The sequence below is a fragment of the Siniperca chuatsi genome, linkage group LG17 (genome assembly GCF_020085105.1).
Source record: "Siniperca chuatsi isolate FFG_IHB_CAS linkage group LG17, ASM2008510v1, whole genome shotgun sequence".
Taxonomy (NCBI): domain Eukaryota; kingdom Metazoa; phylum Chordata; class Actinopteri; order Centrarchiformes; family Sinipercidae; genus Siniperca; species Siniperca chuatsi.
This window is the reverse complement of record NC_058058.1, coordinates 17,959,862-18,202,886: the sequence shown is the minus strand read 5'-3', so window position 1 is coordinate 18,202,886 and position 243,025 is coordinate 17,959,862. Positions and strand designations below refer to the sequence as shown.

The 243,025-nt window shown below is 41.5% G+C and overlaps 15 protein-coding genes and 5 long non-coding RNA genes across 40 annotated transcripts; 13 read left to right on the top strand and 7 right to left on the bottom strand.

Moving 5' to 3' along the window:
* Positions 1 to 1,285: 1,285 nt before the first annotated feature.
* LOC122864073 (cyclic AMP-responsive element-binding protein 5-like) lies at positions 1,286 to 16,681 on the bottom strand. 4 transcript variants are annotated; one of them, XM_044171120.1, is made up of 11 exons: positions 16,555 to 16,681; positions 14,063 to 14,129; positions 13,510 to 13,603; positions 11,285 to 11,394; positions 10,580 to 10,836; positions 7,033 to 7,159; positions 6,682 to 6,753; positions 2,969 to 3,355; positions 2,585 to 2,851; positions 2,398 to 2,506; positions 1,286 to 1,573 (listed from the first exon to the last, which is right to left on the bottom strand). In XM_044171120.1, the coding sequence occupies exons 2-11, from the start codon at positions 14,114 to 14,116 to the stop codon at positions 1,314 to 1,316; spliced, it is 1,737 nt and encodes a 578-aa protein (XP_044027055.1). In that variant the 5' UTR covers positions 14,117 to 14,129; positions 16,555 to 16,681; the 3' UTR covers positions 1,286 to 1,313. The 4 variants fall into 4 exon arrangements, with proteins under 4 accessions (XP_044027055.1, XP_044027053.1, XP_044027052.1 ...); XM_044171118.1 differs by lacking the exon at positions 1,286 to 1,573 and having other exon boundaries at positions 1,684 to 2,506; positions 16,559 to 16,615; XM_044171117.1 differs by lacking the exons at positions 1,286 to 1,573; positions 16,555 to 16,681 and adding an exon at positions 16,109 to 16,507 and having other exon boundaries at positions 1,684 to 2,506.
* A 4,844-nt stretch (positions 16,682 to 21,525) lies between these two features.
* On the top strand, positions 21,526 to 36,275 carry jazf1a (JAZF zinc finger 1a). Its single transcript, XM_044171114.1, has 5 exons — positions 21,526 to 21,784; positions 29,161 to 29,233; positions 30,444 to 30,640; positions 31,908 to 32,077; positions 33,320 to 36,275. Exons 1-5 carry the CDS (start codon positions 21,670 to 21,672, stop codon positions 33,494 to 33,496), a joined length of 732 nt encoding a protein of 243 aa, XP_044027049.1. The 5' UTR covers positions 21,526 to 21,669; the 3' UTR covers positions 33,497 to 36,275.
* Positions 36,276 to 36,340: 65 nt separating this feature from the next.
* On the bottom strand, positions 36,341 to 57,004 carry tax1bp1a (Tax1 (human T-cell leukemia virus type I) binding protein 1a). 7 transcript variants are annotated; one of them, XM_044171106.1, is made up of 18 exons: positions 56,816 to 57,004; positions 56,569 to 56,741; positions 54,926 to 55,099; positions 51,924 to 52,026; positions 51,153 to 51,343; positions 50,630 to 50,785; positions 47,446 to 47,594; positions 46,853 to 46,943; positions 46,566 to 46,751; positions 46,101 to 46,352; positions 45,758 to 45,949; positions 45,559 to 45,631; positions 44,088 to 44,611; positions 41,069 to 41,155; positions 39,571 to 39,757; positions 39,258 to 39,490; positions 38,351 to 38,433; positions 36,341 to 37,944 (listed from the first exon to the last, which is right to left on the bottom strand). In XM_044171106.1, the coding sequence occupies exons 1-18, from the start codon at positions 56,835 to 56,837 to the stop codon at positions 37,734 to 37,736; spliced, it is 3,087 nt and encodes a 1,028-aa protein (XP_044027041.1). In that variant the 5' UTR covers positions 56,838 to 57,004; the 3' UTR covers positions 36,341 to 37,733. The 7 variants fall into 7 exon arrangements, with proteins under 7 accessions (XP_044027041.1, XP_044027043.1, XP_044027042.1 ...); XM_044171108.1 differs by having other exon boundaries at positions 56,569 to 56,679; positions 56,799 to 57,003; XM_044171107.1 differs by having other exon boundaries at positions 39,258 to 39,466; positions 56,816 to 57,002.
* A 98-nt stretch (positions 57,005 to 57,102) lies between these two features.
* Positions 57,103 to 82,874, top strand: hibadha (3-hydroxyisobutyrate dehydrogenase a). Its single transcript, XM_044171113.1, has 8 exons — positions 57,103 to 57,249; positions 60,394 to 60,554; positions 60,843 to 60,952; positions 64,684 to 64,805; positions 74,620 to 74,753; positions 75,553 to 75,629; positions 80,456 to 80,612; positions 81,405 to 82,874. The coding sequence occupies exons 1-8, from the start codon at positions 57,180 to 57,182 to the stop codon at positions 81,561 to 81,563; spliced, it is 990 nt and encodes a 329-aa protein (XP_044027048.1). The 5' UTR covers positions 57,103 to 57,179; the 3' UTR covers positions 81,564 to 82,874.
* A 15,390-nt stretch (positions 82,875 to 98,264) lies between these two features.
* Positions 98,265 to 116,521, top strand: LOC122864057 (homeobox protein Hox-A13a). Its single transcript, XM_044171098.1, has 3 exons — positions 98,265 to 98,359; positions 114,289 to 115,001; positions 115,526 to 116,521. The coding sequence occupies exons 2-3, from the start codon at positions 114,341 to 114,343 to the stop codon at positions 115,771 to 115,773; spliced, it is 909 nt and encodes a 302-aa protein (XP_044027033.1). The 5' UTR covers positions 98,265 to 98,359; positions 114,289 to 114,340; the 3' UTR covers positions 115,774 to 116,521.
* On the top strand, positions 98,319 to 141,558 carry hoxa9a (homeobox A9a). 2 transcript variants are annotated; one of them, XM_044171102.1, is made up of 3 exons: positions 98,319 to 98,359; positions 139,600 to 140,126; positions 140,480 to 141,558. In XM_044171102.1, the coding sequence occupies exons 1-3, from the start codon at positions 98,334 to 98,336 to the stop codon at positions 140,719 to 140,721; spliced, it is 795 nt and encodes a 264-aa protein (XP_044027037.1). In that variant the 5' UTR covers positions 98,319 to 98,333; the 3' UTR covers positions 140,722 to 141,558. The 2 variants fall into 2 exon arrangements, with proteins under 2 accessions (XP_044027037.1, XP_044027036.1); XM_044171101.1 differs by lacking the exon at positions 98,319 to 98,359 and having other exon boundaries at positions 136,690 to 140,126.
* evx1 (even-skipped homeobox 1) lies at positions 100,954 to 105,341 on the bottom strand. Its single transcript, XM_044171090.1, has 3 exons — positions 104,557 to 105,341; positions 103,333 to 103,568; positions 100,954 to 102,737 (listed from the first exon to the last, which is right to left on the bottom strand). The coding sequence occupies exons 1-3, from the start codon at positions 104,918 to 104,920 to the stop codon at positions 102,210 to 102,212; spliced, it is 1,128 nt and encodes a 375-aa protein (XP_044027025.1). The 5' UTR covers positions 104,921 to 105,341; the 3' UTR covers positions 100,954 to 102,209.
* On the bottom strand, positions 121,244 to 123,933 carry LOC122864064. Its single transcript, XR_006375140.1, has 2 exons — positions 123,586 to 123,933; positions 121,244 to 121,793 (listed from the first exon to the last, which is right to left on the bottom strand). It is a non-coding gene; the product is annotated as an uncharacterized LOC122864064 (long non-coding RNA).
* Positions 125,838 to 128,794, top strand: hoxa11a (homeobox A11a). Its single transcript, XM_044171099.1, has 2 exons — positions 125,838 to 126,607; positions 127,423 to 128,794. The coding sequence occupies exons 1-2, from the start codon at positions 125,953 to 125,955 to the stop codon at positions 127,653 to 127,655; spliced, it is 888 nt and encodes a 295-aa protein (XP_044027034.1). The 5' UTR covers positions 125,838 to 125,952; the 3' UTR covers positions 127,656 to 128,794.
* LOC122864053 (homeobox protein Hox-A10) lies at positions 129,773 to 136,003 on the top strand. 2 transcript variants are annotated; one of them, XM_044171088.1, is made up of 3 exons: positions 129,773 to 130,057; positions 133,267 to 134,274; positions 135,016 to 136,003. In XM_044171088.1, the coding sequence occupies exons 2-3, from the start codon at positions 133,413 to 133,415 to the stop codon at positions 135,288 to 135,290; spliced, it is 1,137 nt and encodes a 378-aa protein (XP_044027023.1). In that variant the 5' UTR covers positions 129,773 to 130,057; positions 133,267 to 133,412; the 3' UTR covers positions 135,291 to 136,003. The 2 variants fall into 2 exon arrangements, with proteins under 2 accessions (XP_044027023.1, XP_044027024.1); XM_044171089.1 differs by lacking the exon at positions 129,773 to 130,057 and having other exon boundaries at positions 133,287 to 134,274; positions 135,016 to 135,298; positions 135,416 to 136,003.
* LOC122864063 (homeobox protein Hox-A7) lies at positions 136,141 to 147,117 on the top strand. Its single transcript, XM_044171105.1, has 3 exons — positions 136,141 to 136,443; positions 144,246 to 144,824; positions 145,724 to 147,117. The coding sequence occupies exons 2-3, from the start codon at positions 144,458 to 144,460 to the stop codon at positions 146,026 to 146,028; spliced, it is 672 nt and encodes a 223-aa protein (XP_044027040.1). The 5' UTR covers positions 136,141 to 136,443; positions 144,246 to 144,457; the 3' UTR covers positions 146,029 to 147,117.
* LOC122864067 lies at positions 145,880 to 154,289 on the bottom strand. The gene is made up of 3 exons (XR_006375143.1): positions 154,054 to 154,289; positions 149,480 to 149,532; positions 145,880 to 146,017 (listed from the first exon to the last, which is right to left on the bottom strand). It is a non-coding gene; the product is annotated as an uncharacterized LOC122864067 (long non-coding RNA).
* hoxa3a (homeobox A3a) lies at positions 147,887 to 178,665 on the top strand. Of its 6 annotated transcripts, XM_044171084.1 has the most exons (8): positions 147,887 to 148,024; positions 154,417 to 154,512; positions 159,954 to 160,093; positions 165,289 to 165,366; positions 165,484 to 165,513; positions 170,002 to 170,062; positions 173,811 to 174,390; positions 176,852 to 178,665. In XM_044171084.1, exons 7-8 carry the CDS (start codon positions 173,928 to 173,930, stop codon positions 177,634 to 177,636), a joined length of 1,248 nt encoding a protein of 415 aa, XP_044027019.1. In that variant the 5' UTR covers positions 147,887 to 148,024; positions 154,417 to 154,512; positions 159,954 to 160,093; positions 165,289 to 165,366; positions 165,484 to 165,513; positions 170,002 to 170,062; positions 173,811 to 173,927; the 3' UTR covers positions 177,637 to 178,665. The 6 variants fall into 6 exon arrangements, with proteins under 6 accessions (XP_044027019.1, XP_044027016.1, XP_044027018.1 ...); XM_044171081.1 differs by lacking the exon at positions 165,484 to 165,513; XM_044171083.1 differs by lacking the exons at positions 165,289 to 165,366; positions 165,484 to 165,513.
* Positions 150,994 to 153,844, top strand: hoxa5a (homeobox A5a). Its single transcript, XM_044171100.1, has 2 exons — positions 150,994 to 152,026; positions 152,679 to 153,844. Exons 1-2 carry the CDS (start codon positions 151,432 to 151,434, stop codon positions 152,927 to 152,929), a joined length of 846 nt encoding a protein of 281 aa, XP_044027035.1. The 5' UTR covers positions 150,994 to 151,431; the 3' UTR covers positions 152,930 to 153,844.
* On the top strand, positions 160,100 to 163,576 carry hoxa4a (homeobox A4a). Its single transcript, XM_044171103.1, has 2 exons — positions 160,100 to 161,914; positions 162,446 to 163,576. Exons 1-2 carry the CDS (start codon positions 161,497 to 161,499, stop codon positions 162,772 to 162,774), a joined length of 747 nt encoding a protein of 248 aa, XP_044027038.1. The 5' UTR covers positions 160,100 to 161,496; the 3' UTR covers positions 162,775 to 163,576.
* LOC122864066 lies at positions 166,373 to 167,590 on the bottom strand. Its single transcript, XR_006375142.1, has 2 exons — positions 167,104 to 167,590; positions 166,373 to 166,995 (listed from the first exon to the last, which is right to left on the bottom strand). It is a non-coding gene; the product is annotated as an uncharacterized LOC122864066 (long non-coding RNA).
* Positions 178,449 to 180,780, bottom strand: LOC122864065. Its single transcript, XR_006375141.1, has 2 exons — positions 180,219 to 180,780; positions 178,449 to 179,074 (listed from the first exon to the last, which is right to left on the bottom strand). It is a non-coding gene; the product is annotated as an uncharacterized LOC122864065 (long non-coding RNA).
* A 19-nt stretch (positions 180,781 to 180,799) lies between these two features.
* LOC122864055 (homeobox protein Hox-A2a) lies at positions 180,800 to 184,096 on the top strand. Of its 2 annotated transcripts, XM_044171093.1 has the most exons (3): positions 180,802 to 181,831; positions 182,210 to 182,411; positions 183,034 to 184,096. In XM_044171093.1, exons 2-3 carry the CDS (start codon positions 182,321 to 182,323, stop codon positions 183,756 to 183,758), a joined length of 816 nt encoding a protein of 271 aa, XP_044027028.1. In that variant the 5' UTR covers positions 180,802 to 181,831; positions 182,210 to 182,320; the 3' UTR covers positions 183,759 to 184,096. The 2 variants fall into 2 exon arrangements, with proteins under 2 accessions (XP_044027026.1, XP_044027028.1); XM_044171091.1 differs by having other exon boundaries at positions 180,800 to 182,411.
* Positions 184,097 to 187,370: 3,274 nt separating this feature from the next.
* Positions 187,371 to 211,231, top strand: hoxa1a (homeobox A1a). 4 transcript variants are annotated; one of them, XM_044171094.1, is made up of 6 exons: positions 187,371 to 188,456; positions 188,916 to 191,151; positions 193,795 to 193,868; positions 194,454 to 194,593; positions 208,430 to 208,544; positions 210,955 to 211,231. In XM_044171094.1, exons 1-2 carry the CDS (start codon positions 187,850 to 187,852, stop codon positions 189,293 to 189,295), a joined length of 987 nt encoding a protein of 328 aa, XP_044027029.1. In that variant the 5' UTR covers positions 187,371 to 187,849; the 3' UTR covers positions 189,296 to 191,151; positions 193,795 to 193,868; positions 194,454 to 194,593; positions 208,430 to 208,544; positions 210,955 to 211,231. The 4 variants fall into 4 exon arrangements, with proteins under 4 accessions (XP_044027029.1, XP_044027030.1, XP_044027031.1 ...); XM_044171095.1 differs by having other exon boundaries at positions 194,454 to 194,629; XM_044171096.1 differs by lacking the exon at positions 194,454 to 194,593.
* A 9,351-nt stretch (positions 211,232 to 220,582) lies between these two features.
* Positions 220,583 to 242,346, top strand: LOC122864051. The gene is made up of 3 exons (XR_006375139.1): positions 220,583 to 220,687; positions 221,521 to 222,153; positions 242,146 to 242,346. It is a non-coding gene; the product is annotated as an uncharacterized LOC122864051 (long non-coding RNA).
* The last annotated feature ends 679 nt before the right edge of the window (positions 242,347 to 243,025 follow it).

Below are 243,025 nucleotides of genomic sequence, written 5' to 3'. Positions count from 1 at the left end.
GATACTTATTGCTTTAGAGGGAGACCTAAACAGTGTGTGAGGGTGGGGCAGATAACAGCAGAGGTCTGTTAGAGAAGTAAGTGTGTGTGTGTGCATGTGCATCCGTACTTCTGCATGCGTGTCAAGATGAGGTCTGGTAATAGTTAAGCAGTCCCTTTGTTTGAGTAGACAGGGTGGAGTGCCTCCCACACTTAGTCCAAATCACACACACATGCACAAACACACACATTTTCATATCACCAAATTGTCAAGATGTCAGAACGGAAAGCTTTTGACATAAAAACATCTAAATATTCTGCGCTAAAGTGTTGGTTATTTACAGCTGGTACCAAAATGAAGCCCTTAAGTTTGGGACACTTTCCTTTACTGATGGTAAATATAGTCAGACAAATTAAACATATAAATAAAAGACAAAATACCATTTTAAATTTTTCTTTGTGTATTATATATTAAGAAATACCTATGTCTTAAAACATAGAAATGCTATGATCTACTTTACTGACCACTTTGGTTATTAAGGTCAACTACCACTAACAAAACCAGTCACTAGGTGGCAGTCTAGACCATACTGTATGTACAGAAACAAACTGCTAAATATCTCATTGCTCACACTGGCTAACTGTGTCCGAAATAATTATGACAGATTTTATATCATAAAAAATATATTAAAAGGATATTTTAAAAAAACACAAGGAAATACCAGAATAAGTGTTTTTTATTAAGTGAAAGGGGTTGAAACATGAGGTGCAGGTTATAGCTATTCAGTGTTTTAGGGCAGTAAAAAAATAAAGTGAATCATGTTTTAAATGGTTTTCCAAGAAAGACGTGGCTTTGATTTGAAATCTTAGTCTAAGTTTCTTCTTAGTATGAATTATTTGTAGAAAAATACATAGTTTTGAAAAGCTGCCTCTGCATCAAAGAGAAGGCATAGGGTGTGCACTCACAGATTCTCAGTTAGAAATTTAAAACTAATATATAGGCTTTGCTTTTTGATTTTTAAATTAGTGCAAGATAAGAGCAAAAGATACTGAAAAGATGTGTTATGATTGTGTATGTGCATAGTCAGTGGGTAGCAGGCAACGGTTAGATTGCTGTGAAGAGAAATACACCTTTTCTGAATAAACACAGAACCCAGTTGCCATGTAACCATCACAGTTTTTAACAAGGCTTTCAGCTCATTTTTACACCTGTTATGGAAATATATCAGTATGTGGTTCTGGTCTCCTCTCCAACCAGAAAAGATGATAACAATGTTGAAAAATACCTGTGTTCACATGGATTTATAAATTCACCTATTCAGTTCAGCATTTCAACTACAATGTAAAGAGACATGGATCCACAGCTGAGTGAGACTTTAGTGTAGCTATGACAGAAAGATAATTCAGTCTGGTAGGATTCAGCCATCCAGTCCCACCCCCTGCTCTGTATGATGAGGGCTGGCGTCCAGGCTGGGGGTTGTGCCCTGTGTCACCCCCAGCTGTTGAGGAGGTGGAGATGCTGTTGTGTTGGATGGCCTGCGGATGAGACCCAGGACCTACAGGGGTGGGACTTCCTCCTGGGCTCACCCCTGCAGCTAGACACAGAGACAGCTGTCAATCAAAGTCACTGATCCTGTGTGGATTGGCCGTTCTGTGAGAGGGGTTTGTGAGCATATTCATGCAAATGAATGAAAACCCACTACAGTTCAGATTAAAGGAAAATATCTCTTTTATTTTAACAAAAGAATACTGTACATACAGGTAAAAAGACAGCAATAGAAATATAAGAATATAACACATGCCAATATCGCATCCATATTTGTTCTCTGAAGCTCAACACTTACATACAACATAATGGCTGCTTTCGTTTAAGCCACAAGGTGCAGTATTTTTTCAATATATTTCATTTTAGGTCACATACAGGCTCACTTACTGTTGAACATTAACTTTAGCTTGCCTGGAGTGCAAGATGGGCATGCTCTGCTTTTTGTTCCAAGCTAGCTTCAAAATAGCCAATGCCAGAGTATTGCATTGCACTCCAGCATATTTCAAATACCATCAAGGTCTGGTTCATTAAATGAGTATGAAAATGAAAAATATATTCCTTTAAATGGAGAGTTAAGAGTGCAGTGCTTTCCCTTGATTGGCTCTCCACAGGAATAAAAGTGCATGTACCAATATTTGGAGACTGTGGGGGTAAAAGCAGAGTTTTTACTCTTTAAGTACTGTTTAGTTGTGCTCTGTAACATACAGTTTGTGTGTTTGAGGGGTGGTTTGTCATAACAAGACAAAATGCAACCATTGGGTCTTCCCTTATGTGCACGTACAAGGTATAAGGTATCTGAAGTATACCCTCAGTGGTGGATGGAGATGATTGGTGTCAGACATCTGGAAAAGCTGGTGGGGGGAGGTTACTCACTGGGGTACCCCTGTGCCTCTCTCTGCCGGGCGGTGACAGGACAGTCCTTGTGGGTGAGCAGAATCTGTTTCAGTTGACCCACCTCCGACCTCAGTGACGTCACCTCGTTCTGGAAAGAGACAGAAATACTAAGTATTCCTGAAGTGTTGATTGTGTTTGTGTGTGTACTTGTCAGAGCGTGTCCCACCTGTAGCTGCAGGTTTGTATGCGTCAACTCCTCCGCTTTCTTCTCCAGCGACGACACCCACAGTTTCCTCTTCTGTCGGCAGCGGGTGGCTGCAGCGCGGTTACGTTCCAGAAACTTCTGCCTGCGCTCGTCAGGGTCATGGTCTGCTGTCCTCCTGCGACGGCTGCCGCCTCCTCCTCCTCCACTGCTGCAGCTACCACCTGCCTGCACTGCATGCTGGGAGTGGGATGACTGGGAGGGCTGCATCTGCTGTGCAACTGGTGATAACTGCAAACAAAAAACAAACATTTTAAAAGTAACCTCACTGTGCCTGAATGCAGAAATAATTGGTCAGGTGTTACTTGTAACATCATTGAGCTGATCAGTAACTATAATGCATCTTACCTGTGCTGGAACAGACAGGGGCGGTGCAGGAGGCGAGCCCTGGTGCAGATGGGAAGGCGGTGATTGGTGAGCTTGAGCGTGCGGTGCGTTCCCTGACTGGTGAAGCTCGTGGTTGTGGGTGCCTCCCAGATGCTGCGGAGGTGGAGCATGGCATCGCTGTTGGTAGGTGAGGGGTGGAGTTGGAAGCTGTGGATGATGATGATGATGATGATGATGAGGAGGAGGAGGAGGAGGAGGAGGAGGATGATGGTGGTGTTGTAGTGGAGGTGCCTGATGACGCTGTGACATCATCTCCATCATGTGACCCATGGATGTCACGGGGTTGTTGACGGCGACCATTCCTGGGTGGTGCTGTTGGAAATGATGACCCAGCGTCTGTTTGGATCTCTGAGTGGAGATAAAAATATTAAAGATATATAAAGGTTTACATGTGATGCACTGTAAAGCATCTGAAGTTATATAAAACATTAAATACCAGATAAAAATCACCATAGTGACAGATGGTATGTAGAATGTCCAGTGAATATACAGTATGTTGTCAAAATGATTAAAATATTATAAGAACCCATTTACAAGATGTTAACCTTTTACATCTTAAAGCTGCTTTGAATTAATTTCACATGTGCAGCCATCAGGACAATCACCTAAACCAATGTACAACAGACAAACATCAAATATACTGTAAATACTTTTTTAAACTATTTTTTTTACTATTTTCTTTTACAAAAGATTCTTTTCAAGCCATTTCTAAACTCACAGAGACAAAGAGCTGTACATGTCATTTCTTTAAGAAAGATAAACACAGAGGAGCCTCAGTAATTGACCTTCTCATTTTAACTCGTATATTTTCACATCCTCTCATCTGAACTGCACATTCCTTCCAAGTTTATTACATCCTCTAGGAATGTTAAAGACAACCAAAGTCAACTCTCAGCTACCTCATGGACCAGTGAACCTGGTATAAGAGGACATAGTCAAATCGCCAAGTGCATGCTGGGATATGTAGGGCCAAGCAAGTCCCCAGTGACACTGAATAGGAGCGGGTTATTGCAAGTAATTTCTTGACTATTATTTATGAAATTTAGTTGCTAAACATTACTGAAAGTCTTTTATGTATCAGTGAATTTAAGACAAATTAAATGAATCTGGGCCTAGATGGATTTCTATAAGACACCAATTCCACTGACAAAAATTAAGGACAAATTCTTCCAACCTCTACATATAAGGCCAATATATGTCTATATCTATTATTAATGAAAGTCAGCAAAAAAGGGCTTCAAATGTATAGAATGGACTTATCTTTTTGAAGGTCTGAGAAGATTGGATATGGCAACACCTCTGTAGCCTTGATCAAGATGCTTTTTTTTACTCTCCAAAATACTTTATTATTACAAATCTTCAAAGCACTCCACCCTACTCTACTCGCCTGTTCTTCAACATTACACCTGAACCACCCTTACATTAAGGGTGTCCCAGTTGAGTTTGTTAATTTGTTTCGATAATTCGATAATTTGCCTTGCAGTTTTGAAATATCTATTCCATATGTCTTACAACATATAAAATCATTCACATACCCACCCTGGGTAAGATTGTACAGGAATATATAAAATATTTCAGCCAGCTTTAGTATTTTATAAAAGTATAGGTTGTAAAATGCAGTACCTTAATACATATGACTTAAAAAACACAAAACCCTGTTTCTGTAAGTATCTTGTTATGAAACACAAATTACACATATTTCACATACAGTATGTTCCATTTAAATACAGCCTATTACTGTTACTATGTTCCCCCCATGGTTATTAAACCATGTTTGTGTTGAAATGTGTCAAACTAATCACTATATATGAAGAGCTTGCGATTATACATAAACATTTTCCATCTCTCTCAGCTAAAGTAGTAACAGCAGTTAAGCCCCTAACTTACAGGCCACTTCAGGTCAAACAAGCCTAAGAAGCCAGTTCCCATAGTACCCTACCTCTATGTAGCAAAATGTCTCAAAATTAAAATGATAACTGCTCTCAGCCACAATCCCACAGTTATTCCAACATTGCCATTTCTCCAAATTTCTCCTAATCATCCGCAACCGTGAAGACAACTGTAGATAAGAGGGATAATGTGTTCCTATAAATGTTGCCGTCTGCAGCTTGATACCTTCACACTTTATCATTCCCGCGTATCATCTGACTAAACAGACTGTAAGAGCTAAATTAAACCTCATCTCTCCTTTCTCCTACACTCAGCAGAGGAGAGGGAGAGGTCATGTTTAAAGCATGACATCACCCCCCCCCCCCAACAATATTGCTATCTGCTCCCTGTTACACAATATTTCTTTAAGAGAAGAAGCAGATTTTTTTCTCTCCCTTCAACCATTCAACGGCGAAAAAAGGGAGCACATTTAGCGGGTGCCAAGGATGAGGTCACCGAGCTGTCTGTGCCAGCTTTACCAGCCAGCCAAGCTGCCAGTCAAACACACACGCACAGCCACACACACACACACACACACACACACACACACACACACAACAGGACGGGACAGAAGTATTTCAGCTCTGTTTACTACATAGAAACACCCTGACACTGGGGCCTGTGATTACATCATGGATCTCCTTGGCCTAGATGACACACCACGTTGATATTTCTGTCTGGACGGATCCGTGAATGAAGACACAAAACTCTACACGAAACACTGATCCACTTGTTAAACATTTACTTTATCACTTCAGCTGCGAGTGTGGAGTTACTGTACAATGGAGGCATGTTAATACACCTTCTGTGGTTTTACAGAAGGAGAGTCCTGTTTCACACCTTGGAAATGCAAAACACCTGATGAGACTAAATTACAATGGAATAGACTAAAATTGGGTCTGGAGAAGATGTGTGTTTGTGTGTGTTCAAACAAGAGAAGAAGAGAGGTTCAGATATGAACCTGCGACCTGAACGGCTCTGAAACCTAAAACCACTTTAAATTTGCTCTGCACATGAATTCATAACCTGTGAGTGTGTGTGGATGCGATTTCACAGTTTTACCTTTGAAGTTGCTTTTGATAGCACACATATATTTAACAATTCATGCTACATGCACCTAGAAAGACGAAATGTAAAATTTACAAGTGGAGAGATTGAGAGCATGTAGACACAAGGAAAATAAAACAACCAAGAAAGCCAGGGAGAGTAGGTAGATTGTGACTTCCTGTGGTGCGGAACTGAGTATGTATGTGTGTGTAACGTTACACTCTGTTCCCTGTCTATCCTGATTAGAAAGATTCCAGGAAGTTACTGCTCCCATCAAAGAAATAGTCTGGCACATAAACCCCAGTAAAACAAATCACCAGCAAATTGTCGTTTTTACACTTTGGTATTTGTGCGGATTAAACAAATTTAATATAACATGTAAATTAGTGAGCTTTAGAGGTGCTGGTAGGTGGGTTTTGTTACTTTTGGATAGAGCCAGGCTGCTTTAATACTGCAACTAACAATTGACTTTCAGCTTTCGTCCAAAAACAATGGCACTGATATTTACAGTTTTCAAAAAGCCACTAGTAGTCCAGCTATAGTGTGTGTATGCACTTAATGTTGTCATAGACTGTAATATGTGGTGTGCTCATACAGACAGTCTTTGACAAATCATAATAACATTATGCCAGAGGAGAAAGGAATAATCCACAGAAACAGGAAGAAAATATCAGCGCTTGAAACTGACTGGTCAGTACCTGAGGCGAGGAACAGGAGGGGTTATGTACAGGACCTGGTATACCCATTACACATGACATCTGCTTCTCTATCTGAAGAAGGGAAAAAAGTTGACACAGAAATAACCTTTCAACCATGACAAGAAAAAGCTTCAGCACATACATAACCCCAAGCATAAAGAGTTCCCCACAAGGTCACATCCATTTGGAGTTTGACACTTTTGATTAATTCATACACAAGAGTAAAGTGAATTCAGCCATGATTATTTCTAACTTGGGGATCTTGACCACTATACCTGCATCTATAAATCATAATGCATGCACGTCTGAATGCAAATATATGTGTGTGAGTAACTAGTATCCCATACTTACAGGCATGTGCTGAGCAGATGCCCCTTGCATGGCGGGGTCTGGCAGGGTTCCAGGTAAGGAGGCTGGCAGTGGGTGTCTGTGTCTGTTCCGCATGTGGAGGAGGGAGGACAGTGGCCCTGGAACCGGCCTGTGGTCAGCCACAGAGAGAGAGACGGGTCATGCCAGAGAGCTATCCACAGCTACAGTTTCACTAATCCGGGTTCAGAGAGAGGTCCAAGTTGAAACATTTATAGCGTAATGGCAATCTTAATGGAAGATGGAGGTGAGACTGAGATAAACTGATATGATTAAAAAAGGTCAATGTGGAAACTGAGGATGGATAAATGGATGACATAAATCAAAGGGGTGATAGAAGAAGGATTAGATTAAAATCTACTAGAGCTAACTGATTTGGTCTGTCACTTTAAAGGATCAATTCACCCATGTGGGACCCTCCACATTTTCTGACTTACCCTAAGAGGTATGTGTCCAGGATTTGAGATATTCCTACTCAGATTTCCTACTCAGATTTCAGACTCAATTTCTGCCTTCACCCCAATACAAGGGAGGTAATTGGAATTTTGTTTGGGGTGCTCAAAACATTAAAAAATACATTTTAAGCCATGTGTCTGTATGGAAACAATGCCCCAGTTAATTTTCAAATGTCATTTTTCAATGCTAAAAATTTGTAGAACTTTTCGTATTTTTTGGGCAGTTGAGAGTGACTTTTTTTCCCCTTTTCAAATTATTTATTCATACCCTTGTGATAAAAGCCTTGTAAAATCTGTTTCATCTGTTCATGTCTGTTATATCTGTTTAATGTAGCAAAAGACAACATTTTAAAAGGATATCATTTCTAATTATTGTAACTCGTGGTTTTGGGTTTGCCTAAACTCATAATGGAGGGAAGTCTTAGGACTTAATGCTTAATTTTTCTTCTTGCACTTCATTTCATTCAATTCTGCCACAGAATTTACTGATTTACTGTTTACTGATGTCTAGATGCAGGTATATTTGCGACCAAGTTGCTGGCGCGTGTGTGTGTGTGTGTGTTATTTTAACAAAATGTCATCACCCCCCAGAAAAGGTTGGAGGGTTTGAGGTTCTTATTGGTCTATTTGGTGTCTGGCAACACTGGATGGAGGAAGAAATCTCAGAGGTGGAAACCTTAAAAAATGCAGGCACATAAAACCAAAACTAACAAACAAAAAAAGCCCAAAATCTACATAGCTACAAACCTCTAGGAGTAAGTGAGAAAATATGCTGTTTTCTAATTTGGGTGAAAAACACTTCTGGACAAAAGCATTCACTGAATAAAAAAAAACAAAAATATAAATGTTATTATATGTGAGCAAAAAGGCGTAAACAGAGGTTTGAGGTGAAGCAATGACAATGGAAACTATGATGAGGTGACAAAAGAAAACAGAGATATGGAAAAAAGTGACAGCTTGAGAGGGAGGAGAGAAGCTCTGGGATCACAGCGGGGGATGTAGAGACCCGGGGTGCCATGTGCTGACCTAACCGCTCTGGCTCTCAGCCAATCGGACAGCGGGGGCCTCCGTGGCCGCGCTGAGGTCATTGGCAATGATGTCATCACTGAATCTGGGGTATGCGGCCCGTTTAACATACAACAAAGTACAGACAAACCAAAACAGCGTTTCCTAACGTAACCACAACAGTTCTACCAGGCCGGCAGCCAGACACCAGATCGCTATGGAAACCAGTGGTAAACACCAGGGGAAACAGTCAGACACCCGATCCATGGTTCATTTAGCAACACTTAGCTGGTTTCACTGACTAACATGCTGTCTGGATTCAGCTGGCACTGATTTACTGTACCATAATTGACTGTCAGCTCTCTCCCCACTGTCCCGTCATGTTCTTTCTGGTCCTGGACAGATGTTTGGAGCTTATTATGTCATTGACTTACTTCTGGTACCTTGATTCATCTAATGAACTGCAGAGATGTGACCGAGGCTTTGTTTGTCTACAATATGTGTTGCAAGGAGAAGTCAGTTATAGGTCTGTTGATGGGTGGTAAGAAGGCTTTTATTTTTGTAAGACTGGGTGTCATTAAAATTCCTCCTTAGGCTCCAAAGTATTTAGAACAGTGCTACAAATGTGAGGTGTCCTAGTGACCTGGGGGTTTAAGGCACTGACCATGTATTTGCAGTGTCAACTGGTCTGAGTTTTGCATGTCTCTATCTCTCGCTCTCCCCTTAATTCCTGTCTGACTCTACTGTCTGCTCTCCAATAAAGGCAGAAAATGTCCAATAAACATTTGACAGATGTAATAATGAAACTGCTCATTTTCATTTATTAGTTGATAACTATGACTAGCAGACAACACGATAAAAAAATACTTTTCTAAAATAAAATTGCTGAAAAATTTGAAAATGTTAAAATATTGAAAGAAGTTGCTGTGGCAATTGAATTATAATTAGCAAAAGAAGCTGTAAAGGCAGGAAATGGAAGTGCTGAAAGAAGTTGAAGTTGAAGTGTAAGCAATGAATAAAGCTGAGGTGTTAATTTTTAGCATAAGCGCAAAAATAAGTTTGAGAAAAATACAATGAAGCAAAAATTGTTTTATTCTGTTTTTGTTATATTCTATTTACTAATATTATACTAATAATATTTACTAATTTAGTATTTGGCATAATCCAGTCACAGACATGTTGTCATTAGCAGTCTTACTAAAAATTTCAGACATTTACCATGTAACAAAATTTGCACATTAAAACTATGGAATGGTGCAAATGTAATCTACACTAAGTCAGTGGTGTTAATTTTTTTAATTTTCATTGCCTAAAGGCATATGGAATTATAATCAGTGAATATTTGACTACATTTAGATTTGACATGGCTAAAATCTAACAACACAATTTTCTCATCAAACCTCATGCTGCGAGTAAAATTGGCGTGGAATTTTCCATTAAACCCACAGTATATGGACATGTAATCAGATATTCAGATGACATGAATCCAAATCCAAAGTTGAAATGTCAGCAAGAGAAAGAACAGCTGCTGGGAGCGGGTCAGATGAAAGACAGGAACTCCTCTAATCTGTACTGGGTGATAACCAGGGAGCCATGGAAGCTGCACAGGCGCTGCGAGACTCCAGTCTGGTTCTGAGCCTTAACAGACATAACAGAGGCAGTATTTGGGTGGCAGGCTGGGCTGTGTCAGTGGGTTTGAGTTTATGTAGCAGTTCTCCATCTCTTTTTCTGTTACTTTGTTCTCTCTGTAAATTGATGTCTGATTTTTTTCCCTCCTTTCTCTCAGTTCATTAGTGCAGTGATAAATTATGCAAGGGGAAATGCCAGTCTGTGCCAGACAGAATGAGTTATAATAACTGGATGGGCGAGACAGGGTAAAGGAAAAGAAAGAGTGCGAAAAGGCAACATTAAAAGGAAGATGTGTGTGTGTGTGTGTGTGTGTGTGTGTGTGTGTGTGTGTGTGTGTGTGTGTGTGTGTGTGTGTGTGTGTGTGATGAAGAGAATAAGCATTACTGTATCTGTGCATTCGGATCCCTTTAGGTGTGTATGTGTGCATCCATGACCATACTCACCCTGAGTGTGTGAGGGTGGAAGTAGCCTGGGTGATGACTGTTCCGGACTGGGAGGAGGACAGAGCTTGCTGGGCAGCCAGGTTGCAGCTAGGGCCCATCAGGGGGCCATGAGGTTGGGAATGCTGCAGGGGATGGGTCTGGGGATGGTGCAGCGGTGGCTGGGGATGTGGGTGTTGAGGCTGGGGTGGGTGCTGGAGCCGAAGCTGGGGTTTGAGCTGCTGCTGGTTCATACAGGACGGCCCATTATGAGAAAGCGTCTGTGGGGAGAAGTGGGAGCAACAATCAGCTGGGACCACTTTGAACTCGCAGGGCAGTATCTGCTTTCAGTCAGTGTGTGTTTTGTGATCTGAGGTGATTTTGATGTGTGCACTTTTGTTTAGGTGTGTGTGTCTACATGCGCTTGTGTGTTTGATGTCTAGCATTTTAATTTACAGGGGAGAATGTGATCGCCTGGTGTGTCTTTCCTTGCAGCAGGTCAGATATCTGCGGTCGTCTAATTGGGTCTGACTGCTTTTATCTCCCTCACATTCAAATGTCACTCAAAACGCTAACCTGACAGACCTCACAAGCAAACACCTATCAGCAATAGTCAGCATTGTGTCTTGATTCTTGCTTTCTATTCCTTTGAGGCTAACTTCAGTCCGAGATAGCCAAAAGATCAGAAATTCTGCTTAATTTTGGTTTATATTTTGCTGTAGAATTTACCTGTTTGCTCTTTTCCTCTTCTTGTGCTTGAAGAAACTCTTCCTCTATTTCCTTGAACAGACCAACCTCTTCACAGTTCTGCAAAAATCGGGTTGGCGTCGGAGTCTGGTCTGGAAGCATTACATACAAATACACACGCAGAAAAGGGGAGACAGGTTTAAAAAAATAGTAGACATTCATGTACAGCTGCCGCTAAATCAACTGTTGTAATAGTAGTTTGTAATGCCAAGAGGAGAAACAAGTCTCCTCTCAGGCGTGCTTTCTGTCTCTCTCTGTGATAACATCAGTCTGTCCCTCTGAGCAGTCTAAACATGCAGGGGTCAAAGGTCAGCTGGGCTCTTTGTTTTGACATGAGATTTCCTGCAGGAGGTGTAACAGGCTGCAGGACGGAGAGAGAGAGGGAGAGAGGCGCAGAGGGAGAGTCTGGAGAGGTTAGATGTCATGCTGATGTTTACGTCCAGACAGACAGCTGTTTCTGTGGTTACAGACTGTGTCCCGTGACAGTGTTCTGACCACGAGTCTGGATTATGGTGGTGCAATAGAAACAAAAGGTTGGCTAGTGACGCTACTCATCATACACCTATCCTGCATCCTTCATTAGCATTGTAGGGGCTTTTACATTTTTACATTAAAGTTGTGATGTACAACTGGACTAGTATATTGACCAAAAAGATGTCTCAAATAACTGGCTACAACATCATTAGTTTTGCCTTTAAATAGCTGTAAATCTGTTTTATTTAATGTCTCAGTGGGGTAAGAACCACAGCATTAATAATTTGTTGTTGCATGCAGTGAACACTTGGGTTTGACTATGGTTTTTGAAAGCCATCTTTTCCCTCATTCTTATTTTTGCAATTACAAAAAGCAGACTAGACTATCATAGGACACAAAATCTCCCCACTAAGTTCCATGATAATTAAATTCTCTTTGGGTTAGCAGCTCTTTCAAAGGGTGACCCCTGTGCTATTCACTTAAATTAAGTCTTGAAAGAAGAGGAAGAAGATGAAGAATTTACAAAACCAGTTTAAAAAGTTATTCAAAAATAATTGGGTTATTATTTCTATTTTACTTTCTTATCTATGTGTATGTCAATCTGTGAACATATCTATATGAATGTATTTATATAGGTATACTTTGGATGTCTGGCTGTACACAAATTTATTAATGGTCCAGTACTTGGATGGGGCGCATTGGGGGTGGGGGGGAACTTGACTTAACTGTCCTATGTTCAAGTTGTATTTGTCTTTAGTGATATATTTGAAAAATAAAAAAGTAAAAAAAAAATTGGGAAATATTTTGATAATCAATTAATTGTTTTAGTCATTTTAATGCAAAACATTCTCTTTGATGATAGTAAACTTAATATATTCCGGTTCTGGACTGTTGGTTGGACAAAGATGAATCTGAAGATGTCACCTTTGTGTGAATTTGTGATTGACTTTTTTTGGATGCTATTTTCTGACATTTTCTAGACAAAACAATTATTCGATTAATCAAGAAAATAATCGGCAGATTAATTTGTACTTAATTTATTTGCTAAATTGGGGCTCTACTGTGGTATATAGTACGAAAGCCACTTTTGTAGTAATAAATGACACGACTTTCCATCAGATATTGGTAAAAAAAAATTCAATTAATCATCAAACTAATATACTGTAACCCTGGTGCACACAGTAACAAACTGGTGTTTTGTGCCAGGTACTAAAGTCCCCCTATTCACAAGCATATGTTACATCAATTCTCCCACCAGATTCTCTCCTGTACCTACCTGCACTCCTGCCCCCCTTACTTTGCCCAATATCCAAATAAAGAGTAAAATATTTAAGGTTTGTGCTGACCCCAGCACACCTCTTCCCTGTGTTTTTAAATCAAAGTGGGTCTTCACTGATGTATCAGTATGTTTTGTATGTTATGTTTTTATGTTTAATCTGATGGAGTATACAGTACATGTTGCAACACGAGCAGCTCTTTCACAGCACAGACTATCTGAGGGAAGGAAGCCTGTATCGAGCTTATCTGATTTCATACTGTATAACGTAACGTCATCATTTTGTCAACAAGCGCTGAACTTGAAAAAGAGGTCACTCACCACACACACATGCAGCCAGACAACAGCTGACCTGAATGACATATAGCATGTCTAAGTAGTGAAATGTGTGGGACAGAAGACAAAGAATTGGCAATATGTTTTTTTTTCTTTGCTGCTTTCTTTTGTGCTGTCTCACCTGTAAAAGCCGTATCCGTCTTGATGGAGGTGAACTTGAGGGTCATCTCATGCTTGTGTCTGTGGATGATCAGATGCTCCTCTAACTGGAAGCGCTGCAGCACACCGACAGAGTGAGAAAGACATGAAGAGATGCGTGCAGCTGTATGACACGACACATGGGATGAGATGTTCAGTTAAATCAGCTGACACCTCTGATAGCTGACTAATTAAGTCATAACGGTCTTAATCAGTTGAATATTTTAGAATATTTTTCCCTCCAGATGATAAATTAATGAAAATACATATAATGTAAATATTATATATTTAAAAAAAATCTTTATCTTTGAATTTTAGCCTTTGTATTTCTTTTTCTAATTCTTAATTTTACTTTTGTTCTAATTATAATTCTTTATTGGACACCAGCCTTTTTAGCGAGAGTATGCCAGGAAATTATAAGCCAGGAAATACACTGTGTGATAATACATTGTGATAATCATATATTTTCCTGCAAAATCATTTTCATTATAGCTTTGCAGTGCAGGTGTAACACACACATACTGTATCCAACTGACCTGAGAGCAGCCCGGGGCGCCGCACTCATAGGGCCTGTCCTGTTTGTCATTCATATCATACACACGCCTATAAAACAGAAGAAGCAAGAACAACACATTAACCTACAACCTCATCATACTGTATATAGGGAACTGTAGTATCTCTCAGTCACAGTTAATGTACGATGATTGCATCCAGCAGGAAGCCTGTGATTCTCTGTTCTATATTTTTATTTACACAGAGACAATGCCCTCAGATAAATCACACACACTTGCTTGAATGATACAGTTATCCTCCTATTATCATTTCTTTATTGTGGAAGCGGTGTGTAATGAGGTAGATGCCACAGATGATGGATGTTTCACCCTGAGACACAGCATTATCTCAAGGAAAATGATCCCTTTGGTGCCAGGGGGGGTGCAACAGTCTTGGGTTCTGACAGCATTGCTGTACACTGTAGGTAGTCATTTTTATTAGGACAAGTACTATAATACAAACAATCTGGTTGTGTTTTTCCTAACTACTTATTACAAATAACTAATAACATGTAAGCACAAGAAGGGCATCAAGGTCTTACAGCATCATGATCTCTACTTTTCATGGTTATGATGTAGCGAAGTGCTAAGTGTAGTGCAATTGTTTCAGCCTACAATTAGGCTTTCACCAGGGCATCAGTTAATAATACCAGTGTGATGAAAGGATACATACTCACCATGCATAACATAAAAATAAAGTCATCATAGGGTAAAAATATCAACACAAACACAGAATAGAGCACAATGATAAACCCACTTGCAGCGCTAACCCAGGCTTGACCCACTCAGCTCTTCAGTAGAGATATTAAGCCAGTAATGGGGGGGGGGGGATTGTGACTTATTGTACTGCTGCTGGCCCTTCATTTTCCACTGAGAGGAAAGGAAGAAGCCTTCAGCTCACTGACTTCAGGCATTCCTCTGAGCGTGCGTGTCACCAAACAAGATTCACACACTTGTAGAGAAGACCCAGAGGTCTTGACTTTTCCTCCTCCTACAGTACTGATAAGTTCAGAGAGAAGGAAGAAGTGATCGAGAAGTGCGGCAGACACTTATTCACAGGTACACACACACTCTGAAACTTTGGGTTTGCATGAGCAAAGAGGCGCTGAGAAAACAGTAAAGTGGGTCCTGATGTTATGGGAAAGAGTGAGAGCTAAAGAGAGGAGCAAGGGCAAAAGTACATGCTTCCATAAGAAATGGAAAGTGTGTGTTGGGGGGTGAGGCTTGGGGGGTTGGAGAGTGACACTAGGGTGATGGAGAGGGGAATGGAAAGGGCAAGTGGCAGTGAGAGAGAGAGAGGAGGACACAATGAATGGAAGAGAGAAGGAATGAGGGTGGGAGGCGGCAAAGGGAGGGCTGCACCATACGCCTGACAGGTTTGAACCTGCCTCAGCCCCCATTTTCCAACCCCTGGCAAGTAGAGGTGACTTCATAGGTGTGTGTGTGTGTGTGTGTGTGTGTGTGTGTGTCAAAACAGAATAAGCAAGCAAGTGTACACAACACCACAATTATAGACAGACAGACAGTTTACAAAATCTGTTGAAAAAGACGGTTTCATAGTTTTACAGTTTTTATGTCACTGCAATTTACAGCCTGTAGCCTTTCTTGCAGCTGGGATATTACATAATGTGATATTTCAGAGATAAATAGATAGATAGTTCATTTGAAGACCATCCTCATTATCAACAGTTTTTACCTCCCTGCGCTCCTTTCAGCAGCACTTCTACAAGAAGAGCAGACTCAGCACATTTTCAGCTAAACCTTCTGTCAGAGTGGTTACATCAATGCAGAATGACGTCATCCTTAATACATAAATCCAACAACAGACCAGACAACATGTTGCCAATTCAAGACGGATTAATGTCTACGTTTAAAAAAAAAAACAATATCAACTTTTTTCCCGCCTCCTCCTCTGTCATTGCTTTTATGATCATCACAGCAGTGATGGTGAATGACACACCACACACACACACATCATCTACAATATCCTAATGTCCCAGCGTTAAAAATGAGCGAACTTTAGCTACTTACTACTTCTCAAAGTTGCCATGTTTGATGGATGAATGTCAACAACATCGAACCGGTCAGCTCAAATTAGGCAGCGGTTCTGACCAGCAAAATCCTCCGGCAGGCGGGCGGTCAGTGTCTGTACGTGTCTCAAGAACACGCCGGTGTGTTTCCTTTCCTACCGCTCCGTAAAGCAACCTGTTCAACTCATAAACAAGCCCGGCACAGCTGTATGGAGAGTGCTGTCACACCCCCCAAATAGACACTCGCGCTCAACCCGTCCGCCTGGTGATGAGACTTCACCGGGACAGCTAGCTAAAAACTTCACCCGTTAACTTTCCAGTTTTAGCGTTTTTTTTTTTTTAAATTAACGTGTAAAAGATATATTCAGCAGACTGTTGTTAGCGTGAGGAGAGCGTTTGCTGCGGGGTTTAAAGTTTTGTGAATGAAAGTAAATTGCGGAGGCTTACCTACAAGTAGAGAGGCACAAGCGGCGCTCCAGAGAGGAACCACGTTGGACTGGAGCGGGATTACAATACGTTCTATTTACAGAAGCATTACATCACCCTCCCGGTGACGTCACGTGGGATTCCTGAACTTCTAAATCATTGCGGTCCCGTACGGAGAGAGGGATTGAGGAGGGGCGGGGTAACGACACCGGCCGGTAGGGGGACGGACGGACGGGACAGCAACATGGTGGCGGACTTGTACCGACAGACAAGCCAAGTCCGACACACCAACAGCAACGTGACGGGACGCGGGGCAGACACACTTTTCCACCCTCTCTCCCCACTTTCAGTGTCTGTCGGGACGTCCCAGCGTCTGCATCGAGTCTATGCGTCTAAATGAGCAATAGCCCCCACGGTTTTTTTCAAAACTTTAGGGGTTATGATGTAGTTCTAATTATTTTAGAATAAAATTGGTGTTATGAAACATAAACAGCCTTGTTGTAAGGAGAAATTAGACCGTTTGTCCCGAAATGATCCCGATAAATGAAACTGAGAACATGATGTGAATATGATAAAAAAGACTGGTATAGCCAGACTGGTACAATTCTTCTTCTTCTTCTACTTATCATTATTATTATTATTACTATACATTTAGATATTAATAAATTGGTCCATTTGCCCTCTGTTTTAATCCCCCAACTCTTTATTTAATCTGGTTGTCTCACTGAGATCAAGATCTCATTTTCAAGAGAGCCCTGACAGTAAAAAAAAAAACACATTTATAATCAGATAACCAGCGTGCAAGAAATCTATCTTAAGTCAGACAACCAACAATCAAGTGACAAACAGAATATAGGCCTGCATATATATATTTTTTTACAACAATCATAAAACACATTAGGGATTATAAAGATTTAAAATCTGGGGAATGAAAGAATGACTTTTTTTGCAGTTCATTCCATTTAAAATGTGCATATCTGAATGTAGTTCTGCTAAGGTTAGAGCAACCACATGGGGTAGCCTATCTACAGTAAGATCCAGTTATTACTGGATCGTACCGCTACTGTTCAGAAGTTTTAGCAGTGGATCACTATTGATAAAGTGTAACACATTGTGATAGACTGGGTTTACTGTTACCATCAATACATCCACGGTCACTTCACACTGGCAGCCATTGTGTGTTTGATATGATGTCATAAGTCATGATCAGGGCAAAGAGTCCCAGCCCGTCCTGACACAAGTTTGTTTGTAGGAGACACATATTTTATACAGGCACAGCTTCAGAAGTTGTTATTCATTGTGTTTTGTATTAAATGAAGACCTTTTATACCAGGGTGTATGGTTTGGCGGTTTTGATAGAGATGAGATTTGAAGTAGGCCTATTTCGTATCCTTTTTAATGGTCTCCAGTCATGTTACACCAAATACAGTTGTGGTTTCCAAAAATAAATAAATGGCCACTGTTATGTAATTTGATAGAATTATTTATATGATGCCATGAAATCCCATTAACCATACAAAATAACAGGAGGGACTTTGGTCATTTACATCTCCACTGAGCTAAGCCATGGAGTAATATCTCTGCCATGTTTGGTCAGGCTTTCCGGTGCTCCAGCCGGGCTGGAGCTGATCAGAGGGATATGGTTTTGTTGTGGTTGAAGTGCAAAATGGGACCAAACCCTACTGACTCATCATCCACCAATCGCCTAAAGCATGCAAATTCTGGTAGCCACGGCAACAAGAAGAAACAGGAAGTTGTGATGATGTCACTCTGTGTTTTGAGCTCTTCCCCCTGTGGATGTGACTCACTGAGTTTTGTTTTCAGCGAAGATAAGGGATGTTTTACAGCAAGAGTGCACAGTCACACTAAAACGTGTATGACGGCAGCCAGGAAGTCTCTGGCTGGTGCCCTGGAGCAGACAATGCCACTGAGATTACAACATTCCTCCATAACTCAGTGGCTATACCAGCCATTACCATCTGGCATCTTCACCTCAGCATGGCTCTTAACAGCCAGACTGGGAGCTTTAGAGAGCGGCCTGCACAGAGCCTGCTGTCGCCTTGTCAGCTAAAAATACAGCGTTTCAGGTCAAAGTTTAGAGAAACTTACTGACCTCAATCCCCATGTAGCATTATCCTTTTTGCATCTACATTGCACATCTGGCTCAGCTGCCAAACTGTTTTGATTTGATACATAGTGGTTCCGGGATTATTTCTATCAGTGAGTTGCAGAGTAATGTGGGACTAATGTGCAACTTAAAAAGTAACTGGAAACAGATACTTTAAACAGCATCCAAGTATACAAGTTACAGTCATCTGATTATGTAATGCGACGGTTGAAGTTAAATTTACATCCAACTCTGCCCTCACATGCAGATCCACTCAAGAGCAGACGTCTGGTGTGTGTGTGTGTGTGTGTGTGTGTAATGATTTGGTTTGGTCCACACGTGTACACTGGAGTTGTGTGTTGGTCATCACACCCACTGTGTACACGGAATGTTTTGCCATCAGCAAAAAGGGGCTGATAATCAGAAAATCTATGCTAGTTTGAAATCTATCCCAAAATGTTACATTGTGCGCCACCCACAGACCTCAGATCAGATGATGTCATGCACCATAAACTCTCCCTGTGTCTCTCCCTCGCTCTCTCGCATTTCACAACACATGCTACCACTTCTCATTTACGTAATGGTGTTGGGAACTGCGTCACTGTCACAGTTCTGATACACCAGGTGTGTGTAATGAGCGTGTTTATGTTGAGTGTGTGTCTACATGTTTGCGTGTAAGAGAGAACATCTGTGTTAGGCTTATGAAATCAGTGAATTTCTATACTATGGACGCCGGTGAGGTTGTTTTTGTGAGTATATGTGTTTGTAACAGTTAGTGCAGCGGTGAATTGGAGTTTATTTTGTTTTTGTGTGTATGAGTGTGTGTGTGTGTGTTTCATATAGTTGTGTAGATAGAGGGTAGTGAGAAAACGAGTGAGTGTGTTCCCAGGTCTTAAGGTTGTTTGCTGAAGTCACTGGCCGGTGGTTTATGACAGGCCATTTTAACGCTCGATTAACAGGTCCAACACAGGCCAGCCGGCCCTGGTTAGCCAACCCCAGTGATTTAAGGACATTCTCCTCTCTCTGGGAGCCACACACACATACCACAAAGTTCTCTCCTCACTACTGAGCCATTACAGGGTAACATTAATCTGTAAACTTTTTGGATTTAATAGATGCTGGGTTATGGAACTGCTATAACTTAAATATTCATACACACACACACAGTTGTACATGTGCAGTTGTACTATAACACCCCTTATTTAGAGTTATCTTGTGACTTTGCCAGTGACAGAAAATAAGCAACAATAATTTAAAATGCTCCAAACAATGATTGATTTTCAGATTTCCAAAATTCCATTTAGGTCTGTTTTGAAGCTAAAGCTCTGACATGTTTTATAAACATGTAAAATGTTGGCTCCAGCCCATTACACAACAATAATTGAATCAGTTCCATTAAAATAAAAAAGCAAGGCATGGTATTTATAGTGCACATTTCATACACATAGGCAACTCAAAGTGATTACGTAAGGCATAAAATAAATTTTAAAAAGAAATACAGCAGGAGACATTTAAACTAAACACATCACTAAAAACAAATGTTTGGAAAAACTGTAATCCAGCAACTATTTACCATAATGAATATAAAGAGAAGAATGTATATTGTCAGCATATGTCCATCTCACAACCAGGGGTTATTCTGGGACTATGATGCTGCCACTCCTGGTGACTCTGGTCACCGGGAACTCGGTTCCTCCTCCAGACCTGTATCCACACAGTATCTGGATGACTGCTCAGGCCTATTCATTGGCAAGCTCTAAGATCCTAATGTGACTCTTATTTAGTGTTTTACTACCAGGTGATGCACAAGTTGAGCATCAACTTTAGGACAAATGTACACTATATTACCTGCCATGGGTGATATACAGTTAAATAAAATGTTACAGACATTTGTGAATTTTCTGATTATTATTCCTTATTCTTGTATATTTCATTTGGGCATTTACAATGTGTCTGTGCATGTATATTCATTTGCATTTATTACAGTGACTAGGAGTGGGTCTGTCATATTACTGTTACACTTTACTGTCCTGTCCATATATATATATATATATATATATATTGTTTTGTTTTACTAGTTTTATTCACTGCTACTGCTGATTGTATGTCTACATCTCTTGGCTCAAATGATAATAAAAATTTGATCACAAAAAAACACAGGGTGTTATTAAAAACAAATATATGTTAATGAACTGAAAAAAACGGATACATTTTTTAAATGGAGATTATGATCACACTATATATTACCTGCCATGGGTGATATACAGTTAAATAAAATGTTACAGACATTTGTGAATTTTCTGATTATTATTCCTTATTCTTGTATATTTCATTTGGGCATTTACAATGTGTCTGTGCATGTATATTCATTTGCATTTATTACAGTGACTAGGAGTGGGTCTGTCATATTACTGTTACACTTTACTGTCCTGTCCATATATATATATATATATATATATATATATATAGTTTTGGTTTACTAGTTTTATTCACTGCTACTGCTGATTGTATGTCTACATCTCTTGGCTCAAATGATAATAAAAATTTGATCACAAAAAAACACAGGGTGTTATTAAAAACAAATATATGTTAATGAACTGAAAAAAACGGATACATTTTTTAAATGGAGATTATGATCACACTATAGGTCTACACACTCTTGTTCACTCGTGTTTTGCGTATGTGTTCGCTGTTTTCTTTGATAACGCATGCAAATGTGCTGATAATTTACTTTGATTTATGTGTTTGATATCATCAATAATAACAATAATGTCACAGTCAGAGCCTCGGGGGAACAGATCCCAACAGGTAGGCAGGTCGTGACGTAGGCTGCCACCAGCCAGCCCTACCCCCACCCCCACCGTCCCGCCTGCCTCCCAGCTGCGTCCGCCGCTGCCGCCCGGTGTCTGCTCCGCCGCTCCGCGCTCTGCGGCGCTCCCACCCTGAACCCGAAGACTCTGCCTCCTCGTTCACCATCCCGGCTCCCGGACCCCCCTCTACCCGGTGAATGCACCAGCGCAACTGAAAACATGACGGGCATCGCCGCCGCTTCTTTCTTCTCTAATTCCTGCAGGTTCGGGGGCTGCGGTCTCCAGTTCGAGTCTCTCGCCGAGCTCATCGTCCACATCGAGGACAATCACATCGGTGAGTCGGGCCAGAGGGGGAGACGGAGCTAGGCAGCTAGCTGGTATAAGCTAGCGTCCTAGCTAGTTAGCTGGACTCATATAGGCTTTGCATTCCGCTATTCCTGCTGCTCGCTCTCCGTCGAGACTCGTCGGAGTGGGAGTTATTCAGCAACAAGGGACTTTAATTATTTTGAAAAACACGGCTTCTCTATGAAATAAGTGACCGGCTTGTTTTATATTGCATTAGCTATGATAGTTACCTTTTGCAGCGGTAACTCGACAACGAGGGCCGCGTAGGTCTCATAGGTGTAACTAGCATTCCGACCAGGCAGCGGTTTCACGGCTACATTGCAGAGGAGTCCGTGTGTTTACGTTTCCAGGCCTGATGCAGAGCAGCCGGGGCTCCTCTCACACCGTTTGTGTATTGAGCTGCAAAAAAAGTCTGTCGCTTTTGTCACCTCAGGTGTCTCGACGCATCGAGGCATCACCTTTGGCAAAGCTTTCCGATAATGTTGGTGTCACTTAATTACCATCGACACCGTATCAGTTGAACCAAGTTGTGGCAGACATGAAATGGCATTATCATTCACATGCACAAGCTTCAACTTGTTGCACCGTTTATTAGATTTTCATCTGACAGCAAACCCTCTGATAACTGTCACCTGGCATGTAGAGACTCACAATCAGTTTACCCACCATTAGACAGACAAAAATAGTTACTGGGTAAACACCATAGTTTGGAATAGTATGGAATGAATGCAAGTTATTTAACTTATTGCTGAGTAATAAAGACATAAGTAGTGCTTTACTAGAAAAATATGTTGCCTCTATCGGTGGTAATTGATACGTTTATCAACTTATATTTTTCACCATTAATGCATGTGACAAATGTGACCTCTCAAGAAAAACAAAATAGATATTGTGTTTTAATTGCACTTTTACTAATAACTGTCCCTGCAGAAATGCCTCTCTTAGATGCAGATGCAGTAAATACAATATTAGTAAAAGCCATTAGCATTGCCTGTTGCCCTGATATAACTGGGGAGAAAAAAACACTCAGATGTAGTCTAATTAGTACCTTGCAGTGTAATGCTTGTTAAATATTTAACACTTTTTGAAGCACCTTGAAGCACCTTGCAGAAATCCAATTAACATAATCCATCATAAATTTAAATTACACTACAGAACAATCTAGGGAGTTGTGTACCACCAAAACACTCTGTGGCGTGTATCCATCCTCAGGAGGCTGTGTGAAGCGGGTGGGGTGAGGGGGTAGAATGGATGCTTCATTGAGCCAGTCTCCATGGCAACTGGCTGTCTCTAAAGGGGTTGGGGGCAGTATATTGGCTGCGTTATTGCACACCTGCTGTCTCACTAACAAAGAGCGTTCCCCGCACAGCCAGCTGTGGTAAGGACACCCGAAGTGTGATGTCACATCACATGTGGAACAGGACTGGTGTGCTGATGTCTAAAAAGGGGGTTAAGTTTTGTGTGACTGAGTTTGTGGGTGAGGAGAAAGTGGAGTGGTGTGGGGGGTGGTGTTGTGGACCATTCCTCATCCTACCATATGCTCCATGGATCACTTACAAATGAACCATACAGGGGGGAAATAAACACTGTGAACGGCCATTTGATTTGTACCTGTGGCTATGTAGACCACAATGTTTCCCCAAACCAACCCGTAAACAAATTAAAGGATATAAATAGACAGAAATGCAAGAAGAGATATTGTCTTTTCAGTCACACAGCCAAAACCCCACAGACACTGATATATGCCCCATCTGGCTCTTAGCTTGGCCTTTTACCCCAACCGTCAGCTGAGCAGAATGGCGGTTTACCAGTCAGATCACTTGAATTAATGAGTTGCCCCTCTGCTGGTCATCAGCAGCGTCAAGATCACACATAGTCTAATCAATACTGCTCGCAGATTCAGTTACCATAGGGATGTGACAGATGGAGGGGATTGAGGTGTGTGTGTGGAGGGGGGCAGTAGTGGCATTTAACTCACTTTTTAGTTGTGAAATGGTGCAGCAGTGTGTGATCAACAGTCAATCAAAATCTAATTTGATCCTCCGAGCTCCTTCACGTGAGACGTCCAATAAGTTGTTTGAGGCTTTGTAGATAACAGATTGCCGTGATTGTGGTCTATCCTGCAGTGTGCAAACAGATTATGAAAAAGCAGGTATTAACAATAAATCAGATAATCCAGAGGTGACAACAGCCTTGTGCTACCAGACATAAATAGCAGTAAAAGTGAGCTCAGGTCAGGGTGTAGAAATCAGTGTAGGCCTGTGCTAGAAACATTTGAATGTTACATATTACCGTAGACTGTACTGCCCTCTTGTGGTAGGATACCCTACGTGCTGCATAGCCCAAAAAAAAAGTTTTTGTTTTTGTTTTGCCTGTGTCTTATTTGGACTCCTGCCTCCTCTGACACAGCACACAATAGCTGGCAGCAAACTGACCAGATGAGCCTTTTGCGATCCTTTCCGTGAGGAAAGTGGGTAATATGTGGGTGTTCAGTGCTGACCTCACCCTGGAAGAAAGGATAGCAGCCTTCCAATAACATACCTGTACTGTTTAGATTACAGCTGAATGCAAGAGGAAATGGGTTTAGGTGAACTGTGTTTGGTGTTTGGTTGTTGTCAAAGGCTTTGTGCGGTGGCTCTAGGTAAGGTCTGAGGAATGTAATGATGTCAGGCTCATCTGCCTGTGTGAACGGCAGCGTTGTGCTGTGTTCTCACCTGCACAAGCGCATACCTGCCTCTTACCTCAACAAAGAGGAGCTGGGAGGGAGGGAGGGGAAGGTAGATAGAGATTAAAAGTGGGGAAGAGATTTGAAAGATGAGGTTAAGAAAGGAAAAATACAGGGGCGAGCGCAGGGAAATCCCAAACATCTCAGCTTTGTTTGGACAGAATTTAGTTTGATTATTTTTGTTCCTTTGGATTTGGTTTTACAGCTGGAATCAAAGGCTGAGCTGTGCCTTGACACGAAGAGTCAGCATTGTTTTGTAATAACGTAGGCTCTGCTGAAGCATGCTGATAATTAACCTACACTAACTTTTAAAGACATCATCATTGAGCCCACAGGCCAAGTTTGGCTGTATTCCTTTATCTGCCCTGGCTCAAAGAAAGGGAAAATGCAAACACAATATGGTGAAGCAGTTTTTACCAGTCTGTCATTAACAGGCAGGAAAACCCCTTCCCTGCTGTTAGTTTTTTTGAACAAAGATATAATTGCATAGCTAAGGAGGTATTGGGTGAATTACCAGAATTTGTCTTTGCATTAGTTTCCATGTTGTAGGGCTGCCAGTAGGGCTGAGAAATAATTGAATATTATTGTTTATTGACGTTCAGGAGAAATCATTTTGTGGTGATATGATCTTCAAAGCTGAAATGATGACCCAGTCGATCAGAAAATGAATCAGCAACAATTTTGAGAATTATTTAATCATTTAAATAATTTATCAAGAAAAATTGCAAAAGTTCCACTGGTTCCAAATTTTCAGATATGAAGATTTGTTGCTATTTTTGTCTTACATGATAGTAAAATTAATGTCTTGGTGTTCTGGACGGTTGGTCAGACAAAACTAGGCACTTGAAGCTGTCACCTTTGACCCTGGGAAACTGTGATTGGCATTTTTCACTACTTTCAGACATTTCATAGACAGAAAGATTAATCAAGAAACATACTGATCGATTATGAAAGTAATTATTAGTTATCATGTTATCCTGTTGCAATTTTCTATTTTCCAAGTTAATGAGTCCAAGCCCACTGTAAATATAAATAATTAATGTTTTTGCATTTCACATACGGAGAGGTTGGTCTCATGTAATGCATGGCAGTGGAGCACAGTTCATTGCTTTGAACATACATTTGATTATTTTATATGTACGGCTGCAACTAACAATGAGTCTAGATTATTGATCTGGTGATTGTTTTCTTGATTAATTGATTATTTGTTTGGCTCTGTAAAATGTCCTAAAATACTGAAAAAGCCCATTACAGTTTCTTGTCTGACCAACAGTCCAAAACCCCCAAATTTTTAGTTTACAATGATATATAACAGAGAAAAGCAGCAAATCCTCACAACTGAAGAGCTGAAACTATGGAATGTTCAGCATTTTTGCTTGAAAAATTACTTACTTATACTTATCAATATAATAATTTATTTGTTGATATATTATCTGTCAATCGACTAATTGATTAGTTGACTAATTGTTTCAACTCTGTTTATATTTAATTTTTTCATACATTTGCCATTTTGTAATATGAATCAATATCAGAAAATACCCATATTGATATCATGATAATGATTTAAACCATATAGCCCAGGCCTAGATGCCAGATTATTTCCCATCCCACTTTCAGAGGTGTGAAATGGGAAGGGGCGTGTGTTTGTGCATGTGAAAGAGTGTGTTCTCCATACTTCCCAAATGACCTGTCAGGGTGTAGCGGGGCAATTAGTGGATTGGCATCCCAAACTGGAAACTGCAGACCCTCTCTTTTCACGCTACACATACATCGACATACACACAGTCACACAGTCTGCCTTTCGGAAGTTGCAGGGCCCAAGCGCCTGGGAAGTGTAATTACAGAGAAGTTTGCCTTTTCCCCCACTCTCATCCCCCCTGCTCCTCCTCCTCCTCTCCTCTCCCTCCATCCGGTTGCCTGCTGCTCTAGAAACACTTTAAAATGCTCTCTGTGGCTTAATTAGCAGTCTGCAAAACAAGCCATGCATTCTTGGCCTGGTTTCAACACACACACACAGACCTATACACATGTGCACATACATGTGGACACATGCACACATACATGTGGACACATGCACACTGTGTATTCAGCAGGGGGCAGCAGTGTACTGCTGGCGAGAGATGGATGCCTGGTTGAAATGAGTGGAGCGGCTGTTGATTGGTTGCTGCTTTTAATGACAGGAATGCTAATTAGGAAGATATTTATAGACCCTCCAGACTCTAAAATGTCTCAGACATACAGCACACATGCACAGCAACATGTACACACACACACACACACACACACACACACGCAGATGGAAAACACACACAGAGTAGCAGTGCATTGTGTAGGTTAAATGTAAAACTTGCGAATTAAATCAGTGAAAATTGATATTCATGTAGCTTACTGTGTGTCTGTGTCTAAATGTGTGCGTGTGTGCAGGTCCCCTCCTGCTCCAGCGGCAGGATCAGCAGCGTGTTAGCTTCCTGTCCTGCTAGGTGAGCGGAAGTCATAAAGCCGGTGAACATTTACTGCAGCTCTCTCTCTCTGCACCTGGCTTACTCCATTTCCACCAACACCCCACCTCCCCCCTTCTCTACACACACATGCACACATTTACCTCATCTTAAAGCAAAAACCTGAGCTCCTTGTACATCCCAAGTCAAGTTATTAACTCTGGCATTTTTTCTTCTGGTACTTGTATATATCTGGCTGTCAAACATTTGTCTAAATGGCATTTAGCTGACTTCAGCTGACTGCCACTGTTACACTGTTTACACTGATTACTCGATTAGTTGATTAACTGTTTTGATAATTGATTTGTTGTTTCAGTAATTTTTTCAAGCAAAAATGCCAAATATTTACTGGTTCTGTCTTCCAGATTTTTATGCATTTCTTTGTCATAAATGATAGTGAATTGAATATCTTTGGGGTTTGAACTGTTGGTTGGATAAAACAAGCAATCTGAAGCTTTCACCTCAGGCTCAGAGAAAATTATAACAAGCATTTTTCACTATTTTCTGACAAAACTATTAATCAAGAAAATAATAGGCAGAGTAACTGATAATAAAAACAATCAATAGTGTTTGATATCTGACAAGATATTGTCTGAAAGTTTTGGTTTGTTGTAATATTGCGATATAAGTTGTTTTCCTGGTCTTGAGGGCTACATTATAGTCAGGTGATACCTTTCTGAGCTACGTATTGGGTTACATTACACATTTACTTTATCTGAGTTTTCTTGTCTTAAATATCCTCAGAGTGCCTTAGTAGTCATCCCTTTAATTTCATCACATTATCTCAGTATATTGACAGAGAAAAAAAACTGGGTAAGCTACAAAAAGATTCAAACTCAGTGGTTTTAAAGAGGTCAGACTTCAAGATGCTGCTAGCTCTCATTGTCATGTCTCGTGACTCAGCCTTCTCAGTGATGTAGGTCTAGGAGTGTGTGTGTGTGTGTGTGTGTGTGTGTGTGTGTGTGTGTATGCTTATGCATGCACAGAGAGATCTGGTCTCTACATCTGAGCAGCAGGTAGGATTATAAAGGCTCAGCTATAAAAGATTGTTAAAGACCACCTCGGTGGACCACCTCAGATGTATGTGTTTGTGTGTGAGCCTGTGTGTGTGTTTATGGATGCATACCCCTGCTATCTTTTTTCCTCACCTAGCCCTTTCAGTGTTTTTTCATACACTCACATGTATAGGACTCTGGTCTACACAGCAGCAGCAGTAGTGTGCATTTCCTTCAAGGTTGTTTTCTTGTTTGCTGGTCTCCTTGGTGTTCTCCTGCACTGTGGGAAGTCTGCATTCTTTTTTAATTATGAGGTGTGAAAGCCTAAAAACCGAAGCACTAAGAAGGCCAACACGCAAAAACACACACACACTTGGGATTAGTTGGAAGGAGCGTCCGGGAGAGTGTTGTTAATTGTTGCACAGAGATGATCCAGTTCTTGGATCCAAATTGCAATACATCTGCTAGCCATTACATATAAAGCTGCAATTATGTCTACACACACTCACACAGACATAGCCATGCACGCCATGGCATAAACCTACAAGTTTTTTAGTTTGGATCTCTCTGAACGCTTGATGGCACTGCACCTTCACAGATGCACCCACCCGCAGTGTTTTCATGCACACTTGCTCCTGTTTTCCAGGGGGTGGGAGGTGGGGCTTTGAAGTTAACATTGCTTCCCCCAGGCAGTGGAAGTTGCCTACTGTAGTGTTACTGACTTAGCAAGTCAACTGGAAAAAGCGTGTGTGTGTCTGTTTCAAGTAATACACTGTGTACATTCATCACAGCCTCCAAGTCGCTCTTTCACTCTAAGGCAAATTTCTTCTTTGCCACATTCAGACTCTGGCGATGATTAAGCAGCCTTGGGTCACTTTAGGAAAGGCATTGCTAGTAAATTACTGAGTGCTTGGCGCTGGCGTAATAATGCGCCGCTTATGAAAGTATCTGAAATGTATCTGCAGGCTCTCACATATTTTGGACTAATACAGAGAACGCAGTGTGAGAAACATCCAGCAATCTATCAGCCAGTCTGGCAGGAAGAATAGATGTATGAGTCAGCTCCTTACTAAGAGTATTCACACAACATTTTCCCTCCACAGAGAACAGTGATTAATCTGAATGTCTGTGTGTCTCTCTCTCTCAGACACAGATCCGCGGGTCCTGGAGAAGCAGGAGCAACAGCAGCCCACTTATCTGGCCCTCAGCTACATCAACAGGTACACACACACATTCACACACACACACACACAACCAAAGGTGTCTGTCTATAGAGGGCAGCATTGCTCTATCAGTGAAAGTCTGTGTTTATGTGTGTGTGTGTGTGAGAGAGAGAGTGTGTGTAGATGTGGCTTGCGGAGAGAGGCTCAAATGACTGATGTCTTCCCATAGACATAGCAGTGACTCATCCACAGACCAGCACAGAAAACCACACAAGACAATCACTCCTAACTCCCTGTGCTGCAAACGGCACAGCCAAAGGCGCCGTTTCAGGATTATGGCATGTGTGTGTTTTTGTGTGGTGAACCGATGTGTCACGTCCCACTTAATGCCCCGTTAAATCACTCCCAAGACGCAATGTTAAGAAAGATAACGGTAAAACAGAGGGAGAAAGAGATGGTGAGGTTTGTTTTCTGTGGTAATTGTTCAAGTGGTGAGGTTGTAAATGTCATCCGTATTTACTGCACAATGTTGTGATGACTGCATATTTAAAGGGGCAGTTCATTCAGCAGCTCAATTATATCTTGTCAAACCTCCGACTTCCCTCTCATAGCACCAGTGTACAACAGCCATGATTAGATGAGATGAAACCTTAAAGGCCCCTATTATACCAACAACTAACACTAGAGAAAGTTAGAAAACACAAATAAAAGTAGAATATAAAGAATACTACAGTTAATAGGGGTTATAAAAGTATAATTCCAGCTGTGCAGTTGTACATGCACAGTTTTCCTTTCCAATAAGGGATTATTACCGACATCTCAGGTGCACTCACTTTCAGTTTTACCTCCAAATAATGTGGCTTGCTGGCATATTTACAAACCTCCCGGATCGTCTCACTGCTTGTTTATTGCCCCATCAGACTTTGTTGTAGCAATGTGTGTGTGTTCCAAGATCTGAGCAATTACTTTGGTCAGTGTAGTGTTATCATAACTGACAGAAACAATGGCCAATGAAATTAAGACCCAAGTTGTAATAAATCAGAATTATCCTTGAAGTTGTAAATAATAATAAGAGGGAAACCTTTGGATGGACTGAAATATTTTTATATTTTTTGAATGAAGTTTGGCATTTCAGTGCCTCCATTTATAAGGTGCTCAAGTTGACATCAACACGGTTGTCAGATGGGAGGTTTGTTGGTCAATCTAAGATTCAGGGACTTTTACTTGACATGGGATTTACTGATGACGCCCCCATGCGTGCCATCAGGTTCATGACGGATGCGGCGCGCCGGGAGCAGGAGACCATGAAGAAGAAGGCCACCCCCAAACTGTCCCTGTCCATCACCGGCGGAATATCGAGGAACAGCACGGCCACGCCTCCTCGCCACACGAGCGGTAACCTGACGCCTCCCGTCACGCCCCCAATCACCCCCTCCTCCTCCTTCCGCAGCAGCACACCTACAGGTATGACAGGTGTGTGTGTTGAAATGTGTGTTTGAGACGCAGAAAGACGGATTGCTCATACTTGTTGAGTGAATGGAGGTGTTGAAACTAACTAATGCAAATTAACAGAAAAACAGAAAAAGCTTACAGCTATGGTTGCGCCACCAGGAGCCTATTCATCAAATTTAGACAGCGTACTGATGAGCAAATGAAGATATTTGTAATGTAAATGGAATGCAGCTCATTTCATACCTGGTGACTGAGAAGAAAAATTCAAAACATAACTTCAAAATATCTGCCAAGAAAGCATGAGCCAGCTCACCTTGTATTCAGTAAATCAAACTATAAATGGAAACCGTAAATTATTCACTTTTAACCATAAAAAGTTATTTCGTAATAAGTTGGATATGTTTTCATACAAATATTTCCTCAAATATTTAAATCATGAAGAAAATCTGCTTCCAGAGTGTAAAGTGGAAGAGGCTAAAACCCCAACCACTGTCTACAGCTGTGTGTGTTTGTGTGTGTGTGTGTTCGTGTGTTGTTTGTGCATTGGGTTTGGTGGCCCCTGCAGTGAGCAGACCAGTCAACACTCTGCTAATTACGTAGCAGCTGTCACGCTGTGTGTTCGCATGGGGCCGAGTGTTGCACAGCCCAGAAGCAGATGTCCAATTCCAGCCCAAATGGTTCCAAACGTAGTGTTAGGTCTGGGCACACCAGCACGGCTACGCACACACACACACACTCACACACACATGTACACACCCTCTTTCGACATGTGCCAGGGTGCCATCCATTTCCTCATGCTGAGGTGCAGCATTTCCTGTGAGATGGGGGGGGGGGTCAGTGGCCCTTTGTGTGTGTCTGAACATTTCAGTAATGTGGTATGTGGATGTCTGTGTGTGAGAGTGTGTGTGCATGCATGTGAGTGGAAAATGTCCTGCACTTAGCAAAGCACTTTTTCCAGGCTGAGCAATGGGGATCACTCCCATTTAATGATCTCTTTCTCAGTGCCAACCCCTGTGTTTTGACTCACAGACGCACACAGAAGCACATACACACATGCACACCACTGCTGTTTTGTCTGAGCAGTGCTTTCAGTGACATGTGGGCTGCTAATGAATCAAAGTAGGAGCAGAATATAGAGAAAAGTATTAATAAAAAGTCACATATAATTTCTCTTTGGTAAATTCCAAAGGCATGATGTCCTTTTGGGTATGTCCCCATCCATATTTCATCTGGCTGACTAGCGTTTTTTTTGTTCTGCGTGTCTCCATTGTGCCTCCAGGCAGTGAGTATGATGAGGAGGAGGTAGACTACGAGGAGTCGGACAGTGATGAGTCGTGGACCACAGAAAGCGCCATCAGCTCTGAGTCCATCCTCAGCTCCATGTGCATGAACGGGGGAGAGGAGAAGCCATTCGCCTGCCCCGTCCCCGGCTGCAAGAAGAGATACAAGGTAAGGCTATACCAGAGCACTGAGAAGTCAGTCCAGCTATGCAGCCATCTGACTCGAGGTTTAGTAGTTTCTGATGAAGTCCACACTGGAGCTTTTGTCTGAGTATCACATGTCTGGACATACTGTTTGAAAAAGCACATTATAAATCCATCATGGTATATTTGCTTTGGTTGAATTTTATTACAGCTGGTAACAAAAAGCTCATTCAGCTTGTAGTCCGTGCTCTTTAACTAATGGACATTGTGGGAACATTACTCTCTTATACCCTTTTCAGACCAAAACAGTGACGTGGGATAAAGTCACATTTGTTGTTGATCTGAATGGGTCCACATGTGTTATCCAACCTGACTTTTCCACCCAATATCTGACCAGGGTTTGATGCAGGTCTGACCTTGTTCAGCTTTGATATAAAATGGTGAAGAGGGGTTTCTGTAATAATTTTACTTTTAAAAGCTACTGTAGAATGATTATAATCAGTAGCGTCAGTGATCAGTAGTAATTTTATGTGTCGACCCCAGGAAGATTAGCAACTGCCACATCTAAAAGCTAAAAGGGATCCAATAAGATAAACATGAAAAAAAACCCAATATAATGATTATAAAGATATAATCACACTTTGATAGATGTTGTTTGTGATTTCTAGCCCTACAAATTATACATTCTTCTCTCAATCTCTGGGGTTCTTGAACATGTTTGTTGAATGTGACTTGTTGAATTTATTTAATTCATAAGAAGACCAAAATAACAAAACACTTCTGTCACGCTGTCATGTTTGCTAGTGTAAACATTGCGGTAACCATTTTATATTAATTTACCAAGTGGCTAAATCTGTTAAGTAAATATACAAATTGGGATGTTAAAGCTACCTCTAAACTTCAGTAATTAACATGTTATATCTCATTTGTTTAATCTGTAAAAAAACCAAAGTGTAAAATTTCTTGGCTGGGTTCAATGACTTCCTGGTGTCTTTGCTGGTTGCCTGGCAACCTCAGAGTGACGACAAGACTCCGTTTCCTGGAGTCTTGCCATGATATAAGAAAGATGCAACGTGTTAATTAGTGAGCTTTAGAGGTACTGGTAGGTGGATTTTCTTACCTTTGGACAGAGCCAGGCTGTTGTGTTAAGTAAAGCGTGTCATATTTGGGTCTCCTGGTCCCTAAAGATTGGGACACCTCTATATAAAGAGGTTCTTGTAACCCTGCTCCCCTTTTCTAATGTATCTTCTCTTCCCTGTCTCTTCAGAATGTGAATGGTATCAAGTACCACGCCAAAAATGGCCACCGCACGCAGATCCGTGTGAGGAAACCCTTCAAGTGTCGCTGCGGCAAGAGCTACAAGACCTCGCAGGGCCTGAGACACCACACCATCAACTTCCACCCACCTGTCTCTACTGAGATCCTGCGCAAGATTCAAGGCTAGAGCCCGTGGTCACACCAGTCAACTACCCCAAACATAGCCCTATCCTGACTTTCCTTACCCGACCCTTTTATACCCATCCCACACACTAAAGGATCAAGTGCATGCTTTAAGTTGTTTTAATTTTTTCATCTCTTTGTTTATTTGTGTTATATGATTTTTTTTCTATCCATGTTATATCACTTGTATTTTTGAAAAAAAAAATCTTTGTAGTATTTTTATTGTTGTACATTTGCACATTCGTATATTCTATCACGTTATTTTTTTTGTATTGTTTGACTTACATAAGGTGCTAACTGTAAAAAAACAACAGAAAGAAAAGACAAAAAAACAAACAATATGAAAGAAGAGAGGGGAAACGTAAAAGAAGAAGTGAAACAGAAAGTGCAACCAAGCCCTGCCCCTTTTCCTGCTCGTCTGTGAGTGGGAAGAAGTTGACATTAGTGCTGATCTAAGTTCAGTAGTCGATACACTCCTTTTCCGTTAGTTCACTGAGCTTAGATCTGTGCCTTCGCAGTAACTTCTGGGGGTTTAAATGCGAGAGTTAAGTTATACTTTAAATAGTTATATTGATATATAAACAATAGACAGATATGTATGTGTACATAAAAATATATAAAAGTATTCATGAGCATATACATAAATAGTTATACTTTATTTTTAAGCTTCAACTTTTAAGCTTTATTTTATATATTTTTTTCAGTGTTTTAGATAGTGTTTTTTTCCCTATGTATCAATAAGTGTTCCTTTCATTCATTATTTGCTGAGACGGCCAGTTTTGTCACCTCAGAGGTGAAACAGCTGGCTGACTTTAGGTTTGGAGAGTCAGGTTTTCTCTCACCGCGTCCTAGAGATTAGGAGCTAATACGCCTTTCGGTACGACACACACACAATAACGACACATTCTGAATCGTGTGCGATGTTTTACTGTTGATCAGGAAGGGACGCTGAACGTATTAGAAGACGGCCCAGGTCAGTAACCCATATCTTAAACGTTTCATCCCCACAAGAAGCCATCCATGTATTTCATATCTTCAGTGTTTCCTCATTCAGAGTGCCAGAGCTGTGTTCCAGAGACTTAGCCGTGAAAGCAGGTTAAGCATCATATTGTATTCCAGTTGCCAAGATCTTTGTTGTTGTTTTGTTTTTCCATGATTGTTGCCAACAGCTCTCCACTGCCAAACATTGACCATACCATGTGCCTGATGCGGGGTGGGGGTGGGGGTTGTAATGGTTTCATCCTGGAGGTCGCCAAACGTGTGGCAATGATTTTCTACTTCATCACGCCTCCAAAATGTGCGGATGAGTGGATGTACATCAACGGAATGTTTTCACGCATGCTTTCTGTGTCGTAACGAGAGAAATACTGTGTGAAAGAAGAGGGTGGATTTGTATTTGAATGAGATTACCATCTACAACCTGTCATTTGTGTGTGTTGTAGACCAGAGCATTCCAGTTTATTGTATGTACTGTGTGTGTGTGAGAGTGTGAGTGTGTGTGTTTTCAGCAGTATCCAAGTCATCAGCCTATCGAGTGTTACTATATTCTGTGTTTTAGTGCTTGGATCTGTCATGTTCTCTGTGCCGGGCCGCTGGTTCAACTCCTGTGGAGCAGGATGGCTGGCTGGCTGGCAGTGTCGCGTCATGTAGTGTAGCGGTGACCAACTTGTTGCCCCCTGACTGGGATTTCATCATTCATATCATTGCCTCTAGGAAAAAGAGTGGTGCAGCGCCATGTGCCAAGACACATTGATTCGTGACATCATTTCCCTCATTGTGCACAAAGTTTTTATTCTGCAGAAGGCTCGAAGCATGAGCTGTTTCTCTTTTGTTCGTTTGATGGGTACAGTGACCTCTGACATGCACACACCCTCCTGTCCTCCAAGCTGCTGTTGCCATGGAAACCACAGGGTTAGAATGGCAAAGAGACCTTCTTTTAAATGGACTTTGATAACACTTGAACACACAACACTTGTCTGTACGAGGCAGATGCCAGATTTTTTTTTCTTCTTCTGGTATTTGTTTATTTAAACCCCTCATTTATTTAGGAGGTTAAGTAAACATAAATGATTTAACCCCTTCATTTCCTTTTAATATTCTTTTCTGATTATAGCAATTACCATGCAACTGTACTGTACTTGCAATGCCTTTAAGTGGTGTGCTACCTAACAAATAAGCACAAATGTGGCCTGAAAGACATCCATGTCCACCAGTAAGTGAACCAAGATCTCTAAAATCTTGGTATCAGTTTCAATGTACGTCTGTGGACTTAGTACCCTGAAAGTAACCCTGAGATAATGGTTTGCGTGTGATAGAAAAGCTTCATTCCTGCCTTTCAGCATAGGGGAAGAGTTTCCGTGGCTGGGATCAGAGCAGAGACGGGACGAGATGGACGGAGACAGAGTCTCCTGTCGGAGCTCTGTCAAACACTCGTAAAACCATCCCCGCTTTACGCACACCGCCGTCGCTATGGCAGTGGTTGCAGTATTACACGTGGGAGAGGAGGAGCGGAGGCTGTGTGCAGAAGGAGGAGATGAGGGAGGGATTTCAATATACTGTGTACAGTGAATGTATTGTAACGTGTCTGTTGTCAAGTGCTTTTAAATTATATTTTCGTATGTAACGTGGAGACCAATGTTTCATTTTTGTATGGGGGGACAACAGGTTCTGAGCAGAGTACTTGTAAATGATGTCAAACTGTCTTTCTATATAAAAGAGAAGCTGCTTAAATGTAAACAGGAAATGACTGAAAAAAACAGCAAAATAAAGCAAAAAACTCTTTAGCTCGGACTGATGGTCATGTTATTTCTTCCCTTTTCAACCAAAATTAAAGACATTACAGTTTAACTGCATTTAGACAAGCTGACTTTATTCATAAATATCTTTGCAGTACACACTTAAACCACCGTCCTGACATTCTCATATGAAAATGGGCTGCATTGGACACATGACATACACACACATTTGCCTTGTGATTACTGGGCATGTGCAAAAAGCCTGAATACAACACTGTCAGGGGTCACTTTGTGACAGAATATAGACAAGCGGTGGTATGGAGACCTGTGGAAACAGACATATAAGTGACACTCACTCATGATGTGGACCTGCACACAAAGCAATGACTTTTTCTGCACAGTTCTAACTTTAAAATGTGGAAGTACATAACAATAAAGGTGTCTATAACATAGTGTCCTCCAGTCTATTTGCCTAAAACATGTTACATGTGTATCTCCAATAAAGAGACCAGCCCAGCCTCTTACCGACTGACCAAAGTAAAACATCACTGGTTCGCCATTCTTTCAGCACTAAAACATAAGGGAACTAACAATGAGGGAGTCGGGGTCACGACAGTAATTCACAGGTCTCTCCACAACTTATACTTATTTTCATATGTACAGTACATTCAGAATAAAGCCTTATTTAGTGCAGATACATGAAAATGTAGTGCTGTTTTTGTTTAAACCATTTGACGTCTTTGCAAAACATCATACGTACAGGAGTACTGTAGTTTGGGAGAAATCAAAGACCACTTGCCATTCAAGTAAAAAAAAATCACCACATCATTCTTCAAAGAAATATACATACTCAGATGACTCTTTAAGACATCACATATTCAGATCTCACTCTGCATTTACACTTAAAAAAACATTTTCTTATCTCTTCTGCCTTTCCAAGCTTTGGATCATGTCGACAATTAAAAGATGAAGATGTCTTGGCTGCTTTATCACAAGTGAATCCTTCTCATCGTAAAGGAATGTTCAGGGTAGTTAAAGAACAGGGACATTAACATACTAAAATGTTTTTTCTTCAAGGCCCCGGTTCAAGCTCCTGCTACAATTCACTCTTTTAGCTTGAAGAGCTGTAATTTTGTAGTTTTGAACACAATAAATGCATGCACTATTGATGGCGCTTTAGTCCCTTGAAGCAGAAAGATGAGCATAAAAATAATACAAAAGTAAAGGACCATGCACTATTCCCGAGTGCTAATGATCCTTTTACCCACTGTGTATTAAGGTGAAAGCTACCCTACTTAATTAACACCTTGGTGGAGTAGCCGCCAAAGGACAAACTCTGCTTCCTTTCAGAAGTGGACTACATTCTTTCTAACCTTTGTTAAGATTGCAAAAAAGTGCTAATGATTGTGTATTAACAAGACAACTTAACCGAACCCTGATCAAAATGAACTAACACACATTTACCCATACAGTATGTCAGAATTCTAGGTTTGCCCTCTGCATCCTTCATTCAATCTGCTCGAAGTTGAGCACGTGGCCGTCAAAGTGTGTGAGGACGTGCCTCTCGAACAGCTGCTGCTGGCAGTTGAGGGGGAACTGCTCGGAGCAGACGGGGCAGACCTTCCAGTGGCTTTCCACGTGCTGCTCGAAGCTGCGCTGCTCAAAGTGGGGTGGGAAGATCACCTCACATAATGGGCAGCGCTTGTGAACGTCACTCCTGGACAAAGAAAAGGAGAGAGTGGTAGTTGGAGACAGGTGAGACAGGGGGAGATGTGTCAGTTTGGTTCGGATCATGTAGTGGGAAGGTGTTCACTGACTTATTCTGTATGTTATTCCATTCAGTTGAAAGTATGTATACACACACACACACACACACACATATACATATACATATATATATATATATATATATATATATATATATATATACACACACACACACATATATATATATATATACACATATGTATGTATAACCTCTCTTTGCTATCTGTTTTTATCGATGTCCTCATCTTTGCTTGTGTGATCTTATTTCTACATCATGTGTCTTTCTGAAACACCTTGACTTTAAAAAGTCTATTTATTCTACAGTCGTTTGTTATGTGTGTGGGTAGGCACAGTACCTGGAGTCAAAGCAGAAGCTGCTCCTGGTTTCACTACGTCTACTGGACTGATGATCACAGGATGGCTGAGCCCCATCAGCAGCCTATGAAACACAACACAAAAGGATGGAAAATGAGGGCCATCTAATTGCTCATAGAGCTCTATGCACACACAAACACAACCTTTAAAGACATTTACTAGAAAGGGAAGAAATCCAAGGGCAACCAAATAACTGAACCACTAAAGATATGGGTGTGTAGGTATGTGTTATGTTTCTATTTAAAAAACAACACACAGCAAACCTTCCTCACTAGTCTCTATTCAGTTTGCCCCCAAACAACCAAATATATAATCTAACAGACCTAACGGATCTTTGGTCTGTCCCTTTGCAAAATCTCCCCTAATTACTCTCCAAGCCCTTGTTATCTTCGTCTCTCTTGAGCTCTGAGGGAGTGACGTTAATTAGAGCTTTATGCAAATTAGTTCAAAGCTTTGTCGTTTAAGGGCAAGCTACTATTCCCTTCGTTCAGTGAGGAGGAGCACTCCAGAGACGGAGAGAGAGAGAGGGATTACCGTGAAAGCAATTCTTTGGATGCTGAAAACACAAAGTGAGGGTAGGAAGGCCAACGCTGGGATCACAGTTAGTTTGTCATGCTTTTATGTTGCTCTAAAATACGGGTTAGTAAGTTCTACAAAAGGATATCCGGACATACTGAGATCAAATTGATGCTGTGATCGATTGTGATACTGTAACTAATTAACAAAATGTTTTCATCATGAAATCTATCTTTGAGGAGAGCGAGCAAAACATGCAAAATTAACACTGATTTTATTTTATTTATTTCATGTATGCATAATCTGGTGCATGTGAAACCTCAGTTGATACAGGTACTCAAGTTTGGTGGCAGTGAGTTTGTATGCACTTACATTTCGTGGCTCCTCCGGTGGATGCTCCAGGCTCTCAGGGGGGCTCGTAGTGCGGGAGGGCTGGATGCAGACCACCTCTCGGTCCCAGCCTGGTGCCCCAGGGCCCGGACTCGGTGGTGTGATTGGGGGAGCACAGGGCGGGGCGCAGGGTGGGGCCTCAGGTGGAGGACGGGACATGTGCTCAGGAGACAGCGCAACATCCACCCGGTCTAGAAAAACAGTAACACATGGAACTGTATATGACTTAGGGAGAACAGACAGATGCAGAGTCGAAGAGAACACGAAAGAATGACTATGTTTTAATTCCTCCCACCTCTTGAGATGTTAGTGGAGTAAGGATTGCCATACTGCAACTCAGCGGGCCTCTGTGGCACCAGTGGTGGAGGAGAGGGGTCCTGAGGGTATGGCAGGGGATAGCGCAGCACCATCGGCTGCCTCATCTCAGCACCCTGAACACCAGCTTCCTGCTCCCTCTGCCTGGACATGTAGCGCTGCAGCTCCTGGAGGGGAGACAAAATCCATCCCTGAGTGTCACAGTACCACAGAGCAATAAACTTATAACATACAACATATTATTAACATGTCTTTTAAACTGATATTTCCCGTTACTCAGTATTTGGTCCAGTTAAGCAATCAGACTTTGAAAACATACAAATAGCAAGCCAAATTTCAAGAAGACGCTACAGCATAAATACATTAGATCATCACTTGCACACACACTTTCCATATGCTCATAAGTTCAAACTATATATTGTATCTTTAAATTTTCATACTGTACATAGTTTTCATTATTTTCTGTATTTCAGTATGTTGTCTAGATTTTTTACCCTCTATATATGCTGTAATTAATATATTTTCACATGGCTTCCTTTCACAGTTGTGTTATGTTTAGATCCACCTCTTTTTTGTTGTGCTCTTTCGTAAATCCTCCTTTACAGATCTTTGGTGTGCGCACGTGCTAAATGTGTACACATGTTAAAGCATCAGCACAATCCATCATCATCTGTTTGAAGCGAGAGGGATTGATGAGAACAGCTGTGAGAAAGAAATTCAGTCAACATTTCCACAGCACAATTTAACAGTTGGAACCACACAGGGAGTAAGTATTTTCAGCTCAGAGTTAAGTTTCCCTCTACATTGTTTCTGCCCTTTGTGATCATATCTGAAGCAAGAGCATTAGTACCCTACTCATTACTGTAATGGGTGTCAGACTCTGGCTCCCTCTGCTCTGGCTTCACTGATAGAGGCACTCACCATCTCCCTCTTTTAGCTCCCTCCTTCCTCTCACTATTCCCCCCAGACCTCCTCTCTTGATGACTTCATTAGTGCGCTGCTATCAGGTTTAACATTTAAACCAGGGTTGGGAAGGTGAAACAGACACGTCGTGTGGCATTTGCACTGTCTAATGGCACTGTACCAATGGGCGAAAGAAGCAAGTATAGATGTATTAATTAGTGAGTAGTGGGGAATATGGAGAAGGGAAGGAATGGCTACAGAAAGAGTTCATACACTGCACTCAAGCGCTCATAATTCAATGTGATGATACTGCTTTGGACTTCAATTGAGAGCCTACTTTATCTACATTTCCACAGTTAGAAGCTAAATGTTGAGATGCAAATGTCTGTAGTTTGAAACCAGATGGCTTTTTAAAAATAAAACTATAACCTTAATTCACATTCAAAATCTGCACCGTTTCAACTGTGAAGACCAATCCAGTGATGGCTCATTTATTCAGAGCTGATACCTGCTAAGAAGTAACAATGGTTTAATGGGAACAACCAGCCATGTATATAAATAGTGTGCTGCTTTACCTCCTGTAGCTGCTCCTTGTCTCTGAGGGCCTGGGCGAGGTTGTGTTTCAGCTCCGTCACCTCGCTGGCTCGCTCTGCCATCTGTACCTACAGACGGGGTACACAGGGAAAAGAAAAAAACCCATCAGGACAGAGTTCATAACAAAGCACCTTGGAATTACTGTATCTGTACAACAAATGACTTTCAATAACCAATCAGATTTCCTGTAGAGGTGTCACGTCAGCACCAATGTCCCTGCCAGGGAACATTATGGGGTGAAAGCTGCAACTTAAAAAATTGTTCATTATCGATCTAATCTATCAATTTTTATGACAAATTAATTAATTGTTTAGTCCATAAAATTGTGAAAGAAATAGTGAAAAATCACAAACTTCAAAATGGTTTCTTAAAATGGCTTTTTTTTTCCTGATAAACAATCCAAAACCCAAAGATATTCACTTTACAATGATAAATCCTCACATTGAAGAAACTGGAACCATAGATTATTTGATGTTGTTGCTTCATAAATGTCTTAAACAATTAATCGATTATCAAAATTGTTGATGATTAATTTTCTGTCCATTGACTCGTCGATTATTCAACTAATTGTGTCAGCTCTAAAATAAATAAAACTAAAAATTTTACTAAATTGTTAACCGGCTTACTAATGCTAATGAAGGGAATGGGGTAAGCATGCTGAAAGGTACACAGAAATTATTGTAGCTCCCTGCTGCTCCAAAATTAATAGACAAGACATGTTTTAAATTCAAATGTCTTCAAATGTCTAAAACCCAAATACATTTAATTTACTATCACTTAAGACAAATAAATGCAGAAAATCCTCACAACTGAAAAGATGGAGATGGGGAATGTTTTTGCTTGAAAAATTACTTTAACAATTACTCAATTACCAAAATTGTTGACAATTAATTTTCTGTCGATTGACTAATTGACTTATTGTTTCAGCTCAAAAAATAACTAAACTAAACTAAAATAACTCATTATAGACTCACTCGTCCCTTCCTTCCCCTTTCCCTGCTTTCAGGTTTGATTTCCACTCCATTTGTGTCAACTGACGAAGAGGGATGTCAATGGACATACACACAGGCAAGCAAGTGAACATAATATTTAGTTTTATATAACCTGGAGCGGCATCAAATGTGCTTACTGTGAAACACACAGCTAAAGCCACAGAAACAGGGTCCGTGTCCAGGGCAGACTGGAGGAGCACTGCACACTGGAGCAGACCGTGAGATTGTAGTAAATCTCTTACTTTCGAACTAGACTCATCCTGTGGGATAGTTTACATGGCTCTTCTCTCATTTTATCATATTACAAAGGCTCCAAATCCCCTCCTCTCCAGCGGTCTCTCTCTTTCTGTTTCATGTCTGTCTGTCTATCCTACTTTTTTCACTCTTAAATTCTGTTTGCTTCTTTTGCTTTCCCCCTCATTCTCTTTCATCTCTTTTTGTCCTCTCTCCCTCTCCCCCTCTTTCATAAATTTACGGCGCAGCATTAGAGGGTTAGAGGGTTAAGTTCAGGTGAAGGGATTCTGCAACAGTGGATTTCTGTGCCCCCCCCAACTCCTCTCTCCCTGTCTATTCCTCTCCCTCGCTCCATCCTCTGGGTGGCTGATGTAAATAGCCGTAAAGAATGCCGTTCTGCGGCTGCCTCTCTTGTCAGTCTCCGGGGCCATTAAGAGCGGCTCGGGGCCCGGGGCACTCGCCTCAGACAGGAGACTCTATCAAAGACAGGGGAGAGCCTTATTTACAGCGCCGATAAACACACACTTACTCATGGAGATTAAATGCCAGTGGGTACTTTGGCGGACATTCGCACGCAAAATGCAGCGGGTCCACAAGCTTGAGTGCTCGTACTGAATCACACACACATACCACACACATCGGCTTGTGTGTGGCACGGATGCAGTGGCTATGTGAGCAACGCATGGAGTTACATAGTTACTCTGGTTAATGCATGCTCAAGTAAACTGTTATGAACATTTGCTACTCTGTGACCAAGTGTAATTGTTGCTATTGTTGCCACTAGCTGTACCCTCTCTCCTTCAGTCAGCAATGGTAGGACACTTTTTAAAAGATTTATCTCATAGTTTTTCTGCTTTATTAGAATATTTTGTACAGTGCTATAACAATTACCCTGTTAATCCAGTAGAAAATGATTCAACATCAATTTTGATTATTAATTGTTTAACTAATTTACCAAGCAAAATTGAGCACAAGAAGCTAAACATTCGCTGGTTCCAGCCTCTCAAATGTGAGGATTTGCTGCTTTTTTATATTGTAATATATATATTTGAAGATGGCACCTTTGGGCTCTGGGAATTTAGGGTCAGGGTCAGCATTTTTTTACTATTTTGTGAGATTATATGTAAATGGCCAAGTCTAAATACAAAAAATGTAGGTTAATCATGAATCAAAACAATTATAAGTCAAAGCCTTAATTTTGCATAAAAATGATACACACTCAGAACACTGTGTTCATAAACATCTGAGCTGACAATTATTGCTACTGTTTTTTATTTTTTATAAAATGAGTCAGAAATATGTTAAAGATTAAAGTTGAATATAGTACAAAATAACCCGTGTTAGGTAAGAGACAAACTTTATAACATACCCATTATGATTGGATTACAATCTCACAGGTTAATTCAAAAGTCTGGATTTCTTTGTGTATGTAACTACATGCAGTGATAGAAAATATCCAAATTAAATGGTGTGGATAAATTGACTAAATTGATGCACTAAAAATGTGCAATGAGGAACAGAATAGGTCTGTGAGAGGCTTCCTTCCACATTTACCAAACTACACTGGAGCATGCATGTTGTTTTAATCTTTATGTACAAAGGAAATGTTTTGCTGAGTGTTCATTGGGAGTACAGTAGCTGCCTTGCTTAAGGGCTTCTACACAACCGCTGACCATTGTGAGGGCATTGATCCCTCATATTTCCAGCCACCAACATCCTCACAGTCACAACTCTCTGAGCTTTGAGCTATATGGTGTATATGTTTGTGTCTTACTCTGAATCGTTCTTCTTCGTTGGCCAGCCGCTGTTTGAGCGTCTCGTTGATTGCACACTGCTCCCTCCATTTCTCCTCCATCATCGCCAGCTCCTCCTCCACCGAGCGGGTCTGTTCCTTCTCTGCCTCCCCCATGCTCCTGCCCTCCACCTCCAGCAGCACCTGCTCCGCCACAACATCCCTCACTTCCTCGGCCTTCCCTGCTATTTCCACCTGGCTGTTCTCTTCGGCACTCTGCCTCTCGTTCTCCACCTCCACCCAGCTCGTCATCCTCAGGCTCTCCTCTGGCAGGCTGTCCTTCGTCTCCTCTTTTTCTTTCTCTTTGTTTTCTTTCTCTTTGTCCTCTCCTTGGTTTGCTTCTTCCTCAGCTTCCACCTCTGACCTCTCCTTTGGCATTTTCTCTTTCTGCCTTTCTTCCTTCTCTGTGCTGATGTTTGCATCAGTATGTGCGGATTCCCTGTTATTAAGTACTTGAGTGATTGTCATCTCAGCTGCTTCTTGTAGGACTGCAATAGCTATATTCTCTGTTAAACATACAAAGAGTAGAACACTGAAGATTGCATTGTCAGCAGGACAATATTTGATTCAATTATTAACACTTAAAATTAAGTGATAACTATGGATATGTCACAATCACCTTTTATTTTCCTTAATTCCTTTTTATTAACAATGGCAAAAACAAACATGACAAAAAAAAAACAACCCAATAGGTTTTTTTTTTTTTAAATCATAGTTTTGTGAATAACCTTTTTTCAGTGTAATCAATATCCGTCACCCAGACTCACCTACTTTTATTCACTTCCTACATTTCCAAGAAAGATTTTTGAAAATTTCCAGAGAATCTGCATCTACTTGTTGTTGTAAGATGTGCAACATACATTTATAATATATATAGTATAGTATACAATATATAGTATATAGTATAGTATAAGATATAATAGCATAGTAGAGAAAAAGTTTTGTCCAGTCAAGAAAATTGAGTCACACCACTTACTGTTCATTATGTCATGTGATTGCAATGCATTACTGTCGACTGAAGATACTGTTAGTGGAAAATCTGGTATTTCTACCTTATAATTTTTTTATGAGAAAAAAACAAACAAACAAAAAACAAAACAAAACAAAGAAGAAATAAGTGGTGAGAGTACCTTTTCTACAATGAATTTCTCTATTTGATATTTGAACTTGATCCAGATTAACAAGTTTAAGCTCTTGGTCAGACATACAAAACTATGTCTGTTGGCATGGTATATGTTTGGGTAGTTATCCCTGGGAATAAGACAGGTACTACACATCTTCAAACAAGAAAATGGAAATACAATGTACATCACTATGTAACTGTTTTTTCAAGTGTTACAGGATTCATTTATTTTGGACCTAAGAGAAGTTCATAATATAACAACATGCATTTATATTTTTGTACTTGAATGTGTGTGTGTGTGTGTGTGTGTGTGTGTGCGCGTGTGTGTACCTGCTGTCGGTGACTCTGGACTAGGGGTCAGTGGCTCCTGTGTTGTTTTGGTGGATGCATTTCTCTTTGGCTCCTGAAAAAATACACACACCCACAACACCATATGTATCAACAAAATTTAACTGCTACTGGTTTAGGCATAAATTGACCTGTGTGTAATATTTCTTTTCAGCACTGAGTTTTGCTACACAGTACTCACCCCCTGTGACTCAGTTGTATTAAGTTTGGCCACCTGCCTGCGCAGGCGCTGACACTCCCGGTACTTCTCCTTGTAGTGCTCAGCAGCCATGTGAAGACGCAGCTTCAGCTCCTCCACCTCTCTCTGCAGCTCGGCCTCTGCCTCGGACACCACCGTCATGCTGGGTGTTATCTCCCCACTTGTTCCTACACCCTGGGAAAGATGGAAATTAAGGGGAAATTTTGGAAAAAGAAAAAAAAGTGTGAAAATTCCATCAGGAAAAACCTTTTCCAAAGATTGCTTCAGAATAGAAAGAATAAAAAGCAAAAGACAGAGGAAAAGAATAAGAAAGTCGGACACTGACCACTTCCTTCTGTGCAGTGCTCCTCATGCGGTCTAGCTGGCTCTCCATGCGTTGGCACTCGGCCTGAGCATCAGCTAGACTGGCACGGAGCTTGTCAGCTTCCAAGCGGGCGCGGTACAGCTCGGTCATCGTGTGGTCACGGGCGCTGGCTGAGTCACGGAGCTCCGAGGCCAGCAGGGAGGCCTGCTGCCTGCACGCCTGAAGCTGCTCCTCTGCCTGACGGAGGTGCTCACGCACACGGGCCAGCTCTGCCTAAAGACATGGGAGGGAAATGATATACCGTATATAGATTAACTGATTTTACATATATTATACAGACACACACACACACACACACACACAAGTGGGTGCAGTATGCATGAACTGCACTTGGATGCTCACACACAAGATAATGGACAAACAATTTATTACTTGGCTATCTAGTTAGTTGATCCAGGCAGTAACATTTCAAACAACCACTACTACCTTGTCAGCCTTGTGTGCCAGCAGCTCTTTCTCCAGGCTGTCCCGCTGGGCAACGCAGGCCCTGAGCCTGTCCAGCTCCTCCTGGAACTGGGCAATGGTCACCTCCCGGTTCAGCTCCACCGCCTTCAGCATCTGCAGCTCTGCACTCAGCTTAGTGTTCTCCAGCTCAGTGCTGCGCAGGTGGTTCTACATATGTGACAACACAGAGAAAGAGAAAAATGCTTTGTCAAAATGCACCTTTTCATTTATCCAGCCTTTTAGCTACACTATGAAGAGCTTTCTCACACCTTGTAGAGGTCTCTCTCATCCTTCTCGTTTTTCAGCTGGCTCTCCAGGTTGTCTCTCTCTGCTGTCAGCTTCTTCAGACGGTCACGCAGACTGTGGCATAAAATGATGAAAATAACTTTTGTACAACTTTCATCTTCAAACCAATCCTCATGCTAAAGTTTAGTAACTAAGAGGACAACTTCAGAAGACCTTTCTAATGGTAATATGTGTGTGTACAGGTTCCAAAATTATTAACCGCAACCCACAGTGTCAGCAAACTCTGTTTTTGCCAAAAGGCTAGGTTGCATGGTCACATCCCATCCATCATCTAAGGGAGTTGAGGAGAGACAAGCATTTAATGCAATGTACTACAATATCTGTGAAATAAATACCACCCTTGTTAAGCTTATGTTTAAATTTTACTGAGTCAGGGAGGTGTTGATTCAATTTAATCATTATTTTTGATTTGCATTTTTTGTCCAATGTAATGTCGACGAGTGGAATGATGAAGATGTTGAGAAAGCAGAAGGCAGGCAAGAAATCCTCCTCAGTCATGTCCTCACAGAAATGGGTTAGTCTGGATGATGGTCGCGTGTTCACATTCTCCACTCACCAATCGAGCTCTGTCTCCTTTTGCAGGCCTCTCTGGGTGACTCCCAGCAGGTCCTCCTCCAGCTGGCGGACCCGGTCCGTGGCCTCTGTCAGCCTCCTCCTCACCTCCTCCCTCTCCTCTGACAGGCCCTGCGACGAGCGCAGCAGCTCCTACGGGACAGAGAGGCATCTGTGGATCACAGTGACAGGCACTACAGCCAATCTCAGCAGGCTGAACTTGGAAGAGAAAGAGTGCTGGACAAAGCAAAGAGCTTATGCCATACTCATGATTAATCACAGATGGTTATATTTCATGTGACGTGCAACTGTCAGGTTGCATATATAGTACATATTATATGTCACACTGCTGTATATTTGTTTTTACGCACATTGTATTTATCATTTGTACCTACACTCATTTATATCACACACTTATTAGGTACACCCATATAAAACTAAAGCAGTCTACTACTTCAACAGCCCCACAAAAAAATCGATGGTTCTAATGTTCTGTTTTAGATTTGCACTAACTATTTTATGCACATGTATATTTGCACAGATATTGCAAAAATTAATACATTCATGTATATACTATTAGATATTGTAATGCATATTTTACAAATAGCTTTCAAATCTTGTTTCAGTTAGGTATTTTTAATTTAATTTTAAATAGTTCTTTTTTCTGTTTCCTACCTCTACAGCCTGTTTCTAGTGCAGCTGTAACATGTGAATTTCCCCTCTGGGGATGAGTCAAGTCTTATCTTATCAATCACAAATCACCAGTTACAAATTATGACTCATGTGAGCCTTTTGATGGATGCAAAAGACATTCAGTATCTGAAGTTACTGAAATGTTCAGTAGCCTTAATTGAACAAACAGTAACATTATGTGGTAAATGCATGCAGGAATAACCTGTCTAGTATCAGTGGATTCCATAAAAAACAAATTCCTGGTAGCGCACAGCAGATCATATTAGGTCTATTCTCACCATGTTGTGGGCCAGCTGAGGAAATGCCTTGTTTGAACTTGCTGCTTATCAGCAGTGAAGGACATTAACTCATCCATAGCTAATATTGGTTGTGACAGAACAGCATACCTCTGCACACACCCTCCTTTCTATTTGTAGCGTTCACACACACACCTACAGAAAGACGAACACACAGCTACACATTCAAGGACATATTGAGGCAGAAAAATTGCACAGAGTACAGCCATCAATCTAGAAGAGACAGAGTGCACATGCACACACCAATGCATACTCAGGCCTGTCTCCCTCTGGGCTTGGCTCTGCGTAGATTACTGTATGATTTTTACGGCTGGCGTTTGGGAAGCACTTTAGCAGTGCATAAAGACCTTATAAAAAGTGTAGTCGTAAAATTAGCAGCCACAAAATATGTACTTATGTGTTCATGTTAAGCTCAGGATATTTTCATCAGTGTGGCATGAGCTAACGCACCTACTGTAAATGCTCTACTAAGAGAAACACACCTACTCACACAAGTCATATATCTGATGGACATGCCTGTTGAATGAAAATCAGCACGGTAATAACAGTGTGTGTTATAATTTACGGCGATTTTGTCCTTTGTAAAAAGAGCAGCGGACTAACTCAAAGCAGCCTGCTCTTACTCTGAGCCTAGACCTGCGAGCGACACTAGGGGGCGATAAGAGACTAGATTCAAACTCACAAATTTCTTGGCAAGTTTCAGTGTTCCATCTCCCTAATGCTGCCACCCCCTCTCTGTTTTCAATGAGATTCCTTGAGTTGACTGTCACTAAAAATACATAAAATACAAAAATATGAAATCTGACTCATCCTGGTGAGTGAGTGAATGGGGAGGGAAAGGAGTCAAAAGTAGATGAAATTGAGGTAGAAGGTAGGTGAAGTAGACTTTTTCTTTTAAAAATATTTGTTTAATTTTGATTAATGTTCCCAAATGTATTTTTGTTTTCTATGCTTTAGCAAAATAATTCATAAGTTTTAATGCCAATAAACCAACTCCGAAATGAAAACACTGAGTATTGAGAGAGAAAGACAGGGACAGACAGACGGGGAGAAAATAGACAGTGAGAAAGCAGTGGCCACTGAATCGCGTGACTGAGTGGTGTTTGTCCCTGAGGCTGGGCAGGGCTCTTTTTTCAGGCAGGCGGTTTTGCGGACTACCCTCCTCTCATTCCACACACAGACTAAAAGGGTTTTGCAAGCGGGTGGCATAATGAGTGTGTTTGTGTTTGTGTATGTGCGCACGCTTGTGCGTGTGTGAATGCACATTAGAGGGGCCCTGTGGTGTGGAAGCTGATTGTGAGTGTGAGAGTGAAGGGGGGCAGTTTGTGTATGCGAATGAGCATGTGTGTGTGTGTGTGTGTGTGTGTTTGTGTGTTTGACGTCATGTTTGTTCACTCTGTGGTTGCGATGGCATCGTCCCTGACGCCAGATGCCCGAGAAAACTGCGTCCCAATTCCGTTCTGGCCCACTGAGTCAGGTCGTTAAAGAGGGAGAGAAAGATGGCCGTGCACGCACGCACGCACGCACGCACGCACACACACACACACACGCTGCGGCTCTTTGTGTGTCTCTCAAACATGGACACAGATTATTCATAAATTCGAGCCTTTGAAGTTTTCAGACCTGTGATCACTGGTGAGGAACCGAATCCACACACACGTGCAAATAGAGTCTGTTTATGTACACACTCACCCCTACACATGTACACACACACTTGCATACAAATACACACATGTGCAAATGCCTCCTTATACCTGTGGTATAAGGAGGGGATGGGACAGAGTTTACTTGAGCAAACATGTAGAAATGTGCGTAGAACAGGGCATCGGTAGAGTCTTAGACCTGAAAATTGAAAGCGTTGGTCGCTGTCAGCATGCATGTTGTTGCCATGTTTTTTGTTTGTAAAGCAGCTGAAATGAAGGCAACAATATCTGCGACTGAGGCGTTGTGATTTGGACTGTTTCACATGTGAGACAAGAAGCAGAGCCCACGTAAAGGTGGCAGAGTTTAAAAGTGTAAAAGAACAGGCCACTACAGTTGTTAATCTCAATGTTGAACAAATACCTTTTGATTAGTAACATTAAACCTTTAATTATATAAATACATTCAAAAACTATGTCTACTATATATATACTAATTTGCGCTGTGTGCAAAAAAAACCTTCTCTCTCAGAGCATCGCTTCCTGCCATCACTCTAACCTGGTTGTGTGTCCGTAGCAGGCAGCACGTGTCCCTCTCCTGCTCCCTCTCCCTGGCCAGTCGTTTCTGCTCTTCCTGCAGTTGCTGTTTCTCCTCCTGGAGGAGACGCATGGCCTTCAGCAGCTCCCTACGCTCCTGCTGCGCCTCCTCCACATGCTGCCAGGCAGGAGGTGAGTTAAGGGTAAAGAGAAAGAAGGTGAGAATGGTACGTGCTCCTTGAAGATTTTGGTGATCAAGTCACTTAGTTTTTACAGAGTTTTATATAAAATTCTATTTGTGTTGTATGATATATATTGCGTTGTATCTATGTCTGTCTAGAAGGACAATAATTGAATAGTTTTTAATGCCAAATGGGGAATTCTCTCTTTTCACCCTACCCAGTGAGGTCAGAGATCACAGTCAGGTACAGAACAGAACCTCTGGATCTGGTAGGGATCTAATACCTATAGCACCCTTTAATGGGGGCCAAGACCCAGAAAGATGGAAAATAGAAAAAGAAATATCTTCATCTCGTGTGGCCTACCTCTAGCAGGCCAGTCTTGGTGGTGACGACCAGTATGTCTGAGTTGCTGTCGTCCTCGGTAACAGTCAGCAGTTCTTCAGTGGGAGTGGCTGACCTGAACTGGAAGGGCGTGCTGGCTCCTCTAATGTCACCAGCATGTGTGACATAACAAAACTGGTAGAACTCTCCATCAGATTTAGGAACATAATAACCTACAAAGAGATAAGAGTGAGCGATTGTGTGAAATTCTCATTTTGTTTTTCATTGTATTTAATATTAATTTAATCAACTAGTACCTATTTCAGGTATATATTTCTACAATAAAAACATTTATCAAAAACATTCTATATTTCCATAGGTGACACATCATTTATATATGCTAATATTTCAAATCCCATAGCTACACTGTGAGATCTCACTGCAGCACATCATTCACATGTTAGGCCTGGTTCTCTGGGACAGAGGAGTAAGTACAGAACATCCGGCAGCCAACCGATTTTACTAACTACTGACACACCACAGCACACTCTCATATTTTCACTCTGTAATATCTGACCGTTCCAGGCCCAGTAAAACCAGTTTGCAGGCCCTCAACCTGTGTGTGTGTGTATGTGTGTGGCTCGAGAGGTGCTCAGGTCCCAGGCCGCCGTTTGCGGTTGTGTTCCCTTATTAAATAAAAGTGCTGGTTTTTATATGCGCCGTAAAATGGAGGAGTTACTTTGGAATACCCTGGGCCTGTATAGTGGTTTACATAGTGTGTGTGTGTGTGTGTGTGTGTGTGTGAGTGTGTACCTTGAAACACCACAGTCCTGTGCACAGTACTTCCTGGTTCGTAGTGTTCAGGCATAGGAGACCAAAGGAAGGTGTAGTAATCTCTGGCTGTGTTCCAACCCACCTGAGTACATAAACCACAATGAAAATGTTGATCCACAACAAAAAATAGTGCCTGACTGGACAGTGTAAATCAAGAGATTATGTTGAAAAAGAAATCACAAATTTCACCTTTTTTTTGCATTAACATAAATTGCTAATAGCCAGATGACATTTTATTATTTTTTATCATTAGATTTTCTAAAACACACTGAATAAAGAAAGCAGGAGGATTACATACAATGTTCAAGGCAAGAATGGAAACATTTAAAACCATGCTCCCTCATTCTTCCACACACCTCCTCTTCCTCCTCTCTCCTTCCCCTCAGTTCCTGCCCCTTTTAAGCTCACACAAAAGAGGGGCAGTAAAGGTGTGAGAATGGGGTGGGAGCATAGGGCTGTATGTAGCTTTGCGTGCATGTACACACATGCGCAGACTCGTGAGACGGCAGAGAACAACCCACGTGGACATGAGAAGAGGGGGGAAAAAATAAGAATGAGGGAAGAAAAGGTGAAAATTTTACACAAAATGGCAAGGGAGATGTAATTCCATGGATTTCATGTGTTGTTAGGTGACAGATGATGAAAGGGAGTTGTGAACATCATAACTCAGGCCCTGCTTTGTAAATCTGTCGCGCCCACCGCACACTCTCCCTGTCTGGGCCGCTCATGCACATACGCACACCTCGTTTCAACTCACATGTGCGATACATGTTTGTGGTATTACATAACTGCACTTCAGCTGTGGATACCTCAACCACCTGTGGTACTATGGGGCTTTTTTTCATTTTAAAAATGGAGAAAAAGTGGCGCAAGTTCCTCTTTTGGACAGCTGCCACATAGTAATCATATAATATTACAGTTTAGACAGTTGGTTGACTATGCTATACTGGAAATTATAGGATGCACAAAACACTGGGAGGACTCACTTGCTTTTGTTGAATTAAATGAATTAAATGAGCCATAACTTTCATAGATGAAATAATAACATGCCATATAATTTTTTACTATGTTCACATAAAACCATTTCTGCAGTTAAATATTTAAATATACAACAATCAAATTAACAATTAAATGAATTTAAGTTAAAATACCTGATAAAGCATTGGGAAGCTTTAACTGGCAACAGTAAATCAACGGAGCTACTCAAAACATTTGTCAAAATTTCAGGTTCGCTAATGCTGTTGTATGATACCTAATTGCAGTGTTTGCCTTATCAACCCATTACACTGAGTATAATGCCAAAAACATTCTTTCCACATTCAGCAGTATCTCAGTGAGAGGCTAGGCTGCAATGGACTCCTGCCAAGTTTGCTGTGCTCACGTGTGTTTGCTCAAGAGAGAACAGACATAAATAATTTTTCTAATTGCAGAGTGAAGTTGACTGACATTTGGTTATGTATGGTGTGGCATTCCAACACAGGAGTGAGGTTATAAAATAATCACAGGCAAGGCAGCTATCAATCATTCATTCAAGGTGTGGGGGAACAGCACAATGACAAGTTAATTATACACTTACACAACGGGTTTCTCCCTGCCGACCCAACAAACATGCCACAACCAAAAACCTCCACAGGGCTTTTTAGGGAGTTGTGTATGTGTGTGCGTGTGTCAAACATCAAACTCAAATTAAACCAAACCAAGCTTTCACTGGACAAACAAAGGAAAACAAATATGTGCAATGTATCAGTGATGTATGAAAAAATGTGTCACCATGCTGGAAAACAAAAGAAAATTTGCCTAGCTTGATTAGAGCATACTCTGTTGATGTTTACTGTGTATACACTGCATGTGAGTACTGCACCACCATCTAGGAGCAAGTTTGTTATACCAAGATCCTTATTATTGGACTATCAATATTTTCAGCCACTAGGGGGTGTCTGTGCACAACTGAAATGAACAGTGCCTGTCTGTGCAGTCTGAGTCATCCTCATAGCAAGTCAGCTTTATTGCTCAGTCTCTCTCTCTAAAACAGGTAACACCTATAGATTAAAAAAAACTGGGTTCATCTCCTGCTATGATCAAAGTGGATGATTATTATTTGTAAAAGCACACATAAATCGTCAGCTCATCATCAGCTGAATGGTTTGTTCTAATGATATACTGTATGCACACACATTGCCAAGTTTTGCCAGAATTAAAGAGATAAATATCACAAAAAGACAGACATGTACGTCAAAAGGATTAAAGAAGCGTGGTTTGCTTGTTCCCTGACATGAAGCACCAACCATCAAACAGGTTTCATTAGCGTGGATTACAACAATTAAATTTTCCAATTGGCTTTTTTCCATATAAACCCAGCATCTTTATTCCTTTTTAATTGAGCTGGTGGATTTGAAGTTAGTTCTTAAACAACAATAAAATGTTTATCTTTTGACTTTACAAGACATTAAATTTCCTAGTTCACATTTCCTGTTAATTACGTGTGAGATTTGATGGCCTTGATAAAAGAGCAGAGCGGAGGCTGGTTAGCAGGAAGCAGAGAAAAGACTGATGGAAAGACAGAGGGGAACGAACAAGTGAAGTGGGGGGAAAAGAGGTCCTAATAAGAATCAGAGTGGTTCATAAAGAGCACCAAATGTTTGCCCCCCAGCGAGACCTACTGCAACCAGCCCACCATGTACACTCTTCCTCTTTCTGCAACCACACCAAAGCTTGTAGTGAGGTTTTAGGCACATAGTGAAGAGCTGAACCATTAGTGTCAAGACGGATGTATGTGTTAATGTGCCAACTGTAAACCTATAGCCAATTAATAAAACCCTAACACATAATCCATGTCACAAACACTTATGTAATGGGCTGGGAGCTCTAAATATCTCTGTGTAACATAAATGATTCAGATTAATAAAAGCCTGGTCCTTAATTGATTATGCTTGACAATGTCTTTGAAGCATGATAAAGCAGCTGTAGTGCGTGTGATGTACCTTGAAGATGCCCACCCAGTCTTTGGGGTGGGGAGCAATGTAAGGGGTCAGGGTGTAGCGACACTCCAGGGGTGCCTGGGGCAGGAAACTCTTCCCCACATTCTGGAAGATGACGTGGGCAAAGTTGGACGTTTCCATAACGCTGACACTGCTGCCCGGTGATGAGTCCACCACCTGGAATGATGACATTGTATCCTGTTGGTCACTTCATTTGTCTGTAAAAGACAAAAGATTAGAGGACAGAGAAGTTGAGCATCCCAAACAGTACAGTGAAGGGAAGGTATAAGTCTTTCTTTAAGTCTCACAGACACACAAATCCTTGTACTTCTATCTTTGTGAGGACCGTCATCAACATAATGAATTCCCTAGCCCCTTACCCTTACCCTAACCTTAACCATCACAACTAAATGCCTAACCCCAACCCTTACCCCAGCCTAATTCTAACCTAGACCTTAAAACCAAGTCTTAACCTTCAAACAGCCCTTTGAAGTTGTGAGGAGCAGCCAAAATGTCACAACAAAACCTGCACCCAATCATGTTATATTTCTTGTAATCTGTGATGTTTACCGCACAAAGAAAACTTTTGTTTCATGACTTCAGTCTTTCAGATAGTGCTGTCACCCAAGCAACTGGTGCACCGTCCTAAAATGGCACCAAGCCTGGGAAGAAGCGCTATCTTAGGGATAAACTTGGGGGAAAAAACCCTTCCATTGCTGAATAACCTATGAGCTTTGTGAAGGGGTATAAAAGTAGGAGTAAAGAGTAGATGTAGGATTTTGAAAGGAAAGTTGCATTATGGGACATATAGTATCCAGTGTGTTTGAAGCCTAAACCATACTAGAGACTAAAAGGCAGGATATCTCTGAAGACTCAATTTTGACCATTCTTTTTTGAATGTGTCTCTTGCAAGTCCCCCAACTTTATGAAAATGCAATATTGAATTGCTGGAGTACCCCTTGAAGTAAATGATACTTCTTTCACCAAATAATAATAATAACAACTTTATTTAAATTGCCCCTTTTAAAAACAAAGTTACACAGTGCTTTACAATAAAAACTAATATTAAAAGTAAATAAGAACCAAAACACAAGATATAAAACAAGATAAAATAATGTAAATACACAACAAATACAATGACAACAAATACCATCGGTTAATAAAGGAGGTAGTCAGGAGTAGAGGAAGAGCAGGTGTGAATGTTTGTAGCTGCTTGCAAGCATCACTGTCATGCCTTAATCTTTTCATGGATGAGAATAAAGCTAAAACAACACACCCTCCTGCCCCATATTTCCATTTAACCCAACGCTGGACTCCTCAGTAAGATAAACGAATGTTAAAGTGACTAAGTCATAACTGATGCTCAGTTCAGCTAACATAACATCGTCTGTACACTAGGTTCAGCGACAAAAGCTTAGTAAATGTTTCACGAAACAGCTAAGGTACAACTAAGCCATATAAAACAAGCTCAGTTAGCCAGAGGATTATCGTATTTACGATGGCTAGGCAGCTAACATTAGCTTGTGAACAGGCCATGTCGTGTCAAGTCACTGGCTAGCTAAACATTATCCTAGTCGGTCAGCTACCTTGCTGACACAAGACACGGAAATTATAGGCGTTAATTTAGCTTGAAATTGAAAGAGTACCCTTTTCATATGAATTCCACTTGCAAAAAAGGCGGAATTTCTGCCGGACAGGCCGATGTTTTCGCCACTGTCCCTGTTGTTGTCAACGCTCTGACGATGATGCGTCTCTTCCTGAAAGAGCAAATGATGCTGAACTTCCGGGATGCTGAGCAGTACCAAGGATGCTGAGGATGCTAAAGGGTGGAAAGCAGATGTCTCTACGACTGGGGAGAACTTTATTAAATACTTACGTTACAAATCAATTTACCAATTCTCTTCTCTTGCTTCATAGATTTGTATCCCTTCTGAAAACAGCACCACAGGATGACTGTGGAGATTATCTGCAGTCTCTAACTATGTAACAATCATTGCAAAGCAAAATATACACTGTGCAGCTAATTTTATTGTTGTGAACTCTATTGATTTTACGTTTTTGTTAATTTAGACTGAATACTGCACTCACAACAGCGGCTAAAGGGTATTAGGTAAAAGCACAGGATATCCCGCCTTTGCCTCGTTCCCATTGGTTGCGGAAACTCAGCGAGAGCTGCGATTGGCGGAAATCACAGTTCTAGTTTGGCTTTCCTGGCTTGACAGCTGTCACTGTACGCCGAGGTCAAGGGGAAAGAAGCATGGCTGCGTTGTTTAGAGGGTCGCGAAATGTATTTTTAAGGTGGAACAAGCATGTCGACCTTGCCTTCGGTAATGTATTCGCTTATGTTGTCAGTTTCCTTGTGCTGTTTTTCTTCCGTTTATGAATGCGTGTTCAGAGGAAAATGCAAGCGAAATATTCTCTGCTCCAGCCTGTTAGCTAGCTTGTTATCGTTAAGTATGAATACTTGGTCGTTTTAAGTCTGAACACAATGTTCCTGAATTGGCCACCTGCTGAGTGGTCAATCATGCAGTATGCGAGGACAATGTGCTTATGTGAAGCAATGGCCAGTAACAGCTAATTTTAACAGTGACAGTGATCTCTTTATAGACCTTTTAGTTGGATGTATAAGATCTGTATTGGGTCTTAATTATATTAGTCTGCTTTAGGTGTTTCTATTCTCAGTACAACAATTTGTGTTTGTCTATACACATTCCTGGAGTAGCCTGTTGCATCACTGCCACAACGCCTTCTCTATCCACTCTTCCCTGCCCATCCTACAATGCCAGACACAAGACATGGTTTCTGTATCAGCAACAGTGAATGTTGATTTGAATGATCTTTGATAATATGCTACTTGAAATTCAGGGACCATTGACATGATGTTTTAGTTATGCTGGCCATTTCTTAAATGCATGTAACTCTCTGGTGTTGAACCGTAATTATATTTTTCTGTAATGTGTTCTGGCCTTGAATTGCAATGGTTCAATTTGGCTACATGACTCATTTCTGTGAAGGTTCTTCTTTCAAAGGCCCCAATACAGTGCTTCCCCTTTTTTCCCTGGTAATGCCTGTGCAAAGCAGATATAGTCTTGGCCCAGGCCTGTACTGCCAGTTTCAAAGTCCATTGTAAAGCAATGCCAACAACCACTTCAAATGGGTTGACATACTTCTGTGAACATATTAAAATATATTATTATTATTATTATTATTATTATTATTATTATTATTATTATTATATCAAAATAAATTGATATTTTATAGATAAACCTCTAGTAGCCAAGTATGCTGTAATGGACTGAATAAATACTTTAGAGCTGAAACAGACAAATTACCTGACTACCCATGCCTCCAGTAGCCTTATATTTCAAAGCTTAGAAGTAAAATATATGAATATCTGGCAGTGAATAGTTATGCTTATATCACATGTTAAAAATAGTGATGAAATGATGAATTCATCTATTCATCCAAAGAAAATTAACAAATCAATCATTAAATGCAAAAATGTTCCTGGTTTCAGCTTCTCAAATGTGCGGATATTCTGCTTTTCTCTGTTTTTATATCATGTGAACTGAATGCAATTTCAAATTGTTTTGCACTGTCTCTCCAACAAAAAACAAGATTGGAACACGTCACCTCGGGCTGGGGGAATTGTAGAAATGATAGACTAAACAATGAATGGAAAAAAATAATCAACATACTAATTGGTAATAGAAATTAATACTAGTTACAGCCCTAGTTAAAGTGATTGTATTGTTTTACACTTGACGAGTATACAAACCTGAGGAAGTGGTGAATCATGCAGAAAATTCAAAGTTTGATTTGAAAATAAGGAGTGCCAGAGAATGTGCCTTTCATTAAAAGTTTCTTATACCACTCACAATTATAATATCTGACTCTGCAAAATGAAACACTGGTTAATTTGTTAGTTTAATTCACCATGTGCAATTGAGTGCGATACACCATATTGTTGCACCATATACTTACTGAAGACTTGTACAGCACTAAAATACATATATTTATTTGGTTCATGCAAAGAACAGGCTAGAAAACAAGGTGAGGATTGGAGAAAAAAAATATTTTAGACAACTGAAATGTGTCAGAAGCCTTAACTGCAGGAACAGTATTCCCACACTAACCAAAAGATCAGCTCTTTTCTCTGTCTTGCATTTGTGAAACATGTTGTCAGTAGCCGTAGTAGTATAATTGTTAAAGTCCCCTTTTTTCAACTTGGAAGAAAGAAGTATTAGATCAGACATGTTTCAGTTCTTGGAAGGTGTGCATATTTTGTAAGGATGACATGATTCCCTCCTAAAACTTGTTTTTATTTCATAGATCATAGCATTATAGTAGATACTCATCTTACTAGATGTTGGTGTGTCATTAACACAAAATGTATTCCATGCAAAGGAAGCGACACCTGAACAAATAATATTTGTAATTTTAGGCCAGTGTCAGAGAATACTGTATCCTCTTGAAGGTATAGTCAAAAGTATCATCACTGAAGTAATGGCAATGTAATATCTACAGTATATGTTGAAGGGTTGGCTGAATTTAAGGGAAGGCTCTCTGTTTGAGCTTCACTATGAAGGCCTAATCCTGTTGTTGTAGGCTGGTTGCTTCACTCAGTTTAGTATCTGTTATCCTTGCTGGACCTTGGCTGAGCCAGCAGTGTTTAATAGCCTGGCCAGACTGCCCAAAGGCTGGTTGTAAGTTACAGCATTAAGATTTGCTCTGTTGTTATTGATTCTAATTAGAGCATTTACTTCTGACAGTAGCATTTTTTACAGTTGCTTTTCGCTGCAATTTAAACAGTGCCAGACAGTCATTAGCAAAAGGGACCCAAGTTTTTCATAGCACTACTCATGGTGGAAAGTTGTCTTGCCTTAATTTTATGTAAACACTTTGAATTTCCTCTGCTATACAAACTGTCATAAGTAAAAATGATGTCATTACAGACAGGTACTGTATGTGATTGCACAAATTTTGTCCATAGCCTCTCTGAACTGTTGCTGAAGATATTGAGGATTGTAATGTGTTTGTATTGCTCTGGACTAGGTACGATAACCATCTCTGAAAATATCACAGTTTCACGGTTTACAGTATTACACAATAATCATAATAATTATTATTATTATTATTATTATTATTATTATTTTCAGTTACAGTGACCCTTAAAGGAATGAAAACAGAAGGGTTTTTTTGGTTGAACAAACGCTTTATCATAATTTCACAAAATATTATGTCCTGTCAGACATGAAACTTGATATGTATTTTTTTTTAATTAACACTAATACAGTAGAATTCAATACCATAGATAAGCAAATGTACATTGTATGATGACCGTAAATTTTCATACCACAGTATACTGAACTGGTATGCTGCTGCAACCCCACTCTGGACTTCAGCTAAACAAAATGTCTCACATTTTTTTTCCTCACACCTCCAATGGCGTCTTTGTTATCCTCCCTCAGTGTCATCACGATCAATGGCCTCAAAAACACCAGTGGGGTTTATTGGTCTGGGAAACATGGGCAGTCCCATGGCCAAAAACCTGTTAAAAAATGGTTATCCTGTTATTGCCACTGATGTCTTCCCTGAGTCTTGCAAGGAGCTGCAGGACACTGGTGCCCAGGTAACACTCAGTCAGTAACACATTACATAGGGACATTTGAACATTTGATAGAATATAACATATACAATTTGACATTTAACAGGCCAATTCGGCTAAGATTACACTGCATATTAAACAATTCATTGAAACTCACTGCAATTTCTTTAGAACAGTTACTATATGAATATGTGCGTCTGAACCAACAGGCTGTCATAAATAAGAGCTATAATACATTCCATTTATTCATGAAGGTGTTTATTTTGTGTTGATGACATGATGATATTGTACAATGATGACTCCAATATTCAGGTAGTAGACTCTCCAGCAGATGTGGCGGAGAAAGCAGACCGCATCATCACAATGCTACCCTCCAGTCCCAACGTCATAGAAGTCTACACAGGCCCAAATGGCATCCTCAAGTAAGCACTCTGCAATAGAAATGGTCCGCCAGTGCCTACAATGGCATTTTTGCTTATTGTGATGTAATTTCTTGGAGTATCTTCAAATGCTTCATATCCTAAAACTGTACAGCCTATGCTAAAAGGTTATGTAAGTCAATAAACCATAATAATTGATAAACGTATTGAAATAGTTTCATAAAATTAAAAAACAATCGGACATGTTTTTTCACCCAATTTTACTAAATATACACACAAAACATATTGATCTAAAAGATTTCTGAATGTAGAGACATGAACAAAATATTTCTTAACACAACTAACACTATTTGAACTATGTACATTTTTTAGTTTTTGAAATATGTTCATTTTTATGAGCAGAGTGCAAAGGCGTTGATAGTTTAATTTGTGCAAGTCCTGTATGTTCACTTTTGGTAGTTGTCATGGCAGTTCCTGTCAACAATGACAGACAGGGGCATTCTGCAACCTTGCATATGAATGGTCCCTCCTCTCTGTCCCTCCAAGAAGGCCACACACCTTCTTGGAGGGAGAGAGGTCGTCGTCCCCATGAAGTGGTTGTACTCTCCTACAGTGGTAGGTCTTGGAACTGCTGCGCTGTATGCAGTGTGCATCGTGGAACACACAGATACCTCTCTTGTGTCCATCCACTTCACAAACAGGAGCTGCCCATCCCTGATCCACCGTATGGATCCTTTCGGAGAGTCCTTGTCAGGGCGTTCACCGTGGTTGTTGGGGTTCTCACTCAGCCCTCCTTGTAGGTCCCACAAGCTCTGCCAAGGTTGCAGAGGTGCCTGAAGAGTGTCGGGCTGGTCTAGAAGTTATCACAATAAATGTGATCCAGATCTCAGGTATTCTTTGTTTACCAGCGACGCAACAGCATAGAAGGACAGTCCCCTCCCAGTGAATGTTTCGGCCTTTCTTGTACATATGTTGAAGTCCACCGTGTAGCCAGAGTCTGCTAAAACAAAAAGTTTTATGCCACACTTTGTCGGCTTGTTTTTGTTGTAGCCTACTGTTTTAACCCAATTTTAGCTTTGGTGGCCACCATACGCTCATCCACAGCCAGGTTCTGATGAGGGTGGTAGACAGCCTTGCAAGCAGTTCGTATAGAAGGCGGCCTGTGCAGCCTGTTGTAATCCTCTGTGCCTTTCTGTCATTCACTGCATCCTCTTCAGGGTCACTCCATATGCATGCAGAACCTGTCTCTGGACATGACCTTGCGAAGCCCGGGGACGTTGAAGATTTTTACACGCCACATGTTACTGACTTTTGGCAAATTGATGACACCCATGTAAAACATCAGCCCCATGTATTTGCACAATTCTTCAGGTTTAACTGGATTCCACATAAACTTCTTGTCAGCAGCATTATTTTTTTCAGCATCTTTGTTTGTGTCACACAAAGTTTGAATAGTTTTGCTGTCCAAAAAAAGCTTGAACAGCTCCATGTGGCTTGGGGTGTGCCCAGAGGACAGAGGTGGCTGCACACCGGAATTCCTTTTGGGGAGGAACCTGGGGAGTGGCTGAGGCAGACTATCTGACTCTTCCTCTGTCTTCCACCCTGTAGGCTGTGCAGGGGGGCAGATGGCTGAGGAATCTTGGCTACAAACCATACCACCATTCCCATGAGCACGGCATCAACTCCTGTAGCCACGACTCCTGTGGCCACGCTCACAAGCCCTGCGATCATGGCGATGGCCTCTCACTTGTGGAAAGAATCTGACAGTAATTCCCTTGAATCGCTGGAAAGGGGTGGTGTTGTGTTGCTGACGCTGTGTCCTCTGTCGTGAAGTGCTGGGGCGCTGTGCTGGGATGCTGTGCTGGGGTGAGGTGCTTGCGCTGTGCTGGGGTGCTGTGCCTCTGGGTGGTCCTCTGTTGCTCCTTCATCTCCAGTGGGGCTAAAACAAAGATAAATGAAAATGATATCAGAAATATATATTAGTTAGCACAAAAACTAAGGGTGCTCCGATTGTTCGGCTGATATTCGTTGTAAATAGTTTGATCGTTGGTCTCTGTAAAGGCCGATCAGATGACTCAATGCCGCCTAGGTATATTAACGGCCGGCGACCACACTTTGCAGAGAAACACAGAGCGAGAGATAGAGAGACGTTAACTCGTATTACGTTAGAAGACGCAGACACGGTGGATATTTTACAAGCATAGACCAGGTAAAGCAACATTGAACACACCTGGTTGGTGTCGATGTCATTCGGTACCATGTTGGTTTCGATCGCTTTGATATGCTACGTCATCAACAACAAGCCTCCTCCACACGTGGCTCACCTGCTGATGTGAAAATGGAATCGCGTGTGAAAAAATCCAAAATGTTATGGTTTTTCGATGACTTTATAAAACATACCACTGACGAAGAAAGTCAACAGAGCAGACAAATACAGGGGGAGAGAAACAGAAAGAGGCGAGGCGGGGCAAGCTAGTGTATGTACAGTAAGAGACAGGTGTAGTGTGTGTGTGTGTGTGTGTGTGTGTGTGTGTGTGTGTGTGTGTGTGTGTGTGTGTGTGTGTGTGTGTGTGTGTAGAGAAAAGAAAGAGAACTGAAGGGAAAAGCAAGGGGAGCAGATTAAAGTAGTTTGTGAGTAAGAACTAAAATAAGGTGGAAAATTAAGTAGACATGCCACAGTTACACAGAGCTTGACAAATATACAGTGTTTCCTACAGAATGACTAAGCTACTCCCAAGTTGGGTTTAAGTTGTGTTTAAGCTGGGATTCTGAGAGACAGTGGAATATGTTGCACATGTTGCCTGCCAATAAATAAACAGTTGTCAGTTCATGATACTTTCTCATCTCTTAGTTTTAATACTTAATAGTTAGACAAATAAATAATGCTACACAATAAGTAGAAGGCTTCAAATAGACACTGTGATCGGTATCGGCCGATACTGCTGCTAGTGATCGGCCCCAAAAATCCTGATCATTGCACCCTTGACAAAAACAACTCTCTAAAATGTGTAATTGATCAGGTGTTGGAATAATAATCCCTAAAATATACTACATCCAGATACTAAAAGACAAGCCACAGCCTGTTCACCCTCCTGCTGTTTGGCAAGCGATACAGAAGTATCTGCTGACGTACAGACTACAGAGCAGCTTCTTTCCGCAGGCTGTAAGACTCCTCAATTCATCCTCCGCACTCCACCATAAATAATAGTTTATTTTATGACATTATTTATTCATCCATTTACATAATTTTTGTTTTGTAAGTAAGTTAGCATAAAGGGACTACAATTAGTATTTCATTATACAACTCTGTGCTATAAAATGATAAATAAATTAACCTTGTATCTTGAAAATTGTACTTACATATCCTGATACAAATCGATGCCTTCAACAAAATGGTCTTCATCCTCACTGAAGAAGGAGTCTGGACCAGAGGAAAGCGCTTCTTCTTCGTCACTGCACACGAACAAAATCTCCAAAATGCTCAAAAACTAATGACTCTGACTATTTCGCTCAATCTCTCTCTGAAATTCCTGCGACCTGCTTCTCTGCTCCTCTGGTGCTAATCCTCTGTTGCCACAGCGCGTTGTCACGCAGTTTTGCACCGCACATAACATAATGTAATGACGTCATCACAAGCATACAACGTGTTGTCGCAAAAGACAGAAGCCATCGTTTTCATAGGGTTAATGTACAAACAGAAAGGCTTGGCCAGACAAAACTTATTTTATGCACTCTACATGAAGTGTTAATGCTGTTTGTCTTTCCCTCTTTAGGAAGGTGAAGAAGGGAACGCTGCTGATTGACTCCTCCACCATCGACCCCGCAGTCTCAAAAGAGATGGCAGCAGCTGCAGAGAAGATGGGGGCTGTGTTCATGGATGCCCCAGTTTCAGGAGGTAATGTGTCACCCAAAGAAAGAAAGTCTATCTCTGCATATTTGATTTTGTGATTCTGTGTAGCTCGACTATTGTAATTTGCTCTTTCTGCTTTATTGTAATGGCAAATATTCAAAATATTCCACCTCAGTCAGCGAGTATGCTGAAGTGCTGAAGATGATGTTGCTCATGCAAGCTGTGTTTGAAGAGAGCATATTACATTTTTGTAAATGATATCGTAGGATTTATTTCTGTTTTTAGGACCATTACAACTTGTCAGGGATTATATAAAGGGCTCGTGTGTGTGTATATAAAGGGCTCAAGAGTAGGTGTAGGTGGCAGTATCAAAAGCAGAATCGGACTGCTAGTTTGTTCATTTGAGAATACCAATCATAGTGTTAGGTCTATGACTCCTCAGCCTTACTTCTGAACTGTCTTACACTCTTTTGTATTTCTAAACTATGGGACCTTTTGGGTTAGTGCTAGGACATAGGTTGTAATTACTGAGTGGGCCAGCCAGTAGGTGCCCTCTTGAGGTTTTATTGCTGCTTTTGACCAGGGGTCTTAAAGGCAAGGTTAAGGTTTTAAGTCCTCATTATGTTGGTGCTGTCTGCTTGTGACGGCTTCTTGACAGAGCACAGGATCACCAGTCATCCTTAATGGGCTGAGCCGTAGTGGAGAATCCCGTGTCAGAGCTTTTCATGTTGATGGAGCCGTAATGGCGGGTATCCTATGTTAGTGCCTTTCATGTCAGATAAAGAGTCATAAAGAGGAGAGAAACTGCCCTCACATGGAGTGCAGGAGAATAGAGGAGGAAGATAAGACATGAAGGAGACACATCGCAGTAAAAGTGTCCATCTCCCTGTCTCGCTGTCTTTCTTTCTTTCTCTTTCACACACGCGCGCACACAATTATTTTCATTCAGGTATGTAGTTAAGGTATGCTACATCCTGACACTCCTGCACATCTGACTACTAACTCTGATCATACTCTGCTGCTGCTTTTTATTTCACAGTCTTTATTTCATGCACAATACATACTGTAGCTCCCGCCCTCTCTCATACAAACACAGACTTGGCGCACACTGGCATGTTTACCAGCTGGCGTCTGCAGAACAGACTGCAGTCAGTGAGATCAGAGCCTTAAGCCTGTTACTCTCCCTTAACACACACTGTTTACATACTATAGTGCACAGTTTGTGTGTGCAGTCCTCTGTGAAGGTTCGTCCTCTCCTGTCTTTTAACTACGCCTCTTTTACTAGCCTGAGATGACCAATGATTTACCTACTACCTCTGGCCTCTGCAACTAGCTCTGCAGACTCTTCTCTCACACACATGCTGCATGCTGACCCAGTGTCACCTCGAGACCACCATAAGTCATATCCATAAGTGCATACTGCTCATTTAGTGCACAATAGCAGAATATTCTCAGCAGAAAATTACTCAGAAGTCATTGTGAGAATAAGTTATAATTCTGATTATCAATTTAAGTCATTTAGGAAGCTAAAATACCAAAACATTCACTAACTCCAGCCTCTGAAATGTTTTGGATTGTCTCTGTTTTATATTATTGTAAATGGAAAATCCTTGGGGCTTGGACTGTTGGTTGGGCAAAACAAGTAACTTGGGAACTTATGATGGCCATTTTTCAATATTTCCTGACATTTTATAGACAAAACAATGAAGCCATTAATCTGAGAAAGAATCAACTGATTGATTCATAAGAAAAGACATGGTTAGTTGCAGCCCTAAAGTGCACACACTGAGACATTTAGCCCCTAAGGAATAAGGGCTAAGGAATGGAAGTTGGTGGTGATGGTGTGACCTTGATTAGCCAGGCTAATCCTGTGGAGACATAAAGGTCATGAAAGAGTGTTTCAATATGTGGCAACTTCATGGGAAATAGCAGAGACTTTTAAACACCCCCCCCACACACACACACACACACACACACACACACACTCACACACTTTCCACATCCCTGGGTTAGATATAAAGTTATATGCTATGTTCCAGCCAGGAGATGGCACCCTACCCAAATAGGGCATTGTCATACTCATGAGATTTGTGTGTGCAAGAAAAAAAAGTATTGGTGAAATCAGCTCAGCTCTATGACTATTAATAGTTCTTGTATTAATACTGTATGTCCACAGATGAAACACAGTATAGCTGTGGTTAAATAGAAAATACTTCAATACTTAATTTTAGTTAAAATAACATCTGGCGTTCACTCCAGGGACATAGGATAATATAATTATTGATATATTTTATTGATGTAATTTATGAAATATTTTGGATACACTTGATTTAATTGACTTAAAGAAAGGCATTGTCCAATCACAATTTATTTTATTCACTGAGGATAACAATACACTCAGCACAGACTTGCTGTGATCTCCCATACTCTTAAAATTTTGCAGACACAGCCTGTTCTTTTTGTGGTTTCTGTATTTGTTTTTATTTTTAATTTAGATTTTACTTTTGATATAAACTGAATCCTTTCGTGTATGTGTGGTGTGTGAGGTGGCCTATTTTACACATAAATGTGTGTGTGTATGTTGTGTGCGTCACCAGAGGTTTGGCAGCCAACCGTGGGATCTGAATAGCGGAGTCATAACCCTTTTTAAAAAGAGCAGTCAAAAAAAAACTTTCCCTTTCTTCTCATGGGCATCCTGCTGGCTTTCATTCTTGCACACTGACCAGTGTCTTGGCTTTAGCCCTGCATGACCCAGCTGTGTCCTGGTAGACACACACATATCCATACAGAGTTGTAATCTCTGTGCAAACACTTTCCTGCATAGACACAGTTATATATATATATTAACTTAGACACTGGTTCTTAAGGCTCGCTAACATTTTCTTGCACACACACACACACACACACACTTCTACCACTGTCTGGTGTCATTAAAAGCGTCCGCATGCAAAGTTGACCCACAACAAAACAAGCTCTGATGTCACAGGCCCAGGGTGTTGGCACAGCGATGGCAAAAATAGGAGGTCTGGCTAACAAGCGGCCGGGTCGTTAGCAGTAATTACCCAGAATGCCTGTGTTTGTGTCTGTGTGCCCATGGTGGGCTGCCACATTGCTAACGGACGATGGCTTTAAAAAGGCCCTAAAAAACCTTTCATTGTGTTTTTCCCAGCGCTGGGAAAGTCAGCTATCGGTGCAAATGAAAGCAAGAAGGAGCCTAGCTGTTGTGGGACCATGGGCACTCGAACTAACGTTGCTTGTTTGCGAGGTCTTATAATCCTCAGCTAACTACCTATTTAGCCTGAGTCTCAACACCACTCTAATCATATCCATACCACATTGACTGAAGCCTGAGTGTTGCAGCGTGTCATTTGCCGACAGTTTGAACGTCATCCTCCAGCCTGTAGGAGCTTGTTCAAGCCAAGGCGGGCACCAGTTGGTTCATCAGTCAACACTGCCATTCCACTCCTTTGCTGACTGATATGGCTCTCTTTCTCCCTCCAGGCCCACAGGACCTGGGGCTTCTTCCACAAAGATCAACTTTTGACTGTGGCTTTCAACATATAGTCAGACTTAAATTCAGGTTTTAGTTCACTGTTCACCTAAAGTTGTTTTATAGTTGAACTTTTAAGCATTAAAAGGTTAATTCTTGACCTTGGAAATGGTAGTTTAACAAAACAATCCTTTTTCAGTCATAATTGTAAAAAATTGTGAGAAAATCATATTGTTAAAATCATCATGAATCGTATCGAATCGTGAGTTACATCCCTAATATTTGTAGATTCTGGAGTAGATGTTACTTTAAAGGGACAGTTCATCCCAAAATCAAAAATACATATTTTTCCTCTTACCTGTGGTGATATTTATCCATCTAGATTGTTTTGGTGTAAGATATTGGCCGTATAGATGTCTGCATTTTCTGAATATAATGGGACTATATGCCACTGAGTTTGTGGTGCTCAGAGCGCAGAATTTGAGGGCACTATATAGTGCATAAAATTGACACTGAGAATTCGTACTCTTATATAAAATAGTGGAAATGAAATATAGTGGATTTAGTAGCAAATAGGGAGTGATTTGAGATGCCTAAGTCCAAAGACCAGTCCAACTTGTCTTTGTAAAACCTGCCACTGGTACATCTGGTCAGAGGAAGGAGCAGGAGAGCACTCAGGCCAACCTAATCCAGTCTGAGAATAGGATTAATTGAGAGGATGAGTCTGGGAGCCTGAAGGCCGTTTAGTGAAGGTTAGTGATGATTCTCTGACACTGAGTTAAGGAATCAGTTTGGATGGGCAGGGGGTGGTGCTGTCGCAGTCTGTCATGTTGATGGCTTAGCAGTACTAGAGAGCGTCAGTGGTCCAAAGACTAGATTAGCATAACAAGCCTCTCACTGACAGGTTCTGGTGACATAGAGCAGGAATGAGGGGGAGGGCCAGTGGGTGTAGGGCGGTAAAGTGACCAGGGATGGCGATGATGGAGGGGTGGTGACGGGGGGGGCTGTAGCCTATGCTCCAGATGGAGGTAGACCCACAGCAGCTGGGGACTGGCTCTCACATCAGGCCCCTATGTCATCTGCTGTGTGTGTGTGTGTGTGTGTGTGTGTGTGTGTGTGTGTGTGTGTGTGTGTAGACAAATAGTCAGCTGGTGTATGAGTCATACAAAAAGTCTCTGTCCATCAAATGTAGCCCAAACATCACACTACATGTCACTCACCTAAAAGCGAATTAGCGTTCTGTCTGTATGAAGGACAGTTTTTGCACCTCAACCATGTGAGTGTGTTTGTGTATGTCTGTATCCCTGCCTGCTAATAGCCTAATTGGGGATCATTATTAACATGATCTATCCTAGATGAGTCTCATTGGGCCAGAGAAAGGATTGATTGTGGATCTCTTCTGCTCTCTCGAGCCTCTGTCACCTACCACTGACCAGCCTCTCCCCTACAGAATAGAGCAGTTACTGATGATGATAATGATGATGATGACCGGCCTGGCCTGGTGGTCAATGAACAGGCAGTGCAAACTTAACCCTTAAGGCTGTATGAAACATTTATATACAAGAAACTATGTTGATGCTTTAAACTGAATTAACTCTTCCCTTGTTTTTTTTTTTTTTTTTTTTACAAAACCCACTTTCTCCAGTTGCCTACTCGCTCGAGGTTCTCATGGAGTATTTGTGCGCAGGAGTCAGTTCTCAGGGCTCTGCACTCGTTAAATGGAGCCGATAAAGAGTCTGTTTTTAACATAACAGAGAAGCATTAGCAAAGTTGGCAGATAAACTGTTGAAAGTGCTATTTTTTTTATGTGTGTGAGTGATTTTGGTTAACGCACACCCTCATACCGTTTCACTTATTTACTCGATATCCGTTATGCTTTTTACAGGACCTGTTTGGGTTTTTAATTTGTTTGAGAAAAAGATCTGCCCTTGGGTGTAATTATAATGGTGGACCACATGAGGCTGCGTTGTTGGCCTGTAAACATCCTACCCCCACTGGCTTACACTGCAAGCAGTCATCTCCCATTGACTCAAGGCTGTTACACTATTAAGTGTGAAGGCTCTTTTCAATCTGAATTATAGATGAATGCAGCCAAACAAAACTTTAAGCTTGCATGTGCATATAGTTAAAAAACTTAGAAGCAAACAATGTAGTATATTGCCAAAGCCAGAGTTTGTTTACACCAACAACATTTGGCGTGACATGAAATCTGGCATATCACTAAATCGCTCCTGGCGTTCTCAAAGTAAGAGCAGTTACATTATCATTTTAGGAAATTAGGTGTTTGGAGGAGTTCTAATGATATTATAGGTGTTGTTTTGCTCAGTGTTTTTCCATATACTCTCTGGGGGGAGAAAAGCAGGGTTGTGGCACATTGTCAAATGCGTCATTCATTACCAAACTCTGGGAACATCCCTTTTTTGTATGTGTATGTGTGTCTGCGACTGTGTGTGTTGTTTGTGTAGCCTCATATTTACAAATGTAGTTTAATTCAAACCCACCACCAATAAAAAGTGCCTACTGGTTTACATGCGGCTCGTAACTTCGAGACACAGCCTCAGAAGCTCTAACTGACGTCTTATTGGCGGCCGGCTCTGGTATCTGCACCTGTCCCTGGTGACACACACACACACACACACACACACACACACACACACACACACGTATGTATGTATGTATGTACACACAGGAACACAGATACTGCATGCACATGTACACAGACATTCTAACTTACTTTGTAAATACACACACCACTTCAAAAAGAGCCCAAGTTTAAAAGGTTATAAGGCTCTCATGAATTGCTTTGGTTGATTATTTTGTGTGTAATGAAAGAAGTGCTAATGAAGTTAGTGTACGCTACAAACAGGCCAAACCAGAGTTGTTTCTCTGATCTTTCTTTGCCTTCACACAACCAGCTTCACCCTCTTATGTTCATGGTTAATGCCTGTCGTCGAAGCTGTCATCTGTCCTAATAGTGCTTAATTGCCTGCTTATTAACTTGAATCTTGGTAATATAGGAGATCAGATTAAGGAGATGTCTATATGTGTCTGTAACTGAATGAAAGCTATCTTGCACAGGCCACCCACAACTACACATGCACACACACACACACTCACAAACAGACACACTGTGCGGTGCCTCTCCATATGTAATACACCATACTGGCAGAGCCACTTTCATTCTCCTCTCCTCCTCCTAACCCTTGCACTCTACACAGAAAAAGCCACAGAGCAGCTCAGTAATAGTCCAGCCAGCTTCAGCATGATCTGAGAATATTTGCGTTGGGTGATTTGGGGTTGAGGAAGTGGGTGCCCACTACTCAGCCAACCAAAACTTGTCCCCTGAAACTGGGTGAGAGAAAGTGACAGAGGAGAGAGGTGGTTCTTTCCCAAGGGAATTATTGATATTAGAGTAGCAATTTTGTCTTTATTCTGAATCTATTGTTTTTTCCCTTAAAGACATGGCAGTAGCACTCTGGCATCATTATATTATGCTCACTTTATTAAGTAGAATTTTGTGTGGCATTATATACATAATTTTTTCTCTTGTGGATGTCTTCTGAGTATTTTCATCCCTCCTCTACTCTTTCCTCTCCATCGCTCAACCCTATATCTTATATCATAGGTGCTTCCCACCCCTTACACAGAAACACACACACACACATATACACATGCCTTGTCTCCCCCCCCTAGGGGGCGTTGTGTAGTTGTGCAGTGCTAACGATCCAGGACTGTCACTCCTGCTGGGATGGATGAGCCGGCGGACCCGACGCTCAGGAAGCCTCATTAGGATTCCTCTTTAATCCGTCTCTGACAGGACCAGTCCGAGAACGGGATGTCCCCTCTCTCTCTCTCTCTCTCTCTCTCTCACACACACACACACACACACACACACACACACACACACACACACACACACACACACACACGGTAGAAGCCAATACACACCACATAGACACTATCATAGAATTACACGTCACACAAACACAAATGCACTTTGAACAGACTCACTGATACCCCCAACACGCATACACACATTGTTATGCTAATGATGTGTTATTCTTCCGCCAACAAGGATCTTCCATCATCCCGGTGTCACTGCCTATAGAAATCCACTACAGATCATAAGAGCTTATCATGGGTGATTAGTTAATTTGAGGGAGGGAGAGTTGGGAGGGATGCTGGGAGGTAGGAAGAGAACGATCGTTTTCCTTCTCTGCTGTCATCTCTACATCTCTCTCTACTTCTGTCTCCCTCGCTCTCTTTTGTCTCGCTGTCCTTCTTTCTCTCCTTAGTGAGATATATTGATCAGCATGCTGACTGTGTTATCAATAATCTCCTCTTTAGTTGTCCGCAAACAGTGATTTCCACTAATGAACCAGCACAGTTGTCACACTGCTCTTTCGAGAGAGAGAGAGAGAGAGAGAGAGAGAGAGAGAGAGAGAGAGAGAGAGAGAGAGAGAGAGAGAGAGAGAGAGAGAGAGAGAGAGAGAGAGAGAGAGAGAGAGAGAGAGAGAGAGAGAGAGAGAGAGAGAGAGAGAGAGAGAGAGAGAGAGAGAGAGAGAGAGAGAGAGAGAGAGAGAGAGAGAGAGAGAACGAACTAGTAAATGGAATGTAAAAAATAAGAAGTGATAGTATGAGTATGTATGTACTTTTACAACTTCCTGTAATAAAAGAAAACTCTGCTTGAGTTATTATGTATTTGTTCTTTTTTCAAAATTAGAATGATTGGTATTGTCAAGAAAAGTTATGACGGTCAGCACTGTACATTATACTGTACATAGGTGTATGATATGTAACTAAAGCTATTTGGTCAAACAGGTTCTGCCACTAGATAAAAACTTCATTATATTAAACTAAACTAGACTCTAGTAGATTCAGACAAGTGAAATAAAAAAACAACATTAAGTAACAAGAAAAAAACTAAATCTATCATGTCTATGGTCTGTGGACCATATGTGTGTATGATTGGTGTGTGTGGCAGCCTTATGTTGAGCGTGTGTTTACCGTAGTCCATAGGCAGCTGCTGCAGCGTGGGCTTTGGGCTTCATTATGTGGCCCTAATGACCTGCTGACAGCTCAAGTCTGCCACACACACACATACAGTGAAGTGGCATCATCATATACTTGACAACAGCACAGCCAATTAAAGAAGAGGGAGGGGAAAAAGAGATGTATATTTATGTTTATGGATCATATAAATATACAGTAAGTCTTATTTTCTCCTCCTCTCCTCCTCTGCAGTGAAGTCTGATAATGTGATTTCAGCTGTTTTGTCTCCGGCAATTCCCTTTTAATTATTAACACTGACATTATTAGGCTTTCACTATTAAGAGGCCTTTCATTAAAGCTAGACGACACCCTAAAGAGAAATTCTAACTCACTCTCTCTCCCTCCCCTTCTCTTTTTTTCTTTCCTTCTTTCAGAGAACTGTTAAATGCTTGCTCCCAGCCTTTTGACTTCTACAGTACTTTCTAAGTATTGTGTGTGAGATCAGCATTATATTTTGTTTTCTTCTGTGTGAGTGTGTATACAGTATGTGTCGACCAGATTTCATTGTGTTAATGTTTGGGGCTATTCAATGAGGCATTTAAGGGACACTGCCATTGTGGAGGACACTCAGGCCGGCTGGGTCCAACCCACTCTGAAAAGGGGTTATTTCTGCATTAAGGACCCTGTGGAGTGGGTGAAGGGGGGGGTTGAGGTTGCCTCCTACAACATGGCACGCTCCTTAAGCCATCAGGCATGGGGAGGGATGCCTAATTGAACATGATAAAGTGTAAAGTTAATTACCCCTCACGCCTGTCACTGATACCCCCATGAGGGGGGCCGGCCTCAGGCACAGCTGTTGGTGTGTATGTGTGCGTGTGTGTGAGACAGAGAGAGTAAGGGGTGACAGGACAAAAGGCAAGGGCTCCCATGAGGGTTGTGCAGTGGATGATGGCAACAATCGGCTTTTAAAGATACCTCTGTCCCTCTGGTGCACCACTACTTAACACGCCTGTCCCACTATGTGTCTCACACACACACTCACACACACACACAGAAAAGTACACAGCTGACCTTTTAGACACAGTTGGTAGTGTTGAAACAGTCAAGTGGTTGATAGATTATGTTCTTTTGTGTGGCAAACCCATACATTTTAGTTGGATGCACCTGTTTACTTGTGCTCAGTTACAGATTCGTCTGCACTTATTCAGAGTTTTGTAAAATTTAACTCACTATTCAACCGTGTATACAGTTTGCAGTGTGTTACAGGTCTGGGTTGGACTATTTCAGAGACTGGGGATCGATATGTCGAATGTGTACTATCAAGTACAGTCTGTGAACACCTCGGTTAATCTCAACACTGTGTTTGGACATGTATAGGTGTTGGGGCTGCCAGTCTGGCCAAACTGACCTTCATGGTAGGTGGCGTGGAGGAGGAATACAACGCTGCGCAGGAGCTGCTCACCTGCATGGGAGCCAACGTTGTCTACTGTGGACAGGTTGGCACTGGACAGGTAAAGACCCATGCATGCAAACACACACAGAGAGAGTATGTGCCTTCCTGCTTTTTAAACTGCATCTTCACTCACATACACAAGATTTCATTCATTTCAGTAATTTACATACATACTGTATGAATTCACGTACTCATATGCACATCCGTAATTTGTTTCTTTAATTGAAAGAAAAACACAACTCAAGATTTTTATAATCATCCATCCAGAGGAACTCATCAGAAATGAAGGACATTTTACTAAAAAGTGTAACATGAAATGGATTTTGTCTTCAATCTCAAATAAATTACATAAAAACCAAAGCATTTTCTCTTTAGGGAGATCATTAAACCCACCTATTTCTATAGCTAATGGTAATGTACCTGAACATACACAGATCTTTGACTTTCGGTTAAAATCTGTTTCACATAAGGCTCTACGCTGTAGTTGTTTTTCATGAGACCATATCTTCAAAATTTTGATTTGTACCAAAGATCAACAGACCATCTTTCCTTAAACTTAAGGAACAATTTGTCCCGGGCCTCCTGAATATTAAACTGTAACTTGTTTTGAAAAATAAATAAATCCTACAAAATAAATATTTCACCTCACTAAATCAGGAATGTCCATGCAAAATGTCCCAGTTCTTTCTAGGCAGCCACCTTTTAGGCATATTCACAAGTCCGTTCCAAAGCTGGATCATCTTATGATGATGATTATGTCTGATGTACCTTTAAATTTTTACATTCTGTTTCACATGTTGTCTTGCAAACCTCAAAGTAAAAAGTTCCTTTTGGGCTTTCTGGTCAATCCTCTCTAGGCAGCTAAGATCTGCAACAACATGCTCCTGGCCGTCGGGATGATTGGGACCGCAGAGACCATGAACCTTGGCATCAGGTACTGTTACTAAGCTGCCCCCTAACTGTTATCCTAAAGGGAAAAGCAAGGATGAAACACTAGATTTACATGGGCAAGGTTAACGTAGCTGTAATAGTTGGTGGTCGAGCACAGATAGGAATTCTGATACAGGGAAACTTGTGAGCGGACTATTAAAAGTTGATATACCTAACTTAAATGTATACCAACTAATCCCTTAAATGGAATATGAGCTAGTAATCACAATATGTTCTTCACATTCAGATGTAGCCCTGTGAGGTGTAACTACGTGTGAAAACCAGGGATTCAGTAGTCCCCGTGGGGTTCCTTTTTCTTGTTGAAGGATGTTGAGCAGGGGACTTTTCTTCCTGAGTCAACAAAATGTTGAAGTTTTCAAACATTTGGTTATAAGAAGTACAAGCACCATGAACTTAAAGGTGGCACGTTTGAGGCTTACACATTTAGCCATGCATGAATTTGGTCTCGACCTAGCCCTTAGATATAGCCATCACTATAAAAGCAATTACTATACCAGTGATATGGCCGAAACTGTGGCAGTAATTTACTACTTCAATACGTGTGTGTGTGTGTGTGTGTGTGTGTGTCCAGCCTCTGCTGAAGAGAGATGGATGAGGGGGTGGAGCCACAGACTCTGATTTACATCTGCTGATTGAGCTCTCACCAGCATCCTGTCACAACCCTGTCACTGAACACCGCCTAGAAATCCCATCATTCATCATGCCTCATCCTGGCACAAAGCCTCTTTGGCCAGGAGGCTGAGAATGATGGGATATGTAGTCTTTGGAGATAAAACAAAATATTTTGATGACCTGAAATATCTTAGCATCTTAGCATCCGAGTCTCATAGTGGTACAGATACCCTTCAGAATCTCCCTTTTTTGGAAGTTGGGATTAGGTTTTCTACAGTAAGCCTACACATCAGTTATTCCTCTATGAATTAACTTACCTGAACCATTATTAGTTATTCCCCTTAGAAGTGTGAATTTATTATCTACTCTATTTATACAAGTCCCACGTCAATAATAGACTGTTCCCTCTGTTCACTGTGTTACTATTATAGGTTTTGCAACTTAAATGGTGTATGCACCCATGTGTGCGTGTGTGTGTGTGAGAGAGTACGTGCATGTACGCGAATTGCTCTTCTCACAGTGCAGCTGTGTTAGTGCAGCTGATTTATCTGTGCTGAGACAGAGGAGGAAAATTGGCATGAGCAGTCACACATAAATCCCCCCACTAGGCCTCTGAAATATGGAGGCATTAAGGGAGCAACACAGATTTACACATTGCCACACTGTCCCTGATGCGCACACACACACACACACACACACACACTTAGACACACAGATTTACATCCACAGACACTGAAGACAGCAGTTTTCTACCAAACTACAACAACTTCTACTCACTGCGCATCTAACTAACTACTGCATCCCTTCACTTTGAATGTGAATTCTTTTTTACATCTTGACTCATATTCAGTCTTGATTGTGTGTGCGCATACATGCATTGTGTGTGTGTGTTTCCATGTTTCCCCCCTTCCTACTAGCCAATCTCTGGGGCTTTTATTATAGGGTTTGACAAAGACTGTCATCGTTTAGAGAGAGCCCACACCCATAAATCTCCCATGCTGCATTGTGCCCCAGCCTCATATGCAGAGAGGACGCTCTTAGGCGTATGTGTACAGCCAGACACACACACACACACACAAACAAACGTGCTACACAGTCCAACACAAAGAAGACTGAGCACTCACAGCCAATTTACAGGAAAATGGCAATAACATTTTATCATTCTGGACTTGGGCCTGATAGAGCTGCCCTTTCTTCATGTTTGTGTGTGTGTGTGTGTGTGTGTGTGTGTGTGTGTGTGTGTGTGTGTGTGTGTGTGTGTGTGTTTCTCCTTACCTGTACATGCAGGCAGACACACAAACACACACACACTCACACACGCAGTTCTGTTCGTGGAGCTAATTTGTTGATCTCAGATGGAAGCTCGGGCCATCTCCAACAGAGCGTGACGTTCTCTTAGTGCAAGGAATGGCCACGCATGACAATTATGAGCACACACACATACACACTCCCAAACCAACACACACACCCTGCCTTTCTGCCGTCCTTTCTTTCCCTCTCTTTCGGCTTTTTTCTTCCCCATCCCTATTTGCTTTACCTCCTCATTTTATTCTTTTCTTTTAATCCCTTCATCTCTCCTCTGCCTCTTTTCTGCCTGCCGTAATTTCTGCATGCAGCCAACCAGTAAGTGAAAGAGGGGGATGAGAAGCTGCAGAGAGTAGCGGAGAGAGGCAGCAGTGATTTTAATGATGAAGATGAAAGGAGAGGAAGAAGAGGAGAGTGACGACTGGCCCAGGAAACATGAGGCTTTTACAGCTTACGGTTCACCTTGTATGCCTGTGTACCAGCACTCATTCATGCATACAAACATGGAGTCACTGATGCAAGTAGGAACACACATATTTGTTCCTTTATTCATTTTATGGGGGGAACAACAGGCAAATCGAAAAGGGTCTAACAAGACACAACCCTTTGTGTTGAGAGACAGAAATAGGTTTGCCACAACACACATATGAACACAGACACACATGTCTCCTCCTTAAATGAATTGTGAGCATATGTTCCGATGAAGATTAAAGTTGGGTGATAAACGCGCTTGTTGCCTCTATAAATGAGATAATAAATGCTTGTGTGTGTATATGTGCTCGTTAGCTCTTTAATGTAATAATAAATGGGGAGCGGGTTGGGCTTCCTCTCCTGTGGCATCAGATGAGGATGAGAAGCTAATCGCAATGAAACAGACAGTTAGTACCAGCGCTGCAAATGAACTCCACCTGCCAGAGCTCCCTGGCACATAAATACCCTCCCCCCTTATTTTCATCTCCATACCTCTCACTCTCACATTTCTTTAATCTGCAGTGGCATCGCACAGCAGAGCGTTCGCTTCACTGTTTGTGTGTTTATCCATGTCAATCTTGTTAAACCGTGACATGTCCTCTTCTCCACGCAAATTACTGCAGGCGGGGAACAACACCACTGCGTCAGCTAATAACCACGGCCGTGTGTGTGTGTGTGTGTGTGTGTGTGTGTGTGTGTGTGATGGGAGCAGGAGGGGAACTTCATTGATTTATCGTTAACAGAGGACAACAGCTCCCCGTCAGCGTCTCTGGTCGCTATAACAAACGATCTGTGCGCTCGGACGCGCTTTATTGTAGCTCAGCCAGTAACCTTTTCAGCTGCTGACCCAGAACACAGGGAGGGGCTGCCTGCTTGTGTGTGTGTGTGTGTGTGTGTGTGTGTGTGTGTGTGTGTGTGTGTGTGAGCGCAGAGATGGGGGGTTCATGCGCGATGTCAAACATATGTCCCCCAGAGTCCTCAGACAGGGTGGTGTCAACAGGGAAGATGAGGGGGAGGAAGAGGAGAGGAGAATGAGTGAAGGCGGACGAGAGGAGAAGCAGGATGGCGAGGGATGCTTAGACATAAACTAAAAAAGCCATCATGAGAGAAAAAATTGCAAGCTGAAACACATGTTTACGCACACGCATGCACGCAGGCAGCGTCACTTATGCCACATTTCCAAAACAGTTTGTTAAGAAAACACGAGAGGGCTGAGCGGACACAAAAGAGACAAAGGGTAAGGGAGGAGGGAGAGACATGGAGAGAGAGTAAATGCAATTCCCATTCTTAATTAGTTAGTAGACAGCTAATAAAAACTGTGGTAGTAGTGGCAGAATGAGAGCCAGGTGGAGGGAGGGAGGGAGGCTGCTGGCCTTAAGGACCTATGATGGTTTAATAGTCATATTGAGAGCAGAATAGAGTTACAGGCCTGTAAGTAACAGTGAACTGAGGCAGCCAGAGCTTGATGTGGTCAGCTTTACACTGGCCTTTAAACCGTTAATATACAAAAGCTGCACTTCACAGGCAGATTGAACGACCGACACAGACGCTATAGTTACACCCTCCCTACTGTAAGGGTTGGCACTTTGTTTCACTCCCTGCTTCTGTCTGTCTTTGCTCTCTTTGCTCTCTTTGTCTCATTTGCTTTTTGCTTCTTCTTATCATAGCCTGGAGATTTGTCCTCTTGCATATGAAAGTAGGTTGCTGCAAAATGGGACAGCAGAAGTAAGATCGTACTTCTACACGTGACAGCGAAGGTTTATGGCTCCCCTGTGCTGCTTACCCACTTATCCTCCTCCTCCACTTTCTTTTTTCATGAAAGAGGGATGATGAAGGATAGATGTGCTGCTAAACATCAATACTGCATTAGCCAGCATTACAAAGCCTTCAGCCATTAACACTGAGGAATGGTCACAGCCAAGCATAAGGTTCAATGGGGGTCACTACAATCACCAGCCGCCCCACACCCATCTTTTTCCATGTTCCTCTTTTGCTCTGTTTTAAAAATTAATTCCATAATCGGCACTCCTATCCCTCCCATCCCTTCTGTCCCGTTTACTTACTACTAGCATAATTCCTCTTTCCTTTTCTATCGCTACCAGCAGTTTTCACCTTTATCTCATCACCTCATACTGAGTCGCTTGGGAAGGGGCATTGACTAAAAGTAAAATGGAAACAAAGTCATCTGTTCATCTTCCACACAAGGATCAGTAACATTAGATATGTTCCTGTTCAGGTGGCAAGGAAGTTCTATGGGCTTTCAGCAGCTACTATTAAAGACTCAACCCTGATGTCAACCACAGAATGTTGCAGGATTTGTGTACCCAATTTGACTGTTTTACCCTAATGATTGACCCATGAATGTCCCTGTTACCAAGTCTGAAGGAGATACTGACTTCTGTCTTCTCCTCCTTTTCTCAGACTGGGTTTGGACCCAAAGCTGCTGGCAAAGATCCTCAACATGTCCTCAGGTCGTTGCTGGTCCAGCGACACATACAACCCAGTCCCCGGCGTCATGGAGGGAGTCCCCTCTGCCAACAATTACCAGGGCGGCTTTGGAACCACACTAATGGCCAAGGTACAACGTGCTCCCTGTCTTTGTGTCTTTTTATTTATCTTCACCATCACCTGTGACTCTTTCTTAGAGCTGTAACAAATAATTATTTCCATTATTTTAATCTCTTGATTTCTTTTTTTTCCTGTTTAGTTTATAAAACGTCAGAAAATAGTGAACAATGTCCATACAATTTCCCAGAGCCCAACCTGACTGCAAATTGCTTTAGTCCTTCCAACAATCCAAAATCCAAAAATATTCACAATGAAATAAAACAGAGAAAAGCAGCAAATCCTCAAATTTGAGAAGGTGGAAGCAAATGTTTGGTATTTTTCCCAAGATAAATGACTTAAATGACTAATCATTCATCAAAATTTAATCTTCTGTGATTGACTAATGGAATAATCAAATCATTGCTTCAGCTACTACTACTCTCTCTTTTCTTTTGGTCTCTTTTTTGTTTTTGCTTTGTCTCATTTTCAACTGTTCTTTTGTCTCTGCGTGATACTCGTGCTCTCCTCTTCACCATTCCATCTGTGTCTTATCGTGTGCCACGTAATTTTACTCCCTGCATTAGCTCTTCTGTATTGGTCTGTGTCTGTGTTATCTAGTGCATCTGGGTGTCTATTAATACACTTGCAATGTGTGCTCTGCATACATTAGCCTGGGCAGTTCTATCACACACACACCAAACTTAAGAAATCTGATAGAATTAGGAAAAACAGTTACTTTCTTATAGTCACTGATATCAGCCATTAGATAAATATTATATTATTATGTTAGTCCACCTATCTGACACTGCCTCTCTGTTTGTAGGATCTTGGTTTGGCTCAGAACACTGCCACCAACACTAAGACACCCATCCCTCTGGGTTCCCTCGCCCACCAGATCTACCGAGTCATGTGCTCCCGCGGCTACGCTAACAAGGACTTCTCATCCGTCTTCCAATTCCTACGTGAGGAGGAAGGACAGTGAATGGAGGGGGATGTTACCACACACACACACACACACACACACACACACACACACACACACACCACAACCACACACCCCAGTGCCCCTTATCCCACTATGCTCAGGAGAGACTAAGGCCTTGCACAGATCTGCGATGCAATTAACATACTGTATGTCGACACATGTCCCCTTCTCATTGCATTAGCTGAATCATATTTCTAATTCACAGCTCTCCCTCTGCAAGGGGGGAAATGCTAAAACTGACCTTAGATCAGTATCTAGAGACAAAGCAACTCTCTTCCCAGTCTGAGACTGAGAGGCCCAAGTGGAAAATGAGAGGTAGGGTGAGGCGGTGCAGGTTCATGTGTAACAATGCAAATAATGTGTTTTTTCAGGATGATTGATGAGTAATAACTGCATGATTGTTAAAAGTTAAAGTATGTTTGTTTTTGTCAGGTTTGTGCTTTTTGCCTGTTACCCAAATGACTCTGACCTGTCCCTGTAAAATGAAAGAACAGAAACAAAATCATTGAAGAGACAGTGCAAGAGAGTGCAGAGTTTAGGTTACCCTTTTACTACTGGAAAAAACCTCATATTCATATACATAGCACTACATGTAACGTAACCAAAACTGGCCACCCAGTGGGCTCAAAGGGTTAGTCACTTACGTGTCACCTGAGTCATCCTGCCAGCACACATACTTTAATTTGTTGATTTCATTTTTCATCATCCAGTTTATTTTTTACCTTGTGAATACACTAGAGTTACAGTAGTTTGATTTATTTGGTACATTTAACACAAGTCGCCATTTACTGGATTGGCCAGTTCTGCTTGTTTAAATACTGTGATATATATCTGGTTATTTTTGCACTGTGTGCATTGCAGTGCGATGTGCCGGGCCATTTTGATACGGTTACAGAATCTCTTTGAACTTACCTCTCTTCTCTACTGTATACATCTGCTTATTGAGCCACTGGAGTATTATTCTGTGACCAACACTGTTTAGATTTTATACTGTTGTTCTCACTGTCTTGCACTTTCTCTGCCTGTTTTTACTTTAATTAAAGTCTGTCCTCACATATACTCTTCCCTCTGTCTCTCTCTCAGCTTGTACGACAGCCGTGTAAAGTGTAAGCAAGAAACCGTTCCTCCTTGCTCTGAGCAAATGTACATAATGTATATTTCATATTGTTGAGTAGTGTTGAAGAGGAATCTAAATGGACGGTCACTTTTTTTTTAGTAAAATTCATTAATAGTGTCTACAGTTTGTCTTTGCTCTGTGAAAAAGAATCTCAGTCACACTGTAACCTGAAATAAAACATGTTCTGTGTATTTGGTGTTTGTCTGGTTTTGTTTGTTTGTCTGATGTGGCTGAAGATGTAGCATTTGTCATTCAAAGTATAATTCATTATAACTCATGTAATTATGTCTCAGCGTTGAAGTTATTGACACACTGTGAAAACAGAGCTTACAAATAACATTTGGTAGTTTAATTCAGTATAGTATAGTATAGAGCTTTTCAGTGGCCATTTTACCTGTTAAATGATGAGAACATAGACACCAAAATTGTTCATAGTCCCGCTATTTCTAAAATATGCAATAGGTTTAACGTGTGTTTTTGTCCAAAGTAAATTGTGTTTATCAACAACTCAAGATGGCTGATGTAGTTGCGTTAATTTTAAAACGAACTCACGTGACTAAACACACGTTTATGCATCCACTATATTTACTACTAACTGAGTGTCTTGCACGCATGTTAAGATAAGTCATGGATGTTTCTTTTCATAATAATGAAAACAATGCAAATCACAATGAAGGTTAGTATCAGATCCAGTCCTTACCCCCAGACAGTCATAATTCATTGAAGAAAGTGAGAAAATATAAATGAAAAGCAAATTTGACTGAAATGTATGTCAGCATGATCCAATTTAATATCTTGAGTTTATATCACTAGTTTTCCTAAGTTCCATAAACTTCCCTTAGTCAGTTTTACATTTTCAGAAGTCATGTGATAACTTATTCATGAGTTGAAACTAATTATTCAATTTGAATTCAGTTAACTTACATTTTTAAGGCAGCAGGGAAACTTAAGTTTTAAAGTTGAACCAGCTTGAAACTTTTGACAGTGTGGCACAAGAAGAAAAGCCAGGGGCATCATCAAAGTCATTATGATTTATCCTATAGGAACCATGAATATCTGAAACTAATTTCATGGCATTCCATCCCATAGTTGTAAACACATTTCACTAAATACAAAAATGTCAACCTGCTAGTGGTCTGGGGATCACCAAAGTCAGTAAGATTTATCCTCTGGGGACCATGAATGTCTGTACAACATTTCATGGCTATCTATCCTGTAGTTGTTGACATATTTCAGTCAGTCAGTGAACAGACTGACAGTCCGACATTGCTAGCCAGTTATAAATTAGCAGCCTATTTCTATTTTAATCATATACTTTGCTTTACAACTGCCTGCATTTCTTATTTTATGACTTTTGAGATCATACAAGCCATCTACTGTTAATGGACTTTGTAGAAAATTTAACATTTGTTATCTACATCCATCCTGTAAGAGGGATCCCTCTATGGTTGCTGTCCCTGAAGTTTTTTTCTGACAAGGTTTTTTTGTGAAGTTTTACCTCATTCGAATCAAGTATTCTGTACAGTCCCTCAGGGCCAAAACTTGTTTTTTTGACCTGTATATAAAAAAAACTTGACTTGATTACTTAACAGGTAAGGTGACCAACAGGACAATAACACAGAATACTGTGCAATCCATTAGTTTTTCAACTGTATCTGTCTTGCCATTTGGCTTCACGGTCTTCTGTTTCCATGTTTCAGAGGCTGTTACACCGGCCTTATTTAACTTGGTGATTGCTCTGATCCAGCCATCCTGCTCTTTAGTTGTTCCATTGTTTCTCCAAAGCTCTTCAGCAGGCGCTCATATTAACGCTTAACGTCAGTCGGGGGAGAAATAGCAGCACTAATCTCAGAATGATGCCCTTATTTCCATCATTACAATGAAATGAGAGGAAAAAAACAAATGCGGTTTTGTTTTATTTCACTGTCTTTTTTTCTGAGGGCTGGTGTTTCTTTGCGACATTTTATGGAGCTGCTGTCTAAGTGGCAGCCACAGTTGTAGCAGACTGTGGCGAGCCTTTGGTGGCAGGAGTTGTGTCGTGGGCTTGTGACTCACTCTGTTATTGTTCTTTTGGAAGTATGCACTTGCCCCGGCTGAGTGCTATGAAGATTATCTCCATCTGATTATAAAAGAGAAGTACTTCTAGGTTTAGATGAAGGAGCTGTTGATATCATATATCTCTTCCCATGAAAAAGATAGGGTCACTTGTCAGGCAGGATTTGTTATCGGTTAGCCTCCAGCACCATCTTGGCCTTTTCAGACAATAGACTGTGGTCTTCCTGAGGTCTCACTAAAGAAGAGTTACGCCTTCGTCCTGGCCTGCTGAATTAGGCAGCATCGCTGATTCATATTTGGGTGTTTTCATTTGCCTGTGTTTAATAGCAGGCTGCTGAGCCGGTGGTTTCCTCATTAAAGGACACATGAAAGCAGGCTGTAAAGGAGGCTTGGTGAGACCGGCCTGCGCTGACGTCTGAAGGGGACGCAAGCGACCGAAGGGCTGACCGGGCCAGCCGGTCTGAGACGGAGGGCCTCACCCTCTCAGCCAGTGGTGGGACACCAGACACACCGCACTGAATTGTGTCCACACCAGGATACAACACCAGTCTGATGTGTCAACAGGAGTTCACTGCAAGACTTGTGTTTGTTTTGTGGTATTCAAACAATAGTCTAGTCAGACAATACTGAGCTGAGAGATATAGGGCATTATTACTTACCATAGATAGAGTATTGACACCCACATAAACCTGAGCTAAATTAGTCTTGAAATCAAATTTATGTACGTTATACACAGATGATCAAGTTTTGTATCTTTAATGTTTCTGCCGGTGTGTCAGACTTTGAAGTTAATTGCCCACCTGGTAAACCCCCCTCTCTACCATTTAGAGAATAAAACAGCCTCGGCTCTGAGAGTTGCTGCTGTGATAAATACCTGAGGCAACAGCGTTCATTATTTCACCATTATAACTGCTGCTGGATCCTCTTGGCTGTTTAATGACTCGCTTTTTAAGGAAGTAAAGTGGTGGGGTCACAGCACGGGGGTGGGGTGGGGGGGTGGGGGCTTGGCGTGGGGGGCTAGGCTCCTAAGCACCCTGTGATTCATATCAAACGCACGTTAAGTGGCTTGTGGCTAAATTAGTGGCTGGAATCTAGCAGGTATAATAGCTCGCCCGGTGGTGCGTAACAAGCAATTGTCCCACTGTGTAGTAATGTGGCTGTGATATCGTTTACATGAACCCACCAATGATAGTCAGGCTATTTAGCCCTAGCCCATATCCACACCCACATCGTCTGCACATCAGCACAACACCCACACAAGTCTTCTTCCTGTTTTGTAGATAACATTCCCCCATCCTGAGTCATTGACTCCGCTTAGGTTCATTAGAGAAGATGATTCTACTGCAGACAGCGGGTCAGCACATAACATGTCACGACATGCAGCTAATTATAACTATGAAGGCCTCATTAGAATATCTATGGGGGAGTAGTGAGTTGTTGTGAAACTTAGAGCCACTACCTGGTAAAAAGGTTGCATCTCAACAATATGAGTAAACATCTGAGGGAGAAAGGACCCAGTATAATCTGCCCCGACTTGTCTTGTCACACTATCCTGTTTTCACTCACTTTCTCTCTCACTTTTCTTGCCTTTGCAACTTACTCAATGCTGGACATGAGGTGTTCAGTGTTGTGCAAATAATCAAGATGTTAACATCCCTGCTATCATCCAACGTTCTAGTGATTCATTCATACTTTCTATCCTGCTCTGGCTTTCTCTTACTGCCCTTTCCTCCTCTTTTACACAATACTTCCCTCTTCACATTACCCCCCACACACCCTCTGTCACCTGTGAGTAACGACAATATTCACACTCTATTCATCACACACTACTGCACATGCTCAGTTGCTCTTCATTGTATTAATTACTCTCATTGGAAGAGTGATCATCAGCCCCATCAGAATCCATCACCGACCGGTTCTCACAGAGACCCAGGCTCAGTAAATAATCACAGGTGTCGGTAACAGGGCTCTGGCCCCACCGTTCCCGTCAGACCCTCCAGGGTGGGCCCTAAATACCCAGGGGGGTGCAGTTCCCACTGAGCCACATTCATCTCTGCCAGTGGAGAAGGTAGCTATAAGGCCAGTTCCAGAGGCTGCTGGTGCTGCTTCAGACCTGTAATGGGTGAGGGTGGGTGAGAGCAGAGTAAAGGTAGTCTGAGCCCGGCTCAGCAGTCAGAAGGGAATAATACATTCTGTTTTACAGCAACCTCTGGAAAGGTGTATGAGGTTCTGTGGATTAATCTGTGTGGGGTAATAATGGTTTCAAATGAAAAATGAGATCTGGAGTCCAAACAAATTTATAAACTATAACAAATCAACCACAGGACCATGAGGGAGACCACAGGGTCGAGTTCACACCAAGCATGCTCAGTGTGGTACATCAAAATGTGGAATGTTAACTCTTTGATTTCAGTTTTTTGTCAAGTGAAAAAATGCCACTGAAGCTGAGGTGCACACCAAGAAAATGCAGCAAGACCACCTGAATATTAGTGATGCACCAATCAAACTTCCTGATACAGATTCCTACACCTCAACTCAGTATCTGTTGATACAGAGTACCGATCCAAAACCAGTTCTTCAGGGACTAAAACTGAGTCAGTGGCCAGCCATGACTGAATGAATGTAAATGATAGCAGAAGCACAGAATGTTATATATTATATTGTGGATCGGCCATATCATGCTTAATAAAATCTGATGTGTCGGTTCAGTTTCAGGAAAGTTGGAATGTATTTTAGGGAGAATAATTTGAACCAACTGCAAGAAACGACCCTGGACAGCAAGCATTTATTGATGGACTTTTGATAGCTTGCAGTTACTCAGCAGTTATTGTATTGTCTGTAAAGACGAGCAAAACAAAATGAATTAAAGATCAAACTATAATCTTGATTGATGCTCAGCTATTTTTTCACTCGTTTATACAGTAACTGGTATAAACAATGAAAAGGAATGAAATTAAATTACTGGATAGAGTGAGGACAGGTGTTTTTTGCTAAAGGACTAGAATCACCTTTTTGACACCAAATCTCCAACATTGGTTTAGGTTTACAACATTCCCCTTACACAATATTTTTGATTTAGAAGAGCAGACCTTGTTGAAACAAAAATGTACCAAACTCCAGCCTCGAGTTGTCCTTAGCATCGCAACTCTGCAATGGCCTCATCTTGCTCTGTTTAAAGCTCTCTTCATGGCCAATTGACCTGATACCTCACTCTTATCTCTTGCTAATTGAACAGAAAAGGAACAAGCGAGAGGAAGAGAGAGGCAGAGAAAGAGCGAGAAAGAGAAAATGAGGGGACTGAGGAGGAAGGAATGATGTGATAGAGGACGAGTGAGAGGAGAGAAGCGAGGGTTGGTGTAGCATGCAAGGCCTCATTGATTAGGTGGTGAGCGGTGCAATGTTTCTCTCCTGACACTTACACGCATTAAAGCTACATAAACACCCATAATTGGTTCGTTTAGAGCAGAGTGGAGGGAAACAGCACACACACACATACAGTGAGGAATATATAGAGAGAGAAAAGAGGAGCAAAATTAAATGCCGATAAAATTGCTTGCAGAGTGGTTGGTGTGGGTGGAAAGATGCCCATGAGTGTGTGTGTGTGTGTGTGTGTGTGTGTGTGTGTGTGTGTGTGTGTGTGTGTGTGTGTGTTATGTGTCACATGTCCCAGTGCTGTACTAAGCAGGAACGATAAAACCATCCTCAGAGACTTGGGATGACAATAACACTCACTTCAGGGAGAGGAAGAAATGGGAGGGACGCTGCTGACTGTGACAAATTAGCTCTCAAATATCGAGGTAGCCGATTGGCTGTGGGCGTCAGGAGGGAAAGATACGGTTGGCTGCCTGAGTTGATGGATAGTTATTATGCCATTCTATTAAAAGAAGATGCAACTTTGGGGCTTCGCAGTTCAATGATAGTTGTGGAGAGCTGCTCAGCACTGTCATATGGGATCCTGCAGTGTGTATGCTCATCTATGCATTTGTGCAGTTCTGTCTGTTTACGGGAATATACAATAAAACACAAATGTGGTAAAGCAAAAAGACACTATGAGAAAAGTAGACAGCTGTAAGAGCTGTGCGTCCTGCAGCACTAATGTCAGTGAGCCCATCTCTGTTCTTGGATGACAGTGTGTGTGAGAGGCAATATTCAGGGTGTTCCCTGCGTCCCGTAGCGTCACATCCATCAGGTCATAAGACCCCCTGACGGGGCGTAACTGGCACATCCACCTCTTGCCCCACCCAAGGGGGCCATGTCACTGGCTGAATGAAGGGTTCCCTGGACGTGGAATGATGGGATTCCTCGGTCTTGGCTGTCATCTCTAATCCGACACTCTCACCCACACAGCTGAATCTTCATCTCTCTCTCTCTCCTGCTGTGCACCGCATTCCTGCACACACACACAGTTCTCCCTCTATCTCCCCACACTCTGGGCCTCAAATAAATTTGCATTCACTGCCAACTCAGACGCTGTATCAACATCGCTGAATCTACATATCGTTGACGTGTCCAGGTGCTAAGTCACCATTATGTTTCTCTATCCAACACACACACACACACACACACACACACACACACACACACAGGAAGGGGCAGGCAGGTCACAGTGGTCCCAGAGCACTGGACTGTGCTAAGCAGGTAAATATAGCGAGGACAGGCTTTATTGGAATAGAAAAAGCTCTGTTACTGTCACAGGTAAGCATGACGGATCGAGACGAATCTTTACCTCCACGCCCTGAGTCCAACAGTCGTCCTCAGCTATTCAGAGAAGCCTCCACACCTCTCAGTTGTGTCTTTTCTGCACCATTCCTAAAAGAAGAAATGTCTCATAACACCATGTTTCCTCCTGTTTTAATTATTTCACAGTTTAAAAACAAGTATCTGGGGTTTGGTGTGTGCACCCTCTGTAATTTACTACTAATGTTCTTGGTCTATAAAAAAGGAGATGTGTGTATGTCATGTCTTCCTAATGTAACTGCCCAGCAGATTACCACCTTATTGCCTCCAAATCAATGCAATTGCATGGCTGAAAAATAAAGCTAGTTTCATCTCAAATCACCTCAGCATCTGCCCTCACACATACACTCACACACACTGTTAATGCATGCGTTTTCACATGCATGTTCATTATAGTGTTCAAATGTTTAAAGATTATTGGCAAATGGAGGAAAAAAAGGGTAGAAATAGAGAGATGATGAGAGAGATGTGGAGCCCAGGTTGTGTAATCTCTCTGGCTTCGTCACCGCCACAGAGCCTGCACACAAGGAACCATCCATTCTCCAACCTCTAAAGCTCATTGATCCTATCAACATCCAGACGGTGTAAGGATGCCCTCCCTCTCCCCCTCACATCGCCCCGCACTCACTCTACAACTGGGATCAATATTGATAATTATCTTTAAACTGCCTGTCTTTGACCATGTGCTCCAGGAGCTGCTATACCCTAAAAAAGGTATTGTGGAAGTTTGAAGAAAATGAAAAAGGCTGTGATGACTTGTGTTTTGGGCTTGTCATTTTGGGGTTTTTGGATGAAAGCGGAAAGTGGAAATGGAGCATTAGAAATGGGATGGAGAGAAGAATGTCAGGGAGATGGCAAGATATGGATATGAGAGGCAAAGTCAGTGCTGTAGATTAATTTTCTAGTTTGTAAAATGAGCCTTGAATGTGTATTTTCCCTTCACAGTTGCTCTGAGCACATCAGTAGTACTAGTAGTCTGGCTGCTGCACACTTTTGCCACCAAAGGCACCTACATATCAGCATCAGTGTCCAGCTCCCTTTTGTCCTCCCATGTCCCATTCTCCCACCCCACACATCTGACTTCATCCCGTCAATCATACCTCTCAGATAGCCCCATGATCGCAATTGACACTCAGATGATGGAAGTGAATAAAACTCATTACTGACAGTCAGTGTGAGTCATGGCCGGGCATTAAAAGTTGCGTCTGGCCCACAGCCGCTCATCCCTCAGCTGTGCTTTATGATGGGGGAGACCTGGTTGGGTCCGGGTTGCCTTTCTGCGCCAATCTCCATCAATCCACCACACCTACAGACACCCCCACCTCCCCAATCCTTAATGCACCTTGTGTTGTCAGACATCTAACCGTTTTTATCCAAGTGGTGGGAGAGTTTTTAGTTGTGGGGTTTGGTCAGTTGTGTCATAGAAGTCTTGGTGTCTGGGGTTGCAAATGTGGTTCTTGTAATAAACCAAATGAGCTACTACTTTTTATTTTTAATTAAACGCCCATTGCCACTCTCTGGAACTTGGTACCAATTATTTCTCACACTGGTGAGGGTAATGGTTGGACAAAAAGAGACCTCTGGGCAACCATTACACTGCTGCTGCTGTCCAAACTCTCCACCTGACCATACTAAGCACTGCCTAAACAAGTCTTTACCCAATGTAAACAGAGCCAGACCAGTGAGTCACCAACTGTCTTAGACCTCCTCCTAACTGGTCCTGTCCTCATAAACCCAGTGCAGAGAGAGCAGTGTTTACAGAAACACAGGAGCGGCTCACCTCTGATCTGCCCTGCGATAGGGGAAAAAGAAAAGACAGAGAGAGAAGGACAGAGAGAGAGAGAAACAGAGAGGAAAGGAGACGCCAGGGGTTACATGATTGCAGGACAAACTCATAAAAGTTCCATTAACCCACGAGGAGTTAAAGAGGCCCTGTTTTCATCCAGCAGACAGCCATTACAAACAGAGCATCACCATAAACCGTATCCTCCTTCCTTACCTCCATCTTTCTCTTGATCTCTACTGACCTCACTCCCACAGTCTCTTTGTCTTGTTCTCCTTCACCCTTTCGTTTTCTTTTCCTCTTCTTTCTTGGTTTTTGATTGCCTATTTTACTCATTTCTTTCTTCTTTCACAGTTCTTCATTACAAACACAGATCTATAAAACAAGGATTCCCTATAGCCTCTCCTCCTTCAGCTCTTACTCTCTTCCTCCCTCCTTTTCCCTTCCCCAGGAATCCCTCCTTATACCCCCTCTACCCGGGTTCCTGGTCTGTGAGTCACAACCTGAAGACGCCACAGGTCTGTCAGTGTCAGTCTGTCCTCTGTTATTAAACAAGCTCGCCATTCATCCATGTTCATTCGCTAATTACTTTCTGGTTGATCTGACTACTTTAAAGAGAAATTTGCATCAAAATGCTATTATAGTCTTTTTATATAGGGTATACATGCGATACTCAGATTGCACACATAATTAAACTGTGTATGCATACACACACACACACACACACAGTGAGGATATTTTGGTGACTGAAGTGGTAATCTGAGATTGAATTGTTTTAATTTTGTTGCCATCTTTGGTATTGAGCTCATCATCAGCTCTACTCATCTCTGCACTTTCCAGAGGGTTCACTGTAAATCCACTCTTGCGCTTTCATTCGTGCTTCCTTTTGTTGCAACATGCTAACTAAGCAGCTCTTCTTTGATTGATTCCCAGCAAATCACTGTGGCTTCTGCCAGAAACAAAAACACATCACTTCCTGATCACCAGGGGAGACCCAAGTAACGCTGGCTTTTCAGAACAATAAATGTGAAGTTTTCCTGAAGAGGGTATGAGCTGAAACATAACTGTTTTATCAATGAGTAACTGGTAAGAGTAAGAAGTGCAACTTTGATATAAATATTAGTAAACGTATTTCTTCAAATTCAGTCATAAAAGTTGAACAATTATTTTCAATCTTAGTCTTCACTACATTATAAATTAAAGGCTGCGCAATTAATTGTGCAAGCATAAAAATCATATTTCTCAATTTAAGCTTTAGCCTACTTATTCAGGACATTTTATTAAGATCAACATCTCTTGATAAAACTTTCTGAATAAGTAAAGCTTAAACTGAAATTTATGATTTAAACATCTTTTTTTGCAACATAGGCCTGAGAACAAATTGCATATACAAGATAACAACAAGATGACTCAGTTACACAAAACTAAGATACACACAGATACCAAAAAAACAATCAAATATAAAAATAACAGGAAGTAAAACTTTAATGTCCCACAGATCACTGTGTGTCTAACAATTTAGTATGCAACAAGTAGTAATTACAGAATAGCAAAAACAAACATTGAATTAAAAAGAGTTCTATCTGCTGCAATTAAAAAAGACATTAATGTAAGACATAATCTGTTGATTCTAACATAAAACAGATGAGGTAAAATGTGATCATATGGTACATTATATCATCAAGATTGATTCATGCATCTAGGGAAGAATCAGGATTACCATTTCAGCCCGAATCCTGCAGCCATACATGTAATCATATACTACTACTACTACTACTTCATGGATAGTAAACAAATACTTTAATCCTACACATACATGTTTTTCTGTTGAATCATCCTTTGTGATATAATGCTATAATCCTGTCAAGTTTGTTTGTGGACATATTTTGAGCTAAGCACAGGCTCTTAGCTCCTCTTTTGATGCCCTCACTATCTGGTACCACTATCTCCTCTGCTCCCTTTCCCATGGTATAACCTTACCTCTTTATCTTGCCTCGTTGTTCCTGCTTGGTAGGCCCTTGTATCGAAATGCACATCTTTAATATGAGCTGCTCCATTGGGAATTGACCATTTGCTAAGCCCTGACTCCTCAGTTACTGCTGCTACGCCTGTCAAGCTTTGCATTCACACACAGTGCATATGCATATAGTTTACAATGATAACAGGTGCAGATTTACCACACAAATGTCTTTGTAATTTTTGAAACAATGGCTGCTTGATTTCAAACATAAGTGGACAAAACAGGCCTCTCATGCTAGGCCACTCAGGTCCTCTGAACGAGGCCTGCTAGTTGTACCTCATTCACGACTGAAAACACGAGGGGACTGTGCGTTCGCTGTCCTGGGACTATGGAACAACCTTCCCCTGGCAGTCAGGTCAGCAGACTCCCTTGGATGTTTTAAGTCATCTCTTTGTGTTTTTGTGCTTGAGTCATGTACCCTGTTCTGTTTTATGTGTGTTCTTTTCTTTTAAATTTGTATCCTTTTGTAAAGCACTTTGTAACCTAAGTTTTGAAAGGTGCTATAAATATTAAATATTTTACTTACTTACTGTAAGCTAGTTAGTGGGACATGCTAACAATTGCAACACTGCAGATAGACACATCACCCTCAAAACTTTTTAAATGCAGTGTATTGCTATGGAACCCCATGCACATTGCGTCAACATGCGGAGAAATCCAAAGCTTGACAGGCCTGCCGTGCAACTGTTGCTAAGCTATGAATGGACAATCGTTGTTCTGAGGAGGGGTTTAGCGAACAGTCTGTTGAACCCCTTGCCCCATTAGAATTTCTTTCCAGAAAAAACATTTGGATCCAGCCCTGTTTGTTCTGTCCATATATGTATTATGAGGTCACTACACATGAGCCTCAATTCAGCTGTGAGTACTTTCCAAATGTAAGCTTTTCACGTTCAGTTAACATTACCAAACCGCAGCCATTGGTCAGCAGCAGTCAGAGGTCAGCAGGACGACTCAGCACTTCACCCTGAGTGCAGGTTGGGGGATGGTGGGGTTGGAGTCAGAAGGGCAGGGGGTTGGGCGATGAAGGAGCAGAGAGAAGGGGAAGCCCAGACATCCTGGTCCCCCAGGAGAGGACCAGCAGGCTGGGTGTGACGGTCATGGGACGGGGGCATAATGAGGATACATCACTGCAGCAATGAGGTGCTCTATCACAGGTACACACACCAACAGGCAGACAAACAGAAGCAGACTCGCTGCGACTGTGTTCCCACATCACCAATGGCCCACAAAGCCAGCAAATTACCATCAAACCTCTGAGCTGATCATGGCAGAAGATGTCAAATAAGCCTCATTCTCAGCCCATTCCCTCTGTAAAAGACAACGTGCTGCATTTTGAGTGATGCAAGTTCAGTGTGACTGTGGGAACAGTCTTTTTCTCTGCTCTGGAGTCTGTTTGATGATTCTCTGGGAAAGAAGGGGTACAACTTTTCCTGTCGCCTACAGCCACCGCCATTGCTGAGCAGTAAAGCGGCCAGCGTGCAATAAAATACAATGAGGTGTGGAGAGAATTGGACTGATCTGCAAAGCCATTGGCTGCCGAAAGGGTCGTAAAATAATAACACTCCATCGTAAAACAAAGTGCTTATTAAATAATTTTAAACAATATCACACGATGTGGTGCGCTCCGTGAGCGGTTCCACAAAACAAAAAGAGATCTCATGGGGAAAGCAGCTGAACAATCAAATGAAATTTAATAAGTTGATCATCATCACAACGCTGAGTAAGACTTTTGGGAGACTTTAGTGGCTGAGCTCCTCCCAGCACTATCAATAAAGTGACACTTGGCCATTATGTGGCCATTACTTGGACTTTAAGTGACAATTGTACATCAGAGGAGCAGCCATGTACAGCCTCCCCATATTACTAAACTAAGCCTGCGGTTATTTCTTTCTGTGTGGTGGTGGGAACATACAAAAGAAAATGCACAAGCTCATGCATGTGTACACACAATGTCTATATTATATAGCAGCATGTCATATATTGGATTTTCAACCAGAAGTAATGACATGCACATGTCCTAATGCCTTTACTATGCAGTCGTTCTTTCACACTTGCTGGCTGGTGAACTAAAACTCTTGCTGCATTGATCTGCAGTGAACGGATTTCTACCACCATCAGTGCAATGGAGGGCTGATAAAGGAGTGGGACCTTGTGAGGACTGCCACTCTAACAGGAGGTGCTGTATAGATTTGTGCATCAGTACAAGTAATGAGAGGATGTAGAGTCAGTTCAGGAAGAGAGTAAACATGAGCTGCACTGAAGTTGAATGGACTAAGTCACTTTTCACAAAAGTATGTGCTAAGTGAGTGTAATGTAATATAGCTACAGTGTACGAGTTACTTACAGTGCAGTGTACGCTTATTTCATGACGGGACAGTATCATCATCACGGAATTAGTTCAAGGAAAACTGCATTTCCTGCTTTCCCCGTCCTCTTACTTTGGTCATTGCACCAATTATTTTCTTGCACACCTATATCAATCACCATGACCTATATCATTATTGTGCACTTCCAATTCAAAAGGCTTTTGTTTTGACAGTGATCACTCATGTATCATATTAGTTACATGAATGCCTCAGAATATCAAGCTGTATGACTGCCAGAATGAATAAGAGCTGCTAATCTTCAGATTACTTCAATACTTTGTGAAAATTGGAAAAAAATATATTATGCTGGCTTACACACCCAGTCCATAAATCAACATTTTGCTTAAGGATCATAATTCATAGAGCATGATGCTCAACACCTGCATGCCCTCTGCCATGTTGTTTTCTTGTATACAATACTTCAGGTCTGGATTCCACACTATCATGCCATGTGTAATCCATAACCAGCTAATCTCCACCTTCCAAACATTTTGGAAAATTGCAATAACTTTGACCCTACCTATGATGCCCCCTTTTTCTAACAAGTGTATGAATGAATGTTGAGTCTTTGTCATCCTCCAATGTAGACACATTAACACCCACCGGTGTTCCCTATCACCAACAATGACCAAAATACAAAGGAAAAGTACACTGACATCCTTTAAATGATGCTCTTTCTGTTAAAACTGAATAAATCTGATCCTTGCGTGTTTTTTTAAATCAATAATCAAATCCTCGTATCCTCTATCCCAGTTTGAAATGGCTCCAAGTCCAAGAATGCTAATGATGGCAAAGAGGATAAAAATGAGGAGGGATCGACACTCCAAGCCAAATAAAGTTCCCCCAAGAACTGCTCTGGTTCACCACCCATCACCCCAAAAGCTGTTTTAAAGCAGTGACACTAACGAACCCTGACCATGCCCTTTAATTTAAATATAATCAATGAATAATAAAACTGTTCTCTATGATATATTCACAATTTAGTGTTACGTGTCTACTTGATACGTCTCAGCCTTAGTAGGATATTTTCTGTACTTATAACTTGCTTTAGAAATGTCATTGTACTCCGTATTCTGTGTTTTCTTGGTACACAACTTTAGTGACTGACAGAACACTGACATCTTTGTTCACTAAACACAAGACCACAATTGTAATATGTCATTCAAAGCTCTACTTCTGCTCAAAAGCAGAGGGAGAATAAAAGGCGATTGGGAAGCTGAAGTCTCAGCTCTTTTTAAAACCTTAAAATATTAGAAATTAGTGTGAGTGGTCAGTATGCATCATTTCGGTTTAAACCATACATCAACCTTGTCCTGAATTAGTTTCAGTAACTATTAAAAATGTATTATAATATAGCCTTAAAGAGCTACAGTTCATTGCACACATTTTAGACACTAAACCCAAGACTGCTTTTGTAAAGGAAAATAACTGTGTTCAAATGTGGGCCTCTGGGTTCATTTGAGTGGATTGTGACCATCCCAAATGATTGAAAGAGAAACATGCCAAAATCCTATCTATTGTAAGTGCAGACAAATGACTGCACGTCAACAAATGGTGCTGCTGCCCAACATGCTTTAACATGCATGTTCTTGAATGATATGACTTTCTAAATGATCGTTTCCTTGATCTTTCAGAATATAATTAATGCTACACTGTTATTTTCAGACCATTCAGTCCTCAGCAACACATATGTTCAACACACACACAAAAAAATCTGACTACATTAAACCCCTAATATTTCCACATTTAAAATAAATGTAAAAGAAGTGATTATTTGACAAAGAACACTGATCTTCAAATGAAAATAATCAGTAATGAAGTACAAGTGTTGCTGCGGGACCTGGACTGCATGGGCCTTCTTGCTGTGACAGCAGGTTCATAACTTCATTTGTTCCTAACTGAATTTCTCCATCTTGAAAAATAGTACAAAATCTTAACAGTTTGTTTTAGAATAAACTCCATGCTATATTTGTTTTGTGGAGCTATATTGATAATGGAGACTGGGGGCTCCATTACCTTAGATTGATCATTGATAGCCAATTTATTGAATTGCCAAGCCTATGTTACTCTATATATAAAGGATTAATTGCACAAAGATATTGATTTTCAGTGTTTATTGAAGACTGACCATTTTACATATTCAAGTTTTCAGATATGATTGCAGATGGCGACTTGCCAGTTTCAAACATAAAGCGTAGGCTATGCTTTTCTTTCTGAAAAAGAGTGTTCTTACCTTACAGACACACAAATGATTGTACATACTTAGCCTACCTCTTACTTGTACCCATCAGCTAAACGTAGGGGCAGAGAGATTTAAAGGGCCACACACCTGCTCAAAAGCTCCAGGAGCAGACCATATTAATAAGGAGGGGAGTAGCGTGCAGAGACAGCAAGGGTTTGTGTTATTATATTGGTTACTGTGTGTCACTGCATCACTTATATGAATTTGTACCTATGTAAATATTAATTTCAATGTACAAATGGACACTTGTTTTTTTTTTTTTGTTGTAAAAATTGATTCTTTAAGTATCCATGTTCCACCTACATGGTATTTTCCAACTTCTTACCTGCAGCGGGGATCTATAAAACGCAGCTAGTTGCTTCGCTCATGCCGAGTTTGTTTCCATGTCACATGCTACAGTAAAAATACCACAGTTGGAACATTTCAGATGTGAAGTAGCGGCCGCCAATGGTCAATCCGACACCGCTGCATGTGTAAGCATATATTACTTTTTATTGTGTTCTTTTCCCTTTCTGTTTGAATTCCCGCTTTAAATGAATACATTGAAGGTGAGGTGAAATTCCTACTTGTGAAAGAGTTAATGGCTCATCTGGCCGCCAAAATACAGTTTTGGCGCGTGTGGGATTATGAGGCAGGCCTACCAAATAAACGGCAGTGTTGCTACTGTCCGAAGTTTATATAAACGGACACTTCTACTGAGGGATTTGAATGCATTTGGGTTGTTCATGAACTGTGACAGTATAGTATAGGATAGGAAATATAGTTGTGAAGCAAAAAAGGCATTTCAAACCCGATGTGTAGCTTAAATGCTCTGCAGGAAGTTTGGTGAGGTAGGATAAAGGATTAAATTCACTACATAATGAACCTCACCATAAACCAGTTTTGCCGGATGTGTTGACCCAACTCATTCATTTTGAATGTACAATGTCGTTGTTGTTTTTTTTTGTCATTATTTAATCCATGTCATGTTACACAGAACCTCTGTTACAAAAACCCAACATTGCGAATTTATTTGGATTAAAGATGTTAATTTTCAGCCCAGACGAGGGATTTTAGCATGAATATGCACAGAAACCCTGAGAAACAACTTCGGCTCCACTTGATTTGAACAACTAGGCCTAAATAAGATTTATGAGGATCTTTTTATATCCTGAAACCATCCTGCTGTTTTTTCGTTGCTCTTGTATGTCACATAAGCACGTAGCAGCCGGCCTATTTTCCAGCTGCATATAACTGTTCCCGGTGCACCGTAAATAAGGTTGATAAAGACGCCGCCGAAAACGACTTTCACGCGTCCCCCGATTGATTTAACGTGACCCCCGTTTCCAAATGATATTGGAAGCCTATTTAAACAGATGAAGGCTTAAATTGTCTTGCTTGTATGCGCATTAATCTCCCATTCATCATCATTACTGTGTGATTGGTCCGTCCACGCCTCCGCCAGCCCCTTACGTTACGACAAGAGCCTGTAAATTAGGATGTAATCCAATTTAAACAGCGGTAGCAGCAGCCACAGATCCATTTGGTGTGTTGTTTTTTTTTTTTGAGTTGGCTGTCGGTGGACAGCTGCAGTGCACCGCCCCTATCAAAATGCTTTGTGCTAGTTGTGGGAGCTGGGGAGCCCTGAGCCAATTCTCACAAATCTGATCTTTTAAGGCTGATGTAATTGGTGTTATACGCGCAATCTATGAGCCCATCATATCTTGAAGCTCAGTCATGCGCAATCTTTCAGCGATTAAATGGCATGTTGATGCTGGATTAGGCCGCTGAGGATTCAGCCGTGCTTATGCAGTGAAGAGAGATGGAGATCCATATGGCTGGCTGGGTAAATGTGGTTGTAATTTGACTCACTTTAATGTGTCATTCTGGCACAGTGTGACGCGGTTTTAGAAGCTGATCGTATAGTGTTGCTGCTCCTGTGCAACCAAATGAAAATCAGCTCCAAGCTTTCTAGGCTGTTAAAAATATCCTGAATTTTGGAGAGACTGCGCCTTCTGAATATTCAGCTAGCCTGATCGGTTCATCTTTATTTTATGGCACGATTTTATTATGCACAAACCAAAGCCATTTTCTTACATGACCCGTGTCCCTATCAGGCTTAAAGACACCGGCTGATAGTTTACATAAATCTGACTTGTGGTTTCGCCCCGACCCGGGCGGCTTAAACGGTGTATTATTCCAAACATATGCATTTTAATCAGCTCGGTCACACTTACAAGAACTCCAGTTAATAAGGCCATCAATCAAACGCGTGTGCGGGAGGGTGTATGGGGAGAGTGAGGGCGCATCGGTGCGGTATGTAGGGGGGTGCAGTACTGTTTGATTAGGATGAACCTTTTACCTTAGAAAATATCGGAGGATGCAAATCTAGTGACTTTAGAAAACATTTTTGGTGTTTGGTTTTTCATGTTGGCCACAGAATTCGTTTTCATAGAGGAGATCACTTGGAAGTAAAGGAATGGAATAATTTGAATTAATGTGCTTTGCTAATTGTTCGTTATTATAAAGACTAGATGATTGTATTCCATCTTAAAAAAAAAGGTATTTTTAAATTCAATCTTGCTTGTCACATTATAGCTACAATGACGCAATTGGCCAATCTTTTTGCCCGGTGGACTTTAAGGCCCACGCTAAATGCCAACCATTTCTCCGCACATTACTGCAATAACTTCTGATCTCTCTCCCATGTAAGACCTAAAAACCCCTTTTAAAATGTGATTTGTGTGTGTGTCTCTGTGGGCCTCAGCACATCGCCAATTCTATTATGCTCAGAAAACTCTTAATTTGCTCAGCCCCAGTCACATGCGGCCAATTAAGATGGCGCTGATTGGTGGCAGGCCTCTCTGAATCATCATCGATCTTTTTGCATTTCCAATATCTTCAGACAACTAATTCTGTCGTGTCTATTAAGTGGTCGGAGAAAATATGAGAACCGTTAGCGGAGCCCGGGGACCACTTAACTGTCACGGTCAATCTAGCGGTCCCATCAGGAGATATGGGGGCACACTGGTGTTTTTGACACCGACCACTTGAGAACAAAATTATTGTTATTATTTGAGGGGGTGGTGGGGGTGTTAGACCAATTGTGAGCATAGAAAATCCTTAACAGCCTACAAACGAAATAAAATGACCTGAAGGGAAGAAAGCTTATTTGAATCTGATTTTATTCTGTTGGCATGGATTAAAGTAACATTTATGTAGATTGAAGAATTCTCACTTGCCTAGTTCTGCATTCGGGCTCTTGGCTATTTAAATAAACCATAAAGGTGTTGAGAAGACAAACACTTCATTGCTCCATTGATTTTTTTTTTGACAGTGTTTATTGCAAATTTAGACGTTGAGGACAACCCAGCCAAAAAACAAAACAAATTAAAAAAAACAACCAAAAAGACAAAAAAACATAATCAGTCACTTGTTAGTCCGCTTTCGCCCCAAAATGCCACTAAACTGGTGCCATTGTAGAAGTGCAAAGCCAGAAAAATATTTTAAGAGTCCTAGGTATATATTAATCACATTTTCATCATAAGAACTGGCTCTCGTATTGTTAAGGGAGAAAAGTGTTTGCTGGCCTTTTTATAAATGTTCTTTTATTTTTTTCCCCATTTTGATTGTCCTCCCTCTGTCTCTCTCCATCCTCTTCTGGGTCCTTCTTCTCTTCCCCCCTCGTCAAACCGTGCGGGCTGTAGTAATCCGTTCCCCTGGTGCCTTGTTACCTTTTGGCAGTAACGATCCCTTCCTGGTATTATCATTAATTCAACACTCAAAATTCACCGGGTCGTACATATACATCACTTCCTAATTTTAGTAGCATCTGCACATTTCGGCCCGGTCCGCCGTGGAGGGCTCCGGTGTGGAGAGCTGCTCTATAATGAGACGGCCGCAGTCTGTTAACAAATCCCCTTGTTAAAAAGAGAGATGGAAAGCATCATTCTCGCGTAACTAACAATAGCCTATGTAGGTCGATTTGGTCGCGTGAAGATACAAGTAATGATAAAAACCTTAACGCCATCCATCACGGAGATTTAAACGTTTCTCTGCATCCTCCCCATCAAATGAATCTTCTAAAAATCAAATCTGGTTTTGTGTCCATGCCGTCATATTTCAGCCCACTGTCTGCAACGGGAGTATTATTTTTCAGTAATGGGAGATCCGTTGTGCGTCACATAGCTGAAGATCTGGCTAATTATCTTGCCCCAAGTTTAAGCTGGTTTTCACTGCTTACAGGCTACCTCTTCATGCTGTTTCAGTCCTGATCATGTAATATGTTAGGTTAAAAAGCTTACGGTAAAGGCTTATATAGGACAAGAGTTGGTTTGTTTGGTTTTATCTGGTCAGAGGCACTTCTTCCCTCTGGTCTAATGTCACAGATGAGGATTTGCTGAGCACTGAAGGCGTGAAAGTGACAAAAGCGTCAGTCCTGCTAGTTGGGGAGCAAGCGAAGTCCGATCCGGAGGGCCTGGTTGAGATACCGTTGGACTGACTGGAGTGACAGGCCAGACAGGAGCAGGGGCTTCCTCCGGGACCGAGGCCGTGGGTCGGACCCGGGTACAGGGAGGGGTGTCTGAAGGCACACAGAAGCTCCGGCCTCTGGTAGGGATGAGACAGCATCCGGAAACTGTCGAGGGATCGCAGGGGATTGGAGAAAGGGGTGGCGGCCGGAGCCGCGCCAGCTCCGACACCCAGGTGGGAGTAGTAAGGCAGCGGCAGGTGGGATGGGAAGGGGTAGGGCAGGTTCCCCGTGGCCGCTGCGTGGCTCATCATGTAGGTGTAGAAGGCCGGGTCTGCGGGGTGAGGCCACGTCATGGCCAGACGCTGTCGCTTGTCTTTCATCCTGCGGTTCTGAAACCACACCTGGGACAGAGACACACCGGGTCAAATATTAACCACAACCCCCACTGATCCAAAGCCAAACCATAATAATAAAAGCACGAATTTGGATTTGGGTTACAGCGAGTTTTTGCTTTGGTTTAATTTCGTCTTGGGGGTTATAGGGAATATTACTGTAAACAATTTGTAGTCCTAATTGTTCTTGTGCCAGTTGAAAATAATAATAGCCTACTAATAATTAAAAAATCCAGGCCTCTGCAGCCAGTAAACGGTTATTCTGCAGCTTTTATGCTCTCTTCAACATTTGGTTATGAGCTATTCTTGGTAGTCGGCCTACTTTATGTGGTGTTTGTTGAGATATATATATATATATATATATATATATATATATATATATATATATATATATATATATATATATATATATATATATATATATATATATATATAAAATATAAATAAAAACGACCATTCGGAATCGGATCGTAATTTAAACACGAAACGGTCTACAACACGCTAGTGTTGATAGACATTTATAAATACAAGCTCACAAAACGTGAGCCCGTAATCACAGCCGGAGGCCTGATGCAGCTCTGCTCCTTTGAGACAGTCATCTTACCTTGATTGTGGTTTCAGGTAGATTTAAGGCGGCCGCCAGTTCGCATCTCCGCGGCCTGGACACGTAGTTCTCCCGGTAAAATTCCTTCTCCAGCCGTGCGATCTGCTCCCGAGTGAACGCTGTCCGGTACCGGCGAATCTGATCCGCTGAATAGGACAGAGAGCCCTGACCCGGGACAATGTTACCCGGGTCTGCACCGGTCTCACTCGGGTGACCCGGAGATTCCCCATTTCGACCTGAATCAGTATGCAGGATAACCAATCAGATGTAATTAGCATACATCATAAAACACATTCAGCAGAATAATTTCAATGGAACAAAACCACATTGAAACGTTTTATTTCTTTCATTCGTTTCATATTTAATAAGCTGGTTTCCAAAGAGGTTGCATTTGAAGACTAGTAGGCTAATGTCATTGTTTTAACTGCACTGTTTCACTTTTATTATTAAGGGCCTTCCTGACATAGCTCAGTTAGCTCAATTCTTCATTTTGTAGAGTCTTTACCACTACCTGCTAATATTTCTATTGTTGATAGTATTATATTGATATACTGAACCATCATTTTTTCTTGACTAAAATGATGAATAATTAGGTTGTATTGTTGTCATTCGTTTGTCTTCTTGCAGCCTTTTGGTTTGTTGAGGAAACTACAAATTATTAATATATTTATATTAATATTAATATTTGTTAATATAATTTCGGTATATGATGTTAACACATATGCAGCAAACAGTCTTAAGTCTTTGCACCTTAGAAGATACCAGATAGACACCCCACAAATGTTAGTGGCCTTCCCTTCACGTTTTTGCTTGTGGTTTACATAAAATCCTGCATTCTTCCTCATGCAGTAAATATACATATAGGCTGATTTGCCGTAGGCTACAAGTGACTCATTGTCAAACTCAGAAGGGAAAATGCCTCGTTAGATTGTGGGTGTCACCTCAGCGTGTTTCCAGCCACACTGGTCACTTGACAGCACAGCTGTGCAGCACCGACTGCAGTTATATTTTGCTGTTACTGAGACCAAACTGTATTTAACTGAGGATATATTTAAATGTTCGATTTCATTTTACATTTTTATATATGATTATTGCATTTTTGTCTTGGTGTATACTGACATTTTTCATTGGCATAAACCACGTTGGCATTCAATCAACTTCATTAGTACAACCATGCAGTCACAGAAAACCCGCAGTGGCATGCAGCTCCCAAACATAGCCTACCTTTAGCTGTTGGGTAATCCATGCTTTCAGGCGTGCAGCTGACATCAATTTCCTCGTAGAAGTCCGACTCGGTGTCTGAGCTGCTGCCGTCTTTGTGGAGATGATCAGTCCGGTGCCTCTCTCCGGAGGAAGACGTGCCAACTGGCCTCATATCGGCGCACATATTCCTCCGTGCGCTCTCCTCCATCACCACCTCCGTTCTGTCCCGGGAGTAGGGCGCAGCGCCGGGGCTCAGACAGCTCCTGTGACCAGGCTTTCCCTGCGGTTCTCGCACGGGGCTCCCGATGGCTCCCGACAAATTAGAGCCGCTCTTGCCACGCTGACCTCCCTCCGCCAGCATCACCATCTCCTCTCTGCTTTCCATCACAAGCACGACTTAAAAACCTCGACTTCGCGGGAGAGTGCAAGCCGTCAGAACCAAGGCGATGGTTTTCAGGTTGGAGGGGTGTGTATGTGTAGTGGTGGAGGTGGGTGGGGGGGTTGAGTCCCAAGGAGAAGGAGAGGCTTCTTGAAAAGAGGGGATGCAATCCGGTCTGACCCTGAGAGAAGAGCGCTCCAGAGTGCGCAGAGGGAGCTCTGGGAGGGATCACCATTTACCCTCTCTCTCTCTTCCTCCAGAGTTGTCATTCTTAATAGGCCAGTCGTCATGATGGTCTCCCCCCCAGATGACGACACGCATTGATTGGTTATGGGTAAACAGACGGTGAAATGGCAGCGTCGAGATGAAGGTGGGGGGTGTCGGGTGGCACAACGAGCAGCTATGAAAAACAGAACATCTATATCTATTTATCTATCTCTCTATCATTCTGTCTATCTTGCAGTTTTCATTGAGTTAAAAAAGCATATAAACATATTAAATAATTCTTCAAGCTTACAAAATATGTAGCTATGAGAAAAAACACCAATAAAAAGAAAATATCAGTTCATAATTTTATATGACTTTACATAAATGTTATCCTCAGTGATTGTAGCTAACTGCAGTGCAGAGCTGTAGTGAATTTTAATGACAAACATTTATCAATCAAAAAGAATTATTTATTTGCATTTTTGTCCCCCCCTCCATTCTCTCTGTCTCTAGTGCCTCTCTCATCTCCACCTAAAGTGGAGTCAAGTCAAGTCCTCAAAGGTCAAGTCTTGCGGTCAGCGTTTAGATAAGAGGCCATTTGACAAGAAGCCTTTAAAGTCAACAGCACGGACTAGAACAGCACTCAACAGCAGAAATCTCAATTCATTATTTGTGCCTCTTAAACAAGTTATAAAGCCTATTATTACCATGTATATAAATGCATGTACAGGCTATATTTTAAATTCTGATTTCTTAACAATTAAATATCAAATGTGCCTTTCTTTCCACACACATTTAAACAGTAAAAATATAACATCATGGTGTGCTGCTGTGACAATGCTTCAGCAAAGAGCAGTGATGGATGATGCTTTTCATTCTTTCAGGGTGGCGGCCGTTTTTTCTCTTTGATGTAAGATATGTAGTCTTTCAGTAAAAAGTCTCTGAACAATGATAAAGCGTTACTGTATAAGGCTTGTATTTCCTTTAGGGGCTGGGATAACGGTGATGAACTTACCATACATTAACCCTTCCTGGGATCACATGCCTAATGTGGATTTAACACAGTTGTAGCAAATTTAGTTTTTATTATATGCTTGATGTTTAACTGTGAAGGATGCAGTGCACAGAATGTCCACTGAAGGTTTTCTGAAGTTAATGCCTCTTCAGGCTGTGATCAAGTTCACTACAGTCTTTGCTCCAACTTGCAACCTTACACCACAAATATGGGGGCCAATTGACTGACAAATGTTCATTTGTTTGAGCCTAAGTGATTTCATCCTCTATGCTTCATCACTATAACTGGTAGCAAATATTAGAAAATATGCAATACAAAGGTGTATTTGGGAGCCATAATTAAAACAAAAAAAGACATTAGGACAGCAATGTACTTTAGCAGTAATATTTTTTAGACCTGCACCTGATAACTTACATTAACATATGACTTATATATTGTCAGGCATATTGTTCCACTCTGTCCTCTGATATTTAATATGTTTAAGCAAGGCTTCAAGTTGTGGCGAAAAATAGCATTACATTACAAGGACCTGACCTATACCCGATTTTTGATCAGATTCGAGATCTGCATCTGTTGGGCATGCTGGTATACTTGGTCGGCCATGATGTTGTGTAGAGAGGTGGAGTCATGTGGTCTCAAAGAGAGGAGAGGGAGGCAGAGGGAGACTGTGGAGCCCCAGCAGCCTCCGCTGTCCTTGTGCGCCCTCGCCTGTCCGAATGAGGGAAAAGGCCCCAGCGGCGGCCGCCCCCTCCCCCAACTGAGGAGTGAGGGAAATTCCTTTGGCTTTCTCCCCCGACTCTTTCATCTGGCCAGCAGAGGGAAAAAAAAAGTGTCCCCCCCCCCACTCTGTGACGATTTGATGTTTCTTTTTAAGAATTTGCAAAAGCAGACTCAGATGGTTCTCAGTTCTTTTCGAAGTATATCAGAAAAAGTATCTGTTTATCTAATACTAATACGTTTAAATATGCATACATAATATGTTAATAAATTAGCAATCAATACATAATTAATTAATGCGTTTTAGAGGCGTAAACTGCGGTGGTATTTACAAAAATGAGTATTCGTTTTGGAGACAGAACCAAAGAGCACCATAACACAATAGATCTGATTTAAAGATCAGTCTGCAAATTGTTAGTGAAGAACCACAAACTAATGGAGATGCAGGAACTTTTCAGTCGAGCCATAAATATAGTCTTGAGTCAGAAGGGAAAAGGCAAATTGAATTAGTTTAATTTCGGTCTTTGTGGCACAGAAGCAAAGTAACCCATGGACCTATTGATTTATATTGTTAGTTAAATTGACGTAGTCCTACAAGTGAACTGATAAATGATAATTAATCTTGTACAGTTTCTTTCATATCAATATGTTTTTTGTAGCCAATAGTTAGTGCAGTTTGTATGTTAAAATGTAACCAAGTAGGCTGATCCGAGGCTGCATGGGCAGATTCTTTGGAAGACTCAAAACTTCGCCCATAAAGATGGGTTACCACGCAGTCTGTTATTGACGTTATCAAACATGGCAAAGGTCCCATTGTTTTGCTACTTAGCAGGAGTTATGCAATGGGTCTTGGCCAGGGCAGATGGGATCTTGTGATCATCCGGAGATAATACTTAGAAAGGGTTTTGCGCAACAGCTGAATGACCCTGCGGGTTTACAGTAGTGTCACTTATATTGTGTGTGTTTTAAGAAATTGAAGGACAGCGGATGGGTTTGGAGAGCTTGCTGATTGTGGAACATATTTCACTTATTTGCACAAAGGAATTACTATGCTTATGCGTCAGTTATCTTTTAAAAGACATAGTTGGTCCAAATCCTGCACATTCGTGGTGGCAGAAGTGCAGAAAACTGGGATGCAGTTTTACAGGAGGAAATCAAAGAGGGGGAGCGCCCCCCGCGGCAGAATGCGCCCCTCAGTTTTACTAGCCAGCCCAACTTGAACTTGACCATGGAGCCTGCGCAGTACACATGTAATCCAATCCATGGCCCTAGCAGTGCAGAACTGCCAGAATATTTGCTTTTAGCACAAAAAAGTGTGTGATAGAATAGCGCATGAATGGGTTTGGTGGATGTTCAGTCTGCCGCTGGCTGAGGTGCACCGCGTTTCACACAAGGAGTCAGAACCTGGAAGAAAATAACATAGCCTCTCCTTCATTATCGTGGCCCCTCCCGTCTCCGTTGCTTCAACTTGGCCTTGAAACAGGATGACGCAGCTACCAGAGAGTTAACTCGTTGACCTTGGAGCGAAACATGTCCCGATGACTATACAGCTGGAAATCTCTGTGCTGTAAGGCCCGCTTTTATCGCTCTTCCCCTGCACCATCCTGCAAACCCCGCGCTATTACACGGAAGGGCTTAGCAAGCCACTGAGATCAGTCTTACCCCATTAAAGGGGAAAACATCATGGGATATGGCTTACCACCAATTCAGCAGTAGCAAGGCGACACACCAGGTGCAAAGCCCTGATGTTTCACAAGACTGCATGTCATTCTTTAGACTTATGGTCGGTGCGTCCCTGGCATCTTTGAGAAAGGTGATATTTACAGGTCTGTCGGCTTAAAAATAAAAAGCCATTTGCAGAGAGCGTTGCTGTCGTCAGTTCCATTGCAATTATATGTCCCACTGTTTTCTTCATATTTGGTCTAATCATTTTTACCTGCTAATAAAGGAGGTTGGAACAGAGCACATGTATATTCGTATTTCTACGAATTATTAAACTATCCTTGAATTTGAGGCGCTTTGCGATGAGCGCAGTTCAGGTGCTGATTATGTGTGGGTGCAATGTAACGTTCAGACTGGCAACCAACTGAGAACTGAACTCAGTGTTTCTGAATCACAGCTTTTCAATCTGTCACATCGACCTATACGTTACAGTAGGCCTATTTGTCACAGCTCAGTTGACTCATGTAAAGGGCATACAGCAAATAAAGATATATAACGTGAACTTTTTTTATTTTTTTGATAATTTTGCATCGTGAACACGGCGTTGTGCGGGCCCGTTGCCTGTAATCCGTTACATTATGAATGAATGAATCAGCAGTAATTTAATAACAACTTTTTTATTAAAATGAACAATCACAAAATATACACCACATATTTATTTTGTGAAGTTGTAACTTATAACTTAAAATAAACTGCATTTCCAAGAAGTGGATTATGTTTTTTTAAGTAGGTTAATTAAAAGAAACAAATCACGCAAAAATGTTAATTTCAAGGCGATATTTTAAAATGGATATCTTGTTTTATTCTGCCTTAAAAAGCTTCGACAGCTAGGCCTGAATTTCAAAAATAAATACAAATGTTTCCAGTTCACTTGTTTTCACTGATCAGAACTGTCTTTTTCATTTGTATATTTTGAAAATTGGTTGATCTTTAAAAATTGGACAGCTGCTAATTAACTTTGGCGACTATTTTCGTTTTGTTTTGACTGGTTCTCTAAAAGATTTTAAAGAAAGCGAAATATAACTCATTGCAGCATCTTCATATAGGCTACATGTGCAGCGCCTGAGTTCACTGTACGCATCATTATTTTTTCCAATAAGCAAACAAAAAACCCCATCTGAAATATAACAGGTGTACGCGCTTAGCCCCAGTGCATTGGGTTATTTGACGCTGTGTGTTATGTAGGCTACATTAAGTTTCTATTTTAATGTAGCTTATTTGTATCTTTGTGGTGCGCGTGGCTTCTAAAGCTGGACACAGAAATATGTTCTTTCATTTCGGCCTTTGTGCTGGCTGCACAAAGCAAAAGGCCAAAATGGCAGATTCTGCAGATGACATCGTACCCATAATAATAATCATAATAATCAGTTTAAATTAGCCTACGTTTTAGTCTTCATATGAATCTGCAGCCCAAGTCTTTTTACCGTCTGGTTATCTGTAAAGGGGCAGAATGGCACAGAATGATGAAATTAAAAAAAGTAAAAAAAAAACAAAAAACTATTTCCCCCTATTATCCCATCCATCGCAGTCTTCATCCATGCAGTTGCAAACCGGTGGCCTCTACACTCAAAAATAGCAACCCAACCCAACATATGCGGAACTGAGTACCGGCTTAACGTTCAATGAAACAAACAGCAGACCTTTATTATTTGATGAGATTCCTGTATGCCAATAAATTATTTTCCATGCAGCTTACAGGCTGTAGCTTTAGCAGGCTGTTAACGCAACATTTTTTTTTAAGACTTCTGCTGGAAACAGAAAGAAATGAACAACGAGCGTGTCGGTCAAGAACACCTTGGGAGTGAAACATTTCCAGTTTTAGGTGGCTTCCTGTGTGTGTGTCCGAAAATGAAGTGGGTCAGTTTTCCTTGTTATTTTTATGCAATCCTTCATGATCACACCGCAGGCGACCGTCCAGAAAATATGTCAAAGTCAAGTGTGTGACCGCCCTGTGGTTCACTGCTTTGACCACAGAAACATATTGGTTATGTTTTGACAACTTTTTGACAGCAGTCTACTTTAAACACGTGTCATCCACAAGACTGAGATTTGACTGCATGTAGTTCGCCTTAGCAGCCCGTTTTATAACACAATTTATGCTATTAACGATAGAATTTATAGCTAAGCATAACTTTATATAGACCTTTCCCTACTTTACAAATGCAGGCTTCAGGCGCTGAGGCCGTGGAATCAATGTGCTTTTTCTCTCTGGCGCTGCGTAATTTGGATGCCAGTACAAACAGGGGGTTGAACCTTGATAATGACCTCAGAGAAAAGCCTTCAGGCTATGCTGCCAAGTCCCAAAGTGGAGTCCCAGAACCTCCAGGGATCCTTCAAATTGAAGTGAATTTAAACTATTCCTGATTCCAACATCAGGAATAGTTTAAATTCACTTTCATTTAGTTACCTCACTTGGAACTTGCATAAAAATACAATTTTAACCATCTTTCAGTCTGATCACTGCTATCTTCCATACGTTTTCTGCAGACATCTGAAAATAAATTGAGTGCCAAATCAACAAACAGATAAGTGTTTCCAACGAGGGTCCCTGGGACACAGTGTTTAAGTGGAACTCCATGGTGAAATGTGCGTGTATTTGGCGGGACAATGTGTGCGTCGCTCCTGTAGAGAGAGTGTGTGTGTGTATGTGTGTGTGTGTGTGCGTGTTCATTGTACTTGAGGATGTCTCACGTCTGGACTGACCACATGTGCTCTACGGTGGCCGCCTTGGCGAGGGCGCAGGGTTGTTGTGTCTGCAGGACTGTAGCACGAAGAATGAAAGGATCGAAACACGGCTAAAACATCCAAAATTGGATCCATGAATGAAAACACCTCGCTGCAGTATTTATTAAAAAACCCAAACAAAAGGCCTGATATGGTGGCTTATAATACTGATAGATGATGCAAAATCTAACATGACACGACAACAGCGGATGGGACGGTTAATGATTTGTGTTTATTTTGAAGCTTGAGTTGCCTTCATAGAAGAAAACGCCATAGGGCAACAGCACGCAACATGCCAGGCCTTGTACAGTTACTCAATGACTCAGTTGTCGCTGCATGTTGTTGCTGAATGATTTCATTACTTAGCCTTTCTTATCAAGACACATCAGTTACATCATAGTCACGTTATATTTTAGCTGGGATTTCTCGTCGCGAAATTGTGAAGTCAATACAGATTTAGTTTAAGAACATTGCATAAAATCACACATGATTTAATTAATTGTAAGCTAGAGAAATAATGCATGTAAAATTCTTTAATACCTTAAATTAAAAAAAAATATTTTTGAACGAGTAGTCTTTGCAGTGCAAATAGGAAGATGTTTCGCGTTTTGAACCCAAAAGACAATCAGTAACCTATTGTGTTTTCTAATCTTGCTTTTTTGCACGATTAACACTCACTTGTTATAATAAGTAACAATAATAAGCGGTATAAGCCTGTGTTTAATGACTGCTATTTCAAAAGGCCTTGCATCAGTAGGATATTCTTTTAAAATTGTTAACCAAACACACAATAGATAACATTATTTTTTTCTCTTATATGGATTAAAGTTGACACATTTCCTCCATTGTATGACTTTAAACAACAAAACATCACATAATGCAGTCCCACTTAGATCCATTATATTCAGCAGAAATGATGCACCTCCCCCAGAGACAAAACATAAAGTAGCCTACATTTAAACATTTTTGTTGCTACAACACACACCACCTTTCAGTCTTGGTTCTTGTAAAGTAAAACAATCTTAGCCCATCATTGTTTGCTCTGCACTTTTTTTTTTGTTTCAAGTTCCACGCTATTGTTTTTTTTCAGTACCAGTAGGCCCACAACACAAAACCCCAAATTGGTTCGGAATATTCCCGTATAGAACTGTGAATAGCCCATATCAATGCTCATAGTCAGTAAGTTTGGGATTTTAAATCGTGTAATTTGTGATATAATGTACATTTAGGCTTCTTTTTTTTTTTACAATCTCTGTGTAATTCAAAATGATTTAATATGTTAAGTTAATTTCATGTTGACATTCACTGCGTGGAAGTTCAGCTTTTGATATATCAAAGGAAGCAGATGAGACCAAAGAAGGTTTTTATAATTTACATAAACATTATACGTCTGTAGGCTGGAAACCAAACGTCTGCAACAGTGTTTTACGCACTTGAGTGGCAACTTGTTTGGTTGATGTTTTTTTAAAAACATTTTTTTTAAATCCTCTAATATCAGATAATACACAAGTACAATTACACTTAATTAGTCCAGAAGTCACGCTGGATTTTGAAACTCTGTTAACAAATCCAGTGAAAACTCCACTAGGTCCATTTCCTCCAAACCAGAAGAGAGGGAGAGCCACTGGTCGTAAACACAAACCAGCAGACCAGACACACACACGACACGTCTATCCCGTCCCCTCTTTTCAGAGATCAACATCATTTTCACACGTATCTGCCAATAACACCTCCAAAAGATCTGCAAATAAAAAACAACATTCCTTTTATATTTCCAACGCTGGGATACAAAAGTAAGCACCACCCAAGTGAAGCTGGCACAGACTAGTTCGTGAGAATAAACGGTGGAGAAAACAAAATGATAGTAAAAGTTAATGTCCTCCAATAGCTTTCATTGGGACAGGAATTCTCACCCCTCTTCCGCTCTTTTCAAGAGCTCAGACGGTTCCTTCAAAGCCTGAATAGCCCGACAGGCTGGATGGCTAGACAGCAACTTTCAACTTGACCTTGGCCTCCAGCCGCGTCTACCTCCAATGTAAAAACACACACGCACTGCCAAGTCGAGAGCTGTTTTTCTGTCTTTGCATATTGTAAACATGTCGGACGTCTAGTGTCTGAAATATTCACCTAAAACCATGATGTTTCATCCGATTTGCTTTATTCCGACCTGAAATTGGTATTGTGATATTTAAAGGGGGCCCTGTCTCTGACTGTGCTATAGAAATATGTGCATGCATAAATTTAAATTACTTGAAATATGTCGGCTCTCACACTTTTCTATAGCATTTCTACATCACATACTGAACGCGCTGTTTTGTACAGAGTACGGATGGACAACAGAACCTGGTGTATTTATGCATGAACAGGCGACAGCTGTTTAATTCCTTGTAGATCACGTGCCACATTGGAATACAATATATTTTAACATTGTTTTTATAAATGGGAATCTCCTTTTGGTATGTGTAATGACACCCAGTTCCTTATGAGACGCAGACAAAGGCTGTGCGTGCGTAAAGGCCATAAGGAAATGCATACTAGTCATATGTACATGGTTGAGTCATAGTTGTTTTTTTTTAAATTGTTGACCACTTTTCAATAATCGACTCTTATTTGAGCTTCACACATAAAAAGAAGTCGTTTCAAGCAAATGTTATTAAATTCAAGCATTTAGTATTCTGAAATATAAGTGAAGTAATATGAAAAAAGTAGGGTACTCCTATATATAGCCTAACTTATTTTTTAAAACTAAACGCACACCATCCATCTCAATTGAAGCAGCCAAGACAAAAGCTAAATCCCTTTATAGGTACGGTCACCTTACTTCGCCGCATTTTTCTCCATTTAATTATCTGTACTGGGTGATGTTTACCGTCCGCTTTGCATAGACTGGCCACGTGATAACATCTGGACCAATGACGGCGCAACATCGGCGCTCCTGTGCGCGTCAGAGTGGCAATACTCTCTGAGAACCAGTATCTCCTTTTTTCAGTCTCTGGGCTTTTTAAAAAAGAGCCAGAAGCTTCAATGTTGGATGCCGTGCTATGACAACGTCACTGCTCCTCCGTCCTCGCTGGGTCGACCCGTCGGTGATGTTCCTCTACGACAACGGCGGCGGTTCCGATGAAGTGAGCAAGAACATGGAGGGTTTTGCTGGTGGCAACTTTGCTGCGAACCAGTGTAGGAATCTGATGGCGCACCCCGCGTCCCTGGCACCAAGCACGGCTTACTCGTCCAGCGACGTGCCCACCTCCGGTATGGGCGAGCCAGTGAAACAGTGTAGCCCTTGCTCTGCGGCTCAGAATTCATCCAGCGCGTCCCTGCCATATGGGTACTTCGGTAGCGGCTATTACCCGTGCAGAATGTCGCATCACAGCAGCATAAAGTCGTGCGGAGCGCAGCCCCCCTCCGTGTATGGAGAGAAATACATGGACACGTCCGCCTCGGGCGACGACTTCACCTCTCGAGCGAAGGAATTCGCTTTTTATCCGACCTACCCTTCAGGTCCATACCAACCTGTCCCCAGTTACCTGGACGTTCCTGTGGTGCCAACTATCGGTGCGCCGTCAGACTCCAGACATGAGTCCCTGCTACCTATGGAGAGCTACCAACCGTGGACTCTCGCCGCCAACGGCTGGAACGGCCAGGTTTACTGCGCCAAGGAGCAGCCCCAGCCTGGACAAATGTGGAAGTCGTCCATACCAGGTAGGCTACATCCCTGAGAGTCCAGCCTTGACAGGACAGAGCTCTTTGACATGTTGTTACCTCACAGCAAAAAGGATGCACATAGTACAGAATGGGGGTGTATGAAATGTCAGTTGATGTGTCAACTTGCAAAACAAACTGCACAACAGTATGATAGTTAGGTTACAACAAAATGACTGAAAAAATGTATGGAAAGGAAAATTTTTAGTTTACTTGAAAGAAGTGGAAAGCCGATGCGCTGCGATTATTTATTAAATTTCCTTTACAGAAAAAATATTACAGTATTTTTTTATTCATAACCCGTCATTATCACGGAGTAGTCGACCTTATTTTTCTGTGTTTTAAGGATATAATACATTATTCTACAGACAATCTTGATATATTTGATTTTATTTGAAAGCAAGTGGAAATGTGTGGTTCAGATTTTCATTTGTTGGAAGGAAAATACCATTTTGAGAATGAATGTGAGGCAGAACCACTTGTTGAGAAGCAGCTTATGACACCTTTTGTGTATTTTCCCTCAGACGCGGTGTCCCACGCCGGAGGAGACTCTGGCTCTTATCGGCGTGGAAGAAAGAAGCGCGTGCCATACACCAAGGTGCAACTGAAGGAACTCGAGCGCGAGTACGGCGCCAATAAATTTATCACGAAGGACAAACGGAGGAGGATATCTGCCCAGACCAACCTGTCCGAGAGACAGGTCACGATATGGTTTCAGAACAGACGCGTAAAGGAGAAGAAAGTTGTCAACAAATTGAAAACTATCAGCTAGTTTTATTTTATTTTTATTACGGACAATATCTGTGGGAGATAAACTACTAGGCCCACACACACAAACACACACACACACACACACGCGCGCGCGCGCGTTTGGACTTATGGATTGGAACAACGAAACTCCTTCCTGACTGAACATGATTCATTTGTATGTTTCCAAATGATTTCCCGGAGCCTCTGGAACAAAATTTCGAGCCCATGAATGCTGGACCCTCCATTTCCTGCCACTTGTTGTTAAATATTGCTTATGTGGATGAAAAAAAGAGAACATATATAGCTGCAGTATGTGTGACTTTTTATTTTCTTTTGGCATGCTCACTCTCAACACAGGAGAACTGACCCCCAGCTCAGAAAGGTGTGCGCCACCGAGCTACGCCTTTATCTGCAAGTTTAACGAGAGTGATAAATCCGAAGATTCACAGGAAGTGACAGTGTTACGGATTTGGACCTTGGGAATGTTAAATATTAATCTCTTGGCTTCCTTTTTAAAACCTACTCATATTCTTAGCTTGTATGAAGTTTAGTCTTATCATATGAACCCGTGCTCTCATTCGTATCCAATCCATGGTGCAATTCTTCTTATTATAATGCTTAGATAATCGTTCGGGATATGTGTTCATATCAATCCTAGCTTTTATAATGTGTGCGTATTCATGTGGTTGTATATAAAGTAAATTCCGGCATGATATCCAGGTTGTGTGTGTGAGTCCAGTATGTCGGTGTTAAAGTCCGTCCCAATAAAATATGGACTTTTTTTTTATTTTATCCAAGTTATGTTGAAAATGGGTCCGTTTCATCGCACGAGACCCTGATGATAGCTCAGTTTAATTAATTTACATTCAATCACTTCATCTTGTCAAAGAAATTGCTCTTCCAGTATTGCTACACTTTCAAATGCTCTTGAAGGCCCATACTCCCGCTCCATGTGACAGATGAGGTTTCAACAGTGAAGATGTAGTGGCTTTGTAAGCAGCTTTCTTTATCCTCAAATACTATATACAAATTCTATTTTGAGATTCAAATATTTGTAATGTGTAGTGGAGCTCTGTTTGGCTCTGGGAGAAGAGGAAATAAGTCAGTTGAGGCTGGTCTCTGTTGAAATATAGTCTGACATCGCCATCTAGCGACGCCTTTGACACACTCCAGTGTCTTATCAGTGGTCAAACATCCTATACAGAGCTTAAAGGCCTACTTAATAATAATAATATGTATTATTATTATTCATTCAATTCTATAATAGGTGCCTTAGTATTTTGACTTTGACCGAGACGGCAGCCGTAATAAACCGCTGCAGGTGGATAGTGCAGAACCTTTTTATTTTAATAATAAACACAGGCATATATAAACCACTGCAAAATATCCCCCTTACTCACTCTTGTATGTGTGACTGTACAATGAAAACAAATATCAAAATTATTGCAAGCACACTTGAAGGGCATTGAGGTAAACTTTCTCTCCAAATGTATTTCTTAGTGCTTTTGTTTTATTCCTAAATATATGTTAAAGGTAATCCATTCATTTCTAGGTCACGAAATACGCGTCGCACTTTTGCTCTAATATTAACGTTGCCTTAATACGCTGCGTTTACTGAGATGCAGCTATTTTACTCGTAGGCCTACAACTTTGCTATATATATATATATATATATATATATATATATATATATATATATATATATATATATATTTTTTTTTTTTTTTTTTTTTCTGATAAAAGAGAACTGGTTTTAGACGGCGCCGGGTGTCCGTCTATGTTGTACAAATTACTAATACTTCACAAGCATACAAGCCGCGTTATTGGTTTGTCTCTTAAGCTTTTAAAACAGGAGCAGGCCTATAGGCGTGTGTGTGTGTGTGTGTGTGTGTATATATGAGAAAATTCAGAATCCCGGTTGTCTCTTTGATTATTGTTTTACCATTTCTGTAGGCTTTCTGTGATTATTGGATTCATCAGAAATAAGAAAATTACTCTCGGTCACTGTGATGAAAAATTATTTTTAAATGTTTTGAATTTGATTGAATATTAATTTGGTGCATTTTCTGGAGGGTTCATTGAAATGTTTTGCTTGAAAATGCGTCACTTTAAAAAAAAATATAGTGTATACATAGCAATATTTGTGCTATAGAAATATGAGGCGACCTTGGTTTAAGGGAATTCATTCTAACCTTCGCTGGCAGTTTTGTGGTGTTTGGTGGGAAAATAAATCAGCGCTTGTACTAGAAACGTAAATACTGCAGTCATTCGCATCGTCCATCGTTCACTGTCGATAATATCGTGGTAGCGTATAGATATATTTACTTGTTGTTCTAAAAAAAAAAATTCTTTTTGAGTGACTAAGTGCAGTTGTAGTGCAGCTGCAGGCATGAAACCAAATCGCTCCTTATTCACAGCTCCAGCTCCTCTGGCTGGCTTTCTCACCTGTTTGGCTGATTTACGTGGTGATATAACTGCTTTAGCCCATTTTGTTACGTTTGTAACGGCTTTATGCATTATGTGTTCCCCCAATAATTTCAAGCACGACTCTCGTTCATAAGACTTATATAGCCTATCCATTAATACAAAAACTAAAAATAAAAACTTATCCCAATAATTGAATTTAATTAATTTTTATTTATTTATTTTGCTTTGCATCCGCTAAGAAGTCTAAACGTGAATGGCTTTACTCACTAAAAGATGTAGAAGACTGATTGTCCGCCTTCTCTCGACTCAAAAAGACTTAAAATGTCCAATTTCTATTAATCCTTATCCGGAACCTCGGTGCTTAAATTGCTATTATTATTATTATTATTATTATTATTATAGTATATAGTATTAGTCGTAGTGGTGTCAGTTATAGCCAAACATTTTCTATTCAGTCTATTATTTTCCAGCTACATTTCTTTTATTTATTGGACTTATATTATTAACATCTAATATCTCATCTTAATGGATGTTGTTTCAACATTTCAAAGCACGTTCTTAATATTGACTCATTATTATGAGAGTTTCATGTACTATTCAAAGTTTACTTGTTTCACACTTTTGTAAAAATGCCAGATATTCAGTAGCCTAAACAAACATTAATTCGGGGTTATTTATAGTCAACTAAAGGCTGGATTGCGCTTTATTTTTAAATAGTGAGTAGTCTGATATCTTGTGCTCATGATCTGCACATGGAGACAGTAGCCTACGTCCGCGAGCACGGAATGCAGCGTTGCCATGCTCCCACGTCCTCTGACGTAGGCACGGCCGGGCGCGCACGCGTTATACAATAAGCTCAGATGGGAGAAAAGTGAGATGTCTGACTGCTCAGTGCATCCTGTAGTCCCAAAACACAGAAGAGCGGAAGAGTACTGCAGTGACGTCACCAACACGGCAGCTCATTGGCTGCGAGGGAGCACAGAAGCGTCTTATTGGCTTGCTGAGAACCAAAACAAGCCTACAAGTCCCGCCTTCAAGCTGACGTATAACTTGACAGTCCAACGCTTACAGCACAGCGCTCCGCCCATCCCTCTCTTCTACATGAACCATGTTTGATCGGACAGCCCTCCCGACTGGGGCAGGAAAACACAGGAGGCTGGACTGGATCCCTGTGCAAGACTTGAGTTCTGCTGCCACACTAAGGCAAAAGAGTGAATTACAGTTAATTTCAGTACTCAAAAAGGGTTCAATTAACCTATTCTTTATTTTAAAAAGCTATACATGGAGTCCCATGTATCATTCACGTTTACTTTAATCACAAATATGTGAAGAAAGAAGGAAATAACTAAGGTGCGCTTTTTAACAATATATGTTAAAGCCTGTGACGTTTTACTATTCAATTCTATGTTACGCACCAACAGTGAAAATGGCCTTTTTTCAAAAAACAAACAAACAAACAAACAAAAAAAAAAAACAGGTCATGGTTTCTTTTCGTCAAATTAATTGAAAAGTCTATTTTGCATCCTCAGAGATAGTCTTCATATAATACAGGCAGAAAGTCTGTATTATTAAATATACTCATACATTGTGAGGTTTTCGGATCAGTGAATAGGTCTAATAGACCACACATCCCATAAGCAGCCCGGTATGTCACTCGCCTGCTTGTCAGACGTGGTTGAACACAGACAGGGCCAACACTAGGCATTGCTCTTTACATTGACCTTCGCTGTCTCTGTCTGTAATGGATGCGAGGCCTGCAACCTTCAGCCAGTCAACAATATAGCTCTGGTCAAGCTTGAAAGACCGAGTTTGGAAGATAATCTCGTAATACACCACAAAGACCTGAGCAGACATACGTTTATCCAAGACCGTGACAGCGGTCAAATAGAAGCACTTGACCGAGATTATGTGAAAGCCTCCTCCATGTCCCACTCGGCGTCTTATACTTCCACAGACGGGCTTTTCCTGCCCTGATACCTCCGTAGATCATCTAATTTAGTTTGAAATATAAATGCCAAATAATTTACTGTTCATTTATGAAGGATGCATAGACTTGGCATGGTGTAAATGGAAGATATACAGCGATTATGAATGTAGTCATGGTTTACAGTGAAAGCAGACGGTGTGATTGCTTCGTGGCGTTTGCTTGCCTAAACACAGATTCAATTAATCCCCTCAAAGCAAAATACGTATTTCACGTTAATTATAGTCAAAGAATGGCCGCTTTGTGCAGCGAACCTTTGTTAAACACGCAAAAGCACGTTTTTCTTGAAAATTTGATTCCCTATCTCAAAGTGTTACCAAAAAGCGACAGAGGGGAGATTAATGAAATCTGCGTGTCTCTGAAAATGGTTTAAACATTGCTGCAGATGCTTCATATTTGTATCCTGCAGACAATAGTCTGCTGTGACAGAGTTACTGTTTTAATCCTAAATAAATGAATGTACGGTCTAATGGTAATTTCACATATTAAGTAAATAAGTAAAATAGGCTATTGATTGAACAGCAGTCCATGGGATTTTTAAAGAGTAGAAACAGTTATTGTATGATCATTTGGTGGCCACCCTCTTTAAGAAACAGGATCATTTAGGATCTGCGAATGAAACTACAATATCCAGTTGTGACATTCGTTCATCATTATTTGTTCATGAGTTAGGCTATACTTAGAAGGCAAAAGCGAGAAATTTAATCCAGGGGCGACGTTTTCGTTGATGTTGGTCGTTCAATCGAATAAATCTGTATTGATCAAATATATTTGATCTAAATGTCGTGTCTGTGCCCGTTAACCGAGATTTTCCCATTCGGAAAAAACAAAACAAAAAACGCAGTGTCATCTAAATTTCTAAATTTCCCATCAAAATAGACTGCGAGGGTGGTGTTGGTCTGACTTGCACAATTTCCAAACGGTACGTTAACATCTACGACTGTTAAATATTCTGGTTTATCTTGTTATGGGAGATCACATCTGAAGTCAAATGCAGAGATGCTTAAATCCGACCAAACATTGAGCGTATATAGGCTATTTTATTAAGTCAAAAAACATCCAAAGGAGAAAGAAAAAGGTATACTATTCACCCGGCTCAATCCGAGTTTTTTCTTTTATTAAAGGTATTAGAAATTTATGCTCAAATTTTTTTTGAGCATGCGCACACATTTCGAAGACTGGAATGAAAGTAGAAATTCACTTTAAGCTCTGACTGTTTTTTTTTTCTTTTGTTCTACAATCCCCAAGCCATCAATAGCAAGTGGCAATTATGACACGAGGGTTTTTCTGACGCACTAACCTAGTTTGTACATTGAGTTACTTAAAGATTTGAATCCCTATCACTACACTGAATTGCGACTTATTTCTTTGTTTGTTTTCCCCCTCTATTTTTTTCCTTTGTAAAATTTCATTTATTGAAGTCCAGTTTGTCCTTTTGTCCAGGCCCGCTCCTGCTGACGCCTCGTTTCCCAGGATACCCTCTGCAGGCTAATCCAGCATTGTGCGTCTCCGCTGGTCAGCCAGAGGTGCTCCCGTTGACCGTGGAGTTGGTCAGTTTCCTTGCATGGCCCCTGTGTGGTCCGCCCTGCCCCTCTGTCGTCGCCATCGCTGTCGGCCTACATTTCTGTCACCTGTGGATAAATCAACAGTTGTTCGCCGAATCAGGTTCAAATTTACTGATGTATTCCTGCTCGTGCGTTTGTACGCAACTATGTGCAAGCTCTGATTGTTTCATGTTTCAGTCTGATGGTTTTATAATCCCCCCGCAACCCCAGGCTCGTATCAATGTAGCCAGCAACATAACAGCTGAGCCAAGACCATGCACCATTCAAGTTCAAAATCACTTAAAAAAAATAAATCTCAGTGTAGTATAAAGTGTGTGTATATATACAAAGGAAAAAACACAAGTGAACACGAGCATTTATATTTTTAATAGATGTTTTGTCTGATTATTATACGTGTATTAATTAGCTCAGACTAGTTTTGGTTTGGCTGTGCGACTACTGGCCCGCATTACAAACCTCCATGTTTAGTTAAGTTGTATTTTGTTATCTTTTAATGCATGTTATAAGAGTGTGTGCATTAAAAGGCCACAGTTGGCACCCGTCGTCGTATTGTATAGTCAGACAGATCTTTTCGGCCTCCTGCTCAGCACACCACACTAGAGAAGGTGTTTTCATTTAGAAATTAAGAATATAGTCAATAGATGCTTTGAGGCGCAGGTGTTGTGGCCCATTTTTCTACCATAAAATGAAAACAACAAAACAGCCAGTACTAAAGCTCTGTGGGTTTTTATTCCACTTGAAGACTTAAACTACAGGAGGTGTCTTTGCAAGACACTGAATGCGCTTATTTAGCGTCCTTTTAGCCTATAGGCATACCTGACGTGGCGTTAAACTGTACTTTCAGATCCTCCCCACACTTGATTGTTTACTTGTTGTCTAACAAGGTTTTATGGCACGCGGATTGGGCTATCTGTATGTCGCTTTCTCTTCCTAACAAAAAACACTGCGCTTCTATCACTCCAGGATAGGAGTTACACGTAATTTAAAGTTAAATAGATTGTGTTGGTATCTGTGAATTCATACAATTGTATGATTTTAGTGTTTGATTTAATCTAAATAACATTACCCAAGTGTTTTTATGTGTGTGAAAACAGTGTCCCTGAGTAAATACACTGATTCTGTCTATCTCCATATCAAATCTTCTTCATGGTCACTCATGGCTGTTTATTGCCAAACGTCAGTGCGCTGATGTTGATCTTTTAGGCTGTATGTTTCCTTTTTTGTCCACAATCTGATCTAAACTGAATGTTTTCTTTGCGTACAGCGCATAAGATGAAGTTATTATCAACCCAAGGGGTTAATAGAACAATTCTCCCAAGTAACATGTGTTAGTATCAATGGTTAACTATTTATAGCACTATTTAGAGTTAAATTCAAACCTACACCAGACAGTATATTAAGGGCCTACATCTCTCATGATATACTATTAGTGCGAAGGTGAAGTTCATTTGACTTTTCCTCAACATAGTAACAGGCTCACATTATCGACCAATCTTGTAACCTAAAGCCTGCGTAAATGCAAAAGCAATTACAGGAACTCCATCCGGGGCACGGTGGGCCCTTTGCTCTCTGTGGAGGACCCTCTCCCTCCCCCGAACTTGAAGTCGACCGTACAGACAAAGCTTTGGCTTTGAGCGCTTTTACGCAGCGCCAGACTGCAGTTTTGATGACCAAAACCCGCGCAAGGAGGATGGTCAGATGATCCGCAGAACGACCTCCTTAATACAAAACACAGTTGACATAAAATTGGCTTTTAATTTGAATGATTTTAACGTTTGTCTCTGTTTAGGATAATTATTTTAATTATTTTAGTAAAATGGTTAAATATGGGCTTATTTATTATAAGTAGAAATCTTACCTTGTGTACAGACATGACATGTTTCTATGTCGTTGAAAACCCTCAGCTGCTGGCTTTGAGTCCGTGTAGGTGGCGACTTCCTATCACGCTTGGCCAGTTTTGTGGTGTCTGTCTGGCTGGGGAGGAAAAAAAAGCGCAGCAGAATACTATAGCAGCTATAAAAACGCAGGTCTGTGCAGAGCTGGCTTTGGTTTTCCTGGCCATCCTGTGCTCAATTACAGCTTAAAAGCTTCAGCACAACTCGTAGAATTTGTCTGGATTGACTGAGAGGCGGAGCGTGTGGTCGCAAAGACACTCGAGTTGTTTGTGCCCCTGCAATGTATCCAAATAACACGGCCTGCAAGCAGGACGGTGGATAGCACAGGCTGCATGTTTTTCCTGTTTTGATAGCCTCACAGGGCGTTAGTTGGTGCTTGCACCGTCTTAGTGTGTGTGATATTTTAAGGTTGTGTTTCACATGTACCATCAGGAGCCCCTTGGATCCCAATGTGCACATCGGGCTGTGGGGCCAGGCCAGCCGCGGCGGTCTTAATCCGAGCTCAGGTCTCTCATTCACAGCACATTAGAGTCAGGTTGCAGCCTGTCCAAAACGAGCTCTACGGTGGCCTCAGAGCGGAGAGCCAGGGAATGAGCATTGGGACATGTTTACCAAATGAAATAGAAGAAATCCCTGCATTTCAAAAGATCTATCTCAAAAGTATTCTTAATTTACTTTATCTTCAGTGGAAAGTAAACATTTAATCCAAAATTATTTGCATATTCCTGTATGACAAATTATAGCCTCAGGATATTTAGGTTATTCACAATCAGGATGTTGCTTTTTATATTTCGAACTATAACTGTATTATTTGGTATTTTAAAATCCTGCGAAACATGATACGTTCAGAAACAATGTTTTCCCTTCTGGTTTTGTGTGTATGTTGATGGGATTTAGCAAATGTATGTATATATGCGTCATGGGGGAAAAAAAACAAACAAAAAAATAGGGTGTCTGATGAAAATTATTATTCACCAAAACATAGAAGTGCCTTGTACATTTCTGGAAGCTGTCTTCTTACCGAACGACGCACGTTTGAATAAATATTTGCACCAAAACGTAAAGAAATAGCCGTGCGTAAAAATGGAGCGGGCTTGAATGTTGGGACTTTTGGCGCTGGTAGTGGATCCATTAAATGTTTATATGAGGCAAAACAGTAAGACAAGGATCATTCAAAAATAGTCTAAGTTTATAATTTTAAAGAGGTTGTAACATTTGACTATTGAAGCAGAGTCTCTTAATGACTGTAGGCGACAGACTATCAAATCGCATTTTCCCCAATGAGCCTCCAGTCTTTTCTGATAAGTATATGCCGGTTTCTTCTGTTGTTAATCACAAATACAAAATATTACAATAATAAAATGTATTTATTAATCTAAAATCTGAAACAATTTTAAAATACTTGTTTATTGGTGTAAGGTTTCACAGAACACCAAAAAGTTATTGTCTGGGTTTACCTTAAATTTGTGTTCTGTTCACTATGAATTTTAACACCGTTTCCTGTATTTATTTCGTCAACAAGGCTGTAGCCAGTTGAAACATTAGCCGTTACTTTGAACATGACCCTGATAACCAAATGCCCACTGGGCCAAATGCCATGTTGTAAAACCACCAAATGATGACAAAGACATTTCTAAAAGCAGACTTCAGAGATAAGCTGGTTGTCTCCTTCCTCCAATTCAGGTTCATGTTATCTATGCACAATAATGCTGGTTTAGTTAATGTTATTATCAGGTAGGGCCCGGACAAGTTAGCTTCCAGAAACCTTTTTATTTTTCACGCAGTGTATGCATAACTTCAAAACAAGGAAAACTAGAAATGCTTAAAATACGCACATATTTTTCAGGGCTGAGTGTGGAAAAGGACAGAACATCTGGGAAATTGATAATGATATTTTGGTCAAAGCTTCGATTGACATCCCTCTCTTCCGCCAGCATCAAATTATAGTTTACTCTTCTTAGGAATTCATTTTTAAGCCGACATGGCGATAAACCACCAATGTCAAGCTTTAGGACACACAGCAGTCATGTCTCTTACACTCCTACACACACTCTTTCCTACACACACACACACACACACACACACACACACACATACACACACACACATATACACAGCCTGAAAATCTGTCAATTTCTGCCGCTTGGTCACGTGACCTCCTCCTCCGTGGAGTGGATGGAGATGGCTCTCCACGTCAGCCTACGTCTCCAAATTTCTGCTTAGCGAACCTGCTTCAAAGAGGCAGGAGGCACGGAGCTTCAGAGCCATGTTCAGGGCGGTTATAGAGGAATCAAACCCCAACAAAGAGTTGTAGTAGAGGGTGAACTACGATGATGGATTTTGACGAAAGGGTCCCCGTCGGATCGAACATGTATTTGCCCAGTTGCACGTATTACGTATCGGCGGGGGCTGATTTCTCCGGTCTTCCCTCGTTTTTATCCCAGACCCCGTCCACCCGCCCCATGACATACTCCTACTCCTCTAACCTGCCGCAGGTCCAACCAGTCAGAGAGGTGACGTTCAGGGACTATGCAGCCATTGACGCGTCCGGTAAATGGCCGCACCGGGGGAACTTGCCTCAGTGCTACCCCAGCGCGGAGGACATGGTTCACCGGGACTGTCTGTCGGCGCAAACTGCCGTCGTAGGGGACATGTTCGGTAAAAACAGCCCCGCCGCCGCCGCGTACCACCACCACCACCACCATGCCAGCGCCGGCTCCGCTGCCACCAATTTCTACGGGAACGTGGGCAGAAATGGCGTGCTGCCACAAGCCTTCGACCAGTTTTATGAGACAGCGTACGGGAACGCGTCGGAGAGCTCCTCCACAAATGGCTACTCAGGGGACAAAACCCCGACTAAGCAACCCAGCTCTGCGCCGGAGGACGCACCGTCATGCCGGGATACCGAAGCGAAGGAGCAACGGGATGAGACGAGCAGCCCGGAGTTATCTTCCGGCAACAATGAGGAGAAATCCAGCAGCAGCAGTACGTATTAAAGTCAGCGCCTTGGTTATGAGAGAAAGTTTGCAATCTTGCGCGCTGCTGTTAAAATTTTTATATGCTGTTTTATAAGCATATAAGGTTTATAGAGGGCCTGTAGACCCCCCCACCCCCCAACAAAACTTTGTTATAAACTGCAGGATCACGTGTTTGGAATTGAAATTGGCCGTGAAAGACACCAGGCCGGTGATTTTTCTTTAACACTCCCTGACGTTTCCAAAAGCACCCAGATATGAAGGTGAATTCCTAATACAGACCTGCGTTAATTCCATGTATTATAACGTGCCTGTTTCACGGTTTCTTAGCGTTAAAAGAGCACATGCACGAGGGTGGTGCCTCTGGTTAAAGGTTTAGCACACATGAGCTCTTGTGTTAAAGCTATCATGGACTCTGTGTTCCTATTCGTACTACATTTCCCCCTTTTTGTTATATAAACCAATATTTTCATATAAACTGTCTAATGCAGCACAGTCTCAGTTTCCTGTAGCTGTTATTAATTATTGCTCATATTTGAAAGTGAGCTTGTTGTTTTCCTTTGCTAGAAAAGGTCAAAGCCCAAGTGCATTGTCCAGCCAGCCCATGGTTTGGTAATCTTTCCAGTGAAATATAATATCACTACATATGAGACTTGAAATGTTGAAAAGGGAAATATGTTATTAATGCTTTATGTAGAGGAAATCCGCTCATGCGTAATTTGGCAACGTCGAAGGCGTATAAATCTTTTTGTAACATAGTCATGGCTAATTTGAAATGTTTATATTTTCTGTGACCGGTGTACTCTTTCTTTTTGTGCCTTCCAGATGGACAGAGGACCCGCAAGAAAAGGTGTCCTTATTCCAAATATCAGATCAGAGAACTTGAAAGAGAATTCTTTTTCAGTGTGTACATTAACAAGGAGAAACGCATGCAACTGTCTCGGATGCTCAACCTCACCGACCGACAAGTGAAGATTTGGTTTCAGAACCGCCGCATGAAGGAGAAGAAACTGAACAGAGATAGATTACAATATTATACGTCTAACCCTCTGCTTTAGGGGTCAAACACAGCACCGTCACAGCCTTCAAAGTCCTCTGCTGTGGGACTGACTGCGTTTACAGACTGGCTCTCCGGCTGTGACTCTCCCAGTGTACATTGTGTACCACAATGGCCGCGACAGCAGCAGCAACACTGCTCAATGGTTAATTTCAAGTTCGAGGACAACAGTACCCTGTGATCTGAATGAACTAACGATTGAGCATGAATTAAGACAGTCTGTGGACTTTGATTTCGCTCTTAAAACTCTGTTTTGGGAAAAATGTAGAAACGGATATTTGTCCTCGCGAAGACTGTGCTTGCGAAGGCCCATGTTAATATTATTGTGACTCACAGACGCCTTGTTTATTTTCCTTTCACACGGGCAAAAAATAGCAGTCACTAATTGACTGACCCAGTGTATTTTGTAATCAAAAGATGTATTTTAGCCTACTTGTTTTTCTGTTTTTAAAATCAGAAAAGTGGTGGATTTAGGATCATGACGACTTTAATAACTGAATCTATATTGGTGTGACCAAATAATGAGTCCGAACGGATGAGAATGTGATGTGTTTGTTTTGTGTGCTTATTTATTTTGTAGCCACTCGTTTACTATCTCCTTTTCATGCCACGGGTAACCAAGTCAAAGTCCATTATTACAGGCAGGCTATTGGGATTCCGTGTTCAGTCTGGGCTGACCTCAAAACGAGCTTTTGTCGTCTTTCCTGTAGCCTGCAGAATGAGGGCTGTACGTATTTATATTTTGCGTATCTTTCAATACCTTAATCCATGTTGTCCCTTTTTGATTTTTGGAGACTATCAGTCTAGTATTGATAATGCAGGCCAAACCAGAGAGATAAGCTTATCTACTGGATCCGTGTGGAGTTGCACTGAGGTACACGCCCAACATATTCACACAGGTATATATGCAGCGGGCCTCTTCGGTCTCATATTGATACGCATAACAGAATATTTTTCTCATGACTCGTGATCCTTTGGTACTTGCAGTCTAAAGATAAAAAGCAACATTTTCAAATGTGCTGTCAGGGCAAGGCTGGTCAGGGTCATCGCAGTGAATCAATTGCTTGGTATGCCCAAACTATTGTGTATTATACTATATTTCCAAATAAAAAAACAAATGAAAAGATTATTGAAGAAAAAGTATTTCTGCGTGGTCATTGTTCCCCCCACCTTTTCTTTTTTTTTAAATGTAGATTTGTAACACATTTGCTGAATAAAAATACGCACATTTTACGCACGCAAAATCAACCTATTTACACCCACGCTTGCAGTAGAATTATTACAAATTGGGTGCCTTGGTATGTAGCAAACAATTAAAAAAACACCGCACTGCACAACATGTGCCGCAAACCTGAGGGCATGCATATTATGAACCGTCCAACCTAATAGACACACACGTATACTACCTGATGCAAATTAAGCCTGTTTTTATGTTTAGTAACAAATTAAATAACGAAGCTGTCGGTTCTTGTTAAATTTTATCAAATAATCTTAAATCTTTAATTATGGTCTTCGATAGATCAAATCTAGATAGATATAAACTAAAAAGTAATGTCATTCTTGTGCTCTCAAATTGTTTGTACTGTAGTGTTTTGCAATTATTTTGAGCTATATAAGATATTTTACAACTGTTGCATTCCATGTGTTACTGAACCACTGTGGATAGCTCATAGGTTCGCCTTTATCGATCAACATTATTGTTGCCAAACATTCAGCATTTCACCATGCACACTATGTTTTACATTCGTTTCTGACTGTCTCTTTCTGAAGTGTTTGTGTGTGTGCAAGCAAGCTGTCATTTCGCTGATTGGCTTTGGAAACACTGTTCCAACAGCAGTCTCCTTTGGCGAGGGTCGCCATATTTGCTGTTGTTATCACTGTGTTTATGGGAGCTAGCCGCAGCGCATTGGCGTTCATATATGACAGTCAAAAGGGCCATAAACGCGGGGAGAGAGGCTGAAGTTTATGGTTGCCTCTCTCTGCCATAGTCCAGCCTTGCCTTGCGCATCCTTTACTGCGCGCTGGAATTCCGTCCCTAATTACGGGACATCCTCCCTGTTGCCGCAGCAACGCGGCCATAAAAGCTGTCTGAGAGTCTGGGGCATTTGTACAATTGGAGTGCAGTGCAATAAACCGTCTGAGACCCAAGGTTATTAACTGTGTTACCAAGGAGGCGAGAGCAACGACAGGGAGAGGACTGCTAGGAGAAGCCTCTGCTTGCATGCTGCATCGACTTCATTTGAGAGGCTTTTCCCCCTCGTGTGGTTTATCCACCTCGAATCAGTTTAGTGGCAACGGCTGCACTCAGGACTAGACGCTTCCTCTACCACCGGGCGGCGCTGTTGGGACCAATGTCACGGCCGTGGATCTTTTCGTCTGCAAGCTCACCTCGAATGCACACAGGTAAAAAGTAGTTGTCAACACAGCCTGGAGCTGGAATAGTTTGCTCTGTTACAAGAACAAACCTTCTGTATGTTCAGCCCTTAAGATTCTTCTCTTGCATGCGAGGCCTGCTAGTTTGGGTTAGGAGCCGCTTTGAGTTTACTTTCCACATTTCTCTCTGGTGCTCACTGGGCCGTGCGGTAGAGAAAGTCTTCCTGGGGGCCCTAATAAGGCAACACATGTGTGCCAAGCCTTCATGCTGCATGTGCTATTCATTTTGCTGAGCTTGTGCTTTTTAATGGTTGAAGTATAGCATGGCCGGCTTGTACCTGGAGAGATCTGCAACCCCGTCCAGTCTAACCACAAATGTTTTGGATTTGGGGAAAGTCTGCTTTAATTATTAAGAAATGGATACAGTTAGTATCTTAATGATATAGCAGTAAGCAGTGGGTGCTGGATACAAAACAAATGATTTCATTTTTCAGATGGTTCTCGTGCTAATGCAGCTCATCTTAAATCACAGCAGCTGGCTTGTATGCTCATTCTTCTTCCTCTTCAAAGAATCCGCTAACAACATTTGACGTCCTTCCAAATCACATTATTCTCTGTACGTGCCAAGTGTATAAAAGCCGTTATTAGAAGAGTCGATCTGATGGTGATAGGGCAGCAATCGCGTCTCCCCTTCCTTCCTGTCATAGACACGGAGCTGCACTATCAGGCTATCAGTGTTAGTCCAAGTGGCGAGTGGCCATTCTGGACCTTAATGCGTGTGAACCGAGTCTCTTTCTCCTTTGTCTCTCCTGAAAAATAAATGCTTCCGCTGGATGTAATAAAACGCCGCATTATTGTCCATAACTGCACTCGGGACGAACATGATACGACTCAAACGGCCTCTTCGGCCACGATTATATGGGCCGGATCAAAGCCAGTGGTCAGAGTAAACTGTTTTGAGGATATAATAGCCGGGCAGCTGTGAAAATGAAGATTTAATAGCTACAATTAATAACTGTAACACAAAGATATCGATAGGCCCCTATGCCAGTACAGCACCACGAGGTGTGCAGGCCAAAACAATTTAATACTGGGCACACATAATGAATTGATGTATTTAGTTTCCTTACTGGCTCATATGTCCTATAAGGAACAGGCCGCTGTGGGGAAGAGTACACAGGCTTTGGACCTAGTGCTGTTAGTGTGTCTGTATTTAGTAGGTTAACGTTGTATAGAATTATTTGATGTATTTTGGGGAATTTACTAAACAAGCTCAAATGCTCTGCGCACGGCCTTCGTCTTTAAAACTCTCGCACTGCAGAAAAAGCTCTTTATTTTATATATTTCTATAATACGTCATTTTGCTTTTGAAATGGATAATTGTATTATATTCATCTACACAAATAACCTTCAACCAACTTCCAGTCATTTAAGTCATTTGAAATATGTGCGTTATGAGCAGGAGGGAGTGACAAATGTCCACCGTCGACGCGCAAAAATCTAAGCCAGTGTACATAAATGAGCTGTCAATGACAGAGCGTTTGAAAACCTAAATGGGCTCAATTTATGAATTTCTCCCAAATTTCCTCATTTCAGTACAACAGGCTGCAAACAAACCCGGGGGGCTAGCGGCCACCTGGGCCTGGTAATGGCAAAGCTGGCCGAGATTAACTTCAACCTGGAGAGAGCAATAGAGTGCACATGGCCAAGGACACTGCGAGATGGAAGGAGAGTTTTATTGTGGCCCTTATTGCCCCAAATTGGACCGACAGGATGACTTGTATGTGCAACCTTTATGTCTGCTTTGCTGTGGCACATTGTGCATGTTCCCTCACAGCGCCGTGACCAATATGTTGGCAATTTAACAAGTTCGAATTTTTGATGTGTGTGTGTGTATATAAGAAAGACAGATCAATACTGCGGTCCAAAACTGTGTTCTTAGCCTTTGAACGAAAGTACATGCAGGTTTAACCTTATTTTGTGTTGTGCGTAATGACTAGTCGGGTATAGATGAACTCATTTCCATATCCTAAATTAGTGATTTGTATTATTAATACAAATCCAAATATCCAATAGATATATGAAAAAGTATTTTCATGTTTTTAATGTGAAATGTAAAATGATATGCGCCTAAGTTTTATGTATCAAGAGAAAACCAATGCCTCATCCAGGCTCTAATAAAGGAAGTTACTGTATATCCTGTTTCATATGATCATTTTTTTAAATAAATGTAATGTTTTAAGGGTGCAGTAATTTGTCAAATATTAAGCCACTTATTTGTTGTATAAAGGCTTTTTTTTTCGTTACTGTAACTTAAATTGCTTTTAATTGCTGATGACAGGGAATTTGTTCACCGTTGTTTACGCACGGGCATAGCTTTAATGTTGATGTTTTACATAAGTCAATAGTAGCCCTACATCTTAAGTTAAAAGGGCTTTTATTTGATGTAATACAGTAATTTTAGGAGTACACCAAAACAGTTAAACGATGTAAACTTGATATTAACTACTTCAGAGACATTCCTGTGGAAAAATTAATAAACGAAATTTTTTTAGAAAAAAAGTAGTATGTTTGATATTATTCACTCTATCTCCAGGCAACATTAGTTGTAACACCCTTTGCTTTTAGTGCGGAAGAGTTCAGTCTTGAGGTTAAAGGATGTACCATATAAAACGGCTTCTTGCCAAGTCATTTCGCCAAAGGCAAATTCTCCCTACAGTTAAAAACATTTTATTACCACTAAATCCCATGGCTGTGTTATTGTATGTCTTTGTTGGTGGGTTTCTGCAGCCCTATACCTTAAAACTTGATTTTCCACCTTAAGGCCATATCTCCTTAATGTAAACTAGTATTTTAGTGTGTTTTGTCATGAAAAGGGGTTGGATTTATCTAGTTATTTTCCCTTCCACCACTCACGTAAACTATGTATCAATTTTAGAGGTTTGTGGTTTTATAAATCTGATGCTTCTTCTGTTGCACTTATTGTTGAGCTTTGTGGTAACATTTGATTTGCATATAGGAGAGGGGCAATCAGTGCTTCAGACATCATTTGGTTTGTACAGTTGAAGTGATTTAAAAGCTCGTTTAAATTCATTAATGCAATGCTGCGTTTTTATAAATATGTATTTTTAAACTTTGTATCGTGTCGGACCTCGCCCCTTCTACGGGGTAATGGTGGTGCATTAAGGCGAGGTGAGGGAACACACTGATTGCTGTGCTGTTTCCTTTCTCTGCCTCAGCTCCATGATGGATATCGCTCCGGTTGCTACGTAGCCGCGGAGTGGGAGGGACTGCCCAACTTCCAGCATTTCCATTGGTTTTACAGCCCGCACGGCAGAGAAGGGGGGGGTGCCTCTAATCATATCCAGCATGTTTTGCACAAGAAATGTCAGCCAGAAAGGGCTATCTTCTCCCTTCGCCAAAATACACTACAATAATGTCATGTTCGGACACCCCGTCAGGAAATGCGTTTTTAGTGGATTCTCTGATCAGTGGCCGCACCGAGAGCGGTGGAGGTCACTACACGGGGAGCGCGGTGTGCGTGCCCCATAGTACCGCTGCAGAAGTACCTTATGGACTACACAACTATGGATACTTCCCAGGTATGGGTAAGCGGAGCGAGGTGGGTGCCCAAAACATGGTTTCTGCCTCAGGCGCGTACATGTCCAGCATGGAGATGTGGATGGACGCGCAGAGGTCATGTCGAATGGACCAAGAGCACCCGGTGGGTCCCCAGGTCGCGCCCTGCTCGTTCCCGCAGAACATTAAGGAAGAGAGCACCTACTGCCTGTATGAGCAGCCGAAGTGCCCTAAAGCGTCCACCGCTGAAGATCTTACATATTCGAGGTTAACAACAGCCGGCCTCGGCTCGAGTTCTTGTACAGCTACCGATGGCGCCGGCGGGGGCTCAGTGCCTGTGCCGGGCTACTTCCGCTTGTCTCAGACGCACGCACATTCTCATAAACTTTACAACACCAACGGCCCCCAGCCGAACCCTTCCCATTCTCATTTTGGCCTACACCCCACTGCTCCTGCTCGCTTCCACACGCCACCAACCTCGACTTCTGCTCCAACCACGGCGCAGGAAGGGAGGAACACCGAGGAGCCAGTGTCCTCGGGAAACGCAGTCCTGCAGCCTCACGCTGCACCGGGGACCGAGGAGGCACGCGAGTCTTCGGATGCAGAAGCCTCCTCAGCTGACGAGACAGAAGAGCACGACAAAGAGAGACCAGCAACGTCCACTAAAGGTAATCACAGTTCAGGTGCGGTCCTGCACTGTTGTTTTGTTTACATGCAGCGAAGGTAGAGTGAGGCTTTTTAATGGCACCTGTCAAGTTCTATGTTACGTTCAGACTGCCGTGACTAGTCAAGACGCGAGTACGGGAACATTTTATTTACAAATCGTCTCTAATAACACACGTTTGTATGGTATAAATGCATTAAAATGAGATATATATGCATGAATACGTCCGGAAAGACTATGCGTAAAATAAAAAAATGAGTCAAGGAGTAATAGGGAAAAGCAAGATTTGGTTTAATTAAACATTCCTAGAGTGAACTGGGGAATTATGGAATTAAGGAATTATTTTCAAAGACATACATACAATATAATACATTTTAAATACCTATAGCCTTAGCCGGTATTTCTTTTGAGCGCTGCGTAAAAATACTGTTAAATAGGGTTATGTATTAGTGCAGGCCTATAGATTTTTCTGTGCCATGATGTCTTTATATTCTTTCACTCTTTTGACACAAAACAATGTTACTGTTTGACTGAACTATTGGTGCTAATTATTATATGCATTATGTAATGTTTTCTAACTATTACTGGCGTTTCATTCCAAATATTGAGTCTAACAAAGAAGCCATACTTTAACACACACACACACACACACACACACACACACACACACACACACACACACACACACACACCACAGTCCCTCATGTTGCAGTGCGTAAAAACATGTATCTGCCATTTTCTTTAGGAGACAAAAAAAGTGAAAACACGGCCAACTGGCTGACAGCAAAAAGCGGCCGGAAGAAACGCTGTCCATACACCAAGCACCAGACACTGGAGCTGGAGAAGGAGTTCCTCTTCAACATGTACCTGACCCGAGAGCGCCGCCTAGAGATCAGTAAAAGCGTCCACCTGACGGACAGACAAGTTAAAATCTGGTTCCAGAACCGCCGGATGAAACTGAAGAAAATGACACGGGAAAATAGGATCCGGGAGCTCACCTCCAACTACGGATTTTCATGATGAACGAGGTGATCACATTGAAATAGAAGAAAATTTGGTGAAATCAATGACACCCACCCTTCCTCGCAACGTTCTCCACATAATGACTCATTTCACTGTGGGGTTCAACTTTCTTTTATTTCCAGACAGGATTAAAGTCAAAGCATCGTCCTCTGTGAGCTACTGAGAAGAGAAAAGAAAAAGAGGGAAAAATAAATGGGTTGTATTTGATTGTTTTCTGATGTCGTGTTTTTGTATTGTCGACCTGTTTCTGTCACTGTCTTGTGGTTGGATGGTGTCAGTGGAGTTAAATTAACGCAAACATATTGTGCCCGGGATGGTGGTTTAAAATGTCCACTCCCCTCCACCGCTGGCAAATAATCTTTTTCTAAATTTAATCAAACAAATAAGAATTTATCTCATTTTAATTGGGATTGCATGGTATTCAGTTTTCCTAAAAAAAAAATTTTTTAGCAACTTTTAACCACTCTGGAATATAATGTCCACGTATCATCAAGGGCAGAATAATTCACCTATGACCATCTGATGTAGTCTACCATGATATAGGCCTATTCTATGTATGAGCTAAATGTATAAATTGAATCTTTATTCACATTGAGGACGTTTACACGAAAACGGCGTGCAGATTGAAGGAGGAATGTTTTTATTGTATATTTCTCTGTACATATGACATTGTGTTTTTTGTGTAATGCTTAATAAATTATCAGCTCGCATTGGGGAATAGCAGCTTGTATTTTTGTACCGTGGGTTTATATTTTTTCAAAGTTAGATTATACAGAAGCAGAAAGGCTTTGTTTGAAATTCAAAATCCAAAATAACATGGGCTCCTCTACTGTAGATACGCTTTTTTTTTTTGTGAACCAGCTAAGAAATGTTTCTAGCTGCAAATGTAATGGCCATCGGAAATAATTAAGATATTAGTCTATAAGCCGTCTAGCTGCATGCCCATTCGGCTATTGTAGAGTTTTATGACTGGCTGGTATATGAGGTTTCTCCCTCTCCTCTAAGAGCAGCTTCAGTCGTGGGAGAGCCTTTCAGACGGAGAGGAGGCCCGGCTCTCAGCTAGAAATCTGAACTGTACAGAAACACTGTGGATAAAACATTACCTTCTGCTTTAGTTTGGGAATACTGGGATTCACATTTCCAGGGTCGGGTAAGTCCATTTATCATTGTGAATTTGTCCATTTTTGCGCCTTGTTGCAGCGGCTTCACTGTAGTGTGTACAATACAGTTGTACTTCTCAATACAGACGATTTTTGGACACTTGATGACGACACCGGCGACCACGGTGCATTATGAATTGGCTGATTGTGTTTCACTTGAGGCCCGGATCGACTGTTGAGTGGTTTAGGTAGTTTCATGTTGTTGGGGTCCATTTCTAACTCTGCAACATGAAACTGTCTTAATTGCCCCAGTTACACACACCGAAACCAAAAGGAAAGCAAATCAGAGACTTAAAGATGATGGGATTTGTTGAAAATTGTGGAGAGGTGTTTTGGAAGCATGTCTTAAACCTCCCTGGCGTATAAATCGGGGAGGAGTGACTGGCTGTTGTGTATATTCTTAACCTGTCTCCTGTGATGTTTTCTTTAGACTTCTCCACTTGTTTTTCGCCGTTAAATTAAACCCGAGCGGGCACGTGCGCTGAATTTAAACGTGATCAAAGCTGAGCTGCAGTATGCGTCGTGGACTTGGGATTAAGGGTAAAGCCGCGAGTGTTTTCCGTGAGTAGTAGTGACGCAGACACGCCAGACAAGGCCTCGGTTACGACCACTGCAGTGAAGGGGAAGGTGAATGGGGCAACAGCGACCTCCGTGGGCAATGAGACCGGATGCTTCCGCTGCGCAATAGTGGCTCAGACAAAAGGAGGGGAAGGACTTTATGGTGATATTTAGATCCGCCAGACAGGCTGTTATCTGCAGAGGCAAAAGAAGTGAATAGCCCCTGCAGTAAACTGGGGGGAAAAACACCCTGATTTAGGTTTACAGCCTGAGAGCCATTGGCATAGTGGCGTCTTTCCCTGCTCTGAAGGTGTTTGTCTATACTAACTTTTAGTGCACAAATAGGCGCACAGCCGCTCCTTCCCCCCCTCGGCTTGTTTGATGTCTGTTGGCCAAATAATGTGCAAGTACCAGCGAGGTGATAGCTCTCAACTACAATGCACATTATGGACAGCTTGTGCCTTTTCCCCCCCCTGTGCTCCTCTTTTAAATGCAATAGTAACAGCAGAGTGGAGAGAATTCCTGCGTGTTGAATTGCCTGTGGCCTTGTGGGGTGTTGGCCAAGCTCTCCGTTTATTTGCTGGTAATAAATAAAACACGTAGCGTAATGTGGGAGAACTCAAGGTTGCTGCTTTGTGAACGTGATCTGCAGTGTGGGGTTTGCTTTAGCGTATTATGGACGTTGATACGCACACAGCCACCACATTTCGTAAAATCCACATTGATTTAGGCTATTGATGTATTTCTGTAATATGCATACATTCTCAGTATACTGAGATTACTGTGACACATCAATATATTTCCAGCTAAATTTTATGCCGGTTAAGGCTTAGAATTCCAACAAATACAGAGTTAACATTTATGTATTAGTTCTTTTTAAGGTTAACACTACTATCGGGCAATTGTCTATTTATTTATTTATTTGTTGAATTGTATAATCTCAATCTTCACTGCATACATTTTAATGGTGCTGCTGTGTCCTGGTGTTTGCCACTCGCACCATTTAATTTTAAAAGGAGGAAACCACAAACACCACATTACGCATATATTTAGATCTGTTTAGGTGTAACTTTACACCGAGCCACTGGCTGCTAGCGGGCATTAGAGTTAATTTGTTGATGGCGGTGATAATGGCAACATATAGGCTCATTCAAGTGATAACAGCGGTGTAAATAATAAACGGGTTAAACGGCAGGTTAAGCAAGGAGAAACTCCATCAATAGGATGTTATTTGAAAAATATTCGTCTATTGTGCTTCAATTCAGTGGGTCAATAACACACATGCACCACATTTATTCAGTTTCCTTTGCTCATTTTAATTCACGTTCTTCTATATTTTTATGTTCTATTTTTGTGACCATTTTGTAACACACAAATTACTTTAATATATTTAATAACATGCAGTCACGCGCTATCCGGTAAATGTTTTTATTTGATTTATATAGACCAATGGTTTTCGACTGTAATTATAACCAAACCAATACAACTGCAACTAACAAGACAAACATGGAAATAATATCGTCCCGCTTCTTTTTCCTTTTTGTTAATCTGATTGAAAATTTCAAAATAAAATCTTACATTTTTTTTATAAATAATCTCATGTTTATTGAATTCTCTTTCAGCTATAAGAAATGTACATAGTCCTGCATTATCTTCGTTAAAACTCTGTGCTGTAGTGTGGATTATTAGATGTTAGGGATTTAGCCCCAACATATTTAGTGACGTGAAATATCTTGTCTAAATCACGAAATGTGGTTATTGTAGAAAAACAAGACCACATAAACATTATGCTTACACGTTTAATGTTTTTTAAATCAGCATAGACCCATAAACAACTATCTACACTAGCTAAATCTGTAAAATGTTTATTGTTTGAAGCTGAAAAGAAGAAAATACACGGACACTGGAAGATGTCTAGCAACCGAAAAGAACAGAATAAAAAATGATGTATTTTTGTATAGTTGTAATTTGAGATCCAGACGTTGTTTCAGCTTTGAGCTGCTAAGTTTCTTCAATACAGTTGTGGTTAAAATGTGTTTTGTTGAGCAGCAATGGTGGGTGCTTATGTGTCCTATAAAGTACCTCGTAAAATAAGGTTTCCAAAAACATACTGTATCGTTTTGGATAACCAAGAAGGGATTTTAACAGCAGCAGTAGGGTAACATACTATACAAGATTTCTTATCATTGAGTCAATCATATTTTTCATCTCACAGATAACAGATCTAACTTTTATCTTGATAATTCTTAGCTTTAAAACTAGAGTTTGTTATAGGAGCGCGGGTGAGTATTTAATGACCAAAGGGATTGATTTATCCTTTATTGTTCAGCCTTTATGATCACGTGTGTCTGCTACCCAATGGCATGGCAGTCTGTCCTCACAATACTAGCCCACTGTAGTTCTCTGTGGGGCCAAGTTGCTACTTGATTTCTCCACATTGTTATTTTGTGAGGCTGGGTTTACTGCGTGTGTATGTGTGTGTGGTGTGTGCGTGCGCGCTTTTACTTTTTGCATGTATCTGTTTGTATGACTGCGTACATGTGAACGTACAATTTTTCTGCCATGTCGACATCCGGAACACTGACTAGTTACTACGTCGATTCCCTCATTCTGCCCGAGAGCGAGGAGCTCTCTGTGCCGAGATACCCCTCCGGTCCTGGGCTCCAGCACGCCAGACAGTCCACCTCCATCAGCGACCACAGCGAGCTTGGGACCTGCACCTTCCCGTCCAAACCTCCGGTATTCGGGCCGTCATGGAGCCACGTTCCTGCTCAGTTCCCAGGCACCGTCTCCTCTGTGTATCATCACCACTATGGGCATCCCCAAGGCCCGATCGGTGCAGATACAGATGGCCGCTATCAGTCGTGGCTGTTGGAGCCCATGTCTGGTTCTCTTCCCATGGCCGGATTACCGGCGACCCATCACTACGGAATCAAACCGGAGGGTGTGGGTACGCGAGCTGACGGCGCGCTGCCCGGCTCCCATACGGCGCTGTTGCTCTCTGATTACGCCAACGGGACGGTGGCAACGGCATCACCGGTGGAAAAGGACGCACTGTCCGGCCAGGCAGGGGACATGAGCGGTGAAGCTGAAGAGAAACCAGGCCTTGATCCAAGTAAGTCGCTGCAGAGTCCTTTATGTTTATAGCCTACTATTTATACCGCATAAAGCTATGAGGAATGGGGGGTGCGCGTCTGAACAGATGCCATTCTGAACGTGCCATTTCCTTATGGGGACTGTTAATGGCCCAGCTCCCATTGCTATATTAGATAACCTTTTGTAGCTTTTGAAGTGAACGTGAGCGGAGAGAGCTAGGGGGAGCTGTATTTGGATGTAGCTGCGGTTATACATGTGTAGCCATTTTCCTCTCATCAGAATTTCTGAGCCAAATTATGAGTGATGTTTATTTTTACATTTGGTCACTCGGTACCGGGCCCTCACACCAGTGTCGCACCCCACTCTTTCCAGATAACCCAGTGTCCAACTGGCTCCACGCGAGCGCCACGAGAAAAAAGCGCTGTCCTTACACCAAGCACCAGATCCTGGAGCTGGAGAAAGAGTTCCTCTTTAACACCTACCTGACCAGGGACCGTAGGTACGAGGTGGCGAGGCTGTTAAACCTTACCGAGAGACAGGTTAAAATCTGGTTCCAGAACCGCAGGATGAAGATGAAGAAGTTTAATAAAGACGGCGCACCGAAAGACGAGTGACTGAACCGTAGGAATACAGTATTATAGGCTGTTAGCGAGCTTTGTGTGTGGAAGCTCTTAACTCTGCTGGACCTTGTTTTTAAACTTCATTGTCTTATTGTTCTATATAACAGAAGCTATTAGGCTTATTTGTCTGGTAAAAAAAAAAAAAAAGCATGTTGGGCTTCACTTTGATGCGACTACCTTTATATTGCACAATTTTAACAGTGCCCACTCGTTTTTTAATTTGTTCTTTTCTTATGTTGATTTGAAATAATACCTCGTTAAAGTGTATTAGTTGGCCTGGTCCCTGTACTTGTTTGTGTATGGATGTTTCTATGTGTGTTCCGGTTTGTAGCTATATTTGTTGTCTATCTCAGAGTCACCTGAGCGTATAATTTGTCAAATGTATTAATTTTATTGTTGCTTCTCCCTTACTGCTAGAACTACGACTGATGACCATGAGTTTGAATCTAACATTGGAACCGTAGAAAAACAGACTGAACGCATTTTGAGGGAGGTGCGTAAACCTCAGAAACCTCTTGGAAATGCTAAAATACTAAATTAAAAGATGTTATAGAAGCTATATTACGTGACACGATTGACTACCTATGTCTTTCAACTACCTACAATAACCTATTTTCTTTCGATGGCGGATTATAGTAGATTTGCTTGCATTAGATGCTGAACTATGAATTTCAGGGAGTAATATTTTGAAATGTTTGTTAGTGAGAGAAAATTAAATAAAACACTGTAGGCTACTTAATGAATACCTCATGGTCTGCTGACCGACTGACTTTTGGTTCACAAATGTAATTTGTACTTTATTTATTAAATAAAACAAATTATATCTGCGAATGCATGCACGTTACATTCTTATTTTATTTTGGCCTCACATCGAAATAAATGACTTGTTTTTATAATATCTTAATTCACCAAATCTCGCTGCACAGAAAGTCTTCATTGATGCTTATTTGAAAAATGAAGGCGACTTCTGTCAACTACATCTCTCTCTCACTCACACACACACACACACACATTAGGAAAATATACAAATATATTTGGATACTTGAGCATACTGCAAATTAACACATTTTTCTAAATAGTTTCAGGCATTTCAATTAGCAGAGCGCACATGCGCAAACACACACACACACACACACACACACACACACACACACACACACACACACACACACACACACCTATAGGTGAATATCTCTGTGTGTGTGTGTGTGTGTTTCTGGATTGGGGACAGAGCTGCGTCTTGGCAGAGGATGTTGTTAGCTGTATACAGCCATAAAAGACAATTACCGCTATAACCTTTTATGGGGTGCAAAGCGCTGCGAGGCGAGAGGACACACAACAAAAAAGACATCGAGGGCTTCGACAGCTGAAGCCCAAAATAATGCAGCCGATATGTTTTGTGTTCAGCTCAGATATGACAAGGCCGCTCATGCTAAAGCTCCGCCAAAAGCCATTAAATATTGTGAAATATAACAGAATTTTGGATTAAAAACGCAACGTAACCTATCTGTCAACAACGTTTTTAGAGAAGAGATCTAGTTTTAAAATATGACCTCTACGTTTGTAACGCCGGTTCAAGTCTCTGCATGTTGAAGAAAATATTTGGCACGAAGACAGAAAATACGAGAAGCAGCAAATCAATGTGAGCTAGCTGTAGAGCTGCTAAGTCTGATGGTCGATCGGGGGGGCAGGCACGTACGGTTCTGTCAGATACACTAGGCCATTTAGTTCTCATCAAAGGCCGCACGGAAACTGATAGATTATTGTAGTTAGACGGTAAGTCGGACTTTAGTCCAACTGGAGTGCTGTTGTGACGCGTTAGGGGACGCAGATGGACCCAAACTTCAAAGACTCGACCAGAGACAGTGCAATAAAACGCCTGGTCTGCTATACTGTCTGGCATTCCAGTTTTAATGGCTTTATGGCCGTCCAGACACAATTAGGCCGTTTCCAGAATGGCACCCATTTGTTTTTTCTTCTCTTTCTGTGGGACTGCGCTCTGGACAAAAGGCCGAGCGGAAATGATCAGCTTTATTGGATCCTCCACGACGGGGACGCGCAGGACTCACGGTCATTTGGAGCGGTCCTTTGTTTTTACCTGGGAACCTTCCGCCCTCTGCTCCTTTGCCGGGCCCGTCCTAAAGGAGAAGGAGCAATAAAGCCAGCAGCTAGTTTCAAACACAGCGTGGGTTATATACGAATTATAGTGCATTACTTTTCGTAGAGATAAACTACGAAAAGTGAATGAGAACAGCCTCAGCACAGTGGTAGGCCTATAGATGATGCTTTTAAAAAAACTACATCTGGACAAGTCTGTTAATAGACATCAGCGCTTTGCTTAAAATCACAACCTAAGAGACGTAACGGCACCTTTTGAGTGTCTTTTCTCTTACTTTTTATGCTGTATTTGATCCCGGATTGCAGCAGAAAGAGAAAGCGCCTGCCCACTGCCGCATCCCCACCCTGCAGTCCCTGCATGTCACCAGAGGGTGGCGACACTGTTCCACAACATCACCCCACCACTTTTAACACTCCTCCCTAATGAACCTGCACTGGGGAACAAACTGTAGTAACATTTTAAGACTCCAGCAAAATAATTTCACACCTTTTTACAGTCTCAGTGCAGAAGCTGTTTCTCCAGCCTGCGGCTCTGCGGGGAACGCAGAAACAGCCAGCACACAGTGACTGCAGATAGTCGCTCTCTGTTCAGTGTTTGTCCTTCTCTGATGTTTGTATATGGCTTTATAGACGCAACCCATTTTAAACTTAGCCTCAATAACCCTGTACAAGTTAACTAACATGAAATATCAACATTTCTTTTAACATTTTCCTTATTGCATTTATGAACGTAGATTATGCAGATTTAAATGTACTAACAAAGCTGGGTTTTAAATTGAAGTTACAATACACAAAACACAATCGGCTGAGCTGCGCAATTATAATCAATAGTTTTCCATGTTCACAAAGAATTTAACGAATTCAGGTTGCGTTATTTATTATTATCATCATTTTATTTTCCATAATGATGATGATAATAAAATTACTAGTTCTTTTATTTTCTGTGTAATTCTGATCATTCGCTTTCTTTTATCTTTGTGTGTTTATTGTAGACATGCTTTCTGCTAATGCATGTAACATTGCAATGCCAGTAAAAATCTTTTTGGAACATGAATTAGACCTTATTATTATTAATCGCAAGTGCAATTTAAAAATGTTTTATTTAAATTCCTGCCAAATTCTCACCTCAAAAATCCAGTGTTAGTGGACATAGTATTCAGATAATCATGTTCAAACCTACAATATATATATTTATTTTAAAGCAAGAGAAACCAACAAAATCACTTTCTGTTGGAATAGTTACAAAGCTAATAATAAAGTTACAAATAACAACGCTTTTAAAAGATTATTTGTAAAGCAGTAGTAAAATAAGTGATGTAAAATGACTTTAAATGACCCACATTACCTCTAGATCCCTGAGATTGTGTGTTTCTCTCGTGTGTTTTTATGTGTGTGTGAAGCGTTGATTTCACTCTGCAGTCCTGCGCCATAATGAAATCCATGTCTGCCTGCTGATTGGATGAGTGTCCAGGCCTGAATCACGTGGGTGAGTTCTTTAGTCCAGAGTAAAAATGGGGTTTGGTGTAAATCTAGGGTGTATTGCTGTCATATATCACACTACCTCGTAAAAACGACACTGAGGATTCTGGGCCAACAAATCAGAGAGAAAAATATGAGTTCTTATTATGTGGACGGTCTTCTTAGCAAATATACAGCGGGCAGTTCTCTCTTCCCAAACGTAGAGCGGGCGTCTTGCAGTATTGGACCCAGTGGAGAGGACTATGGCTCGGCTCGGACTGCTTCGGCCATCGCGTTTCCACCGTCGCTGTCTGGAGTTTACAGCGTCAATAATGCAGTGTACCAGAGCCGCCCCGTGTTTACCTCGGGCTATGGCCAGGGGCAGGACGCACACACACTGCACTGCAGCCTGTTTGACCAAAGCCGCCTGTTCACCGACAGCTGCTGCCATCTGGAGCCGGGACCCCTCACCTCGCCGCCGGACAAACAATACCGGATGTACCCCTGGATGAGAGCATCAGGTATGTGCTGATTGTCTCTTCTGTGCTATTTCAAAGCCCTTGGGTCAATGCTTTTACAAAACATTGGGATACTTACATTGGCCGTTAGTGGTTCAATTAATTTCGTGAAGCCATTGGTGTTGCATGGAAAGAATCGTAAAACTTTTATTGCGCAACTAATGAGTTCTGCAGCCATAAATTCATTTGGCCAGCGCTCCTGTGTGTTGAGTACGCAGAGACCTTGCCGCTGGGGAATTTGTCTGCTCTCCTATTACTCTTATAGCCTCTTCTCCCCTTTGTGGTTGTAAAAAAGACCGGCCTGTTGTGTAAATCAGTTCTCTTGCACTCTAGAGCTCCTTTCTAATTGGGTCTGCACTGCAGAGACTCTGGTCATTTCTGAAACTCGTTCGTACACATTGCTGGATCAATATGCACCAGTATTGTCGGTTACAAAAAGAAGTCAAGTGGATTTAGAATGCAAGCAATTTGTAACATTGGTATTTGTTATCATTTTGAAGGAAAAGGTGTTTGTGCTGTAATCTAATTACTTATGGCTCCTTCGGTGCGCAGCACATCGCTGGCTTTTAATCGGAAAAGCATGCAGAGTATCAAAGGAGGCCTGGGCCAAACATCCCAGCAGGACTACCTTAATAGATGCAGAAAACTTAACACTCAAATCTTTTTTTTTTTCTGTGTGTGGGTAGGGGGTAATGTAAAAATATGAGCCACAATTAATTGCTCAATCACAAATAAATTAATGAGTCCCAAGATGATTCCAACCACATGTTTTTTTTTAATTGTCAGCAACAGTTTGAACACCACTTTAATGAATGCTTTATGCAGTATCATATTTCATACATGCAGGAAAAAACTGCATTTTCTGCCAGTTATATAGAGCTAGCGCATCTTATCTTCCACAGATCCAACCCGAAAGCGGGGGCGGCAGACCTATTCCCGGTACCAGACCCTGGAGCTGGAGAAGGAATTCCATTTCAACCGGTACCTGACCCGCAGGAGGAGGATCGAGATAGCCCAAGCCCTCTGCCTCACAGAGAGACAGATCAAAATCTGGTTTCAGAACCGCAGGATGAAGTGGAAGAAAGACCACAAGGAGGAACCGGTATCGACCCCCGGGGAAAAGGACCTTGATATCCAGGCGGTGTCAGAGCCCGAAGCTGGAGACGACCGGAGCGCCGGTTTGGAGTCAGAAACAGCTGCAAAGTAACGAAAGAGACGGACAAAGCATCAAAAGAAAGAAAAATACTGTTAAATGTGGTCTACAAATATATCTGAGATGTTTCTCACATACCATTCATGCACTAAGAGCTTTGTAGGCTAATTAAGTGAATGACAGCTGAAAGCAATTGTGTAATAAGTATTTAACAGTAGGCTGTTTGATATTTAATGTTAAAACCCAAAATGCATAAAAAGGCTCCGCATGGAATAGCGATATTAACTACCTATCCAAACTCTATTTTTATATGTAGCCTAATTTAACCCGATTGTACTACTGAATCCACATTCCTTAACGAAAAACTACCTATTATTTACCTGCTAATATTAAAACACTCACACAAGGAATTCAACGTTAGTTGAAATTGACTGTAAATTAATATATTCTACCTATTCGAATATTTTTTCTCCAGACATTTTCTAAATGGATACAAATACAATATTCTGCGCAAATGTGCCTTATTGTGAATAAATAAAAGTGAATGTTTTGTTAGTTAAATGCCTCAAACTGTGATTTAGATGCTTCTGTAGATTTCAGTAAGTGTACCGCTGTATCATTTTATTATCACTGCTTACCCCTTAGGATGTTAATATGCATGTTTTCGATACTTATTTACCCCCCATACGCCCCAGGATTAACAGAAATATTTGTTTAGTTTCGGGTGAACTCATGTGACCTACCTCAGATCCCCAGAAAGTCAACTTGCTTATTATACTGTAAACAGGAACGTAAATGTTTAAGTCTTTAGCCGTGTACTGTAAAATTTTATATTTCATTTAGGAAGATTTTCAGGCTCAACATTTCATACGTGTTGTGAATGGCAACAATAAATGAATGCCCCTTTATTTAGACAGCATTACATTTCAGTATAAAGTCATTACTTTTTTTAGTATAAAATGAGTACGCAATAGTAATCCAACATATGCAAATACTGTGATAAATTTTGTGCCCAATTTTTCAATGTGAATTATAGGCTGAGTAATATGTGAACAAATAAATATAAAAAGTCTTAAGCCTCTGGGAATGTCTTACATCTGTAAATGAAAATATAATTATTGAATAAAATAGCTTTTACCTGTCTATTTGTTTGCATTCAATATTAGCGAGCTTACTTCTGTGTAACCACAACAATCATGATGATAATCACAGCAATTACGCGCCGGTTGAGTGATAATCTGTCTCCCACTGTCACCAGCAAGTGCGTAAGTCACTGTGGCCAATATTAGGTTGCATGTAGTGAAACATGCTGCAGTCCATTATAAAGGTTGAGTACACACTAGACTTAGGGAATGTGAACTATGAGGATACGAGATGGGGCAGGCTGCAGATGAAGGGAAATTACTGTTGAACTCTGCATTCCCTCTTCCCTCTGTAAGATGGCGCCTGACGGTGACCTGCCCTCCTTCCTTCTCCGTCTCTACCCCCCTCCCACCCTGCCCCATTTCTCCCCATCTCTCCCTCCAGCGCTGGGTCATAAATCCGTTGTTGTTTATGAAAATTTACAACATAGCAATACAACTTTACGACCCTGCTCGTCTTCCTATTGGCCACAGCATGTCACGTGGCAGGGAGCCGTGAACATGAACTTTTTATATATAATTTCCAATAGCGGAATAGAGCAGCCTTTCATTCAACGGTCTCGGGCTTCCACGCGGCTCTTCTCACCAGCGACCTTCTACATTTTTATGCCTCTCACGTCTCGCTTTTCTTCTTCTTTTTTTTTTGGAGTTTGGACTTTTCTCTCGGTCATGCAGAGGCTGACGCGCAGGAGCTTTCCTTGGGACATGACTGGGTCGTTTGGTTGCCCTGCTGTCGGTCTCCTGACACGTTTAGGCAAGATGAGTGGAAGGAGCCCCGGTGCGTCACTGGCCCCCGGGAGCCCCAGTTTCAGTCCGGGGACTCAGCTGGATACTTCCCTCCGTCACTGCCCGCACCTGCCAGCTCCCTCCCCTCACATCCCCTGTTTACAAGCAGAAATCTTCACAAGGTAAGACAACTGAAACTTGCATGTGTTTGCTCTTCTGTCAATTTGCAGTGACAAACAACTTAAGCAAATAACCAGTTCGTTATTCAAAGATTACGCCTCATTTGTTTTCAGTTTAAATAGCCAGACGTTTGAATCATGTGGAGGAAATGGTTTCATGTTACAGTTTATTTTATTCTGATTTGAATGGCAGATTCTACGTGGTATCAATCTAATCAACCTGAATTAGATAACATATAAAACTTGTGTTGCTTTCGTCTTGATCTTCGCTTTGGCTTGTGCATGCTGTCAAGACCTTATTTGTTTTGTTGTTGGATTTGAAATGGGCTTTCGGCTGCAAAATCCATTGGGTGGATGGTGGCCAAAAGATGTGCTCTTTGACGCCCTCCTGTGGAGACATTGGGAGTATTGCGGTTGCAGCTCTGCCTGTTTTGCTGCAAATGGACATCAGACAAGTCGACCTCTATTTGTACCTGCGTGTCCACGAATAATGCTTTAAAGTTTTGTGCTTCATACGTGTGCATGCAGGCCCCGACTCACTGGACACTGAACTGATTTTCAGTGAACAAAACGAGGTTATTTTAACCGTTTGAATGACCTTTAATTGACACACAGGAACGTCCCTGCCGATGAAATTTAAAAATCTAAAATATTTCTTTTCGAAAACATGATTCTGTTTGCACATCGGTGTTGTTTACGGTGTTCCCTGACATGCAGCCTAATATACTGTGTTGTTATTGTTTCGTGCATAAAAGTATCAGTCGTTCAAGCAACCAAGTTTTGAAGCTCTAAAATGCAAAGCATCAGCAAAAGTGATTGTATAGTAAAATGAATCCAATAATGTTCATTTGCCATTTTGAATGTTCTATGCCTGCGTATTCTTTTCCGGTTTCTTTTCTTTGACAAAAATCCTAGTTTCACATTGTGTCGTGGACCAAAAACGGTTACTGTCTCCATATGTTATCCAATATCTAATTATTTCTGTTGTAAAGTGTGTGTGTGTGTTATTAGGTTGAGAATTGCTCTGCTCATCGTATTCTATAAAATGCCATAACTATCCTGAATGTGACCACTGTGAGCTTGCACTGCAGCCGTGCGTAATGATATTTAGGCCGAAAATGAATTAAATTATGAGATTTTATTTGCATACTCGTAGACTCACGGCTGCTGGTGTGTGAGGGCGTATGCAGAGTGCACTGCCCTCCTGTCTTTCCTGCAGCAGTGGCCCCCTCGCTCCCAGCCCGACATGTTTGACACCAGTGCGCACTCACTTCTTTCATCTCCTTTCTTTTGGTCTTTATTTAGTTCCTGGGTGTGTCCCTGGCTCGACTCGGGGAAATAATTTTCGTGGGAACTTTGTTGCCATTGGCCAGCCATAAATCAGCTGTTGGAGTATGACTGCTTAGCAAACACACACACTCCTTGGTGCTTCTCTAGATGTGGGAGCCCGGTACTCACCCTTCTTCAAGTCCTGCCTTCTGGGGGTCTGTTACCGCAAAGGGCACACATACCTGGAACAGAATAAATAATCTATATCTCGCTGTTTTTGGCAGTAACACACGATTGGGCTTGTGCTGCGTAAAGGGGCTGCTCTGGGGAAATAGCATGTTGGGGGAAAGCAGAGGACAAGTCGCTGCCTTCGTGAGACGAAGGTGCCATAAAAATTCCACAAGGAGAAAACCAAACGGACGAGGCGTCATGCCTCTATTTAGGCTTCGTGTTTGCGTCAGGGTCTGTGCGGATCTCCTGTTTATATATTCCTGCTCAGAATTAACATGGACAGCAGTAGATTTGATATTTGATTGGCGTGGTTACAATAAAAGCTGGAGAGGGCTCGTCAGGGTTTCTTTTTTAACGTAGGGAATAATTTCCCTAAAACTAAAGTTTTTTTATTTTTATTTTTGATAATCAATCAGCTTTACTTTATTTCTGTGCTACGTTGTAATCGATCGATTAGACAATTGTGTTAAAATGTTTACTTCAGTAGGCCTATCACATAGAATAGCATATATAGCTTTTATAGCTTTTATTTTTTTAGAAGTGGAAGGGAAGGAACAGAAAATAGGACGCTACCTCTTTGTAGCCTAATGTTAAGTACAAATAGCCTACAGCACAATGCACGGACTAAAATATGAATTATTATCTGAATGTTGTGGTAATTTTACATTACAACATTTCAAATGCGCTGGTTTAATTTTATCCATCAATCGTTTCGAATATTTCCTTTTCCAATATTTTCTAATTTCAAATGTTAGTCTCTTTTGTTTCTTTAAATTAATTTGCAGAGTGACTGTACAAAACTCCACACGGTGTAGCTGCTTATGGAAAAGAGATTTTATGTTGCTCTCGGTCTTGTGTTGATATCTCACAAACATACAAAACACTAAAACTGCAATTTGATGAGACACTGACTGTCTAAAAGTCAATATGAACGACGATTCGCTTTTAAACGAGAGCGTAAAGTCGGGTTACATTCAAAAAAGCTTATGATATCATCTGAGGGCTTATTGTTTGGAATCGTTCAATTTTAAAGCAGCCTAAAATAGACAGTAACGTGTGTTTATGTGTGTTCATATATAGCCAATATTTAAAGTTATTAATTATTTTATGTGGCATAAAGGACAGGCCGTAAATGGCAGTCTCTGTCATGTTTTTCGACAATTTGGCGTTTGGCTTTTATCTTTTATCTCATTTATTCATTAGTCTTTCCCCACATGAGTGCTTATTCACTTGTTTTATGATTATAAAAAACGCAGCTCTGTTTTGAATGGGCTTTTATTCTATTAACTGCACAGACTATTTGCACTCATCGCCCATCATAACATGCATAACAGATTCTGATCGAATTATTCCTGTACACTTTCCTCGCAGAGATGGCACTCTCAGCATGTCACTTGTTGTATTGTTTAGGAGCCCGTTGGTTTTTGCCGCAATGGTCGTTAACCTCTGAATGACCCCGTGTGGAGCCCACGCCTCAGAAAGCACCGCAGACAGGCAGTGCAACAGTTGAGCCAGAGGATGGCGCACCACGACAATTCAAAACACCCGAGCCCTGGCTCTGAGTTTGCCCTGGCCACGAGCGCATGGAGGCGCGCGCCCTTCACATCCCACCCAGTATTTCCTCTGTGCACGAGTTTACCTCTGGAGGTCACCAAGCAGGATTTACGACTGGTCAACAAAAGCACGTGATTCTCCGCCGTACCCCATATTTGGGTGCCTACGTAAGACAGAATCAAGTCCATGTCCCACTCATTTCCATAATTCATCATAAATTGTGCAAGGGTGCTATAGGACGCGCTAAACCATAAGAGCCACAAATCAAGCACACAGGTTTATGCTATTTTACCTCCAAAAACAATAAAACAACAACAACAATACCTGCAACGAGCAAACGGTGGAATTGTCAACAAATGAGCTCCTATTTTGTGAACTCATTCTGCGGTCGCTATCCCAATGGCGCGGACTTCCAGTTACATAATTATGGAGACCATAGTACGGCAAACGAGCAATACAGGGACTCAACGGCCATGCATTCCAGCAGGTACGGCTATGGCTACAACGGGATGGACCTAACAGTCGGGCGGGCCGGTACCGGACACTTTGTGGGCAGCGAGCGGACGCAGGGCTACTCCCCGAGTCACTCAGCGGCGACAACACCCTCGGTAGAGCCGGTCAGGTACACCCAGTCCTCCAGCAGCACCGGGACATCGTCTCTATCGCCACCACCTGACCCATTACCGTGCTCCTCGGTCGCCACCTCGTCCCCGGTCACCGAGGCTCAATCTCAACACCGAGCCGTGAAAAACTCTTTAACGACCCCGTGCTCAACCCCGTGCTCGAGCTCGAACGGAGGCACGCTGCTGCTCAGCCGGGACTGTGTGTCCAAAGCTTCCCCCCTCGAGGAAGAGAAGCCTGCGGGAAGCGCACCGACAACTCCTCAAAATGTCACCGACTCATCACAGCCTCAGATATATCCGTGGATGAGAAAACTACATATAAATCATGGTAAACTGCTTTTTTTTTAAAAAAATGATCTTGTATTGATTTTAGAGACCTGGCGTTGTGTTAGTGTTTGGTAAAGGTGTGATCATGTTTATATCATATTCAGGGACTTTTAACTATAAGATAAGCAGGCCAAAAGTGGACAATTTTTGCATTTTATGACATTTATATCATTTCAAAAGCACAATATATATTTACTTTCCAAAGGGGCATGTGGCGCCATATGCGCCTCTCACCTGTTTGGTGTATTATTGCTTTTCAGTAATGTCAATATAGACCAGGTACGGGATCATTTGACAACATAACATATGAGGTTAATGTTAGCTCAAATGCATATGATACATACAGATATATGTTATTTTGTTTATTATACTGTGTTTTTTTATGGTCATATTGCTCACATTTTACATCCTTAACCATGTTAATTCCTTTTCGCAAGGTGCAATTGAAAAGGTGTGTATCTTACTTTGTTACTAGTTGTTTTTAGTGATTGGGTTAATTTAAAACTTAGTCGTGTGCCAACTTTTACGCCACTCCTACCTGCAGAAACCAATATAAAATAATCGAGAGAAATGTGGTCAAACAAGTTTTTGCACACATTTCTTTTAACATCTACTGCATCTCATGTCCCCCCCATCCTCTCTATCTGCAAAAGATTTGGCAGGACCAGAGGGCAAGAGAGCCAGGACTGCATACACCCGCTACCAGACCCTGGAGCTGGAAAAGGAGTTCCACTTCAACCGGTATCTGACCCGCAGGCGGAGGATCGAGATAGCCCATGCCCTCTGCCTCTCAGAGAGACAGATCAAAATCTGGTTTCAGAACCGCAGGATGAAGTGGAAGAAAGACAACAAGCTGAAGAGCATGAACATGGCGGCTGCAGGCGGGGGAGGCTACAGGCCTTGATATTCACTCATCTTTCCCTGATAGCGAGCACTATGAAAATAAAACAAAGATTGGCACATCAAGTTCTCCTCCTCCTATTTCCAAAAGCGTAGAGACTTTGTTAAGGGGCTGAGTGCGGGACAGGGGACACCCCACCTAAGCCCTCTATATGTCCAACAACCGTCCCATTATATTCCTTAATATTATTTCCTTTTTATTTCCACCGTGGTAATGCTTATGTGAGTAAAAAAAAAAGCATTATGTACAGTTCTGTCTAGATTTAGAGGAAAAAGAAACACATGAAAATCAATGTTTGTTTAAATTATTTCTTGTTCAGACGAAAAAAAAATAAAACCGTCAAAGCTTGAAATGCTACCTTCCGCAAATAAATCCAGTAAAAGTTGTCAGAACAATAACAGCCTAATAAATAGAGGGTTGAGGCCGAGCTGCCTTTGTGTTTAGCCTTCGTTTTCTATGTATGTACTGTATATGTATGTATTTATTGGTTTGATGTATTGTACCAACTTGTCAGATAACTTGCTTCCAACAGTAGAGCCAGCAGAGTACGTAAGCCTTTGTGTGATTATTGTGTGCGTTGTGAACACATGTATGGACAGAGGTGCCGACTCTGTCTTGTATGTACAGTAGCTGTACCTTGTATCTTTTTTTTTTTTGGTTTTGTTTTGTTGCAGGAGCTGCTGTTAGCGTTGTTCACCTGGGCGCAACATCTTAGTAAAAACGTGTTTTTTTGTCTTTGTTTTCTCTAGCTGTTTTTATGTGGAGGGTCCCACAGTAAATTCCATTGCCTATGTGTATAACTCCATCGTGATTAGCTTTTTGTAAATGTTTTGCAAAGACTGGAAGTCAAGAATATACTATAATAACGATGATGATGATGGTCATTATAATAAACTTTCTACTGGAACAGCAACATTACAGTGAGTGTACGTTTTTGTAAAATATTCAAGATTCATTTGCGCTTTTGCCACGACTGCTGCGTGTCAGAGAAGAGTCAGGGTTCGCTGTTTGGTCTAAAATCTTTAAGTCACTTGTGTGAGCTGTCCAAAAATTGTAAAAGTTTCCTCAAGTTAAATCTCCTCGAATTCAACAGGTCCACTTGAATAAAAACTTCAAGTTTTACTCACCTTTGCTGTGGAGCTGGGGGCTTTTGGGGGTCCTTGGCCACTAACCGGCTCCAAGGGGCCGGGCGTCCCCTTGCGCTCATACTCCTGGGCTATTCCCGGAGAATCAGCTCGACTTTTCAAGCTGTAAACTTTATTAGGGCCGATTCTGGCTCTCTGACATTTGGGTGCTAAATGAATGGGGGGTTCTGTCTATGAATTAGATCGTAAAAATCATCCGGAGCGCGGCCAGATAGGCTCACTGGCCATAAACGGTCACGTGGTGGCCATTAAAGTAAGTTTTATGGTTTTGGGGAGTTGACAGTATATTGCACATAACATATAATCGCACTGACGGCGAGACTTCGTCTGACTCTCTCTTTGCAGGCTGTAAGTGTTACTTGACCGGTACAGACCGTCTGTATTGCACAGTCTGCCTCAGTATGGACCGGACGCTCTTCAGGATGAGGACCGCGTCTCTGGGTAAGTTTCTGCAGACTATTCGGTAGCCCGAGAACAGCCAGCCAGTGTTAAACAGCCTTATTATTGTATTCACTCCCTCTATCCGTCCCTATTAGTCCATTACACTAATTTGTCAGTTGTGCAGTGCTGAATACTGGTCTCGGCAGATGTTGCGCAGGGTTGGGTCCTGCTCATGGCTATTTAATTGCTTCCTTCCCCGTGTAACTTGTTTCCCTCCATCTGCGGTGTAACTCATAATCCATTTTTACATGTTGGATAATTATCTCTGTGTCCATTTCCACCCCCACAAACTTCTAGTTGTTGTCGTTTTATTACATTGGAGAATTCACAGACCGTGAGCCAGAAAGTTTCCAAGGGGTGTGTGGAGTGTGGAGATTTCCTTTGATAAAGTTAAGCGCTAATGCAGGCCTACATATTTACAGCTAGCTCCGTCTGATTTGATTCTGTATGTGCTGATGACTTTTGAAAGTTGTTGGTCCGTTCCTGAAAAAGTTGCAGTTAGTTCGCTGAGCGCTGCGCTCCACATGTTGGCACCGTGTATGAATTTGGGACAGGCTGTAAACAGTGTCAAGTAAACACAACATGGGAACAAACAGCAGCGGGGAGACATTTGAAAAGGAATTGAGTTTTGTGTCTGCCACGTCGTTTTGTGTTTGGGGTTGAAAAGTTCAGATGACCTCTTAGAAGTCACTCTCGCTTTGTGATGACCTCCTGTCCGATCAGTGCCGGCCACCAGTGGACCCTGACTCCAAAAAACATGGACTGAAAATGGGCGAAAAAATTAAATCGTTTCTGACTTCTTTTTTGATGTGTTGGACTTGTCTTTTTCTTTCTTTCTTTTTAGGACATTGCGCATTTCTTCAATTAAATGGTGTGTGACTCGATGCGCCCGTTTCTAATTTGAGGCAAAATATGCACAAAACCATCTACAAAATCAAATCGTTTATCACTATTTAAGACGTTTTATGAGTTTTTGGAAGCAAACAACCTTGCAAATAACCGGTCAGCCTTCTTAAAGCTGTTGCCTGGGCGGATTTGCAAAGGTTACATTGTCCACCAGCCATGATAACTTAAATATCAAGGTTTTATTTTTAGTTCAGAGTCCTACATCATACTGTCTAGAATCATTACAGGTTATTTCCGAACCTTTCTGCAAATAAATAAATGTATTCATCACCGAATAACTTCTTAAATCCTTTATCCACCAATACTGGAGTGGAATTTAAAATCTGGTCAGACTGGACAGACAATGTGGAATTCTCCCCAAATTGCTTTTATTTTTTTAATCAACAGATATAAAGTTTTGAGGTTGCACCGATTGTAAAATTCACCAGAATAATCCAAACCATATTGCTTGTATCTTTAGGTTTATTGCTTAACACATTTTGCTCATTGTTATGCAAATAATTCACCATCTTAACAAAATACGGACTCCAGTTTGATTTTAGACCCACTGAAAATACAACAGGACACACTGAGAGTGCGTTTTATTTGGGAATGAAAACCCTTGACAATATTTCAAAAGGAGAAATTTCGACAGGGCCCTATGTGCGGCGTACTGCCAAGCAGTCTAGAGAGAGAAGCGCTGTAGGTTCATCTGGAGGTCAGCCACAGCACCAAGATAAATCTGCATCCTCTCCGAGCCACCAGCAGAGCTCGCTTTAGGCCAAGTTCACTGTCACCCTGCTGTATCGAGAGAGGGAAACCGCTCACACATCCACGGTACCGCGCGCACACGCACGCCTTCGCGTTAATGACAAAGTTTGCTTGGCGCTGCCTATAAGCATAATGCGTATAAATGAATTTACTGAGGGACACAGAGCCTGTGGTAACATCCTGCACTGGAGGAAAAGACTATGTGAAGAGAGAGGGGGAGTTGACTTTAAGTGTTGCCTCCAACAAAGACTTTTGGCTGCTTTGGTTACTCTATATCGCTAATGAATGATTTGCATATTTTACGGCCCTATTAGTCTTGAGTGGGAGCCTATTGGATTTATCTTTTCGCTCCCTCGTTGGAAACATCATAAAGCTACAATTGCATTTCAGCTCTTGTGCTGGCATCTTCTCTAATTATGAAATTTGGGGAAAATTATCCTCGTGATGGCAAAAGAGATAGACATTGTTCAAATCAATTTTTCGTTTCAAGAGGGCCAGATCTCTCACTGGGCTGGGACAGATGAGAGCGAGATAGCTGCAGAAGAGGAGGAAAAATTGGGGTCAAAAGTTTACGCGCTGAACAAGTCTCCGTCATCTGTTCACTCGGAGCTTGATGCCAGCCTTATAATAGCGATCTTGACTCTCCACACAAAAGACTGAATAGCTTTGAATTACATATGTTGCACGGTGCACTCCAGGTGAACCCTGAAAGCGCGGTGACCTCGCGTTTGGGACCGGGGGAAGGGACCCCCCACCCGTCCCCAGCAACAAGATTGAGTGGCTGGCGTTTTATTAGGGCGGTTGATTGGTGAATTTCCTTTGAATAAATTGCATTTGATATGTTTAGGGACGAGGGCAAAATTTGCATTTTGAGGATTGATTCTCTCGACCCGGTCACAGGGTAATGGGAAGGCCCACAGCCCCCAAATTGAGCCCCCGGACCCCTTAAAAACATTTAACCCCTCTTTTCCTGATCAGTTGAATAGAAAGCAGAAATGGCACAGATGTTTTTTGTGACTCATAGAGAGAAAGTTGAAAAAAATATTTTTTTTTTGTGGCACTATTTAGGCCTACTAGATATGTATTGTACTTTTTCATTGGGCCTAAGCGCTTTGGAAAATGAATGCAGCTCTTTCTTAAAGCAAGCTAAAACGTTGAACCTTTGGTTGAAGGTGTAAAGGCCCAGTAAAAAATATAGTGAAAAAATATGGCTGACAACAAACAACCACTCGATACCAAAAACAGAATAATTTTATTGATATTCTGATTAAAAAGCCTAACCGGTAACACAGCACACACCTTTTGGTTAAAACACAAAAACATTTTCCTTTTGAACCAGAATAAGAAAACGTATCATCTGGGATCCCTTTGATAAAAAGGACCATTAAAATCAGACTATATTGGCACTTTCGATTTCATCAACTTTCTATTGTCATCTTAACATGAAATGAATAGAAAAGAAACACTTCATTTTAGAAATGTTCAAAATCAACAACAGCAACAATGACGCACAGTGCGCTACATACTAAATCTTTTTGCACACAAGTGTTGAAATGTCTAAACAGTGTTCAAAAAAATCCAGAGAAGGCGAGTCTCAAACCATCCACAACTCTGTTTATTGAATTAAAAAAGTAAAAGCTCGTCAGTGAAGGCTGCAAATCCGTTCACCCAAAGTTACAGCGCTAAATGGCATTAGGCCTATTTCATACATTTTAATTAGGCTACAATTTCCAACACAAGGCATCACTTCATATGCTTTCAATTATTTTAATTCAAGCTTTGGCAATCTCATTGTTAGCACTTTAACTCACCTTAAAGTGCACATTGCAACTTATTTAACCTGAAATCTATCTGCAACTTGCATCAGTCATTTGGAACCAGTAGTTGTGTCGTCCTTGTCTAAAATAATTTGGCTCAGGAGTGAGGAAGTCCATGCGCTTTCGAAAAGGATGTAGCTGCTTTTGTCCGCCTCTTCTTCGTTTGAAGGTCGCTGTTATTGGTCTAATCACAGTTTGCAGCCGTAAAAATATAAGGTAGTGACCATTCTTAGTTATTGTGGAAGCTCGTTCTGTCGCCTACATCCCTGCTGTAAGGACCAAGTAGTGGAAAGGAAAATCACACGTGACACACAAAATATTTTAGTGTTTACCTATATCAAAATATTTCCATAAAGGTGTGAAAGGTGTTTTGTAGCCCGGATCCTTGGCACATCTTGAATGCACAGAGAATTTTTTATTCCCGCCGTCAGGGCTCTGTATAGACAAGAGACCTTGTGAGAGCCATCTGCAATCTGTCACTATCGTCGCAGCACTTCTCTGATAATCTAAATTTACAGTAAACTGTCAGCATGATGTATATTGGTTAAATAGACCTTCACTTCACAGTATATGCTCTGAAAGAGAACACCGTGATCTGGCTGTCAGCTTATTTTGTCCTAAAATAAAATCTCTAACACGAGGCTGTAACGGTTTTTTCTTCACATTAAGAGCAAAATAGGTCTTTAAATTTGGTGGAAAATTACTTAGATAGTGAAAGCTAGTTTAACACTGTTTCCAAATGCTTTCTTTTAGTCCACTGGTCAATTGGATGATTATTATCCTTTTACATTTTGTGTGTGCTGCATTGTTCAAAAGAGATTTCCAGATGCTTTATTGCATTCAAACATACAGCAGCATCTTGCAGACCTGGACTAGATAACGGAGGTATTACCAGGACTGTTATCTAAAATGCTTCTTCTGCAGCACTAAATCGGATTCTTGGATCTTCACGATCATATGTTTTAATAAAGTTATTCGCAGCTGAACATTAGAGAAAGACGTAGCCAATAGCAACAAGTAGAATGACCTGTAAAAACAGTTATTCACGCAAGGATAACTTAGAGAGTAAGTGGATAATAGCCAAGCTGATCTGGCCCATATTTATACAGGACCTATATATAATAGAATGGCAGCAGACTGTAAATTAAGATATCATGTGAAGTCGTCTTACCGCTGACATTATGTTGACATATTGCCTCTCAGGTGGTCTCTTGGCCATAAGGATGTGGCGGAAAGTGCATCAGCTGCCATTTACAATGAGTTAGCTGTAATATACACAAGATACTAGCAGCTCTGCCTTACAGCAACAGTTTGCTCACATGAAAAAAAGGCTTTTTTTTTTGAAGAGCAAAAACTGAGGCCTGCCTCTGGTTGCTGTGGAAAAGAAGAATTCACCTGTTTTAAGTCGTCTGCATCAGCACATCCAAAAGAGATTCGGAGATGGAGATCAGCACTGTGGAAAAATATATATTTAATGTTAAATATATCAGCCCATCTGCAGCAGATCTCTGTAGTTGCAAGATCCACTTCTCCACAGATGCATATTCTAACTCATAGTTCGACGTGTGATTTTCGAGATAGTTGGAGGTCTTTTGCACATTTTTAAAATCCTTTGGGGATCTTCCTAGGGTGCTGACCCGCGCTAAGTGCTCCCCCAACTCCCCAGAGTTGAACAGACCCTGCAAAACTGAAGTCCAAGTCCGGGGTGAACCCCAGGTCACTGCGTCTAACAGATATGAAAATGTCGCCTCTTTGGAAAAAGGGCACGCCTTGTTGTTTAACAAAGACTGTCAATGGGCAAGATTAATCAGAAACAAAATGGAAACGGTGTCACTTTGGGGTCAGGCAGAAGTTATCTCTGTTTAGAGGAGCGAATAGAATGGGGGGGACCAGGAAAAAGAAAAAAAAAAGGAGAGAAAAGAAAGCTTTCAATATTTCCGAAGTTTGGCCTCTTGTTTCTCCACGCAGAGGCCTTGTTGACGTGGACAGTGTGGCTAAGCTTTGTGAAGAGCTGCAGCATCTTCAAGGCACACAGATACAGTGTGCCACCTCGGACATGGAGAGGAAACACAACCTGGACGACGTGATGGCTGAAGGCGAGGAACACGGTCAGACACTTCTATATTTTCTACCTTAAAAACATGCAGTTTCAAAAATGTTGCTTAATTTTTACTATATTTAAATATGTGGGAGTCTGACAAAGGATGTGTAATTTATTTCCCCAGAATAATTACATTAAATGTTGTTGTTACTATTATTATTATTATTATTGTTGTTGTTGGTGTACCTTGGGATATTTGCCCCTTTAAACGTTTAGTACCCCCTGTCATAACACACATTTTGATTGTTACCACACATGACAATGTTATTATCTTAGCCTGTGTTGTTTACAGTAAAGTGTTATTGCAGGAAGTGCAGGAGAGACTGATTGTTTTATATATTTCCAGATGCATTCAGAATTGGAAAGTTGTATTAGATGTGAGGTTATCTGTGCTGTGCAGAGCAATTCTGGCATTTCTTACTGTAAATGGTCTTTATCTTGGTTAAAAATCCCACGCTTTGTTTTTGGCATCTGACTTTTATGCAAGATACGTGTCCTGCAAGTGTTTGTCCAGTGTTTGGATGAGCTTTTCAACAGCAGTTAACACAGGAGAACTGATAATACGTGATGACCGTGCCAGATAAGTTTCATGTGGTATTACAGGACAAACAGAAACCAGAAATAGCTTGAAATTATTGCCATGTCCTGGCAAATTGCAGAAAACAACCGTTTTCACAGTTATAACCGTGAAATGAACAAATAGAGGGTCTTATGCATGTACACGGTTGTGCAACGTGAGAGATGAGGGTTTTCTGTTGTTTGTGTATGTGTGTGTCATAAGCGGGTATCAACCAGGTTTTACTGAAGTCATATGCTTTATATGCAGGCTTGTATGTCCGCAGATCAGCGGCTCGTCAGTGCTTGCAGGAAGCGTGTGCACTAACACTGTTTTCTTATTCGATCATTTGAATAGGCTAAGTTGACGTGTTTTTTGTTCCCCTGCTCATCTCTTTATTAGGATTCAACACATTTTAAACTCCAACAACCGATATTTACGTCACTATCAGAAATAGCCTTTTGTTTGTGATAACCTTTATTTTCTCAGGGGTTGAATTTCATATCCACTTTCTGTTTCAGAGGAGATGGATTTTTTTCCCCCATACGGGAAAGCCTCACCCACATAAGTTTGGTCCCATGCAGTAAACAAGTTAGTTGATTGGTTTTGCTTTATATACTGTGATTTAATAAGGAAAACACCAACGTAAGCCAGTGCGAGCCTGTGTTGGTGGTACCAGTGCCATGCTTTCCATTGGTTCCTGTTTACATGATGCCCACAGGACACGCGGTGATTGGTGGCGCTTCACACGTGACCAGGCAACTTTGTACATTTGACAGGGAGTAGGAGGGTTTTGTGGAGATCAGAAAAACGACAGCGCGATAAAAATTAGTATTGTTGCACTTCACAAATTAATGACCATGAGTTCCTACTTGATAAACTCCAACTATATCGAGCCGTCCTTTCCTCCATGCGACGAATATCAGCAGAGCGGATACATCCCCAACCCTGGTGATTACTACGAGCGGCCAAAAGATGCGGGTTTCCCCCATCACGACGAGCCATCCTATCCGAGGTCAAACTACACAGAATCGGGCTACGATTACGGTAACGTCCCCGCCACCGGACTCGATGATTTCGGCGAGGGACATCACGCACAGCCGCAACCGGTTCCACAGAGCCACGGTCCTCGCCTCACCGCGGCCCCAGACGGTGGCGCAGGGGCAAATGCCAGCAAAGACTGCAGCCTCGCCAGTGAGGTATATCCCGGCGTAGCGAAGGGCAAGGAGCCGGTGGTGTATCCTTGGATGAAAAAGGTCCACGTTAACACCGGTGAGTTATCGTCACGGTTAAATAACAGAACCACTGAGAAACAACCACTGGAACACACGCACGCCTATTGAGGCAGCACTAGTAGCAGCCCTTACAACAGCAATTTACGACTATCGAGCAGCAGGGTCTGTAATTAAGGACCCTCGTAAATTTTATTGCCTGTGTTCCTCTGTCGGGGCCATGTGCCTTTGTTGCTTTTTAACCCAAACTACCTCCGCCACTGGAGCCGAGCCAAACTGTAATATCCAACCCCGCTGTTTTGTTAATCATTTCTAAGCTTGATCTGTCCCTGGATGCGGGTGCTTGTACACTCGGCATCTCCACATTAAGGTCATGTCCGTAAACTGAAACAAGACCGAGAGTGAAACAAATAGTGCGGCTGTGATTTCCCACCAAACCCAGAAATGTTTTATAGTTTTTCAACCTTGTAATGTGTCCAGTGGAGGAACTATATGGGTTTGGAATAAACGCTTTCAGCCTGCATGTAACACCTGCTTGCTTGCCTGTGTATGGCTTTTTTCCCCCCTCCAGTCAATGCCAATTACACTGGAGGAATGCCCAAGAGGTCCCGCACTGCCTACACCCGCCAACAGGCTCTGGAGCTGGAGAAGGAGTTCCACTTCAACCGGTACCTGACCCGGCGCAGGCGGGTGGAGATTGCGCACACCATGTGTCTGTCCGAGCGCCAGGTCAAGATCTGGTTTCAGAACCGGAGGATGAAGTGGAAGAAGGAGCACAAGCTTCCCAACACCAAGATCCGCTCCTCCAGCTCGGCCTCGTCCTCAGCCTCGGGGGCCCAGCAGCAGCAGATCAAAACAGGCCAGCAGCTTGTCCCCACGCCGTGCACCGCAGGCCTATAGTGCTTGAACGAACCCCACCCCACAAAACCCAATCCAGACTGAGATGGCAAATAACACAAGTGGAATTTGATGGACCGATTCTCAGTATTTTACACACATGGTGTTCTCTTTCACCTTGCCTCCGCCATTGGGCCCCTGTCACGTCCTTTGTACCCTTTCCCTCTCCGGTCGTCCTCGCCCTCTTCATATAAGCTTGAAATTTACCTTTAATTGCCACGATGGCAACAAAGTGTTTATATATTTGTTTATTATTATGAAAGAAGGATAACGCACATTCAAACGTAGGACTTGGATCAAAATGTATCATTACAGTTAAAATTGAGTGAGGTAAAAGTAAGTTTGAGCTCATTTTTTCTATGTTCTCTTTGATTATTGTTTTTCTGTTGTTTTTTTTATTATTTCTCATGGAAAGTTCTAATATACTTGAAAGATATTTAGCGAAACTCTAGATTCCTGTTAGAAAACCAGACGGCTGTTTTAGAGGTATGGCATCAGTCAGAGTAACAGTGTAGTTTGTGTGTTTGAGTGGGTTGGTTTACTGTTGAATGTAGTCCAGGTGACTTTCACATTTAATGTACATAGGCAAATCATAATGAAGGCACAATAAGGAAAGAATTTCGTCCAGTAGAATTATGTTTGTTGGTGTTGTAAGGTCTAGTTTTATTTGTGCTAGTCCGTCCCATGTTGTGTTGTGTTCTAAACTGTGAATATTTGTATGTGTCGTCTCAGTAATGACCGTTGTGATGTAGGCTAGTGTAGGCTCAATCTGTCCTTGTGAAATAAATATGTACTTCACTTATAAGGCTGACTTGGCTTTGGATATTTTGTCATTGCAAATACTGATTTGGTTTCAGCGCAACATGTATTTTTGAAGCTGCGCGTATTAACAAGCCAAATGCATTCATGAATTCATTTTTAAAATTAGATTTGGGATGTGCATTTTCAAACTCATTTTATTTTCATTCTGTTTGTTTTCATTTCAGTTCGTGGACTTAAAATTGTTTTAGAACGTTTATTTAAAGCATTTGAATCAGTTATCCAGTGTTTGGAGATGCGTGCGTAAAATTGTGATAGTGTGTCCGAGCATTGGATAATTTACTGCGCCACAGTTTCACAAAAATGTTTGTCTTTTTTTTTTTTTACTTTATCTGAATAGAATCAAAATCTATTTGCTATATCTGATGTTATTTGCAGAGAGGATTAACTTGTTAATCAGGGCGCAAAGTTGTTCACTTTCTCTTAAAGTAAGATTTACAGAGGGAAACAGTTCCAACATTTTTAGGTGTTTAATATGTGTAACCTATTCACAATGAAGAATGTACCCCCATCTACAACACAGTGCGTAAAAGGTGTTGATATGTCTGATTCCATTATGTATTTTAATGCTCAACTGGCTGAACGTCTAATCCGTAAAATGTGCATGAATATCATGCGCATTTTTGTGGATAAAGACGAGATGTGGTTGATATTTAGGGGGCAATTATCAGCTGCTTAAGTGTTGCAGCTTTGTTACGTACACGGGAATCAAACCAACCCCAAATTGTTAAACGTATCCGGCCACACATATTTCTCACTTGCCATTATAAGGAGATCTCAGCCAACCTCAGTGCACCAGAGTGTGAGTGTTGGTCACTACCTGCTACATCCAAACAATAGCGAGTTCAGCCAGGGGACACGGCCGGCTCTGGCCAATCACCGGCTCAGAGCACTTCTTCTGACCCCTGACCTTTCGACACACACAATGTTCAGACCATACATCAGTGTTGAGACCTCCACGAGCTTTTTCTTCTCATTTAAGATTTACCCAGAGACAGCGCGGTAACAAAAACGTTGTTTAGGTGTGAATCTGAGCCATGAATTTCCCCCAAATTATTCTTAGAGACAGCTCTAATGCAATTCATCAGAGAAACACCCCTGTGAGGTCGTGTAAAGAGGGCAGATATGAGCTTAAACATGCTGGCATTGTGCATGTAATTTAGTATGGTTTTCAATATGTTTTAGCACTGATGGTTTCTGCTCAACATTTATGGCAACAATAGCGTAATGAATGGGTTTGCAATGCGTTTAATCGCAAATTAGATAAAACAGACATTCACCAAAATTCCCACAGTAAAAGCCATAGAGTGACAGACAGAATTTACACAAACAGTGTTTTAGTAGAAGCTTTACATCATTGTTTACATAGTTTTTGTTGCATCTTTCACATGTATTATCTTCTTTGTCTGCATCAAAAATAATCCTGCAGAAATGTTAATCCCCCCTTTGATGTACTCTGTGCAGCAGTTGCTGCAGACATGGAAGCTGTTCAGAAGATGGCGTTGAGGCTGACTGGCACCGGTATTGCGCAGACTCCAAAAAGTCCAACTAGTTAAATTACAGATTTCATTTGATTCGCGAATAGAGGTCACTTCCAATGTACTGAAATTTTAATTCGCCCGTTCACGTGACTTGTTGAATAATGAATGCCCCAGGGTCAGAAATAGATCTGAAAATCTGCCTTATTTTCATTTGAAGTGATCCTCTGCAGGGTGCGAGTCAGATCTCTTCTCCCCTGACAAAACTCTGTCCGCTGGACACAGACCGTCATGACCTGTGAGTAGATTTGGCTGTTTTTCTCTTAAATTTTGTGGAGATCTTTAAAATTTTGTATAAAATATCCCGGAAGTTGTTTGTTTCCTGCCGCATTTAACATGATGTATTTTTTTCCAGATATACATTGCTGTAGAGTTTCTGAGCTTGGTAATATCACAACTTGCTTATTATTAAACTCAAATAATCATATTTCTTAATTTGATTGCAAAACAATTTAAAAGACTAAATACATTTATTACATAATATGTGTATGTATTTTGTGCTTCAACATAACGTATAAAACATACTTGATCACTGTATCATATTGGACAGCAGGTCTAATTTTCCATAACTTCTTAAATCTTCAAGCCACGAGAAATTAGGATGATAAAATTAAACCTTCACTTTTCCAATAAATGTTTTGAGACTAAATAATTTTGCAAATGTTAAAAATGAAGTTAAAAGATGTAGTATAGGCATTGCTGAAACTGGGAATGAAGTAATACAATCACTTAAAGTTGACATGAATAATACGAAGAAGCAACAGTCTGCATTTATGTTTGCAAAGTTCAGCTCAAAAATACTGTATGCCTTCAAAGATAGAACAAAGCTTAATTGCTGTTTGTATCTATTTTGACATTGGGAAGTATACTAATTGTTCTTTTGATTAATATATTCATTTCACTCTTGAATATACAAGAGTAAGTGTATTTAAACATCAGTAACAATGCAAAGGGCTTATCTGTTGTTTGAAAGAGCCTTTCAATGAGAATGAGCACAATAGTTAATTTGCACACAGGTTAAACATTAACCAAGTCCTTAGGGTGTGTGACAGTGTTTACAATAATAATAATAATAATAGTTTATTGTTGTTATTATTATTAATAGTATTAGTATTATTATTAATATTGTTATTGTTGGGCTATTTGCACTTACCTCCAAAATGTAACTGACAGCTATGGCACAAAAGCCTATTATGTGATCTGGGAACATTTTCAGTCATAATAAAGAGCCAATACGTTCAACATGAAAATTCAAATGGCTTTATTACAACCACCTTACGCAAACAATTACGCTGTCCTTGCCTGTCTGCATCCATGAGAGATGGCTCCAAGTCAGCTTAAGGCGTTGAGTTTCGCATTAGCCTTGATGTTGGTCGGTGTAAACCTCGCAGAAAGCGTTATCTTCGGCTGAGTGTATCGGTAACCCAAGCCTGGCTGTTAAGAGCTCCGAATGTCAACATTGTGGGAAGATATGGACGGCCGTCTGGCCAACATCCAGAGGTCTGCGCCTCCAACTCCTCTTCGCTGACAGTGATAAGGATTTGATTTGTGTAGATAACTCTGAAACATTTGTTTTATGCTAAAACTGTTGAGATTTAAAACATCATCAATCAGCTACTACTTTTGAGCAAAGGGCAAGACTGGAAAAAGTGCAACAAAAAGTGAAAAAAGTAAGCTACCAGCTCAGGGCCTTTGCTTTCTATCAAGGGGAGACCCTTTTTTGAACCCCCAAATAGCTTCCCACTCGACTCTCTATGTCTTTGCCCGGGTCAGGGAAAAGTTCAGGTGCGGTGGCGAGAGGCAACGTGGGATTAGGTTCCAGCGCACGGTCATGTCGAGCCATATAATCCTGGTGACACGTCCACATCTGTAATTGTAGAAAAACAAAGAGAGAACAAAATAACACATTACAGACACAAACATTCTGTTTGACAAAAGAGAAATAGTCTTCTTTTTATAATCATGCGTCCAAAACCTGCGCGTAAAACGTAATCTTTAATCCTGATCATTAATGTTCCTCCTCTTTTCTTCAGTTTTAAAAGCGTTGAAGGTGAATTAATAAGAGCTGGTCTGCTTCTGTTCCTGTCTTTAAAAGTTTACCGCTCAAGTTGTAGTTTGAGAAGACAAAGGCTGGTGTGGGAGTGGGATGCTGTCTATGTCCGCCCCGAATGATTAATAGTTGTGGTGGAATTTTTCCACGCCCGCTGCTCGGTGTTGACGGAAAACAAGCGCCAAACGGTGCCCAGAGGAGAGAAGCCTCTTCCGGGCTAGGACTTTTGGCAATACCTGGAGTAGCAAAATCCAGATATATTCCATGGCGCACGCATAACACGCTCTTTAGATAGGAATTAGTTTATATTACGGTGATTTTAGCAAACTACAGCAGGATTATGGTTTAGCCCGCACTTTTGCCATCATTAACCCCCCCCCCCCCAAAAAAAGCTTCAAAACGCTTCCTTTGAACAAACCTGTAATTTCACTCAGCTGGTCATAGGAAACGCGTAAACTCATGTAGGTCGAATGGGGGTCCATGTAGTGATCAGCGGGGTCGAGCAGCCACTCTTTGGTTACCTCACCTCCACTTTCCGCTCACTGCTGACTGACACGCACCCCTCACAACCACCAGGACGCACACCCTCCTTACGTAGGATAGGTAAATGTGTGACTTTTATTTTCAATTTGGCCAACAGCATGCAGGCTTTTGCTGATGGAGAACCAGAGGCTGACTAAGTGGTATTACAACTAAACTGTGGGACTGAGGACGGGGGGCGATATTGAGTAAAGCTCTCTACAGCCCTGGCTGTGTTGTAAAGAGAAAGAAGAGGCTTGCTGGACCGATGAGTAATCATTATGCCACCCTTAAATGGCATGTTGTAGGGAAAGCCCTCTCCATCTCACATAGTGCGAATTATCACGCTGCAGTGCAAAACGTTCTGGTTTTAGCCTGGCTCAGAGCTGTGGCTGCACTTGAGACTGATCATAATACAGCAGGATTAGCTCTCTCAGCCGCTAACAGGCACCAAATATATGGCACTTTAAAACTGACAGAACAGTCTTTCCCTCTGAATGGGCGACACGTGGAAAAGCTGCTTCTCTGTGAGAGACTTGCTCCTCTGCCAGATACATTGCAGTGTCACATACCCTTCTTTTTTTTCTCCCTCCAAACTGATCCGTTTCTCCTCAGGGGCAATGACTGCCTCCATTAATGATTCACGGGCTCAAATAAAAGGGATTTAAGTTGACGTTGCGTCACGTGAGCGGGGCGCATAATACTGCGCGATGTTATGGCACGGGGAAGAAAACCGGAGCCCCGGTCTGGCCATATGATGCTGATTATATGCGGGTTACCCCCACTTTCCGTGAGGGGAGTCCGGGCTTTGTAGTTTGTTTATCGAGGGGAGAAAAAGAAAAAGAGAGGCAGACTGTAAGAGAGAGGATCCCGGATTTGTGGATGTATTATACTGCTGTCACGGACGGATATGTTTTTCCACGCGGACAGAGTCAGAGCCCGAGCTTTGGGAGGATGGATTTTATTTTGAGGTATTTCCGCCGATTGTTCATTACTGTCGTGAGTTATTGCTGCGCGAGGCAGAGGTCAGTAAAAAATGGTCCAGGGTTTCTGCAGGGCGAGAAAATAGACAGGTACCACGAAGCTATTGATATTCATATCTGTTAATATCTCAGATTCATCATATCCAATCAAGCGAAACACAAAAAGGCCCACAGAATTTACTCACAACATATATGGGTAACCATTTAGGGATTTATCTGGGCCATTAATATTCAGGCATTGTTCAATTATATGCTTTCTGAGCTAAACATTACATTACAGCCATTATTTGTTTCAGTGTTAACTTAGAATAGATGCAGCAAAGAATGAAATGTCTGTTTCAATCACATCTTTAATAGCACGAGCAGCCATTCAGAGAAATAGGCCTGCACAAGCGTTTGTAAATAAAGCGGCCATTTAAATATCGGCTTCCAAGAAAAAACCCAAACAGAGCTCGCAGCCGGTCCAAGGTGCAACCGGTCCTATAAAATAAAACAGCTTGTGTCTTTACGTGGGGTTTTTGTGCGTAAATGATGGATCAAGATGAGCTCCATAAAAAAGTAGGGGAAAGCGGTGGGGTTGTGTCGCTCCGCCAGGGAAACGAGGATATAATGGAAGACGGAGTGCCATCCAGGACGGCGCGGCCGCGCTGAGGTCACGGCGCTTCTGCTTGATTTATGGGCGCGGGGACTTGGGGAAGATGTTGCGCGAGAGCTAATGACCATTCGATCCGTTTGTGGAGAAAATGCTTACCGGCCAGCAAGGAAACAACAAACACGTTATTTGCATAGATCCATTTTGATGTTATTAGGGATATTACGCTGATAGGCAGCAATGTGTCGTTGTGATCTTGTTTTTGTCCGGGTAGAATCTTTGCACTTTGGCAGTCTGTTTATTCGTTTTTCATGGTCTTGTGTTTCCTATGAATGAATATATTTGGGTTGATATTTTGTTGCAAAATGTTGAAAGGAATCCATATTTTTTGGTTCCCTGAAGCTGTCAAGATATTCATTCTTTAACACGTAGACTTGGAGCCTGCTGTTAGATCTAAACATTTGACCCAAATAATTATCTTGAAAATATTTGCATCGAATTTTACTGGATTTGGGTTAGCCCGTAGCCAGATGTTTCTTTTTTGCGCCATTTTAAAATAAGGCCTAAACAATTACGCATAATAACAATAAACGTATTTATAATCAGATTTTCTAACTAAATAGGGAGCGCCTATTCGAAAATAAAATTCACACAAAAATATTTTACAGAACACGTTAAAAGGTTGTATTGTCTTCTGAGAAATTCAAAATATTTGTTTATTCATTGCAGAAATCCAGCCAAGTAAATTCAGGCCATCGTACGGTCTCCGAGACACCTTGAACTGCCTTCGGTGAGTCCATATATCTTTATTGATTTGTGTTATGAATGCTTGATGGTGATATCCTTATTCAATTTCTAATAAGTACCACACACGCCCACCAAAGCCCTAGCAGGGATAGAGAAGTAGCTTATGGCTTGTATATTTCCATGTAGCAGCAATATGACCAGCCCGAGAGCAATAATTCCTTCTCTTCCACTTGTCTTTGTGGTGTAATTTGTCACTATAAAAGTGACGAGGGGAATCGCAGCTCTTGGAGCGGTGCCTCACTCCTTTCAAAAACTACTTTCTGTGAAAGCCATCTGCGTGTAGCTGCTATAGTTTACTGCAGTGAAGTTTTAAAAATGTTTTTTTTTTCATCAACATTTCAGATTCTTCCCCCCAACACACATTGCTTTACGACCACCACCTCACTGACATTTAACCCTCTGCTCAGGACCAAATTAAAGAGAGAGACGAATCAGCATTTTAGCACAACACAAAGAAGTAAATAATTATACAATGTGACTACTCTGGTTTGGAAAAGAAAAAGCCGAGTTGGCTAAAAAAAATCCTCACGCATGAATTTTTATCCCACTCACCCTCCCACGCCGTCCGTGTGTTCTACGTTTTTAATTGTGTCATTGAATTTTGTCCCAGAGCCTGAAACCAGCAGAGAAGCTGCAGCTCTGGACGTGTTTACAGCCCTGGGAAACTGAGAGGACATAAATCTCATCATAAATTTTTTTTCTCCAGTCTTTCATTTGGCTGCAAAAGGCAGCATTACCATGCAGAGGGATTCCCCCTGCTGCCGGCTCTCTTCTCCCCTGCTCCTCGCCGCATGTCCTCCGCTTTGCCTTTTGGTGATGAAACTTCTTCCCATTTTTCACACCCTGCTCCCCGGTGGGATTTTCCCTTGATATACATCGAACACGGCTTTGATCTGAAGTTGCTGTGCTTTCTAATCTTAAAAACAAAAATTGTGTTGTATTCTACATACAAGAAGCCATGCAGCCAGTGGAATACCTGGCGCTGAAATGAAAACAAATTGCGCGTCCTTGTGCCAAAAGATTGAGGATCATATGCAAAAATGCGGGTTAATGATTAAGCCGTGGATAGAAGCCCTTTATGTCCCGTGGAAATGGAAATGCAGCATGGTCAGCGGCTGATTATTCCTTTGTATTCTCCCCCTCTCTCCAGCATCTCATCCACTGGGCTCATAATTCCACTGCAGGTCGTGGAATAAATAATAAAAATATTTAAAACACTTTAAGGATGGACTCCAATGCTATTTGTAACGATGTATTATTTTTTCTAGACACACTACCTCATTTGGTTGGGGGAGGAGGAGAGGCAGCCACTTGATTTGAACTGGCTTTCCAAGGCGCTACTTATTTGCATAATTTTTTTTGGTCTATGGTGACGCTCTGGTTCGGGGCAGTTCACTGGTGTCTGCATGGTACTGGTGAAGGATCACACAGTCCAGCATAGCCTTGGCCGAGTTTAATATTGCTATGAAGCCCTGGCCATTGCTCTATAGCATGACGATAAATTCCATCTTGAGGCCAGATAACTCTTATCTCGCTGACCCCACTGCTCACGACTGCTTTCGTAATCTCGGTTTACCCATCCAAGTCGAGTAGGGAAAAAAAAGGCAAGAAAGGAAAAGGGTTTCTCTCGGCTCTTCCCTTTTTTTGTTGTGGCTACTAATGCCTGGTGTATGGCAGGGCGCATTCTGCTGCTGCTGCTTCAGCCAGCCAGCCCTGCCTTTAAACTTTTCTCTGGATTACTGCTTTGATCGATTTCGTCGCTGAATGAGAAAATATCGCTTGGTGCTCTGCATTCGTCGTCAGAGGAAAAGGTAAGCAGGCCAGAAATAGGCTCCCTCGGTTGTAAATGGCGGAGTTTGTGTGTCGCGCGGTGATTTATCACCGTATGACTTAGATCTCGGTTCAGGAAGAGTTCACACACACAGTCAGGCAGCCAGATTTCTCTAACGTGGAGCAGGCGGCTCGTAGAGAAGCTCAAGTCGATCATTTGTCTCTCTTTCTGTGCCATTTATGACTATCGCAATGGCTCGCCTGGAGATATTCACCACAATGCTTTCTGATATCTTTTCCAGGTCATCGTGAGTGCAGATATAGTGAAGACACCTTCTTTCACTCTGCGGTTTAGCTGCGTTGAGGGCAAGCTCAGGGCTCATTTTATACTGATTTGCTTCTTGTTATGCACGGCTGCACAAACCCAGAGCTGTTCGACATTTTCCTTTAAATTCTTTGTGCTCATTTTATGAAAAGGCATCGTAGTTCTGTGTCTGCTCCGTGACTATACTATACCTATAGATTGTGAAATAAACAAGGAATATTTTATTGCATCGTTATAGGGATCACATTTACTGTCAGACACACAACACCTATCAGTTTCAGCAGTTAGAATTTGAAGTTGCAATCAACTAATTTTGATTTCATTTAGTTTTTATTAATTTTATTTAGTTTCCAAATGATCTGCTCCCTTGATTGGGGCGACTACAATGTTTAAATCTAGAGTGCAGACAAAAGAACTGCATGATTTCAAAACCAAGTAGCCTAGATGAATAGGGCGGGTTTAAATGTATATGTATTGAAAATGATTGACTTTTATTTAAAAGTATTGCATATTGTTATTATTAATAATAATAATATATTATTATTATTATTATTATTATTATTATTATTATTATTATTATGCATTGCGCTTTGCAATTTTTAATGACAATGGTTAAAACACAGGGACACAGCTATTTCATAGTAATGGTACATTATAAAAGATTTCCCCAAAATGACCCTTGGATCTGTGTTTATTATGATTAATAGTTTACTCAGTAATCTTTTAGAGGCTGGCCCCATGGTTACCTGCATGAATCATGGTGGTTTAGCAGCAGGCTCTAGCTGTGCCATCCCTGGTTTCTGTCCGCCTGAGTACCGGGCTTTCCTACTCACCGGGCCGCTCATTCCGAGCAGGCCGTCCAGGCCCACTGACCCCCATATATCACCGCGACGGGCCGCCGCGCAGACAGCACCGACATCAGCCATTATTATGGGCCTGCAAGGAAAAGTTCACCCTGTGGTCATGGAGATGCACGGATGCCCGCCCGGTTTTTCAGGTTTCCTCGTGGCCCTTCTATTTATCTTGCAGCATGCAAAGAACAGAATGCGGTTGTTTATGCTTTGCGCCAGGGGGCCGGGGAAACACAGCGCATTGAGGTCGATCCTGTTACTCAAGAAATTTTTTACGAACAGTGAAAAAACAAAATGGATGAAATGTTTGTGGTACATAAGGAATATTTTCAGCTGCTACATAGGACATTAGATATACTGTTGACAGCCCTGTTGGTAGAATAACAATATAACAGAAATATTATTTTCCTGTGTGGTAAACCGCTAATAAGTTTTTCCTACAGCACCCTTTTTCCCTACACCATTTTCTGTGAACTGTAACTATATTTCATTGTTAATAGGCTCAGAGGTTTAAAATGTCATGCAGTTTCTTGTTAGGTCCTAAAATTGATTTGGCAATCTGAAATGTTTTTGAAAAGGTTTTTGTTTTGATGTGGTTTGGCACAGATGCTAATACAAGGTTAGTGCGTGCCTTTGTGCCCTGTGTAAGCCATAAGGTAAACGGTAATAGTCTGCAGAACTGTTGGCCCTATCTTGCTTCCATAGTCTCCAGTGTCAGGCCTGTATTGAAAAGTAAGATGGATCGCCACCATTTCTTCTCCTCACAGTGCTTCTTGTAACCCTAGGTTCACCCGAGGAGGCCATTGGCGGAGAGGCGTCACGTGACCACGGGGTGCCAATGTTATTCTACAAGGGTGTCAAGACCCTGTCAGTTTCTGAAATAAATATTGGGAAACGGCGAGATGCAAAAGGCAACCTACTACGACAGCTCCGCAATTTACAGTGGCTACCCATATCAAAGCGCAAATGGCTTCAGTTATGATGCCAATCAGGTCCAATATCCCCGGGCCTCTCATGTGGAAAGTGAGTACCATCGACCTGCCTGCTCCCTGCAGACTCCTGACGGCTCCGTGGCTCTGCAGAAGCCGGGGGAGATGGCTGAGAGCTGCGACAGGACCACAGCCATTCAGGCGGCGCAGTCTAAGGTTCATCCCGAAAGCAATCAACCGCAGGTGCCGGTGTCAGGCCCACCCCCTCCCTCACAATCCCCAGGTGCTATCAGCCAAAACACAAGCAACGGGTCCAACCAGCCCAGTGCCAAGAACGGCTCCCCGACCTCCACTGGTCGCAGCAAACAGATCTTCCCCTGGATGAAGGAGTCCCGTCAGAACACCAAGCAGAAACCCACCAGTAGCTCCAGTTCAGGTACTTCCAACCTAAACACTGCTGCTGCCGACACACACACACACACACACACACACACACACACACACACACACATAACTTGATAGCCTCTGACCAGAAAGTTACATAAGTTTTGTTGAGGGAGGACGCAATACATAGAGGGTGTGGGTGGGTGGTAAGGTAAGAGGTTAGGAGAAAGGGGGGCCAACCTCAACAGGACAATATCCCTGTGAAGGTTATAATGTTCATTTCTTTCTGTGCCAGTGTCAGAGAGGTGTTTACTCTAGAACTTTTAAATCAGTGGTTTGTGTTATCATATTGCATTATATGTTTATATCGTGCTCTGGGGGATCCTAAAGTTATTCAGGAACTACAGCCAAAAAAATGACCACAGAGTATAGGCGAATCAAGTAAGAGTATATGTACAAGTGTTACTTTTATTGGATCCACATCCTGCAATGATTTAGTTACATCTTCCTGAAAATTCTCCAAAATGATACCCCAAACAGTATATACTATAAATATACTATACGGTTGTAGACTGTAGAAGAAATGTGTGCCTCAACATTGGAAGTAGATCCCACCATTTGTTGTGCCTGTGCCCTGAAGCTGACCTGTCCCTACTGTAAACACGCATCTCCACTGATCACATAATGTTCCCGGAGAGACAACAAACAAACACGCACAACAGTTGTTTCAGTTTGTCCTGCTGTTTTGATTAGAGGGAAACTTGGTGGGTGAGAGTAGGGGGTTTGTGTTTGGGGGTGTTTATTTACATAGAGCCAACCTATAAATTCAGAAATGCTTATCTTCCCACGACCTTCTTATTTTGTAAATGTGGGTGATACTTCAATTACAGTACAGGTAGTTTTCGACAGGAAGAAATAAAACAGGCAAAGTGGTGTGGCTTCATTTTTATTTGTGTTCGGGAAGGTGTTTTCGTTGGTTTTTAACAACCAGTAAAGGTGCGAACCTTCCTACCCAGATCCTGCTGTTTTGATGAGAGGAAAACTTTGTGGGTCAGGGTGGGGAGTTTGGGTTTTCAGGGGCTTTATTTTACATAGACCAAAACTTAAAAATCAAGAGATACTCATCTTCCAATGATATTATTTTTTGTAAATGCAGTGGGTTAATTTTCTAATTAAGTTATGGGTAGTCTAAAATGCAAAGCAGTTTGGCGCCCACTTTTTTACGCACGCTTTACGCACATACACAAGCCAGATCCTGCGTTTTTGATTAGAGTAAAACTGGGGTGGGTCAGGGTGGGGGGGTGGGGGGGGGGTGGGGGTTGGCTCTATGTAAATAAACACCCCCAATCAAAAAATTCAGAGATGCTCACCTTCCTATGGCCCTCTCATTTTGGAATGTATGGGTCATTTTCTAATTAAGTTATAGTGTATGTACTCTTCTGCAGCGAGAGTTTAAATTACAAAGAAGCGTGTCGGCCTTCATTGTGATTTATGTTTGGGACGATGTTGTCATTAGTTTTTACAACACGTTGTGGTGCTAACATTTATGAACAGCCTTTTACGCACGTACGACAGACAGATAACAATAATCCTGCACTTAACACACGTTTCCCCAAATCAGTCTCTTTTATAAATTAAGCTAACTAGCGTTTTAAAAATAAATTTATAAATAATCATACAATAATAATCGTTATCAAGTGATTGCTCTACATACAGGGGTATTCCTGCTATTCCCCGTGTTATCTTCTCTTTCATCTCTGTGATAACCTAATGGATCAGGTTATATCATGCTGCATTCCGTTTGCTCCAGGTTTGGGCGACAGGTAGTGAAATTTAGTCTTGGCCGCCTGCCACAGTGGTAAGTAGACCATCACCTTGCTATTCTGCATCCAAGCCCCAGCCTCTTAGAAGGGGATGCTTATCAGTGAAGGCAAGGCGAGCTGCTTTATACACTCTGAGGAATACATAATGCTTGTGTTTGCATTACGCCTGTGACTACGGGGAAGATGAGGGTCAAAATGTTTTAGTAGGAAATCTGAGGTTACCTAGTTCCATATCAGATATTGACCTACTCTTCTCCAGTTACATTTTTCCCCCCGTTGTAGTTAATGTAGCGTGCACACAGGCACAGTGTCCATACATTGATTGTTAATTGTCTTATGGAGCCCTCGTGATAACCCTTGCGCTTTGCAGTCGGGAGCAGATTTATCAAAAATGTTGTGATGTTTGCAACACATAAACGTGCAGTGAAGAGGAGAGAGAGAAAGAGTCGATGATAAAACCTCTATTTAAGTAGTGGAGCAGGGCATATTTATCTAGTAAACTGTTTGCTCACCATCCCCACCCCCTCATGATGGTTGAAAGTTCTGTTATCAGCTGTGTGCGTGTTATCACATGGTTTTGCTTTCACTCTCACTCTCCTGTCTCTGCACCTCTCTCTCTCTGCCTGCCTGCCTGCCTGCCTGCCTGTAATGGATTACTGATTGACATCCTCCTCTCTTCCTCCCTGACAGTGGAGAGTTGCCCCGGAGACAAGAGTCCACCGGGGTCAGCAGCATCGAAGAGGGCCCGGACAGCCTACACCAGCGCCCAGCTTGTCGAGCTGGAGAAGGAGTTCCACTTTAACCGGTACCTCTGCAGACCCCGGAGGGTGGAGATGGCCAACCTGCTCAACCTCACCGAGAGACAGATCAAAATCTGGTTCCAGAACCGCAGGATGAAATACAAGAAGGATCAGAAAGGCGTCGGAATGATGCCTTCCCCTGGCGGACAGTCCCCCCGGAGTCCCGTGGGCCCGGGCTCCGGTGGTGGTGGCGGTGGAGGATACCTCAACTCTATGCATTCTCTTGTAAACAGTGTATCTTATGATTCCCAGTCGCCGACGTCTTACAATAAACCTCATCAGAATGCATACGGTATGGCCACGTCATATCCCCCTCCTTTGAACAGCTCCCTCAACAACCTCCCGCCCTCCCAGAAGAGGTATCCCGGGACCGACTCGGCCACGCCCGAGTATGACGCGCATCCTCTCCAAGGCAATGGCAACTACGGGACGCACATGCAGGGCAGCCCCGTTTATGTCGGCGGAGGTTACATCGACTCAATGCCCAATACTGGGACCTCCGTTTTCGGTCTGACCCACCTCCCGCCCCCCGCAAACATGGACTACAATGGAGCAATCACAATGGGCAACAGTCAGCATCACGGAGTGTGTGATCCAACACCGACGTACACAGACCTAACGTCGCACTACTCTCAGGGAAGAATCCAGGAAGCGCCCAAACTGACGCATCTGTAGCGGTGGCGCTGCCCGGATCACTCCGCCCATTGTCTTATCCACCTCCAGACACATTACTGCTTTGTTTCTGCGCCTCCTCAAGGCTTCCACCTTCTCTCTGCTTTTGTTTAGGTTTTCTATAGTTTGATGTGCGAAGTAGCGTAGGATAAATAATCACGACTTTCTTGTATTTTTCTCTATTTGCTCGTGTCATTGTCTCACAAAGACCTGGGCTGTAGGACGTCTAGAGCGGGGGGGAGGGGAGGGGGGCACACTATATGCATAGGCCTATTTAATCTTTTTTTAAAATCTTGTTTTAAACTCGAAACTCAAACAGGGTATTATGAACATATGTTATTCATTTTAATGTGAATTTGTCCGTCTTTTATTTATCCGCAGTTGAAGAATTGTGTTTTGCATTTTGTTGCACTTGTGAAAGGATCCTTCAAGAGCCACGAGTTGGGATTATGAGGAAAATACATTTTCAAAAACAAGGGTCATGAGCTTACACGCAACCTCCCTTGCTTGTGTTGTTCTATTGGACTTTCTAATGTTATTTATTTTGTAAGGTGTAAAGATACAGGAGTCCTTTAGTATTATTTGACACCTCTGCGATCTTTGTGTGGGGAGAAGGTTGGTGGAAAATGACGCCTCGGCCCTTTTCCAGCCCATACATGTAGTCTGCATAAGCTCCTCAGCAGCAGCAACAGCAGCAGCAGCACACCATGTTGCTATTATAGGCTATGTTTCCATTTTTTCTTCTTTGGGGAGGTGTTTCCTTTTCTCAGCGAATGTAAAATCAATCCGTCATGCAATAAGGGTGGAAAGAAGGACACACTTTAACAGTTTCTTTATTGAAGAAAAGAAACAGACATCATCAATGTTTTTTTTTTCGATGGCATACATTCCATGCTGCTCCAGTTCGAAGAAAAAAAAAATAAAAGAATTGAAATATAATTGCAGCAAACCTTGTAGTTTTAATTTAGACACATGAGAAGCATTTCACAATTAAATTCAAGACCGTTTCCTAAATAAAAATGTCCAAATATATTTCTACTTTTGCAATTATTACATTTTATTATTGTTGTTACATATTTCATGACGGTGTAGAATTGTGGAGGTGATAATACAAAAGAAAAAAAATACATGTTTAGACAAATGGAGATATAATAGAAGGCCAATACAATAAAATGTTAGTAGTTAAATAATAAACCATGGGTGATAATTAGAAAATCTCTATATTTGTATAATATTTATGCATACAAAATAATGTGAAACCAGCGGTCATATTTAATATTCAATAACATAAAGGGATAAAGTCAAATACTGAATAAATGCTACTCTCTCCTCCTCTTGATTCGACGTGGAAAAAAACTCTCGGGTGGCCTTCTCCCCTCTTCTCATCTGCGTGGGCACATCCATAATAATAAAAATGTCACCCGGGCCCTTCATGGAGATTCTGCAAGAAAACAACAAGCCAAATGAGAAATCGTTTCAAAAATAATTCCCTGATATGTTCAGTCAGTCAAATGCGGTCAGAGTAGGATACAGACTGAACTAGAATCGTAACGGGGCTTATTTGTCTCATTAGTCTACAGATTTGCAGATGCCAGTACAACACGAAATGCCTCGGTTATGTGGATGGTTACAGCAAAGCAAATTATCAGTGCAAAGCTGAAAAACGGCAGTGTATTCCTCTGTGTGTATTTTGTTAAAATGAAGGGTCTGCATAGAAATTATTATTATTTAAATTTGAATGTCTTTTAATAGTTTGCAGTAATTTCCTAGCATTCTAAAAATACAACACATGCACACATGGAGCTAAAATACTTGTACTGTTTTGTGAAGCTGTAATTTTTCAGGAAAAAATGCAGAGCTCTTTTTAGCATGCGCAAAGACGTCGATACTTTTTTCATCAAATTACCAAAACCTTTTTGTACCATGTTTACTCTTTGTGATTATCTTATACCTTTGTGCAGCTGCAGTATTATTTGCTGTCACTGATTTTGCACCAAGAAATCATTTTCAGCCTAATGATTGATATAAGAGGGCATGAACATTACTAGCCCTGACATATGGTTAGCAGGGAAACCTAGAACAATTGAACCATGGTGTGTCACAGTAAAAAAAAAAAAAAAAGCTGATGCACTGAGTATTTCTGCATCCAACAGACACACACGCACACTGCGAGAGACACGCGCACACATGCACACGCCTACACAGCAAGACACTGATTTGACCCATATGCGCCATACGCAGGTAGCACATAAATAACGTTTAAACTGTAACAGAAGATTTGTATTTCTTTCATTGCATTTCCATCCGTGGGAAAGTGGTCCTAAATCAATCCTGCTGTAAAGACAAGTGTGTAGGACAGGCTGGGGTCCACTAAATACCGCCACCCACTCCTTTCCTTGCACACAAAGCCTGTGCGTAATTCCAAAAAAGCCATCCATCTCTTCCCCTAGCAACTCCTTCACCACAAGGTCTGGTCTCCTCACGAACCTGCAAGTCTACCAAAACGACAAATACTGCTCGTTGTGTAAATGCATTCACAATTCAAGGATAAAAGCCAGGTGGAGAGGTTGCTTCGTCCTACTCACCGTTGACTCGTTACCTCCCTCCTCAAAAAGGAAATGGTCGCATCTTGTCTAGCTGGATTCTTATTTATCTTTCAAAAGATCCCTCCAGCGACAGCCTGGCTATAACTGCGAGCAGAAACTGGTTCTAATCTGAGTGGCCAGTGTTTCTCGCCGCTTCCTGGCTGCATTTGATCCGGGGGAGAGTTAGAAGCCTTAAATGTGTTGTGAGGGCACCGAGCTGTCAGACCTTTTGGCGAGTAAGATTGATCGCGTGCAGGCTTCCAGGACTCTTTGTTTGGTATATAAGCAACAAACTGAGAGAGGCCTACCACTTCTCTTCTTCCTCTCTCTTACTCACTAAGCCATCATTTTTTTTTTTTTGGAATGAAAATACAACATGTACTGCTTGACGAAAAACATCCCAATTGTGGCTTTCACAGGCTATTCTGGAAGGGCTATAAAACCAAACACTGCGGGGAAGAGCCATTCAATAACACTCCCATCTACATAATAACGCTGCAAATGGATTCGTTGTAAATGGTCGATTGTGAACGTGTTGGTGTTTGCTTCATTGTAATTTCAGGTATTGATAATGGAAATACAGTGCAGCATTGTAGCTACTGTCCTCCCAGTAAAGCCTGGTCTCGCCTTGTGCTTTTCCACTCTTAACAAGGATATGAAGCCATTCTAAATATTGGGATAGTATTTAAAATAAGCTAACAATTATGACAGCTTTTGGATTAACAATTAACAACAACAAAAGATTAACAATCACAAAAGAGAGCCTGTGTGTTTAACCTAGTGTTTGTGGGTATGGTCACGAACACGCACGCGCATGACCTCGTTATAAAATCGAGCTATTGTGGAATAAACGAAAAACTTATATGCTTTAATATATCTATAGAGGCCGCATAAATAGCCTATAATAAAACAATATTTGTGAGTGCGAACGCATACATGCGTGTGTATCTCTTTACAAGTTCTGCATCTGTAAATGTTAAACAGCTGTTTTGGGATGAAGTGGTTTGAAGGTGTCATATCCGTCAGCATTAACTTAATGGATGGGCTTTTTATTGCAACACATGTCAATGGATGCACTGCATATTTCATTATTATGCATCTTTGAAGAATCACATCTACTCTGGAGTCCACACTCACTCACTGAACAGACTGGATAGTTGGGGTTTGTTTCTGTCGAGAAGTCTCAATATCAGTTTTTGGGGTATGTTTTTTTTTCACCTCAGAAGCCAGACTCTTGCCTATATGAATAGCTACTGGCATGAAATGTGAGTGTGTGTGTCTGTGTGTGTGTGTGTGTGTGTGTGTGTGTGTGTGTGGTGGGGCGTTCTCGACTGACATCCTCAAACAATACGAGAAAGAGGAGTGCACGAATCCGCGCACCCTAGGCTGGGCTCCTTCCCTGTAATAGTGAGCGTCAGCCATTCTTAAAAAACACATTTTGTAGCCTAGTGGACTGGACTGGAGGGGCAAGAGGAGGATAAACTGAGCGGACAAAGATGTAAATAAAAACAGTCGTCCCCCAGCTGAGCGAGGCGTTCTTCATCAGAGTTTTTGGATCAATCAGGCAGACAGTGGCTTCTTTTGATTAAACCCCAAATTGTCATTGGGCAGAGGTAATCATGTGACAGGCAATTCGGTCCAATTTCAACCTTGTCTCCATGAATTCAATAGTTTAATAGTAGCTCGGTCCCCATACGGCCGTAATCAGTGAAATAGAAAAAAACACCACCAGGAGATTTTTTTAATGATTTTTTCTTTCTCGTTCTCACTGAGCCGCAACATTTATAAAAATACGCGTGCAAACTTTCCTCGGCTCTCAGGGAGCGGAGATGAATTACGAATTCGAGCGAGAGAGCGGTTTTATCAATAGTCAGCCGTCGCTTGCTGAGTGCCTGACATCTTTCCCCCCTGTCGCTGATTCATTTCAAAGTTCATCAATCAAGAGCTCGACGCTTTCACGCCCGACACTGATTCCTCCTCCCTTTGAGCAGACCATTCCCAGCCTGAATCCGGGCAGCCATCCGCGGCACGGCCGGCCCAGACACAGCCCCGACGGATGCAGCCCGCTGCCCACAGCCTCCTTACCCCCGGAGTACCCCTGGATGCGGGAGAAGAAAGCCTCCAAGAGGAACCACCTGCCGACCTCCACCGCTACTACCATCTCCAATGGACCTGTGTGCTTCTCTCCGAAAGGTGGGTGATTTCAAAACAGAGCTCTTACTGCAAAAGTGTTTACTATCTGTTGCTAAACTGGAGCTCAGCACAGAGGCCTTTCTTTAAAAAAAAAACCCCAAACAAAAAACAACCCAAATAGGCTGAAGGCGTTTTATTCTGAGAGAGTCGTGGTTATTGCTGTGTTGTGTTGGTGTATGGAGCAAGAACAAAAAAGTTTGGGTAAAGTTTGGTGATGTAAGATGATTTATTCCCCTAGCCTTAGAGTTTTGATGTGTGACAGTAATGAAGAGTGATGGAGTGCCGTTGCCGAGGAGGGCAGCTGGAGCATTCATTAGTATCCCACACCAGCCTGGACCTCACTGCTTTTATAGTGCACTGTGTTTGCTTCACATTCTGCTGGACGTTATTTTATGTGTAAAACAATCTGATGAGTATCTTTATGCTGTAATGATTTTTGGATAAACGGTTTACAGGCTATAAGCTTGGGTCAGTAGCTCCAGCGGCCATTTTGCTGCAGCGTGTTGTCAGCCACTCTCTGGTGGTTTGCGATAGCCATAATGTTAGATTCAGGGGCAGCGGGGTTATGTAACTGTTGTGTCCTGCGTTTTAATCCCACGCTACCGTGATGCTTATTTTCCAGGCTCGCCTGAGATTGTGGAGAGTGCTGGGGGAGGAGGGGGCTCCCGTCGGCTGAGGACAGCGTACACCAACACACAGCTGCTGGAGCTGGAGAAGGAGTTCCACTTCAACAAGTATCTGTGCCGGCCGAGGAGGGTGGAAATAGCGGCCCTGCTGGACCTGACCGAGAGGCAAGTCAAAGTCTGGTTCCAAAACCGGCGCATGAAGCACAAGCGGCAGACCCAGAGTAAGGAGAACCACAACGGGGAGGGGAAAGGGCCGGGCGCCGAGGACGGCATCCACAGCGACGAGGAGGACGAGGGCCCCCTGTACGAGCGGAGCGGGGCCCTGCTGGAGAGAGATACCTGCTCTTTTCAGAACAACTCTCTTAGCTCCACGCAGCAGCTCCACAATGGCGAGTCCATGGGCTTTGCTGCTGCGCCGCTGAACAGCAATGACAAAAATCTGAAACATTTCCCCAACCCGTCACCCACTGTTCCGGGCTGCATGTCAACAATGGGCCCAGGCTCGGCATCTGGCCCGGACAATGGCGACAGTCCCCCGGCCCTGGATGTTTCTATACACGATTTTCAACCTTTCTCCTCGGATTCCTGCCTACAGCTCTCCGATGCAGCCTCGCCGAGCTTGTCAGAGTCTCTGGACAGCCCCGTGGACATTTCTACGGACAGTTTCTATTTTTTCTCGGAGTCCCTAACTACAATCGACCTGCAGCATCTGAACTATTAACTGAAATCAATCACAATAACTTTTTGGGGGAGGACAATAAATATCAGGCTACGATGGTATTAACTCTAATGTTATTTGTATATTCGGCACATTTACTCTGTTGATATTTGACTTGACGATTAACACAAGGTAAGGATGAAATGAAATCACTGAAATAGCTCTACTCAAACGTGACTTGTAATTACCATAACAAACTGATCTATTGGAATGGAAATTATGAGTGTATGTGAATAATTATACAATATTAGGCCTATGGAACCTGGACGTTTTTATTTTTGTATAGCTTCCAATGTCTTGGATATTTTTGTTAGAATACAATTAACTTGCTACAATCCTTTTCTCTGGTGTTTTGAGTCGTTTCTTTTTCTATTTGTGCTTGAACTATTCATGTAGAAATCATGCAAAATAAAATAAGTAGTGCATAGAAAGATAGAGACGTTATGCAAATTTAACAACAGGTTGGCAAGTATATAAATAGTCTAGTCCGCCTTGAGTTGTGAAGGCACACACGTCTGAATTTTACTTTTATTGTAGAGTTTAATTTCAACATTGGATCGGATTGTTTTGAAATAGTTCACTGAAACATCAGAAGTCTGTCTTTTTGCAAATGAATGCAAAGGCAGTCCATTTTTTTATTTTAAACTTTTTTGAAGTAGTAAAATTGCTTTTAAATATCTGCAAATTAGCAGTTTATTAACAAATTATTGATGCCAAATAGTAGCATTTGTTATGCTGAAATTACTTCAGATTTTTACACAGAAATGTTAGCGCCATTTCATGCTGCCTATACAAAAACCCTAATGCAGATAATTTTTATTTTCACCTTCAAACTTCACACTTTGGAGAGTAAAAACAAATACGCCAGCACGGATCTAGCATGACAGGGCTCTTAACATTGTGTGCATGTTGCAGGCAAATACCCGAGCCATGTTTGCCTTCAGGAGCTCATAAATCACTCCGTGGCATGAATGAGACGGACATTAAAGAGACCAATTGTGGCGTAATGTGCACAAATAAAACCTCACTTACATTTTCATACGGGACTCTCCGAGTCCTGGGCTAAAAGGGGGCTGGGTCTCTGCATGGGTTCGGTAATAATTCATCTTTATAGCTTGTTTAAATACGGCTCTGGCTCGGCGACTGCGGCAGCATGCAGTAGCTGCCTGCTCAGGTTATGAGGCTGCACTCTTTCCCAGTATGTTAAAAGTAACCCAAGCTCTAAACAGACTACTTCTACACTAGATGTAATTTAGCAGAAATGCATTTACTAAGAATAGCTGCCGAGAGAGGACAATTATGCAATATCTGCCTTACTTTAGAGAGTTTGTAAGGATTTTACAACATTATTAGAGTAGTTCTGTTGGTATAGAAAGTCTTGGAGTTCAATATAGGGATTATGAATGGTCTTGCTCTATTGTATTGCTCTTTAGTTGATTTATGGGAATCAGTTATTAGCTCCTGCACAGCTTGACTCAATAGGTTATTCCACTTTAGCAGCTTCGTGTGTGAGAACAGCAAAAACAACCACAGGTTGCGACGCCGGCCTGCTCGGATCGATTCAGAAACTCATCTACACGTGCGAAATTCATAAGCTCGAGAGTTCAGTCGGTCTATCGAATAATCTGGAAGCCCTAAGAAGCCCATCGACTGTCTGAACATTAGCCTACTGGGTAACTGGAGTGTGTGTGTATCAATGTGAGTGTGTGTGGGTTTTTTTTTTTTGGGGGGGGGGTCCTCTACACTCCTGCACTCCAGCGCCCAGTCACTAACCACAGGGTCAGTTTAACCAAATCATTCCGAGACAGCGCGCCTTTTCTGCTCACATGTGTTCACACAAAGAGCCAAGAAAGCTCCAAGGCCTGGCGAAGTTTCCACAGGCAGGCAAGGCAGGATCTACTGCGCCCACTCACTACTGTTGCAGAGGCAGCTGGGAAGACAGAGGAGAGAGAAGGAGGAGGAGGAGGAGGGGGGTAGTATTGACCCCACTGCGCTTTTTTTCACTGGTGGGAAGTTCTTCGCTTTCTTTAATACTCCATGAGGTTGAAATAGATGAAAACGTTTCAAAAAAGTAAAGTATCAAATAAGAAAAGACGGCAAAGTCTATATTTAATAGGCTACTTATATTTAATCTGATTTACATCTAAACCTAAAAGCAGTGGTGGAAGAAGTATTCAGATCCTTTACTTAAGTATAAAGTAGCAGTACCACGCTGTAGAAACACTCCATTACAAGGAAAAGTCATATTCAAAACTTTACTTAGTAGAAGTACATAAGTATTAAATTAAAGCATCAAAAGTAAAAGTAATCATTAGGCAGCAGAATGTCATCTGTCTTGACTTATGACATTTTATATTATCAGATTACATTATTATATTAACTTCTTTATATACTGTGGGATAGTTTAATTTATTACAATGTATGATTTTATCTTACTAACTTATAATAGGCTGACTGTGTGAAATCTTAATATGAAACGTAACTGTAGCTACCAGATACATGAATTGGAGTAAAGAGCACCACATTTCCCTCTGAAATGTAGTGGAGTAGAAGTATAAAGTAGCGTGAAATGGAAACACTTACTAGTACAAGTACCTCAAAAATGTACTTAAGTACTGTACTTAGTTACTTTCCACACAACAATAAAGTCTATCTATCTATTGGAATACTGTCATACATTTATAAACACACTGTAAAGCATTTTGGGTGTTTGACAACATACGGCCAATGGGGGCGCTCATCCCCCCATGCTCTGCTCTGTTCCTTCCTCCCTCACTCCTTCTCCCCTCCCCTTTCTTTTCCTTCCTCAGTGAGAGGTTGGCCCTGCACTCTGCTGTCGCTACACCGCAGCTCTCCCCCTGTTCTGTCTTGTTTTTTTTCTTCTTCAGCGCAGCTTTCCGTGGCCATTAATTTCTCCAACAGCTTTATTTGATGAACTTAACAGGATAATCAGCCCACACTCGCACCTCGGGCTATATGGGCGCATTAACTCCACGACGGGCCTCGCATTATCAGATCATTTGATCACTATACATGCATAATGAATACATGTGGGAGTGAAATCAGAGTAGATAGCAGACCCTATGACCCTGGGAGAGAAAAAATGAATACTACATCATCTTAATGTTTAATATGTTGTCCTGTCGTTACATCACCTGTGACCCCCCCCCCCAGCAAGTAATGAAAAACGGCTAAACACTTCTAATGCGACCTTGATGGGGAACAAAGTTATATAAAAAAGCTCTCTTTGACTGAACTGGATGACTTTTTGCTTGTGTCAGGAGTGAGACCTTCCTGCCTCTCCCTCACTGTCACACTGTGACAATATTTGCTAAGCAAATCCTTCACAGTGTTAAAGCGTAACACTTCGCATTGGAATGGGACACTGATAGCCCATAGCCCATATCGCCTGTGGCAGTGGCACACACACTCTGAGCTATCCATCCATCCAGAAGAGAATGACACTATTATACATATGACATCACGGCTGTTGGGCGCGGGCGAATACAGACACGCACTGGGGGACATAGCACGCACACCCGCGTGCGCGCATACGCACCAACACACACACGCACGCACACCTATTCTCCTCTCTATTCCAAAAATACCGTACCTGAGGTCAGAGTGCTAGGTCGTCCTCATGGAGAGGTTGCAGAGGGTGAAACGTTAATCTTTCCCCGGGCGGGAGAGCGCACAACGGGGGTTAGAAGAAGCCGTGTTTGCCGGTCCCCGCTCTTCATGCGACCCCGGAGCTGTCCACCGCCGTCTGCCTCCCAGCTCATTGTTTGCTCCGCCAATACATTAGTGGCGACGCGCGTCACCTTGATCGACGAGCGCTTGGAATTTAAATAGCCACTCAAACACCAATCTGTCACCGGTTAAGGGGATAAGGACAAGTACCTCACTGGCTGACCCTGGCCCACGTGACAGCACCCGTTCATTGATATCGGCCCGTGCGGCCCCCTCCCTCCTCTGATAAGGACAGAGTATAGGTAAAGGTTGGCACGGTCACTCAGGGTAAGAGGGGAGAGAGGAAGAGATCAGAGGGTGTCTGTAGAGCGGACGGTCTCTAGGCCCTGCAGAACAATGCTACAATGAGCAGCTTCATAGACTACTCGGTGATGAGCGGTGAAGGTGGCTCATGCTCTGTCAGGGCGTTCCACTCGGACCACGGGATTACAACTTTCCAGTCCTGCGCGGTTACTGTCAACAACTGTGGGGCGGATGACCGCTTCATGGCCAGCAGGGCTTCCCCTGACGGCATCCCCCACCAGCCGGGGTCATACCAGTCTTCTGCGAGCTCTCTGGGTCTCGCCTATGGGGCCCATCCGGCCTGCAGCTCCAGCTATGGACCCCAAAGTTTCTGTACCACGTATAACCATTACGCGCTCAACCAGGAAGTAGACTCCGCAGCGGGATTCCCCCAGTGCGGTCCACTGATGTACTCGGGTAACATTTCCTCCTCCATGATCTCTCAGCATCGCCAAGGTTACAGTGCCGCCCCCCTGGGTCAACTGCAGTATGCCCACGCTGCCTATGGCGGCGGGCACGAGCAAGCAACTGCTTTTCCTGGGTGCTCAAACCCGCTGTCACCACTGCACGCAGCTCACCTGGAGGCTTGCTGTTCACCTCTGTCTGAGGGCGCATCTTCTGCACAGACCTTCGACTGGATGAAAGTCAAGAGGAACCCACCAAAAACAGGTTGGTGCCATGTGTTATGTCTGTAAACAATTCTGGCTTATAAATCATCCAAACTCTTGAAATTGAAGTGATGTCAGACAATGTTTGCAGATGTGTGTGAGACACACAGGAATATGAACACATTTAAAGCAAAGTTGTTGAGTTAAATTTGACACTTCCTGCCTGATTGTGCCATCTTCATAATTCGTTATGCTATCATAATGCATACAGTAGCAGATGCTATATTTTAGTGTTATTTTAGACCTATGACACATGTTTTACATCATGTTTCAATGTGGCTCACATCAATTGACTGTTGCGTAAAAGTTGCTCCTGCTGCGTAAAAGTTGCTTTTTGTTGCGTAAGAGTTGCTCCCATGCACAAGCAGTTGTCTAATAACTCATGTGTGTTGTGAGCAGAGAACATGTAGGGTAACTCTGTTCTGCAAGTTGTGACTGTGATTTGTTTCTCTGTCTGCAGGCAGGTCTGGGGAGTACGGTTACGGGGGTCAGCCGAATACTGTCCGGACCAACTTCACCACCAAGCAGCTGACGGAGCTGGAAAAGGAGTTCCACTTCAACAAATACCTGACCCGCGCGCGGCGCGTTGAGATCGCGGCCGCGCTGCAACTGAATGAGACTCAGGTGAAAATCTGGTTCCAGAACCGGAGGATGAAGCAGAAGAAGAGGGAGAAAGAAGGGCTGCTGCCGGCCAAAGCTCCATCCTCGGACCCGGGAGAGGGGATTCCAGAGAAAATGGACGATGTAGAGTCAGAGAGATCTATCTCAGCCCCCTCTACTCCATCTCCTACATCCTCCACGGTCTCTTCCACGGGGGCTGATCCTTATTCCTCCAACTAAGAACCAACTGCCTCTTTACCTCTTTGGGCCACAGGCGGCCTGTATATATCAAAGCTCATACTTAGTGTATCAAAGCTAAAGTTCTGGTTGATGGATGGCATTTAGGATGAGTTAATGCACTATTTGGGACTTTGGACAATAATGTGGACCATTTCTGATTTATGGATTTGTTTTATATTGTGTATTGTGTTCGGAAGAGCGATACCATTGCTGTCCAAACAAATGTAGGCCATGGTTTAAAATGTGTCCACTTTCTTTTGAAATTTGACGTTAAATACGCATTGCGCCACGACTATGATGGTGCCAAAGATATCCAGTACCTTCCTTACACCTGTTCCTAACCAGTGCTGCTGAATGTGCCAATGTAAAGTCACATAGCTGCACACACAAACAAATACCTCAAATGTGCCAAAGATGTGCGTCATGGCCACGGCCAGGCTGACTGCACTAGATGTCGTCAATTAGGCATCACACAATCAACGAGATGACCTCGTGTATTAATCGTTATAGAGTGCGTTGTTATAGTAACTCCTTAATCACTGTCACCTCTGTGTTTAAGGCCTGTGTGTTTGTGTGTCGCGACTGTCTGAATGTCTATTGTGTGAGATTTGCATGATGCGAAATGCTTTCATGTATTATTAGCGAGGCGCTGAGTTTTATCAGTTGGGGAAGCGGTCATCATGTATGTTCCATGCTTTTATCTGTTATCTATTTAATCCAGTGGAGCACATACAACACGTTTTGTCCAGAGAGACGTTTACGGGTCAATCATGTGTATTAAAGTGCGTTTACCTCTAAAAAAAAACTATTCCTCTGTGTCATTGTTGAGAGGAAGTCTTGGGAGAGACAGAAGTAGACTTTTCAGATGATTTTAAAGCAAGTCTTCCATCTAAATCCGCCTATCAGACCTTTATGTTAAGCTACAGACAGGAAAGGAAAGCTCTGTCCATTTACCCATCGTTTGAGAAGCTGCATGTGTCTCTTTTACGCACCGCAGAGTCTCTAAATGTATGCGGCCGTGCGCGCTCCCGTCCCTGGGGTAAAGAGTTATTGGCATAATAAAGGCATGTTTATCCACGGAGGAGATGAGAGCGCGGACGTCAGCGTCATTTGTGATGACAACCTTATCGAGCTTGGATGGCTTATTGAGACAAGGCTTATTGAGGGGACAAAAAAAAAAAGAAACTATTGATTAAACATCGAGGTTAGGCTATCGACAAGGATGGGGCCCCACTGGCTCTGTCAGCGTTAACTCCTGTTCCCCAACTCAAATGGAGGTGTCATCATCCCCACCTGATGACAAAATGAACAGTGAAAACTTGCAGAACTGCATGTCACACAGTCAGCTACACAATTTGCCTTTAACAAGAGCAATTATGTCAGGTTCTGTTATATTTACGCCTGATTTGATTAGTAAATTTGCTCTTTCAGGATGATGACTTTGAAGTGAATAACGATCATATTGTCTTTAAAATCAACTTACATTATAAATGGAATAATATGTATTAATATTTATCGATCAAATCAAACGTGTCTAAACTGTAGACTATAAACTGGAAGCTTTATTTTCTTTTATTTAACTTACCATTTTCAAGGTAGCTTATATCCTGTGTCCAAATTTCAAACTAAAAAAAAGGGTTTCCTGATTCGTTTGCTGTTTTAATTCCTGGTGTGCAGGCTCCGAGTCCATTTTACCATAAAAGGGCAAACACGCAGAAAGAGCCATGATTAATGAGCGACGTTCACCTTTACCTTGGATCCACCTGCAGGAGCTGCTCTATTGGAGCTGTGGAGACCTGCTCAGGCTGCAGCAAGCTGCTCAGTCTCATTCAGCGACAGCAAACATGGAAAGGAGAGTAAGTTATCTAGCCAACCCATCTAGTAATTCTTTTTCGACATTTTGAATGCGTTGTATTAGGTGTTTTTCAACATTCAGGACAGTGGATGCTCTGTATGAAACCTGTGGCCAAGTTAGTTTGGTAACTGCAGACACCCTCATTTTGTTGTTAGATGAGTTGTTTCGGTATAAATAGTGAATTATGTACGTAGACTTGTTGCTCAAGGGTTGTGTTTGTCAGGCAAGTCTGCGTGAGAATGAGGTGAAACATTATCCTTTTATTTCAGGAAAAGAAAGGGAAAAAAACATCAAATTTTGTTTTAGCAAAGAAATTACTATAATCTTGATTTTCATTAAGAGGTCGGCAGTAATTTAAATTAATGTTAATATAATATATATATATATTGTTATATTTTCACTATTTTAATATGAGATTGCAAAATACTTAAACGTAGTTGCTACCCTATTATATCAGTATTTCTGCTTTTTTGTTTAACAGATTTTAAAATTATTATACCAGAGAGCAATTGAGAGGGTTTGGACTGACGAGCCGAGGACACATGGATTAGATTTATTTTATTTACTGTGTCAAAATAATTCAATTATTCTGAACTGTTATGGTCCCACATTATTTTTAACAAAGGAATACATGTTTTAAAATGCTGCTATTAGACTGATTTAAAAGTCAGAGAACGGGTCTAAATAAAAAACAAACATATTGTTACAAATGTAACAACTTATTTCAGGGCGAGAACTCCTAAACATGTTTTTGACATTAGTTCTCACCAAAACTCATAATCTGTTAGACATACAAAGATTTTATTCTAATGGCTTTGTAAAATATTATTTCACAGTCTAATCTGCACATTTATGTATGACAACGAGTTTTTAAAAAGTAATTGTAATTTTGTTTACGACCCTCGGCAACATTTTAATCAGCAGCCTAAACTTATATGACATTTTCACAGTGATTCATCTAAATCTACACATCTGGTGTCCCTCTATTTTGCTTGCAATGACAAATTCCCCTCTGTGCTGTGTCCAAACCTGATAAGATTTTAGACGTTAAATCAATTTAAATTTAGATAAAATATAAGTTGTAGGTGAAGAAAGTTATTTTGTCTTTACACATTCACAGTTATTAGCTAATTTGTGTGTATTATTGGATCAAATAAATACTAGTAAAATAAAATGAAAGCCTATCACCGTTTTCCTGGAGACCACCATAAACCTCCTCAAGGACCCTTGGGTGTCCCCGGACCCCACTTTTGGGAGGTTTTAGCTCCCTCCAGGCCCCTGTGCGCTATGCAGGAGCCACACAGAGTGGATTAGAAACGCAGCTGATCCTCAAAAGAAACCCCAGGGTCAATCCTCGGTCACAGTTTGAGTTTGTTGTCACAGCACCACCCACACCTAAGTTTACAGGCCACACTGGGCAAACAAGCGCCTCACGGCCTGTTTGACCAAAACACCTTCAGACTCGTTGCTAAATGCAAAAGTGACCTCAGCCTTGTGAAATCAGGACGTTTTTGCTGGTCGGAGCGCCAGAATCTGGCCCCACGAGGCTGATGGTTCTCATTAGGGCTCTCGGATAAACACATGGACGATGACAGATGTTTGACGAAAACCATTAAGACTTTCTGAAGGAGGAAAAGATGTTTAAAGCTTTTGACTTCAAGGAGGTGACAGAAATTAGATGCAGAATTCATCTGCGCGTCCTTGATGTGGCCTAAAATAGACATGCTCCTTGTGCCAACCAGAAATGTGTGCCATGGAAATCACTTGAAAACAACATATGAAAAAATGACTTTTTGACGTTGATCGGTCAAATGAACATATTATGTGCGCTCTTAGCTCAACATCTATGGTAAGGAAATAATTTTTAGGCTGTCCCTTTTGACATAAAGGAAAACAGTGAATCTCTAATTAACCTACATTTTAATTTTCCACTTAGGAGATTCAAAATTCAGATTCTGAAAATGTATAAAATACCAATGATGCAAATAGGTTACTTCATATAAAATTCAAAGTGTTGAGCAGTTAAAATATCTAAATCAATTGAAGATTTGAGCTGAAACATTAATATATTTATATATTGTATATAACAAAAATAATTTTGGATATAGAATTACAAGAAAGAAACATTAATTTTTAAATATCAACTTGTGAATAGGAAAGTTTGTTTTGCCAAAAAAAGGATTTTTTAAAATTTTGTTTATAATTTTGATTTCTTTACATATTCTTCGACATTTTTGCGCAAATGCGAGCTGATATATTTAGAAAGATTTTTAAAGCATTACATTAATTACAAAGAAATAAGATTCCCCAATATTTAAATGCACATTTATCTCAAGATTTATTATTGTAGTACTAAATTATACAACATAATAATAATACATTAATTATAACCTTTATATTTTGGAGGATGCCAGGGTCCATTTCACCTCCTCAGATCTTTATATTCCCAACTTGAATCCAAGTTGTAGGAAACAGTTTTCACAGGGTGCTGCAATTGGTTAAAGCTGAAGTTTACTGTCTGTGCTAAATGACAAAGACTTTGGAGATCCTTCACTAAGACATTACACAATGTATGTTTTCCTTAAGACTGAATTAATGCAAAAAACAAGAAGCTTGTGATAATGTAACTATTTTTCTCCTACAGCTATCAGTGGAAATAGAAAGATGATTTGCAGAGTTGACAACAAGACTCATAGTCCACCACCTGAGAGTGTACAGGTATTTACCGCAGAGCTGCACACACACACACACACACACACACACACACACACACACGGATATATTCATGTGAACACACAGAAATGCAATAACATTTACAAGACATTTGTACAGAGGTTGTTCTTAAATATATGCAAATACAGGTGCTTGAGGGTATATGAAGGTCAGGGACGACTTTGTACATGCATGCACAGGCGCAAACACACACACACACACATGTTTGTTTCACTATCCCCGTGGGGGACAGTCATTGACATAATGCTTTCCCTAGCGCCTTACCCTAACCTTAACCATCACAACTAAATGCCTAACCTTAACCCTTACCCTAACCTTAACCTAATTGTAACCTGTACTGTAAAACCAAGTCTTAACCCTCAAAAGGCAGTCTCTACCCATGGGGACCTCAATTTTTGCCCCCACGGGTTAGTGTGCAGTCTCAACCGGGATATAAGAGCATGAAACACACACACAGAGAAAGAGAAACAGAGAGGAAATGCATTTAAAAAATGTTACCCTGGATTGACAAACGGATGCCTCTGCCTCTGATGACTCACGTTGTTGATTTCACTTTCTCATTTTTTCCAGTGGCTTATGTGCATTTGTGTGCGTGTGTGTGTGTGCACACACGAAAAAGACACTGGAAAGGACTATAAAGCTCTGAGAGAAATACCTAAAAAGAGTAAAATAGGAGGATTTGGAAGCAAATGAGAACAATTTACAAAGAAGTAAGTTCAAAGGCCCTACACATTGTACCACCTATGGTAAGTATCCATTTGGCATTGCCATCAAACCTTATTGACCAAATCTTATGAAGTTCAGCCTCATTATTCCATTGTAATAGAGAAATCCTAGGTGTCCTAGGACACTATGCAAATGAAAGTTACAGGGATGTGAACACAAATATAGTCCATGTGTCCTCGAGGCCTCTGCAGTGATACCTGCACTGAACAGACTTACACATAGATCTTAGTTGTGGTTTGTTTATGGTCATGGTATGGTACTCTGTCCTGGACACAAACACACACAGTTTAAACATGCAATAAAAATCAGACTGACCCTTGATCTGTTTGTGATCACAAAGAGGCAGACAGAAAGTGCTGGAAGCCCAGAGAGACAGAGAGGCAGACAGACAGAAGTCACTCATCAGGGTAGTCGAGGTATTGGCACGTCTGCGCTCACTGACCACTCCCCTGTTGTGATTGGCAGCCAAAATGAATTCCTCCATCGACAGATGTGTGTCTCCATGTGCCGATAGAGGGATTGACAGTATGATGGAGGAAGAGAAGGAGGGAAAAGAGTAGAGATGACATCATGTGGTCAGTGGCTGTTTGTCGTGTGTATTTATGTGATCAAACAGTGACTGAAACAGAAAAGTGTGTCGTGGTGTTTAGAGTGAGGAAAGGCAGAGATTAGGTGGTAGGTTAGAGGCTGACTATAGCGCTGTACATATACAGCAGAACTCACCTCAAAGAACTGTCTGCAGTTTTCTTTAAGCTCCTTGTGTCTGTTGAAGAAAGACATGTAAACAGAGGAGAGCACAGCCAGGACGCCTTAGCAGGTCTGAGGCCCAGAAGAGGAGAGGGGACTGGGAGAAGGGCAGTGGTCTAGAGACAGAGGTCCATCCATCACACATGTCCTGACCTCAGCTCGACCCCAGCGTGGCAGCCAATGAGGCGCCCTCACCCCGTAAAGAAAGCCCCCCACCACACATACACACAGTCCCACACACACACACACACGCACACACACACACACACACACACACAAGAGATCGGGTGACACTGAGTGGAGTCTGGATGCTCTTTGTGTCGGCTATTGTCACTTTGCAGAATCTTTTGTTTTTTACATGACTAATGTGAGTACCAACACCTGACAGACAGGCTCATCCCATGTATCTATCTCTCATACGCATGCACACACATATCAGGCAGTCTCATTGAGATTAAAATCTCTTTTCCAAGAGAGAACCAAGAACAAGAACATTCAAAAGAACACAAACAAAAAAACAGAATCAATACAACCACATGATCAACAAGGAATTAGTAAAAACAATTACAAGAATCATTGAAAACTTCAGATAATAAAGCTTTAAAATCTCCAAGGGCAATGTAAGACTGTAGTTTGAGGGCAGTTTATTGTTCATTAAATTTAAAAGGTGCATAGTACCTGAAACCAGTTCTGCCAACATTAGTGCATACATGAGGGATATCTAAGGTTAGGTAGTTACTGGATCGTGTACTGTAGTTACTAGATTTAAATGAGAGAAAAGATATGAGGTAGTTTGGAAGCTTCAACAGTAGAGCTTTACAGATGAATAACATGAGATGGCTATTTCTTCTTGACTGTAAGAAAGTCCATCCAACCGTGTGATACAGAGAACAATGAGTATGAAATTTGTTATTTGTGATAAAGCTGAAAGCACTGTGATACACAGGATGTAACTGCTGAAGTGTTGATGGGGCAACATGACAGTGAAGAATATCTCCATATTCAAGACATGAAGGCTGACTGCACAATAGTTTTACGGTTGGAAGAAGACACACATCCTTTAATTCTGTACAAAAAACCTAGTTTGATTTTTAAGATTTGAGTCAAATGTTGAATATATATTCTGCTGTCAAGCCAAATTCCTAAGTATTTCTTGGAGTCATAAAGAGTAATATGGGTGCCATTTAAGGTTGTAATGGCAGCTTAGTCAGAATCACTGGTGGAGGTGGAGAATACCATGAACTTGGTCTTTTCTACATTTAAAACTAGTCTGTGATTAAAGAGTGATCCTTGGAAAGCATCAAAGACAGACTGAAGACGGATGAGGGCCTGGGCTGGGTTGGAGCCTGGGGCATATAAAATAGTATCATCTGCAAACAAATGGACATTGAAGTATTGATTTGGAAGCATTATGTTATATAACGTAAACAGCAGTGGACCAAGGATAGACCCCTGTAGCAATCAATTTCACTGGATCTAGCCTTGGACTAGGCTTTGTCTCTGTTGTGAATGGCATTGGAGAGTTGTGCGGAGAACCAAGGACTCAATCTGTTTTTAATTATGTGTTTTTTATTAGGAGCATGTCTGTCAGCAATAACATTAAAAGATTCTGTAAAGTTTACCAGTGTCACGGCAGGAGCAGCAATAGAGAAAATTTGACTAATGTCAGAGATTGACTAATCATTTTAAAAATCCTAAAGATTAAAATGCTTGTAATTTCTTGTGGTGATCATTTTAAATTTTGGAATTTTAGTATCTCTGACACAGGTGACGGGACAGTGATCACTTACATCAAGGGCAAAAACTCCAGAGGCAAGGTATTTGTATGGTCTGTTAGTAAGTACGATGTCAATTAATGTGGAGTTAAGAGGATTTTTGAAATTTGGTCTGGTGGGTTTGAGCTGAAAAAGCTTAAGTTCCAGGCACTGATCTTTTAATTTGTTAGAGCTGTCAGAGAGCCAATCCAGGTTAAGATCCCCCATTATTATCAACTCATTAACTTATTAACTATATACACACACACACATCCCGCAGACAGGAATGACCACAACAAACAAACACAACAAACACAAATACGACAGACCTGGATCAAGGACGCTGAATATACCAAAACTTTGTGACTACTGAAAAATACAGTAAAAATCTGAATCCTCAATTCCATCATTAACATGAACCAGGCAGGAAGATCATAAGTGGAATAGTTACAGAAAGAATATCGTAGAAAAGGTTTCAGTCGTAGTCATCTGGACACTGTTTTCAGAATCAAGACACTTCGGCCAAAACGTGATTCTGAAAACAGTGTCCAGATGAATACGACTGAAACCTTTTCTACGATAGAACACTCCTGGACGAATGAGGGACTACACCGTTTTACAGAAAGAATTTTAGGTTTTTGAGTAAATGAAATTTGGATTGCAGAATGAAACTGTTCATAACACTCCATATTCAAATTGTTCAAAAGAGAAATACTGTTTGACCTGTGTTTTATCTACATGTGGGCTCTTTTGAGTCTTTTTTTAAGGCATAAGGTGTGTTTTTGAGCACTACCTATTTTCATCACAAATATTTTTCCATATTAACTGTTACAAAACCAATTCCAGGTAGTTTTCCATCTGTATGTCTAAGCACAGTTAAACTACAATTAATAACAAATACAGGGTTCTGGCTCCTCAATATGCTGGTAAGCAGATGCCACCACCTCAACAATGTGAGGGCAATTTATCTGCAAATACAGAGGTTTGGATGACTTAAACATAGCAGATATCAAAAGAATTTGAATTCTATAATAATAAATGGCTGCCATGCGGTTTAAAACACCCATATAAATTCTACTCTTGCATACTGTACCTACAGCAGTGCTCGGCAAGTTACTTAAAAATGTCATCAGCTAGTCATTACACATTTCTCATTGAAAACGTAATTGCATTACTTTACTAATTACTCGACAGCAAAAGTAATTAGTTACATTACTTGCTCAATTACTTTCGTTACTCAGTACAGCTCCATCGACAGTGCCTTTAAACAGTTTCAAATCCTCCACACCCACACGTCACATTTTCTGTATTTAACAAGTGTAGAAACAGAAAACAAGACATTGTACACTGTTCACCATCAACTAAACTAACGTTAGCTTAGTCTGGTGACGGATCGCATGCAGCAATCCAGAGAAGTCTCGTCCTCAACCAACTGAATGTGAGCTGAACCACTTCCCCACCCCTGCGCCAAGCTAACACATCCCGCAGTCTGTCCTCTGAAACGCACAGAGAAGAAATTTACATCAACCCTCCATTAAACCCCCGGTATGACAGCAAACAAGTCGAACCCCTAATTTTCAAAGTAGAATGTTGCTCGGATTGGTAACTGTAATGTAATTACTGAATTTCAAATTGTAATCCCTTACACAACTCCTTACAGAGAAAAGTCATCACAGTAGTGTAATGCTGCCCAAACACTGTGATGTTAGCCACCCAGGTGGCCTGTTTGTCCCAGTGCATATCAAACTAAAACACAAATAGTGAAGTCAGAAAATATTGTGCCTTTATCTTTCATAGTCTCATATTTTGTCAGATAATATATACATTTATGTTTTCAGTACAGCAGTGTGCCTTAAATAATCATTACTATCTAAAAAAAATCACTTCTAAAATTTATCTTTTCCTTGTCAAGCCAAGATGAAAAAAGTTGCTTTGTACTGTATATACTGTGGTTTCTCAGACACAGATGTTTTTGTTATGCTTGTTGTAATTTCTTTATTGACCCAAAGATGCAAGATTAACACACACAGCTAAAACATAATCCCAAACCCTAAACTGCATAGCCAGCAACAACACCCAACCGCCCTTCCTGAGTGCTTGTCAATAACCGAGTACAGCCTGAGCCAAAACCTTTGATATGAAGGGCCTGAGCCTTTGGTCTCATGAATAACTAGACAAGTGAAGTAGCACGTGTTAAAATGGCCTCAAGGAGATAATTGCTAACCTATCACAGAAAGAAACACAGAACCACAGTTACTACTTTCACACACAAACACACACAGCTCCAAGGCAAGAGAGAGGTTTCAGCACCTCAGATTAAACGTCTCCATGTCAGGGAGAGTTTGGAGATGTGTGAGCGTTGGACTCTGCTTGGGGCGACGTGCAGCGATTTTCGGGACGTTTGAGCTCACCTGACACCGTTTTACCTGAGAAACACCTGTCAGTCCGCCCCATAGGAAAAGCAATGGTGCTCACATGCGTTGTGACAAAAGACCACTGGAAACACAATATGGGAGGGATTAGGGAGCAATTTGTACGTTAACTGACACAAAATGGAGCGCTCAACCTCTTTGACGGTTGCTGACAAGAGTTATTAGGCCAGGTCACATCCAGAAATTTAGATCATTTTCAGCAACATTTCTTTTACACAGTTGTTGCACTTGTCTAGATTTCTTCTTCTTCCATTTGTTTAACTGATGTGTTAGAGCTTTTCTGATGTTAATCGCACTAATTGAAATTAATTTATTTCAACATTTTAGAGCCATTAGATGAGCAGTGCCCATCAGAAGCAAAGTCAAGTTTACTCATCCCATTTACTTGACTGCTTCAGAGCATTTTATGAGTGTTTTTAAATGCCAGAAATTACACACACACACACAGCAGTGAAGCCAGCATGGATATTAAAACAGGCAGTGTTAATACAGCAGCTTGTTATTGTAAAGAATGATTTAGATGTTTCAGTGACAGATGTAGGGCTTAGTGTAACTCTAAGCCTCTTGTTTGTACACGCCCTGAAGCGCATCACACTGTGGGAGTCTGAGAGGCAGAGTGAAACTATGCACTGATAGGCTGCCTGTCCCCTTCAGGCAAAGAGCAGTCTAGATTTGAATCTCCAGCACTCGTAACAGTAAGCTTAGCAAGACAAATTGATTTTAAGTAAAATCTGTGAGATACTGTATGTTTAGGGCTGTGTAAACATACTAGATAAAAGCTTCTTATCACACTGTTGGAGTTGAGACACTAACAGAACAGCAGAGGCCATCAGAAAATATCATCCTACGTAAACCATGATGTTGTGAAGGTGGACGTCTTCCTAGTTTTTGTTTTCTATTTGTATTCCAGTCATGTTTTTGCGCTGTTCTCCTCTGAGGCGACCACGGCCTCATTTCCCAAAAGCATCTTAGAGACCATAATCATAATCATAAAACCCATCTTATGCAGCTTCTTACATTTGCAAGGTGTGTCGGAAAAGCACTGAAAACAAACAGGCTCTATACGATCAGATCAAGGTATTCTTCCTTTTTCTCGTGGAGGGGTGACTATGTCTTAAGAAGTGACCACTGTATATTGTGTCAAATTGGTGAATGTGTATCACAGTTTGCTCATGTTGTATTTATTTGCAGCATATTTTTCTAAATGCGGCGCATATGTTGTCAAAACATGTTTTCATCATTCGCATGTGTTTTGTCTATTTGCTTGTTTTCTTAAATTGCAATATGTCGAGCTCTCTCATTTACGTGCACTATGAATTAAAGTTGTGTTTGGTGCAACATGGACAATGAACTTTAAATGATAAAATTAAAGTATCCATCAAAAGCAATAAACAAATGAACAAACACCCCTCACATTACTTTTAGAAGAAACCTTCAATAACTTGTTGTAACGCTCTTAAACTAATCAAGTATCATGCATCCACTGGCTCACTTACATCTGCAAATCTCCTACCACCCCCCTCCTCTTCTTGCTCCCCCAGCTGCTTGATCAACTATGCCAGAAAGTATGTTACGTAGCATAACCACAACAGTGATGACTGCACAGCACTTTGATGGACATGTTGATCACCATTTACTTCATTTATTTTGTTGTGAATATAGTTTTTCTATGTCCTTGTTAAAGAATTTCTCATTCCTGACAGAGGAAGGCATATTGTACATTAAGAGTGATAATATGATGACAGAGGCAACACCTGCACAAAATGTTGATGACACTCACTTATGTAGGAAGCTTATTTGAACCGTGGATCTGAGGCTAGTTTTTACTATGTGCTTAAGGGCTTAAGGGTCTGTGTCAAGTAGCAATGAAACTGATCAAAGCACACTAAGTTTACTTTCCCACACCCACTTTCACCTAGTGACTTACTGTACTATAGAAAATGCAGCAAACTAGAAACTCTGTTCAACATATTGTACTTGGTATGTGTTATTGTAAGTGTTGTATGTCCTTTTGATATATACATTTTTTTTACAGGGTATGCCTGTACACTAATAGAAATCCAGTACAACAGCCCTGCAAGTTTCTGTTGACACTGTATCAGAGGGGTGTTGATCAAACTCTGCATTGTTGTATTGGAATGCATGATATTGTAAGTTTTTTTTGAAGACAGTTCATTGCTCACTTTCAAAGTCCCCCAAACGTGTGCCATTTTCATTTTCTTATAAACAGAAAAAAAAACAGGATTTCATTCCATAATTTTAATACTAAAATAATACAAATCAATATTACATAAATAATGATGTGTAGTTATAATTTTACTAGCCATCGGCCTTTAGAGAGTTTTATAGGTGTATTTTCCTGTTTCCTGTTAAACGTAAGATTGACTCTGGTACCAGAGAAAAAATGTGAAACCCCCCAGAAACCCAAATATTCCTTTAGCATCAGTCTGTGAAAGAATAAATAGCAAAGTAGACACATGCTTTGAGCATGTACTTTGTGTCCACTAAAGTTGCGTGTGTGTGTGTGTGTGTGTGTGTGTGTTAAAGCCAGCTGACCTCTCCAGCGCCACATGCTCACCTGCAGAGAGCTGGACAGTCACCCTCATCAACACCCACCCTCCCTCCCCCTCGCTCGTTATCATTTGAGCTCCGCGGAGACTCTTCTAATGACAGCGCTTGTCTATAAGGTTGTCGTCACGGCTCGTGTACGTGTGTGTGTGTTACTCCGTGTGTGTGTGCGTTTGTGCACTCGTACGGGTGCATGTTTGCCCTGTAATGACAGCGGCTGTCTATAACGGCTCGTCCTGGCAGGGATCATTCGGTCCTCCCTCTCTCCCACGTCCGCAGTCCGGTGTCACCCGTGTCCGGGTGGACGATGATGTGATCTTTAGTCCCCTCTGCGATCTATAGACTGGCATTTGGCTCAGAGAGCGTCCCCCGGCCCTGACATGCATGCTAAAGCTTGCCGCTGTTCTGCCGATATCCCCCCCTGCCCACCTTATCTCCCCCAACAGGAAGTTAACGCCATGCAGCGCAATATTCCAACAGGCAGCATTAGATACTGGAGTGGCAGTTAGCCACTGAAGTTCAAGCCCCTGTAGGGAAAAATATAGACGGTTTGTGTGTATGCATGAATGTGTGGTGCAGTGTCTTTTGTCCTTGTGCATTAGCGGTTGGATGTCAAGAACTCATTTGGTTTCATCTGTGCATATTATTAAAGCCATTTCATTTTCATTAGTTGTTGAATGTTACTTGCGTTAAAGCAAATGTTTTAAAGTACTAAAGTCTACTCCCATTACTTGCCCAGGAAATGTCATTTTCTCTGCTTATAATGAAGCTCAAACTCTTTTCAACTCTTCCTACAATACCCGGTATTCACATACTGTACATAGTTCTCGCAGGCAGTCAGCAAGCTGATGAGGCAGCCACCTCAAAGATATTCCAAAAGAAATAAAAAAATATTAAGCATAGCATAGCTGCAAATGGTGGGTAGTTGGAAAACATAGCATGTATAGTCATTGAACTGGTAATCCAGATTTCTGGATTAGGCAAGGGGTTAGTGGGTGTACCACCAAAGATTCCTTCGGCATAGGTTTTGATTTATAGTAAAGCTTTGGATTTCTCTCGTTGATAGCCACCATGTCCGTGCCAGACTCCTGTTTTAGTTCCTTATTATGAAACCTGGCATTAGCAGCTCTTGCTTTGAGCATTTTTGTTTATCCCATACTGCAGTGCCATGTGTCTGTTTGGTTCTTTTTTATGTACCACTGACAGTATTTATTGTGCTCCCTGCGGAAACCCCTGTGCTGATTGTAGTAATAAGGGAACAGGAACTGAGCTTTTCTCTCAATAAGACTGTATATTCATTGGTGCATTAAAAGTTCCTGCATCCTCTGATATGTCTCTTATGAATATGGGAAACAACAGGCTGCAGTTCAAAGCAGATTATTGTCATCCAGCAGTCTAGCAGAGGCACAAGGGGACAATGGAGTGAGAGTGGGCTCTCACATCAGGAGTGGCCTGTGCTAGAGTACTAATCTACTAATCTTTTATGTAAATAATGTGTTTAGTGCTATCTACCTCTGACACTATACAACATAGATTCAATCCATGCACCCAGGACAGGTCACCGGTCTATCACAGGGCTAAGTGAAAGCACAGTTCAAAAACAACACATGGATTAACATTTAGACCTATAGACAATGCTGTTTAAGTGAAAAAGAAAGAAATTATCTTAGAAATAATCACGCACAAGTAGATGAGTTCCTTTAAATGTGCTTGTCGAGTTTCCTTTAAGTTCATATGTGTTTGACCCTAGAAAGTTTCTATCTCGACCCTTATTAGTTTATTGTATTGACATGTGTGTTCCGTTTATGTGTCCGTGTTTTCTATCTGTAATGTAGGCTTATATGCTCTTTGATGTGCCATTTGGTGGGTGTGTTCTGACTGGTGTGTGTGATCCTGAGGGACTGGCTGTGTCCATCCTGGATTGATGCCATCACGCTCACATCTGCATACCTGACAGCACAGACCGTCTTCTTCCACCACCCCTTCCTCCATCTCTCCCTCTCTGTGTGCTTCCTCCAGTGCAACCTTCATTTCCTCTTATTTTCCAATGACTTTTCTCTTGTCTTTATTCACCTTTCTTGGTTGTCCTGTCGTACTCTCTCTCTCTCTCATTCTTTGCTTTCTCACCCCCTTGCTATTTTTCTCTCTGGGTCAATACTGTGTGTGTTGGGGATTCAGCGGTTGCAGTTTCTAGATAAACACCCTGTTAGCAGGATTATCCCTGTTGTCCTAACAATGTAAACCCGGGATTAGGCCTGACTCTCCAGGGATATACGTGTGTGCATGTGTGTGTGTGTTTTCCTAATCATGTAAACTCGCCATCTGAAAAGGCTGCCTTTCAGAGCGTGTAAGGTCCCAGTAGCTCACTGCACATAGGAAGTCAGTGGAGGCAGTGTAATTCATGTGTGTGTGTTTAAGGTATCAAATTGTGTGTCTTTACATTATATCTTTTAAGTAATTTTACTTAACAAAAATTATGGTGTGGAAACCTACTTGCCATGTGCTTGTTGCCATAGCTGTAGGACACTGTAAACAGGATTAAAGATTTTTTGTAAACAAACAAAAGCATTGTGTGTATCTTTGAGGTCTAGCAAATGGGTTGAGTGTATTTTTTCTCTCATAAAACAAGTCGATTGCAAATCTGATTTTTTCAATATTTTAAATCGTGCATTATTTACATCCAACTTAGCTAGCTAGCAGTCTTCTTTGTCATTGCCTTTGTGTGCGCATTGCTACGCTTCTTGGCACGTTACTGCCACCAACTGTCAGTGGAATAGCGTGAAACCAGCAACAGGAATGTGATTAGGGTCGCCCGTGTGCTCACTCGTGTGCTCATTCGTGTGCACGATACAGATAAAAAGAGGACCCACTTGTCAAAACATTGTGGTCAAAAACTCCATAGGGTACCTTTAAGGGGTAAGACTGAAAACCACCACTAAAAATAAGGGGCCACGTTGGTGGGGGCGTGTTGTTTCAGATACCGGTAAGATCAATCATTTTATCCTCCATTGCAACAATCCGCAGGTAAACAGTAGAACTACCCTGTTGAGGTTACAAAGTAACCTACCAAAGCCCTCTGAATCGGGATCCCTCCTGTATCAACACAGTGGCCTAATTAACATGAATGTGGGGCTGCCTTTTTTCATGCATTGCTAATGTTTGTTTGAACATGGCCTTAGGCTTCCATCACATGAAATCAAGTTATGGAAGAAAGGCATTTTCAAGGATAAATTAAATACTCTACTGGAATGTTTTTTTTGTTTTGCATTGTTTTTAAAGATCAGAATCGGATCAGAAACGGTGTGACTTGAAACAAATTCTTTACATTAACTTACAGTTAATGATGAATCTGCCGAGCACTGTTCTTAGAGCTCTGGGTAATCAAGCGGCTGGCGAGGGGGTGGAGGAGAAAGAGCTGAAAAGAAGTTAAGGCGGGGAAGCAAGTAAGGGGGTGGTTGAAAAGGCGGGGCGAGGGCTGTGGTGGCGATGAGGAGGTGAGATGTCAAAGGTCAGCCCCCCTAGTGATATCTCCTGTGCCAGAGAGGCAGTCACGACCCGGTCAGTGGAGGCTCAGGTGTCAGAGAGAGACGACTGACTGACGAGACCAAGCGGGACCTCTCGTGCACTCCGTCCCGGTTGGACCTTTCATCCTTCCTTCCCTCCCTCTCCCCATCACTCCTCTGTGACCCATCCCTCCCTTCCTTCAACCACCACCCTCTTCGCTTTCTTCACTTTCTGTCTGCCTGCAGAACCCCAACCCTGTCATCCTCTCATCCTTCCCTCCTTCCTTTCCCCCCACTCACCTTCTTTTTCACCCTTTAAGCTAAACATTGCCACAGGGTTTCACTCAGCAGGCCAGGCTGACTGGGGCAGCTCTCTGTGGGGCTGCATGTCTTCAGTCCACCATCATGTGCTCACACGGCTTACATTCACACAGAAAAATACTCTCGCACATACTGCACATGTATGCACACTGCGCTACCAACCCTACAGGAACATTTTGAGTATTTGAATTTGAAGGGAGTTTCCAGTTTTTTATTTTTCTAGTTGTTTCTATCATGCCTGTCAGTTATGAAAACACTTCATTCACTGACCTCATTGTAGAGCTTCTGTACATGTGGACAGACCAAGCCGTCTACTTGAGGCAAAGCAAAGAGTATGACCCTGAATATGAAAAAACATTTCTAATATAATGGTTTGTTTTATTGCTGAGCTTCTTTGTTATTTCAAGTTCCAGTACTGGCCTACCATACCTCCTTTTTTAGGACGTTGGGTAAGACTGGACTGATTTAAACGTGTGTATGGCTCAAGTTTTGTTGTCCCACTATACAATGTTGTAAGGCGAAGGAGCCTCCAATTAAGTTTTCCTTTTAAGGGTCAATAAGTAAGTCACAGCTTTAATTGACCTCTATCAGCAACTAAGGACCTGCAGCTTGGACAATGAGTTTTGAAAGACAGAAATTAGTATCCAGAGAACAATTGTTGAGTTACTGCAATTGATTCTATTAACCGCCACATACTTATTATGGTGATTTTGTGCCGTAGGACAGTACACATTGTATGTACTGCAGCTTTAACACATACAGGGTACTCATTTCCATCTTTTGATGCAACAGTTAAATCAATATAATAGTGGTAGGATGGCATTATAGACTTGATGCATACCATTAAGTTGCGAGGGATTGAGCTGCCCATTTCATCATCAATGACTTTTTCCTAATAACAGCACACTGTATTACCAATAATTAAAACTATCAGAGAAACTATGTTTACATGTCAACATGGTTTTAGAATATGATATGCAATGTCATAACCGTTGGTACTCATAAGTTATTGACTCCTTTCAACCCGGTCGCCCGCCAAGGCCAATAGATTAACCACAGCTGGCCGCAGGTCACAGTGATGGTTTCATCTCACTAACCACCAGTGATGGACGAACAAAATGTAGCTACTAGCTATTAGTTATTGAGATAGTAACTATGATGCCTATTGCTTGTTCCGCACTGGGAAAAAAAAAACTTTAGTGATTACTTGTGGCAACATTGTCCTTATTAGAGCCATCACCTTTTGACAAACCACAAAACCAACAAAAAACTAGTAGCCACTGTTAAATACACTGTTAAATACATTACTTTATACCGTATTATTATCATCAACCGGTAAACCCACTTTGTACTTCACACTTATTTTAATTTTATACTTATACCCACTTGGTACTTAATTTATCTGACCTGTATTATAGTGTATTATATTTTTTGCTTAGTACTTCTATTCTTGTGTTCACTGATGTGATAATGAGCTGCTGTAACAAAAGAGTTTCCCCTCGGCGATCAAGAAAGTATTTCTGATTCTGATTCTAATTCTTTCTGAGATATAGATTTGTCCCAATTAGTGGTAGTTTTGTGATGGTGGATGGCTGTCTTTATCACATATTGACTTTTTGCCTACGTCACAAGACACAACACCTCTTATCAGTTCAGCTTTCTAACCTGGAACCCAAATCATAAATTTCAGTGTAGATATTTTCCTACTTCCTTATAATGTCAAAACCTACCATCAGTTTACCCGTACCCCATTCTGATCCCTAAACTACAGTGCAACAGACCGCACCCTGCAACCTTATCACCAGACAAGAACATCAGTATTGGATGATTCTGCAAAACCTCTTGCAGAATCATAAGTCATTATGTCTTGCTTTCTACAATATCTTCATTATGACACATAAAATAAGGCATAGTTAGCGTTTTGGCAAATAGCATATAACACTAGGTCATCATGATCAGATCATGGTTAAGTTTTTTTTTTTTAAAAGGTGACTTTAATTGCAGATCTGTGATGGGACATGAACTCTAGTCTCCTGCACACTACTTCCTGCATTAGCAACGTTGGCATTGGATGTAAATCTAGGAATACTGGGGTTGGCAGACAGATCTTAGGGCCTATTTCTTAAGGATATTCATACACTGAAACCATCTACTTTGCATTATTGTGGCTGCACATGTCTAAGATCCCTTTGAGGCAATCTGTGTGAATTTAATTTGCTGAATAAGACCGTTAGCTAATGATATGTAATGTACCTGCAGCTCTTTGATGGACTGGTATGCTACATTTTGACACACTGTTCATAGTCAATTGTGTAATTCAGCAAGTCTCATTAAAATGCATTAAATATTATCACTTTTTAAAATTAGGGCTCATGATAATGGGGTCTCAAAATACAATACATTGTTTTTATTTAAGTATTACTTTTGACTTGAGCTTTGTTACTGCGTCTAGTGTGGGAACAGAGGTTTATTTCATAACCATTTCATGTCTGTAGAACGGACCTCACCCCGAAGGTATGGACAAGCTTCTCATCACTCTCTTACTGTCTCATCATCGTGACTGGCTGGCATGCCTGAGGACACAAGACAGCCAGACATAGGCACTGGCAGGTATGCACACACAGACATACACATTGGCAGGTGCAGGCTGCAGGAAGGGCTGCCAGTCGTTTCTTCTGTGTTGCTTTTCATTAACTTGTCTAATACAATCAAAGACTGTCAGCAAGAGTGACAGAAGGAGAAAGAAAGGAAAGAAAAGGAAGAAAGATTGCCTCCTTCTTTTCACAGATATGACTCTGTTCATGCAGCTGCATCTAAAATTAAACTTCCTTTTTCTGTCTGATAACATTGTGTCTCGCCTTTTGTTGCTCCTGAAATGTCCTTGGGCGTTTTGCACTCACAGATGCATCACATACACACATGTACAGGTGAGAAAATGTAGTGATAAAAGCACGAGTGCTCTGGGCAGCGTACATTCTACACTGTCAACTCCTCATATAGTATACTGTATCTCCAGAAGCACACACCCTGCATGGTCCCAAAAATTAAAGGCAAGTATTATTGTTCTACGGCATTTTCAGCAATGCTATCAGGACGTTTAGTGAAATGCCACAGCTTAATGAAATAACGACAGAATGCATTTACCTCTCTGCATAAACCGATGGCATATTTCTTTGCTTTCGGGAGGCGCGTCACTCTGCTAAAGGTTAAAGGGAAGATATTCTAATCAGGGACTCTTTACAGAACAGCAGCTCAATAAGGTCAACTGGTGTCACAACATTCAAGTTGGAGGGAGGAATGTGTGTGTGTACGTGTACCAGTGTGATGGTTACTTTGCAGTCATCCTCTGTTCACCTTTCTGTTGCTTGTGCGGTGTTTCTTTTCCTTGTTCTCTCTTTTTCTATCTTTGGTTGCTTGTTTCTTGCTGTATCCCAGCTTCCCATGAAAACATTGTCACTACATCCCTCTAAACACACACACACACACACACACACACACACACACACACTGAGTCACATGTAAAGCGCTGGTGTCTGACGGGGTGATCCGCCGGCCAATAGGCTGTATTGATTATTGAGCCATGGGAGGTTGGTGGAGCGGCAGCAGTAATTAGGGCTTTTTGGTGTGGATTAGCTGAGAGAAAAGGTCACCCGCTCAACATCAGTGGCAGGACCATAGGCAGGGACAGGGAGGGGTGGATGGGTGGAGGGGTACTGTCCCCAAATGTGATGACCATGATTGGCAGGGCCATGTATGTATACATAGGTGAGCACATGCAGAAATTGAGTGACAGACAGCTTAAAGAATGATTCGATTTTACTACAACATAGATCTCACTTTTGTAGTTGTGTAGCCATCATTTTATTGTGTATGATAACACTGTACTCACCAAAGTAATTGTCTGGGAACACAATGACATCCAAAATCTCACAGGGCAAGAAACAGGTTGTAAACAAGCATTTAGCATCATTTTAGAGAGACTATCAAAATCACTTTATTTGGAGTTAAAATGAAAAGTGGGCTCACCCATAATGTCAGTGAGGTATGTTAAGGTTAAACTAAGAGGTCAGTCTATAGTTAGATTTACAGGTCTTGGGGAGTACTACTGCATATGTGAAAAAAGTTGCATAAAGTGATGTCACTTGAGTAAGCATCAGTTGGGGCTAAGTTTGAAAATGAAAAAAATCTGGGTGTGTGGAGTCAGAAAGAAGTGTGCTTACCAGACACCTGTAGCCCACTTCTTATCTCTGCTTGAGGCCACATTAGGCACCACTAGCATTACACATCTGAATCTCTGACCAATTGGTGACAAGGAAGAAAAATGCATAGAATAAAAAATACCATACTGAATACTATATATAATCTGGATGTGAGATATCTGAGAGATCTGGAACATCTATTTTGATCTTATTTTTTTAACTGTCCATCCTGAGTCTGACAATGTTATAGAAGTGCAATGCGGAACAACAAGAAAAGTACTCTTTTAAAACTGTATGAACGTCTGACAACTCGTCAAATTGGTTTTATTTAAACAGCCCAGAGTCATTAATTTGCCGCAAAGAGCTTTACAATCTATAAAACATGCAACACCCTCTATCCTTACACACTCAAATTGGATAAGAAAAACTGAAGAATTTTCCTTATTGGAATTTTTCCACTGTCTGATTTTGTTTTAACAATGCTGCCACATTCCCCAATCTTAGCAATTAATTTGGTGAGTACAGAGTTATCATAACCTATAGTACCTATGGCCAAGCCAACAAAAGTAAGATCCAAGTTATAAAAACAGCATTATCCTTTAACACGTGCATAGATAAAGAGTATGCATGTAGAGTACATACATGTTTGTATGTACTCAGACCATGCAAAGACATGTGAACATTATTTACTGTAAGTGCATAAACATGGCTTTAAATGTCATTGGAATCACCTCATGTACTGCTGCACTGACAATTTTAATTCTCTTACAACTTTTCTTCTCTCTCTCTCTCTCTCTCTCTCTCGCTCTCTCTCTCTCCAGACCTGCAGGTTGACTTCTCAGTGGTATGGCAAGTCTGAGTGTATCTTACAGGGTCACAACCCCCCCAGACTGTGATCTGGACAAACAGGACCGAGAAGCTGCAACAGGACATGGAATGTCCCTTTTGTTTTTGTTTTGTTTCACTTTTTTGTTGAAAAGGTGAAAAATTCCTCTCGCTGTACTACCCGGAGCAAAAGAAAATATTTTCTTTGTAACGAATGAGGCAGAGTTTACATAAGAAACATTATGTGACTGTAATAAAAATTATAAAAGCTTAGGCAGTGCTCTGTGTTTTAACTGGATGCATTATTCTTTCTTTTCTCTTTATGATTGTCGTCCTCCAAGCCACTGAAAATGTGATTTATTTTAAGAGCAGCGCTTTTTCTTTGTGAACATATTTTTGGTGTTAGCACAGCCACTTGTCTGCGTTATGTGTACGTCCCACATTATATATGTTCGCTATGCATCTGGTACCATGTGGAACCAATTGTTTCTTCATAAAAAAAAGCCAATATGAATGATTTAGAAGGTGTCTGCTTGTCTGCATTTACTGGGTGTCAGCTCCCCTTCTTTTGCTCCACAGTGTGAGGCAGCAGCAGCAGCTGTGGCAGATTTGGGAGCGCAGGTTTTGTGCAAAGCTGCAGCACTCCTAGTGGTGGAACATGGAAGAGGTACTACATTTCTGCAAAAGCAAGTAGACAGGAGGAGACAAGTGCTGACTGAGAGAACTTGTGTGCAAGAGTTTTGCTTTGCATTGCATCGCCTTGTTCTTGTGCATTGTGTTTTTGCAGTTGCAGTGACACGTTTGTGTGTGTGTGATGGTGGTGGTGGGAGGGGTACGCATGCATAGGTGACTTTTCTGTGTCCGTCTGTTTCATCACACAACAGTGATCGTGTTCCCTAATGTGTGTAAGTACATCACTGGAGAAAAGTATCTGTGGCACTGTGTTCACTCACACATCCGGGCTCAGGCTGTGTTCATTTGACCCGTTCTATGTATGAATCAGTGTGTATGATTTGGAAATGTCAGTGGAAATGGCATGCCAACAGAGGTTCTGAAGAGTTGTGTTGTGTGACAATAGAGGACATACATAACTTAGAGGCAAGTCAGAAACAAACACGTTAGGGCCAAACAAACCTTGAATCCTCTTAGGCTCCAAAACAGTCCCCCTTTGCCTTTCAGATGAATGTGAAGACAGTGAATGTGGCAGATATTAATTTGTATCTGACGTCAACATTTGACGTCTTTCTGCTGCTGCAGTGTTTAGCTGAATATTTGACACAAGAAAACACTATGAAATGTTAACAGTGACTGGTAAAGGTGAATAGGACTGTCCTAAGATTAGCAGTTTGATGCATTATGTAACAGTGCCTGAGTCAAATTCAATCTACAAAGTCAACAAAGTATTATAACATCTACATTCATCACAAAACACATAATCCCTGTAATACCAGATATGCCTGTTGTCACAGCAAACTGGTGTTGATCAAGACTAATTTGAGATTTTATTTTGTTTCCATGACAAAGGTATGCAGCCCTGGTCTGTTCCGGTCTTTGCCGGAGAATCTGTTGTCATGGTGCCTCGATCATATAAAGCTAACAGCGCTCCTATATGGTACACTATAGTGGCAGGATAGGCAGGGCAGCCAGGGTCTATCCGGAGTCTGCACAGCTCCTGCATTATAGAGTTCACCAGAGGGTCAAAAGTGTCATCACATACATCACAGCTGTAGCAGAACGGCACACACTGTTGCCATGGTGATCGGCCATTTCCCCCACTGTGCTAAGCCAAACAGTGGTGGGTGGGTATCGAGATACGAGAAAAGACAAAAAGGATTGTGTGGACGGTCTTATATATGTTTCAGAGTATGTGTATGCAAAGTGAGTGTGTTTATTTGACCAGACATATTTCGGTTACTGCTAAAGAGACACGTGTGCCTTCCTTGTTTGGTTTCACTATCTGTGGTCTCAGCTGTACTCATCAGGAAGGCTGTGCAACAATAGCTAAGGTGCCCGCGGTGGGAGCTGCACAGCGTGATAAAACTGGCAAAATGACGGTGTCAGAAGCCCCATTGAACATAATCAGGTTGTGGTAGATGGGCTCCGCTGTTGGGTTTGGGACCATAAGTCTGGCGATTAAACATGCATGGGGAGACTCCTTCATCACAGGGCGAAACAAAGCCGCCCTGCCCTTCCCACGTGTTCCAACATCGCCATGGAAAAAGCCTGTTTCCTTGGCAACCAAACTGGTTCTCTTTGTCACAGGAATGGGGAAAGAGGAGATGGGGGGGGGGGGTTGAGTGGAGGCATGACAGTCCACGCTGACCTCCACCTGACCTCTAGGTTAACATGCCATATTGGTTTCCTGCTTTCCTGGAGGGAACGCTTTGATTGGTTATTTTTCAACGAAACAAAGACAAGTTCTGTCGGCACAGTAAAACAATTCCGCAACTAAATTTCTCTCTTAACTTTGACGACAACTCAGTGTTTAGACACAGTCATAACAGACACTTATAATGTTTCTGTTTAAACTATCGTACAGATTTATACAGTAAGAGAAATAGCACATGTTCTAGGACTGCAAGAGGAAGGACATTTACATGGGCTGTCATTACTCTATGCTGACAGACAGTGCTGCCTAAATGCTTCCCTAAAAGCCGGCATCTTTTCTTCTACTGCCCCCAGTGGCAGATTGTAGGGCCAGTGAAGGGGAAATAGGGAGAAGCATAAAAAGGGCTGAGTGAAAGAGAAATGACTCAAGGCGAGGAAATGGGGGATGCAGTTCAGAAAGCGTAGTTGGAAAAAGACAATGGCTTGTTAATGCGGGCAGCCAGAAAAAGAGAGGAAGGGAGACAAAGTGAGATGCCGCTTTTATGTCGACCCACGGCTGCTCCCATAGCAAAGGCTGGTACTCTAGCTGTAATGTTAACCTAGTGTTTCCCTAATGGGCTTAATGACATATGGAGCACAGATTGCAGCAGGGGCCCTTTACACTTTGAAACCACTGTCGCCTCCCTCAGGGCTTCCAAAGCACTACATTATGAAGACGTGGTGACTAAGGACACAGGTCATGTCTGCTGAACTTTAATGGTTATCAGATGAAACTTGAAAGGATCTTTTCATGACCTGAAGCACTTTTACATCCGATTGTAAACAGCTCTCAACAGGTGTATTACTTTCAACAATCGTTATCTAAGACACTGCATGATGATATGCCTTCTTTCGTAAATTCTCGGCATTGGCCCACAGGACATCTCCCCAAGCATCTCCCAGCGGCATATCAACCGCCATTTTGTTTCAATTTGTTCCCATCACCGATATCTCTTCCTCCTCTCAGCTCCTTTAGTCTGTCCACATCTCACTTGTCGCCTGGCCGTCATCTTCTCGTGGACTGTTACTGATGATATCAGCTTGCTGTTGGCTTTACGCTGCTGGAAAGTGGAGCTAATGGGCTTTCAAATGCTTTATTGTGAATGCAGCTTGTCAAGAGTGGAGAGATAGGATCAGATTTGATTAGGGGGCGACAGCAGCAGAATAAAATGTTTTTAAAAAGAGAGAGAATGTTGTTTGTTTTTCTGCATGTTTGTGTGCGAAAGAAAGAAAAAGAAACTTCATAAAGTATATTTAGCCAAATCTACAGCTTTGCACCAACCTTAATGCCCTTGAATCATTCTTATCTCTGCAAGTCTTTTCATCCCTGCTCCCATTCGCCTTTCTCCTCAGTTTCCCTTTTCCACATGCATCCCTACCCAGCGGAGCAGAGAGTAACACTGCCTCTTTTGGCTGAATGCGGTAAATGTGCTCCTCTCTGGCAGATGAATGATGTCAAACAGACATATTTATATTCATTTAGGACTGAGGAGGAGGAGAGCCCATCTGTAACGGATGTGATAGGAACCACTACGTGTGAGTATGCGTGCACACACTCGTGTTTGAGGGTTCTAAGGTATCCATCGTTTATGATAAATGAATCGTGCTTTTGTGTGAGTTGATACCGTGTTTGTGGATTTGGGTGTGTATGAGCTTGTGTGTATGTGTATGTTTACAAAATGTGTGTGTGTGTGTGTGTGTGTGTGTGTCTCCGTGCAAGCGAGGTCATTCCCCGGTCACTCGTTCAGGCTGTGTGATGAATGAAGAGGAGAGGTGCCTGCAAAGCTGGAGAGATTTGGGAGAAACATTGTTCTACAGGGTTAAAAATGGTCTTGTGTTGTGCCAGAGGCTGAGGGAATGTTACTAAAAAAATGTAAGACTGCAACTTAAGTGGATGTTCATCATAGCCGATGTTTAATATCAAGCTCGGCAAAGTAATAAACTAATAAAATATTAATTTTAGCCCTTAGATTGTACAGATTTGCTTAGTGATTTTGCAAGTAAATGAAGAATCCAAAATTTGCTCCCTCTCTATGTCCATTTCTTCTTTCCTGCAGGAGAAGTGAGGTGGAAGTGGCTGTGTTTGGTTTGGACGGCAGGCCGGTGGGGTCAAAGACATCTGACTCAACCAGGAAGTATCAGGTTGCAGTAGACAGGAAGTCAGTGGACCAAACAGGAAGGACTTTACGCAGAGGAGGCTACTGAAAGCCAGCAGCCATCCGTGTCTGTCAGCACAGGGCCAAAAAATAGATCGTGTATGTGTGTCTAAGTGTGTGTGCAAGCAGTTTTGTATATTTTCTCTACTAAATATCTACTATATATCTTGTTGTTGTTTTGTTTGACTCTATAACTCTTAAATGAATCCCGGATTTCCTTTTTTTTCATATATGAAGAATAAAGTCAATTGAAATCACTTTTGTTGTCATAAATCCAAATATTCAGAAACTGATGTTACTAATGCAAGGTGTGCAAGAGAGTAATCATTTGTCTGGATGTAGACTTGATAAAGATTAGCTCTGATCTGAGGAACTGCTGAGGATGATTTGTGTGTGTGTGCGTACATCCAAGTGCGTGTGTGCGTCTGAGAATATGTGCTTGGGACAATGTGGTCAGGCAGAAGTGCATTGTGGGATCGATGTCTACACCTCGTCCTAAATTATTCATCCTGTCAGCTGGCCTGTCCACCATCACCGTGGAAACCGCTGACCAAGAGCTTTAGCCCCATCCCTACGGATTCACCTCTTCATCCCCTCCTCGGCCCTCACTTCCTCCTCTCTCTCATTATCTCTTCCCTGATTCGTTCATTTACAGCCTCTCTCACCCCTACTCCTACTTTCAGTCTTCCTTGCTTCTCCAATCTTTTTATCTGTCTTTCTCATACTCCCATTATTCAGTATATCTGTCTTCCTCATTAGTCCTGAACTCCACCTGACTAACTTTCTATTTCTCTCTCTCTCTGACATTCTCTCTTCTGCTACCCCCGTGTTGCTGACTAAGATTATAATGTGTTGGCTTTGTACGATGTTTATGTTTGTGTCTTTGAAGTCTGCCCCTGTGGCCTCTTGGAAGACAGCCATAATCCTAGTGAGCCGCCAGAGGTTGTTCAGCGTGCCGTGTGTGTGTATTCATCCTCATACATGTGTGAATGCATGTGTGCACATGATCAACTCTAAATGCAGTGTGTGTGTGTGTGCGCAAGCGTGTGAGTGTGAGTCAGTAATTGTGACATGGCTCATACATCATGGCCAGAGCCCGTTTGATTACAAGCGGAGGGGCCCAGTGATTAATTGTTGGATTCAGCTTCGTGGCCCGAGTTGTGACACCCGGTCACAGAGCATCTGTACTGCCACACCCCCCTAGCCCCACTGCCTTGCTCCATTGTACCCCCATAGCGCTTACACCCCTATACACACACCCCAAATACCCCCTGCCTTCCCCTCACTTCCTTCCCAGCACTCCATCACCTTCTGCCCTTCTCGCCCCTCCAACAACGCACACCTTACCTTTTCCTTTCCTTCCTCTCCAGGCTTGCCTCCCTTGTACTCCTCTGCCTCCTGTTTTATCTTAGCCCAACCCTTCCACTCTATTCCCCTCTCCCCCACCTCCAGCACCACCGTATATCTTGTCTTTACCACTTTGCACTCCCCACCTCTGCACTCCTTCATCTTGCTCCTCTCCCCTAACCTTTCCTTTTCAAGCCATTATGTGCAACCCACAGTTTCATATTAACCAAAGCCTTACTGTTTGATCTTATCACCTTTAGCCTTGCCGTTTTTCCCCTTTCCCACAATCTGCGTTCGCTCTTTTATATTTACAAGCCACACTAACCCTTTTCCCTAATCTGATTCTGCCCCTGTTGAAATGTATCTTAACTCCCTCATGCACACACAAGCAATCACACATACAGTATATTCATCCTTGCATGTGAGTCCACAAAACTTGCGCGCGCACATTCTTCGTTGCCAAGCCAAAAGCCTCCTTTGTACTTCAGCTCCAGCATCTAAAAGGATCTTTAGCCCTCTCCACCTGCCAGTTAAGATCATGTGAGTCAGGTCCCTGAGGCCCAAAGGAGCCCTTAATCCTCGAAGCAAGCAACCCTGAGGCCAAGCAACTGCCCTTTTGTGCCTTGTATATAGTACCAACAACTAAAAATACCTGGAATTGTCTATGAAATCTATTAATATTTTATTTAAATCAACATTTCTGTAGTTCTCTGCATGTGTACTTTGTGTTATTATTGTTAGTACTGTTATTGTACGAGCACAAATGAAAAAAGTAAGCACGAGTAATATGAGTAATAATAAGCATCAGAATATTGATGAAAGCAAACAATAATTTAAAAGGATAAGCCTGGCGTCATTCTATAATTTTTGTATGGTCAACAAATGCCATGAAAAGGCCAACATTAACAGTACGTTAGTCCATCTCTAAATGCTTTCCGACTTCACAAGCCTGTCCGTGGCTCTCAGCCCCAGGCCCATTGGTTCCTGGAGAAGGTAAATCCTTAAATACGGGTTGCGAATATATAGTTTAATTTTGAACAAAAACTACATAATTTCTTAAAACTGCTGGGCACTGTAGTTTTTGCAAATGTTACTCAAATATGAGTTAATAGTGTGTTTGCTGGTGACTATTTTCAGCTGCAGATTAATACATATTTGGTGCACTAGCTTGTTAATTATGGTGGCGTTTATGGCGATATGTAGGATGAGCTACAGTGCCCATGTTCATTATAATAAAGCAATATGTCACCCAGTGCATCTATGTCGCTCACCATCGCAACTGTGATGAGATTTTCATAGTTTGTTGACAACAATGGAGCTCTATGGCAGAGAGGAATAAGCTATCAGGCTTTAGCTATGCAGACAATACTTGATAATAAGATCAGTTTACTGTTAGTTTTGGTGTTTTCATCAGATTTGTTGACAAAAAGAAAAACATTTATAAAATATACTCACATCATTTACACACAGGACAGATCTGAGAGATCTGATAATATGAGGAAGTTAAGGAAAAAGAGTGTGAGGAAGCAAGAGATGCAGGATAAAAGTCAGAAACAAAGGAAGAGAATCTGTGAGTGTGAGCAAGCAAGCTAGTGAGAAGCAGAGACAGTTTGTGTATGTGTGAGTGTGTGTGTGCATGAATGTGTGTGTGTGTATGCGTTCCCCTGGCTCTCACCTCCATGCAGTATCAGGATGAGGAATGGTCCTGCCAGCGATCAGCCCAGGCCTGGACTCAAGCTCCGCACAAGGATTCCCTGCTGAAACCATTAGTCTGGGCATTAAACACCATTAGAGCACACACACACACACACACACACACACACACACACACACACACACACACACACAGTGTAAGTGCTTTACCACAACCTTACACACACAAAAATACATCTATGGTATGAGTGTGTAGCTGGATGCTCATACACACACATGTTCACATACCCACGAGTTCCTGGAGGAACACACACACACACACACACACACACACACACCGTTAGACCAGACACTGGAGTGACTGCCAGGAGGATTGGTTGAGACTGAAGGTAAAAGAGCAAAAGGAGAGAAAGAATGGTGAAGTAAAAGGAGGGACAGGAGATATACAGGGGAGGGTGGAAGGGTGTTGAAAATCCACTTTTCCTTTAATGTCTCATTTCTCTTGCCATCATCTACTCTATTTGCCTTTTCTAATGCATAATTAATTAACGACTAGTAAGAAATTAATTTCCTGGATGTCAGGGGTTTTGTGTAGGCTTACCTCATCTTTTACCCACGCTGCACATGAATTGTGTTGTTGTACGTGTCTGTGCTCTTATGTTGCACGCTGGAGTGAGCGTGTCCACGGCGATCCAGGTGTAATTGGGTTAGTGACAAGCAGGACAATGTGACACCTGCAGGTCTCAGCTGTGCCTCTCCCCGCTGAACTGGCCTGGAGTCAGCTGGAGCTCTGTCATCTGGATGGGCCGCCGATGAAATGGCCATTCTGGGACAGATCCAGGGTTGGAGGCTCCACTGGGCACGAGAGAAATATCAGTCTAAATACTAACCCCTTTAGCTGGACAGAAGCAACAATACAGGACAGGGAAAGAGAATATGTGACATCTATCTTAAAAAGTGTGACAGAATAAAACCGATGTAAAAAGATGTTTGGGGCAATTAAGCAGCATTTTTTTTTAGACTCACTCAAATACACATTCAAAAATAAAGTGGAGCATCATGAAGACTGTTAAAAAGATAAAGTGATGCACAAGATTTAAGTGTGTGAAATGCAGTTTGGTGTTTTGCATTTACTCGCTTTTCCTTGTCTAGCACACTTAGATAGTACGGCTGTCACTTTTTATTCAACATTTGAACCACTATTCGAGCGTGGGGGAAAAAACTTCTGATCTGAGTATCTGATCTCTAATGATTCATCCAAATTCAAAATTAAGTGTATAAACATAACAAGCCATGACTCATACTAAATGTACTGTCTGTCTGACATTTAGCATGCCCGGTCACTCTGTCAGTAAGCCAGGCTTTTGTTGTTCTATTTGTTAATGTAGAATGAAGAAAACTAGCAAGCCATGCAAAATGGATATAACGGTGAACCATCTGAGAAGTAATGTGAGGAAGCATTTTAGATTCAACAACAATTTTTTGGATTGAAATTTGTGGATTAGGAGGTTGACTTTGAGTGTTATTGTAAAACATTACTTAGCAGTTGTGAAAAACACCCTAGTGTCTTCTGATTTTTCTGAGACTTCTTTACATCTCTTGCCCATTTGAGATTTGTTGGGTAATGTTGAGTGATGGGTAAAGTTATGTGAAACATCACTTCATGATCCTATGTCAAAATACTGTATTATCAAGTAAAACCTTGCTCCCCTGTTTCTTTGTTTAAATATTAAATGGAAACATTAATTCCAGCATCAACAGGAAATAAACCAGGTATTCCCAAACAAAATTCTAAAAAAAAAAAGATGTCCAGGATTTTGCATAAAATCATACAGAAACAAAGATATTCATTGAAAGCTCTGTGCTTTTCTCGGAAAGGCACCTCACACATACATGCAGCAAATAAATGCTGCTGGCGTGTGACAGTTTCCCGGATGCCCTCCTCCTCTCATCAGGCAGAACTTGTGATCACAGACTGATATCATCACACAAACGTCTCCCTGTCACATCAGATTTCTGCTGCTCATGTCTGAGGACTGTCTCTCTAGGCCCGAGTGGCGGCAGACCATGCTAACCAGCGCGACGCCATCGGAAGCTAATAAATCATCTGTGGTTTTATTTCAGATTTATTCGGGCCGTAATGAAGACGCGACGGGCCCCGGGCCGTAACCGACGGCGACAGGGTGACACTGATGAATGGCTGAAGGTGCGTTCTCTACAGTCGTAAGGAGAGGGAGGACTGTCAGGCTGCGACGGTGCGCTGTGTGTGTGTGTGTGATCACTTGCACTCCAAGGATCTGTTAGATCACACAATAGGCGTATAATAGCCTATATAGCGTTACCATCAAATATAATTATTACTCTTAGCAAAGAGCATATGGATCCTAGTACTAGAAAGCAGCATCATTTTTATCATCTTCATAAGTTCTGTCATTAACAGTAGCACCACCAACATCTTCATCACCACATTATTAACATTACCGCCATCATAACCATCACCACCAAAATGCAAATCAATGGCAATAACTTTATCACCTATCATCATCACCACAATCATCATCAGCCTTGTTACCGTTACCACGATTATCTTTATCATAATCATCACCAACATCATGAATGTTCCTACAGACGCAGTCATCATCATTAAAATCATTACCTACATATCACGATCACAAACATCACCATCATCGCCATTAACTTTGTCAAGGGTTGATCTAACTGATCCAACTTTTTCCTTCCCATCCCTCAACCGATCCGGTGCCAATGCTCCAAATATTAATCAGTATGACTGAATGAATGTAACTGGAAGCAGAAACACTGAAATTTTATTAAGACATTAACAAAGCAACTGTCATTATCATTAACGTCATCATCATCATTACTAACAACATCAAAATCATTGCATTTAATTTTATCGTCATCATCCTTATCAAACCTCTAATCGCTCCTCACTGTGTATGCATTCCCATCACTCTCTCTGTGTTACTCTATTACACTGACTGTGTTTTGATAGCGTGCTCTTTCTGTGTGTCATCACAGTCCTCTCTGTCAGCCAAGGACAAATCGACTGAGCCAACTCAATGCTTCAAGCCTGGCAGCTTCCAGTCATCTTGTCAATCAATGAATCCATACGAAGCTCGTCTCACCCAGTCCTGACACAGTATGGCACAGCACTTTTTGAAGAGCACAAAAGAACATGGATACATCATCATACACAACACTGTGGCAACAATATGACAGCAAGTTTGACTAAGTTCTCACCCAGCACTAAAAAAACACTACTGGAAATTGCTGTTAAAGGAATATTTCACTGAAAATCTGTCTTTTGAGTATCAAATACTCCTAAACGTATATATAGCTTGCTCCTTCGCAGAAGATGGCAGCTCTAGTCAGCTCTAGTCAGCTCGAATCACATCATTTACAATTATATTCCATTACGACGGTGGACCAATGTGCTTCTCTCACCACTGGTTAACACCGCTAGTTGTAGATGAGGATCCTCCGAAGCCACACCCGCTCTCAGCCATGTTTTTTTGTTTACGCTTGACGTTGTGTACCTGGAACGCATGGAGGTCAGAAATCGGAAATTTCAACTGGGAAATTCCGACCTCCAACGTTGAGTGAAATGCAGCATTACTAGGAGTCATGCAACACATCCTCAAGACACTGTGAGTAAGTGCTTTTCAATAAACCATTTAAACAGAAATTCAAGTTAAAATAATTTATGAACGAATCCATTATAAGTTTGGGCAATGTCTTTCCTCTCTTAACGCAAGAGAGATTTTGTTAAAATAATAATGTTGCTCATGCACTGTTGGGTACAGTTGATCTCAGGTAGAAGTGTGAATATTATTAGTTCCACAATGGGGTTATTAAAGCTATATGCACATATAGATTTAATATCCATAAAATGTGCCTTTACCACAGTGTAGAAATACTCTGTTAAAGTCCTGCATTCAAAATTTTACTTAAAAGCAAAAGTACAAAACAGTACAAGTACCAAAAGAAAGTACTCATTATGCAGAATGGCCAATTTCAGAATCATATATATTAAATCAATGGATTGTAACTATGGATGCATTAATGTGTAAGCATTACTTTAATTTTGCAGCTGCTAAATGTGCGGCTAATTGTAACTACTTTATATACTGCTGAGTAGCTTAATCTATATTAATACATCATAATTTATTAGTTCATTATATTTTGTATTAGTAATTTGAATCTGCAAATTAACTAGTAGCTCAAGCGGTCAGATAAATGTAGTGGAGTGAAAAGTACAATATTCTCCTTCAAAATGTAGGAGCATAAAGTAGCATAAACTTGAATTACTCAAGTAAAGTACAAGTACCTCAAAATTTTACTTAAGTACAGTACTTGAGTTAATGTACTATTTCCACCAGAGCTGAGAGTGGAGCTTCTCATAAACCCTGAAATGCCAGCCTCGCATTTTAGTGTGGATTAGCAGAACAACTTTTGGCAAAAAAATGACAGTTGGGGCTGTAAAATTAAGAAGACAACTTTCTGTTGCCTCTACCTCTCTCTGTGATCACTCATAAATGTCAGTATATCACTACATGTAGTAATTTGTTTGCCTTGGTTAACAGGTAGAATTTATGACCAGTAATTGCAAGACTATTGAATGCTTGTTTAGTTGTCTGACAACAGAAACAGAAAAATATGTCAATGAGAACAACAAAATCAAAAAGACTTCAGTTATTAAAACAGTATAGAAGATGTAACGAGCTGACACTCAGCAGAGTAACCAGGCTGCGTATGTCCCACTTCCTTTATGGTTTACCTACATCCTTACATTTTTGGACAGAGATTGTAAGTAAAAATGACCTGAAAATATTAGTGTGGGTGCAAGTCATTTTCACATATAAACTGTGTTTTCAGGTTTAGCTGGCTTAGTGTGGAGGTAGACCAATGCCTGCCTCTTCCCTCCCAAGTTGGTTAAGAGACCTTCACATCAGGCATTTGGATTTTTCAAAGCAGGAAAAGCACAGGGGATCATTAATGATAGCTCTGTTCCATTAAGTGTTCCAGTAAGCCATGACAGTGAGCCAGCATGCACAACACCAGTACCCTAGAACTAGCTCACCTAAATGGAATGCAGCCATATATGTTTATACATTTATATATTTATTACACCTGTACTTTTCCTGCTATGACATGCCAAAATGTCTGCTGTGAAAAAGGTCTATCATAGAACAGCAGAGGAGGGCAGTTGTTGCAATGTTTTTGACTGGATAAAGTAACCTTCTGCACAGCCTAGCTAGTTTAGCCTGCCGGTAAATCGTATTCTCAACAACTGTAGACCATAGGCCTTTTTCACAGAAGACATTTTGACATGTCACAGTAGGAAAAACACAGGTTTAAATGATGGCTAAATTCCATTTAGCTGCTTCAGTTTGAGGGTCCTGGTATTGTGCATGCTGGCTCACTGTCACACTGTTATGATTTACTGGGGCAGTTGAAATAACAGAGACATTGTAAACATTATCACTGACACAAGTCAAAATGTCTGCGATGAAAAAGGACTATTTGCAATGAGAAAATTTGAAACATTTTCTGTTGTAAGATAAGCAATTCCAAGCCTTTTAGTTGTAAAATATATTTTTGGAGTATTGAGTGAATATTTCACAATCAGAAACAGAGGGATGTATTTTGCAGCTCTCTGTGTGTATAATGTTGCACTGTACTGTGAGTGTGTCTCTCTAATTACTGCTGTTTGTCCATGGTGAGACAACATGAAGGCATTTGGCCTCTCCGGCTGACAACCACCATGAAAGGACAGATAACACACTCCTCCTTTACACAAGACTGGCACCATCTCTCTCCTTCCATCTTCATCACTTCCTCTCACACACTCTGTTACACTCCTTCACTCTGCCTTTCCATCCCCTTTCTACTCCTCTACAAAGCTGTCACTCACTAGCTGTAGAAATCTCTTTCACAATCTCTTATCCAGTTATCTACCGTGTCTTTCACCACTCTGTTCTCCACATCTCTTACATCCACATTTCCTATCCTCTGCCCTCCTGAGTCTAAATGAAAAGTTGTCATCTGTTCACCATATTTACATCACAGTAAGGTATTAGCATACCCTGTGGGTCTTTAAATTTAAGTTTTAATATGGGTGACAAACACGCTTTCATACACACATAACAAAAGCACACACACCCCTATAAGTGCACAGAGCCAGTTAATCAGAGCCAGCTTGAGGCCCTTCTCTCCTAACAAACCTGAGGGTAATTAAAGAGCCCCTGGACACGGGTGTGTCTGCGAGCTGCTTCTAATTAAGCCCCAGTGAGCTGATTTAGCTAATTAGCTAAAGGCTCGATGTCGGACACCAAAGCATTCCAGCCCCCGCGGAACACAGGAAGTTACAATGCTCCTACATCGTCCCTGGCAACACTTTCATTTCCTGGGGCATTAATCACCAGAGTTACAACTGTCGCCATAGTGACCGCCATGCAGGAATGGAGGTGGGGGGTGCAGCTGCAACCCTGAGGGTTAGAGGTTTGGACCACTCATGTTTAAGCTCAGGGACAATGGGACCAATCACATGCTGAGTTCACAGCCAGCAGATAGGAAGAGGAGGGGCTGGAAACATACAAAACAGTTTGAGAATCGAAGTATGTGACATTAACATTTTTCTCATCAAATAGTGATAAAACAGTTATTATATAACAAACCCCTGCATGATATGGACAATAACTAGTCCAAAATCCAAGTTGTATTACCCTGTATGTTTTAGATTAACCATTCAAAGTGGTGTTAGCTTGGCTTTTCCAATGTAAAATGTCAAGCCACTTTTGATAATTCATTACTCCATTCACACGGAGCACATTTTTTATTTATTATTTTTTGGTCTGAAAGGGTTCAGTATGCTTCAAACAAACTAGTTTGTATGACATGTCATTGTCATCCAACCACCTATTAAGTGTTTATACCTGTTCCTAATTGCAACACTTGAAGGCGGGGTGAGGCGTGAAACGTGATGAAATAGTACATATGTGGCAAATGGTGCACACTTTCGTTCAGTCTCTCAGACATTCATGATTTTGAATTGGTTGGCAATTGGTTGTACATGCAAAAAGTGACGGAAGTAGTTGTGTCCAGAATGAAAAAAGACCAAACCCTGCCTACTTTCACATCACCGCACACCTGGCCAAATGCTGTGTAAAGATTTAAGTTTAAGTTTACAAAAATGTACAGACACAGCCCTCTCAACTGCCCCATCAAAAATGGGGCATTAAGATTCATATCAGTAAGTAATGCCAAAGCCCAGGTCAACCTGTTGTCAGCAAATAATAGTGGTCCAATGTTGTCCATTAAATATAAAATGTATACTTTAACATTTTATGCATAGCTGTAGGATTACTTGGACTATAGTAAAGATTTGGTTTGCTTGTTGTGATACTGCTTAAGTTTATTACCATTATTAAAAGCACATCCAACAAAGTAGTGTCATCTGCATCATGTGCAAAGGTAAGGTTAAACGGAAACAAAATGTAGAGAGACAGGGGTAAATGCTGTTCTCATATAAGGATTATTGATCCTGATTCTGATATCACAGACAAGAAGACTTGGTATTATGAATTCAAGTGTTTTGTAAGTCCTCCCGGAAAACAAAAACTTCCAAGAGCGGATACATCCCAGAGTAGATGTTCAACTCATTTCATCTGCCTCCTCCTCATTTTCATCTCTCCCTCTCTTCCTCTCTTTAGCTCATGTCACCAATAACTCAGCATCCAACTTCATAGCTAGAGCGCATCTGATCCCCATTCATTTCCGCAGCGGGAGAGGGAGAGCTGGCGTTGGCCACTAAGGCCCTGATCAATCATGATCTAGCACGACAGCTTGTATTAGAGACGGAGAGATGGAGGGATGGAAAGATACAGAGGAAAAGAGCGGGGGAATATAAGATATTCAGACATGGATATTTCTCTTTCAGAGATGCGTGTGATTTGTCGACATGACCAGATGTGATCAGAAGACGGTCAAAGGAAAAAGAGTGAAAGATGAAAAAAAAACATCCCCAGTCCTGTTCGTTATTAAGAGATTAAATCCCATCTCTGACAGTCTTGTCAGTGCAGGAGACAGAATCGAGCATGGCCGGTAATTTGACTAGTTCCCTATCTCCTCACTGCTCAGTTGGCCAAAGACAGCCAGACGACAGTGTGTTTAATATGCAAGATGTCTCTTCCTCTATCCCTCTAAACTCTGTACCATCACTACCATCTACCTCGCTTGTGAACACTGTCATGGCTACCTCAGAGACACGCACTCACAAAAATGTATACACACACACACACACACACACACACACACACACACAGCCCTGTAAAATTATACATTTTCAACCATTTGCATCCTCACCAAGAGGTTTTGACATCCCAGGATATTGACAGATGAAGGCTTGCAGGTTCAGGTCCCTCATGTGTGTTAGCAATATGAATTCTCACTTTTAAGATCTAGCATAGATTTTAGCTTCTCTCTCAGTGAGTGTGTGTGCATGTGTGTGTGCATCTCCACTGACAGTTCCTGTTAGCCTGCTGTGCAGATCCTTCCAGCACACCCACAGTGAATCCACTCATGCCAGGTGTTATTTTAACACTCACTTTTGGAAGATGAACGAGGGACGTTTTCCTCCTCGTCCTCCCATCACACACATTCTCATCCCTTGTTCTCTCTTTCCTCCCCAGTCCCATCCCTCCAGTCGGAAAAGCCTGACCCAGTATTACAGTGACATTATGGGGCCACTTACCGCCCTGCTAAAATAAACCCCAGTGAAGGAGGCATGTGACAGAACGAGGTTACAGCATGGCGTAGCGCAAATTAATCAAACAAATAAACGAGGAATTTAGACTTAAACAGGGAGGATCTATCCCTCCCTCCCCTCTTTCGTCTCTTCTCTCGTCCTACAGCTCCTGTGTTTGTTCTCATCTAGACTCTGAGACACACAGACACTTGCAGATTAAAACACGCAAACGTGCAGACGCTCATGCACACACATTAATGCACAAACAGCAGCGACCTGAGCAGTCACTGGTGATGTAGTCTCCATAGTGGCTTCCATCAGACCTGTTTGACATTCATCCAGTTATTCATTCCATTTTGTGTCAGCTGGACCTTTTACAAAGCTTTAGCTTCTTCACAGTCAGGCTGTCTTTGGCTGTGGACCAGATGTCTGTTGCTGCTGGCGCTCATGTGTACCGAAAAGCAAGGCTAACCCATAAAATACATTTCTTAATTCAAAGATTTCTATCCAAATTTTAGTCAAGCAACCTATTTCCTATCAGTCCTGTCAAACTTTACACATTTCAAAGCCTACTCTGTCAACAGATTGTAAAATAGCAAGACCTATAACTGGCATGACAACTGTAGCATCACTAATGAGTTCGCTGTTCATGTTGCGTTCTGTTGCATATTTTTTATATCAATGTAAAGCTCATTGCTGCTCCAGAGGCTCCTGACTTTAAGGATTATTGTATTTTTGCTTCTGTAGTGTACAGTGGAAGCAGTCACAAAGATATAGTATCAAAGGCTGCTAGTTAAATTCAAACCCACAAAACCACAGTATCATAGCCGTCTGAGTCATTTTTAGCAACAAAAACAAGTGTTGCGAGTATTGTAGTGATGACATATCTGTTTTATCAAATGCATTTCAGAGTTCTACCTTAAAATACTTTCCCTGTCTCAACATGAGGCTGCAGTGGTAGGTAATGGGAGGAAAACATGTGGCTTTCTTTAAGGTGTGTTGGTTTAAAATTTGCCTAAAATGCATGCAGCTCTTTACCTAGCTAACATGTTCACAGTATGAAATCAACCTACCAAGGGGTTAAAATGTACAAATGTCCAATTTAAACTTCTAACCATATTTAAAACCTCAACTGCTAGAAGATTTTTACCTATGAAAACCATGTAAAGGAAGTATTGAGGATGCATTAATAAAACAAGTCCAACAAATTAAACATCAAAATACTTAGTTTGTCCATTCCCTCTACAACAACACATATGAGCATTTTCTGATCTGACAGCCCTATTAGCAGGACAACCTAATTTGCCTATGCCTTCCAAAACCGTTACAAATCAGTTCTATGATGTGACAATTCTATAGTTAAAGTTTCATTAGGTTTAGGCACAAAAACAACTGCTCGGGTTTAGGGAAAGATCATGGTTTGGGTTAAAATAAGTACTTTGTTAAGGTTATTTTGCTTGGCCCCAAACACCCCCGAAACTCATTATCTAAAGATATAGTTACTCTAGATGGCATTGCTCTGGCCTCCAGCACCACCGTAAGAAATCTCAGAGTTATCTTTGATCAGGATCTGGTCTTTTAACTCCCACATAAAACAAACTTCAAGGACTGCCTTTTTTCACCTACATAACATTGCAAAAACGTTAACGTTAACTATCTTATCTTAGGCTAATAGGTTGTGCCTATTTTGATTCTGTTATCTCCTTGAGTTAACTCTTTTTCCCCTTCCTTTCACAGGTAAGGAGACAATTTCACAGTTTCCAAATCAAAATAAAGTGAAACACTATTATATCTCAAATCACAACATTGATAATTATGAACCAAATGCAGAATAAAACAGTGTGACACTTCAATTCAGTTCAGTTCAAAAAAGGGAAGAAAAACACTCACTCACACTTTATCAACAGTCCCACCATACGCAGCAGATCCTCTCACTGCCATGATGAAGAAGAGTTCTTAAGCAGTGTTCAGTGTTCAGTGTTCAGCTGTGTCATTTTCAATGGAAGCCAGTGACATGAAGCTACAAACTGACGCCCGACACTTGTCGCTGGGTGACGGGTGTGACGCGCTACAAATCAAAGTTGAGCTGGCCTCAACTTTTTTCAGCGCTCCAATGACGCGGTGAAGCTTCAACCAAACATCTGATTTTGTTTCACCAGTCCCACTCTCTGTTCCGTTCCATCTAGAGAAATGGAAGAAAAACGTATTCTTGCTGTTAGCCAGTTCCCAGTGCTATTTAACCCCACCCTTTTTTACTGCAACATTAACAAAAATAAATGCACCTTGGCAGAGGCTGGCTACGGGAGCACCAGGTATGTAACGTGCATTTTTAAATGCACAATGGCTAGCTGTGATACTGTGTTATTTAGCTACGTTAGCTGACGCTATGCTACGTCAACGAGCGATTGAGCAACACTTCAATGGCGACATTGCAGCTGGCCACGCTTGGCCATTTTGTAGCTTTGGCGCCGGTAGTCTGAACACAGCATTAGAAACAGTCCGTGGGGTGGCTCGCCATCTTGTGTCCTGTGTTTGTGTGTGTGTGTGTTGCCTCCCCACACACCACGGAAGAATCTCCACTCTAACATCAAACTTCAAACAGGAACAAAAAACCTGACCTGTATAACAGGTCATAAAAGGGCTTGCAATTACTGTGAATCCTGATATTACTGCTACGCAGTTCAACCAGACCCAAAACGGGACATAGAGGCACCTTTGATCTCACATCATCTTTTTTACATGTAATAAAACTCAACCTTTTTGCACTAACACAATGTACATTCGTATTTGGTTTCCTTAATAAAAAAATATATAATAAATATTAACTGCCAAACAGTTTGTGTTTATGGCTGTCTCCACACAATCAAGCACAAATATTCCTTGCTAGCATTAGTAAGTGTAACTTACACATCACAAGCAAAGTTTCAATGAAATGAGTAGAAACTCACCAAAACCGCTGTAGTTTATTTGAATAAGGTCCTCATGAACTTCTCACCAGGTAGGTATTATTTCCCAGGTTCTAATCAACTCTTCATAAAAGTATTTCATTCGTTAATTCATCTGCTTCTCTTTTCTGCTCTCTGCTCCATTCTGAGCTAGCTAGCTGCACTATGGAGCAACAAGTCCCTTAAAGGGGAAGTGTCACTACAATTTCTTATAGGCATAATTGTACTCAAGTGTATAATTGTAATTATTGTCAAACCGTTTTTAACTGGCTCTTAATTAATTAAAAGTATGTATTTTGACTAATTAACTTATGTATGCATTTTAATTAAACATTTATATTTATTCATATCATGTTTTAATGTGGGTTACATTTTCCTTAATTATTTCTATTTTATTTTCTAAAAATAAAACCTAGGCTTTTTGACTGTAAGAACGGCTTGAACCCAGAAGCACAATTCAAAGACAGAAGGGTTAAGATAAAAGTTCATGTTTACTAGGCAAGGGTCAAAACAGGGAGGAAGATCAAAACAGGCAAACTTATCCAAAAGGGAATCAGGCAGGGAATCAGAAGTCCAGGCAGGGGATCATGCAGGCAAATTCAGGCAGGCAGAACAAAAGGCTGGAAAGCTAAGGCATAAGCACATACACAATCTGGCAGGGAATGAAATGGGCCAGTATATACTGCAATGCTGATGAAGGAAATGGGAAACAGATTAGCAGGTGGGCAGGGAAGGTCTGGTGACAGGAATGGCGGGAAAGGGGTTACTGCAGGGCAGGAGGGAGTGGCTGGATCTGAAATGACAGGAGAGTTCAGATACAAGATACAAGATAGATTTATTGATCATTTTACAGCACATGGCTGTATAATGAGATTGTGTTTTGTAGTTCCTTTATGCTACTAAAAATATTTTTTATACAAGATAAGATAGAACTTCATTCATCCTGAGGGAAATTGTTGAGCAGCAGTTGCAGTACAAAGTAGGAAGGAGTGCAAATATAAAATATCAATAAACAGATCCAAAATCCAAAATATACACAATGCCAAAAATATCAACAAGGCTAACAGTAAGGCTCGTTAGTTGCTTATATCTCAAGTTGCTTCTTGGTGAGTTCCAAATGAGAAGTGGAATATAGCTATGTATGTGCAATATCAAATCTCAAGTACAGATGGTTAGTATGTGGCAGGGAAAAACAGAGCAGACAACAGAATGAATACTAAGAGCTAGCTGGAGTTGTCACACTGGCATCAAATCCACAGTTGCTCTAAATGGTTAAAAGTGATTCAACTCTGTATCTGTCCAAATAAATATAGTCTCATAAACTCAGGAGTGGAAAAAAAACACCCAACAATAAAATGGGCCCAGAAGTGTGATATGTATCTTGATATTTTTAGAAAGGTGGTATTTGATTTTTCTTTTTTATATCAATATCGACTACAGTCTCTCATTCTACAGTCTTGGGACAATTTTCTCACCACAGTCAGGAATGCAGAGTGACACCCAAGTTTGTTGTAGCCAACTCACCATATTTAGATTTCCTCTCTGCACTGAATATGCTGTTAGCTTTGATTAGGCTACAAAACCGCACTTGTTTCTTTTTCATTATTTTGCTGTTATTGTGTGTTTTATATATATATTTTTTTTTACAGGTGAGGTCCAAATACTTTTGTATTCAACCCTTTGCTCCAGAGAGTTGCTCTAACAAGTGTATCAGCTGAAAGCATTAAATGAACATGTTATGTTTAGTGTATGTTACTTGTCCTGCATCGTTTACCACTACTGACCACCTAGTTTTAATAAAAAGAATAAGAACAAAAGAAAGAAACTTGCACATTGTTCAGTTTAAACACCAGTTAAACACCAGAGTTCATGCAAACATTCAATCACATCTCAATTCAGTCATCTATCAACACTTTCGGATTGCTCCCAGTGTTACACGCTGGTTACTATAGCAATAGGTCCGAGGCCCATTCTGCATGCAGGCAACATCTTGATTAATCTTGACGATGACAGTGCGACTCTTGATGGGGACGGCTCCACATTGATCCGTAATGAAGCCATTGAGCCGCATGACGAATGGAGGAGAAGGAAATGTGTGAGCACATGATTAATGAAATAATTAATTAAGTAATTGGATTGACTTAATTATTTATTCCTCAATCCTTGAAGTCAGAGAAAAGTTTGATTGCATATTCAAATTAGGGGGTGCAATGAGGTGAGCTGTGTTCTGCTTTTGATTATCAGTCAGTGTTGCTCATGTATACAGATCAAAGGCATCAAGCACAAATGAGAAAGTATCTTAGCCAAATAAACTTCAGGGACACATTTCAGGGAAGTTTTCCACTCCCAGAAAGCAGATTTCTTCACATGACAAAGTGAAAGTGGCTTCCAAAGTTTTGGGATGATTTGTTGTTTAGATGATCAGATTAATGAACATCTGGGCAGTTCGTCTCATGAGCTATTCAATTTGAGCCAAACACAATTGTTTCAGTTTTTCATATTGTTAATAATACAGATGATTAACTATCTCAATGAAGAGTTAAGTCTGTGATCTTATTCCCACATGTGACTCCCAATACGTCTGGAAATAGATTTTTTGATTCCACGTAGTCTTTTCCATCTGCTGCCTGCTGTTGCGGAGTGTGTGGGATGTTTCCTGGACCTGCTGTCAGGACTGTGAGCCTTTCCAGGGAAAACATCCAGTAATTTTGGATCTTCTTTTAAAAAGCTGGCGTGGTCTTCTTCCATGCGTTTCTGCATATGTCACCCCTGGCATTAGAGCTTTAACTTCACACTAAGCTCACATCATAAATAGACTGACATAGTGGTGGTTCGGGCCAGCTTGGTAGCAACCTTAAATTTACAGCTATTGGATACCAAAGCAGCTCATTCTGCTGACTGCATGTCTGCAAAGCCCAATCCACGCTCTCCTGCTACACATCTTTTTTATCACCTTGCAGTCTCTACTGAAACATTTGAAAGTCTAATAAAATAAGTCAGAATCACAGATGTCTTTTTTACAACTTTTTATCCTGGGAAGGACTTTGCTGAGTATGCATACTCTTTTTTTCAGCTATGCCCGCTACGCTTCATAGCCCTACAGTTAGACATACCTACACCTGGGAGCTGCACACTGCTGCCACAGTAGTCCACCGCTGGCCACTATCACTGGCAGAAAAAAATAAAACTGTCTGAATGCTATTTCTTGCATTTCTGCATACAGTATGCAAGAGTTAAATTTACTATCCTGGTAACTCTAAGAGGCTGTTAAAGATACGTCAGTCCATGTTCTGTCTGTCTTGTGTAGCTAAAGTTTAGACCTGTTCAACTTGGAACATACACCTCACAATGTATCCAGGAGGAGACACACCATTGTAAAAAATAATCAGAATTGATGCAGGTAAATAAGAACACTGATTCTGCAACATCCGCAATGATGTTTTTTTGCTTCCAATGGCAACATTATTTTTGCATGGCAACTACAGTATGGTTAAGGTTAGGGAAAGGTTGTGGTGAAGGTGTAGTTAAGGTTAGCCAACTAAAACACCTGGTTATGGGTAGGGAAAGATAGAAAATAAAAAGGTTAAAGTTAACAGGACGCACAAGTTGGACATGCTACACACCCATCCACCACCCCGGCCTCCACACTTTCCATCCTCACTACATAAAGGGCATGCTACTTCCTGTGTTGGAACAAATTGTTGATTCACTATGGACATTATTCATAGGGATACTGCACTGTGCAGGCACATTCAGCAATGTTTCCTGTGTAACCACAAACTAATGAGGTAACTGTAACCTATACAGACACCACTAGACAGAGTATTGTCTTACTGCCTTTAAAATTTATGTGTGGTTGGTGATGAACATGCAGTATCCACCAACAATCCGGTCCAGCTTTCAAAATAGCACTTTTAAAGAGTTGAGCACAAGATGTAAATAGAATGAGCAAAGGAAATGGCAGCTCGAACAATCATGTAATGTTATAGACTAACTTGCAGAAGCTTTTGTAACCAACACTTTCATATGAACAGGCTAAATTTCATTCTTCAGCAAGTGTCCTAAAATGAATCCTCTAATGTTTGTGTACAATTGTAAGAGCATCTTTATATGTGTCTATGAGCCTGCGTGTGTGTGTGTGTGTGATACGTGTGTTTGAATATGTGCATGTGCGTGTGTGTTTATATGCAGCGTGTGCTGGTCTCCCTGCGTCCTACTGGAGATTATTGTGCATCCATCAGTATGCCGTTAAGCAGTGGCCAATGAGGATATGAAATGGATCTCACTTTGGGGCTATCGCTGATCAATGCTCATAAACATTTAATGTCATAATCAGCCATCAGGCGGCACAATAACACATCAGCACTAACAGCTTTGGACGGCAGGATGGCAACACACATGTATACATAGACATACATGCTCATACACAAATACATACACAGTCTCACTTCTTTAGTGTAACATCTCTGGTGCATTGAGTATGTATATTTTTTGTAACACAGCTATGGAGATGGAAACACACACACACACGCACACACACATTAGATAGCTTGCCTCACTCACCATTAAACAAACACACACCATCAACCATTTAGGCACTAAAAAATGTGTGTGCTCAGAGTGTGTATGATGTTATGCTGGGTGAGAGATGAAAGAGAGAGACAAGGGGAGGGTGGTGGGTGAGGAGGGGGGTATTATCGGGGAGGGCTTTACAAAGTAAGCCAATTTATACAAGGTATTCCGGCTCGAATTAGCGGCTAATGACTCTATTAGCTTTCATTTTTGCACCGAGGAGATCTGCCTGCATAAATTAGGGCCCAATCATTGGCAAAGTGTCACGGCCAAAGGACAGTTTATAAATACAACAGCCAGGCTCTGTCAGCCGCGCCGGGCGCTGATATAGATGTCTCTGCAGACTTTGTCGTTGAGCGCAACAGACTTGTGCCAGTCAGACGGTGACAGGGGACCGTGGGGGCCCCAGGGGGGGCTCTCTCGCCGTCGTCCCTGAAAAGGTCAACTTGACGCGGGCACAGCCCATCGACCTGCACCCCTGTCGGCTCCGCTGATAAAAATCAGATAAACTTAAGACCACTCATCGATCCAGGTTATGGAGCCTTAGGCAAATGTTGGCCGAGCTCTCCTCCTCCTCTTCCTCTTCCTCTTCGCCTGTGCATATGATTACACACAAGCAAATTAAAATGGAGGGGTAGGGGGATTCTTTTTTCTCTGAGGAGACTAGGGGAGAGGATGTTATTAAGAGGTGAGAGGATGAGAAGTGGGAGTAGGCACAGTAAGATTAATCGCAGAAATTTGAGCAGAGACAGGGAAATTTCATTAACTATGAGAGCACTTGTTAGAGCTAAATGGTCAGAGAGAGGTGGGAGGTGGAGGGGGGTAAGACAGGCAGGATCTCAGAGGTGGAAGAAGTGGAAAAAAGAAAGACAGATTTACACTTAACATGCCCATGCAACTTATTACTTCCTTTTCCACCCCTCCAAAAAGCAGCACAGATGCTCTATTCCCTAATGTCTTGCACTCCATGTATTTCCTTTAACTGTAAAGTCTGAGATGGTTACAGAAAAAGAGATGAGGACACAACAGATGAGTGAGAGCGGCTGTAGGAAAGAGTGAAGGGGCCCTGCAACAGGAAGGATACAGAGCCGAGCAAAGGGCTTGGAGTCAAATTATTGAGAAAAGACCAAGCACAGACTGCTGCAGAGAGACAGAATTAGAGCAAAGCTGAGGGACTAATACAGAGGTGTGGCACATCTGGCTGGCAACACTTTCGCCTCAGCAATCACACCACACATCCTCTGCAGTTTCAGTCACCGTCCTCTCTCACCATGCTTCTCTTGCCAGGCTGGGTGTCTGTCTGCTGCCCTCTGCACCCGCACTATCTTTTCCACACTTCCTCCCTCCATCATTTCTACGCCTTCCTCCACAATCACACACACACTTGCGCTGTCTCACTGTCTCTGTGTCTCTCTCAGGAGGATGAGCAGTACAGCACAGGGCGAAGAGGTGCTGATAAGGGGACAGGAGTGTGATGCGAGCAGGGGCCTATGACCACAGATAACGCGCTTACGTGTGTGTCTGTGTCTGTGTGTGTGTGTGTGTGCGTGTGAGGCCCATAGTCGTCAGGGTGTAAGTGGGAATGATGGGGGTAACCCCGTTATCAGCTCTGTCTATGTCAGCAACTCCATCTGGTGTCGGCTCTCTTGCCAGTGTGTGTGTGTGTGTGTGTGTGTCACTATAGGGCGATAGTTGTCTGGTGAGCAGGAAGTGCAGTCTGGGTCAGACTGGTGACACATGCAGCACAGCCTTTAGTGTCTCTCGTTCTAGTATTCTCTTGCTTTGTGTGTGTGTGTGTGTGTGTGTGTGTGAGCATTAGCCTAATCAGTCGAGAAGACAATTAATAAAGGTTTGTATTTAAGCAATGTGTGGTTTGTTTAAGAAAATATATTACTTACTGGATCATTGATGTTTTTCAGCCTTCTTTTTCTGCCACCACTACATTCCACATAATATTTTCCTATGTTTAATTTGCACAGTTGCTAAAGTGTTAACACGGTAACAATCCAATCAGTTCTCAGGATAATATGTTACACATACTCTCAAATAAATTAGCTGCATAAACAATATATGCAACTTAGTAGCATATAAAAGGTGCCATTGTGGATGAAGATGCAGGTGATGTTAGCAGCAGTGGAGGTGAGTGAGTGTTGAGATGAAGCCATGATCCACAGCGTTAGTCATCTGCCGCCAACTACTGGTGGAAATTTGGAACAGCAGAAACTCACACTGAATTTGAAAATCCTCTTCTGATGCTCTTCTCTCCTCTGACTTCTCTCTCTGTAAAATCTCAGCCACTGTAAATACAAAATAAGCAAGTACGAAGTTGTCACATGTTGCGAAACAGCTTTTGTTCCTATCAGTGGAGGATTTACATGCAGAGGCAAAGCATCACATTTGATAGATTTATCCAGGATTTATAGGGAAAGAAGCAGTGACGTTTTCATCTAAATTCATAAAGGCTTCAAAATGTTTTTTCCGCTTTATTCAAAGCAACACATTTATATTTTACTAGAGATTAATATTAAAAAAACTAAAGTTATTACTGTAAGTGCAGTAACGTCTGACACTTTAGTCTTTAGTCTTTTGGATATGACCCTACATATTTTTGAAAAGAATGCAAATATTTTCTTTAGACTCTGTGGGAGAGTTCAACAACAGCTTTCAAATGACATATGATGCTCATATTTTAAAATGTCACTTAGTCCCCTTTCGCATTAATCCCTCATGTTTGTTGTGTAATGGTTTGCCATTCTCTGCCAAAACACATTGCATCAAAATCAGAGCTATTTATCTGACTACAGGATATTACAATAAAAATAAAGCTTGTTCTTATGTATAGTAACAAACTACAAACCCAAATGAGCACTGCTAATCTCTTATCTGAAGCAATTTCACCTCTTTCCACAGCATAACAACACATAGGCTACCACAAAACACCTCAGATGGAACACAAAAAGTAGACTATCATCCTAAATGTATGTATATGATGCAGAAAAATGATTCATATGGACAAATCCTGATATAACTCATAGGAGATAGGTCATTATGATTACACAGAGTGCTCCCTACTGGCCATTATCATTCAAGTGCATCTTTACACTGAAGGACACAGCAAACCCAGTTTGGCTCTGACACTGTGGTACAATTGGTAGCTTTGTGTGTTTGTGTGTGTGTGTAATGGAGACACAATCCAGCTTTTTTATTTGGAAGAAAAACAGAGAACGCACTGAGTATGGCAGAGTGAGCTTTTAAGGACAGTCTGATCAACAGTACATTAATAGTGAAATAACTCAATGCATCTGACTGTGTGTGTGTGTGTGTAACCATGAGCGCTGAGAGCTGAGTACGTAAGTAGTAAGTTGCAGTGGACAGTAAAAGATGCAAATAGGCTCAATAAAATATCTGTTATTTTTAAAATCTAATATCGATGATTCAGTATATAGCCTCTCAATAAAACGTTGCAGTAAATGGCTAGTGGATTTATCTATAACCATAACCTGACCATAAGGTTAAGTGTTCCTAATAGTTATAAATGAGAGGCTGCCCGTTACTTTTGTTTATTGGCATGCTTTCTTTAGGTCCCCTCACTGATTCCAGTAATATAACATGTCGCTCTCACCGCGCTGCAAAATGAGATTAGACTCTGACATGGGCCCCGCATCATCCGCCGACGAGCCCGCACTATGAACTCTTCACCCGGGCACTGCACGGCGGCGAGACGACGCATGGAGGGGGAATATCCAAGCAGGCAGTCGGCGGCTGCGCGCTCCTGGGAGCTCAAGGCGCGTTCTTCTATTCCTGCAAAAATTATTCATTCAAGTCTGCCATCTACCGACGGAAAAACGCAACGACACCGTCAGATGTGAATGCTGAGAGTCTGTGTTCCTTGTCAAAATACTATAGCAATCCTATAAGGACTCAGTTGTGGGTTTACTAAGAATCTATAACACTGAATGCTATTTTTTAAAACCTCAGCATCACCATAATATCATTACAGTATAATATGTCTATTATGTACAAGTATTTGTTGTACCTGTGCAGCAACCAATGTTGAGTGTATAGCTTATCATAGTAAGTATTTTGTATGCCCTATGAATTGCCTCTAAAATGTATTACATATCTTTAAATTGTTTGAGACTGTCTTGTGTCTGTAACATGAAAACAGCCATGTTTCCTGGTGGAGGCCTTGAATGACAGCTACAGCTAAAATATGTGCAAGTGAGCCGTGGATCAGATTTACATTCTGGTCACTGAAAGTAAAACTGTGTATATAATATCCGAACAATAGGATTACTTCAGTAATATCAGACTGCTTGATGATATATGACCATAATAAAGAGGCTTCTAATGGACAACTGGATACCGTACCACCCCCCTTGATTTGTAGATAGATAGATAAATAGATAGGACTACATACATTCAGTAAAATACCCTACAACATAAACACATACATACAGTATGTGTACAGAAAACAGAAGGAGCTGCAATAGTAGGAGTAACAGGGGGCCATTTTATTGGACTGGTTTTATTGCTCTCACTCAGGACTCATATCCTGAGTTTAACAGGGCTGAAGGCAAAAGGTTTTAAGTGTGTGTAAGTGTGATGTGTGCATGTATGTATGTAAGAGAGAGAGTGAGAGAGACAGAGAAGAAAGCAGAGAAGGTGGGGGTTACTGCCTATAACTAGGGTTTGCATATGTAGGCCAAGGCCACATTATATTGGACTGAGTTGAACACAGTAATGTTGGCCAAAGACTGTGTTACTACTACTATATATATATGGCAGTAATTATATATATATATATATATATGGCAGTATTTCACCTTCTTATTGAAAAAATATATCACAGTAATCACAAATTTTACACTTCAAACTTTGAATCAATGGAAATGAAAAGATTTCAGAGGGAATATATAACAAGGGAGGAAATAACCAACAGCCCATAATGTAAGCTGTCATCCCCATCTCATTCTGCTCAAAAAATGTTTGACATGAGCTTTTTCACCAGTTCCAACATCACAATATTTACATATCGTGTTAATAGTGTGAGGCATAGTGTTTCCCAGATGGCCTGAGATGCATCTTTGCACTGGATCATTTTACAGTTTGTTTATAATGCCAGCAAACAAAATCCTCCTCCCGTTATTCAATCCATCTGAGAATGGACACAATCACTTTGAAGATAGAGTGACACAAAATCATTGCATTGTTTCATCCTGATATCACTGTGCAGTAATGACGGTTATGTAAGCTGGGAGCATTGCAGAGTTTGTGCTCTGTGTCCTGAGTAAACATGAGCTATGGCTTTAATGCTTTTTAATGGTTGTATGTTATCTTTTACATTCCATTTGAATGGAATTCAAACTCTTTATGGTTTTGAAAATTTACATAAAGGGGGTTGAGTAGGTCAATCCTTTGCCTATATTTTCTCTGAATATTGCTGTTTCCATGTGGTCAAATTGCACACAGAAAATACCTTTGCCCAGAGCTTAGTGGAGGGAGGTAGGCTTGTAAATCGTTACAGACAAAAAGTCTGACTTTATTTGAGGTTTTTAGGTATTTGCCATGAAACTAACTGAAAAGCAGAAACTGCATGCTGATGATCCCTGTTTACAGAGGCTTCTTCCTCTCAGTGCAGGAATTTAGATACTGTCCAAGGACAGTTTACATGCAGAATAAGCTTTGCTGTGTCTAAACCCTTATAACTGCAGTTTGATTAATACCAAAACACTGTAGGAATCTATGAAGTGAAGCTGAATTCTGTATCATTTCTTTAACATTCATTTCATTGCATTAGCCCTTCACAAGCTTTCTGCCTGATTGATATATCACATGCATACATCAGTGTGTGTATTTTCATCACACATTAACATGTAAAGTATATTAGGCTCTAAACCTGAGAAAGTGCAACATTCAAATAAGATTAGCTTCCCATGTAATCAACTTTATAAGCAACCAGTAATGGAGATTATGGCGGTGATTATTGTGATGATGATTATGGAAGAAGCACTGTTTTCTTTATCTTACTTTTCTACTTCTTCTTCTTCTTCTTCTCACTATTATTAATTAATATGAATTAGTAGTACTGACAGAAAGTACAAGGTGCTTCACAATAGGCCTTTTTTCACAGCAGCCATTTTGATTTGTCAGAGAAAGAAAAGCACAGGTGATAATAATAACATTAGCGATCAGTCTATTCAAGTGTCCCAGTAAGCCATGGCAGTGTGATAGTGAACCAGCATGCACAATGCCAGGACCCTGAAACTGAAGGAGCTAAGTGGAATTCAGCCTTCATTCATTTTATTATTTACGCCTCAGATTTTCCTACTGTGACATGTCAAAATGTCTTCAGTGAAAAAGACCTATTGTATCAAGATAGATTAATAAAACAGAAAGATAAGTAAAACATGGAAAACCTAAAAATAATTTAAAAAAATCAATTAACATCTAAAGTTTAATTAATTCACAAAATAGCTGGCAAAGCAACAAAGATTTGAATAAAATGGTAATAACATACCTTAAGAAGATATAGATGCAGATTCATATAGGGCCATAGTTAGAAATAACAAAAAAGAGAGAGAGAGAGATTACTGTCCAAAGATCAAAAACAAGTATGCTACAATTAAGTCAAAGTGAAACGATGAAACGGATATTTCAGCATTTCCGAAGTGGAGGATGTACCGCACTTTGACCTGTAGATGGCAGTAGAAGACAAACAGTGGCGGCCTCCCTCGTCCACATGACAGGGTGGAGCGGTGTTGTGATCAAGTTCCCGCTACGCAATAATTGTGCCGTAATGTCACATTTTGGTTACCGAAACCTCAACACAGAGACCTGGAGATCAACATTTAGAAAGCGTCCACACTAAATTACCGCTGTAATGCTTTGATAGCCAAGATAAAACTGTGATTAGGTCTGTTTTAATAGGAATGCATCAGTGATTTCCCACATACCTCATCATCAACATTAACAATACAATACAACAATACACACACACACACACACACACAAAGGACTAAGACACTCACAAAAGTTCTGTACTCGAGCAAAGACAATTTCAAACGTGTTTACTTGGAGTAGCCTAAATGTACTTCGTTGGTTGATGATCAAATTACTTTGGCATGCTTGTATATCAATTCATCTCTGCCTCGCTTTGTGTTTCAAATTGATTCCATCTAATTCTATTACAAGCTGCTAAACCTGCAACCGTGATCATCTGCATATAAAACTATAATTGACAATCTTCTTGGCTGTCGTCATATTAGGGCGGGTTAAATACAACGTGGAGGCGCGCTTCGGGCAAACTATAATTAATATGAACTGTTTACGGCGTCGACGGGGCCACGTTGGTTAATGGTGTTGTTTATTGTGTTGCAGGAGCCCCGCGTTTCCGGTGCATCAATCCTCGTGTCAGTGCCTGGGCCTCGGTGTCGCCGAGGAGTGATGGCCGTGCGGTGATTATAACGGAATAAAAGGACGTAATGAAGTGCTTTCCGCCCCGTTATTCTCGTGTGCCCGGCTGCTGTCAGCCACCTCCACGCTGCCTTGATGAGCCACTCCTCCCCCTCTCCATCTCTCCATCCCATCACTGTGTGCCACATCTGGCTGCTTGTTTTCTCTTTTTTAATTTTTCTTTCATATAAAGTTCATATGAAGTTGAATCGTTTAAAATGTGTTTACACTGTGCTGTGTGTGTGTGTGTATGTGTGTGACATTTATATGAACGCCCTCCTTGTGGTTTCTGTTAATATTAACATGTCTTTATTTGCCATGTTTCTATATTTGATGTGTGCACATAGCTGTGTAGCCTTTGTGACTTGTGTGCACATGAGAGAGAGAGAGAGAGAGAGAGAGAGAGAGAGAGAGACTAATGGAACAGGTTGTTGGTGATTAATTGAAGAAATAGAGAGTTGATTGTAGTAATTAAACAAAACAAGGTAAAGCAAACGACTGGGCTGCCATCTGGGCCCCGCAGGCTGAGAGCACATGCATTTACCCACTGCCAAGCACGCCATTTATTTACCCATATAAAGATGCTAGGGGACCGGCTGGGGCTCACTGTGCTTGTGTGTGTATGTGAGTGTGCATGTGTGTGTATGAGCATTTTTGTCAGCAAGAAAGAGAATTTTATTCATCATATGGAAATGTGCATACGTGCACGTGTAAACTAATGTTTTGTTTTCAAAGAGGGAATGACTACTTTAGTGTCTCAAATGGATATGTGTGTGTGTGTGTGTGTGTGTGTGTGTGTGTGTGT

What these genes read in the sequence shown, in the direction of transcription:
- hoxa1a (XM_044171097.1), top strand. Translation starts at nt 187,850, where the DNA reads ATGAGCAGCTTCATAGACTACTCGGTGATGAGCGGTGAAGGTGGCTCA. An exon ending in GAGGAACCCACCAAAAACAG is followed by an intron (nt 188,457 to 188,915) that starts GTTGGTGCCATG and finishes CTCTGTCTGCAG; the next exon opens with GCAGGTCTGGGGAGTACGGT.
- LOC122864053 (XM_044171088.1), top strand. Translation starts at nt 133,413, where the DNA reads ATGTCAGCCAGAAAGGGCTATCTTCTCCCTTCGCCAAAATACACTACA. An exon ending in ACCAGCAACGTCCACTAAAG is followed by an intron (nt 134,275 to 135,015) that starts GTAATCACAGTT and finishes CATTTTCTTTAG; the next exon opens with GAGACAAAAAAAGTGAAAAC.
- tax1bp1a (XM_044171106.1), bottom strand. Translation starts at nt 56,837, where the DNA reads ATGAAGCAAGAGAAGAGAATTG. An exon ending in GTGGAATTCATATGAAAAGG is followed by an intron (nt 55,100 to 56,568) that starts GTACTCTTTCAA and finishes TCATCATTCCAG; the next exon opens with GTGGTGGACTCATCACCGGG. An exon ending in ACTGGGTGGGCATCTTCAAG is followed by an intron (nt 52,027 to 54,925) that starts GTACATCACACG and finishes TTATGTACTCAG; the next exon opens with GTGGGTTGGAACACAGCCAG.
- hoxa3a (XM_044171083.1), top strand. Translation starts at nt 173,928, where the DNA reads ATGCAAAAGGCAACCTACTACGACAGCTCCGCAATTTACAGTGGCTAC. An exon ending in CACCAGTAGCTCCAGTTCAG is followed by an intron (nt 174,391 to 176,851) that starts GTACTTCCAACC and finishes CCTCCCTGACAG; the next exon opens with TGGAGAGTTGCCCCGGAGAC.
- evx1 (XM_044171090.1), bottom strand. Translation starts at nt 104,920, where the DNA reads ATGGAAAGCAGAGAGGAGATGGTGATGCTGGCGGAGGGAGGTCAGCGT. An exon ending in GGATTACCCAACAGCTAAAG is followed by an intron (nt 103,569 to 104,556) that starts GTAGGCTATGTT and finishes ATACTGATTCAG; the next exon opens with GTCGAAATGGGGAATCTCCG. An exon ending in TACCTGAAACCACAATCAAG is followed by an intron (nt 102,738 to 103,332) that starts GTAAGATGACTG and finishes TCTCTGTCCCAG; the next exon opens with GTGTGGTTTCAGAACCGCAG.
- hoxa4a (XM_044171103.1), top strand. Translation starts at nt 161,497, where the DNA reads ATGACCATGAGTTCCTACTTGATAAACTCCAACTATATCGAGCCGTCC. An exon ending in AAAGGTCCACGTTAACACCG is followed by an intron (nt 161,915 to 162,445) that starts GTGAGTTATCGT and finishes TCCCCCCTCCAG; the next exon opens with TCAATGCCAATTACACTGGA.
- hoxa9a (XM_044171102.1), top strand. Translation starts at nt 98,334, where the DNA reads ATGGTCAATCCGACACCGCTGCATGT. An exon ending in AATCCGACACCGCTGCATGT is followed by an intron (nt 98,360 to 139,599) that starts GTAAGCATATAT and finishes AACACTGACTAG; the next exon opens with TTACTACGTCGATTCCCTCA. An exon ending in GAAACCAGGCCTTGATCCAA is followed by an intron (nt 140,127 to 140,479) that starts GTAAGTCGCTGC and finishes CACTCTTTCCAG; the next exon opens with ATAACCCAGTGTCCAACTGG.
- LOC122864057 (XM_044171098.1), top strand. Translation starts at nt 114,341, where the DNA reads ATGACAACGTCACTGCTCCTCCGTCCTCGCTGGGTCGACCCGTCGGTG. An exon ending in GTGGAAGTCGTCCATACCAG is followed by an intron (nt 115,002 to 115,525) that starts GTAGGCTACATC and finishes ATTTTCCCTCAG; the next exon opens with ACGCGGTGTCCCACGCCGGA.
- LOC122864073 (XM_044171120.1), bottom strand. Translation starts at nt 14,116, where the DNA reads ATGAATGACAAACAGGACAGGCCCTATGAGTGCGGCGCCCCGGGCTGC. An exon ending in GACGGATACGGCTTTTACAG is followed by an intron (nt 11,395 to 13,509) that starts GTGAGACAGCAC and finishes TAATGCTTCCAG; the next exon opens with ACCAGACTCCGACGCCAACC. An exon ending in TCCACCCTCACACACTCAGG is followed by an intron (nt 7,160 to 10,579) that starts GTGAGTATGGTC and finishes GGCTGACCACAG; the next exon opens with GCCGGTTCCAGGGCCACTGT.
- LOC122864063 (XM_044171105.1), top strand. Translation starts at nt 144,458, where the DNA reads ATGAGTTCTTATTATGTGGACGGTCTTCTTAGCAAATATACAGCGGGC. An exon ending in CCCCTGGATGAGAGCATCAG is followed by an intron (nt 144,825 to 145,723) that starts GTATGTGCTGAT and finishes TATCTTCCACAG; the next exon opens with ATCCAACCCGAAAGCGGGGG.
- hoxa11a (XM_044171099.1), top strand. Translation starts at nt 125,953, where the DNA reads ATGATGGATTTTGACGAAAGGGTCCCCGTCGGATCGAACATGTATTTG. An exon ending in GGAGAAATCCAGCAGCAGCA is followed by an intron (nt 126,608 to 127,422) that starts GTACGTATTAAA and finishes TGTGCCTTCCAG; the next exon opens with ATGGACAGAGGACCCGCAAG.
- hoxa5a (XM_044171100.1), top strand. Translation starts at nt 151,432, where the DNA reads ATGAGCTCCTATTTTGTGAACTCATTCTGCGGTCGCTATCCCAATGGC. An exon ending in AAAACTACATATAAATCATG is followed by an intron (nt 152,027 to 152,678) that starts GTAAACTGCTTT and finishes TATCTGCAAAAG; the next exon opens with ATTTGGCAGGACCAGAGGGC.
- LOC122864055 (XM_044171091.1), top strand. Translation starts at nt 182,048, where the DNA reads ATGAATTACGAATTCGAGCGAGAGAGCGGTTTTATCAATAGTCAGCCG. An exon ending in TGTGTGCTTCTCTCCGAAAG is followed by an intron (nt 182,412 to 183,033) that starts GTGGGTGATTTC and finishes CTTATTTTCCAG; the next exon opens with GCTCGCCTGAGATTGTGGAG.
- jazf1a (XM_044171114.1), top strand. Translation starts at nt 21,670, where the DNA reads ATGACGGGCATCGCCGCCGCTTCTTTCTTCTCTAATTCCTGCAGGTTC. An exon ending in CCGCAGCAGCACACCTACAG is followed by an intron (nt 30,641 to 31,907) that starts GTATGACAGGTG and finishes TTGTGCCTCCAG; the next exon opens with GCAGTGAGTATGATGAGGAG. An exon ending in GCTGCAAGAAGAGATACAAG is followed by an intron (nt 32,078 to 33,319) that starts GTAAGGCTATAC and finishes CTGTCTCTTCAG; the next exon opens with AATGTGAATGGTATCAAGTA.
- hibadha (XM_044171113.1), top strand. Translation starts at nt 57,180, where the DNA reads ATGGCTGCGTTGTTTAGAGGGTCGCGAAATGTATTTTTAAGGTGGAAC. An exon ending in GACAGGTTGGCACTGGACAG is followed by an intron (nt 74,754 to 75,552) that starts GTAAAGACCCAT and finishes AATCCTCTCTAG; the next exon opens with GCAGCTAAGATCTGCAACAA. An exon ending in ACCATGAACCTTGGCATCAG is followed by an intron (nt 75,630 to 80,455) that starts GTACTGTTACTA and finishes TCCTTTTCTCAG; the next exon opens with ACTGGGTTTGGACCCAAAGC.